General features: G+C 44.7%; 13 protein-coding genes and 1 pseudogene across 35 annotated transcripts in view; 5 read left to right on the forward strand and 9 right to left on the reverse strand.

Moving 5' to 3' along the window:
* Positions 1 to 14448, forward strand: part of LOC135555403 (caskin-2-like) — a 101378-nt gene extending 86930 nt beyond the window's left edge. Inside the window, exons 10-20 of one of the 8 annotated variants that reach the window (XM_064987793.1) lie at positions 211 to 305; positions 5322 to 5439; positions 7329 to 7505; positions 7749 to 7826; positions 8509 to 8645; positions 8844 to 8907; positions 9053 to 9159; positions 9428 to 9640; positions 9760 to 11692; positions 11781 to 12063; positions 12531 to 14448. In XM_064987793.1, the coding sequence (XP_064843865.1) occupies positions 211 to 305; positions 5322 to 5439; positions 7329 to 7505; positions 7749 to 7826; positions 8509 to 8645; positions 8844 to 8907; positions 9053 to 9159; positions 9428 to 9640; positions 9760 to 11692; positions 11781 to 12063; positions 12531 to 12627 (3302 nt within the window). In that variant the 3' untranslated portion in view covers positions 12628 to 14448. The remainder of the gene's footprint in view (positions 1 to 210; positions 306 to 5321; positions 5440 to 7328; positions 7506 to 7748; positions 7827 to 8508; positions 8646 to 8843; positions 8908 to 9052; positions 9160 to 9427; positions 9641 to 9759; positions 11693 to 11780; positions 12064 to 12530) is intronic. The other 7 variants (XM_064987794.1, XM_064987795.1, XM_064987796.1 and 4 more) reach the window with 7 other exon arrangements.
* A 157-nt stretch (positions 14449 to 14605) lies between these two features.
* On the reverse strand, positions 14606 to 48827 carry LOC135555408 (Na(+)/H(+) exchange regulatory cofactor NHE-RF1-like). Its single transcript, XM_064987807.1, has 6 exons — positions 47962 to 48827; positions 24783 to 24953; positions 21864 to 22017; positions 18792 to 18835; positions 16579 to 16692; positions 14606 to 15904 (listed from the first exon to the last, which is right to left on the reverse strand). The coding sequence occupies exons 1-6, from the start codon at positions 48466 to 48468 to the stop codon at positions 15758 to 15760; spliced, it is 1137 nt and encodes a 378-aa protein (XP_064843879.1). The 5' UTR covers positions 48469 to 48827; the 3' UTR covers positions 14606 to 15757.
* Positions 48828 to 59724: 10897 nt separating this feature from the next.
* Positions 59725 to 78002, reverse strand: LOC135555410 (ras-related protein Rab-37-like). Of its 4 annotated transcripts, none has more exons than XM_064987813.1 (9): positions 77710 to 78002; positions 72696 to 72806; positions 63471 to 63512; positions 62549 to 62615; positions 62402 to 62454; positions 61980 to 62045; positions 61406 to 61462; positions 61079 to 61155; positions 59725 to 60893 (listed from the first exon to the last, which is right to left on the reverse strand). In XM_064987813.1, exons 1-9 carry the CDS (start codon positions 77872 to 77874, stop codon positions 60785 to 60787), a joined length of 747 nt encoding a protein of 248 aa, XP_064843885.1. In that variant the 5' UTR covers positions 77875 to 78002; the 3' UTR covers positions 59725 to 60784. The 4 variants fall into 4 exon arrangements, with proteins under 4 accessions (XP_064843885.1, XP_064843882.1, XP_064843884.1 ...); XM_064987810.1 differs by lacking the exons at positions 72696 to 72806; positions 77710 to 78002 and adding exons at positions 67274 to 67384; positions 70847 to 71432; XM_064987812.1 differs by lacking the exons at positions 72696 to 72806; positions 77710 to 78002 and adding an exon at positions 70847 to 71433.
* A 566-nt stretch (positions 78003 to 78568) lies between these two features.
* LOC135555405 (xylosyltransferase 2-like) lies at positions 78569 to 92208 on the reverse strand. 2 transcript variants are annotated; one of them, XM_064987801.1, is made up of 11 exons: positions 92076 to 92208; positions 87161 to 87692; positions 86495 to 86670; positions 85018 to 85220; positions 84275 to 84355; positions 83315 to 83531; positions 82817 to 82993; positions 82423 to 82679; positions 82006 to 82201; positions 81400 to 81733; positions 78569 to 81148 (listed from the first exon to the last, which is right to left on the reverse strand). In XM_064987801.1, the coding sequence occupies exons 1-11, from the start codon at positions 92205 to 92207 to the stop codon at positions 80820 to 80822; spliced, it is 2634 nt and encodes an 877-aa protein (XP_064843873.1). In that variant the 5' UTR covers position 92208; the 3' UTR covers positions 78569 to 80819. The 2 variants fall into 2 exon arrangements, with proteins under 2 accessions (XP_064843873.1, XP_064843875.1); XM_064987803.1 differs by lacking the exon at positions 84275 to 84355.
* Positions 92209 to 95218: 3010 nt separating this feature from the next.
* Positions 95219 to 105642, forward strand: si:ch73-364h19.1 (uncharacterized). The gene is made up of 5 exons (XM_064987819.1): positions 95219 to 95582; positions 96485 to 96576; positions 99588 to 99674; positions 101065 to 101235; positions 102500 to 105642. Exons 1-5 carry the CDS (start codon positions 95510 to 95512, stop codon positions 102692 to 102694), a joined length of 618 nt encoding a protein of 205 aa, XP_064843891.1. The 5' UTR covers positions 95219 to 95509; the 3' UTR covers positions 102695 to 105642.
* A 1989-nt stretch (positions 105643 to 107631) lies between these two features.
* Positions 107632 to 111651, forward strand: LOC135555407 (butyrophilin subfamily 1 member A1-like). Of its 2 annotated transcripts, none has more exons than XM_064987805.1 (7): positions 107632 to 107766; positions 109234 to 109314; positions 109749 to 109847; positions 109968 to 110069; positions 110178 to 110453; positions 110572 to 110650; positions 110754 to 111651. In XM_064987805.1, the coding sequence occupies exons 2-7, from the start codon at positions 109255 to 109257 to the stop codon at positions 111338 to 111340; spliced, it is 1203 nt and encodes a 400-aa protein (XP_064843877.1). In that variant the 5' UTR covers positions 107632 to 107766; positions 109234 to 109254; the 3' UTR covers positions 111341 to 111651. The 2 variants fall into 2 exon arrangements, with proteins under 2 accessions (XP_064843877.1, XP_064843878.1); XM_064987806.1 differs by having other exon boundaries at positions 110181 to 110453.
* Positions 111652 to 111653: 2 nt separating this feature from the next.
* On the reverse strand, positions 111654 to 113489 carry LOC135555414 (nucleoplasmin-like). 4 transcript variants are annotated; one of them, XM_064987823.1, is made up of 6 exons: positions 112808 to 112886; positions 112584 to 112687; positions 112398 to 112480; positions 112053 to 112263; positions 111818 to 111893; positions 111654 to 111718 (listed from the first exon to the last, which is right to left on the reverse strand). In XM_064987823.1, coding segments are annotated over exons 2-6 (411 nt in total). In that variant the 5' UTR covers positions 112624 to 112687; positions 112808 to 112886; the 3' UTR covers positions 111654 to 111717. The 4 variants fall into 4 exon arrangements, with proteins under 4 accessions (XP_064843895.1, XP_064843893.1, XP_064843894.1 ...); XM_064987821.1 differs by lacking the exons at positions 111654 to 111718; positions 112808 to 112886 and adding an exon at positions 113319 to 113489 and having other exon boundaries at positions 111765 to 111893; XM_064987822.1 differs by lacking the exon at positions 111654 to 111718 and having other exon boundaries at positions 111765 to 111893; positions 112584 to 112684; positions 112808 to 112878.
* On the forward strand, positions 113145 to 128171 carry LOC135555415 (ATP-dependent DNA helicase Q5-like; annotated as a pseudogene).
* A 1121-nt stretch (positions 128172 to 129292) lies between these two features.
* LOC135555406 (cerebellar degeneration-related protein 2-like) lies at positions 129293 to 139303 on the forward strand. The gene is given in 6 exon segments (XM_064987804.1): positions 129293 to 129733; positions 135552 to 135664; positions 136716 to 136864; positions 137180 to 137344; positions 137519 to 138063; positions 138066 to 139303. Coding segments are annotated over 6 exon segments (1491 nt in total). The 5' UTR covers positions 129293 to 129654; the 3' UTR covers positions 138506 to 139303.
* A 2456-nt stretch (positions 139304 to 141759) lies between these two features.
* Positions 141760 to 155511, reverse strand: LOC135555412 (rho GDP-dissociation inhibitor 1-like). 4 transcript variants are annotated; one of them, XM_064987818.1, is made up of 6 exons: positions 155407 to 155511; positions 146069 to 146264; positions 145025 to 145108; positions 144239 to 144315; positions 143986 to 144049; positions 141760 to 143557 (listed from the first exon to the last, which is right to left on the reverse strand). In XM_064987818.1, the coding sequence occupies exons 2-6, from the start codon at positions 146256 to 146258 to the stop codon at positions 143358 to 143360; spliced, it is 615 nt and encodes a 204-aa protein (XP_064843890.1). In that variant the 5' UTR covers positions 146259 to 146264; positions 155407 to 155511; the 3' UTR covers positions 141760 to 143357. The 4 variants fall into 4 exon arrangements, with proteins under 4 accessions (XP_064843890.1, XP_064843886.1, XP_064843888.1 ...); XM_064987814.1 differs by having other exon boundaries at positions 145025 to 145111; XM_064987816.1 differs by having other exon boundaries at positions 145025 to 145111; positions 146069 to 146261; positions 155407 to 155510.
* A 1038-nt stretch (positions 155512 to 156549) lies between these two features.
* Positions 156550 to 159975, reverse strand: LOC135555409 (THO complex subunit 4-like). 2 transcript variants are annotated; one of them, XM_064987808.1, is made up of 6 exons: positions 159596 to 159975; positions 157996 to 158151; positions 157727 to 157874; positions 157258 to 157324; positions 156992 to 157166; positions 156550 to 156865 (listed from the first exon to the last, which is right to left on the reverse strand). In XM_064987808.1, the coding sequence occupies exons 1-6, from the start codon at positions 159836 to 159838 to the stop codon at positions 156851 to 156853; spliced, it is 804 nt and encodes a 267-aa protein (XP_064843880.1). In that variant the 5' UTR covers positions 159839 to 159975; the 3' UTR covers positions 156550 to 156850. The 2 variants fall into 2 exon arrangements, with proteins under 2 accessions (XP_064843880.1, XP_064843881.1); XM_064987809.1 differs by having other exon boundaries at positions 158570 to 159730.
* A 1638-nt stretch (positions 159976 to 161613) lies between these two features.
* On the reverse strand, positions 161614 to 164631 carry LOC135555417 (mapk-regulated corepressor-interacting protein 1-like). 2 transcript variants are annotated; one of them, XM_064987824.1, is made up of 6 exons: positions 164242 to 164631; positions 163912 to 164027; positions 163134 to 163167; positions 162824 to 162942; positions 162518 to 162622; positions 161614 to 162411 (listed from the first exon to the last, which is right to left on the reverse strand). In XM_064987824.1, exons 1-6 carry the CDS (start codon positions 164289 to 164291, stop codon positions 162347 to 162349), a joined length of 489 nt encoding a protein of 162 aa, XP_064843896.1. In that variant the 5' UTR covers positions 164292 to 164631; the 3' UTR covers positions 161614 to 162346. The 2 variants fall into 2 exon arrangements, with proteins under 2 accessions (XP_064843896.1, XP_064843897.1); XM_064987825.1 differs by having other exon boundaries at positions 163134 to 163237; positions 163912 to 164622.
* A 7033-nt stretch (positions 164632 to 171664) lies between these two features.
* On the reverse strand, positions 171665 to 174454 carry LOC135554955 (protein phosphatase 1 regulatory subunit 27-like). The gene is made up of 3 exons (XM_064987339.1): positions 173595 to 174454; positions 173036 to 173186; positions 171665 to 172745 (listed from the first exon to the last, which is right to left on the reverse strand). Exons 1-3 carry the CDS (start codon positions 174112 to 174114, stop codon positions 172625 to 172627), a joined length of 792 nt encoding a protein of 263 aa, XP_064843411.1. The 5' UTR covers positions 174115 to 174454; the 3' UTR covers positions 171665 to 172624.
* A 25607-nt stretch (positions 174455 to 200061) lies between these two features.
* On the reverse strand, positions 200062 to 209964 carry LOC135555418 (platelet endothelial cell adhesion molecule-like). Of its 3 annotated transcripts, XM_064987826.1 has the most exons (15): positions 209820 to 209964; positions 209662 to 209685; positions 207109 to 207402; positions 206525 to 206806; positions 206091 to 206351; positions 205680 to 205967; positions 204661 to 204960; positions 204168 to 204449; positions 203901 to 204033; positions 203658 to 203728; positions 203286 to 203339; positions 203098 to 203187; positions 202883 to 202939; positions 200575 to 200603; positions 200062 to 200366 (listed from the first exon to the last, which is right to left on the reverse strand). In XM_064987826.1, the coding sequence occupies exons 1-15, from the start codon at positions 209875 to 209877 to the stop codon at positions 200238 to 200240; spliced, it is 2352 nt and encodes a 783-aa protein (XP_064843898.1). In that variant the 5' UTR covers positions 209878 to 209964; the 3' UTR covers positions 200062 to 200237. The 3 variants fall into 3 exon arrangements, with proteins under 3 accessions (XP_064843898.1, XP_064843900.1, XP_064843901.1); XM_064987828.1 differs by lacking the exon at positions 200575 to 200603 and having other exon boundaries at positions 200258 to 200366; XM_064987829.1 differs by lacking the exons at positions 200062 to 200366; positions 200575 to 200603; positions 202883 to 202939; positions 203098 to 203187; positions 203286 to 203339 and adding an exon at positions 203353 to 203501.
* Between the last annotated feature and the right edge of the window lie 10001 nt (positions 209965 to 219965).

Below are 219965 nucleotides of genomic sequence, written 5' to 3' on the forward strand. Positions count from 1 at the left end.
CTTTCTCTCCTCTCTCTGTTCCCCTCTCTCTCCTTCTCTCCTCTCTCTGTCCCCCTCTTTCTCTCCTCTCTCTTTCCCCTCTCTCTTTCTCCCCTCTCTGCCCCCCCTCTCTCTCTCTCTCTCTCTCTACATATCTCTTTCTCCCCTCTCTGCCCCCCCCCTCTCTCTCTACATATCTCTTTCTCCCCTCTCTGTCTTTCTCACACACAGATGCTACAGGTGTCCTGCAGGTGAGAGCTCTGAAAGACTACTGGAACATCCACGACCCCACTGCTCTCAACATCCAGGCCGGGGATGTCATCATGGTAGGCAGCAGGAACACACACACACATAACCCTCTCTATTTGCTGTCTGTAACTCCTCAGATGTGCCTCAGCTGGCATTGCAGTGTTGTTCCCACACTCACTGTGCCCAACCGTGCCCCCATGTTGTCTGTTAGGACAGGTGTGTTTTCCCTGTGAACTGTCAGGCTCATCCTCTCTAACAGGTGTTTTGGTAGCAAGCAGGGAGACAGGCTGGCAGTGTTTATGTGCGGGTGGCTTCATAAGTATTCAGTAAACACAGTATGTAGATATGTGTGGTTTTCAGCTGTTCCATGTAGTTGAACTACTCCACCGCTAGCACACCTGATTCAACATGTCAACTAATCATCAAGCCCTTGAATAGGTGACTCTGGTAAACTAGTTCAGGGCTACAACTAAATTGTGAAAAGTCTGCTGGTCCCAGAGAATAGGTTTGAAAACCACTGGACTGTAGGACGGTTTGAAAACCACTGGACTGCAGGACGGTTTGGAAACCACTGGACTGTAGGTACGGTTTGGAAACCACTGGACTGTAGGTACGGTTTGGAAACCACTGGACTATAGGAAGGTTTGGAAACCACTGGACTGCAGGACGGTTTGGAAACCACTGGACTGTAGGTACGGTTTGGAAACCACTGGACTGTAGGTACGGTTTAGAAACCACTGGACTATAGGAAGGTTTGGAAACCACTGGACTGCAGGACGGTTTGGAAACCACTGGACTGTGGGTACGGTTTGGAAACCACTGGACTGTAGGTACGGTTTGGAAACCACTGGACTGTAGGTACGGTTTGGAAACCACTGGACTGTAGGTACGGTTTGGAAACCACTGGACTATAGGACGCGGTTTGGAAACCACTGGACTGTAGGTACGGTTTGGAAACCACTGGACTGTAGGTACGGTTTGGAAACCACTGGACTGTAGGTACGGTTTGGAAACCACTGGACTGTAGGACGGTTTGGAAACCACTGGACTGTAGGGTTTGGAAACCACTGGACTTTGGAAACCACTGGACTGTGGACTGGTTTGGAAACCACTGGACGGTTTGGAAACCACTGGACTGTAGGACTGTACGGTTTGGAAACCACTGGACTGTAGGTTTGGAAACGGTTTGGAAACCACTGGACTGTAGGTACGGTTTGGAAACCACTGGACTGTAGGTACGGTTTGGAAACCACTGGACTGTAGGTACGGTTTGGAAACCACTGGACTGCAGGACGGTTTGGAAACCACTGGACTGTAGGTACGGTTTGGAAACCACTGGACTGTAGGTACGGTTTGGAAACCACTGGACTGCAGGACGGTTTGGAAACCACTGGACTGTAGGTACGGTTTGGAAACCACTGGACTATAGGACGGTTTGGAAACCACTGGACTGTAGGTACGGTTTGGAAACCACTGGACTGTAGGACGGTTTGGAAACCACTGGACTGTAGGTACGGTTTGGAAACCACTGGACTGTAGGTACGGTTTGGAAACCACTGGACTGCAGGTACGGTTTGGAAACCACTGGACTGTAGGTACGGTTTGGAAACCACTGGACTATAGGAAGGTTTGGAAACCACTGGACTGCAGGACGGTTTGGAAACCACTGGACTGTAGGTACGGTTTGGAAACCACTGGACTGTAGGTACGGTTTGGAAACCACTGGACTATAGGAAGGTTTGGAAACCACTGGACTGCAGGACGGTTTGGAAACCACTGGACTGTGGGTACGGTTTGGAAACCACTGGACTGTAGGTACGGTTTGGAAACCACTGGACTGTAGGTACGGTTTGGAAACCACTGGACTGTAGGTACGGTTTGGAAACCACTGGACTGCAGGACGGTTTGGAAACCACTGGACTGTAGGTACGGTTTGGAAACCACTGGACTGTAGGACGGTTTGAAAACCACTGGACTGCAGGACGGTTTGGAAACCACTGGACTGTATGTACGGTTTGGAAACCACTGGACTGTAGGTACGGTTTGGAAACCACTGGACTATAGGAAGGTTTGGAAACCACTGGACTGCAGGACGGTTTGGAAACCACTGGACTGTGGGTACGGTTTGGAAACCACTGGACTGTAGGTACGGTTTGGAAACCACTGGACTATAGGAAGGTTTGGAAACCACTGGACTGCAGGACGGTAGGTACGGCTTGGAAACCACTGGACTGTAGGTACGGTTTGGAAACCACTGGACTTGGAAACCACTGGACTGTAGGTACGGTTTGGAAACCACTGGACTGTAGGTACGGTTTGGAAACCACTGGACTGCAGGACGGTTTGGAAACCACTGGACTGCAGGACGGTTTGGAAACCACTGGACTGTAGGACGGTTTGAAAACCACTGGACTGTAGGACGGTTTGGAAACCACTGGACTGTAGGACGGTTTGGAAACCACTGGACTGTAGGTACGGTTTGGAAACCACTGGACTATAGGAAGGTTTGGAAACCACTGGACTGTAGGACGGTTTGGAAACCACTGGACTGTAGGACGGTTTGAAAACCACTGGACTGTAGGACGGTTTGGAAACCACTGGACTGTAGGACGGTTTGGAAACCACTGGACTGTAGGTACGGTTTGGAAACCACTGGACTGTAGGTACGGTTTGGAAACCACTGGACTGTAGGTACGGTTTGGAAACCACTGGACTGTAGGTACGGTTTGGAAACCACTGGACTGCAGGACGGTTTGGAAACCACTGGACTGTAGGTACGGTTTGGAAACCACTGGACTGTAGGTACGGTTTGGAAACCACTGGACTGTAGGTATGGTTTGGAAACCACTGGACTGCAGGACGGTTTGGAAACCACTGGACTGTAGGTTTGGAAACGGTTTGGAAACCACTGGACTATTTGGAAACCACTGGACGGTTTGGAAACCACTGGACTGTAGGTTTGGACGGTTTGGAAACCACTGGACTGTAGGTACGGTTTGGAAACCACTGGACTGTAGGTTTGGAAACCACGGTTTGGAAACCACTGGACTGTTTGGGGACGGTTTGGAAACCACTGGACTGTAGGTACGGTTTGGAAACCACTGGACTGTAGGACTGTAGGACGGTTTGGAAACCACTGGACTGTAGGTACGGTTTGGAAACCACTGGACTGTAGGTACGGTTTGGAAACCACTGGACTGTAGGTACGGTTTGGAAACCACTGGACTGTAGGTACGGTTTGGAAACCACTGGACTGCAGGACGGTTTGGAAACCACTGGACTGTAGGTACGGTTTGGAAACCACTGGACTGTAGGTACGGTTTGGAAACCACTGGACTGCAGGACGGTTTGGAAACCACTGGACTGTAGGTACGGTTTGGAAACCACTGGACTATAGGACGGTTTGGAAACCACTGGACTGTAGGTACGGTTTGGAAACCACTGGACTGTAGGTACGGTTTGGAAACCACTGGACTGTAGGTACGGTTTGGAAACCACTGGACTGTAGGACAGTACGGTTTGGAAACCACTGGACTGTAGGTACGGTTTGGAAACCACTGGACTGCAGGTACGGTTTGGAAACCACTGGACATCTATCAGTTCACTGTACTGAACCTGATGTACATGTCATCTATCAGTTCACTGTACTGAACCTGATGTACATGTCATCTATCATTTCAAGGTCCAGTAGGTCCTTAGGGGTATAGTGCACAACAGGTGAACTTCACTATCCATATTCCTGAGGGGGGACTAGTTTCTAGGGAGAGAGTATATATGTGAAGGATGGCTCTCTTTGAGCCCAGAGAGACAGAGAGACGGGTAGGAACAGGCCCTGGTATTCATCCATCACTCCCACTCAGAAATGACTCCCCTACTACTACTACTGTCTCACACACACACACACACACACACACACATCGTCTCATGAACCCTGGCCTGTTTTTCTTCTTGGGAGTGTGTCAGCCTATTCTGCTGCTGTGGGGGGATGCTTCAATACCAGAGAGAAACAATTCATAAACCTTGCCCTCAGGCCATCCACCTCTCCCATCAACTAGCCTTTCCACACCTCACACACACATGTACATGTTAGATACTGGGCAAAATGTTAGCTGACTTAGTGGAGACTGGTGCCGAACTAAAGCGCAAAAAGTGGTGAGGCAGAGCAGGGCGGGTGAAGAGGATTGGACAGGCTGATAGCGATGTTGTGTTTCCTGGTCTAATTTAGCATGTAGGGTAAAGCCTCAGATCTTAGCTACATCTTCCATTTCAAATCAGCTCGGGAAAAAAGTGAATAATTACACAAAAATATTTCATTTTGTGTTACTACAGCGCCAGCGATAAAAAGCAAAAATAGAGATGTTCTAATTGAGCGAGGCATCGGAGCCTGCAGGGTTTTTATCATTGAAAACAATGCATTGTACTTGTGCCTTTAGCTAGTTCAGGCCTTTAGAAAAATATGTTTTGCCAACTTGGACGGGTCAATTCATTTCAATGTATTTTCCTTTAGCTGCCAACCTGCCCATTCAGTACATGCTATTTCCCCCTCTACCCACATCTTCTACCAGACACACAACCCCTCTTCTCCCCCATACCTTCAGCCCCCTAACCCTGTCCCTTGGCTTGTGTCCTCTGACCAAGGCTGCTAAATTAGGGAGCAGAGACAATGGCCTGGGTTTTAGCAGCTCACGTGGACAAATGGAACATGATCAGAAACACATGACTACTGTCATCATCTGTTTATGTGCTTGACCTTTTGGTTCTCTCTCTCAGTTTGTTATTGTACTACAGTTGATCTCAGGGCTGTGGCGCTGCTTTTGTACCACCCTCCAAACTTATGTAAAACATCTTTGACATTATGAAAACAAACCATACAGAGACATAGATACACAGATGAAGTTGTTAACACGTAGAATGTGTTTCAAGTTGGAACATGTACTTTCTGTCATTGTCCCAGAACTGCACACTTCAGGTCAGGTACACTCCTACACACACGTACATAAACAGTGGAAATAACACCACGTTGTTATAGAATCTCACAGATTCTGATTGGTTTAGACCTGTCTTAATGTTTGTTTTGATTGGCTGCCTGGCAGGTCCTAGAGCAGCACATGGACGGGCGCTGGAAGGGGCACATCCACGACAGCCAGAGGGGCACCGACCGGGTGGGCTACTTCCCCCCGAACATTGTGGAGGTCATCAGCAGACGCTCAGGTCAGTCACACACACACACACACACACACACACACACACACACACACACACACACACACACACACACACACACACACACACACACACACACACACACACACCCTGTAAGTTCAGTGCAATCATTAGCCATTCCCCACTCCCCTCTGAAAGCAATGGGCAAAGAGAGAGAGCCCTCTGACATTTTGCCTCTTTCATTGCGTAACCGTGGCACCCGCAGCAAACGGAGGATTCGTAGCTTGTTGAGTCAGCTGCCGGCATGTCGGAACATCAACACACAGACACTCACACACACACACTCTCACTCACACACTAACTCACTCATCTCCCAGACATGTCAGCACACTCACAATGCAGGATTAAGTCAGAAATGGAAAGGGAAATGGCTTGGAACTGCAGGAGTAATCTGCTATTGTACATTTTGTAAAAACTCCCACCCTTACCCACGCAGTCTACCTCTAATACCAGTTAGATTAACAGAAGGTGTCAGTTACCTACCTAACACCACAGAAGAAGATAATCCGCCCCACACCACCTCTTTGATGTGCACTAGAGGGAGAAATCCCTGAGTGAATAGGTTGGCTTGGTGACACTCACGGAGCAGCTTTGACAGAACAGGGAGCAGCTCAGCACTGCAGTCAGTGAAAAATGACAGGTTTCTGTCTTTTCTGCAAGTCTGTCACCACAACAAAAGATCAGGGGAACGGGAGACCCATCTTAAATTGTCCCTCTGCACCTACTGTACCTTCAGAAAGTACTCACACCCCGTTACTTTTTCTACATTTTGTTGTTACAGCCTGAATTTAAAAAATATTACATTGAAATGTTGTGTCACTGATCTACACACAATACCCCATAATGTCAAAGTGGAATTTTGTTTTTTAGAAGTCTTTACAAATGAATAGAAAATGAAAAGTTGAAATGTATTCAACCCCTTTTGTTATGGCAAGCCTAAATACGTACAGATGTAAACTATGCTTAACAAGTCAATAAGTTGCATGGACTCACTCTGTGTTGAATAATAGTGTTGACATGATTTTATTCACTGTAAGGTCCCTCAGTCAAGTAGTGAATATCAAGCACAGATCCAACCACAAAGACCAGGGAGGCTTTCCTGTGCCTCACAAAGAAGAGAACCTATTGGTAGTTGGGTGTTAACAATAAAAGCAGACATTGAGTGACCTAGTTACAGTTGTGACTTAAATTATCTTGACAATCTATGGCAAGGTATGACAATGGCTGTCTAGCAATGATCAACAACCAACTTGACAGAGCATGAAGAAGTTTATATTTATATTTCAAATATTGTACAATCCAGGTGTGCAAAGCTCTTAGAAACTTACCCAGAAAGACTCACAGCTGTTATCACTTGCAAAGACGTTTCTAACATGTATTGACTCAGGGGTGTGAATATTTATGTAAATGATATATTTCTGTATGTCGTTATGTGGTGTTGTATGTAGATGGGTGAGATAAAACATTTTAAAAATCTATTGAATCAATTTTGAATTTAGGCTGTGACGCAACAAAATGTATAATAGGTCAAGGGGTATGAATACTTCCTGAAGGAACTGTTTCTCCCTTGGCTCCCCACACACACACACACACAAACACACACACACTGATAGGTTGTATCGCTACACATCACTGCATTGGAAGAGCAGTGGTGGCCACTCTTCATGACAGGTTGGCCCCTCCAGAGAACACCCCATTTCCCAGACTGCCTTGGTTGGACTAATCCCTCATGCTTCCAATCCATCCCTTGCTTCTATTTTTCTCTCTTCCTCCTCTTCTCTCAGCATCTCTCCATCCATACCATGTCATTTCCACCTCTAACCATTAGCTTGCGTTAACCTCCTCTCTGTCTGTGTCCTACCTGTTTGACCCTGTAGGGGGCACCCTGTCCCGGCACGCCTCTCTGCCCACCCAGCGCCACCAACTCCTCTCCAGAGCCCCCCTCTCCTCCAGCCTGAGCTCAGCCCCCCAGACCGACGACTCCTACACACTGTACACCCCCAACAATCCCCACATGGCCCTCCCCCACGCCATCGGCCTCAGCGCCAACCCAGGTATATACACACACACCCTTATACATGCACTCAGAGGACAGACGCACATTGAAACCTGTATACGGTACTCAGTCCCCTAACCAGCCAGACAGCTCCCCCACCACTGTGAACCATGGTGAGGCCACAAGGACACCTATGTTCGCCCCCTCTAAACCCCTCTCATGCTCAGGCCCAGCCAATCCCCAGTGCTGCTCCGTGGACCATGGTACCCCCATGGCCCAACAGTGTTGTTATGTCTGATAGGTCGGCCTCCCAGCAGCCTCTCTCAGCCTGGTTGTCCCCTGGAGGACATCTGGGTGCTCAGGAACTCACACACCGCGGGTAAGAGTCCCTCCCCTGTCCCCCCCATGACAATAGCTGTCCCCATGCTCTGTCCCCATGCTCTACCTTTGTCATGTGCCAGCTTCAAACTGAGCTTCCCATAGCTCCTGCTGTTCTCCCTGCTGCCACAAGATGGGACCACCAGGAAACCTCTGTTCCAGTGACCAAAAAAAGTGACAATTTCAACAGTCTACAGGACACTGCAAGCTTAATGGGTGCCCTGTGTACTCCGCTGTAGGAATTTTCTATTGTGGATGACCTTTCATCTGTCCTACTGCAGGACTGTAGTTGTAGTTTACCCCTATAGATCTGTAGTTCTGTACCCTTGGCTGTTGTTGCTCTATGCCTGCAGCTCCGCTCCACCATGCAACCATCTCCCTTGGCTTCGTATGGCAGCAAATGACATCCTGTCCTGGCCTGTGCCACCCCCCCCTGATCTGTGATGACTTGGCTGGCTCAGTGACAGGGTCCACAGCCCCAACCTCTGCCATCCTCTGCCAGCTTCAGTTAGAATCATGTGGATGTGTGTGTGACTGTGTTGATGTGAGCTCTGGAAAGACACAGAGGGGAGGTACCTCATTTTGCTCTCTCTCTCGCTGTCCAGCCACCACGGTTGTCTTTAACATCCCTCACTTCTATCTCTCTCTTTCTCTCCATCCTCCTCTCCTGTGGTCCTATCTAGCAGGTGACAGGAACAGTGTAGGGAGTACGGGCAGTGTGGGCAGCACCCGTAGTGCTGGGAGTGGACAGAGCACAGAGAGTAACACTGCCCTCAACGGACAACACCACCAGACCACCGCACTCCCAGACACAGCCAAAGTACTGGACCAATTGTTATTTCAGCTTTATTTATCCTGGCTAGTCTTATTGAGATAGATAACAATGCTAAAATAATTGAAAACCTTACTCACAGCTATGTGATATTGTAATTTACTGTCTTTGTATGTAGTGCCAGGCAACAGATTGTTTATTCCTGTGCTCTCTGTAACTTGTCTTGTGCTCTGTTTTGATGTGCAGCCAGCGCCCTCTGCTGGTGACTCAGGGCAACCAGTCCCCAATAAACAGCCTGACCTGACTGCAGGTAGGAATACCAGCCATTTCTCTCATTACTGTTACGTACCACAACATTTCTCCTGACACTTCACCTTTCTAGTTAGATTTTTTGCTTATTGGTAGAAAACATCCTGAGCACCATTCATTTAACTCCAGTGTGTTTTCTCGTCTAGTGGTTCTGGGTGCTCCTCGGAGGCCGATGGTGAACATACAGAGACCAGGGGAACAGCAGTTTGTCTCCCCACAGTTTGTACGTCCTCAGCAGCTACTGGAGGGCAAGGTGAGACTCAGACAGGACAGGACAGACACAGGCCAGGCACAGGACAAGACAGACACAGGCCAGACACAGGACAGGCCAGACACAGGACAGTACAGTACAGGACAGGAAATATTGTCCATGTTTGCCACACATTACAACTCATGAATGTATTTTTCTGTGTACTCTGTATGCCACAGTGAAATACATGTATCTATTAAAAGACAGGCGGACAGTGAATAGGCCAGTAGTTGATGTTAATGTGAAACTCAACCCCTCCCCTCTGGTGTAGGATGCAGAGGCCATCTACCAGTGGCTGAGTGACTTCCAGTTGGAGCAGTACACTGGGAACTTCATCACGGCCGGCTACGACGTCCCCACAATCAGCAGGATGACCCCAGAGGACCTGACAGCCATCGGCGTCACCAAGCCAGGCCACCGCAAGAAGATCTCAATGGAGATAGGAAACCTCAGCATCCCCGAGTGGCTGCCTGAATACATCCCGGTAAGGTCTTACTGATGCCTCTGTCTGTCTGTCTGCTTTTGTGTGCAAGTCAGGTTTTACATTAGTTTCATAAAGGTTTCAACTATGTAGGTCTGACTGTGACTCTTCTCCTACTCCAGGCAGACCTGGGGGAGTGGCTGAGTACCATAGGCCTGCCTCAGTACCAAAGGAAGCTGTCAGAGAACGGCTATGACTCCATCAGCATCGTACGGGACCTGACCTGGGAGGACCTGCAGGAGATAGGCATCACCAAGCTGGGCCACCAGAAGAAGATGATGCTGGCCGTGAAGAAGCTGTGTGACATCCAGAGGGCCATCCTGGCTGCAGAATCTGGCCAGGGCACGTTGCGCCGCAAGCCCCCTGGAGCCCTCCACCTGGTCACCATTGAGCCCCCTGACAGTGCCTCCGACTGCCCCTCGCCCCACACCCCCAAGATGCTGACCTTCCAGGACAGCGAGCTGAGCGCTGAGCTGCAGACAGCCATGTCCAGCCACTACCAGGAGGGTCTGGCCATTAAGAGTGCTGTGGGAATGTCTCGGAGCCAAGAGAGCATCGACGCCCGGTCCAGGGGCTCAGGGCGCTCCCAGGACCCCCCCACGGCCTCCATCACTCCCCACAGCCGCTCACAGGAGAGCCTAGGCGGCAGCAGTACCGCCACCAGCCTCAGTGCTGACAGCAGCCCTGCCAAGGAGAGGAACATTCCAGAAGGCTGGGACCAGAAGTCCATACTACAGCAGCAGCTTCCCAAGCAGGTCCCCCTGGGGGCAGCCACCGTGTTCCAGTACCCAGCCATCCCAGCCAAGCCTAAAGGCCCTGGGTCTCACTCCCTAGGCTCCTCTCCCCAGGGCTCCCCGGCCCAGAGGGGCTTCAGCTACCTCCACTCCCACTGTGGCAGCACCGACGTGGGCCACGGCTCGCCCACCAAGCCCTTGGCACACACCTACCATGCCATGACCCTGGCCCCGCCTAAGAAGCGCAGCCAGAGCCTGACACGCTATGCCTTGTCAGACGGCGAACCAGACGAAGAGGATGACGACCTGGCTCCACCCTCTAGCACCCTAGAGTCCTACGCCACCCTGACCCGCCGGCCCGGACGCAGCCAGCTGGCAGGCATGCAGATCACACCCGTAAAGTACGGCACTGTGGGGCGAAGCCAGTCCTTTGCCGTGCGCGCTCGTAAAAAGGGTCCCCCTCCAGCCCCGCCCAAGAGACTGAGCTCGGTGAGCAGTAACCCCAGCGTTGGGTCCACTGAGAATATGGCGCCCTCTCCTGGGGGGGTGGAGACAGACAGCCCAGGGAGCGTGAGGAGCATCGCAGCCTGTCTGGAGGCCTCCACTGAGGGGAAGAGCCTGTCCAGGCCCAGGCTGGACCTCCTCCAACCAGAGCCTCCCCTCCCCAGCCTCAACCCCTCAGGACTGGAGCCCAGAGAGGCCTCTGCAGGGATGAGGAGGAGGGTGCAGAGTGAATGTGCTCCAGCCCAAACAGACATCCCAGACCATTACCCAGACCCAGAGCGAGGGGTGAAGTCAGACTCTGAGGAGGAGGAACCTAAGGCACCGGGTTTGGATGGCTCCTCATCCCCTCACAATAGCTCCAGCGAGTGTATCCCCTTCGCCGAGGAGGGCAACCTCACCATCAAGCAGAGGCCCAAGGTGGGAGGGCCGCCCAGGGCCGAGAGCACTGTGGAGATCCCGGCAGACAAGAACCGGCCCACCAAGACAGCCCTGGAGGTGCCTGAGTTTAACCTGAAGGAGTCCGACACTGTGAAGCGGAGATACAAGCCTAAAGACCATGCTGGCAGCTCTCCCACCAGTGACAGTGAGGGCCAGATAGGGTCAGACTCCAGTCCAGGCAGCAGGCCCCAGTCCCAGAGCTGTGAGGAGGTGAGTCTGGTCAGTCTGAGGATCAGTGAGGCCAGTCTGGAGGGGCTGGAGAACCTAGCAGTGACAGGCTCACCCCTCAAACCCCCCGTCTCCCCCAAGCCTCACAGCCCCCACGGACCCCCTGTCACAGCCCCAAAACCGTCCCGACACAGTCTGGCTGCTGCTACAGGTAACTTATTACACGTGGAAGCTCATTATTATGTCTTTCTGTTTTTATCATCAATTCTGAGTTTTTGCTTTTGCTTCCTGTCCAACAGCCATAGTGCCGCCCACTATGACTGTCAACGTGGTACAAAGTCTTGCCTTCTCAGCCCCACCATCACCCACACCCAGCCGGTGTCCCCCAGCCGCAGGGCTTCAGTGCCAGGCAGCCCAGACAGGCAAGCCCCAGGTCTGTGTGGTCGGCCCAGGCCCAGGGGTAGAGTCTGGCCCGGAGTTAGAGGTGGTGCAGCAGCAGAGGCTGGAGCAGACCAGCACCTCTCTGGAGGCAGCACTGCAGGCTGTGGAGAGAAAACTCACCCAAGAGGACAGCCCTGATGGGTAAGAGAACACGATCAACACCTCGCCATTTCCTGTATTTACAGGCCATATACACTCTACTGTTTATGTGAACTGAAGTAGCATTCGTGCAACATTGTATCTGTCCCATTATGGTGTCTGTGAGAGCATGGGTAGCGCCATTGAGGCCATCTCCATTTTGAACTAGTCAGTTTTCTTCTTCTACTACTTCAGAGTTGGTAAACGAACTGAAGGGGTGCATACTGCCACCTGGAGTGTGTTGTCTGAACAGGTATAAAGCCAAGGTTGGTGATCTACTGTCACTTCAGTTCTGGAATGTTTGCTCAGGTCCCACCTGATGACCTGGATGGAATTATGTGATCCTTCCTTAACTTCAAAATGGTGAAAGTCCTCAATGGCGCTGCCCTTGATAGAACAGGTTTTTGAGCACTAGAGTCCTCTATCTATCTCCATGACGAAACCCTGCTTCTTTTTCTACCTCCTGACAGTGGGAATAGCACAGTGAAGTCAGCGGGCAACATTCTGGATGACATTGGCAACATGTTTGATGACCTTGCTGACCAGCTAGATGCCATGCTGGACTAAGCCCTCTATCCACTCCACTGACCAGCCCACTGACCCATGACCCTTCACCTCAGGAAGTACTAATGACCATGAGAGGGAGAATGGAGCAGGTCACCCCACCTAAGTGGTATCTCCGACCCCGACGCCCTTCAAACTACAGACCAACCCCCACCACCAGACTAACAGAAAACATATGGGACTACATTGTAGGATGTGCCATGGAGTGGGATGGTTTTAATGAACAGTGTGGATCCAGCTCCCTCCTCCCAGCCTCCATGTTGCCACTTCCTCTCCTTTCAACACCAGCACTTAACTCTGCTCTAGAGTGCTTTGCCATCAGTCACAACAACCCTGTTGGTTTCTATCTGACTGTAGATACATGAGGGGTGGACAACATACTGTACCAGTACACTGTTGTATTGAGTTGTTTCATATAACACGAGTTAAACTGTGTTGTCCTTTTTATTCTACCCAACATCCTCCATTTCTTCATCGTGTTGGTGTGCCTTTCTTCCCCTCCTTTCTCACAGCCTCCATCTCTGTGTAAAGTCATTGTTTGGCCATAGAGGGAGAGAGAGAGACAATGGGGAGAAGCGTTTTTATCCTGGCCTATAGAGGAACCATTCCTAGACAGAATATTACCATACACTACCATTTGTATTTGACACTGTATCAGTCATTTGACCTTTGTGTTTCACCATGTCTGACCAATCAATTGGACCTTGTTGATATTTTCAATTCTCTTGTGTTTGATCCATTTTCTACCAAGTTGACCACAATGAAAGTGTTTGTCTTCCTCAAGGCAAGGTGCCAGTACGTTTGTGCTGTTAAAATCTTTAGTAATCATTCTTTAGTAATACAGAATGACTAGATGCTATATCATTTCTGTTTTTATGTAAAACATGTAAAAGTGCTGGATGATATTGTTTATACAAAAGGGAAGAAGACCTTTGATTTTCAAAGCATATTTAGCTATCGTCACTGTCCACACTGTCAGTATAAGGAGTTATACGTGATTTGTACAGCCGAGGGATGACATGCAAGATATTAATAATGTAGACTATTTTTTAAAGAAAAACAAACATTTTAATGTAGATTAGTCCAACTAGTATTTAAATTAGAGTATCTAAATATGTATATTATATACTTATAGGTATATCTGGGAGCAGAATCATATTCAACCAAAGTTCTTTGTACAGATTTTCCTTCAATATTTTCAATATTTCCATAAAATGCAGAACCATTGTTAAGGGGTTCTGGTCTTCCTTATCGTAACATGAATGAAATTAATTATCTACATGGTTATCAAAAATGGTCTGTTTTTTTCCCATCCACCCAGCATTATATGGCTATGTTCCATATTTGGGCATGCTACAGTACTTCTAGCAGGGGAATGAACTCTTCTATGATGCGTTTCTGTCTTCCTCATGAACTTTCAAATCATTAACCCTGACTTGTAAGATTGTGTAGTGTCCTCTGTACTGTCAATGTTTGTGTCGTTTCAGTGTGAATGTGATCCCTGGCTGTAACCTGGGTTTCATCTCTGTCCTTCTCAGGAATGTCCCACCTATTCAGTTCAAGCTGCTGTCACAATAAACACGCACACCTGGCTCTGTGTTATGGAAGGAGGAACAGTGGTTCTGATCAGGTGGGGTGAAGGAGAGCCTTGCGTGAATGTGAAACGGTCTGTGTCTCAGACAGAACTGAGACCTGCTAGAGGCACCTTATTTAAGATGGCTCTGTGGATATATATTATACTGTCTTGAGTTATCAACATCTGTCCTTTTTCATCCAGCTGGATCTTCATCTGGTTACAGTTAACCATTAAATATTCAAGTCTTATCCTGTTGACTTCTCTCGTTCATTTATGGATTTAAATATCCAGAAGCCTTTTAAGAGTGGGTGCATTTCATCTACACCTTCATAGCACAGACATAGATTCCTAACATTTATGTTACTGTAGTCGTAATTTAAATGGAGAGTCATGGGACAACAATGGTGAGATCTACAATTTAATAGAGTATAGAAATAACATGAACAGTTAAAGAGCATGATAACACCCCCATACAATTCAATAGTCAAAATAGTGAATCTCACTGTCATTCTCCATACTGAACATACACAAAATCTAGTGAAGCGCAGACATTTATATTCGTATTAAAGAAAGAAATTATGTTTAAGAACATCTGCGTAAACGTAAAAATCTCAAAGCATTTTGACAATGGCCATAAAGAAAAACTCTGAAATTAAAAGTATCGCAATATACAGTGGTAATGGCAATGCTATGGACGGAAGGTTTTCAGCCTTCACATTTAATGAAGTAAGACTGGTATGGATGGACACTGCATCAACATGTCGTTCCCCAATGACTGACTGACTGTCAGTGGTTGTCGTTCATCAGGTTTTCGGTCCCTAAAAGGTTTGCAGATAATAGAATCTACCACAAAAACTGGAGAAACATGACAAAGTCTCCACACACTTCCAGTCAGAAGCCAATTTATTCTGAAGCTCGACTGACCCAAAGCTCAGCTACATGAAAGACATTTGCATCTGACTGGAAGTGTGAAGAGGCTTGCTATTTGGTCCCTGAAAGGTGATAGACTGAATGGGTATGTAAGTGGCTGTTCCCATTCTCGTTTAAGGCGAGAAAAATATTGTTTGTGTTTCAATGACTGATTAACGTGTAGAGGAATGGCCATAAGAGAGACCTTCTCCACTATACTGACAGGCACCAGGCTATGACCAGCAGGGACTTCCAGGGTCTTCTGGGCATATACACCCAGGTACAAAACTCACACACACACACAACCACCTCGACACGTGAAATGGAATAATTAAAAATTATTTTCAAATCACAATACAAAGATTCTTATCTGATGTTGCTGTTTCCTTTCCAACATTGGCATATTCATCTAGATATTGTTAGCACATCATTTATAGCATCTGGAATATAATACAAATATGTGTGTATATATTTTACATACATATACCTGTATTCTCCCTCACCAATAGTTAAACTGCTGGTTTTAATGAGTCATAGAAAACATGGGGCTTAGAACAACCCCTCTCTCTCTCCGTCCCTCTCTCTCCTTCACTGACCTCTCTGTGAGTATCTACTGTATGTGGGTGTGTGCAGGGCGAGGTGCTCTTTCTACAGGTTGCTGAACAGTTCATTTTTCTTGCTCCAGTCCATGGGCGGGGCCCTCTTGTTGGAGCGTTTCTGGTGAGCACGCTCCTTGACCTGCTGCAGGGACAGGTTCAGACCCGGGATGGCGCCCATGATCACTGGCTCAGACAACTGACCAACCAGGGAGGAGAGAGAAGGGTTAAAAGAGAGTGTGAGAGAGGAGTAGAAGTAGAGAGAGAAAGCACAAGAGACACAAGCCTGGTTCTAAATATGAGTACTTTGTACTGATCTTGTCCACATTCTGATTTTGCCAGCATATTTAGACATGTGTAGATGACTAAAAGACACGTGATCTGATCTTGCATCACACACAGATTTGGATAGTGAAAACATTTAAATCATTATCCCGCCCTCTAAAATAATGATGCCATTGATTTATGGCTTCGATGTACCTTAAAATAAATACATATTATTTTGAAAGAATATCTGTCAAATCATTTCCATACAGTGAGGGACCAGGATATCTGGTCACAATGTGGACACAATAGACAGATAAGAGATGTAGATGCAACGGCTACAATGTGGGCCCAATAAGACTGTGGATAAGATTACAACAAAGGACACATGTTTGCACCAAGAATAAACGAGTCTAGAGAGAGAAGAAATTGATATTTTGATATTATAGTAAAGCCTATTTTACAGGACTGCTGAAATAATAGATGTTATACATTACTGTGTCATTATGGATACACATTCAGATCATGAGACTTCCGCTACCATTGCATCTACATCTCTTATCTGTCTATTGTGTGCTGCTTCACATGTGTTTTCAGGGCGGGACTTACCTCTGTGGGCGGGGTTGTGAGTGAGGCGTTGGAGGAGGTGTTGCTTGGAGACGGGCTGATTGACAGCTTAGAGTCCTGCTCCACCTCTTTTACCAGTTTTCCATTTCCATTCACCTGCAGTGGACACACAGACAGCAAGCAACAAATCAGATCAAATACAAGTAGCCAAAGTGGGGGTCAAGTTTGAGAGATCTCTCCCATGGAGAGTCTGGCTGCAATGTTATGTTTGCCCACAGGGAGGCAGACTTGCCTGTGCCCCATACACACACACACACTGTCTGACCATGCTGGTTGGGAAGTTGTATGATATGTCTCCCTAGGCCAGTAGAGGCAGCAGCAGCAGTTTACTAGAGCCTACTGGGGTCAGAGCATTAGAGAAGACCCAATCACCCTGTTCTGCAATGTCAGTGCCTACCTCACCCTAATCTAAAATAGCAGACGTAAAAAAAAACACGTTCCGTTTTGCAGGGGAAACAGAAGTTAGGTTGAAAATACTGAAAACCGGAAACATCCACTTTCTACTGACCCCATGGAGAGTGACCCCACCCTAACCTCTCTACAACCTCTCAACTAATCTCTCTGCCTTTCCCTCACCTCTACCCTGCCTCCGCTCTCACTTAATCCAATGTTTTGATTGTTAGATTTGGGGGTTAAAATGATGGTCAATGACTGAGGACTAGGGTCTCACTACTGATCTGCGTCTGTCTTCTTTACATATCAAATCAAATCAAGTCAGCCAGGATCCGCCAGTCAGCCAGGATCTGCCGGAACCGCCAGTCAGCCAGGATCTGCCAGAACCACCAGCCAGCCAGGATCTGCCAGAACCGCCAGCCAGCCAGGACCTGCCAGAACCGCCAGCCAGCCAGGATCTGCCAGAACCGCCAGCCAGCCAGGATCTGCCAGAACCGCCAGCCAGCCAGGATCTGCCAGAACCGCCAGCCAGCCAGGATCTGCCAGAACCGCCAGTCAGCCAGGATCTGCCAGAACCGCCAGTCAGCCAGGATCTGCCAGAACCGCCAGTCAGCCAGGATCTGCCAGAACCGCCAGTCAGCCAGGATCTGCCAGAACCACCAGTCAGCCAGGATCTGCCAGAGCCGCCAGCCAGCCAGGATCTGCCAGAACCGCCAGTCAGCCAGGATCTGCCAGAACCGCCAGCCAGCCAGGATCTGCCAGAACCGCCAGTCAGCCAGGATCTGCCAGAACCGCCAGTCAGCCAGGATCTGCCAGAACCGCCAGTCAGCCAGGATCTGCCAGAACCACCAGTCAGCCAGGATCTGCCAGAGCCTACTACCTGAAGTCTATTAGCATACTATTAATGTAGTGGAGTTAACCTAATGAAATCTTCTTCGGTTTGTGGCAGTGGCCAGTGGTCTAACTCTGGGTTTACCTGCCTGTTTGATAATATCACAACACACAATAGAGAATCCCCAGATAATACTATCTTCTATCATATGCCAGATCTCTCTCTCTGTTCCTGAGTCTACAGTACAGTAGGGGGTAGGTGTGGGCTGGTCTGTCCCCGTACTAAGGGATTATGTACAAATACCTCAGAAGGATTAACATGGTGCTGATGAACTCTCCATGCCTAAACAACAGTGTATTGCTTTCAGCTTCTTGTTATCCAGCATTACCATGTGAACCCTCTATACCCGTCTGCCAGGCTCTGAGCACACTATTGAGGGCTACACTAGTTCTGGTACTGTATATCTTACAGACACCTGAACCTGGTTCTGTTCTGTCAGGGTAGACTGCTCTCCTGGTATTCAGATTACACAGGATTTACATATAATATCAACACAGAGTAAGATACCCTCCCCTGCCTGGGCCAGCCTGCCTGCTGGAAACAGTCTGTTTTACTCATTAATGAGCGAGCTGGAGGGAGAGTGAGAACCAACCAACACAAAGTAAATTATATGAAGCAATACACACACTCTACAGTCCTATAAAATAATACTAGTCCACTCCCTATGAATGACCAGCTGATAGGGTGCCTGTCAGTGCCAAAGCAGAAGCAGTTAATCCACAGTGTTTTATTTCTAGGGGCTGACCTGTCAGTGACCGCCACAGTGCCAGGAAAAAAGACTAGTGTTTTGGGAAGTCCACTCTGTGGGAGCGCAACTCTTTCTCTCTCTCTGTCTGTCTCTTTCCCTCTCTCTCAAATGTTAGTTCTGTATGATATTAGGTCAATAAGGTATTTGGCATCCAAGTCTTACCGTCTTTTCCATGTCTCCGTTGACGACAGGCTCAGGCAAAGATCCTGAAAGCAGAAGAGATCACTGCTCAGTCATGGACTCCACACAAACTCACACTCCCTCCTCCATACCAGCTGTTCACAACCATTCAACAACATCTAATCATGGCAATTCTCCAATCTTATAGTCAGTCCTAAATATCCTGAAACTGTCCCACCTCCGTCAAACACCAGAACAGAATTCCAGAGTGACTCATATCCCTGCTCCAGAGAACGGCTCCTATCCAGTTCAGGTTTCATCCCAGCGACACCTACTCTGTTACATAGCGCAGGTATGTGTAGGTCATCCATTATTCAAACAGGGTTTATCTTCACAGAGATGTTCTCTGGCCCTGGTTACCTGCCACGCATCATCACGTCCAAACAAGCTGCTGCATATGAAACCCAGTACCCTAGTGGCCTACCTATATCAAATAGCCCTGGTAAGAAACTGTCCTCTAACCCTGTCACAAGGATATTAAGGAATGGTTTTTACTTGGCTAACTCTACCACAGAAAGACAATACACTATATCTAAACCTGTGTGTCTATCTAAAACAGATAGAGTTAACTGATGAACAACTGACCCCTGGTCGGAGCTGGTGGACTACTAAGACGGACCCTTACCTTCCATGCTTCAACTCCTCTCACACAGACAGACAGACAGACAGACAATCAGTGAGAACTAAGATTGTAACCTGTTATCATCTAAAGATAGCCTGACCCTGGTCTGCATCCCCCTGGGCTGTTCTGAAACCTGTTGAAGCTGCCTCTATGTACCTCTGTGCTCCTTGGGTCCCTCCTCACTGTTTGCACACGGACAAGAGGCTCTTCAGTCCCAATACAGCTAACACTACAGGCTGAGAGGCCACTTGGAGCCAGCGCCTTGGAAACCAAACACAAGTGCTGGCCAGAGGAGTGGCGAGAGGGGAGTGTGGAGTGTGTGTCCATTCGTGTGTGTGTGTGTGTGTGTGTGTGTGTACCAAAGTCACGGTGATCAGGAGCCCTCTGAGTGGGCAACACGAGAGAGCAGTTACCTGGGCAACGCCTCAATGGAATTTTGCTCCTGTTGGGCATTTTTCAGTCAGGTTTAGAAGCCGATAGCAGAAACCAAAGGAAGTTAGATAGGACTAAGACCTGACCATATATCCCCCTGGATAGAACAGGAGTTATATCTCCTTCTACTGCTTCACTCATTCAGAGGACACAGCATGTCAATCATCAGTCAACTTGGAGGTGTAACCGTGCCAATGGATAGCTGTCAAATCAAATCAAATGTTATTGGTCACATACACATCTTTAGCAGATGTTATTGCAGGTGAAATGCTTGTCTAAACAACCCGTGTGGACTCAGAACACAACCACATTCCTCCATGTAAAACAGAGGACATTCTTATCACAACAAAGCAGCTACTGTATTTTTGTTGGTGCACTAAAGAAGCATAAAACTCACAGTTACGGCAAATAGCATGAAAGACACTAACTGACAGGGGCGGCAGGTAGGCTCGTGTTTAGAGCATTGGGCCAATAACCAAAAGGTTGCTAGATCAAATCCCAGAGCTGACAAGGTAAAAAGCTGTCCTTCTGCCCCTGAACATGCAGTTAGCCCACTGTTCCTAGGCTGTCATGTAAATAAGAATTTGTTCTTAATTAACCGACTTACCTAGTTCAATGAAAAATAAATATTGTCTACTTCTACCCACCTTCTTATTAATACGGTTCACTCAGAGGCACAGACAACTAACCTTTTTAATAAACAGTATCTTTGGCCTGATCAGGCAGCAGCGCCTCACTGTTGTTTAGGGCAGAGCTTCAAGCAGAGGAAATATAAAGGCAGCCTGGTGCAGGGCGGTGTGTGTGGGAGGAGGACACACACTGACTAATATGCATGTCCCAGACACAGAGGGAACCAATTTCCTCCACGCCCATATGGTTGTCATACCGTCGGCTGGGCTGCCATCATCGTTCTATGAGGCCGTTGGTATCAGAATGGCACTCAGAGTAGCCAGCTAAGTGTTGTCATGGGCCACCGCCCTGTTTCAACAAGTGTTACTTGGGCACAGTTGGCCTCCCAAGCCAAATGCAGCTTGACGTTTATTGTCATGAATCTTGCCTTGGAGGCAGAACCAAGTGATTTCTGCTAGATGGGCTAGCTACAAAGTAATTAATGACTATATTGTTAAAATGTATGAAAGCAAAAATATGCTTTTTGGTCTTATTTTAAGGTCAGGGTTAGAAGTGTGGTTAAGGTTATGGTTAGGTGTAAAATCTGATTTTAAGACTTTGTGGCTGTGCCAGCTCATGACTACTCCACAGAGCTGCCTCCAGGGCAAAATTCATGACAATAAATGCCAACCTGCAGCCAGACTCTCCAGCACTGGAATCAATTTACAGGCTGAGGCTCCCTCTAGGGGCTTTCTGAGGTACAACAACCTTCTCTTTGTGAAGAGCTCAGTAGCTGTTGGGGGAAGCTGCCCCTAGACAGTTGGGGGAAGTTTGCATTTAGCCCCTAATAGTGGTTGACATTCAGGGAGGTTAAGCTGATTCTAGATCCGTACCTAAGAGTTTAGATTTTGTACCTCGAGCAAACAACGTGAGGGGACAGGAAATGAGATGAGCTCAGTATATGTGTGTCTCTGTGTCTGTGTTCCTTGGCAGAGAGAGAGGAGCAGAGGAGCCTGGCCAAGCAGTCAGATAGACCCTTAATCTGCTAGTGTTTACCAAGGACAGGGGGACAGAGGGGTAAGAGATCAGGCCTGAGAGAGAAACCTCTGGGGACTATAGACCTTGAATGAGGCTGTTAAAGGAGAAGTAGTGGTTTAATCATTATCTACCTAAAAAAAAATGTATGAGAGGCAAAACGCTCCCTACACTGTGAGGCTGTCGTGTGAGTGAGGGGCTTCAGAGGTTTGTTCTTCACACAGTGACGAACGTGCAAGCTGATAACGTCCATTGTGTGTGAATTCTTGGACATGTATGTCTACAGAAAGGATCAGTAATCCAGCCAAACTGCATCAACCAAGTTCTGGCCCTTTCTTGTAGATCTCTGGTCTCACCTGTGAGGTGTTCTGGGGTGGGAGCGACTTGGCACCTCCGGAAGAAGGCATCTGTGTCTGTGTCCACAACCAGTAGAGAGGTTTCCTCACCACCAGACTTGATGGCTGCCACCACCTCCGAGTGCTGCTTCCCCTCCACTGTCATACCATTCACCTGGAGAGAAAGAGGGAGAGACGAAGACAGAGAGAGGGGGAGAGAGACAGAACGGGGTGGGGGGGGGGGGGGGGAGATGGGGAGAGAGGGAGAGAGAGAGCCAGAGGGGAGAGAGGGAGAGAAACAGAGAGAGTGTAAGGAACGTCAAAACACACACAGACACAAGAGTCATGTCTGCACAAATCAGTGCATGAAGCATTAACTCCTTAGTTGTATAAGTAGTGTAACTATAGTTTACCAAGTCAAAAAGGTGAAGGCTAGTCCAACAGCCTAAAACTACAGGTTTCCCTTTCACATCAGCACCATAGTTTGTTCAAGTAACTAACTATTTATGGGAAACTATTTCTTGCATATTTCCATTGTTCTCACAACGAGGACGATAACCTGTTTATCAAAGCCAGGACTCAGTTTTCAATACTATCAGTCTGTTGTCCAGCAGGAAATCCTGTCTCTCCACACAAACACAGAATATGATGCTGCACACACACAGAGAGGAAGTAAAGCTCTCCCAGGGGCTTGAGAAATGAGTGTCAAACTCTTCACTGTTGCATAAGAATCCGTAGTACGCAGTCTGAATACAAATTAAACATTGCTGAAGAGAACAGTGTACAATTCAGAGAAAATATGCAAAAACATTCTACTTTCCTTTCTCTTCATACAGTAGGTTCTTGGATAGCAACAACTGCTAGAAGCCAGAGAGTGCTTAGCAACACCATCTCAGCCATCGGGCCATTGGCCCAGCATATGTCATAGTGTCATCTGTTCTCCAGACAGCTGAACATTCTGGAGAACCACTGCTGAGATAGCATGTGTGTACATTGTTTGTGTGGGTTCTGTGAGCTCTAAGTGTGTATTTTGTGCACGTGTGTGTGTGTGCATGCGTGCGTGAGTATCTTCGTGTGTGTGCATGTGTGTGTACGTGACTTGCCTAATTAAATAAAGGTTACATTTAAAAAAAAAGCCTAATTATTATGTGTCTGTGGGTGTGTACGTGTGTATGCACATGAGTTTAATGCGTGCATGTGTGTATCTGTGTCGGTCATAGGGTGGCCCTGCCTGTCTACCACAGTCCCAGGAAGGAGACCAAACAATACGTGCTTGGGCAGTAACAATAGCTGTCCATTTAACAGAAAGAATACAGTCCTCAGTGGGTGGTGGGAGAGTGGGGCCTGCTGGGGGATGGAACCCCCTCTCTGTCTCAAGCATTCAACTCTCCTCTCTTCCTTCTCTCCTTTTCTATGGCAGTCTCACATGGCTGCTGGGGAATAGCAGAAACTCATTTACAAACGTTTCTAGAGTAGAATGAGGGCAGCCAGGCAGCCATACACACCTCTGACAATACACACCCACCCACCCTGTTCTACAGTAGTGAGTAATGAGCAGGATAGACTGGGGTGGTGGAGTGCAGACAAGTCACCAGTGACAAAGCTGGATTATCCCAGTCTGAGCTAACTCCCAGTGACAGTGTCCACCTCTCCCCTCCTATGAGATTAGGACCCCACACAGAGACTGTTACTACCACTCACAGTCCTCCTCACTCCACACTTCAACTTCAACATGACTGAATTGTGCCAAGGCCATTAAAACCTCTTGAGACTAGGGGGCAGTATTTTGATGTTTGGATGAAAAAAGTACCCAAATGAAACTGCCTATTTCTCAGGCCCATAATCTAGAATATGCATATAATTAGGATAGAAAACTCTAAAGTTTCCAAAACTGTCAAAATATTATCTGTGAGTATAACAGAACTGATTTTGCAGGCGAAAACCTGAGGAAAATCCAACCCGGACGTGCTGCTTTCTCCATGGTGTGAACAGTCTTTAGACATAGTTTCAGGCTTTTATTTAGAAAAATAAGCAAGAAAGATCACATTGCATCATTGTATGGCTGGGTGCCAGCAGCGTTTTGCATGCGTAACAGCTTGGAGAAGACATTTTCTTTCGCTCTCCTATTGAAGAAGCTACAGTCCCGGTTGAAATATTATTGATTATATATTGTAAAAACAACCTGAGGATTGATTATAAAAAACATTTGACATGTTTCTACGAACTTTACGGATACTATTTGGAATTTTCATCTGTGATGTCGTGACCGCTTGAGCCTGTGGATTTCTGAACATAACGTGCCAACCAAATGGAGGTATTTTGGATATAAAAAAAATCATCTAAAAATCATCTTTATGGAACAAAAGGAACATTTATTGTGTAACTAGGAGTCTCGTGAGTGCAAACATCTGAAGATCATCAAAGGTAAGCGATTCATTTTATTGCTTTTCTGACTTTCGTGACCAATCTACTTGGCTGCTAGCTGTTTGTAATGTTTTGTCTACTGAGAGAGATGTCCTTCCATAAACGCTTGGTATGCTTTCGCCAAAAAGCTTTTTTGAAATCTGACACGCCAGGTGAATTAACAACAAGCTAAGCTGTGTTTTGCTATATTGCACTTGTGATTTCATGAAAATGAAATATTTTTAGTAATTTAATTTGAATTTGGCACTCTGCAATTCAGTGAATGTTGACGAAAATTATCCCGCTAACGGGATAGGTGCATCAAGAAGTTAAAGACAAGTCCCGTAATTTTAGAAAAGCTTGCATGACAAACAGAATTATTTTCATTAATACAATATTATTCAATTTACTACTATACAGTAATAATAGTACTGTGCATTGAATACTACTAACAATAGTAATGTACTATGACTATACATGGAATAATAATAATAATACAGTATGATGCCAGAGGTCAAAGGTGAGCTAGATAGTTACCTGTACTATCATGTCCTTGGCCAGCAGGCCTGACCTCTGTGCAGGTGAGTCCTCATCCACTGCTCTGATGTACTGGCCTGGTCTGGCCTTCTCACTGTGCAGGTTGAAGCCGTAGCCATGAGGCCCCTTCTTGATCACACACAGACGTGGCCTCAGCTCACTCTGCACGTCCTGATGAAGAGATGAAACACAGTTAGTTGAATTCTCCTGTTGGAGAATCTACTTTCTCCTTCCGCTCTCCTGGTTTCCTGTGCTAAGACAATGAATCACATTCACAGAACTTACATGAAATGATTCACAAAAATATGTTTTTCCTTTACCATTAATACCTAATACATCCCAATATCGAGCGGCAGGTAGCCTAGAGGTATTGGGCCAGTAACCGAAAGATCGCTGGTTTAAATCTCCAAGCCATTTATCAAGACAGTTAACCCCCAACTACGACTGCTCCCCGGGCGTCGATGATGTGGACGACATGGGTTGGGTTAAATGCGGAAGACACATTTCAGTTGAATGGATTCAGTTGTGCCAACTAACTAGATATCCCCTTCCCTTTCTTCCCCTTCCCATATGTCCAGTATGCTGATATGGTATGAAATGCAGTAATAGGCTACATTTAAGACCATGACTCTGTCATTGATGATCAAATCAGACTAAAATTACACCAGAGTAAGGAAAGTAGTCCGGTCAGAATAGGAGGGTGTACAGAGCATGTGACTGAATCTGTGTTGGTGTAGGGAGGACTGGGAGGGGCAGGGCAGGAGCCAGGAGGCATGGAGCCACTACCCCGGCCTGAGGAAGGGCCAGTTCCTGAGGGCCAGGCCCCTGTGTTGTGTGAGCCCAGCCAGCCCAGTGAGCCCAGGGCAGGACAATAGCAGGCTGGGAGGTGACCCCTGTCCTCATGCCTCTCTGAGATGACAGGAAGACATAGCACTGTATTGTCATCCAGGAAAAAACTCGACCAAGTCCAGCTACTCCCATCCGTCGGTAGGAGAACATAAGTAATGGGTTTTTTTAGTACGGGGACTGTTTACAGAGTTTTACAAAGCCTCAGGGAATGTTCAAATGTAGGTGCAGAGTTAAATACAGCACAGATATAGAACAGGAGCCAAACAAATGGCACAATCATAATCAATGTCTCTCTGACACAACAACCCCATACTCCCCCTATTGGCCAATATAATTATTGATGTAATCACTTTTGACGAGACTTTGATTGACACCGACAGTTGAAGTCGGAAGTTTACATATACCTCAGCCAAATACATTTAATCTCAGTTTTTCACATTTCCTGACATTTAATCCTAGTAAACATTCCCTGTCTTACGTCAGTTAGGATCAGCACTTTATTTTAAGAATGTGAAATGCAGAATAATAGTAGAGAGAATTATTTATTTCAGCTTTTATTTATTTCATCACATTCTGAGTGGGTCAGAAGTGTACATACACTCAATTAGTATTTGGTAGCATTGCCTTTAAATTGTTTCACTTTCTTCCCATAATAAATTGGGTGAATTTTGGCCCATTCCTCCTGACAGAGCTGGTGTAACTGAGTCAGGTTTGTAGGCCTTCTTGCTTGCACACGCTTTTTCAGTTCTGCCCACAAATGTTCTATAGGTGTGAGGTCAGGGCTTTGTGATGGCCACTCCAATACCTTGACTTTGTTGTCCTTAAGCCATTTTGCCACAACTTTGGAAGTATGGTTGGGGTCATTGTCCATTTGGAAGACCCATTTGCGACCAAGCTTTAACTTTAACTAACTGATGACTTGAGATGTTGCTTCAATATCCACATAATTTTACCTCCTCATGATCCCATCTATTTTGTGAAGTGCACTAGGCCCTCCTGCAGCAAAGTACCCCCACAACATGATGCTGCCACCCCCGTGCTTCACGGTTGGGATGGTGTTCTTTGGGTTGCAAGCATCCCCCTTTTAACCTCCAAACGTAACGATGGTCATTATGGCCAAACAGTACTATTTTTGTTTCATCAGACCAGAGGACATTTCTCCAAAAAGTATGATCTTTGTCCACATGTGTAGTTGCAAACTGTAATCTGGCTTTTTATGGCAGTTTGGAGCAGTGGCTTCTTCCTTGCTGAGCGGCCTTTCAGGTTATGTCAATATAGGACTCGTATTACTGTGGATATAGATACTTTTGTACCTGTTTCCTCCAGCATCTACACAAGGTCCTTTGCTGTTATTCTGGGATTGATTTGCACTTTTCACACCAAAGTACTTTCATCTCTAGGAGACAGAACGTGTCTCCTTCCTGAGCGGTATGATGGCTGCGTGGTCCCATGGTGTTTATACTTGCGTACTATTGTTTGTACAGATGAACATGGTACCTTCAGGCGTTTTGAAATTGCTCCCAAGGATGAACCAGACTTGTGGAGGTCTACAATTTTCTGAGGTCTTGGCAGATTTCTTTAGATTTTCCCATGATGTCAAGCAAAGAGGCACTGAGTTTGAAGGTAGGCTTTGAAATACATCTACAGGTACACCTCCAATTGACTCAAATTATGTCAATTAGCCTATCAGAAGCTTCTAAAGCGATGGCATCATTTTCAGTTATTTTCCAAGCTATTTAAAAGCACAGTCAACTTAGTGTATGTAAACTTCTGACCCACTGGAATTGTGATACAGTGAATTATAAGTGAAATAATCTGTCTGTAAACAATTGTTGGAAAAATGACTTGTCTCATGCACAAAGTAGATGTCCTAACCGACTTGCCAAAACTATAGTGTGTTAACCAGAAATTTGTGAAGTGTTTGAAAAACAAGTTTTAATGACCCCAACCTAAGTGTATGTAAACTTCCGACTTCAACTGTATAATAGAGATTCTAGAATCCATCAGCCAATCAGACACACACACACACACACACACACACACACACACACACACACACACACACACACACACACACACACACACACACACACACACACACACACACACTACATCAAAGTGGAGCAGTCATGAATGACCAATAGCCTTTGTCTTATGTAAGTTGATTGCAGTCTTAAGGAGGAGTAGAGTGCTGTATTAGCCAGTCCAATCAGTGAGTAAAAAAAGGGGGCAGGGACAGGCTGCTGGGTGGAGTGCTGTCGTCACTGAGACTCAGAACGGAAGAAGCCTTTTGTTTAAAGAATGGCACACAAAGCCTTCCCCCTTCCAACGAGCCGCAGCCTCTCCTTCTGTGGAGGAGAGGTCCAGGAAAAGACAGGCTTCCTGAAGACTCCACCTGCTTCCCGCTTTCAGGAATGGCCCAGGCAAAGCCCCTCCCCCACAACACATACGGTCCCTCAGCCACGTCAAGAGGCAACAGCTTGAGAGCTAACGGGTCTATCATGAAGAGACTGTTCAGTAGACCATTCTCGCTGTCAAAGACAAATACTGATCCTCTCTGAGACAACATCAATAACGCTGGGGCTGGCCAGAGCTTCAATGAGGCTCAACTGCCCCCTGAATTCATTACATGTCTCTGTAACAGGTTCTAGTCGGAGGAACAGAGTTGAACATGGCTGGGAGGATAGGGAGCAACAGGAGTGTGCCAAACACTGATCCTGCCAATCAGACTTAAGTTGAGTACCTGATGCATCTGATGAAACTGACAACCATCTTACATGTTAATCTGGTCTGATTCTCCTCCATGTTCTTCATTCCAGACCTCCATATAAAATATACATTCCAAACTGAGTAAATCAAAATCAACTGTCATAACATATTTATATAATAAATTAAGATAATAAATAATAAATACTTTAATAAGGATCAAACAAGCATATTTAGGAGGGAAAGTAGAGGAAATAATAGAAATTTGGAAAGTATGCAGGAAAAGCACATTAATTGGAACTTAATTCTCCCTGAGTAATTCTTGGTGTGGTCCCTCTATACCCGAAGGCCAAAGTCCTGGTTAAACTGAAACGCTGGTTACAGTGGTTTCTCTGCTTCCTGTTTTTGGTGTGTGAAATCTCTGTTTTGCTACATAATTAAACGCAAACTGCAAACTGTACGCCACAAAGGATTTTCCCTTCAAAATGAAGAGAGAATGAGGGTGCACCTGCATCCTACAAATTGAAGGCTAGAAACCCCTTGGTCATGGAAGTCATGGTAGATAAGAAAAATACAGCATGGCTTGAGGATGTCCTTCTGGTATGTAGATCCCATTGACTGTCCACTGCACAAGTCTTACCACACATTTTACAGGAGCACTAAGCCCAGTGTCTGACCAGGACAGATCTGTTTCAGTCCAATTGGAGTCCTATTCCTCTTAAGGTGGACTTTGCCGAAATTGCTCCGTCATTTCCTGGTTGCTAAAATTCAAATAGCTAGTCCTAATGTCAGTTAATATAACAAAACAAGCAAGTATCATGTAGAAAATCATTGTACCATCGAAACCGCTGTGAAATATATTTTCCATAACCAAAAATATAGTATTTTAACTATTTGAAGCTGGTGTACAAAACTGAAAGTAAAAGACCCAAAAATAAAATGTAAGAACAGGAAGCATAGAAATAGCGCACATAGAACAGAATCTACTGCTTCTTAGACTTGCTTTCAATGAGAATGACAGATCTATAACTATCATTTCTATGTGCAAAATTACATATTGCAGCTTTAATAACAGACATTCACAGCGGAACAAAGCCAGGAAGGATGAGGTCAGCTGGCCAACGTTGAGCGTCCCTGCCAACCAACAGAAAGGGACCATGGCAGGGTGGCTGAGATAACAGAAGACAGTTTGTGTCGGGAGCAGGGAAGAATCTCCGGGAGGGCATGGAATCTGTGGAATCTGCTGCACACACACAAACCAGGGCCTTCTCCTGGGGAGGAAACCGTGCTTCACTCCTACTGCATGTCCTGTGTGTGTGTGTGTGTGTGTGTGTGTGTGTGTGTGTGTGTGTGTGTGTGTGTGTGTGTGTGTGTGTGTGTGTGTGTGTGTGTGTGTGTTTTACAGTCAACATAATATTTGGAGAATGTGGGAGAGGAACGCTGGAAAGTAAGTCCAACTCGGGAAAGGCAGTTACTGGTTCCACATTCTAAAAGGGAAGGGTTTGGTCATGGTAACCACTCAGGTGGGGGAAGATTACAGGGACCTTCTATTACATAGTTAACATTCAATTCAATTCATTACATCATATTAAGCTTTATCTTGTTTTAGGAAATGAAAAATTCCTGTGGTAATTATATACCGTAAATAGGAACACTGTGCTACAACTCCTGAATAGTTGTTTCTAAGCCTAAACCTTAAACATCATGTTCCTTTAAAGCTCTCAGAGATCTCACATATGGGCACTTTGTGCTCCAATCACATTGAGTTGAATGACCTCTAAGGAATATCCACGCTCTCATCTCTATCCCCCACACCTACATCACCTTGTGTAGACTTCTATATGAGGAGGTTTCTAACAGTCATAATGTCTGGGGTCTGTGGTCCCACATATCTCCGGTCAACTGAGAAGCAACACCTCATGAATAACAGTTAATACAGGGAGAGAAACTGAGACAACAGTTACAACACAGTTAGTATTAACATTTATGTGAATAAATGACAAGGTTTTGCATATCCTGAATCATCAGAAATAACCATACTAGTAAGCATTTTCAAAGCAAGTCAAAGTATTGTTCTTTGTGGACTATTTTAAATGATTAGGCATAGATTTGACATGCAGTGAGATGAAGATGACAACCTTTTCCATCGTGAGGGGAAGTACGCCACACAGGAACTGCTACTTCATTCCTGAAGCATACTCTTCCCTCTGTAGTCAACTTCCTCACATGCAAGAGAAATAAATACACCATACACACCCCTACACCTGCAGTCCCACTGGTTACAGCACTCACATTTACCACACAGAAGACATTGAAAAAACAAACAGCCATTTTCCATCCTGCCCACCCCTTGACTGACAATAATGAGTTGGTTTGACTACGCTTCCAGTGTAAATTAGAGACGGTGTCTTATGGATATTTCTACATGCTGGTTACCGAAACCATCAAGCAAATGTGACCGCACTGTTTTACAGCTACGAGGATTTAGAGAGGCTCATCCCTTTCTAAAGCTGTGACTTACAGTAAGTCAGTGGTCATAGCTGTTCTGACAGGTCATTGGTTGTCACCAGAGAGAATGATAGAGGACTCTCGTGCCCGGAAAGCCCCTTTTCGCAAGGGCAGCTCCATTGAAGACTTTCACCATTTTGAAGTTAAGGAAGGATCACATAATTCCATCAAGGTCATCACCTGAGCAAACATTCCATAACTGCAGGTGACAGTAAATCACCAACCTTGACTTTATACCTGTTCAGACAACACACTCCAGGTGGCAGTATGCACCCTTTCAGTTTGTTTACCAACTCTGAAGTAGTAGAAGAAGAAAACTGACTACTTCAAAATGAAGATGGCGTCAATGGCACTGCCAGTGCGCTAACAGACGCCATAATAGGAAATATCCTCTGTCATTCTCATGGAGGGACTCACTAACACCCTCTATATGGAGGTGACAGGAGGGAGGAGAAGCAGTACCTTACCAAGAACCATCTCCATCTAATTTTTAGGGAAGAAAAAAATATTGTGATCTCCATCATCTGTGGCCGACGACTGTGGACACGTGGGCTCAACCAGAAGCCCTAGTTTCAAATGAACAAGTGGAACACTTTCAGTATGAACGAACACATTAACAAACATTGGGGTCTTACTTGAAACTGACTAAAAGCATTTGAGTCATAATTCAAAACCAGGCTTTGCCTGACTGCCAATTGTGCCAGATGTTTTACTATGGCCTGATGCAAAAATAGAACAGCCATCATGTCATCGTCATCCAGTCCAAGTCTAGGAAGGGGACCTGTGGAGCAGGTAGGTCATTGGAGAGAATGAGACTTAGAATCCTCTGGTTCAGCCCATTTCTTCCTTCCTGCTACGTACCGGGCTTTCAATTGCATCTAACCTCAAGCCGAGACAGACACACTTCTTCTCTCTGTTTGCCTACACTCAAAATAATGTGTATGCCTATTATATAAATGTTTTAACAATACGAAACATACACAAACATCAACGACATCACACCTACCCAGACCCACCTGCTCACACCCCCTTCTCCAGCATCTGCATCCCTCTCATGGCCTCCAACGGCACCATCTTGTTTCTCTTCGCCACCCACGCACCGTCAACATTTAGATAATAAAGCAATTGACCTTTCCATTGTTTTAACGATAGAGGATTGGTTGATTTCCAGTTTTTAAGTATATACGTTTTTTCAAGATGAGAATTGTCCAACCCATTGGATATCTCACATCACTCACATACGCCATGTCTTGAAATATGGAGACAGATGGATTAAAAGTAAATGTACATGGTAATACTTATGAAGGTCAACTTTCTAACTCCGCCCATAACTTCCAGATTTATAGCATTCCCAGAAGGCATGGATTATTGAGTCACTGTTAGATTTACAATTAAGACATGACTCTGCTGTTGTGCTGTAGAATGTGAATTTCATCTGCATACACTCTACGGAGGGCCAGAAAACCACTGTAGGCCTACTGCACACACTAACTAACCAGCCTGAACATGCTAACAAACCAACGCACACGCCAACAAGCAAACCTGTAAAAAGGTGCTATCTATAACCTAAAAGGGTTCTTCGGCTGTCCCCATTGGAGAACCATTATATAACTCTTTTTGGGACTAGGTAGACCCTTTTAGTTCCAGGTAGAACCCTTTCAGTTCCAGGTAGAACCCTTTCCACAGGGGGTTCTACATGGAACCCAAAAGGGTTCTACCTGGAACCAAAAAGGGTTATCCTATGGGGACAACTGAAGAACCATTTTTTCTAAGAGTACAGTTTATCTACATACAACTGTTAACCCGCATCATTAAGCCTGATATACTCAACTATCTGCAGCTGCTAGTGATGCTTCTTTCTTAATCTATCTCTTCTGAAAGTTACAGATTTGACAGCCCCCACCCAGAGCATGATATAACCCAGTTCACCATAACACACGACCCCCTCAGGAAGCAGTATATGCCAGATAAGGTACAGTATCACCACAGCTTCTGTTTAACTGGCACCACACAGCTGCAACACCTCAAACATACTCCTGACAAAGAACTGCCACTAAAACTGACTGACCTTGTTTATACCTGGGAGGCACAAACCAACCAAAATCACACCTGTCAAAACATAACACTTATTTCACTCTTTTGTAGCTGTTTTCAGTTCATACTTACCTGATATTAAGGCATCGTGTTTATACATACATATTTACTATTTACCTAAACCCCTGTCAAGAAAGCTTCACTGTCTCTTCAGCACCTGAGTCAATGATTGACAGCAGAGATGTCATCCCATAAAAACCTGATCTGATGTAGAGAGCTGTAAAACACCATGATGAGCTCTAGTAAAATATCTCAAAGGTTAATGATCTCAGGCAATTTGCATCGTCCATCCTCTCATTCTCTTCTCCTGACCATATTTAACACAGAGGGCCTTTCTAATGGAACACTAAAGCAGCTGTCAAAGTCACCACCTCACCAGCTTGAAAACAGCTTCATACACCATGCCAGCGGCTGCCACTCTGCCAGATGCCTGGTTCATATTTTCCCCATGTGAAGCCAGTGGAGGACTGAAGTGTAACTACTGTGTATTCACCAGGACATCATCATACTGGAGCCGGGTAACGTGTGGCATTATTACTACAGAATGCCAGGGTCTCTGAGTGACTCAACCACAGGGCAACATCCAGGAAAAAGACTCATGTTAAATCATGTTATTCTTAAGCAGTAAGGCCGAGAGGGTGTGGTATATGGCCAATATACCATGGCTAAAGGCTGTTCTTAAGCACGACGCAACGTGGAGTGCCTGGATACAGCCCTTAGTCGTGGCATATAGGCAATATATCAGAACAACCTGGAGGTGCCTTACTGCTATTATAAAACTGGTTACCAATGTAATTATTGCAATTTTTTGGTCATACCCTTGGTATACGGTCCGATGCATTCAGGGTTTGAACCACCCCTTGGTATACGGTCCGATGCATTCAGGGTTTGAACCACCCTTTGGTATACGGTCCGATGCATTCAGGGTTTGAACCACCCCTTGGTATACGGTCCGATGCATTCAGGGTTTGAACCACCCCTTGGTATACGGTCCGATGCATTCAGGGTTTGAACCACCCTTTGGTATACGGTCCGATGCATTCAGGGTTTGAACCACCCTTTGGTATACGGCATTCAGGGTTTGAACCACCCCTGCATATGGTCCCTTGGTATACGGTCCGATGCATTCAGGGTTTGATGCATTCAGGGTTTGAACCACCCCTTGGTATATTCAGGTCCACCCCTTGGTATGCATTCAGGGTTTGAACCACCCCTTGGTATACGGTCCATGCATTCAGGGTTTGAACCACCCCTTGGTATACGGTCCGATATTCAGGTCCAATGCATTCAGGGGGTTTGAACCACCCCTTGGTATACGGTCCGATGCATTCAGGGTTTGAACCACCCCTTGGTATACGGTCCGATGCATTCAGGGTTTGAACCACCCCTTGGTATACGGTCCGATGCATTCAGGGTTTGAACCACCCCTTGGTATACGGTCCGATGCATTCAGGGTTTGAACCACCCCTTGGTAGGGTTTGAACCACCCCTTGTCCCGATGCATTCAGGGTTTGAACCACCCCTTGGTATACGGTCCGATGCATTCAGGGTTTGAACCACCCCTTGGTATACGGTCCGATGCATTCAGGGTTTGAACCACCCCTTGGTATACGGTCCGATGCATTCAGGGTTTGAACCACCCCTTGGTATACGGTCGGATGCATTCAGGGTTTGAACCACCCCTTGGTATACGGTCCGATGCATTCAGGGTTTGAACATACGGTCCGGTGCATTCAGGGTTTGAACCACCCCTTGGTATACGGTCCGGTGCATTCAGGGTTTGAACCACCCCTTGGTATACGGTCCGATGCATTCAGGGTTTGAACCACCCCTTGGTATACGGTCCGATGCATTCAGGGTTTGAACCACCCCTTGGTATACGGTCCGATGCATTCAGGGTTTGAACCACCCCTTGGTATACGGTCCGATGCATTCAGGGTTTGAACCACCCCTTGGTATATGGTCCGATGCATTCAGGGTTTGAACCACCCACTTTATAATTCATGATAACGACATACAAGAGATATTCTACTGCAGCTGTAATGGACAGAGAATGTGTCTTGCTCTGCCTGAAAGGCAATGGCTCTCGCAGAGTTTTCCATGATGCACATGGCTGCATTTTGTGCCATCGATAATGTCCAAAGTCTAGGCACCCTCCTCTGCCACGCGCCCCGCAAATCATCAACCCAGGCATTCCGCACGCACTCAGCAGTCCTCTATATACAATAGATCTGTCATGCAGTCAGCCCACTGCTACCACAGAAACTTTTAAACAGGGCCTCTGGGCTTTTAATGAGTGGTAGAAAGTTGCGCAACACCCCTTGATCAGGTGAAAGAATAACCTCAGAGATGACAAAGTCAAAAGTGATGTGTAATTTTGACAAGAGCTTAGTTTAGTGACCCTTTCAAACCCCTATAGGGGAGAGCGTTAATAAGTTTCTGACTGACAAACTCACTTTTGTAAACCTGGTTTTTCAGTCAGTGTGACAGGGGTGAACAATGCACCCTAATATCCAGTATTGTAAAGTACTTTAGTAAAAATACTTTACAGTATTACTCTAGTATTTAACACTAATGGGTGGGTGTGCCCTGATTAGGTACTGAAGTGCTCAGCATCCCAGACATCCTTTTCAGTCAAATCTCTAGTTCTTCTGTCTCTTCTCAGGACACACATTTCCACAGCAGCTGTCCCTCCTCCATCCCTATGGCTCTCTATCAGTGTGTTAGTATCAGTGTGTTAGTCCTACCCTATCAGGTACCAGGCCTGAGGAGTCAACATGGTTTATCTGTGAGGCCATGCTTCCTGTCTCTGACCTCCACCCAACGAGTTGCAGGCACACAAAATGTCTCCCACATCCAACTGAGCCCAGCCCGAGAGAACCTGTCACTGCACAGATTGACAGAGACAATGATGAAGATTAGATCATACTGCTAGCTCAGAGGGGAGAGGAAAAGGGCTGGGAAAGGATGAGAGGGATGGATAAGTGAAAGAGAACGTTGTGACATCCTGTGTGGCGTCACTCAGGCTGTGGATGGTCAACATGTGACAAACATTTGCTTACACTTTGCTGTCAGACTGTAGTCAGCTTTGATAACATAACCAAGCTCACCAACACTGCAGAAACCAACATCATACACCCACGATGGTAGAATATATTATATCCCTGACCATAGAATCCCTTTCAGACAGAACACACACAGTATAAACACTATGCCTGTATGTATAAACACTATCCCTGTATGTATAAACACTATGCCTGTATGTATAAACACTATGCCTGTATGTATAAACGCTATGCCTGTATGTATAAACGCTATGCCTGTATGTATAAACTGTATGTATAAACGCTATGCCTGTATGTATAAACGCTATGCCTGTATGTATAAACACTATGCCTGTATGTATAAACACTATGCCTGTATGTATAAACGCTATGCCTGTATGTATAAACGCTATGCCTGTATGTATAAACGCTATGCCTGTATGTATAAACGCTATGCCTGTATGTATAAACGCTATGCCTGTATGTATAAACACTATGCCTGTATGTATAAACACTATGCCTGTATGTATAAACACTATGCCTGTATGTATAAACACTATGCCTGTATGTATAAACACTATGCCTGTATGTATAAACACTATGCCTGTATGTATAAACACTATGCCTGTATGTATAAACACTATGCCTGTATGTATAAACACTATGCCTGTATGTATAAACACTATGCCTGTATGTATAAACACTATGCCTGTATGTATAAACGCTATGCCTGTATGTATAAACACTATGCCCTGTATGTATAAACACTATGCCTGTATGCCTGCCTGTATGTATAAACGCTATGCCTGTATGTATAAACACTATGCCTGTATGTATAAACACTATGCCTGTATGTATAAACGCTATGCCTGCCTGTATGTATAAACACTATGCCTGTATGCCTGTATGTATAAACTATGCCTGTATGTATAAACACTATCCCTGCTAAACACTATGCCTGTATGTATAAACACTATGCCTGTATGTATAAACACTATGCCTGTATGTATAAACACTATGCCTGTATGTATAAACACTATGCCTGTATGTATAAACACTATGCCTGTATGTATAAACACTATGCCTGTATGTATAAACACTATGCCTGTATGTATAAACGCTATGCCTGTATGTATAAACACTATGCTATGCCTGTATGTATAAACGTATGTATAAACACTATGCCTGTATGTATAAACACTATGCTATGCCTGTATGTATAAAACACTATGCCTGTATGTATAAACACTATGTGTATGTATAAACACTATGCTATGCCTGTATGCCTGTATGTATAAACACTATGCCTGTATGTATAAACACTATGCCTGTATGTATAAACACTATGCCTGTATGTATAAACACTATGCCTGTATGTATAAACACTATCCCTGTATGTATAAACACTATGCCTGTATGTATAAACCTGTATGTATAAACCTGTATGTATAAACACTATGCCTGTATGTATAAACACTGCCTGTATGTATAAACACTATGCCTATGCCTGTATGTATAAACACTATGCCTGTATGTATAAACGCTATGCCTGTATGTATAAACACTATGCCTGTATGTATAAACACTATGCCTGTATGTATAAACACTATGCCTGTATGTATAAACACTATGCCTGTATGTATAAACACTATCCCTGTATGTGTTATAGTCTGTCCTGGTCCTACTCAGTGGTGTCATCGCTGGGCGCGGGTGACGGAGGGTGTGGCCATTACTCTCATTGTCAAGGAGGTTTTTATGAACCCTGAGGGGTATGGAATGAGAAATGGAATGTTGTAGCATTCTCCCCTCTTGCATCCCAGGGGGCCCCCACGTGAGGTCCACTTCCACCCCACCCTGACCTGGCCCTGTGTCGTGGCCCTAACTGTAGTAGAGACGGTGATGCTGCTGTTTTGGGCCAGAGTCACTCGTTCACTTCACTACAAACCCTCTACCATCCACTCTCTCATACACACACACACACACACACACACACACACACACACAAACAAACCGCTCCTCAGCCAAAGCCACTGGGTCTCAGGAAGAGGGCCGTGGTGGGTGTGAATGTATGGCCAGAGCTCCATCCTGGGCCCTAGACAAGACTGGAGACAGAACACACTGAGCAGAGCAGGAAGCCCAGTGACCTACAGTGAGGGACTTCCAATACACCTCTCTGTCCATGTGATGCCTACAATTAAAGGCTACTATTGTGTTCAGTAGATCTAAGGCCAAAATCATAGAGTCTGTATAATAGATCTAAACCCTTATTAGAGAAGCAGATGTACGGGACTGACCATAGAGCCTAGAGGGGGTGTGTAAGACAGACTTAGTTATATAATACACTCACAAGCTCCTGAACTCTTACCCTCTACAAACAAATACACACACATTTACACAAGTTGACACCACACACAAGTTGGCACAACCTACACACACACACACACACACACACACACACACACAAATAAATGGATCAGTCTATTGAAACACAATGAATCCTGTGACCCTGTGTTTAGACCTCCACCCTGTCTCTCTTGTCATGTTGACCGTTTCCTCTGGAACACACTGCTCAACAAAGAGGAGGGAAGGAAAGGGTGACTCCCAAACATTCTCACACACACACACACACACACACACGTGATTGAGCAAATACACATGAAGACAGACGCCCTACACACGACCACACATCAAAAACAATGGGGTAATCGGGCTATATAAGTGATATACTGTAGTCCTCCAGTACCCCCAACAGCACACATTTTTGTTGTAGCACCAGACAAACTCACCTGATTCAGCTCATTGAAGGCTTGATGATTAGTTGACAAGTTGAATCAGGTGTGCTTGTCTGGGCTACAATAAAAAAGTGTACTGTTAGAGATAATGGAGGCCTGGAGTTGGGAAACACTGCTCTGGTCTACCAGATTTGACCAAAGTTACAAGGAATGCCATCAACTACAGTAAGAGGTTTGACTTTGACTTAAACAGCCCACGTTAGTTAGCATGTTATCCACTAGCATGAACAACACTTTACTGTGTGTATACTGTAGACCAGGGGTACTCAACTCTTACCCTATGAGGTCCGGAACCTGCTGCTTTTCTGTTCTACCTGATCGTTATTTGCACACACCTGGTGTCCCAGGTCTCAATCAGTCCCTGATTAGAACTATTGAAAAAAAATCAGTGGAACTGGCTCGAGGTCCAAAGTTGAGTTTGAGGACTGTAGACTGTAGTAATTGTTGAGAAATTACAGTAATAAAGACTAGGAGTTTTCATTGTGACCAATAGAGGCAACTCATTGTGGAGAGAGCAGAAGAGGGGGATGAGAGGATGAGGATGAGAGTGGTGAGGGGGATGAGAGGGATGGGGGGGGGGATGAGAGGGATGGGGGTGAGAGGGATGAGGATGAGAATGGTGAGGGGATGAGGATGAGAGTGGTGAGGGGGATGAGAGGGATGGGGGGGGCGGGGTGAGAGGGATGAGGATGAGAGTGGTGAGGGGGGTGAGAGGGATGAGGGGGCGGGGTGAGAGGGATGAGGATGAGAGTGGTGAGGGGGATGAGAGGGATGGGGGGGGCGGGGTGAGAGGGATGAGGATGAGAGTGGTGAGGGGGGTGAGAGGGATGAGGGGAGGGGGTCTGCCTGACTCTCTCTACCTCCAACAACAACAGTGACAGGAAACCAGTCTAAGCTTTCTGGAGTCTATGTGCTGGCCAAGGCCCCAGGAAAAGATTCCCACAGAAGCAAGCTACGCTAATGAGATTGAAAGAGCGAGACACAAACTAAGGTGTGGCTGCCCGTTTCCTAAAATATGTATTTTTATTTTACCTAGGCAAGTCAGTTAAGAACAAATTCTTATTTTCAATGGCAGCCTAGGAACAGTGGGTTAACTGCCTTGTTCAGGGGCAGAACGATTTTGCAACCTTTTGGTTACTAGTCCAACGCTCTCACCACTAGGCTACAGTAGCCTAAGCAAATCAGTCAAGTCAGTTAAGAACAAATTCTTATTTTACACTGACGGCCTACCGTCATAAGAGAAGTTCATGAAGAGTTGACATATTTTCTTTAAATGGAATAGGACAATGTTATTGAACAGCCATTGTTGATTGTATGGCATCAGCGTCTGGTTGAATAGTTGGTAAAGCTAACATAAATAATGTCAGGCTTTGTGTCGTAACTTGAACATGGTGAGGTACACCCAGAGACTTGGTCTGGAATACATAACTATAACCCAGTAAATAAAATATTACCCACTATAGCTCAAACCCACTAAATAATCCACCAGCAATGCTTAAAGAAAAGCCCTGGTTTCAAATATCTTTTATGAGTTGCTCGCTCCTCTGTCACCAGATGAAACCATTTCATTAAAGCCATTGTCAACCCACGCACTCCATTCTGTGGGAGATAAAACAATATAGAGAGAGAATCCTCCTACGCAGTCACTAAAGTAGGATATTCCTATGCCTGAGGAACCGTGTTTTGCTATAACAAAAGCCTCTCCCCACTATGGCACACCACAAGGGCCAAAAAGCCTAGAGGCAGTGGGTGTGTCAGTGGTTGATCCATGATCCATCCTTTAATAAGCAGCTTTTATATGAATGAGTAGATTACAGGCTTAGTATCTGGTAGAAACCTGGTGGAAACAGACAGACAGACAACTGGCATATGCCTACAGGTGTAACGGTTGTCATAGGTGGAAGAAGGTGAAGAGGACCAAGGTGTAGCATGGTACGTGTTCATAGTAGATTTAATAAAGAAACAGAACACTAGAACAAAAAAATAACAACGTGGAACAAACTAAACAGTTCTGTCTGGTGCAGACATGCAAAGACAGAAAACAACTACCCACACCAATAGTGGGAAAACAGGCTGCCTAAGTATGGTTCTCAATCAGAGACAACGATTGCCAGCTGCCTCTGATTGGGAATCATACAAGGCCAAGCACATAAAAAATACAAAACCTAGACTACAAAACATAGGATGCCCACCCCAACTCCTGCCTTGACTAAACTAAAACAGAGACATAAAAAAGGAACTAAGGTCAGGACGTGACAACAGGCCTGTCTGCATGTTGCCGCTCTCCAGGCAAAGTCTCTGTGCTACTGTTCTCTACAGACTTCCTCCAAGACATGGAACACACACAACGGCCCCTCCCTGAACAGCACAACTCTCAGCCTACTAGTCACAGTTGATTTCATCTGACACAAGGAGGACTCTTTCTATCCTGTAATTTGCCTTTAAAAACAGGCTTATGTAACCAGGCAGTCATTCATGAGGAGTCCAGAAACACCAAGCTGACTGGCTGGCTGGCTGGCATCCTCCTCAGTCTCCCAGTGGAATCTCAATAGACCAAAGCCTCTCGGTTGATGTGGGCTTTCCTCAAAAGCAAATGGAGGGAATTAGGTGCCTCACGCACACAAAACAATAACACCACAACAGATAAGGTAGATACTGTGGATAGAAAATACACTTAGAGGCTCAACTCAAGGCATGCATCACACCCTTATTTTCATATTTTATCAGATGTTTAGAGTGGCTTTAATGACAGATGCCATAGGATCCAGCCAGTATGACAAGACGCACCTAAATCTATTAACAGTGTAATAAGGGCAGCCAAAATATAACCTGTTGTGACTTGTGTGCTGGTTTACTGCATCACTCCCCTCTCCACTGCATTTTACAATGGGGGTTACATTTTACTGCAGGGAAAACAGAGAAAGCCCTTTGAATCCAATGGCTTGTTGTGTGTGCAGTGGCCACGTAAATGGCTATCAGAGAAGGAATTGACAATCAAACTCAGGAGTGCTGGAAAAAGTATCTCTGTCCTTGGTTTCTAACAGAGAAGACTGCAATTCCTGATTGCATTCAAAATGTTCCATCTCTACTTTCCTCCTCTCCATTGCTTCACACCCGTTTCTCACTTTGCCTCTCACACACACAGACCGACACTCAACATGGATAGCACACACCACATTAGTGTAACCAAGGCAACTCCTCCTTGGTTTCCAGAGAGGGCGTTCCTCTTGGTCCCCTCTTTTGTTTTTCTTCAAAGACAGGGACATGCAGTTGCTAAAGACGTCAGTGAGACTGCTAAACCAACATGCTGTGTGTGTGTGTGTGTGTGTGTGTGTGTGTGTGTGTGTGTGTGTGTGTGTGTGTGTGTGTGTGTGTGTGTGTGTGTGTGTGTGTGTGTGTGTGTGTGTGTGTGTGTGTGTGTGTGTGTGTGTGTGTGTGTGTGTAACGTCACACTGACTGCATGGGCCAGGGTAGAGGAATGCCAGACAGGATGCAGGCAGAAAATTCCTGAAACATAGTAATATCGTCTAAGCCTGAGTTGTGTCACTGCCAGTGTTCAAATATATAGGCTTACCATTTATGATCTTCTCAACCTTCAAACATTAAAGTAGTATTTACAGTAATACATTTACATGTACATTAATACACAGTAAAAAAAAATCCATGAGCTTCAATTGCTCTAGTCTATAGAGTTAACTAATGTGATATTGTGGTCTGATGTACTGCAACATGTTCAGCTGTTGAGGGGATCTGATAGATTGTTCAACATTGCACAACAGTATTTCTGTGCCTTTATGTGGCACAAGTCCTCTACCTTCCACAGTCATGTCTGTCACCGGGCCCTTGACTGGGCCTCTGCCTTGTAGTGTTAACACACGCACTGATAAGAGATGAGGCTGACGCAGCATTTAACTGCCCTGCAGACTCACAGCCAGGACACAACAGGGCCTATAGGTGGGGTGGATTTGCTGTGTTTTCGGATATTGGGACGAAACATGGAAGTTAAGGGTGAGGGAAACAGGGTTCTCATAAGGTTTCTTAGATGACCCCCATTACCTTCCCTGCAAGTTCAGAGATTAAACCGTGTTAGAAATCCTGCTCTTAATATTGATTAATGCAATGAGAGCACAGTGGGTAACTGCTTTATTGGAAGTGGTGGAGGAGTTTAAGTCACAAACATGTCAACTATATCCAGTACACATAGTATACACAGGATATGCAGGATGTATAGGAGCCCCTTGGAGCAGAGCATAAGATGTGTCTGACTGGCTGCATCCTGTCCAACACATGAGTGGGCTGGTCATGACTGGGCACTGCAGGGTATGGTAGTGAGACTGTTGTTTAGACTGTTATGGTAGCAAATCACTCAGCAGTGAGATTCACTCGGAGCCACATTGGAACACAAAGACCCAAACAGACAGTTCAGTGTCAGTGAAGAAGTCTGTGTTATTACGTCACAGCAATAGGAACCAGAGTGGGGCTGGGAGAGCCCCAGGGGTAAACATCCGGGACACGGCGGGGGGCACAGATGTTCTGGAGTGCCCCTCTTTTCTTCAATGTTTGAATGAACCCACGTCATGTGCATGCTGTTAGCTAGAGGGTATTAAGAGGACGTGAAGACTAAATGTCGTCCCTTTAAATAATAAATAAAGTGAGAAACGACTACTGAACAATGTGAGGAGCATTTGAAGAGTTGATTTATCCACATTTGTTTTTTTTGGGGGGGGGGGTTCACTAGAAATGATTGCTTATTGGTACCTTCATGTATGTGTAAAATATTACTGTTCTCAGATTTTAAAATATATATATATATATATATATATATAATATTCAAATGTGTTATTTAGAAAACGCTATACAGTCATGGCCAAAAGTTTTGAGAATTACATAAATATTAATTTCCACATATCTTGCTGCTTTAGATATTTTTGTCAGATGTTACTATGGAATACTGTATAAGTATAATTACAAGCATTTCATAAGTGTCAAAGGCTTTTATTGACAATTACATGAAGTTGATGCAAAGAGTCAATATTTGCAGTGTTGACCCATCTTTTTCAAGACCTCTGCAATCCGCCCTGGCATGCTGTCAATTAACTTCTGGGCCACTGATGGCAGCCCATTCTTGCAAAATCAATGCTTGGAGTTTGGCAGAATTTGTGGGTTTTTGTTTGTCCACCCGCCTCTTGAGGATTGACCACAAGTTCTCAATGGGATTAAGGTCTGGGGAGTTTAGTGGCCATGGACCCAAAATATCGATGTTTTGTCCCCGAGCCACTTAGTTATCACTTTTGCCTTGGCAAGGTGCTCCATCATGCTGGAAAATGAATTGTTCGTCGCCAAACTGTTCCTGGATGGTTGGTAGAAGTTGCTCTCGGAGGATGTGTTGGTACCATTCTTTATTCATGGCTGTGTTCTTAGGCAAAATTGTGAGTGAGTCCACTTCCTTGGCTGAGAAGCAACCCCACACATGAATGGTCTCAGGATGCTTTACTGTTGGCATGACACAGGACTGATGGTAGCGCTCACCTTGTCTTCTCCGGACAAGCTTTTTTCACAATGCCCCAACCAATCGGAAAGGGGATTCATCAGAGAAAATGACCTTACCCCAGTCCTCAGCAGTCCAATCCCTGTACCTTTTGCAGAATATCAGTCTGTCCCTGATGTTTTTCCTGGAGAGAAGTGACTTCTTTGCTGCCCTTGTTGACACCAGGTCATCCTCCAAAAGTCTTCGCCTCACTGTGCGTGCAGATGCACTCACACCTGCCTGCTGCCATTCCTGAGCTAGCTCTGTACTGGTGGTGCCCCGATCCCACAGCTGAATCAACTTTAGGAGACGGTCCTGTCGCTTGCTGGACTTTCTTGGGCGCCGTGAAGCCTTCTTCACAACAATTGAACCGCTCTCCTTGAAGTTCTTGATGATCTGATAAATGGTTGATTTAGGTGCAATCTCACTGGCAGCAATATCCTTGCCCGTGAAGCCCTTTTTGTGCAAAGCAATGATGACGGCACGTGTTTCCTTGCAGGTAACCATGTTTGACAGAGGAAGAACAATGATTCCAAGCACCACCCACCTTTTGAAGCTTCCAGTCTGTTATTTGAACTCAATCAGCATGACAGAGCGATCTCCATTCTTGTCCTCGTCAACACTCACACCTGTGTTAACGAGAGAATCAGCTGGTCCTTTTGTGGCAGGGCTGAAATGCAGTGGAAATGTTTTTAGGGGATTCAGTTTATTTGCATGGCAATGAGGGACTTCGCAATTAATTGCAATTCATCTGTTCACTCTTCATAACATTCTGGAGTATATGCAAATTTCCATCATACAAACTGAGGCAGCAGACTTTGTGAAAATTAATATTTGTGTAATTCTCAAAACCTTTGGCCATGACTATATATCCATGGTTTAGTTGGAATGTTTGTAAACTGTGTATTTAACTGTGATATAGTGCCTTCTGAAAGAATTCACACCCCTTGACTTTTTCCACATTTTGTTGTGTTACAAAATGGTATTAAAATTGATTGAGTTGGTTTTTTTTGTGTCAATGATCTGCACAAAATACTCTAATGTCAAAGTGGAAGAAAAATCCTAACATTTGTACAAAGAAAATATGAAAAATAAAACAAGAATATATCTTCATCAGATAAGTATTCAAACCACTGAGTCAATACATTTTAGAATCACCTTTGGCAGCGATTACAGCTGTCAGTCTTTCTGGGTAATTCTCTAATAGCTTTCCACACCATGATTGTGCAACATTTGCCCATTAATTTCAAAATTCTTCAAGATCAATGATTGGTGATCATTGCTAAACAACCATTGTCAGGTCCTGCCATAGATTTTCAAGCAGATTTAAGTAACTCGGATTTTATGCCACTCAGGAATATTCACTGTCTTCTTGGTAAACAATTCCAGTGTCGATTTGACCTTGTGCTATAAGGTTATCGTCCTGCTGAAATGTGAATTAAACTCCCAGTGTCTGGTGGAAAGCAGACTGAACTACATTTCCTCCAGGATTTTGCCTGTGCTTATCTCCATTCCCTTTCTTTTTTTCCTGAAAAACTACCCAGTCCTTAACGATTACAAGCATACCCATAACATGATGCAGCCACAACTATGCTTGAAAATATGGAAAGTGGTACACAGTAATGTGTTGTATTGGATTTGCTCCAAACATAATAGTTTGTATTCAGGACAAAAAGTTGCTTTGTCACATTTTTTGCAGTATTACTTTAGTGCCTTGTTGCAAACCGGATGTATGTTTTGGAAAATTGTTATTCTATACAGGGTTTCTTCTTTTGACTCAGTTAGGTTAGTATTGTAGACTAACTACAATGTTTCTGATCCATCCACCGTTTTCTCCTATCACAGCCGTTCAACTCTGTTTTAAAGTTACCATTGCCCTCCTGGTGAAATCCCTGAGTGGTTTCCTTCCTCTCCGGCACCTGAGTTAGGAAGGACACCTGTATCGTTGTAGTGACTGGGTGTATTGATATACCATCCAACATGTAACTTCAACATTGTAACTTCACAATGTTCAAAGGGATATTCAATGTCTGCTTTTACATTTTTTACCAATAGGTGCCCTTCTTTGCGATGCATTGAAATACCTCCCTGGTCTTTGTGGTTGAATCTGTGTTTGAAATTCACTGCTCGACTGAGGAACCTTACAGTACTTGTATGTGTGGGGTTCAGAGATGAGGTAGTAATTCTAAAATAATGTTTAACACTATTATTGCACACAGAGTGAGTCCATGCAACTTATTATGTGACTTGTTAAGCAAATGTATACTGCTGAACTTATTTAGGCTAGCCATAACAAAGGTGTAGAATAATTACTGACTCAAGAAATGTCAGCTTTACATTTTTTATTAATTTGTAAAAAATGTCTAAAAACATAATTCCACTTTGACATTATGGGGTAAAGTGTATAGGCCAGTGACAACAAATCTAAACTAAATCCATTTTAAATTCAGGCTGTAAAACAACCAAATGTGGAATAAGTCAAGGGGTGTGAATCATTTCTGAAGGCGCTGTATGTGGCTGCACGAACTGTATGTTGCTCTGGACAAGATGAATACAATGTCAATTCTAAATGTTTTACATACAGATTTCATATAATAAAAATAACTCAATTAAATATTGATGTCACCAATGTATCATTTGTTCAGTTCTTTAATAAACAAAATGTTATTTGTTAAATGTGACTGTGTAAAACCTAGCAGTACTACTTATTTCTCTGAGAGTGACTGAAATGAAACCATTAAGTTATAGATTTCTTAAAAGTACATATCTGTCAATGAACAACCTCATGACATTATGAGATAGTGAAAAAACACACTAATCTCTTTCATAAGTTATTTAAACAATAAAAGCGACTTTACCAACATTTCTGAAAATGGATATATAGCATTTTGGAATGAAACTCTTCATTTGTTTTCATAGACAGTGGGAGGTCATAATCAAGGACTAAGAAGTGTATTTTGATTTGTTTATTGTGTTCCACTGTGGGTGCATTACATTGTGAGTCATGAAAACATAAAGACGCCAGAAATATGTTGGATATGGTGTGTTCAAAGATATCTGCTTCAGTAAACCTCAAATTCTTTCTCTTCAACCCCAATGTCAAGTGTCAGTTCTTTTTCAAACCTCAGAACAACAACACACAAAAATGTTGTTGCCCTTTCCCACAAATGTGTGTGGTGTGCAGCAGCTTCACTGTCAAATTAACTTGAACTCGAGGCTGAAACAGGCTGTTTGTCCTACCTCTCTTAAACCCCCCTCCCAATACCTCTCACCACCACCCACAACAAATGTGCAGCCAACTGACTCGCCTACAACCTGCTATCTCTGCCAAAACTGCTACAATGAAGAGAGTGGGAATATTGGGCTTTGCAGCTGACCATATCATGTATTATTCTCACAGTGCACTTATACAACAGGAGACTGAAAAGTTAAAATAATCTAATTACATTGCTGGTGAATAAATGGATGAATTACAAAAAAACATCTCATTCGTTTAATTGAAATCCCTAGGACAGTGTCAGTGGTACTATTACGCAAACTGTAACTGAATCTCGGGTCTATATTTGCAGAATGTAGCTTACTGTGACCACCAGGCTACATCAATGACCCAAAATAAGAATTCCATTGATTATTCAGGTTTTGCACTTTGGCACACTCACCTTCTCAGAGTTGATGCTCAGCTTTTTCTCAACATGGCTATGGAGCTCTACGTGGCCATGGAGCTCTCCGTTATTTTCCGGGATGGGTGTGGATTCTCTCGGTGTCCCGCATGGTGTCCCGTTCTCCTTAACGTCTTCGCTTTCTGACTCGTCGTCGCTGGGTAAAGGAATGCGCTCCGTGACATATTCTTTGAGACACTTCATCTTGTGTTTTTTCAACAGTTGCTCAGTGTCCTGGTCGACAACAATGAGCTCGAGCTGGCCCACGGTGGCTCTTATCCGGGACACAACCTGTTGATGGCTCTCACTCTCCACGTTCTCCCCGTTCACGAACACCAGTCGGTCCCCCGCGCGAATCCCAGAAGTTTCAGACGGACTGTCGGGCTCCACAAGCCGTATGAACTGCCCGGTCTTACCCTTCTCACCGTGGAGATGGAACCCGTAACCATTGTCCCCTTTCTCCAGCAGGCAGAGTCTTGGCCGATTATCTTCGCTTTTGCTGGGCATAGTTTTTGCTATTTATTTCACCAATTCAACCCGTTGTTTGTGAGAATGATCGTTCACTAGCTGGAATTTGCCAAGAAAACTCAGTTTGGGATGCTGAGCACGAGTGGTACCCGTCAACAGGAATATCTCTACCGTTCTCAAGGAAGAGCGTCTGGCATCCAACCGGTCTGTTTATAAGGCGCCGTCCGTGGTGACTGGATGTCACCCGCAGTCGCAATTCACTTTCAAAAGCAACTCCTAAACTTTGTGCATACAGGGGATGTATGCCAACCCGAGATGTGTCGCCCAAACCTGAAGTTCTACTAACTATATGTATGCGTTGACTTTTCTCCAAAACTCTATTCTCTAATCTGACACTGAATTAAACTCAGCAGACTACTTTATAAAGTCAGTGACGTGGGTGGAGAAGACAGATAGTAACACCAATCACTACTCAAATACTCCAGGAGGAGGGAGGCGCATAAATTAATGGTGCATGCATGCTATTGGCCCTAATGATCGACAAGTGCATGAGCAAAAACTATTGCTGCTGCTGCTGCTGTTGTGACAAATGCATGTGGTCCTTCTGCAAACATATGGTACTGTATCACAGGAGGTTGGTGGTACGGTATCAACAACATCAAACATATGGTACTGTATCACAGGAGGTTGGTGGTACGGTATCAACTACATCAAACATATGGTACTGTATCACAGGAGGTTGGTGGTAAGGTATCAACATCAAACATATACTGGTACTGTATCACAACATCAAACATATGGACTGTATCACAGGAGGTTGGTGGTAAGGTATCAACAACATCAAACATATGGTACTGTATCACAGGAGGTTGGTGGTATCAACAACATCAAACATATGGTATCAACAACATCAAACATATGGTACTGTATCACAGGAGGTTGGTGGAGGTTCAACAACATCAAACATATGGTACTGTATCACAGGAGGTTGGTGGTAAGGTATCAACAACATCAAACATATGGTACTGTATCACAGGAGGTTGGTACTGTATCACAGGAGGTTGGTGGTAAGGTATCAACAACATCAAACATATGGTACTGTATCACAGGAGGTTGGTGTGGTATCAACAACATCAAACATATGGTACTGTATCACAGGAGGTTGGTGGTAAGGTATCAACAACATCAAACATATGGTACTGTATCACAGGAGGTTGGTGGTAAGGTATCAACAACATCAAACATATGGTATCACAGGAGGTTGGTGGTACAACATCAAACATATGGTACTGTATCACAGGAGGTTGGTGGTACGGTATCAACAACATCAAACATATGGTACTGTATCACAGGAGGTTGGTGGTAAGGTATCAACAACATCAAACATATGGTACTGTATCACAGGAGGTTGGTGGTAAGGTATCAACAACATCAAACATATGGTACTGTATCACAGGAGGTTGGTGGTAAGGTATCAACAACATCAAACATATGGTACTGTATCACAGGAGGTTGGTGGTAAGGTATCAACAACATCAAACATATGGTACTGTATCACAGGAGGTTGGTGGTATATCAACAACATCAAACATATGGTACTGTATCACAGGAGGTTGGTGGTAAGGTATCAACAACATCAAACATATGGTACTGTATCACAGGAGGTTGGTGGTAAGGTATCAACAACATCAAACATATGGTACTGTATCACAGGAGGTTGGTGGTACGGTATCAACAACATCAAACATATGGTACTGTATCACAGGAGGTTGGTGGTAAGGTATCAACAACATCAAACATATGGTACTGTATCACAGGAGGTTGGTGGTAAGGTATCAACAACATCAAACATATGGTACTGTATCACAGGAGGTTGGTGGTACGGTATCAAGGAGGTTGGTGGTAAGGTATCAACATCAAACATATGGTACTGTATCACAGGAGGTTGGTGGTACGGTATCAACAACATCAAACATATGGTACTGTATCACAGGAGGTGTTTGATGCCATTCTATCAACAACATCAAACATATGGTACTGTATCAGTTCAACAGACATATGGTACTGTATCACAGGAGGTTGGTGGTACGGTATCAACAACATCAAACATATGGTTTCCAGGTGTTTGATGCCATTCTATTCGCTCAGTTCCAGACATTATTATGAGCCGCCCTCCCCTATTTATAGATTACAAATATTATGCTCAGGAGAAGACATCTGCATTTGCCACATGTGCTCCTTCCCTCTCCCTCCCCCTCTCTATGTCTGTCTGTCTCTGTGAGAACACACACTCACCGACAGACAGAACCTCTTCTGATTAGGCCTACCTCACCACCTTGCAATTCTGAAGAACTGCAAACCTTTATGTGGAAGGAAGGGACCTAGACCCTCCTTGAGAAATGCTCTATTAAACGACAATGACCTCACTGACCCAAAACCACAGCAGAGTTGTTACTTCTACTTACATTTACCAGGTACACTTATCAATGCATGGTAAGGTCCTTAATATAATATATTGATGACTCACTATAATTTATTGATGACTCACTCATAGACCTAATCATCTCAAACTATGTATACAGAAAGGCTGATGGTCAGGTGCTATGTGATGTTTCTGAGGAATTAATGATTCTTGTTTGGTTTGATTTAATCGTTGGTACAGCTGTACAACTGTGTGGAGGAGGACGAGTTCCATGGAGGTTTATGGTCTATGGGATTGATAGACTGGATGGGGAGGGAGAGCTAGATTCCAGGTACAATGAGTACTGGGTGTTCTGCCTGGCACCACCATCTCCACTACAGACTCCACCATCCAGGTTGATATAGCCCTGCAACTCAGCTCAAACTGAACCTCTTTCGTTCAGTACCAGTAAATAACCCTTTTCATATTACAAGGCTGTGAGGATTCCCATCATCTCACATTCATCTCTATATGTGGTGGTTTGAAATGAACATTTCCGTCTGTCTCAATAAGTGGATGTATTACTGGCTTATTTTATTTTTTACATTTATGATTCAGTAGGATGTATTTCACAACACAATCCATCCAGTCCCTTTGTGATTTTGTGTGTGTTTGGAGCTATTTATGTGAAACAAATAACGAGTGATGATATTAAGGAGCGACTGCCTTTAAAAATAAACGAATCCATTTGAAAACGACCGATATGGCATTGATATGAATCAGAAACAGTGTATCAAAATTGACAACAAAGTGTAAATAGGATTATTTTGGTCATAAAGTCAGTCTTGTCTAAAACTGAGTGTGGAACATCCGTGCGTCACAACTGGTAATGAAGGTTGGGTTTTGATTTGAAGAGTTTCATTTGCCTACCAACATGGGGTGAACAGCTGCAGTGATTGCACTCTATCCAATAGCAGAGACAGTGAGACAGACCTGCCCAGCAGCTCCGACTTTGTTTACATAAGACAACGTGTGTTGCATTTCTTCACTTGAGAAATATTGAACCACACACTTCAGTTAGATGTAAAATCACGCAACTAAAACATCCTAGGCAAAACGTCAAAATTAATTACAGATTTCTTGAGTAATATTAGATTCATTATGGGGATTTTGAGGAAGTGAAATCGGTTTCTGATGGCGGACAAACATCATTAACCAAACGCGGAATCGGTCAGGAAACACCCCAAGACTGAAATCTTGTTTTTCTACAGAAAAACACACCTGCCAATCAGCGTGTTCAGTGGCTCTTTAACAAGTAAAACTGAGCCAGCAGTGGTAAATAGCGTAACGCCCTATTATTATTTGAAAAGCAATGCTGTCACCTGGCGGGAGGCAACTTCAGTACATCACATCCCATCCACCTACAGCAGGGATCATCAACTAGATTCAGCCGCTGGCCGATTTCTTCTGGAGCGGTTGTTTGGGGGCTGGCACATGATTACAAATAATTTGTAGACTGCAAAAAGCCCAAACATACACAATGTTTGACTAAAACATAGTACTTTCAAACCTTACTTTCATTTGTATACGATCATGTGTCTCTATTATGCGTGGGAATACTTAATTACAGATTTCTTAAATTAAAAATCACTTGAAGCTGGTTTCCTGGTATTTTTAGTTTTTTATGTCCAACAATGAAAATTCTAACCCCCCCCCCCAAAATATATACAGTACCAGTTAAAAGTTTATGAAATGCTTACTTACATGCCCTTAACCAACAATGCAGTTTTAAGAAAAACAAGTGTTAAGTAAAAAATAGATGAGTAACAAATAAAAAATATATAAAAATATTAACGAGCAGCAGTAAAATAACAGTAGTGAGGCTATATACAGGGGGTACCGGTACAGATTCAATGTGCTGGGGCACTGGTTAGTCAAGGTAACGCGGTCGCATCTACACTTCGGTCCGCAGGTAGTATAACTTTTCATTACATTTCATTATAGTACAACGGTTTGATTTGTCTAATCTTAGCAATTTCTTCTTAGCTAGCTACATAGCCGTCTTTGTATCAAAGATAATTGCGTAATTATCGTATTTCGTCGTCCTAACGTAGTCTACACTGCTTTCTGCCCAGCAGCTAGCTAACGTCCACTAGCACAGCAGCTAGCTAACGTCCACTAGCACTGTAGAAACTATTACACTCAACGACTCGATTAGTGTAGTGTTAGCTAGCTACATAGTTGTCTTTGCTGTCTTCGTATCCAAGGTAATTGTGTAGTTTAGAGTGTGTAGACTTAGAGTGATTATCTTAATTTACCGAGGTTAGCTAGCCAGCTATTTGTCGTCCTTAACGTAGGAGTCACTGCTAACTAGCTAGCCAACAGCTAGCCAACGTCTTCCGAATTGAACTTCAACAACCCGGTCAACATTCCGCCTCGCTCCACAGGTAGTATCACATTTTCATTTCACTTCATTACAGTACAACGGTTTGATTTGTTTGATCGTAGCTAGCTAGCTACATAGCCGTCTTTGTATCTAAGACAATTGTGTAGTCTGGAGCGATTTTCTAGGTTAGCTAGCCAGCTATTGTCGTTCTTTTAACGTAACGTTACGTAATCAACACTGCTAGCTAGCCAGCTAGCCCCCGAATAGCAGCACTGTAGAAACTATTACACTCGACGGAACGACTTGATTAGTGTAGTGTCAACAACGTAGCCACTGCCAGCTAGCCTACTCCAGCAGTACTGTATCATTTCAATCATTTTAGTCAATAAGATTCTTGCTACGTAAGCTTAACGTTCTGAACATTCGATAAGTGTAGTCTACTTGTCATTCCAATCTCCTTTGCATTAGCGTAGCCTCTTCTGTAGCCTGTCAACTATGTGTCTATCTATCCCTGTTCTCTCCTCTCTGCACAGACCATACAAACGCTCCACACCGCGTGGCCGCGGCCACCCTAATCTGGTGGTCCCAGCGCGCACGACCCACGTGGAGTTCCAGGTCTCCGGTAGCCTCTGGAACTGCCGATCTGCGGCCAACAAGGCAGAGTTCATCTCAGCCTATGCCTTCCTCCAGTCCCTCGACTTCTTGGCACTGACGGAAACATGGATCACCACAGACAACACTGCTACTCCTACTGCTCTCTCTTCGTCCGCCCACGTGTTCTCGCACACCCCGAGAGCTTCTGGTCAGCGGGGTGGTGGCACCGGGATCCTCATCTCTCCCAAGTGGTCATTCTCTCTTTCTCCCCTTACCCATCTGTCTATCGCCTCCTTTGAATTCCATGCTGTCACAGTTACCAGCCCTTTCAAGCTTAACATCCTTATCATTTATCGCCCTCCAGGTTCCTCGGAGAGTTCATCAATGAGCTTGATGCCTTGATAAGCTCCTTTCCTGAGGACGGCTCACCTCTCACAGTCCTGGGCGACTTTAACCTCCCCACGTCTACCTTTGACTCATTCCTCTCTGCCTCCTTCTTTCCACTCCTCTCCTCTTTTGACCTCACCCTCTCACCTTCCCCCCTACTCACAAGGCAGGCAATACGCTCGACCTCATCTTTACTAGATGCTGTTCTTCCACTAACCTCATTGCAACTCCCCTCCAAGTCTCCGACCACTACCTTGTATCCTTTTCCCTCTCGCTCTCATCCAACACTTCCCACACTGCCCCTACTCGGATGGTATCGCGCCGTCCCAACCTTCGCTCTCTCTCCCCCGCTACTCTCTCCTCTTCCATCCTATCATCTCTTCCCTCTGCTCATACCTTCTCCAACCTATCTCCTGATTCTGCCTCCTCAACCCTCCTCTCTTCCCTTTCTGCATCCTTTTACTCTCTATGTCCCCTATCCTCCAGGCCGGCTCGGTCCTCCCCTCCCGCTCCGTGGCTCGACGACTCATTGCGAGCTCACAGAACAGTGCTCCGGGCAGCCGAGCGGAAATGGAGGAAAACTCGCCTCCCTGCGGACCTGGCATCCTTTCACTCCCTCCTCTCTACATTTTCCTCCTCTGTCTCTGCTGCTAAAGCCACTTTCTTCCACTCTAAATTCCAAGCATCTGCCTCTAACCCTAGGAAGCTCTTTGCCACCTTCTCCTCCCTCCTGAATCCTCCTCCCCCCCCCCTCCTCCCTCTCTGCAGATGACTTCGTCAACCATTTTGAAAAGAAGGTCGACGACATCCGATCCTCGTTTGCTAAGTCAAACGACACCGCTGGTTCTGCTCACACTGCCCTACCCTGTGCTCTGACCTCTTTCTCCCCTCTCTCTCCAGATGAAATCTCGCTTCTTGTGACGGCCGGCAGCCCAACAACCTGCCCGCTTGACCCTATCCCCTCCTCTCTTCTCCAGACCATTTCCGGAGACCTTCTCCCTTACCTCACCTCGCTCATCAACTCATCCCTGACCGCTGGCTACGTCCCTTCCGTCTTCAAGAGAGCGAGAGTTGCACCCCTTCTGAAAAAACCTACACTCGATCCCTCCGATGTCAACAACTACAGACCAGTATCCCTTCTTTCTTTTCTCTCCAAAACTCTTGAACGTGCCGTCCTTGGCCAGCTCTCCCGCTATCTCTCTCAGAATGACCTTCTTGATCCAAATCAGTCAGGTTTCAAGACTAGTCATTCAACTGAGACTGCTCTTCTCTGTATCACGGAGGCGCTCCGCACTGCTAAAGCTAACTCTCTCTCCTCTGCTCTCATCCTTCTAGACCTATCGGCTGCCTTCGACACTGTGAACCATCAGATCCTCCTCTCCACCCTCTCCGAGTTGGGCATCTCCGGTGCGGCCCACGCTTGGATTGCGTCCTACCTGACAGGTCGCTCCTACCAGGTGGCGTGGCGAGAATCTGTCTCCTCGCCACGCGCTCTCACCACTGGTGTCCCCCAGGGCTCTGTTCTAGGCCCTCTCCTATTCTCGCTATACACCAAGTCACTTGGCTCTGTCATAACCTCACATGGTCTCTCCTATCATTGCTATGCAGACGACACACAATTAATCTTCTCCTTTCCCCCTTCTGATGACCAGGTGGCGAATCGCATCTCTGCATGTCTGGCAGACATATCAGTGTGGATGACGGATCACCACCTCAAGCTGAACCTCGGCAAGACGGAGCTGCTCTTCCTCCCGGGGAAGGACTGCCCGTTCCATGATCTCGCCATCACGGTTGACAACTCCATTGTTTCCTCCTCCCAGAGCGCTAAGAACCTTGGCGTGATCCTGGACAACACCCTGTCGTTCTCAACCAACATCATGGCGGTGGCCCGTTCCTGTAGGTTCATGCTCTACAACATCCGCAGAGTACGACCCTGCCTCACACAGGAAGCGGCGCAGGTCCTAATCCAGGCACTTGTCATCTCCCGTCTGGATTACTGCAACTCGCTGTTGGCTGGGCTCCCTGCCTGTGCCATTAAACCCCTACAACTCATCCAGAACGCCGCAGCCCGTCTGGTGTTCAACCTTCCCAAGTTCTCTCACGTCACCCCGCTCCTCCGCTCTCTCCACTGGCTTCCAGTTGAAGCTCGCATCCGCTACAAGACCATAGTGCTTGCCTACGGAGCTGTGAGGGGAACGGCACCGCAGTACCTCCAGGCTCTGATCAGGCCCTACACCCAAACAAGGGCACTGCGTTCATCCACCTCTGGCCTGCTCGCCTCCCTACCACTGAGGAAGTACAGTTCCCGCTCAGCCCAGTCAAAACTGTTCGCTGCTCTGGCCCCCAATGGTGGAACAAACTCCCTCACGACGCCAGGACAGCGGAGTCAATCACCACCTTCCGGAGACACCTGAAACCCCACCTCTTCAAGGAATACCTAGGATAGGATAAGTAATCCTTCTCACCCCCCCTTAAATGATTTAGATGCACTATTGTAAAGTGGCTGTTCCACTGGATGTCAGAAGGTGAATTCACCAATTTGTAAGTCGCTCTGGATAAGAGCGTCTGCTAAATGACTTAAATGTAAATGTAATGTACATGTAGGAAAAGTTAAAGTGACTACGCATGAATCAGAAACAGAGAGTAGCAGCAGCGTAAAATACGGGGGGGGGGCACCAAGGAACTTGAAGCTCTCAACCTGCTCCACTACAGCCCCGTCGATGAGAATGGAGCATGCTTGGTCCTCCTTTTCCTTTAGTCCACAATCAGCTCCTTTGTCTTGATCACTTTGAGGGAGAGGTTGTTGTCCTGGCACCACACTGACAGGTCTCTGACCTCCTCCCTATAGGCTGTCTCATCATTGTCAATGATCAGGCCTACTACTGTTGTGTCGTCTACAAACTTAATGATGGTGTTGGAGTCGTGCCTGGCCATGCAGTCAAGGATGAACAGGGAGTACAGGAGGGGACTGAGCACGCACACCTGAGGGGTCCCCATGTTGAGGATCAGAGTATTGGATGTGTTGTTATCTACCCTTACCACCTGCGGGGCAGCCTGTCAGGAAGTCCAGGATCCAGTTGCAGAGGGAGGTGTTTAGTCCCAGTCTCCTTAGCTTAGTGATGAGCTTTGAGGGTACTATGGTGTTGAACACTGGGTTGTAGTCAATGAACAGCATTCTCATATAGGTGTTCATTTTGTCCAGGTGGGAAAGGGCAGTGTGGAGTGCAATAGAGATTGAATCATCTGTGGATCCTTTGGAGCGGTATACAAATTGGAGTGGATCTAGGGTTTCTGGGATAATGCTGTTGATGTAAGCCATAACCAGCCTTTCAAAGCACTTCATGGCTACAGATGTGAGTGCAACGGGTCGGTAGTCATTTAGGCAGGTTACCTTAGTGTTCTTGAGCACCTGCACTATGGTAGTCTGCTTCAAATATGTTGGTATTACTAATGCAGTCAGGGACAGGTTGAAAATGCCAGTGTAAACACTTGCCAGTTGGTCAGCAAATGCTCGGAGTACACGTTCTGGTAATCCGTCTGGCCCTGCGGCCTTGTGAATGTTGAACGGTCTTACTCACATTAGCTACGGAGAGCGTGATCACACAGTAGTCCGGAACAGCTGAAGCTCTCATGCATGCTTCAGTGTTGCTAGCCTCGAAGCGAGCATAGAAATAATTTAGCTCATCTGGTAGGCTTGTGTCACTGGGCAGCTCGCGGCTGTGCTTCCCTTTGTAGTCTGTAATAATTTGCAAGCTCTGCCACCTCCGACGAGCATCGGAGCCAGTGTCGTATGATTCAATCTTAGTCCTGTATTGACGCTTTGCCTGTTTGATGGTTCATTGGAGGGCATAACAGGGTTTCTTATACGCGTCTGGGTTATGATCACACTCCTTCAAAGTGGCAGCTCTACCCTTTAGTTCAGTGCGGATGTTGCCTGTAATCAATTACTTCTGGTTGGGGTATGTACATACGGTCACTGTGGGGACGACGTCACCGATGCACTTATTGATGAAGCCAGTGACTGATGTGGTGTACTCCTCAATGCCAATGGAAGAATCTTAACCACCTTCATGAGGTATCTCCTGGAATGCATTTCAATTAAAAGGTGTGCCTTATTAAAAGTTCATTTGTTGAATTTCTTTCCTTCTTAATGCATTTGAGCCAATCAGTTGCGTTGTGACAAGGTAGGAGTGGTATACAGAAGATATCCCTATTTGTTAAAAGGCCAAGGTTATATTATGGCAAGAACAGATAAAATAAGCATGGAGAAATGACAGTGTATCATTATTTAAAACATAAAGGTCAGTCAATGCAGAACATTTCAAGAACTTTGAAAGTTTCTTCAAGTGCAGTCGCTAAACCCATCAAGCGCTGTAAGGAAACTGGCTCTCATGAGGACCACCAAAGGAAAGGAAGACTCAGTTACCTCTGCTGCACAGTATAAGTTTGTTAGAGTTACCATCCTCAGAAATTGCAGCCCAAATAAATGCTTCATAGAGTTCATGTAACAGACACATCTCAACATAAACTGTTCAGAGGAGACTGCGTGAATCAGGCCTTCATGGTCGAATTGCTGCAAAGAAACCCCTACTAAAGGACACCAATAAGAAGAAGAGACTTGCTTGGGCCAAGAAACATGAGAAATGGACATTAGACCGGTGGAAATCTGTCCTTTGGTCTGATGAGTTCAAATTTGGATTTTTGTTTCCAACCACTGTATCTTTGTGAGACACATATTAGGTGAACAGATGATCTCCGCATGTATGGTTCCCACCATGAAGCATGGAGGAGGTGTGATGGTGTGGGGGTGCTTTGCTGGTGACACTGTCAGTCATTTACTTTGAATTCAAGGCACACTTAACCAACATGGCTACCACAGCATTCTGCAGCGATACGCCATCCCATCTGGTTTGCGCCGCTTAGCGGGACTATCATTGTTTTTTCAACAGGACAATGACCCAAAACACTTCCAGGCTGTGTAAGGGCTATTTGACCAGGAAGGAGAATGATGGAGTGCTGCATCAGATGACCTGGCCTCCACAATCTCCCAACCTCAACCCAATTGAGATGGTTTGGGGTGAGTTGGAATGCAGAGTGTAATAAAAGCAGCCAACAAGTGCTCAGCATACGTGGGAACTCCTTCTACACTTTTGGAAAAGCCTTCCAGGTGAAGCTGGTTGAGATAATGCCAAGAGTGTGCAAAGCTGTCAAGGCAAACAGTGGCTACTTTGAATAATCTAAAATATATTTAGATTTAAGAACATTTCGGTTTCTACATGATTCCATGTGTTATTTCATAGTTGTGATGTCTTCACTACTATTCTACAATGTAGAACATAGTAAAAATATAGACAAACCCTTGAGTAGTTGTGTCCAAACATTTGACTTGTACTGTATATATATATATTTTTGCTCAGAAAACTTGGGGGGGGTCAAATAAAACCACCAGTGGGGAAACCCTGACCCATTTCCCCAGAGACTCAAAGAACAGATATACAAACACACACTGCAATAAAACACCACCATCTTCACTACAAAAAATAGTTTTTATATACTGTACGATAACAAAGCACTTTTCCATGGCACTTTGTGATCAATGTGACACCTCCACAGAGAGTGACAATAATTGTGACATCAAGCAAATTCAATAAGCAAACATTCATAATGAACCAAATACAAAGGAACATTTTACACAATGCAACCCATGTACAGTAGAGACACAACAACAACGTCCATTAATGATGACTGATAGAGGCTCCACAACAACAGTGTCTGAGGGAGCTCTCTCATTGGTGGATGGCACGTTTAAAAGCAAATCAAAATTCATGCTGGAACTTCTGACCACCACCTCAATTAACATTTGACCACAACATTTCAGAAATTAATTTTAATTTGGAGTATAATTACAAAATGACTGTCATTAGACATATTTTAACCGGAAGAGGCCGCATCTGAGACACGCTGTGTATGACACCGCAGTAGTAGAGGGTACTCCTCGTACTACATGTATAATGGCATTTAATCCTGAATAGAATGTGGTGAAACATATGAAGCCGTGAGCCCCCCCAAAAAATCTTTATTTTATTCCAGCTAACATCTTAAAGTGATCAGATCATTTCTTCATAAATATGGCAATATTGGGGCAAGAAATTCCATTTGGATTTCCAATCCTTCCTTATGGCAATAATGAGTAAGGCTGACAGGCTGCAGCATGTGATACACATGAACTAAATTATCTCAGCATGTTTCAAATATAAATTCACATTTTAAATACACTGGTAAAGGATTTCTATCCAACTGAAAACACTGACATGGTTTTTCTCCTGATCGGGGTAGAATGAGGGTTGTCTAGTTGCTATAGGCTTTCCAAGTAGATGGTGAGCAGACCAGGTGCTCTCTTTTCATAATGTGGTTGCTCTGCTCTTTTTGACTACTTGCTATCGGATGATGCTATTTTAGGGGGACTGTCTCTCTACTGCTCTGTCTCTCTCTCTTTATTTCCCTCCCTCCCTCCCTAGATGTTTGTCTCTCTCTCGCTCCTCTCTCACTGTGGCCTGGTGTGGTGTAACAGTTGGTGAGAGGTTCAGCTACATGTAGCCACCACAGCAGCCAGACTTCTGCTTCTCAGACGCAATGTAGTCGTGGATCTGGAACTTGGGCTCGTTGGGCTGCTGGGCAGCTCTGTGCTTCAACTCCCTGGCAGAGAGAGCGCGCGCGAGAGAGAGAGAAGGAGAGTGTGTGGGATGGAGCAGTGCAGAGCAGAGAAATTGGAAACATAAGGGAAAGAGAAGGAGAGATGAGGAACATAATTGGGCAATATGTCTTTGCCCTTTCACATACAGTGCAACTTTCATTTAGAAATAACATGAGTCGTGACTTACTTTGCTACAGCCAGGAAGGCCAGCTCTACGTTGACTCCAGTCTTGGCACTGGTCTCCATGAAAGGGACTCCATATTCCTGAGAAGCATCCAGGGCTTTTAATGGCACTACTCAAGTACACCACATCGTATGAATGGACTCACTACCAGACACTCAGTGATACATCTCTCAATCACTTGAGGGAACATCAGTTCACAAGTACAGTATATAAATCAACATTTCAAGCCTATTTTCATTTCACAGTGCTGTACAGTTGCTTTTGAAGAGGCTAATTGGTGTGTTGTGGTAGGAGAGTGGAGCAAACCCTTAAGTGTGCCTTGTCTCTTACCTTGGCCAGCTTCTCTCCCTCCTCACGCTTGATGACCCTCTCTCCGGCCATGTCCGTCTGTTTGGACAGAGCAGAGGAGAGTCATGGACACACCTAGTCCATTAGATCCAGAGAGGCACCACTACATCAGCCCACACAAGCCACAGCAGTTCCCAGGGCATTCTCCAGGCTGCCTCTGAGTGTCTGACCACAGGACAAACATTGCTCAGAGAGAGAAATGTTCCCGGTCTTGTTGCTCTCCCCAGCTCTGGGGGAACGTGACAGCAATGACCCAGTGTCTCTGTAGTAGCACCACCAGAGGGAGGGGCACATGATCTATGGGTGCTGTTGAACTGGAGATGCCACCAGTTCTATTTGAAATCATCACAACACATGTATTCACTAGTAACGTTCTAATTCGGCTTCAATATAAACTCAGAGGCTGAGACACTGTGTGCGTGCATGTGTAATTAGGCTACAAAGTCAATAGCAGAGACAAATATGTTTCTGTGTGTGTTGTGTTCTTATTGTTACATTTGGTATGATGACTTCTCTTGGTATACTCTACAAAACCAAAAGGATATACAGCTCACACCTTGTTGCCGAGCAACATGATGACCACATCCTTCTGAGCATACTCATGAATTTCAGTCAGCCAGGCCTATATGGGAGGGGGGGGGAGATTTAAAAACGGAGATTAGTCAGTAGAAATGTCAGTGCTAAAGGAGACCCTCTCTACAAAAATGTAATACATGTCTCTGCTCCGCTGCTTTGGTAACAATTCTCCATTCTGAGCTGCACTTCCTCTTATCCCCTAACATTCGAAAACTTAAAAATGGCTTCTTGGAAATGTCATGAAATGTCATTGCGGAGTTCACTTCAGTAATGTAATGTGGAGGCCATATATTACTTGGCATGTCAAATTAATTATGGGTTCTTCCTCTAAAAAAGGGGGCTTATGAGAAGACATGAGGAGATAAGAAGGAAGAGTGAAGAGTGACATGATAGGTTTCTCACCCTGATGTTGTCAAAGGATGACTTGCTGGTGATGTCATAGAGCAGGAGGAGGGCTGAGGAGAGAAAGGCAGAGTCTCACACAGCCACGTGTTCTTAGCATTCTACAACACACACAACCAGGAAGTGTTTTAATAGAGCAGAGATTACCCTGTGCGTCTCTGTAGTAGGCGTGCGTGACACTGCGGAATCTCTCCTGTCCTGCAGTATCCCAGATCTGGGAGAAAGAGGTGAAACAAATGAATTATAACAATGTAATAAATCTGGAAAACGGGACAATATCTCAACCACAGGAAGCAATGAGCATGCAAGTCATAATGGGAAATACGTGAAATTAATTATCAATATATTTTTCAGTGTAATACATTAGAATAGTCAAGTGGCTTATTTATTTTACCAGGTAAGTTGATTGAGAACACATTCTCATTTACAGAAATTACCTGGGGAATAGTTACATGGAAGAGGAGGGGGATGAATGAGCCAATTGGAAGATGGGGATGATTAGGTAGCCATGATGGTATGACGACCAGATTGGGAATTTAGCCAGGACACTGAGGTTAATACCCCTAATCTTACGATAAGTGGCATGTGATCTTTAGTGACTATAGAGAGTCAAAAAACACCCGTTTAACATCCCATCCAAAAGACGGCACCCTACACAGGGCAATGTCCCCAATCACTACCCTGGAATCTTTTTGTTTTAGACCAGAGGAAAGAGTGCCTCCTACTGGCCCTCCAACACCACTTCCAGCAGCATCTGGTCTCCCATCCTGCTTAGATTCAGAGGCAAGCCAGCATTGGGATGCAGGGTGGTGTGCTGCTCAGACAAAACCTACCGAAGGCATTTAAATGTTTGGCACCTCTCAGCCAGCATTGTCAATAAAACAGGATATGATAACAACGTATTTGCAATAGATAAGCTACATAGGGACACTTGCGTGTTGACCACATACGCCACTGCCCACTGTATAATATTATGATAGTGACTGTGGTTGAATGAATTAGACTGGTAGGGATAGGATCACAGGAAGAGTGGCATCAATGTTGGGTGTAGAGGTCCCTGCTCTCTCACCTGGAGTTTGACCTTCGCGTTGTCCACCGTCACAACTTTATTCTGAGGAGAGGAAACAGTTAACCACAGGACTGTCTATGGGGGCCTTTTTGCATAATAGAGAGACTCAAACAAAACACATCACAGGTATTTAAATATTAAGAAGCTTCAGAAAGCAAGAATATTCTAAAGAACAAACAGACCGAAAATGGCACAGCATGCTGTATAGCAGTGGCGACCCGTCATTCAGTGCAGGTGGGCCTGTGAGCCCCACTTTTTTTGCAATAAATAAATATATATATTCTGTTTTTTGGGGGGGGCTTGCCTGTTTTGCATGTTATTTTGGCATTAATGTGTCACATAACAGTTTGCAAACAGTAAAAAAATAATAATAGTACATATCAATGAGTTAATAAAGCTGCATATAAACAGGCAGCTCTAAAATGCAGTTGTTTCAGCCTAGCTCAGTGCTTTATGTGGTGGTGGGGCAGGAAAGCAGAAAATAGGAGCATTGCACTGTGATTGGCTCAGTGTTCGGTCGGTCATAGGGACACACTGTCACCCACCTTTAGTAAGAACAGACATCAAGAATGCGAGCCCTTTGGGTTCTGCCATAGGCTTAGACTAGAAGTGCCCTTCCAAGAAGGCTCAAGGTCATTGGCCACAGATAAAATGACGTCAAATCATGTTATATCTACAGTAGCTTTGATCGGACTGATCATGTCAACATCTTACTTTCAAAGTCTTAGCTAGCAGTCATCATCAGTTGTCATCAAGTCAACAATCTACTGGCAAATATTTTTTAATCCTTGTCATATTAAGAGAAATAATGAAGACAAATTATAGATAAAACGTATCGGTGCTCATCGGCCATTGGACGTAAAGATTACACATAAATCCAGAAAATGACCAAGTTTGATGACAAAATTTGCGCCACCTTCACAAGGTGAGTCCAAAAATGTATTTTATGCTGCTGCATAAATTATGTAATATGCAAGGGAAACATGTATACTGTAGCTAAGAAAGTAATACTAAGTGTTTAATGTGTAGTAACCTGTTAGTAACCCATGTGCCTCACCGTAATAATTTGGTGTATTTTCACCAACGCGTTATTGTAAACACATCATTCGTGGCCCGGTGTGTGCTGGTTTGGCTACTGTTTTGTACAGCTTTCACCCAAACGGCTTTCAATGTGCCTCACCCTAATAATTTGGTCTACTTTCACTTCTTAATTTCGCCTACTGTTCTAACTTGGTGGTGCATATATAGCCTATAACCTGTTTTAGAGAACTGTAATCATTGAATGTTGTAAAAGCTTTCATTGTCTGTTTATATGTTTAAATCCTACGGTTCTGACTTGGTGTACAGGGAGAATACTGTAAGAATGGCCCATGTTCTGAATTCTGTTGCTGTACATTTCAAAAGAACTGAACAAATAATTATATTGACTATGTCATCGCTTGCTCATTAACATCTTAAATCGGAATTACGGATTGCCCCTTATACCATAGTTTGTACATCTCATTTGTCAGTAGAAACCACGTTTGTTTAAGCAAGTCAGCCATGTCTTTTTAAAAGGCAGTAAATGAGGCTGAATAAACTGTTTCCCTGCCAGACAAGGCTCCGCTGAAAGCCAGGTGTAGCAGTGGTAAGATGTCGGGACTCTGCTGTTGGGACAGCTTTATGTAGGCCCTAGCAGTTTGTGGGCACCGTTTGTCACCGTTATAGTGCAATTCATGTAGTGTTTAGTGTTATGGCTTTGATGGCATGCATCCCACTTTTTTTTGGGGGGGGGGGCACCAAGATTTCCATGCTAAAATCGCCACTGCTATATAGACTCATACAGACAACATGAAACTAAGAGGAGCTTCAGAGGCCGGCAAAGAAAGCCTATTGCTACACCCACACTACAAAGGTCCTGGAATTAGACTTAATTGTGCAATAGTGAGAATGAAGACTGGCAAAATAACAACCCACTCCCCCGCTAATTTCCTGTGGCTGTCAAGGACGCCATGTGATTTCCTGTATAGGCAAGATTCTAAAATAGTCATGAGTGAAAAAAAGAATATTAGCTACGGATATGGATTAGTGAAAAACATATCTTGTGAAAGGTGCTCTTCAAGACAATATAGAAGGAATATGGAAGATTGAGGAGGAATAAGATGCTTCCAAGTGAAAAACATATATTGTGAAAAATGCTCTTCGAGCGAGTATAGAAAGAATATGGAAGATTGAGAAGGAATAAGATGCCTAAGTAATGTGAAATGATGTGTCACTTCTAAACTAAGTCCCAAATACGTACATACACCCACCCACAAATACACTCACGAACATACCCAATGATACACATTCTAAAGGTCAACAAGTAACAGCTTGTTGTAAGGTCAGTCGGCTGTGTTGGTGTCATTATTATTCAGGTAACTGAACCAGTTAACCTCAACCTGGCCTTTTAAACTTCCTGTTTGTATTTCAGGGGAAAACAGGAGGAAAGTCACTAAGTGAAAACATGACACAAGCAACAATGTTGAAATGAAGGAAGTGAACGCGACAAATCACTTCCTCTAAGCTAACCTTATTACTCCACTATCAGTACCCGGGTACTGTCAAGCCCCTGCCTTTCCTGTGAGCACACTGTGACAGACACACACACTCTCTGAAGTGAGTCCAATCTTCTAAAATGGGCCCTCTCAATGGGAGTCACCACCCATTGAGACTTCCACCTTGGCCGAACGGACATGGTCCAACCCCTGCATTAGTTGCCATGGGTTTCCATTTTTCCCTCCAATTATTACGCAGATTGACAAGCCCACATGCTGAGTAACTGCTACAAGGAAGCAGGGCCAAAATAGCCCTGCCATGTTAGAGCTAGTCAGAGCAGTCTTCCCATCCACACAGGGTATTGACTGGTATAGCTGGAGGCTCAGCAAGGAACATATTGACTGACCATGTATCAGTCTCAAAATCATCTTGCTTTATAATCTTCTGTTCAATACAGATGCAATGCAAGTAGCCGTGGGTTGTCACTACACACAACTCATTGTTATAATGCACTTATTTATGAATCTCATGAATAGTTATTACCTGTTGCACAAGCATGGATACAATTATCTCCATTTGTGTACATAAACGCTCCACACATCCCTATCCATGTTGTACTCCCATCCCAGGCAGTCCTAATGTCTACACCATCAACACTGAGTGGTAATACAGTACTCTGCCTTAATGCAACATCATTTCCTCCAAAACCGCCTTTTTACCAGCCATTAGATAGTGTTTTCTTTGGAGGGGGAGCGGGACCAAATCCACTGGTGCAAGAGTCTTTCTTTCTGTCCATATTCTCTCTCTTTTTCCATCTCTAACTCATTTTCTCTATCTTTTTCTCTCTGTCTCTCCAGCAGCTGGTTGGTAGCTATGGAAATCTGTCCTCCACATGAGAGCTGCTTGTGACAGAGTATCGTTTGTGGGGGTAACATAAAGTACAGCTCCTCCAGGCTGAAAACAATGATTCTGGAGCCATATGTGGCACAGTAGCAGAAGTGCTCTATGGACTTGACTGATTTGTGAAAGGGTTTGTACATTTTGAGCCATCACTGCATGAACACACTTTAAAGTGGTTATTGGATTTACAGATTTAACTGAAATAGGATGGGAAAATATTTTATGTATGGATTCTTCAACATTCTAGCGTTTATCTTGTAAATAGACCATTTAGAAATAAGAAAGAACAGAAAAACAGCAGACAATGTATACATTATGAATGTATAGACACAAAGAACCTTCCAACCCCGAGTTGACCCCACTGAATCTACTGACATCTCTCTCACCCTAAAGTCTATTCCCACGGTGGCTATGAAGTTGCCTCCCAAAAAGGCCCCGTCTTTAAAGCGCACCAGCACACACGTCTTCCCCACCGCAGAGTCTCCCAGCAGCATCACCTAGAGAGGCGTCACAGCCAGAGGTCAGAGAGAGGGATTAGGGGTCATACCTGGGCCCAACACACTGACATCAACCCTCACATGACCAGAAGAATGGTAATAACTCCAAACAAGCTTTCACTGAACAATGTTTGGTGTTAAGAGATTAATCGTAGAGTTCAACTGGTTCATATGCAAATTACTTTCTGAAAGTCATCTGTTGATTATTTCATGATGCTGTGTATCCATGAGAAGTGAAAATTATAAAACTAGAATTTCACGACATCATGATGACTAGTGTTGTTAAGTGTCAAAGCACTGACTCATGATCCTACTGCAAAATGTTCTTGTTGTTTTAGCCTCATCTGAACTTCCTGGTTATTTATTGGGCGCCTGGTTTAGTTTGGATATTTTATCCATCCGTTGATTTCATCTTTATAAGGTTGTAGACTAAATGACGTGGTTGATGTGTGGGACTTACCCTTATTCATTGCAACATGAGTAGTGTTCTGCAGTAAAACAGCTGAGTGGATATGTATGAGAGATCATATTTGCACAAACCATCATGGGACTGATGTGAAACTACTTGACTATGTGAATGACCTGTTGTACTTCTGCTTGGCCTAGTCCATTAACCAACTCCTGATTCTGATCAATCCCCAAACGCTCATGATTCAAAGTACAATATGCACCTTTACTGGAATTACATTTTAAATACAATAACATGGACTTTTCCCCCTGAGATTTGCAGAGAAATGTACTATTACATGGTATGCAGTTAACCTGTATTACCAAGTGCTACATTCTTCCTGGAGCCAATATTTAGATATCACTAAGAATGGGAGGACTGAATAGAGTGATTCATATCAAATTAAACTGTGTCACATTGGATACAATATCCAGTTGTGTAAAGTAATACTTAAGTAGTTTTTGGGGTATCTGTACTTTATTATATTTCTGCCAATTTTTACTTCACTACATTTTCAGACACCCAAAAGTACTCCTTACATTTTGATAGATAAATGGTCCAATTCACACAATTATCAAGAGAACATCACTGGTCATCCAAACTGCCTCTGATCTGTAGGACTCACTAAACACAAATGCTTCATTTGTAAATTATATCCGAGTGTTGGAGTGCGCACCTGGCTATCCGTCAATACAAAATAAAAACATTTAAATTGTCTCCTCCCTCTGGTTTATACTTTTACTTTTGATACGTAAGAATCAAAAGTAAATGGAATTGCTCAAATGTACTTAAGTATATTTAAAACCAAATACTTTTAGACTTTTACTTCAGAAGTATTTTACTGAGTGACTTTCACTTGAGTCATTTTCTATTAAGGTATCTTTACTTTTACTCAAGTATGACTGTTGAGTACTTTTTCCACCACTGACATTATCCATAAGGGAGGGGTGAAATTGGTGTGCACTTGTGTGTGGCAAGGCACATAATTGATACTGGTGTGGTAATTAAGAGTAATGTAAACAGAATAGAAGCTTGCCACAATGATAACAGCTGTTCTTATTCCATAGTGGTATATTGTGCTACATTAAGGGGAAACTTCACAAAAGCAAGGGCTACCCTCTTTAAAAAAGGTGCTATCTAGAACCTAAAAGGGTTCTTTGGCTGTCCCGATTGGAGAATCCTATGAAGAAACCTTGTTGGTTCCAGGTAGACCCGTTTTGGGTTCCATGTAAACTCAGCAAAAATTGAAACGTTTCTTTTTCAGGACCATGTCTTTAAAAAAATAATTTGTAAAAATCCAAATAACTTCGCAGATCTTCATTGTAAAGGGTTTAAACACTGTTTCCCATGCTTGTTCAATTAACCATATACAATTAATGACCATGCACCTGTGGAACGGTCGTTAAGACACTAACAGCTTACAGACGGCGAGCAATTAAGGTCACAGTTATGAAAACTTAGGACACTAAAGAGGCCTTCCTACTGACTCTGAAAAACACCAAAAGAAAGATGCTCAGGGTCCCTGCTCATCTGTGTGAACATGCCTTAGGCATGCTGCAAGGAGGCATGAGGACTGCAGATGTGGCCAGGGCAATAAATTGCAATGTCCGTACTGTGAGACACCTAAGACAGCGCTACAGGGAGACAGGGTGGACAGCTCATTGTCCTCGCAATGGCAGACAACGTGTAACAACACCTGCACAGGATCGGTACATCTGAACATCACACCTGCGGGACAGGTAAAGGATGGCAACAACAACTGCCCAGGTTACACCAGGAACGCACAATCCCTCCATCAGTGCACAGACTGTCCCCAATAGGCTTAGAGAGGCTGGACTGAGGGCTTGTAGGCCTGTTGTAAGGCAGGTCCTCACCAGACATTACTGGAAACAAAGTCTCATTGGGCACAAACCCACCGTCGCTGGACCAGACATGACTGGCAAAAAGTGATCTTCACTGACGAGCGGTTTTGTCTCACCAGGGGTGATGGTCGGATTCACGTTTATCGTCGAAGGAATGAGCATTACACCGAGGCCTGTACTCTGGAGCGGGATCGATTTGGAGGTGGAGGGTCCGTCATGATCTGGGGTGGTGTGTCACAGCATCATCGGACTGAGCTTGTTGTCATTGCAGGCAATCTCAACGCTGTGCGTTACAGGGAAGACATCCTCCTCCCTCATGTGGTACCATTACTGCAGGCTCATCCTGACATAACCCTCCAGCATGACAATGCCACCAGCCATACTGCTTGTTCTGTGCGTAATTTCCTGCAAGATAGGAATGTCAGTGTTCTACTATGGCCAGCGGAGAGCCCGGATCTCAATCCCATTGAGCACGTCTGGAACCTGTTGGATCGGAGGGTGAGGGCTAGGGCCATTTCCCCCAGAAATGTCCGGGAACTTCGAGGTGCCTTGGTGGAAGAGTGGGGTAACATCAAGAACTGCCAAATCTGGTGCAGTCCATGAGGAGGAGATGCACTGCGGTACTTAATGCAGCTGGTGGCCACACCAGATACTGACTGTTACTTTTGATTTTGACCCCCACTTTGTTCAGGGACACAATTCCATTTCTGTTAGTCACAGGTCAGTGGAACTTGTTCAGTTTATGTCTCAGTTGTTGATTCTTATATTCAAACAAATATTTACACATGTTAAGTTTGCTGAAAATAAATGCAGTTGACAGTGAGAGGACGTTTATGTTTTTGCTGAGTTTAGAACCTTTTCCACAGAGGGTTCTACATGGAACAAAAAAGGGGTTCTTCTATGAGGACAGCCTTTTTTAAAAGAGTGTACTGGTGTGCAGAGTAGACAGGCTACTGTATTTTAATAGATTTTCCTTAATTTGTTTGAGAGATGGACACCTGTACCACCAGTGAAGCGTCTCAATTAGGCTACAGTCAATATTAATGCCAGCAGGCAGCGCCATAACATGATCATAAGCATAATACTGTTAAGCACATAATAAACATAGCCTAATAATATATATCCCAATAATAAGAATAGCCTAATACAGACCTTGAAGGCAATATCAAAATACTCGCAAACCGAGGCGCATCTCTCCAACACATATTTTGATGTTCCGTTTTTAGTCTCTTTATCCTTCAACGCTGCCTTCTTTGTGGACATCGCAATGACTATCACCGAGATCTGTCAGCGCGCGGCGCGATGTTCCTCCCGAGATGCCAGTTACTCAAAACCAGTTAACACGAGCAATGAGTCCATAGGCAGTCATTTAGCGTTGTCCAAAACCACCCAGCGCTTTTTAAGAACAATTTATTGACGCTGAATCAACTAATGCCAATCATAGAGTCGTGGTTAAAACTTAAAGAGGGATTCTCTTGAGGACGCGGCTACATTCGTGGAGAAAATATGATCGATATGCGGAAACATTTCTCATTTATGCAGAACGGATCCGCATCATTCTTTACGCGTTGGCAGATGAAACGACGATGCTATTGTCATTTGTCCAATGAAGATAATGTTATTTAGGCCTATGAAATGAGGCCGTTTTTTGTCATTTTCATAAATGAAAACAACTAGGTCTTCAAACGAGCCACGGACGCAACAAGCAGTGATGGCACGAGTATTAGTCACAGGTGGTACTGAACTCGTTGATCATGAAAGAGGAGGAGTTCAGCGAACGAAAAAAAAACGTTGTCAACATGTTGCTTCTGAAAAATACACTTTTCGGTTTCAATTCTAAATTAATGCTATTCCATTGATTTCAGAATTCTGAAAAATTCCTACAATTGAATCCACAACATGTCAGGTAGATGGGCTTTCTTCACCAATGTCTACTTTTCAAAGGATGTTTGTAGCCTTGACAAAATACACTATAAACAGACAATGTTCATATGAGAATTTCTTTCACTTAATTGACATGACATAATGTCAAAAATGTTCTCCTAATTGCCAAGCCATGTATGATCATGTGGATGGATACCAGCTGAATCTTTGACTAAGAGTTTGTCTCCCCCCAGTGTTCAAAAGAGAGAGACGAGAAAGATAGATGTTTGTGGGTGTATCTCTCTAGCTCCATCACTTCACATTACAGACAGTTGTGGGCTCAGACAGACAGACAAACAGGCAGACAGACAGACAAACAGGCAGACAGAAAGACTGTAGAACCTTGGTTAATGTTCTATCCACCTAGTACAATAAAGGTTTCTGCAAGTGCAACCAAACCTTTTTATACCCACTGCATTTTCGTCACAACCTCTGACTGTATGACAAAGCATTTTTAGTGTCTCCAAGGTAAGCAGCTTTGTGTGTCCGTTTTCTGCATTGCTTTTGTGTGGCTTATATGCCTTCAGACAAACAAAGCCTTCGTCATCACTGTCTGTCACATCACAAAACAGTCAGGTCTATTTCTGAAAATAGCATCACCCTGAGCTTTATATCTTTTAGTCTCCTTTCTTTCTTTCTTTCTTTCTTTCTTTCTTTCTTTCTTTCTTTCTTTCTTTCTTTCTTTCTTTCTTTCTTTAATTTTCTCTGTGAATGGAAGCCCACCATACATCACCACAGTGATAATGTAGACTGTATATGAAGACAATCAATCACTCCAGTTCACATTCACAACAGTGAGTGATACATCTGTGAAACACAGCTATCCATCAGGGAACAGACCAACTGGTGCAACATTAACTGTAATCATACACCCGCTTTCCAGCAACACCCAACTGTGTGCTAAAGATCATTATGATTGCAGAAAGAGGAAGATGATTGGCACCTCAGACAACAGCATTTAGGGACCCTGGAAGGGAAGACACTTGTTGTCCCATCAATCCCAGTAACAAATTGATCTGGTCCCTTCATGGTCACTTGTCCCCTATGGCTCATGGCAGACAATAACGCAGAGACTCACCGTGAAGCCGATGCCCACAGTGGCAGAGAAGGAGCCGGGTATGAACTTGCCTTGGTCATACTGGACCAGCAGAGAGGTCTTCCCCACGCCGCTGTCTCCCACCATGATGGTCTGTGGATAGCAGGAAGAACAGAGAGCAGGTTAGCCACATCACAGCACTACACAGAACAGCACTACACAGAACAGCATAGTGCACTCTTATAAAAAAGGGTTCTCAGGCTGCCCCCATAGCATAACCCTTTTTGGTTCCACGAAGAACCATTTTGGAACCATTTTTTGTAGAACCCTCCATAGAAAGGGTCCTACATGGAACCCAAAAGGGTTCTACCTGGAACCAAAAAGGGTTCTTCAAATGGTTCTCCTATGGGGACAGCCGAAAAACCATTTTACTTTCTAGATAGCAACCTTTTTTAGCACAGAACAGCACAGCACACTGCTCATCTATAGGCCTGTACAATGAGTGGGTGTAAGCGTACCCTACTGTATATGTGCATCTGTTGCTTACAGTGCAGAACATGCCCTTGCCTGATGCCATATAATGTGTGTAATATAATGTGATGCTATGAAGGTCAGTTGGGTAAATACCCGGCGGGAGGAGGGAAATGGCCGTGGATGAGTCTGAATGTACCAGGGATATAAGGCAGATGCAGTCTGAGCATCATGTCAGCCATGGCTACTTGGATTCAAGACGATGCTCTCTGTGCCCCAAAGGGAGCATTAAGAGATCTCTCCTTGCCCACTCAACTGAAAATAAATCTCTTGTACAATGACACACAGCACGGACAAACACGCATCAGCAGGCTACACACACACACACACACACACACACACACACACACACACACACACACACACACACACACACACACACACACACACACACACACACACACACACACACACACACAGTGGTGTAGTAGAGAGTATACGCAGGTATACAGTGTATACCCACTTATTTTTTAGTGGGCCTTGTGTACACTCCCTTCTTAATCCCCATGATGCATATCAAAGTAGTGTAGTGGAGGTATATGCTGTATCAATAAATAAGTCTGATGGAACAGATCTGAATGTTTTGCTTAAAATGTTGATAAACTATTATTTCTTTACATTTTAGGCGCAGCAATGTGCACACGGCGGTAGGCCTATATTTAGAAAGAGGGGAGATCTAAAGATGTAACAACTATCATGGGTTGCTAATATGACTAGGATAATACCCTTGGCTGCTAGACAATGAAAGAAAGCTTAAAGAAAACCAATAGAACAGGAGTACGCATAAGAGGACGTCTTTAGAAAAGAATTACCTCCAGGTTTCTATGGTGGGATTTTGGCTATATAGGCTACTTTGAAGCAAGGTAAGACGTGCCTCGTAATATAAAGTGATATCAGAATGATATCATGATTATTTACAGCAATTATTGCCATTTGTTTTGCGATCTCCATATTGTGCTATATGTGCTACAGAAACACCACTAACCAAACAACAGTGCTAGGTGCCTGCACACTTGAATTAAAGGGTATCTACACAAACAAATCTAAATGTCTTACTCGGTTGACATCCTCATTTATCTTTCAATAGTAGGCCTACTATTAGCCTACTTGCACAGTACAGATTGGGTACCTGACTGTGAAGGATCAATACGGGATTGATCATTTTATGTCAGTCAGAGTGTATGTCACTGTTTCTCATAGAATTTTTCACGCAGAATGCCTTTCCCTCGCCGGCCAGGCCGTTGGGGAAATGTTTGGCAAAATTAGAGTATACCCACTTCTCCAGGCACCTCTGCACACACACACATGGAGAGAGAGAGAGAGGGTCCTCTTATACGATAGGAATGATTTTCCATTGCTGTGGGTCATGCGTCATCCCAACGGGGATCTGCTGTTGATTTGAGAGGGGAGCGTTGCACGTGGGCATCAATAAGGCCCTGTTGCTATGGTTATCAGGTTGGTGGCTGGCGTTGTGTGGCCAGCCTGGGGCTCCGTGGCAGCAGTCAGCAGACGCTCTTTGCCTCTTTTGTTGACATTTATCACCTCCCAGCAGGCGGTCCCACTGCCTCTTATCTGCTGGCTCATAGAGCCTCACAGCCCACTCAGCTCCCCAACACTCTAATCACTCACAGCCCACTCAGCTCCCCAACACTCTAATCACTCACAGCCCACTCAGCTCCCCAACACTCTAATCACTCACAGCCCACTCAGCTCCCCAACACTCTAATCACTCACAGCCCACTCAGCTCCCCAACACTCTAATCACTCACAGCCCACTCAGCTCCCCAACACTCTAAGCACTCACAGCCCACTCAGCTCCCCAACACTCTAATCACTCACATCCCTTTCTCAACTTTCTCATTTTTTAGGCCTCAGAAAGAAAATGTTAATTTCTTCATTACTGTCTCACCAGATATGTTAGATTTAGCTAAAATACATTATTTCTAGTCTTCACCCAGATGAACTCTTTCTCTTCCTACAGAATACTGTCTGGAGACTGGACTAGATATAAGTGCTGACATTAGTGTTGACCTTTTCAAATCTGGGATTGAAAATATCAGATTGATTTAAAATCTCAAATCATCCAATAGACCTTTTGAAGCGACTTTAAAATTCACTTATAGAAAGCTTTGGAATAACGTGCCATAACATTTCCTTGTATTTTCAAGTTTTATTTATATTTTATTAACGGATAGTTGTGGGGTGGATGCTTAGGAAAGGATAGCATTCATGGATACACGGTCACAACACCAACAACAGTCTGACGCAGACTTGCGGCTTCGTCTGATGACGCATGAAGCACAAACACACACAGTGGGTGTACCCTGTGTGAAGGCCTGAGCAACCAGAAGCCACTGTCAACCTATAACTACATTACTATTTCTTGTCATCCTCATCCAACTTTAATGTCTGTATGTGGGGGGGGGCAACAGGGGGTGGGGAGAGTTTTGAAAATGTAGAGGAAGTGGGGGTGTAGCATACCACAGGGGGCAGGGGAGCAATGTTTTTACCATAGCAACACACAAGCTCTCGTAGTAAGAGAGTACCAACTCCCCCCTGAGTTGTTTTAGTTAATCAGGCATGACCCCCTAACCCGGGTACCTGTCCGTGTACTCCGTTTCTTCCAATAACCAATGAGCAACTCAGCCGTAATTCCAGCTGCATATTGAAGGTAGAGATTGGTGACAGGCCAGTCTCTGTGGCAAAACATGTCTTTTTATGTAACCTTTATTTAACTGACAGGAGTGGCAAGGAATGGAATGATATCTAAACAGACTGGTACCCAGACTAATAACCCCCCACAGATGTCTCACAATTAAATAAATCAAAAACAAACTATAAGGGTATGTGATTCTGTCAACCTAGAGGAAACACCCATCTCCCTGCACATCTCTCTCTTTCTAATATAGCAAAAGGTTGTTGTTTTCCTTCAGTTAAAGAGAATCTACCTCTGGGGATGTCCTCATACACCAACTGAGTCATTACGCTGCATTGTTTGTGAAAGTAACACAGAGGGTAAATGGAAACATTCAACATAAGCACTTTCTGTTCCTACACTGGAATATTCTCAGTCAGTTGGCGTGCGGGCTGGATATATCTAGCTGCTTTGGGGAATGGAGTTGTTATAGAATGATCAAATTATTAGCATAACACTTGATGCCTATGGATAAATAATATATACTTTCTATGAATTTAAATACTTGCCCTAAAAATAAAGTGATATGAAAAAGTACGAGGTTAATATTAGATGCTGCTTACTAAAGCAATTTACACCAACAATGTTGATGAGTATAAGTGGGTGTATTGTGAAAACGATGATGTGACATTAAAGTGAATTTGGTCTCCAACTGTAAAGGAATAACATGCCCCAAGTCTCATCTTTCTTTCATGACATTTCCGCCCATCTACTTCCACCACACACCCACATATTTCCTGAGGTAAAAAAAAGTCATTAAAGATGCAAATTTCTCTAGAATAACTTAACGTTGGCATCAGTGCTAATGTCCTAAAAAGCAGCCTTGGTCTTTAACAGGAAGATGTTCTATCAAGGCTATGAGATTACACATAGGAAGGAACAGAGAACGTACAGGAAGCATACATATCAGGGTTGGGGTCAATTTCATTTTTATTCCAGTCAATTCAGAAAGTAAACCAAATTCCAATTCTAATACCACATTTTTCTCATTGAAAAGCATTGAAGAGAATTGGAATTTGTATTTATGCGTACTTCCTGAATTGACTGGAATTTAAATGGAATTGACCCCAACCCTGATACATATCCCTTCAATTTCCAAGTGTCCTCACATGAAGTACAAATAAAAATGCAGTCAATAATGACAAAGTATACATCCTATAAGTAGGCACTTGCTGGTGTATGCGTGTTGCTGTGGCTCACAAAAACAAAGGGGGGGCAGTTCAACCATACATTCCACGTTAGAAAGTGATAGTCAGGTTACATTTTCATGATGCAACCTGGAGGACAAAGTTCTATCTTTTTTTTATCCCATTGCCATTGGACATGTCCAGCTGTCAGCCTGGCTGTCCAGGGCCCCTGAAACCTGGCAGGGGCTGATTCAGGTGAGAGAGATGAATGAAGTCATGGAAGCTGGCAAAGGGAATGGGTTCTCCACAAGCAGTCAACCCACACTGCGATGTCCCTGCAATGCGCAACCATTCCAAATTGCTTACCTACATAGTCCAACTTTGATATTATTACCTCTACATTACACATAAAACTGAAATATCCACTCAAGTAGAATGCTGACTGTTGTAGGACCTCACATGTCACATAATGAAGGCATTGTTCACGCAGACAGAAAAGTTGACTTGTATACTATTACAGAGACACACTTAAATATTAAAATATATATTTATAAAAGAGTACAATTTAAAAGGTAGATTCTGTATATAGATAGGCTTCCCCAGTAGAATTGGCAAATTTAGCATACCTTATGTGAGTTCAGCCTCTTTGGTGATTTTAAATTAGCCTAAGTTAAGTGAAGTTGTGAAAAAGTAGCCTAATCACCTTGTGCATTAGGTCCTCGTTATAGGGGAAAGTGATCTCGAGGGGAGTCAGGCAGTCCTCTGTATCCGTGTCCACCGCAGATGACCCATAGGCACTGTCCGAGTGAATCGCCTCGCCCTGGTCAACACATTCCATTTCAGGGGTATTCTCCATAATGATATACATCTTTTTTTGTTCCTATAGAATCCTTTTGTCAAGGCACGAGTTGAGAAGCTTTATTTTTTTAATAAGCAGAGCTTTTAGACACGTCGCTGCAATAACTTTATCTCCTTTCCCCGCTCTCTCTCGTTTGCTGTCGCTCTTCTCTACACTCACCGCCCCCTCCTTGTCTAAATCCCTTGCACTTGCAGGTTTGATACTGATGCTCCTGGCAAGAACTATAGCCACCTAGGGGGATCATTTCCGCAGAGTCGAATAAAAATTTAAAGCAAAGCGCTCCTACTGGAAGCGGACACGGAGGTGTACTATAGAATTTATGAAACTGTGTCAACTGTGTGCGTTGAAGTGGAGGACATGCAGTGTTCAGCACCATGGTGAGCGCCTTTCTTCAAACGCAAATCATCACGTGTCTTCTCTTTGGGATTACCGCGAATTAGGACTCAAGTATATAGCTATTTTAAAACTGCTTTTAAACTAGTAATTGTGGCCGAAATATTGTATATCAATAACTAATTTCACACGTGAACACACACGACCCCTTAATGATTATTGATACTATCCAGCCTCTCAGAGCAATGGGAACCTGTTAAAATAATCCCATAAAGCACTGATATTACTCACTAGCAGAATACATTTCATTCAGCTATTTGAATTCAATAAACTAGTCAAAAACGAAATACCCCAAAAAAGCAAGACTGGACAAGATCAGATATTTTTTTATTGTGCCACCAGTCAACCTGTTGCCATGTTTTACCAGAGGAGTTCTGTGATTGGCCAGCACTCCCCTCTCCAGTCCAGCACTGTCATGCCTCAGTGCCACTATGTCATCATCATCAGAGTGAGTCATGAGTGGGCTGTGGGGTGATACAGCGTGGACGGAAGTGACATTGAACAAAGTGTGATGTGTCCCAAAAAAATAATAAAACAAGTGGTTCTCAATAGTTTGACAGAGGAGTTGATATTGAATGGATGGACAAATATATATTTCTCAAAGACTAAAATATGAATAACCTATTCCCTTTACACTAAACGGTGCTCTGCTATTCTTTCTGTTAAATGGAAGCTTCACTGAAGCAAGTGTGCAAGGGAAACAAGGTCACTTGTAAACTCAGAAGAAACTGAAAAAAAACCCAATAAAAGTAGGAGTTTCAGCCAGTTTAGTTTTAAAACATTACAATTAAAAACAAAAGGTATAGGGTAGGGTTTCAGAATTGTCTAAAAGGGAAATAAGTGCACGTCTTGAAGCTATTCTCCCATTATAAACAGTTCATATTAACAAAGTAAAGGCAGCTTTGATTTCTTAACCAGACCATGAAATAGTCATGTGGAACCCTCTTGGACGGGAGTTTCATTGTTGTAGAAATGCTTATGGACAACCAGTAACATTAAAGTGGTAGGTAGATGACAGAAGACTCTTCACTTCGTTGGCATACAGAGCATGGACAGTACTGCACTGCATATTCACTGATACAGACGAGGCAGCTCACCCAGAGCCATGTACTTAGAGTTGGGCCAACGAGGTTTCTGCGTTATAATGTATTTGCATGACTGTCTAGAATTAGAACAATATTCAATATTCTAAAAGTTTGCCTAACTCTAAATATATGGCTCTAGCTAGGCCTATATAGCATAACTGTGACTAGACCCATTGAGAAGCGATGTAGTCCACTGTGAAAATGAGGATGCCACACTGAGAGCCAGGCCACTGTAGCCTAGAATATTACCCACATCAGTTAGGCACTTCCTCCGACACACAGAACCCTCGATGGCTTTGCTTTGCAGTGATCATGGACAACAAAGACATTTCACATCTCAATGTTCAAGAAACAAACAAACAAACATTTAAAACATGATAATGTCACAGTAAACAGAACTCATGAGAGAAGAGGACTCTCTCCCAACTTTAACTGGTCTCCCAGCTGGTAACTCAGAACATTATTATTCTTCCTCCTCCACATGAGCTAGCTGGGTCAGATATGTGATAGTGACGCCGCAAAGTTCTAGCAGCACTTTTATACAAAAGACATGTAAGTAAGTGAAGAGGATGCCACGTCACCATTGTGACGACCTCCACCTTGACCTTTTAAGCTCCTAATCCTCCTCGTTGTCATTCTCCAACTACTGATCGACCCTGTCCTGTGTAACCTTAGTCTTACAGTAAAGTGCACTTCCCCAATCTGCTGCTGCTGTTCTGATAATAATGCTTGAAAATAAGCATGAAGATACTAGTCCAGAGGACCCACTGCCCTCTGACAACAATACAACACAGCATTTAGCCACTGTCAAAATGTTGGCCACTGCTTTAAATTCCTTAAAGCAGAAGAAAACTGTGCATTGAACAGAGTTCAAACATATGCAGGTGGGGTTCTCCTCTTTCCAAAGTTCTACCCAGACAGATCCTGAATGAAGACATATGCAGACAGATAACATAACAGAAATTGTCCATGTAACAAGAAATGACGTTCAAACACAAAAAAACTTTGTCTTGCAGTCTTCATGTGCAAATTTCCAGCACACATCTCCTCTGAAAAGGACATATAGCCTCTAAACTGGGAGCATAGCCACTCCTCAGCTTATGTAGAGAGAAGCCGTGTCTATTTATGTGCCTTGAGTTAGCCTTAGAGACCAGAACCCTCTCCCCCCTCAGGGCTCACACATCCTCCCCTCTTTTCAGGGCTCACACATCCTCCCCTCTTCTCAGGGCTCACACATCCTCCCCTCTTCTCAGGGCTCACACATCCTCCCCTCTTCTCAGGGCTCACACATCCTCCCCTCTTCTCAGGGCTCACACATCCTCCCCTCTTCTCAGGGCTCACACATCCTCCCCTCTTCTCAGGGCTCACACATCCTCCCCTCTTCTCAGGGCTCACACATCCTTCTCTCTCTACTCAGGGCTCACATATAATCCCCTCTCCCTCTACTGAAGTCCAGCATGCCTCCTTTCCGGGGGGCTACCTGATCCGGCCATCACCTTTGACAGGGCCAAGTTCTGACTTAGGGTCTGGGGCGAGGGAGCTCCAGGTGGACTTGGTACAGGGGCCCAGGGAAGGGCAGGGGCCCGGGGAAGGCAGGGTGGAGCACAGGTCCCCGGTCACCCAGAAGGACCCCACGGTGCGGTCCACCCAGGCTTCCAGGGGTTTGCCCACCAGCTGGGCCCTCTGCTGGGCCTCCTGCAGGGCGGGCTCCTGTGGGGGCAGCTTCAGAACAGATCTCAGCTGCTGGAAGCCCTGTTCCAGGTACAGGTTGCCTGGTGGCCCCGCGTGCAGCCAGCTGTCCTCCTCTGGATCAGGTAGGGTGGCAGAGAGAGGAGGGAAGGGAAGGAGAGAGGACTGTTAGGGATCAGTTCGCAACATCCTCATCTGATACATACTGAGAGTCTTCCAGTGACTTGAATACAGAGGCTGAATGGCCACACTGAATCAAACAGAACACCAAAGGGGCAAACTGCCCTGAACTACACTCCCCTTGGAACCACTTCACTTTCTGGTAAAAAAGTAATGAACTACCAGACCCTCAAACCACCAGGCTCACCTTGGCGTAGTGGTTCTCGTCCTTTGAAGGCCAGAGGCATGACGAGGAAGCGAGCCTCGGCCACGCGCTCCCACAGCCTCAGCACCCTGACTGTCCAGGCCCCGGGGCGGAGCGGCCGCTGCAGTGGGGGCTTGTACTGCGTGTACTCTGCGTCCACATCCACACTGATGTCATAAGACGCCGCCACCGTCTGGGCGGGGTCGATCCACACAATGGTGGCAGTGAGGTTGGGCCCCCGAACCCACTTCTGTACCGCCACCGGCTCGTCCAGCGGCCCGATCACACCGCCGAAGTTCCGGAAGATTCTCTCCTTGGGGTCCCACTCTGTGCCCACCTGAGGGGGAAACATAAGCACAGACATTTCACATCAATGTGGTAGGGCAGTCTTGTATCCTTGTTGTCCTATTGGTATTCTAACCTGCTCCTTTGTATCCAACATCTAGTCTACAGTATGTACTGGTATTTCATCACCAAACTAGCTCCACAAACTTGTTCACCCGTAGTCTCAGCCCTTGTCATACACCACTATCTAAACTGCAACAGCCTTGACTGTACACAATACCCATAGAAATACAGATAGACATATGCATCTCAGGTCCCACCCACCTCCAGGTTCTTGAGCCTCTCAAACTCCCTGAGGTTGTTCTCCAGCTGCATGGTGGCCTGAGGCACGGCCCACACCTCCACCGTTTCCCTGACCCTTGACCCCACCTTCTGCACCTCCTGACGGACCAAGTAGCCCTGGAAACGCTCGTCGTAGAAATAGAGGTGCACCGACACCGGGTAGCCTATTGGCTCATACCTGCACAAAAGGAGAAAGACATATTTGAATAGACAATATGAGATGGTCAAATAAATTGAGATATCTTTTTAGTGTGTACATCAATAATTAAACCCAGACTTAAGTTGTCCTTCTTTTGAAGAAATTAATCTATTGAGTCTCAACTAGTCGAAGTAATAGTGAAATCTTCCACTCTGAATCTACCATTTGGAAGAATTGTTGTATTCAGGGCAGGGCCTCACCTGCAGGTCTCCAGGCTGGTCTGGCTGCTATCCAGGCTCTTGAGGCCCAGGCGGAAGAAGGAAGAGTAGGCCGTGAGGGCCACGTCACTGAGGGAGCCAACCCCGTCCGCCCACTCAAACAGGCTCTCCCAATAGGCCTTGATGGCCACTGTCCCTGGGGCGTAGTGTCCATACAGGTGGGTGTCCAGGATGTCTATGGCCTCTTGGTTCACCGTGGACTCAAACTTTCGGGCAAAGAACGTGGGCCGGGTCAGTTGCTGTTTGGGAATGAACACATGAGAATCAAGGTTAAATATTACACTTGTTGACTGAGGAGGAGTGCAGCAGTTAATTAAGGACACTCAATTTGAACTCTCATGATAGGTACAACAGTGCCCTCTGCTGGCTGGCTGACCTGTATCCTGACGAGGTCCTGTGGTTTGAAGTCGTTGGGAGAGCAGCCGCACCAGTCCACTATGTGTTTGTACTGGCACTTACAGCCCAGCTTCCTGTTCCAGTTGGTAACACGCAGGTTGTTGTCCACCAGAGAGTCACACATGTGACTGTTCCCCAGCACTGTGTGGAAGAAGGACTGGAACAAAGAGGGATTATATTCATATTTCAAACACCGGGATGTGACATTACTGGAAATAGAGTTGCAACATTTCATCATCTCCACAGGGATTCCTGAACAATGAAGACAATCCAGACATGTTTCAAAACATAAAATCAATACTTTTGACTCTAGTGTACAACATTCAATATTAAGATATGACCTCAACCAACCCACTTTAACTGGCAGCTAAACTCTCTGTGACCCCCTCTTCAGTCTCACACCTCTACTGCCCACAGAGGCTGTGACTTAAGCAGTCACATTGTCATCTTCACCATCGTCATTTTCCCTGTCCATTACCTCAGCGGGGAGCAGGGCGTAGGTGTAGAACTGTTTCAGGCCCACCACCAGCTCATCCTGGGAGTTGATGACATACTCTACGAAGCGCCTGGTGAGGGAGAACCAGTCAGAGCCCCCAGACACCTCCAGGCCCTCTGGGATGGTCCGCTCACCCAGCCGCCACATGTGGTTGTCACACTCATGGAACAGCCGGTCCAGACCCTGCTTCTTTATGAACCTGGAGGTCGTAGGCAGTGTTTGTTTCAACAACAACTATGACAGAAGATATTCATTAACAAACTATTTTTCCTTCTTATCTGTTTTGTCCAATCATAAATATGCATGCCTTTACATAATATACTGCAATCTTCTCATTGGTCTTTCAGTTGCGCATTCTGATTAAGCTGATCAGCCTGGCTCACCCACACACACAGCTACCAGGCGGCCACTTCAGTCTAGAGGTTTTAAACTGATAACTAAAATTAGGAAGGATGAAATTACTAAAATTGGTCATTTTAGTAATAGTTAAAGCTAATTTAGTCAAAAGACTAAATCTAAAATAGCTGCCAAAATTAACAGCACAGGGAAGGGCAGTGATTAAGAGTTATTAATTTATCTAACCACTATTTTACAAGGCAAGTTCATTGACAACCTGTTGCCTTGTTTCCTAACTTCCGCAATAATAACTGATCTTAAATAGTTTGTCAGAGAGCTGTCCTTGACTATATGGGAAGTAAACATCAAACAGAAGCTTTACAAAATAATCATTCCTTTCATTTTCCCTTCCAACATCTTAGTCCTGTCCTCCAATATGAAAGCTTAACCATTACATCATCCTGAGTGAAGCTAAGCTCAATGAGAAGAGCAGTGGAGGAAAATCTCATCCGATGTGAGCCGTGTCAGACACTAACAGTGAGAGCCAAGTGTGTCAGACTGACTCACAGCCTCGTCAGTCTGAGGTTTCCTAACTAAGCTCCCTACCTCGCGTTCTCCCGCCCATGTGACTTGAGGAAGTTCTGGTCTCTGTGCTGTGACAGAAAAGCCACCAGTTCATCGTTGGTCCTGCCGGAAGGCAATAGGCCGGGGAGAAGACAGAAAGGAGTGAAGGAAAGAAGAGAGGATTAGGTTGGGAATAAAACGCTGACTGGAGCGTGGCGCGAGGAGCAGAGAAGGGGGGCGATGACTTTCCATGGGTGGAATTAGCCACTGATGGCAGGATTTGGGAGGCAGCGGCGGCTCCTCTGTGTGCATTTATTCCCCCCTTTAAACCCTGGGATGGTTCAGGAGGATTGGTCACTGCTCTGGAAGCAGCTCAGAAGGGCCTCAGAAATCCACCCCAGAACTGATTGACAAGAAAGAGGTGATTTAGCAGTCTGTCTCTGTGCATCAGTGACCAAAACAGTCCATGACAGCATGGGCTTTCATCTAGAAGGAACCGTGGCTCTCCTTTATCTTGTAGCTATAGGAGTCAAAGTCACTGCAGGTCAACAGAATAATTTAATAATTTTTTTTTTTTTTTTTTTTTTAAATCGCAGAGTGACGTGAAACCAAAAAGCTCCAGCACAGACTAAAAACTACAAATCCAGAGCATGTTTCTTCTAAACAGACTGAGTTGTGTGGTAGGAGGAATACAGTTTTCATCACACATATGTCAATTAACCATCATAAACATTAAACAATAGTTTCAAAGCCCATCATATGACAGTGGTGTTGTGGTCACTGACCTGGTGGGGAAGTCAGTGGCACTGAGGTTGATGAAGAAGTCCCAATTCCAGTCCAGCATGGAGAGCAGGTCCTGCATGCTGCGCAGGTAGGCCTTCAGCAGGCTGGCACCGCCCCAGATGGTCACCATGCGCCAGGGCGTGGCACGCACATTGGGGTACTGCTGGGCGATCTGCTGCACCTCCCGATGCAGGTAGTTGGAACGCTGGGGGGGGGGGGGTTAGGAGACAGAATGTTTACACGCACAGTAATAATCTGATATTAAATTGATTATGGCAGTTGGCCGATTATGCATTAGTCACTTAAACACCTTACTTATTGGCATACGTTCAAAATCAAAGTAAGCATACATCGATTAGAACATCTGGTTTTCTGATCAATCTTTCAAATTATTAGGACAAGTAAACACCTTAAAGTAACAATCTGCCTACTGCCATAATCAGTTTCATATTGAAATTAGTGTGCATGTAAACATACTCATTAAATCAAAAACATGCATAGAAATCTCCTAGTATGAAATAGCTTTAGGTTCTTCTGGCATCAGGACATGAAGAAAGAATAAGAAGAACTAAGCTAATCACTCAGAGGGAATGATGGATTGGGGGGGGGGGGCTGCAGCAGGGTTGGTGACAAACAGGCCTGAGAGATCAGATTCTTGCATTGAGAAGAGGAGCAGGCAGAAAGTACTGTGACAGGGCCCAGCTCCAGGCTAATACAGGGAGAGAGTGGCCTGCTCTGCTGGTACAGAGACAGAGAGGCAGAGCGAGAGAGACAGAGAGCGAGAGGAGGGCTGCCTGGTGGAAGGACTCTAGAACAGCCTGACCTGCTTTCCATCCTGTCCCATCCCTCAAGGCGCCTGCCTACCCGTCCCAGTGAGAGGAGCGATAAGGTGGTGGGCCTTTAGCGTCTAGCGTAGTCTCGACAGTGGGAGCCCATTGACTCCTCATTTATCAGTGCTTTCCCTTCCCTACTGCAGTGTTAAACTGTTGCTCTATGGCTCTGCAGCTGTGTAGACAGCCACCTCTTAAAGCTCCCACAGTAACCAGGCAAACCCCTCTATCCTGTCTAATCCTCCAAACACACGAAAAACAGTGACCTTATCAAGCATGCACAAGTCAGCGACACCCTCCAGGTTAGAGCCCCTGCCAGCATATGAGAACCAGAGAAGCAATTCCACATATCATGGCGTCCTCATAAGCTAACAAGGAACGTGCGGAGTACGATAAAGCATAAGCTTAATCTTACCTCCTCTGTATCTCCTTTCTGTGAAAGTTGCTTGAATTCAACCCTCAACTGAGCCAGCCAAACCAGATCATCCCAATGACAAAATACCATTTCCAGCCATAAGAGACTTTATGGTGCATCTAGAGAAGTTCAAACTAAGTAATGCTTTTTTGTGAACGTTTTTTATTGGATGTTATTCAAGATGAAATCCTTCTTGAAGCCATCACAGTAGTGTGTACGTCTGCCAGTAGTTACCTTGTCCACGTGGATGTAGTAGAAGTGGTCTCGGTGGTATATGGCTTTGATGAGGCGTTTGAGCTGCCTGATGGCCCGGCCGTGGACCACCAGGACGAAGGCCACCCTGACCGGGTTCTCCACCTTGGACAGGTCATTGTCCAGCTCATCAGCTGTCTGGACCGGGCTGGAAAAACCTGGCAGGAGGACACCATTTTTTAAATGTAACCTTTATTTATTTAACTAGGTCAGTTAAGAACAAAGTCTTATTTACAATGACGGCCTCCCCCGGCCAAACCCGGACAACGCTGAGCCAATTGTGCGCCACCCTATGGGACACCCAATCATGGCCGGTTGTGATATAGCCTGGATACAACCACAACACAGGATGAGAGAGAGGATCATGGGAATGAGTCTCTGGATAAAGATTCTTTGGATGATAGACATGGGACTGATTAACTGTCCAATAATGGAAAATATATAGTCCTCAAACCCCTGCGTTATAGGTGGATGGATGGGGTGGGGTGGGAGGGGTCTTGTGAGGCACTTCAAGACACAAATAAAAAATGTACCAGGGAGAAAAAATATCCCATAGATCATTAAGAGTCTGCAGTGTGTGGTCTGTTTGGATGTGCTGTTAGTCTCTAATCTCTAGAGGAATGGTGGCTAGGTAGGGGTGTGTCTCACCGTGCAGTGGGCAGAACTGAGGCAGTGCCCTTGGCATGAGCTGCTCGGCCTGATGCTGGCACACAATGTTGGCGATCTCCTGCCGGCACTGCCGCGAGCCTGCGCGGTGCAGAGCCGACAGGGCGTCCTTGCCCATGATGTCACACTTGGGCACAAAGTCGCTGCTGGGGGCTTGGGGCGCCCCCTCCACGCTGCCCGGTTCCCCTGGTATGGCTGGAGGGGGTAGTCTGGCCGCCCCCTCCCCTCCTCCCCGGGTATCAGTGAAGTTACGGCTGCTGGAGGTGTCATGGGGGGGAACGCCATCAACTGCTGCACCCTGGCCCAGGGGCATCTTCACCCTGATGGTGTGCTTCCCCCGGCGCTTGGTGCCCCTCTGGAGGGCGCTGGCAGCAGTGGCCCCCGTCCTCTCCAGCCTGCTGTTCCATCGGGCTCCGCTCCTCCCAGACAAGGCGTTCTGTCTCTCCCAGGCCACTGCCTCCCTTTTGGGGTCCTGGCTGTTGTGGTCAGGTAGCTTGGACCGCCGCGTTTTCCTCTGGGGAGGGGGGGGGGGGAAAGAGAGTTATCACAGAGAAGATTCTCATTCTCCTTTCCTGTCGATATACTACACAACATACTGGGACCAATCAAATTATTAGGAATAGTGTTTGTGAAATGAGGAGATGATTCACCATCTAAGAACGAACAAAACAACAAGTCGACATCAGAGCAGGAGCACCAGAGGCGAGATGTGTTTAGAGTGCATGTTGTTTCTGCTCTGGGTTATTTTTAGCCTCTGCCTTTTGTTGAAGTAATCAGGGAAAGACAGTTCAGAAAAGGCACAACATACAGATGGGTAATGAAGGCAGAGATCTCAAAAAACACTCAGTCAGACCATGGGCACAGTACAGAGCACACAGCGCATGCATGGACTGTACACATTGTCACACCACATGAAATTGCACATATGCTCACATCTACAATGAGAGTCCTTATCAGACCACTACGGGGAGTGTGTGTGTGTCAGACAAAGAAGTTCTCTGATGTATAATTAGTGAGACTTGTAAACGGGCAACGACAGGCAGGCAGGCAGGGGAGCTGCCACGCTCTGAACTGCCCAATAAGATCACTGTCGGCCAGGGGCCAAGTGGCCTTATCAGCAGCCACCCCTGCAGCCCCAGGAGCGCTCAGCGTTGCCCATTTCGGCACCCAGCCCTGAGCCCCTGCCACTTCAACTGTACAGTGCACAGCAATGGCCCTCCACCATCACTAGGACCAGGGCTACCTGGGGAGGAGGGGATGTATGTGTGTGTTTTGGGGGGTGGGCAGGGACATTCATTCAGAGCAACTCTAGCAAATCACAACACAAAAAAACATCATGACTCTTCTTGCTTTAAGGGTGTTTCTGGTGGTTAGTAGAGATAAACAGGGGGGGGGGTACTGCTCACCAGACTCTTATTGGAATGCAAAAAAGTGGGGCCTCCACAAATGGATGTGTCGAAAGAATCAAGCCACCCAGCTATTTTCACTTCTGACAGGAAAAGATCACAGCTTATTGGAATTGTACAGAAAGTCCCCCAAAATATGCACCCGGAGAGGGGATAGAAAAACAGGGAGTGGGCCGTGCGTTTCCTGTCCCTGTCAGACGGCATGGCCCAGGGCCCTCGCCACACGCCACAGACACAGACCAGAGCAAACTGTGGGAACAGAGGCTATGGCCTGGGACAGACAGCACAGGGAGCTAGACCAGTGCCAGTCAGCAGCCAATCCAAACAACACAGCTACTGATCACTCAGTGGACCACAAATGGTGTTCCAGTTTTTTTTAAAGCATTTGTCAACAATGATATTACAGCCCAGATCCATTGAATGTGTTTTGCATCATGGAGTCTACTGAAAAGCATCACATTGGGCCAAAAAAAAGAGTTGAGTTTGGAGAGAAAAGTCCATATTTTAAAAGACTGTTACTCTACTGGTGATTCACTGGTTCAAAACTGCTACCAAATTGTAAGTGGACTTATCTGGGCAATGTTATGTTATCATATTGAAGAAAACCACAGCGATTTCAATTAAACTTTTCCCTATTTTTCATACTTTTTAATTAACGCCCTCACGTCAGAAATACTTTGCCCCAAGGTGGGTTCTCTTTTCTTTTTTTCGTTCTAATTAGTTGAAGCCATATCACTGCCATCACCATGTGAGGAGAGCGGACCAGCACGCCCCAGGAGCTTTTTATGAAGTCACTGACTGGGGACGACTGAACTGATTGTGTGGTTTTCTTCACTTCTTCTCAAGTCCTTTTCTGTAGGGGCTATAATAGGATGCATGTGGTTGTGTTCAAACATGCAGAGCAAACAGCCAGCTTCTGATTAGAGCAGATGTGAGTTACATCAAGGCCACTGAGCAGAGAGGGATTCAGTCCAATCATTGGCCCCAACTCTATACCCACTCAGTCAAAAAAGGGAGGGCCACTGCCATTGTGTTAAAAAAAAAATCCCATTTCAGTCATTTAGCAAACACTCTTATCCAGGGGGACTTACAGTAGTGGGTGCATACATTTTTCATACTGTTCCCCCACGTTTCAAGCGCCATGCTCTACCAACTGAGCCACATGGGAACTGTAAAAATGCCTCCTCCTGCCTCCCAATTACCTCATTTATCACATGATTTACCTAACAAAAAGTATGTCAGCAGTAGGTATAAGGTTCAAAATTATGTTAAACCATTGGGCAGTGGGGGCGTATACATGTGCCTTTGTTTAGGCTGGCTGACTCAGGACTGAAGTGATAGCAAGAGCTGGATGCATCCTTATGGAATGAACATGGAGAGTAACATGATTTAAAGCAATCTACTAGAGGTCACAATGGGAACATCCAGCTCTCAGAGGGATCTCATGTCATGTCACATTTCCTGTTTATACTGTGTCCGTCCAAAGGGAAATGCATTCATTGCGTCTTGATTCAGACAGATTATGTAATGTTTCTACTGGTCCAAGTACTACCATCTTCTTGATTTTGAAAAAGGACGAAACATAGAAACACAATAAGCAGAGAATGGCTAATAGGGGGGGGGGTTGCTCCATGAAATAACATAGATTTAAACCATCACCAGTGAAACAGAGTCCAGACACAGAGTCCAAAGAGTCCCAGAGCAAACCTACCCACCCTATGCAGAGTACCTCTTCTGGGGCCCTCCTTAGATGCTCCCTCTCCCTCCAGGTATACATAGCTCAGTGAAACAGCTCTATGTGACCACCCGAGCCACAGGCTGTTCACCACGCTACCATCCAGCAGAAGGTCAGAACAGGTGCATCAAAGCTGGGACCGAGAGATTGAAAAACAGCTTCTATCTCAAGGCCATCAGACTGTTAAATAGCAATCACTAGCCGGTTACCACCAGGTTATTGAACCCTGCACCTTAGAGGCTGCTGCCCTACATACATGCACATACATACACATGTACACTGGTCACTTTAATAATGGACCACTAGTCACTTTAATAAAGTTTACATACGGTTTTACTCATTTCATATGTATATATTGTATTCTACTGCATTTTAGTCAATGCCATTCCGACATTGCTCGTCCTAATATTTATATATTTCTTAATTCCATTCTTTTACTTTTAGATGTGTATATTGTTAGATACTACTGCACTGTTGGAGCTAGGTACACAAGCATTTCACTACACCCGCAATAACATCTGCTGAATATGTTTATGTGACCAATAACATTTGATTTGATCAGTCTGGAGGGTTATGCACACACGTAACACAAGTCACATCATGAAAGGCAGAGCAGGACATTTTTTATTTTTTATTTAGCTAGCACATTAAACTCTTTCAGTACATATTCCTGAAGCAGAATCTGTATCAATACCTTAAATGATAACTAAATGCAAGCCCCGGGGCTAAATCTGTTGACAGCTCACAATGACTTTATTTGAAGACGAAATGGGAGGTTCCAGGCCACTGCCTCTAGGGTAGTGTTCCAGGTGTGCATGTGAGATTGGAGAGCCAAGATTCCCATGCTTCAGGTCGGTTTGGATGCTCTACTTCAATGTGCTTTAGAAAATATAGACCAAATTGGCTAAATGTGTTGTTTACCTAAAAATAGTTCAGGTGTCGTTTTATACTTGGAAAAAGTCAATTACTATGCTTATATCAAGACTAATACATTGTGAATGTAACTATGAGAGTAAATGACTAAGATGACTATGGTATGCAAAGGACCCATGAGCCAACTCATAACTTGGTCCAAGGATGATAAGTAAAGATGAAGGGAAGCCTGACCGCACATTCCATACGCTCGCTCCAACTCCTTGCATGTCATAAATTTACATTATACTGGCTTGTCTTGACACCTACTTTTAATAATCACCGAATCTATTAACCCAGTTGGCAAGCCCGATAATCAACTTCGCCATGTATTTCCGTTCTCTTCATCACTACAAGACAGTCACACAATACTAATTGAAGTGACAGTCGCAGAACCAATCAACATTCATCCAAGGACATGACAAGTCACAACAGAATGAAATGAGAGCCTAAACAATGCGACCTGTTTTTAAATATTTGCTTGCTAGCTGGTTGGCAGATTACAGTTTACAACACAATGACCTCATACACAAGTTCTTATGAGTACACTCAGGAAACGTCTAACCTGAATTCTGGAGACCGGTTGGCCAAAGAAGTGGTTCACTAGTCTGGTGTGGTTTATCTAATTGGTTTAAATGTGCAATTCTAGCTATAATAAGCGGAATAAGCTTACTATGAACTAGCATTGGTTAACTATAGCATCTTTACTGTAGTACTAGAAAAAGCTAGCTAACGTTTACGTTAGCATAGTACTGTACGCTAGCTTGCTAACTACCGCTACCAGCTTTACAGAGACCAAACATTATTTTAACCAGCTAAACAAAGTCAAATTAAGCTTTCTTACCTCCGCCTCGCCCTCTTCGAGACTTCGCAGACTCCATACTACTAGCCCTTGAATCAGAAGAATCGTTAACGCAGCGGCAATCGCTAGTTTGTATCGTCGGAGGAGCTTCTGCACTCTGACGCTGGCCACCATTTTTCCAATTCTAGTTTACATGAGCGTTTGCTAGGGGAGGAGAGAAGCAAATCTGAGCAACGCGCACGTAACGCCATAGATTTGCATTTCCTCAGGTTAGAAGTTGTAGGCAGGCTACTGATTGCACAATTTTGGTTTAATTCTGAGTTTAAGTCTTATACAATACGTTTGATTATAGTTTAAAATCATTATTTGTTTCATTCATTTATTTCAAGAATGTTATAGGTTTACAGCTATATAGTTCTATAGAATATGTGTCATTTATATGATGAACATAATCGGAGACCCTGTGTGAAGAAGAACAAATACAATTAAAGCCTATCATCATTAGTAATAACATTGCATTGAATGTATTTAAATGTTAATACAAAATGCTATCTGTGTGTTCCTGGTCGGCAGGGATGTCTTTGTCCCATCGCGCTCTAGCGTGGAGGGCCGGGCGCATGCACGCTGACATGGTCACCAGGTGTACAGTGTTTCTTCCTACACATTGGTGTGGCTGGCTTCCGGGTTAAGTGGGCATTGTTTCAAGAAGCAGTGCGACTTGGTTGGGTCATGTTTCTCAACCTTTGCCTCTCCCAAGTCCATATGGAAGTTGCCCAACTACAGTGCCTTGCGAAAGTATTCGGCCCCCTTGAACTTTGCGACCTTTTGCCACATTTCAGGCTTCAAACATAAAGATATAAAACTGTATTTTTTTGTGAAGAATCAACAACAAGTGGGACACAATCATGAAGTGGAACGACATTTATTGGATATTTCAAACTTTTTGAACAAATTAAAAACTGAAAAATTGGGCGTGCAAAATTATTCAGCCCCTTTACTTTCAGTGCAGCAAACTCTCTCCAGAAGTTCAGTGAGGATCTCTGAATGATCCAATGTTGACCTAAATTACTAATGATGATAAATACAATCCACCTGTGTGTAATCAAGTCTCCGTATAAATGCACCTGCACTGTGATAGTCTCAGAGGTCCGTTAAAAGCGCAGAGAGCATCATGAAGAACAAGGAACACACCAGGCAGGTCCGAGATACTGTTGTGAAGAAGTTTAAAGCCGGATTTGGATACAAAAAGATTTCCCAAGCTTTAAACATCCCAAGGAGCACTGTGCAAGCGATAATATTGAAATGGAAGGAGTATCAGACCACTGCAAATCTACCAAGACCTGGCCGTCCCTCTAAACTTTCAGCTCATACAAGGAGAAGACTGATCAGAGATGCAGCCAAGAGGCCCATGATCACTCTGGATGAACTGCAGAGATCTACAGCTGAGGTGGGAGACTCTGTCCATAGGACAACAATTGGTCGTATAGTGCACAAATCTGGCCTTTATGGAAGAGTGGCAAGAAGAAAGCCATTTCTTAAAGATATCCATAAAAAGTGTTGTTTAAAGTTTGCCACAAGCCACCTGGGAGACACACCAAACGTGGAAGAAGGTGCTCTGGTCAGATGAAACCAAAATTGAACTTTTTGGCAACAATGCAAACCGTTATGTTTGGCGTAAAAGCAGCACAGCTCATCAACCTGAACATACCATCCCCACTGTCAAACATGGTGGTGGCAGCATCATGGTTTGGGCCTGCTTTTCTTCAGCAGGGACAGGTAAGATGGTTAAAATTGATGGGAAGATGGATAGAGCCAAATACAGGACCATTCTGGAAGAAAACCTGATGGAGTCTGCAAAAGACCTGAGACTGGGACGGAGATTTGTCTTCCAACAAGACAATGATCCAAAACATAAAGCAAAATCTACAATGGAATGGTTCAGAAATAAACATATCCAGGTGTTAGAATGGCCAAGTCAAAGTCCAGACCTGAATCCAATCGAGAATCTGTGGAAAGAACTGAAAACTGCTGTTCACAAATGCTCTCCATCCAACCTCACTGAGCTCGAGCTGTTTTGCAAGGAGGAATGGGAAAAAATGTCAGTCTCTCGATGTGCAAAACTTATAGAGACATACCCCAAGCGACTTACAGCTGTAATCTCAGCAAAAGGTGGCGCTACAAAGTATTAACTTAAGGGGGCTGAATAATTTTGCACGCCAATTTTTCAGTTTTTGATTTGTTAAAAAGGTTTGAAATATCCAATAAATGTCGTTCCACTTCATGATTGTGTCCCACTTGTTGTTGATTCTTCACAAAAAAATACAGTTTTATATATTTATGTTTGAAGCCTGAAATGTGGCAAAAGGTCGCAAAGTTCAAGGGGGCCGAATACTTTCGCAAGGCACTGTACCAATTGGATACCACGAAAAAGGGGTAAAACAAAATATTAAACAAAATGATAGGCAGCCAGAGAGGAGGAACGTGAATGTAATAGTTCGTATTTTTTTATAAATTAGCAAAAATGTCTAATAACCTGTTTTTGCTTTGTCATTTTGGGGTATTGTGTGTAGATTGATGAGGGGGGAAAAATATTGAATACATTTTAGAATAAGGCTGTAACGTAACAAAATGTGGAAAGTCAAAGGGGTCAATACTTTCCGAAGGAACTGTACATGTAGCAGAGATGCAGTTTTGGACTCCACCAACAGGCTGTTCCCTCTCATTGCACACTATCCCATCACAGGCATCTCCAAGGTAAACTGTGACTACAACGCTGGAATGTGATGTCCTCCTGGCTGATTCGGACCCTAATATTGGGATTCCCAACCAATATAACTATTTAGGCTTCTTACTTTGTACACTTTACGATATTATAAAGCGGGATGTTGTAAATGTAGTCAATAAGTTACATTTAATCAAATAATTAAACTATTTGCATTAGTGTGTTATATAGTTTGGTTGATGGTTAAGCCTATCTAGTCTATCATGAAGAATACAAACTAGTGTATTTCTGAATGATTGATCGAGTAAAGTTGGATTTAGCCTATGATCTGTCAAGAAAATGTAACAGAAAAACCTTTATTTCATTGTCTCAGCATTATGAAAAAAGGCTTCGGTGTGCTGCTATGAGTTCAGTGGCTACTTAATAACCAGTGTCAGCCAAGTTGCCTCCTTGGTGACTGCGCGCGCGTGTCTATCAACATCGTACAAGGAATGTTTGTTGTCCGGTGCCCCGCAACGTCACGGAATTTGGGAGCGCGACAGTGCGCCCTAGGACTCAAATACTGTGGCATGTTTACCGACGTGAGTTTTCCTGATCCGACTCTTGTTTGGAGCGTGTCTCTCTTGCATTGGAATAGTACAAGGGATAAGGAAAATAATCCGAATCTATGATCTCGGGCCCTTTGATGAAAACAGTCCCATTTTACCCTCTGACTTCATGATTCAATTGGGTGTAGATAGTCTATTCGCCAGAGATGTCCACCGCTGCAACTCCAACCACCCCCTCTCAGTTAACATCGGATCAACTCACGGTCATTGTGGCAGCATGTAAGTAAAATTTTAATCTCTCAAAATGTCAAATTTTCCATGAAACTGATGGTGGCATTTGAGCATAGATCAGAATCAGATATAATCATAGGCATGTTTTTGTAATTAACCCATCTGTTATGATAAACAGGGTATTGTCATGTCACTTTTGCCTGTTACATGAATAACAGTTGTAAGTGTTCATTCGTTTTCTTTGGACAAAACACAACTATTGTAAAGTTGTAGAAAACTGCAACAGTGTAGCCTATGTGGACCACTGACCTATGCTATAGATCTGGATGGGGAGTCTGTTGCCTCAGCAGGTTGTTCACACCAGTGATGGATCCTTTTACTTCATCAAATCACTGCTGTGGTGGTGTGATAAGGAATATGTTGAATACACTGTTCGCCAGTTGCCATCACTGTAGATAGCAGCCTATTTGCCTCCCACGTTAGATATGAAACTTTCTATTTCTAGAACCTATCTGTATTATCTTGAAGTACTAGTGTTCCTCTTGGACTTGTTTTGTAACCGAAGATGAATTACATGGTTGACTTCACATTTATATTTGATAGTAAATTAATTTTAAGTGTGGAAAATCGACTGTGACTAACATTATGATTGCCAATTATCCCTGTCCCACAGATTGAGAAACATATTGTGAACAGCGTTCCATTAAATAGTCTACACAGTATGTCCACACAGCGTTTCAACTTAATTACCTGTGACCTGAGCAGGAAAAGCTCTGTCCCCTAGCAACCGCATATTACAGTGTTCTGAACACTACAATAAACTATGACTTTACATTCATTAGACTGAGGCATTACATAATGCACCTTTTGTACAAGTGCATGTCCATTGTCATTTTGATGCATTGTTAACAGCGGGTGATGAGTTTTCTCTTCTCCTCTCCTTTTACTAGTTTCAGGTCTGGTGTTCTTTGTGGTGATCGTGGTGCTGCTGTCCATATACCGGAAAGAACCTCACTGCTGCAAGGACACCCATGGAGACATGGTAAGGACCTTGAGCTCACTCACTATATTTTATTGAAAGATACAATTAATGAGAAAGTGTCACTTGTAAGCAAACCATAAATTAAAGTTAGGCACAGATACAGATTCGATGTGACTGAGGCCAAATGTACCATGCAAAGTAAATGTAGCGCCATTAAGAGTTGGCACGTTTAATTTGCATGGCTATGGGAACAGGCCCAGAATAAACTTGAGATGATCACTGTAAAACCATGCATTTGCATTTCATGGAATTATTAACAGTGCTTTGGCTATGAGCTCCAGCTTCCATAACTATCCCTGAGTGCCAAAGCAATCATGGGCCATAGTGTGTGGTGAGGCAGCATTGACAAATGCTATTGATACCTGCGCCAATCTTGTGATGTGTCAACACCACTACAATGAGAATATTACAAACAGATTGTTTAGCTAAACATTTGACTCAAAACATGTTGTATGAAAACATATGAAAACATAGGAATGGCTAACACAGGGCGGAGGAAAATCTGATCTTGATTGCAGACAAGCATATCCTGCACAGCCTACTGGCAAATCTCACCCAGAAACCAGAAACTGGATACAGTATTCAGTGTTCCCCTGAGTGAGGAACACAAACACTGGCACAGAGGAGTCTTCAGTATCACTGTATCCTTTCCCCTCCCTCCCAGAGAATAGAACTGAGCAGACAGTATCCTATATGAATGGTACCGTGATGGATGCCCAAAGTATGGAGGTTCATACATATCAATACTATTTCACAACTTCAAACTATGACCAATATTCAAGTCCCTAACTTGGTACAGGAAATAGGGAACAGGAAGTATAAACTCTCCATGGAGGTCAGATTTTAGTTTCTGCCCATCCTCCATGTTTCCTCTTCCTGACCTGCTTCCCTGGGGTAGGGTTAGTATGTTATCTCTGGAGCACAGGGACACTACTCATACCTTCCAACTCGTTCCCTTTCTCAGAGAGACAGGAAACATCAACATCTCCTTTGTCTCTGCTATGTTTGGCTCTGGCCTGAACAGATTAGAGAAAAGTTTTGCTGTCTCTTGTCAGGAATAGACATGCTTGTCCTCTTGTACATGTCAGCCATTTTGACCTGCTGTCAGCTAGAATAACCCACACATGACACATCAGACAACATTGCTCGTCACTATTTCCATATTGTCAGTGTGGGGAGTGGAGTCTAGTCTATATAGTAAACAGTGGGTGACAGGGTGTAAATATGGAAAGATCTTGGTGGGTATGGAGATGACCTCTGGGATCTGTACTGGGTGAAAGAATACACAGCTAGCTGGCGGTGTGAGCAAAGTAAAAAAATCAAGTTTCCTGACGATTTAAGTTGTTTTTTATATAGAAACCGATTTGTTGAAATCAGTTTGTTGTTTTTGGTGTCCCTGTTATGTTGTTTACACATTCCCTGAAATCCTATCCAGTCACCCATATAGTCATAGTGACTGGTTAACTGAGGCATGTTGCAGAAGAGGGTGGTTTTGTTACAAGAACATTACAAGGACACCAATCTGAAGGCAAGCCAGATTGTGAGGGAGGCTCACATGGAAAAAATCCTCTATTGTTTTCTATGGAATGTTTACTTTCCTCTATATGTGTTGTTGCACATACCTTACCCTGCTTCAGTTTGAATAATAGCCAGACCCTCCTGTGGGTGTTGGGGACAATGGCTCTCCTTCAGGTCGTGGCACTGAAAAAGGCACACTGCAGATGGGGTCCTCCCCCCACTTCAGCTCTGATTTTACACGGTTGTGCTTTTTCACGCTGGGTGAATCAGAGGCAGTAAACAAAAGGACATTTCCCCTTTTTATCCTGAAGACTTTTTTCGCCCCTTGAAAGTGAAAACTAGTGAGGGAAGGTGACCTTTGACATCAATGTTTCTGTGGCGTCTCTCTGTCACATGCTGGAGGGGTGGTGACAAAGGTCAAACTGCATCACTGGGAACGTGAGTGATGTCCCTGTTCAGGCAGGCATCAAACTGGCCCTGATGTTTTGAAGGTGACCATTTTGTCAATATGAACAAGCCTACTTCCCTATGCGTGATTCGCAGTGGGGCAATTTTCCTATGTAAATTGCTACAACCGTTCTCCTACTCATCATGCATCTTCATTTTTATTTATTTTATTTGACCTTTATTTAACTAGGCAAGTCAGTGAAGAACAAATTATTATTTACAATGACGACCAAACCCTAACCCGGATGACGCTGGGCCAATTGGGACTCCCGAGCATGGCCGGTTGTAATTCTGGATTGAACTCTCTCAGGCAAAAAATACCTTTGTTGTAATGCTATGTAATGTCGTCCAAATTAACTATGGGGGCCATAATGTGTATTTGAGCATGCTTGTTAAGAGGAACCTGCTACAGTTACAAGGAAAGAGAGAGATGCTGAAAAGGTCACACTGTGTGGTTTCTTGCTAGGGACCCTGGTGACACAGTCGGGCACTGCATTGTCCCCAATACAAAGAGACTCATTTAGGCCCAGGGTAATCACCTAGTTTTCCGGCAGGGCTTTTGAAGAATTCTAGCACCTCATACAGTGTGAGCCTGCCTAATCTTGTTTGAAATGGGTGGGACTGGGAGGAGGCACAGAAACTGTAGGGTGGTCGTCTTATTGGCTAGATAATTTATTGTATTGCTAAAACAGTCAGGTCCAAAACGAATGAAACAAGGCATGACAATTGGTCAATGAGGCTGAAATTCGGGAATGTCTTCCTAATTGGGACGTTGGGCTAGCCTTGTAATTACCAGACTGATTACCACTGCGTTATCAAAACAGAATGTAACCTCGCAAGACTTTTGGGATGTTGTACAAGGTTAACGTTGGGCAGATCGTCGACATTCAATCTCTTTTTTAAAATTAGATTCTTGTTGAATCTCAAATTTAAATGTAGGCTTGTTAGAAGTTGTTCAGTCATCTCTGTAGTTAATGTGCTAATGGAGGGTTCATCATACTATAGTCTAACTCACATTAATCACTGTTCTCTCTGTCCTCCTGCAGGATGCCCCTCCTCAGTACTACAGCAGCAGACAGACACTGGTGGGAAACCCCTGTCTGGAACAGACTCACGACAATACACACTCACAGGTAAAAAGGCCCAGCACTGGATGGGTCAATACATTTTCAGTCAATACGTTGTCAGTCCCATTGATACCTGTGTGTCAGGCGGAGGGGGTATCATAAATGGGGGTATCAAAGTAGCTGGTATCATAAATGCATTCATATTTGAATGGTCGTCAATCATCATTAAGTAGTTTATACCTGCACCGGGATTATTAAGCGCACAGATTGATACAAGGCAATGTGCAACGAGCAGACAAGTCAGAACCATGGAGAAAGAATTAGGCCTAGGCTACACCTTGCTCTTTAGATAAGTCAGACAGTAAACTAAATAACATCAATCATGCAAGATCAGGTAGACCGCAGTCTACAACATAAGCAGCAAACACATCCACATCAATTTGATAGGCTATTGCTTTCTGTAGTCAAGCACAAGGAACTGAATCCCATGTGTCTACTACTGTGCTATAGTTCACCCTAATTATGTAATATAGAATAGACTACTTTTGCTTTCATATGCCATTTAAAAACAAGTTACAGGGAAGAACATTATAGTAAACCTACTCACCAAACAGATGTGTCGTGTGATGGGGTAAAAGATCATTCATGCATAATCATGCAATGTAAAATTGTAAATACATTTTGAAAAGCCCAAAGAACAGGCAGAACCTTATCCGAACTAACATCTATGTATATTGTAGAAAATAAGAAAAGATATGGTTTATATCCCTGAATAAATTCTCTTTCAACTTAAAATTGAGCTCATGAGACCCTGCTCAAATTGTCACTCTTTTTAAATAGTAACCATTCCAGTCATGAGATGTGCACCGCACTTGCAAATCTTTGCTTTTCAAAAATATAATTTTCTATTTATTTTGTTATATATTCCATAATATTCTACCTATAAAATAGGGATGACTTGACTGTAATAAGGACACAGGAATATAAAAGTGTATTTTCTACTAAATTAACAAACAAGGCTATTGCCAATGCAATTTCATATAGCCATAATCACCAGCAGCTAACCAGCAGCGCAGCGATAGCGACACACAGCTGTACATTGCTTTATAAAATAAGCAATACCAGCTCAGACCAATTCCAAGATTTAATCAAATCATATTATACAGTATATCATATTATATATACATTTGTCATGTTTTATAATGTTAAATAATATTTATTTTATTTGGTTTTTGGAACAATGTTTTTCTTGTAAAAAATGTCCAGGAACAGGAGGCCCCACTACTGCTGTGTGTGGATATGTTTATTACTCTGATGCGTATAGTCAGCAGTGATGCACTGACACGGATTCTCCATGACCAAACGGACACCAGCAGTATCTTCCATCAAAGTGTTTGTGACATCTCTCTAACTGTTCCATTGTGTTCCCCGGCTGTCTGCTTCTTCTCTCCATCAGTCAGGGCAGCTGTTCCTTATCGGCCTGCCCTCCAGCTACCGCCTGCCCTCCCTGGAGGCGCCCCTCCCCAGGCTGCCCTCCTACGAGAGTGTCAGGAAGAAGGACCGCCAGAGACAGATACACATGATGATCGCTGACCGTTTCGGCCTCAACGGCTCCATGCTGACTGAGGTAAGATTACCGGGGGGTGGACAGGTACCATTGAGATAAGTGGCATGTGTCCTCATAAGTATTGAACGCTGCCTGAAAGTGTAGGTTATTGAACGTTACCAAAGTCAATCTTTAGTCCATTATTAAAGAGCCTCACATATATAATCTGTTGTTTACTCCTAAGTGCAGTGACCTATAAAAGAGAATAAATGAGAGGTTTTGTTCGTTACGAATGTGCTGTCACAGGATAACTGGAGCTTGTTCTAAGATGAAACACTAGTCAGAACGCTGTATATAGGGAGCCCTATCATCTCATCTCCTGCTGTAGTGATGCACAGACTGCGCATTCCCAGGTTTTACTGTGTTGATCTTTCGCCAGGGCTTTGACTTGCGTAACGCTCGAGCAAACAAGGTAATGAGAAAAAGGCAAATCAAACATAATTAAAGCTTGCGTCCTCAGTGTAAACAGTGGCAGAGAATGCAGCTTTGTGCTTTTTTCCTCCTTTACTCGTCTTTTTTTGCTCCTCTTTTTCTTTAATAAACGTCCCAGTGAATAAGTGCCCTCCCACCAGTCCCCCATTCTGTCACCGTTAGCTCAAAGTGGCCCCTGTCAGACTTTAGAGGGGGTCTGATGTCCCATAATTGCCCTGTCTGTGCTGTGGCCGAAGGGGCTGGAGTGAAACTTTGTTGCGTTTTACGTGTGTGGTGTTTTTATAGGCGTGCAGGGCTGGCCTTGCCGCCCACGGGGGCCCCAAGCAATTAAAAGATAAGGGGTTAGTCAGGGAGTGAGGAGCTGGCTGATGACGGAGATAGGCTCTGTACTGGAGGAGTGATGCTAAAGGCAGCCCGGGTGCTGCCAACCTAATCTGTCATGTAAACGCTAACATGATGCCATTAGGTTTGATGTTAGAGATCATGTATCAGCCAATACACACTAGGAAACACCTACACCTGGGAAATGGAGTCTCTAATCTTAGATGGGATGTAATTTTAGAAGGTCATGGGTTATTTTGTTGTGTGTGTGGAATATATAGCGTTTAACATTTTCAGTATGTTTTATAGCCTCTCAATTATGAGTGTTAGCATTTATTTATTTATTTTTTATTTAACCTTTATTTTAGGAAGGTGACTCATTCTAAGTGGCTCACTTTGTCACAAAGTATAGCTTGATATGATGAGCCGCGACCCACTCAAATCAAGCCATCCACTCACCCATTTGACACGTACCCACCTACCTTAGGTTCTAAAGCAGTGTTAACCAAAGCTTACTCTTCCTCTCCCACAGCCCCCTCCAACGTATGAGGAGAGCATCCGCCACTCCATTGAAGTGCCCTTTGACATCCTGGGGTCTGTAATAGACGCCCCTCATCCCCAGAACATTTCCCCTCCGCATCCTGGCACAGACTTTACCACTCAGTCAGAGGTAACCACTCAGTGCCCATCCACTCAGGATGCCAACAGTGCCACCCTACCAGTCTGAATCCTCAGACTCGCTACTGACACATGATGAAAAGGACAACTGGAGTGCTGATGCTTTTTATCCATCTTGATGTGCCAAACTGGTCAGAGGATAACAGACAGGGGAAATGAACACATTCTCAATAGGTTGAATCAGACCCAGCAGCCAATGGGTTGACTGTACTGTAGGAACATCCTGCAGTGACAGTATGCTGGAAGATAGTGAAATTCTACATTGTGGGTTACTCCATACTGACAAACTTGAATGTCTAAACACCTCTTGTCAGTTGTGATTTTAAACTGGAGCCTAAATAAGATTGATGAACTGGGAAGACTTGGATTGCCATTCTTCAGTGACAAGGGAAACCGTCCTGTAGATGACCAATACCATGACTATATGTGTCTGAGGTGGCAGGTTCTCATGCCAAAGTTAACTGTAAGAGGAGACAGGCCAGGTAGAAAGACACTCCATGACAAATGTGCTGCTGAAAAACAAAGACCATTTTGCTGTGAACAGAAAAAGCACCAAAAAGGGAAGAACGATCTTTAGATTTAAAAAAAATGTTTCTCACATTTTCTACATTTGATCATTTTATGGATTAAAGTAATCTGGATTATTGTTTTTTGGGGAACTGTATTGAAGCAAGTCCTTTTCTGAGTAAAACCACTCTCCTCTTTTAGTGCAATGTCCGAGCCAAAAACGTATAAGCGTGAGTTGTAAAATGCTCCTATGTCCTACCCTGCTGAACTTGGGTTTTACAGCTGAGCCAGCTACAACTTGTGTGTTAGTCTTGGAACCTGTGAAGAGTGAGTCAACAACACCACACATGTGTTGGCTCTGGTAACGGGTCTTAAAAGCCCAATGCAGCTGTTTTTTTTATATCAAATAATTTATGGGTAACAATAATGTGCCTTACTGTAATGGTTTTCCATAAAAATTATAAAAATTGTTTTTTTGTTGCTTTTAAGCGTTAAACGTTTTAACAAGCAATAATTGTGGTCTGAGTGGGGAGGAGAAAAGGGAAAACTAGTCGTTATTGTTAGAGAGGTTTGGAACTCTTTATTATTAATATATTAACTAATTTACCACCTGGTGATGTCACCAGGCAAGACGAAACTCCACCCATGCAAAACCTGCTGTTTAGAAGGCCCTTTGTAGAATGTATTTTCAACCAGGAAATAATACTGATCAAATCTTGTTAGTTTCATCAGCTGTTGTACAATATGATGCAAAACACAAACTGAATTTTGACTGCACGGGGCCTTTAAGATACAATTCAGCATTGGGATTGTGGGAAGCGTTAAGGAGCTAGCTTTGTTTATTCAAGACCTCTGTGAACAGTGAATGAGAATAGTTGTGTAAAAAGCTTCTTTTTTGTTGTTGATTAACTGGGCTGCCTGTCTTAACAGTCCCTGCAAAGCTTGAGAAGAAACCAGTATGAACGACAAAGTATGTAATATTTTCCTCACATAATGTCTGAAACAAAAGTATGAGGTTTCAACAGCCGTGAGCAAGTTCTATTCAAAACACATATAAATTCCTGTCTGTCACGTAAACTAATTGAGATGGTGGTGGCTTCTAGATAAAGACATGTTTGACATAGCGCCTGTGTGCTGTCTCTGTCTGGCCTTAATGTCCACTAGTTTCCTTTTCACCTCATTTAACACATGATTTACTTAACAAAAGGCACATCTCAATAGGTGGTCCAGGTATGACATGAACAAGCAGGGGGAGAGGCAGGTGGTACGTTTCTCCATTGCTCCTCTATTGTTCCTCAAACAAGGAGGAGGCTGATGACATCACATCTGACCATCTCCTTTTATTTAATTTATTTAACCTTTATTTAACTAGGCAAGTCAGTTAAGAACAAATTCTTATTTACAATAACGGCCTAGGAACAGTGGGTTAACTGCCTTGTTCAGGGGCAGAACGACAGATTTTTACCTTGTCAGCTCGGGGATTCGATCTAGCAGCCTTTTGGTTACTGGCCCAACGCTCTAACCACTAGGCTACCTGCCGCCCCAAACCTGCCACTCCAAAATCCTTGAAGTTAACTTAAAGTTTGCGGTTGTTTCTAAAACACTATTTTGCTCAAAACATATATTTTTTTTAACCCTTTAGTGTATGAATTTATACTTGGGATATTTGAACAGGAAAACTAAAACAAAATCACTGGAGGACATCTAACTTTCACTTTCCGAACCCTCTAAAATGCACTTTACATTGGTGGGAGAAGTGTTTTTGTGCATTTTGAATGACCCTGGAACCTAACAATTATACAAGTGAATTAATGACCTGTAAGTTTACTTTGAGCCCACCACCAAGTTACATCTGACCTTTACACACACATTGAACATATGTATGTAAATAATAAACTGTTATTAAATCAAATTGCATTAGCCACATTCACCGAATACAACAGGTATACCTTACAGTGAAATGCTTACTTACGAGCCCCTCACCAACAATGCAGTTGGATATACGGATAAGATTACGGATAAGAATAAGAAATAAAAGTAACAAGTAATTCAAAAGCAACAGTAAAATGACAATAGCGAGACTATATACAAGGGGGTATTTTATATTTTCTTAATCATGTAAATTGTTACTTGCAATGGGTGAATTGTTTTTAAAAGTCATAATGACAGTTTAAGGAGGAAAATGGATGCATCTGTTTCTGTATTAATGAGCATATGTTACCTCTGTGCCTTGTCAAAGTCCTTCTCCATCCATTGTCACTCAAAAGCTTGACCTCTGACATCTGGTGGCCAGCTATAGAATTGCAGTCTTGAAGATTACACCATTTTAACTGAAAACTGAACCAACCCACCCCATACTTTTGAGACAATACTCTCACATACACATAATGATGTCACAGTCAGTAATATATTGAACTCATTAGATGAAGTGTCCACAAGGGTTCCATTGTCCTGCTGTTGGGTGTCTAATGAGAGAGAGAGAGAGAGAGAGAGAGAGAGAACAAAAAGAGGAACTCAGAGGTCATTAAGCTCCTCACAGTTGGGCAGCACAGCTGGAAACAGCCTAAGGGCAGAATGAGAAGACACGACAGGATGAATAACTTCCATCACCGTCTTCTGACTGACAGACACAAAGTGCAAATGTTTGGTAATCCCCTTGAGCTCTTGTCCTAAAAGATGAGCCCCATATAGTTAATTAGGTCTTATGGTCGTTTGATCCCTTAAAACACAGACCACAAAAGAGGTGACATGGGGTGCTCTGTTCATCATTGACATCTCAACAGCTAATTAAGCATACAGATTTGGCATTTAGGGGATTAGCACATGCTATATTGAAAGACAGGCTTTGTTAAATTTACAATTACTTTCTGATAACCCTTCAAATTTCAATGAAGGAAAGCAAATATCAGTGGATTTTTTCTTCAATAAATGTCCTAATCTTTGTAGCCCTTTACACTCGTACCTGTATATGGATTGAAAATGACAGATTTGGGCACTAATAAGTGGCTAAATTGGAATGCAGTTACTGTACAGTAACATGCTATACATGACATCAGAGCTCTGGCTCTGAACTTCACAGTGCCGTATGGGTTTTGACTGACAGTGCATGTATTCTGAAAGACGAGATGTTGAGGAATATAATAAATACAGCTTTGATGTCATACGAGCAACACAAACATCCATGAGACCAAATGTGAACTTCACATTTCCAAATCATAAAACTCATGTCATATACAGTGTCAGTGTTTATGATCACTTTGTTTGATGTACAGTTACCAGATGACATGGCATCATACCCTGTTTTTTTTAACAGAAAGAGACGATTTGTTTGTTGGGAAGAATATTTGCCGCAGTACACACACCTGAATGCACTAATTAATATTTTCTGTGCGCACCAAGATTACAATCCGTTTCTCTGAATTGTCTTGTGAAAGCCTAACACTGTAAGATGTTATCTTATAACTTAGCTAGTCATGTAGGCAATAGAACAAGCTTTCAAATCATGCCCACCTGACCCAGATTGCAATTTATAATGGACTGTTTTTGGATTGTGTAAACAACAACAGTAATTGTGTGATGGCAGGAATGCAGGGTTATGTTCCAAACTAAACAACTACAAGTGTGCTTGCTCTAGTTCCTCAACAGCACAGCTAGGAGAGCTAAACAAAATCCTTCTGGTTGAAGACTCTTCTTTGACTCATAAAAGTGCATTGAAAATGCTTAGGAACTGTGCACACTTTGGAGAGGTGTGTGGCCACTTAGTCCTCTCGAACCTACTCACTCAGACCCTTGTACTTTTTGGGGGGTCTTATGTTACACCTACCCCATATTCTCCAGGAATAGTCTTATCATGTTACAGAATGTATCCAGAGTAGTTTTAGATTTTGTTATTAAGATATGCGTCAAAAAGTACAGTAGATGTAAAATGCACAGAAAATAAACAGTGTACTGTTTGGATTCAGTCTTGTGTCAGGTGAACTGTTGCATCCTCACCTTTGATCTAATAATTTTCCCATCATCTCCAAGCTGTTCCCTTTCAAATGCAACCATGGTAATGGATATGCATTTCATATAATTTATATTGTACACACACACACACACACAAGTATTTGAACCCACGTTTACCATGTTTATTATATTAAAGACATATTCATTCTCATCTACTATATGAGTAGGACAGGGTGACATCCCACCAACTTTGAGAAAAAACACTTTATATCAGTTGTCTCGAGATGGCTATGCATATTCATGAAATTAGGCTAGTAGCATAGTATCTCTCTCCTTTGCATTCAGGCGTTAACAAATCTCATCGAATATTCAAAACGGGATTACAATAAAGCTATGTATCCACCAATCCAAAGAAAGGATAGGCGGGAGCTGGACAGCCCGCAGTTCCACTTTGTGGACAACTGATGTCCCACAACAATCATGGCGGCGCTGTTTGTCTGCCTTCGGTTTCAGAAAACGGAGAGAGCCGAACTATCTTCGTTCCTAGGAAAATCTTGTATGTAAACAAGGTCAGTCATACTGCAGCATACAGTCAACTTGTTCTCCAGTAGAATTACTCCTGTGTATAGAAGACACCAATCGGCTTACATTACAAGATTGTGACAGGTATGTCTAACAAGTTTGTACGACTCAACTGCATGATTGTGTCAAATTTGCCATAAAATATAATACATTAATTTCGATTGCATGAAAGTCCATAGACGTCACATAACAGCATGGCATTGTTTAGTGTCGCAAAAATAACTTAACTGTCATGCATAGTGCAAAATTCGACATGTTGCAATGTCAACCAAGGATATATAGGATCAAGCTCTCTGGCAGTGCCGCAAAGTCACACAACCCTGCTCATTACTTTGTGCGCAGGCTGCGTGTGTCTAGACTGGTCTGTAACTGGGTCACTGTCACTCAAACAAAAGATGCAATACACATAGGCCTACTCTGAATACCTGAACAATGTTTCCTGTTTTTGTTTTCATGATTTAATTTGCCTTATCACATTTTTGTTGCATTGTATTCCACTTCCATCCATTGTATTTATTTGTATTCTATTAAAGGTTGACATGAGTTTACCATGAATTTTATAACAAATGCCACCTGGTTTTGCGCTCCACAATGTGTGCTGATGAATATGCATTTCATTTATCAATATTATTATTTTGCGCCAGTTATTATTATTTGGTCTATATTGTGCTTGCCATCCTCTATCTGTTTGTGCTTGGCTGTATCAGGACCATAAACCCTGTTTGGAAGTCCTCCTAGGTAACCTGCTAAGGGCTTCAGTGGCACACTGACCTAACTCACGTGCCACATTTACCCTGCTGCTGACAGCGGACTTACTGGCTTAGCCCACAAGGTGTGTGTCTGTGTTATGGAAAAACAAAAGCCAAACACATTACTGCTGGCAGATGAGACAGCAGCAAAGAGCATGCAGGGCCAGTCACGTTACAGAGGGCCAAGTAACCTCTGCTCTGACTCATCACTGATCCTAACCAAGTTACTGATCAGTTGATGCCCCAGGCTCTAAAAGTGGGTAGGATCCCGTGCTTACCTCACAATGATAATATGACTTGAATAATATCCACACAATAACTAGGTCAGAGTATCATTAAAAGATACCAAAGGGGAGGTATTCTTCATGTTATGATGACCACAGAGGTGTTGCTGTTAGGATTTGGTCCAGTATGATTAGCCATGTGTTGCCTGTCCTCCGCACTATGATTAACGATTTAAAGCAATCTTCTTAACAGGGGAGCTGTGTTCCTCCTTTGGCCATGATGCCAATGTCTTTTAACTTGACTCGGGACAGAATATAGGGCAGTAGGGTGGAACAGCTGACACATTTCTAATGAAAGTAGGGCAGGGGTAGTTTTAGATTTCAAACCATTTGAGTCCCCTTAGAGAATTTAGGTGGTCCTACTACCACTGAATAAGATCAGTGGTGTGGTTTTAGTTCAGCAGTAGCACCTGTCAATTTGAAATCCTTACACGGGTAGTGTATATTCTGTCAAGTAGAGGTTCCCTGTCTGTCAAGGTACATTAATAATTCTATTTTATCTGTCTTTTTCTTTGTAGAGTCTCAGCACAGTTTCCAAGATGATGCAGTGTTTCCACTTTATAGTCGAGCCAGTCAAGAACATCACAGCCAAGCTTAAGGTACAGTAGGTCAAACTCCTGTCATGCATTACAAATCCTCCAAACAACAAAAACACCATTTTACATCATGTTTTTTTGTTAAAATCTTTTTTTGCTACGGTCAGAGATTTTATCATAAAGGAAAGTCACCATGAAACGGCTGTGGAGGGGTTGTCATGGTAGCGTCACCAGTCACATGCTTACTCAAGTAGATAGGTTTTAATTGTTCCTGTCGTTTGATTTAATTACCTATTGATTTATATTTAAAACAAATGAAATCAAAGCTGATGGGTCCTTTTCTGGGTTGACCTTATTACTTTTTAAACCACTAGTAAAACACTAATTTCTGTCCTAAATCTGTTTCCTTTCCTCTTTTCCTAATATTTATATTTCATTGCTACATTCTATGTGATCTATGGCTAACTCTTTTCACTCTTTTTTTTTTTGTCTGTCAGGAATCTCACAAGAGGGTGAAGAATGAGAAGCGAGAGCCACTGGAAGAGAATCAGCTGTTTATAGTGGAGCTGGCTAGAGATCTCAATCGAGTGTGCCAGGTACACTGAAATATATGCACACCTTTTGTAACATCCATTATGCAAGTATCCAGTGTCAGGTCTAGTTTGGAGGATAAACAAGTCTACTAAATCCCTCACTTGTCTATGTCCTCTCTGCAGAGGTCTGAGGTGCTGGGGAACATCTGGAAACTAGAGGACATCTGGCCCACTCCTCTTTGCAGGGCCTTCATCCTGGAGTGGGCATCTCTGCTGGAGAGCAAGGTATTGAGAGCAGGAGCTAATATACTGTAACAGCTATTAATATATACTGTATAGCTTGCAGGTGACTTTCTCCAAACACGTGTTGAATGAGTCTTCACCTGTTGTCAGCAGAAGAGGCCCATGCAGTCGGATGGCTGGCCAGAGGAGAGCGAGTGGAGGGAGCAGGACCTGTTCAGTGAGAATGAGATGGAGAACGCTAAGAGGACCATCAGCAACTGGACCAAGGACCTGAGAGCCCAACCTGAGCAAAGTGTGTGGCCTGGGGAGGCTGTGGCTCAAGTTCTGGAGGACCTCCAGGCTGCATGGAGGAGTCGCCACATGCCCAACCTCCTGACAGCCATGGAACTGCTCATGTGGGTCTTACTGACACAGGGCCTGGACAAGGTGGGGGCCTCCTTAAATATCAATTGTCTCCCTTTAAAATAAATTAATGTATATTCATGTTAACAGCTCTGATATTTACCAAATCCGCTTTTCTCCCTCTCCATCTTTGTGCTTGCAGGAAGCCATCCCTCAACAGTGGCTCATATGGAAGCAGAGGACTCAGAAGATAGGTGCTGCCCACTACATTCCTCACTCAGGTATGTGATGCCTTGGACAGGCATTGACAGAGCCAGGTGTGATGTTCACAGAACGTATTGTTAATTTTACAATTTTTTGTTACTAATCTTATGTATATTCCAGTATGGGAATGGATTTCTAATGCAGCAGTGGAGATTTCCCTTGACCTGGACACGGCCAACCCTGACCTGCTGATCTCCAACGACGAGAAGAAGATGCGCTGCGGCTTCGAGAGAAAGGATGTGCCAAACTACCACCAGCGATTCGATGGCTGGTGGTGCGCCACAGGGGTGGAGGGTTTCAACTCTGGCCGCCACTACTGGGAGGTGGAGGTGGGGGAGCGGGACTTTCGGCTGGGTGTGGCCAAGGAGTCAGCCCTGAGGAAGGGCTTCAAGTCCCTGAACACAGACACGGGCTACCTGACCCTGCGCCTGGAGAGGGGCACGGAGCTCAAGGCCCTGACTGTGCCCTTCACTTCCCTGCCGCCTGGTCTCATCCCCCGCAAGGTGGCCGTCTACCTGGACTATGACAAGGGCCAGCTGTCCTTCTATGACGTAGACAGCCGCTCCCACATCTACACCTACAATGAGAGCTTCAATGAGAAGCTGTTCCCTCTGTTCGGCACGACGGAGATCATTAAGGACCTGGTGATCAAGTCCCCTGGGAGCAAGGCCTATTGCCTCTGTCCCTCCCTGTGCCTGTGGGGCTGAACTGTCCCTCTTAACACAATCCCTCCACCCTATGATTACCCTCTCACCACTCCTGTAGAGTAATCAGAACCTTCGTTACTGTAAGGAACTAGACCATCATGATATTGGATAGCTATGTGACCACTGATGCTGCTGCTTCTATGTGATTCCTTCTGCCTCTTCCTTACTCCAGTTATGCTATGCACTCACATGCTCTGTATTTTCGTACATTTGAAAGAATACTGTAGTATTATTGTAATCTATTGTGAAATATTAATCCTGCAATAACAACGCACTTTCCGTGATGAATAAATATACGAAACTCAAAGGTTCTACTTTTAGTGCTGTGTTTTATTGAAGTCTTTCAAATTTGATCATGTTATTGAAGAACACTGTGATCTGAAAAAAAATAACACAATAACTATTTCATACTGAACTGTACAATGCCATAAGGTAATCCTGTTATGAAGCTTAGAAGTTCGAGATTTGTTTACTTACCAAGTGGGGGGTGTTGATGAGAAGACCTCGTCCTTCTCCTTCTCCTTCTCCTCCTCCTCCTCCTCATCATAGACCACTATGACAGCACAAAAATACCAGGTATCATTTGAATTGAACTTAAAGCCAAATAAAGAACAGAGTCCCAGAATTGACATACAAATAGTTTCTGATTAATATTTATTTGCTTGCCATTCTCTCGACAATAACATAATTTTCTCATATCTCAATTACTTACATGTCAAATGCTGTCCAGAAATGAAGAGGGGGCCCTGCCCAGAGCGAAGGTTGAAGATGACAGGTGGGATGAGCTCAAACCCACTGAAACTGACCATAGGCTGGCACATAGGGTGAAGTGTGGCAATGGGCACTGGCTTGCAGCATTCCCCAACTCTGTCCTGTACCTCCACCACATGCATCTCCTTACTGGCCTCTGCACTCAGACACATCTATACACAAGGGGAGCAGAAATTAGGGGTTGGGCTGTCATTGGACTATGTTAATTGTTGTGTCACGGACTAAGTCAAAGTGATCTCTGCTAATGGGGTGTGTGGAGATGGACTAAAGACTTGAACAGACTGACCGTTCGGATAAAGAACTGATGCTCCAACAAATCCTCCGCTATTTCAAACACTGCCTTTCTCTGGGTGTCATTCAGCTCACAGCCTAGTCAGAGGAGAGAGGAGACCCTGGGTTTACAATACATTGTTGTGCATCTAGGTCACCAATTTCAAACCATCTCAAAGTGGCATTAACCTCAGTTACATACCCCAGAGCACACAGACAGTGTCAGAAAGGGAGAGATCCATGGAGATGAAGTGGAGTGGAGTTATCCTCTTAATATTCTGCAATCCTATGCCTCTTCTCTCCCTGCTTTATTGATAAATAAATCAGGGTTTTTGATTGTGTCAGTGTTTCTGGTTTGGGTGTTGATAAAGTGGTCTATGGAGGTCACCAAATTCAATTAGAACTCAAACGTAAATTGTAACTCACCTCACTGAACAAGACAACAAAACAATTCTCGCATTAAAATCTGTCCTGGCCTGGGTCGTGCTAATCAGGTTTTAATCACAGCGCATTCGACTCTCATTGGCCAGGAAAACAAATGCGTGTACCCACGGATGGTGAATCAAACCAGAGTTGTGTGTGTTTAATGTTTTTTGCACAAAACATAAACAGATCTGTTTAGGGCATTTGACATTAAATAAAAATCCATATTTAAAAGAAAACCGTAGATAAAATATGTTTATACAGATTCACGGGTTAAAATATGGCTTCCTTTATTATGTGCCGACAGGCATTATGTCATCGATACGCGACGACGAGAGAATCAAGTTTGTTGTCAAGTTGGACGTTTTTCTGGATAAGAGATGACTTCCATTAAAAAGGCGTTAAAAACCAATTTTGGGTTCGATAAGTTCCGATCCCAGAAGCAGGAGGACGTTGTTGCAGCAGTTGTTAAAGGTGAGACCATAATAGACATGTTGAACTTACAATAACTTACCTATGAACGGCTCGTTGGCCGTTACCTACTACTAGCTAGCATGATCAGTTATTGTCATGAAACATATCTGAGTAATGCCATTGCCCAAATCGGATTGTCGATGGAATATTGTAAATTACTGCCCCTGTTGTGTGCAGGTGGCAGGGATTTTTTTGTTTGCATGCCCACCGAGGCAGGGAAGTCCCACTGCTACCAGCTTCCTGTAGTGTTGGCTAAGGGTATTACCTTGGTCATATCCCCTCTTATCGCTCTCATCCAGGTCAGTCTCTCTTCTTTAGTATTTTCTTCTGTTGTGTAATTTGTCCTGATTACATGATTGATTCTGATATAGACTGAGCTATCCTTAACTGCATAGCTAGCTGTAGGTTTCTTCAATGATGATCCCTTTCTCTGTATCCACCATAACAGGACCAAGTGGACCACCTAAGGGACCTGAACATTCCTGCATGCTCCATCAACTCCAAGCTCCCTGCAGGGGAGCGCCGTCTGATCCTGGCCGATCTGGAGAGTGAGAGCCCCAGGTTGAAGCTGCTTTACATCACCCCAGAGATGGTGGCCTCCTCTGCCTTCCAGCCCTGCCTTGCAGGCCTACTCTCCCGGAGCCTCCTCTCCTACCTGGCTGTGGACGAGGCTCACTGTGTCTCCCCTTGGGGGCATGACTTCAGACCAGACTACCTCAAACTGGGCAGTTTGCGTGCCCGTCTGCCCGGGGTACCCTGCGTGGCGCTGACAGCCACGGCACCCCAGAAGGTGCAGGAGGACATAGCAAAGTCCCTGAGGCTGCGATCACCGCTGTCCTTTGCCACACCTGTGTTTCGCAGTAACCTGCATTATGAGGTGGTGTACAGGGAGCTACTCGAGGACCCCTACAAGCACCTGTATGCCTTCATCAGGGATTCCCTGACCATGGGGGAATGCCCCAAAGGACAGGTTGGTGGACTAGATTCCCCTCTGACTCTCTCTTATATGCAGTATCTCTTCCTACTCTATCTAATGGATGGTGTAATCAATTAGGACTGGGCGATGTGGCCTAAAAATCATAAGTCTATTTTTTATTATGGGCGATTCACGATATATATCTAGATTTAAAGGTCAAATACACTGCATTTCAAACAGTCAGCAATAATGTAATGAATTCAGGGCTTGTGATATTATACCTAGGGTTAATATAAGCCTTCCACAACCATAAAACCCACTAATAATGTAATTATTTTATCAAAATAGTTTAACCTTCTATTTTGCAATATTCACTGATCTGGCTGAAAATGCCCGTTTTGTAACAAACTGAACATAAATGTACCAGAATCAGTGTTCATTGATTCTCTGGTTTTAGTAGTGTCTCCTCTGCATGCAATTTGAGGAGTTGAAAGGTTAACTTCTCCTCTATTACAGTAAAATCATGGATGGTGTAATCAGGGTAATGTATTTCGGTGTCCTTATGACCGATTCTGTTGGAACAAACCTTAATTGCAAATAGAGAGTTGAAACCACTTATCAGGGAGGAAGTGATCTGTCATCTGTCATCTGTGTGTGTGTGTGTGCGTGCATAGAAGGAGCAAAGGAGACAAGACCAAAAAGACATGAGAAAAAGCAGACGTAAACGGTCATAAAATACAAAAGGTGATTGTTGCGATACAGGCATTTGGAAAATTGCACTAAAACATAAATTCAAATGAATTCAATATGTCATCCAGCCTTATAATCAGTGCATGGTACTTAGTTTGGGATATTTATCTGTATGTCTTTCCTCAGGGTTGTGGACTTGTGTACTGTCGGACCAGAGATGGCTGTGAGACGGTGGCTTACCAACTGACTAAGCTGGGAGTCCTGGCCAAGCCTTACCATGCAGGTGAGACATTCCTCAAGGGCTTACAAACATTGTGGGGTAGAATAGTAAATGGTAAAGTTTAATAAAGACAAGAATCAAGCAGATTATTTTATTGATGGAGAGACGAGACATAACAAAGTGGGCGGCATGACACTTGACCTTTAACTCCTGCTTGTGTAGGGTTGAAGGCAGGAGATCGCACAGAGGCTTAGACTGATTGGATGCAGGGTAAGGTGCTTGTCATTGTGGCCACCATCAGCTTTGGCATGGGGGAACCTTGCCAAGTTACTACCAGGAATCTGGGCATGTGGGGCGAGACGGGCTGCCCTCTTCCTGCAGGACGTACTACTCCCCCCAGTTACTACCAGGAATCTGGGCGTGCGGGGTGAGACGGGCTGCCCACTTCCTGCAGGACATACTACTCCCCAAAGGACTGGGAGCAGTTGAACTTCCTCATCCGCAACGAGGTGGCCCGCAAACAGGTTACGTGTAGACTACACTGTCAACCTGCCTCACAGGCTTGTTATTAGTATAGAAATATGATGGTGCTGTAAATTCATGGGGATTGTAATAGGTGTGTACAGTGTTCAAATCTTTTTATGTTTGTTTATTTAACTTTGAGTGAATGATTGTGTGACTTCTCTGCAGGCAAAGCGTGGCTCCGAGAAAGATCAGGACAAGGCTTCCATCGCAGACTTCGAGACCATGGTGTCATTCTGAGAGCAAGAGGGGTGAGTGTTATATAACACAGGGGTTCCCAAACTTTTACACTCAAGCCCCCCCCTTCCAGCATTGGGGAACATCTCTCGCTCCCCCTGTACTCGCGCGCCACCTTTATTTCTGTGGGCACAAGCACTGTTCATGACACACCTCTCTTGTTGGAGGAGAGAAGATTTTACAATATTTCCTGCAAATTTACACATTTTTCATGGTGTGCAGAGAAACCTTTGCTTTAAAACAGCAAATTTTCTTGCAATTCTATATGTTTTGTCATGTGATATTTGAGTGACTCACATTACAAAACAATCAACAGGCTAGTTGATCTGGACATTTCTGACAAGTTATAAATGGCTCTCTAAGGTCTGCAATGATTGAGAAACTGATGATGCACTACATAATTATGAAATTGCAACTTGTGCATTCTATTATTTAAATGTTCAAGAGTGTGTGTGTGTGGGGGGCACAGCAGCAGCCCACAGTTTGGAAACCACTGATATAACTCACTACAATCATCTGCATTTTTGTTTTATTTCATTCATGCAAGAGATACAAAAGCGTATTGCACTATTTTAGGCAGTCTTAAGAAAATGCTTTTTCAGAAAGAAGAGATGCCATTTTGAACCTATGCAACAACTATACGGAAATGACAGCATTACTCTTTTTCTGTTATTGTGTATAACTGTGAAGCATATTACAAGGCTTCCTCACTGCCTCAGTTCCATGTTTGTACAGCAGGGGGCAGGCATGGTCCTCTGAATCGCCTGAGGAATGAGATAATGGCTTGTTTTTGCTGAACTAATGCTGTGTTCACGTGCTAGTCGGAACTAGGAAACAGACTTTTTCGACTTGCTAACTGGTTGTAGTTATCCACGTGCCGCGTTCAACCAGTTAGCAAGTCGGACATTTCTGAGTTTCCTAGTTTCACTTGAACAAGGCAATAAAGCAAAGGAAGTCTTTTACATAGAAGACATATGGCAACACTCTCACACAGTGTTTGGCAAGATGCCTCCATTTAAGTGAGTTGTTGAGTGGAACTACAGAGGGCTCTTTCTTAGAGTCTATGAGCCTGAGGCAGAGGTTGAGTTGACACCCATACATCCTAGAACTGACAGACATTCATCTCCCCAAGCAATCTCCTGTGCTTCTATTGGGATCTTTTAGCTACATGTCCAGTTGTTTGTATTACTTGATGCCTTTGTGTGTGTGTGTGTGTGATTCCATGCTCCTGTGTTCCTTGTGTCCTTGTGTTGTGTGGATCAGTTGAAGCCGTCCTAGAGGTCTAGTCTTGTCCATCTCTCACGTCAAAGACTGTTTTGTTAGCCAGCAGAGCCCAGAGATGCCCCATGGAATGTTGATACTCCTGAAAGCCTGGAAGCCGGTCCTGTTTTGCTGCTTCTCAGGGAGGCTCTGTGTGTGTTTTGTACGGAGGTGTGTTGTTCAAGGGCCGGGTTCCTTTATAGATGGGCTCCACACCCTCCCCATGGGTCCTACTCATTCCTCGGTGGTTAATAGGCCCATAGAGTGCTTCTCCAGAATGTCTCTCCTGGTGATATAGTGGTGACAGAGGGTTTTCAGTTCACACCTCTCTGCATGGGTCCTCATTCTTCTGCGGTTTAGAGGTCAGTAGAGTGCCTGTTTTTATAATGTCTCTCCTCATTATTGGGGGAAGTGGGGATTGTCTCAGGTTAGCTGACTATGTGGGCCCTTGGTTCTGGTTCTGTGACAGCAGCAGCACGTCAAACAGGTCATCAGCAGCATGAGCAGGAAGACCACTAGGAAAGAACACACGATTGACAACACCTTTTATAGTAGCTAGCCTACATATTTGAATTTTGTCCAGACAGGATGATTGATTTCACACTATCTAAAGTGTGAAATCAATGAAAGACCCAACGTGGCTGGGTCTTTCAGCATGACAATGATCCCAAACACACCGCCCGGGCAACGAAGGAGTAGCTTCGTAAGAAGCATTTCAAGGTCCTGGAGTGGCCTAGCCAGTCTCCGGATCTCAACCCCATAGAAAATCTTTGGAGTGAGTTGAAAGTCTGTGTTGCCCGGGCAACAGCCCCAAAACATCACTGCTCTAGAGGAGATCTGCATGGAGGAATGGGCCGAAATACCAGCAACAGTGTGTGAACCTTGTGAAGACTTACAGAAAACGTTTGACCTCTATCATTGCCAACAAAGGGTATATAACAAAGTATTGAAATAAACTTTTGTTAATGACCAAATACTTATTTTCCACCATAATTTGCAAATAAATTCGTTAAAAATCCTACAATGTGATTTTCTGGATTTTTTTCCTCATTTGTCTGTCACCTATGATGAAAATTACAGGCCTCTCTCATCTCTCATCTTTTTAAGTGGGAGAACTTGCACAATTGGTGGCTGACTAAATACTTTTTTGCCCCACTGTACGTACATACGTGTGTGTGTGTGTGTGTGTGTGTGAGTGTGAGAGGTGTAGCTTACCGATAAAGAGGACGAGGACAGCAAAGGCCCCCATCTCCAGAGGGCTGGCGGTGGGGAGACCCTGCAGTTTGGCCCAGAGCTTCTGTAGCAGGGTCAGCATTTCCTCCCTGGCATCCATCATGTCCCTCACACTGAGGGTGGGTGCAACTTTGTAGTATCTGGGTGCAGGTTGTGTGATGTGACCACTTTGCTGAAACCACAAATAAAAGGATAAGTGGATGAAAGATGGATTATTGATTATTAATAATGGATAATTATTACAATATATTGTTCGAATTATTAGAATCTTGGAATTTGTTTCATTCCTTATTCTTCACCCATAATGGACTGTGAGTCTAGAAGTCAGAGATGCTGTATGTTACTGTCTAACTCTGTAGATGACCTGACACCAATGGAATGTTGACAAACCATTGTGTTCATCCTTGAATATATAGGAGAGCTGCTAGTGCATGTGTTTCTGATGAGTAGGTAGGACAGAGTGAAATCAACTGATTCCAGCTCCTCCTATAAGAAAGAGGAGGATCTAGAAAGTGTGTTATAATCTGGTAATATGTTGGTGTGTGAAGGATTGAGTTTTTCTGGGCCAGTGGGATTGTGTCTGTTCCAGGCTTACTAGAGTAATTCTAGGGCTCTCCCAGCAGCATGGCTGTGGACTGACACACCACTGTTATCACAACTGTCATGAGACCGAGAGGAGGGTCCCACTGGCTGACTGTATAAAGGGAGGACTTTTATCTATGTTATTTCAAGGGCAGACACTGATATTTGCCTTGTTGTGTGTTAAAATATTTTTGAAGTTTCTGTCTATTCTTTATGCACATATGAGTAGGACATATGTTGCTGTTGCTATGGGAAAGTATGTTCCCTATAAACTGTGAATAGCAGCTGGGTGTGACAATTGATGTCAAGACAGGATCCTGTTCATATTAATTATCTCATGATCATCCCTTCACAGTTCTCCTCCTCATCACACTCTCTTTATCTTCTTCTCTCTAGTTATGCACCTACACCACAGTGTTACTTCTCCTCTCCCAACCCTGATCACACTTTAGGCTACTTGATTACATTACATGTCAGTTCTCTTCCTCACAACACTAGATTGACTTGGATTAGGATATAAATTAATGTATTGATTCTATTAAAGGGGAAGTCTTTAGAAAAATGGAATAGTGTTTCAATTAATTTGACAGTATTTTTTTAATTGACTATAGGTGTGGCATGTAAAACAGATACCAGACTGTTGGCTCAGTCTCTTTGTCCTGCTGTCTGTGTCCCTTTTAAAGAGTTTTTGTTCCTGTTGTTGCTGGACCAGACCGAGTCCATCGTGGTGGAATGTGTTCTGGCCAATGTATTTTGTATGAATTCCGCTGACAATAGTTTTTACTTTAGTGCTGTTTCCCACAGCTGCTCTGTCTCTCTCTCCCAGGTAGACTCCCACCAGCTGGTGTGGTGATAGATCCCAGTCAGACTGGGCTTTCACCAGTCTCCGGTTTCACGGCTAGGCCGGGGGGTATGGGAGCAAGTCTTCCCACAGTAGTAAAGTCTAGCTAAATATTCAGCTGTTAGAAATGTCATTATGATAATGACATACAGGAAGAGTGCTCTCCTTCTAGAGCTGTTCCAACTCTGGTCCACACTGTGTTCACATGTAAATAGCCTCCCTATTAATACACAGCTGGAATACACTGATGTCAGCTAAATTACACTCTTTACATTCTTTTGGTTAGGCTATAAAGTATGCTAACACTGTTATTCTGGCCTGTATTTGCATGTATATAGGCTACATGTACACACTCACAACCAGCATACACTCACCTGAACTGTATGGGTAGTTTGCAGATATGCAACAGAGTAAATAAAGGTGCTAAACTGTGCTTGTCTAACGAAGCGAATCAATTAGTGATGTAACACAAGCACCAACACCTACCTGAGTGAGTGTGGAGAGTGAGTTCCCTGTGTGTTGCTGGGTGAGTTGGAGCCAGCAGTGAGACAGAGGTGGTGACCTCGCCTCCTCGACCCAGCGGTCTTTTCAGGATTAGGGTTAGCAGAGATAAGTCCTCAAGTAGCGATTAGCATCGAAGCCAAGAGATGACCAAAACCCCATCCGCTGCACTGCTGTCCTCTGTACAGTCTGTTCTGGGTTTCAGAAAGGAAACAAATCGGGCTCGATTTGAGCTTTCTCCAGCTGTCAATGGTTTGCTTTCCACCGTCTCTCGCTCCACTCTTACTCTCTCCTTTTATTCTTGCTTCTCTCCCAGTTTGTAGTAGCTGTTGTCATCTCTTGGTGTTAGTGGAAAAGGCAGCGGTTGTGCAATATCAACACTGTTTATCTCCACTTACAAAGGACTCCTGCTGTGTTTTTGTGCTCTCTGCCTGTTGTGTTAATATAGGCTAGTTCATCATCTCCATCTGCTGTGGGTCGTTTTCTTCTTCCTTCACTCCTCCTTTGGAAAGACTCTGTTGCTTCATGAGCTCTGTCTCTCTCTCTCTGTCTCGCTCCCTGTCTCTCTCTCTCCCTGTCTCTCTCTCTCTCTAGCTCTCACTCTCTCTCTCTCTCTCTCTCTCCCCTCCTCTCTCTCTCTCTCTCTCTGTCTCGCTCCCTGTCTCTCTCTCTCTAGCGCTCTCTCTCTCTCTCTCACTCACTCTCTCCCCTCTCCTCCCTTGGTGAGACTGCCTCTTCCCCCCTTCTTTGAAAACTGTGGAGACTGGGTTTCCATCCGAGGTATTCTTATTTTGTGTGTTATGGAGGTGTCTTGACTAGTATTCCTCCGAGACACTAGCCTGTATGAATGTGTGTGTGTACATAATATTGTGTATTGAGTGAAAAAGCAAGCTGTTATACAAAGAAGCGGAACAGCCATACTCTAAAGAGTGAATAGACATTCAGATGTTGAAATCTATTTAAAAGTAATTTAGAACAGTAACATCCTCACCAACCACCACCCATGGCCAATCTCACTCACCTACAAGTCTCCTAAATGTTGGTTTGCTATTCAGACTAGACTCTAGGGAAGCAGTTATTTTATAGAACCTCGTCTCTGTTTCACATTATTCAAACGAATCATTCCACACCCACAACCCCTTTTTCTCCTCATCAATTGAGTTTGTCAGAATAGAAGGGAGTGGTGTGTCTGAGTGATCAGAAACTGCATCCAGTTCACAGACGTATCGATAAACGGGTGTTCTTTTACTGGAGAATACACTTCACACTCCTGCAGAGTCACTGCATTTGATTTCCATAACTGTTTGACCGCACCCATTTTGATTTGAATGAAACTTTCCATACATATTTGCCCATGGTAGAAGTGGTCAGAAAGTGTCTTTTTTGGGGGGGACCTGAATGCCAAAACTTTCTAGCTCAAAGTTACCCATTGCTCAAAGTGAGTCATCAATGTCTTCATTCCTGGAAAAGATAAATAGTTGAGTTTTAAATCATTTAAAAGCTTACAAAAAGGGTTGTCAATATATTTGATAATTTCTTCAGCCGAGACACAACATGCTCTTGAATACAGGGTGGGTGTCATTTCAATCATAGAAATATAATTCATAGAATGTGCCTATCCCTTCAGACCCCTGCAATTAAGCTGATACACCATTGACATTTTAAATGTAATTAAAATGTTTACTTCCAATTAATACCATAAAGATGGCTGCTGGTCCACCCACCATTGAATGTAAACTTAAATGGGAATGTCTATTCTATGCTCTATATTTCTTTGATTTCAATAGGTTTCCTATGGAAGGTTGACAGTGTTATTTAAACAAACTGATATTCCCATTCAAGTCTACATTCTCTGATGTGTGGACCTCCAACCATTTTAAAAGCTGATATTTTTATTTTAGTCACATTTTAGTAAATGTATCAGCCCAAACATGACAACCACCCTGTATTCAAGAATATGCTGTGTCTCAACCGATGGCAGGCACAACACACAAAAACCTCAGATGAGGAAAAATAGGGTCTACGTTACAACATACGGGAAAATTAGTTTTTGCTGTGGAGTTTACACGTTTTTAGATGATTGACATCAAAGGTAAGAAATGTTTTGGGAACAAATAATCAAATAGTTCGACAACCCTTTTTGTAAGCTTTTAAATGATTTAAAACTGAACTGTTTATCTTTTCCAGTGATTTTAAGACAGATTATTTCTCATGTTATGGTGGGGTATGCAAAATAAGTCAACTTGAGCACCTATATCGCCTAAATGTTTTGGCATTCAGGTTTCAAAAAGCAGTGGTCTAAAGTACTTAAGTAAAAATACCTTAAAGTACTACTTAAGTATTTTATTTTATTTTACTTCACTACATTCCTAAAGAAAATGATGTACTTTTTAATCTTTACATTTTCCATAACACCCAAAAGTACATTTTGACCGCTTAGCAGGAAAGGTCAGGAAAATTGTCCAATTCACGCACTAATCAAGAGACCATCCCTGGTCATCCCTACCGCCTCTTATCTTGTGGACTCACGAAACACAAATGCTTAGTTTGTAAATGATTTCTGAGTGTTGGAGCATGTCCCTGGCTATCCGTAAATGTAAAAAAAAAAAGATCATAATTGTGCCGTCTGGTTTGCTTAATATAAGGATTTTTGAAAATTATTTTTACTTTTGATACTTAAGTATATTTTAGCAATTGCATTTCCTTTTGATGCTTAGGTATATTTAAAACCAAATACTTTTACTCAAGTAGTATTTTACAGGGTGACTTTTACTTGAGTCATTTTCTATTAAGGTATCTTTATTTTTACTTAAGTATGACAATTGGGTACTTTTTCCACCACTGCCAAAAAGTAACTTTCTGACCACTTCTATCATGGGCAAATATGTATGGTAAGTTTTGTTCAAATCAAAAGGGGTGTGGTCAAACAGGCATTCAAATCAAATGGAACGCCCCCTCTCTGCTCAAGTGTGATTAACATCTAGTGATAGCGAGTAGTGTCAAAGCCTTATTTGGCCAGTTGAGTGTGACCTTGTTTGATCACACGTCATGCACACACACACACATCGATCATAGACCGTAATGGGGAATCTGTTACACAATGGTAGCTATTGATCAATGATGATCCTCTTGTGTCATTTCTCCATGACACAATCATTTTATAATTCCTCCTATCAGCAGCATTAGCTACTTTTCTGATGTCATGTACACTTTTCTGTATTGTGAGTCTTAATGAGGAAAGCACAATATCTTGGCTCTGAGCATTTTGAGACGCTGTGGGCTCTACTGAGCTACTCTGTAAATGCTAGGCCTCCTAGGGGTTTGATCTCTAGCAAGTCTGTGCAATATGTTTGTCTCTCTCACACCTGTATTTCTGGGCTCTCTCAGCTGCCGCCCTGCCACCATCTCCAAGTTCTTTGGGGACCAGAAGCCAGACTGTGCGGGGGCCTGTGACTACTGTCTTGACCCCAAGGCTGTGCGGGCCCAGCTGGAGAAGGGGGCTACTTTGTGCACCAAGACTGGAGCAGCTCGGAGCACAGAGCCCAGGGGCCCGTTTGGGTTTGACCGTGACCTCTACGCCAGGGGGAGGAAGGGCTACAGCTTTGGGAGGTCAGAAATGCAATGGTCTAGTAGCCTGGAGGCCAGTCTAACTCTGTTGGTTAAAGTAGAAACAGACTGGCATCCAGGCTAACATTTGTTGTAGTTTTTAGTTGCTAACAGGGCAAGAGCCTGTAAGTAAGCATTTCACTGTAAGAATACCTGTTGTATTCGGCGCACGTGACAAATAAACTTGGATTTGAGATGGGGGGGGTCTTTCCTTCTGACTTGCTATTCATGTTTTGGTGGCACTATTTGGTTGGGTTAGAATTATTTTCAAATGTATTGTTGACTTTAAAATGTGTTTTCTAGCTGTCACTCATAGACAGTACAGTAGGAATGCTGAGGTCTGTGGTGATGTCATTTCCTCAGGCATGATGAGGAGGGCTGGGAGAGTGGAGGTGATGATGATGATGATGATAGCTCCGAGCATCGGAGGAAAGAGTTTGGAGATCTCTTCAAGAAACAAATGAACCTGTGCAAGGTGAAACCTCGCATTCATGTACAGTGTACATGCTGTACATGGACAGCCCTGCTGTCATACTGTTATACGCAACATCTGACTCATAAGTGTTCCATTGCTTCAGTAAACAAACCTTCATACACTGTAGCAGCTTCCTCTCTCTCCACATCTGTGTTCCAGCTGTGGTCAGCCAGCCAGGCAAGGAGGCTATGGGGCTAGGGGCCCCTGTAAGGCACCATATGGTAAATCTCTCCCATATGTGGAGTCAAATCGGCACAACAGGGCTATTCAAATCCATACTATTAATCCTGGCAAACAAAAGACGTGTTGAGTTGAGCCATTACTTTGAGACTGTTGGTTTGAGATGCTGCCAGCAACAGCATGGGGCTTGGAACACTGAAGCACTAGAAACTAGGTGAGAGAGGCAGCGGTCTAGTGCTGGATTGAGGAATTTGAGGGGCCCTCTGTAGGTTCTCTGCTCTAACTGACAATAGAAGTGTGAGGGGGGTGTCTTATTTCCCTTTGTTTACCTCTCTCTCTTTCCTCTGTAGGTGTCTGAGGGACACAAAGATTCATTTATCCCCCCAGGTGGGTTCTCTACTGTTGTAATATCAGTGTAGGCAAGCAAAGTGACTGGCTAATAATACTGTTATGTGACTGAATGGGTTTGGATATTGTGTTCAACTGTGTCTGCAGATGATAACTGCCCACTCAGGGAGGCCAGCAGCCAGAAAATCCCCAGGCTCACTGTCAAGGTACAACTCTAGTATGGAAACGTCTCACACGCGCGCATGCTCACATGCATGCTCACCTACGTGCAAAGCAATATGCACATTCGCATGTTTTTGATGTTTAATGCACATGTCCTTGTGTATTCAGCGTCTCCACCATCATGAGCTTGTTAGAAACTATTTATTTATTCATCCATAATTAAATTCTGCTTTAAATCATTCACCCAACAAGATGCTGGCTTATCCCAGGTCCCACTCTCCATTTGTGATCAAATGCACAGAGCACTGAACATCTATGTTTGCAGATCGAGGGAACAGAAAGGGGATCGTACTACCACTGTGGTTTATACATGTATTACAGGAATAGACATTTTCAAGGGAAAACTTAGCCCCATTTGTATTTTTTTTAGCGGTGTCTGACTGATTGTATGTCATGATTTTAAAAAGTTTAAATAAATGTATGTATAGTGTTGATTTTATTCTGGAGCTGCTACTGACCAGTTCTCCTTTGTAAAGACATGCTTTAAATCTCAATGACATGTTCCTTTTAAATAGAGGATGAAATCAAATGAATACTTCTTCACTTGCCTTTAAAAAATAATAGTTTTGAGGAGATTGTGTGCCAAATGTGTGCATCAATTCTAGGCCCGGGAGCACTGTGTGGCCCTGTTACAGGAGGCTCTGAATAACCACCAGGTGGCAGCAGCGCACACACACAGGTACCAGTCACTACTAACCACATGCACCTAAAATGCCAAGTCACTGATGCCACTGGGACAGCTGAACTGACACTTGGATTTCTTTCTTTGCCTTTTCCCCCCCTGCCCCTCATCCAGCTCTGACACACTCTCCTTGGCAGGGGATATTGAACATGAGGTCTTCAAGATCACCAAGTCTTCCAACCTGTACAAAGCAGCTGTCCTGAAGAGAGTAAGTAGCTCCTGACTACTGTCTGGTTTATTGTACAACACTAAAGCCACTTTATGTATCGAGTCCTATGGAAGCTATTCTTTTTAAGTTATTCTTTCACTCATCTAACTTCTCTTGTTCCTAAAGGTATCAGAGATGAAGTTGGGAGGGGCAGCCTCTGCAGGAGGAGGAGGACAAGGAGAAGGGACCAGTGGCTCTGGGGAATCCACAGAGATAAAGACTGAATCCAAAGACGAAGCAGCCTCCTCCTCTTCCTCCTTGACTGAGGAGCAACAGGGCTTCACGCCTGCCTCACAGATCTATTCAGTAAGGCCCAACACCACAGCACACAGAGGACTCTGCTTTTACTTTGCCTTAGAAAATACTGTAGTGCTTCTTTATAAGCAGCAGTAATGACTAAATATGTATCTACTGGCTAATGCATTGAGACTGCCTCAGCCCATTTAGTAACAGGATGTGTCAGTGTTATTGTGAGTCAGCCTCATACTGGGTTCTATTAGTAACTAAGCATCCTTCCTTCTGTGTCTCCTTCTCTCCACCAGCTAAAGCGGAAGAGAATAGGAGCAGGTCTGAGGGGCTCCTCCAAACCCTTCCACCCTGCCAGTGAGCTGCTGAGGGCCTCTAACTGTGTGGGCTCCACTACAGGTCCAGGGGCAAACATGGGGGACAGGGAGCGGGGGCCCTGACTGCCTGGCTGGGTCCGGAGAGTCAGCCGGTGAGGAGGAGAGGGGGAAGAGGAAGGAGACAAAGACTGGAGATACAGCACCAACCATCAGCTCCTCCATCAGAGCTAAAGCCAGTGCAGTCTCTGCCTTCCTGAACAGTACCACCAAGACAGGAGGCAAGGCCCTGAGCAAGAAGCAGAAGCTTGCGGAGGCTGCTAAGAACTCCCGCAACATTACCCAGTACTTTGGGAAGAAACCGATTGAAAAGAGTCAAGAGGTGGGGATAAGAACCAATGATGTGTCATCTCAGGCCTTTTCAGTACCACCCCAGTCACTCCCCTGCTACTGTCTCCGGGATACCATCCCTAGGGACACTAGTCCAATGTAAATCATCCCCACGGAAACCATCCCCATTGAAACTATCCCTATGGACACCATCCCCACAGAAATCAACAACTTGCATAATGATGAGGAGGAGGTTAGAGGAAGCTAAACTGGCTCTATCACAGTGTAAGATGTCCCTCGGAAGTTGTAGATAGTCTTTGACTGGTTTATTCTGTATTGCGCCTCTCTCTCTCTAAACTCCTTTGTCTTATTCACAGGCAAAATGCACATGAAAACAAGGCTAAATCATTGCTAAAACAAAGGGTATGGAGATCAATATTATATTGCCACAACAGTCTTATTGTGTCGTCCATGTTTTTTAACAGTAATGTAATGATGACATCATTGTTAACATCTACTACCACATGTTCTCTGTGTGTATGTGTCAGCTATGTGAGGACAGTGAAGAGAGGGAGGCCCTCCCCCCAGCCAAATGTAGCTGCCCCCTACAGGACAGCAGGAAGAAGGTGAACTTTAACCCAAACATCCAGGAGACTGTACTGGAGCCAGGGAGCCCAAAACCCAAGCCTGTGTCTCTGAAGGAGGTGGCTGACATCGTGGTGCGCTGTCTAGACCCCTTCTATACGCAGGGCTAGTTTGCCACCAAGTTGAGGGAGAGAGGGAAGAGGCATAAGCTGTGATTAAGATATTTAGTTCTTCATTTGTCACTTTTTCAAATTGTAGTATTCCAAATGTAAAATCTTCCTTGTTGTAGGAGCTATTCAAGTAATTTGCCCGCTACTTGTCTCATCTACTAGCAGAGGGGAGGAGTAGGGGAAGAGGTCAAGGTGAGGAAGACAAACATTGTGTGTGCGCACTAGCGCAAGCCCACTTTTCTAATAATGAACTATATTTGTGTCCACAGTGAAAATGCAGGCCAGGAATCTGATATAGAAGTTCTGCAGCAGTGTGAAGCGCTGTGAGAGTGAAGCAGACTGGAAGCACCTGAAGGGACCACACAGCACTGAGACCTCAACACAGAGGGATGGGAGGAGGCGGGACTATGAACAGAAAGGTGGAGGAGGATAACAACCTGGGGGTCTGATCCCTTCATTCTCTCTCTCTCTCTCTCTCTCTCTCTCTCTCTCTCTCTCTCTCTCCAACTGATTCCCTCCCTCACATCTCTCTCTCTCTCTCTCTCCAACTGATTCCCTCCCTCACATCTCTCTCTGCCTCTCTGCCTCTCTCTCTCTCTCTCTCTCTCTCTCTCTCTCTCTCTCTCTTCTCTCTCTCTAACTGATTCTCTCTCTCTCTCTCTCTCTCTCTCTCTCTAACTGATTCTCTCTCTCACATCTCTCCCAGGCCAAGATACTGAGCCGTTACAGAGATGCTATGCTGTGTCAACTCCAGGCTCGTGCTGTCGTGGCTTGGAGAGCCGCGGTAATGGTGGCTATTAAACATGTACTGTATACAGCACGTCTGCTGGTGCTGCTATGGAACAAGTAGTCATCCCTGCTCAACGCCGAACAGAGGTGGCTCTTTGTTTGATGTTAGCACCATGTGACTAGGACATGGATGCTATGGCTATACCAGGCCAAACCCTGCTGCTACCTGGTCTGTCATTCTGCCTGACTAAAGACAGCCAGCTGGATGTGTAACAACCACACTCTATCCTTGATTGTTTTAGGAGCTGTAATTTCAAGTCTTTTTTGTTGTTAGTTTATTATTAGTTGTTTTCATGAGATTCTTAATGAGAACTTTTGTTTATCCTGAGGAATCCCCCAAAATATGAATTTGTTTTTTCTCTTGCCCATATGGTACAAAGTTATCTTGTCTAAAAGATCAGAGCTGGCACGTCTGCCTGTGCAGGTTGGTGACTGGGTGGGTGCCTTTTCAAACAGTCAGTCATTTCAAAAATGATGGAATCCAAAGAGCACTTGATGCACCAATGGGGAAAAACTCCCAGCCATCACAGAAATGTATCCAAAACTCCCAGCCTTCACACACTATTGCTCCATGTGAAACCTGTTTACGATAACATCTCTAACACTGAATGTCTAGTGGCAGGTACTAAATGGCTCATGGGCTGTATACAATTAGATTAAGTGGAAAGACTGTTTTATGGACCAGCATCTTCCCCTGTATGAGGGGGGTTGGGGATCGTTGCAGAATGGATCTGGGGAGATATTGGTGCAAAGCACGAGTGAGTGGGGGCTTGTAACAACAGCTGGAGGCCTACGTAAATCACAATGGGGGGGGGGGGGGGGGGGGGGATGATTGGCATTTGCTAGTGTCACACGTCTCAATATTGTACAATTATTTCCTACGTTATTCTCTATTTTTATTGTAGGCTGAACGTGATGTCGTTGCGTATAGGGACTTGGTTACAGTGTTCAGTTTGTGCGTGCATTTTGTCGGCCTTGAGATATTAATTTAGTGTCAGGTGCGGTAAATTGATGCATCTGTCACATTCGAATGGTTCATTGCAGAATGTTGGGGGCAGGTGCGCCCGCGGCTTTCCTAGTGAATGATCGCTGAATGGGTCACTGTTTGGGGGGCTGCGCTGTTCGAGATTTCTTGATCATACGAGGCATGCTTCCGGGCGAGCGGTCAGAGACGTTACAGAGCGCACGGTGAACAGCCACAACGATAGACCGAGCATCGATGCTTCGTGCAGTCAGGATGGAGGAGTTTGTTACGGAGGAAGATGAGCCATGGTACGACCAACGGGATTTGGAGCAGGGTGAGTTGACTGACACACCATTCTTGTTACTTTGTGGCGGTTGTGGTTATATTTGTTGCAGGTTTTGTTTAGCCTTGTATGCGAATAATTCCGATACAATAAAAACATTCCCAGCAAAAAGCAGCTGATGCTGGCTACCGACCTCATCACTGTAATTTAATGAAACAACCTGAAGATGTATCAAAGGATGCTAATTGACCCCTCAAGAAAAGAAGACAATATTATTGACATTGTTCATTTGAAGAATATATGACATGTTCTGCAATTTTAGCTAGATATACTGGAACGAACTACTGTCTTCATTGTCGATATTATCCTTGATATGATCAAACTGAAAATTTCTGATTGCGGTCATGCACTTTAAAGATGTACCCCACACCCCAAGTCCCATACATTTGAGAATGAGGCGTGGGATCCATCGAAATTACGCTGCAGGTTTCACCTGTCAGACCATGTTACACACACCAGAGAATAAGTGTGTGTGTGTGTGTTGCTCTCTGATACACACAGGCCATTCCATTTCTCTCATTTCCAACTCTGTGTATAGTCACTGCTCTAGTCTTCCCCTTTATCCATTATCGAGCTCTTTGCCAATTATTCTGATCTTGTCAGTGACCTGCAGTGTTCTCAGAATAACCCTGCTGTCTGTCTGACTCCACCCTCCATCTCTCACATCATATATGATGAATGGTCACGTGCCAACCCTCTGTCCTCAGTTATTTCCCTCAAGTCACCAAAATGCTGAGTTGTGGTTCTCTCTTGCATGGGGATGTGCTGGTGAGGTATTAGGTGATGGAGCCTGACATTAGGCTGACAGACTGAGAGATGATTTAAAACAAGTGGGATATTCAGGGAGACAACTGGTTGACATTCGCAGGATTCTGTGGAATTTTGAACAAAGATCCTATGCAGTTGCAATCTCTGAGTGAGGAAAATGTCAGTTCTGTTTTATTTTTTTAAATTTGTTATTACTGGCTAGACTGAAGACACAGGACATTTACTAACCTCATGTCTGTGCTCTGATAAATCATAGGGATCAACAATGGAGATGCTCCCAAAGAATCTGTTTGGAGATGCTTGTTGAAAAGGCACATAATACACAAACGTTTCCATTCACCCAGGGCTTAGTCTGATAATACATCCCTCCTATAGAGTGACACACCCCTTTGTATCTCTTCCTCAACTGTTTGATTTAGTTAACTCAATTGAACCCCAATCGTCTGTCTCTTCCTTCACTAATGGCTAGATAGACATAGATGAGGGCCTGTGTAGTCTCTGCTCTCACTCCCTGTGTATTGATCTGGCAGAGCAGTGTCTCCCACCTCTGGTCTTATCCCCATATTTCAAAACAGAACGGGAAAGAAGCTATTGTTTTAGCATTTTAAATGTCCCCACAAGTTATGATACAGGTCAAAGCCGTATTTACCTAGCAATCAGTCTTTGTAAAGGGTAAGGTTGGTATATTAGGATCGTAGGCGGTGTGAGTTCCAGATGGTAGGATGAGGTACAGTATTTGTCCTTCCCCAGCCCCCGTCCTCCTCCACCCCATTGACTGATGACCCATAGAATAAAAACAGCTTTGCGTCTCATCAGTGTTTCCCTGGTCAGGGTTTGGGAACCAGGTGGGTCCTACTGTTCAGCAGCAGGCTCGATCTCATCTCACAGCGTTTTCCAAAATGGAGAGTCGGAGCATTAAGCCCAGCTGGATGATCTGTTTAGGGAGCCCTCAGACATGGCCTCTCAGGCTGGGATCAGAGATTTCAGCCTGGGGGTTAGAGGGATTTGAGGCAACACGGCATGTAAAATTGTAATAGTATAGTTTTAGCATGCTGTTCCAACCTAGGGAACAACATGCTAAAACAGCCAGCAGTATACCACCCTGCATACCACTGCTGGCTTGCTTCTGAAGCTAAGCAGGGTTGGTCCTGGTCAGTTCCTGGATGGGAGACCAGATGCTGCTGGAAGTGGTGTTGGAGGGCCAGTAGGAGGCACTCTTTCCTCTGGTCTAAAAAAATATCCCAATTCCCCAGGGCAGTGATTGGGGACACTGCCCTGTGTAGGGTGCCTCTTTCGGAATGGATGTTAAACGGGTGTCCTGACTCTCTGAGGTCATTAAAGATCGTAAGAGTAGGGGTGTTAACCCCGGTGTCCAAGGTAAATTCCCAATCTGGCCCTCAAACCATCACGGTCACCTAATAATCCCCAGTTTAGATTGGCTCCTTCATCCCCCTCCTCTTCCCTGTAATTATTCACCAGGTTGTTGCTGCAAATAAGAATGTGTTCTCAGTCAACTTACCTGGTAAAATAACGGATAAATAAAAAATAAAATAGAAAGGGGTTGCTATGGTCTATTTCCACTCTCTTTCACAGAGTGAATATGTGATTATTATGGAAGTGATCTGTATTCAGGTCTGCTCACCTATTGCACTCAGTGGTCATAATCATCAGCTCAACATGTGTATCCTGTCTGTCCAGGTGGTAGGGTATGATGTCATAGTTGTAGCAGCTGGTGCAGTGTGGTTGTGATGTGCTTCCATGATGCTATATGAGTTATACACATCCGAGGGCATAAGGATGATGCATAGCCACACGTGCAGAAGGCTGCAGTGCACATGAGCTGTGTGTGTGCCAAGGTTGCCATGGGGAGATGTCAGTTTCAAAGTGTCATTGCTTTGTCCTGTTACAATTCTTATGTTATTCACTTGTTTTCAATGAAGTGGGTACATGATTTGTCCTATTTACCGGGATATCTCTTACCCTCTCAGCAAACTCTTATCCGTTTGCCAGCACAAACAACCGTAGTGCGGCAGCGTTTTGATAAAGGCACAACCATAAGATTACATAACTTTTAAGCTGAAGACAATGTGTACCAGGCACTTTTGTGTTGGTCACGTAGCGTCTGTTGTAGTGATTTATTTGGAATGCTCGCTCTATTGTCTCACACACAAGAGCTGGTACTGTTTATAATACAGACCCTTATCACTCTTCTCGTTCTCTCTAATGGTCTGTCCATTGTGTTAAAACAGGAAGATATGGTAGCCTACAGATGAGCTAATTACATTTTTAGCTACAGTACCAGTCAAAAGTTTGGAGACACCTACTCATTTTGGAGTTTTTTCTTTATTTTTTACTATTTTCTACATTATAGAATAATAGTGAAGACATCAAAACTATGAAATAACAAATATGGAATCACGTAGTGACCAAAAGTGTTAAACAAATCAAAATATATTTGAGATTCTTCAAAGTAGCCACCCTTTGCCTTGATAGCTTCGCACACATGGAATTCTCTCAACCAGCTTCACCTGGAATGCTTTTCCAACCGTCTTGAAGGAGTTCCCACATATGCTGAGCACTTGTTGGCTGCTTTTCCTTCACTCTGCGGTCCAACTCATCCCAAACCATCTCAATTGGATTGAGGTTGGGTAATTGTGGAGGCCAGGTCATATGATGCTGAACTCCATCACTCTCCTTCTTGGTCAAATAGCCCTTACACAGCCTGGAGGTGTGTTTTGGATCAAAACAAATGATAGTCTCACTAAGTGCAAACCAGATGGGATGGCGTATCGCTGTAGTCATGCTGGTTAAGTGTGCTTTGAATTCTAAATAAATCACTGACCGTGTCACCAGCAAAGCACCATTACCACTCCTCCATGCTTCATGGTGGGAACCACACCTGAGGAGATCATCCGTTCACCTACTCTGCATCACACACAGACATAGTGGTTGGAATCAAAAATCCAAATTTGAACTCATCAGACCAAATGGCAGATTTTCACCGGTCTACTGTCCATTTCTTTTGTTTCTTGGCCCAAGCAAGTCTCTTCTTCTTATTGGTGTCCTTTAGTAGTAGTTTCTTTGCAGCAATTTGACCATGAAGGCCTGGTTCTCGCAGTCTACTCTGAATAGTTGATGTCGAGATGTGTCTGTTACTTGAACTCTGAAGCATTTATTTGGGCTGTAATCTGGTGCGCAGGTAACTCTAATGAACTTATCCTTTGCAGCAGAGGTAACTCTGGGTCTTCCTTTCCTGTGGCGGTCCTCATGAGAGCTAGTTTTATCATATCGCTTGATGGTTTTTGTGACTGCACTTGAGAAAACTTTAAAACTTCTTAATTTTCCATATTTATTGACATTCATGTCTTAAATTAACGATGGACTATCACTTCTCTTTGCTTATTTGAGCTGTTCTTGCCATAATATGGACTTAGCCTTATTTGGTAAAAGACCATCTTCTGTATACCACCCTACCTTGTCACAACACAACTGATTGGCTCAAACACATTAAGAAGGAAAGAAATTCCACAAGTTAACTTTTAACAAGGGACACCTGTTAATTGAAATGTGTTCCAGGTGAGTACCTCATGAAGCTGGTTGAGGGAATGCCAAGAGTGCAAAGCTGGCATCAAAGGTGGTTACAATAAAGAATCTCAAATATAAAATATATTTTGATTTAACACTTTTTTTTTTGTTGGTTACTACATGATTCCAAATGTGTTATTTCATAGTTGTGATGTCTTCACTATTATTCTACAATGTAGAAAATAGTAAAAATAAAGAAAAACCCTTGAATAAGTAGGCGTCCAAACTTTTGACTGGTACTGTACGTGTTGAAGACGGGCCTCTTGTCCTCTGCCTCTGTCCCTTTTGAATGGTTAGCTCCTGTTGCCATTCATTGTATTATCTCTGATGCACACACACACAGCTACTGCTCCAGACAGCCATACTATAATTCAACTCATGTTCCTTAGATGTGTACTGTGCAGCAGCATGGTGTTCCCCACTGTTGTGTTCCTGTTCGTGCTGACACCATGCACTGTGCTGATTTAAAATGCTGCATTCATGTTCTGTAATGGAGGTCAATTGTTCTCAGTTTAACACCCCCTCTCCTCCCACTGTACTGTCATGGGCTCTGAGTAGTGGGGCAGGCATGTTGGAGCCAGGAGCCAGCACAGCTCCCCTTTCATCCTTACTCTCAGTCCAAGTAGGCCTCGTCACTGCAGCACCCGATGAATAATGGATCCATCAAGCTGCTGGTGGAAACCAAGTGACTCGCTGCCCTTATCCCTCCCAGGTCTAAAATGGGATCATGTTTGTATGTGTGTTTATTTGTGGAAATGTCTGTCAAAGCAGATTGAGAGCAAAGATGTGCTGGAGTTGATTGGTTTCTGGGGAAAATGTTAAACAATCTTGTTGTGACAATAAAGATGTATGTGTAGCAACCAGTGCAGCTAAAACCTTTACGCTTGTATGTACAGACTGTACAGCCGCTCTTCTTTTTGGAGTGGGGTAATACGAACTGAGAGGGATACCTCTGTCATTCTGACCAGGAGTAATGGTAAATGAGTTCTGAGATGACCTGTATTGGTGTTTTGCCCTGTGTAATCCAGACGGAACCTCGTTAGCACAGGCTTTCTCCCTTGTTCTCCTCCTCTCCCCTGCAGTCAGACTCCATTTTCTTGAGCTCATCTTGGCAGAGATCACAGAAGCTGGTCTTAATCAGAGAAGATGGAGGATTATTTATTTCTTTACTCCAGCAGGGGGAATTGAATGAGGGGATTTTCTCTATTGCTCGTTCTGATTTAATTTGAAATGAGGGGGCGAAGTCTTAAATTCATCACTTTAAGGAAAGCCAGAAAGCATTGCATTAATGGAGTTAAAACATTCCATAATGATCCAATGCAACACTTTAACTAAGTTGGGCTAATGCAGCAACTGCCAATATTACTGGTGGATGAAATGTTCATGAAAGAGATAAAAAATAGTTTTTCTGTATCCAGACCAGTACTCTCTCGACCTCCTCTCTGTCCCCTCACAGATCTGCACCTGGCAGCTGAGCTGGGGAAGACCCTTTTGGAGCGCAACAAGGAGCTGGAGGACTCCCTACAACAGATGTACATCAACAATGAGGAACAGGTGCAGGAGATCGAGGTATAGCATCATTACCACTTTCACTAACTATGTGTGAGTGTGTGTGTGTGTACATGTCATGATTGATGCTGATGTCCTGCAAAGTGCCCTGCCCTACCTCTTCAAACCGTATCTTAAATAATCCTCCTCATCAACTTGACCCCCCCCCCCCTCCCGCCCAAAAAACTGAACCAGCACTTGGCCCCTCCCCCCTTTCTAGCTCTGACTCTACTGATAGCTACTTTATTGAGGAAACATTTACTTTCTATGCCTTATTGTGGTTGTCCCACCTAGCTATCTGAAGATGAATGTACCAACTGTAAGTTGCTCTGGATAATAGCATCTGCTAAATGACTGAAATGTAAAAATACAATTAAATATTGAATTGCTGAGAGGCCATATTGTCAAGCATGGCACCGGACTGGTGTGTTAGCTGGAGTGTGTGGGTTTTAAACTACTGACAGTGCACTTCATGATCCTGCAAAGTGGCTCTTCTCTCTAGGCTAGCACAATTACATTCTCCTTGATGTGCCATCAAGCCAATTAAACCCTGCAGAGCTCTGATAGGAGTGGAGCAGAGTGCAGCTGCATGAGAGAGGGATAGCGAGCGAGTGTGTGTTTACTTAGTGTGCAGCTGTGTGGGAGAGGGGAACCCACTGACTCCTCTGACTCTGAGCTAGATCTGCCACCTCATTAGACAACAAAGACTGGCCTCCTTTATTAGGCAACAACAAAGCTGCCTGCTAATGGCCGACTCAACCAATCACACACTTTAATCTGCTAGAGAAGAAGAATAAAGTTGATCCACACTTGTTTGTGTAGACAGGAATTAGGAAACTGATGCTATTTTGCGTAACCATCATGGAATACTGTCATATCTATGTGACTGATTAAAAACATTTTTTACAGCAGTCTCTTGCATTGGGCGTGTCTCAGTAGTCTAACACAGCTTCCTCTCCATCTGCACTGATGTAACCTATAGATGTCCAGTTATTTTATATCCATTTTAGACTGTTTAGATTGTCTCCCTGTAAGGTCCATGTCTTCATTCACATGTCTATTCTCCCTGCAGTACCTGTCCAAGCAGCTGGAGATGCTGAGGGAGATGAACGAGCAGCATGCCAAGGTCTACGAGCAGCTAGATGTGACGGCCAGAGAGCTGGAGATCACCAATGAGAAACTGGTTATAGAGAGCAAGGCCTCGCAGCAGAAGATAGACAGGTGAGGGTTAATACTCTCCCGAGTTGTTCTCGCTGCTATGATCTACAATATGAGCATTCACTCTATGTAAGACTGTACCATGACCTCTTTCTTCATGGTGTTTATACCAAGGATTTGTAAGAAATATTTGGTTTAAGTGTTAACAAGCTTAGTTCTTGACTGGTTCCTACTGTTCATAGTAAATGAATGCGCCTCACCTTTGTTTTTGTAACACAGGCTCAGTATGTTCACGGTACAGTATTGTACATTATGTTGTGATGTAAATAAGATTTAGTCCACTTTCGTGTGTGTGTGTGTCTGTGCGTGCGCTTACAGGTTGACGGGTACCATGGAGACACTGCAGACTCAGGTGGATACCATGACAGCTCGTGTGGAGGAACTACGTACACTAGAGGAGCTGAGGAACCACAGAGAGGAGCGGGAGCGACGCAAGACTGTCCACTCCTTCCCCTGCCTTAAAGAACTCTGCACTGCACCAAAGTACAGTAAAGAGCAATTCTCTATGTAGTCTCTCTCAATTGTCCAAAGTACTGTATGTGAAAATATGCTGAGTACATTTGACAAATTACCTGAATGTATGGTGTTCAGATTGTACTCTTATGTAATCTCTCTGCTGTATCCTTGTGCTCCTCTGTGTGGTGTATCGCTCTCCAGGTATGAGGATGGCTTCCTGGTGTCCAACCCCGGCAGTGTGGACCTGGTGTCTGAGCGTGAGCGCCGGCCGCTGGCCGAGGAGAACGAGCGTCTAAAAGGTGTGGTCTCCTCCCTGAGGTCCGCCATGGTGGCAGAACGGGGCCGGAGGGAGGGGGCAGAGAGGGAGTACACAGCTGTGCTGCAGGAGTTTGAGCTTATGGAACAACGCCTCCTGGGTGCTGAGGGATGCCAGCTGCGAGTGCAGGAGCTGGAGGCGGAGCTACAGGAGATGCAGCAGCTGAGGAGGTCCCGGGTCTGTCTGTTGGATGAGGGTCTGGAGCAGACCCTGCTCCACAATGCCCCTGAGACCGACACACCCGAGGAGGGACCGGGGCAAAAGGAGGGAGGGGAGGGGACGGGGGAGTCCGGGGGGACAGGAGGAGGGGGACAGCAGGGAGGCCCCGTGAGGAAGAGCTGCAGCGACACGGCGCTCAACGCCATCTCGGCCTGCGACGCCTCTGGCAGGCGACAGGGCAGCTACGCAATCCACGCCAACGGCGTGCGCAAGCGGGCATGTCCATCCTGAGGGAAGTGGACGAGCAGTACCACGCCCTGCTGGAGAAATACGAGGAGCTGCTGGGGAAGTGCCGGCGCCACGAGGAGGGCATGTGCCACGCGGGGGTGCAGACGTCACGCCCTGTCTCCAGAGACCCCTCCATGAAGGACTACAGCATGGCCACCCCCGGCCCCTCAGCCATGGCTGCTGCACCCCCCACCCCGCCCCAGACCCCCTCCACCCCAGAGGCCCTGGAGGGCATCAGCCGGCAGGTAGACCAGGTGGACAAGAGGCTGGGCCAGAACACCCCAGAGTACAAGGCCCTGTTCAAAGAGATCTTCTCCCGCCTGCAGAAGACCAAGAGTGAAGTGAACTCCACCAAGGGAGTCCCCAAGGGTAGAAAGTCCCCACGGGTTGGAAGTCCTAAGGGAAGAAAGTCCAAAGACAAATGAGCTGCTTTCGTGATACTACTGAACATGACCTCTCCTGATACTACTGAACATGCACTGAAAACAATGGGTACAAAAGCCACAGATTTTCTTTCAGAATTAGTTTCTCTTTGTTTGACCGTGTTTGTTCAAAGTGGTCACTTGATGACAGGTTACCTGTACTTCTGCACTGGGGAAATGTTACAATCTACTGTGGATGATCCCTTCAGCTGTTTTATCCATCTCTCTGGATACTGCCACGTTTTATCCATCTCTGGATACTGCCACGTTTTATCCATCTCTCTGGATACAGCCACGTTCTATCCATCTCTCTGGATACTGCCACGTTTTATACATCTCTCTGGATACAGCCACGTTTTATCCATCTCTCTGGACACTGCCACATTTTATCCATCTCTCTGGACACTGCCACGTTTTATCCATCTCTCTGGATACAGCCACGTTTTATCCAGCTCTCTGGATACTGCCACGTTTTATCCAGCTCTCTTGATACAGCTATGTTCTATCCATCTCTCTGCATACTGCCACGTTTTATCCATCTCTGGATACTGCCATGTTTTATCCATCTCTCTGGATACTGCCACGTTTTATCCATCTCTCTGGATACTGCCATGTTTTATCCAGCTCTCTGGATACTGCCACGTTTTATCCAGCTCTCTGGACACTGCCACGTTTTATCCAGCTCTCTGGACACTGCCACGTTTTATCCAGCTCCCTGGACACTGCCACGTTTTATTCAGCTCCCTGGACACTGACACGTTTTATCCAGCTCCCTGGACACTGACATGTTTTATCCAGCTCCCTGGACACTGACACGTTTTATCCAGCTCCCTGGACACTGACACGTTTTATCCAGCTCCCTGGACACGTTTTATCCAGCTCTCTGGACACTGACACGTTTTATCCAGCTCTCTGGACACTGACACGTTTTATCCAGCTCCCTGGACACTGACACGTTTTATCCAGCTCCCTGGACACTGACACGTTTTATCCAGCTCCCTGGACACTGACACGTTTTATCCAGCTCCCTGGACACTGGCACGTTTTATCCAGCTTTCTGGACACTGGCACGTTTTATCCAGCTCCCTGGACACTGCCACGTTTTATCCAGCTCCCTGGACACTGCCACGTTTTATCCAGCTCCCTGGACACTGCCACGTTTTATCCAGCTCCCTGGACACTGGACACACGTTTATCCAGCTCCCTGGACACTGCCACGCTTTATCCAGCTCCCTGGACAGCTCCTGGACACGTTTTATCCAGCTCCCTGGACACTGACACGTTTTATCCAGCTCCCTGGACACTGACACGTTTTATCCAGCTCCCTGGACACTGACACGTTTATCCAGCTCCCTGGACACGTTTTATCCAGCTCCCTGGACACGTTTTATCCAGCTTCCTGGACACTGGCACGTTTATCCAGCTCCTGGACACTGACACGTTTATCCACTGACACGTTTTATCCAGCTCCCTGGACACTGACACGTTTTATCCAGCTCCCTGGACCTGACACGTTTTATCCAGCTCCCTGGACACGTTTTATCCAGCTCCCTGGACACTGCACGACATCCAGTTTTATCCAGCTCCCTGGACACTGACACGTTTTATCCAGCTCCCTGGACACTGACACGTTTATCCAGCTCCCTGGACACGTGATCCAGCTCCCTGGACACGTTTTATCCAGCTCCCTGGACACGTTTTATCCAGCTCCCTGGACACTGGCACATTTTATCCAGCTTTCTGGACACTGACACGTTTTATCCAGCTCTCTGGACACTGACACGTTTTATCCAGCTCTCTGGACACTGGCACGTTTTATCCAGCTTTCTGGACACTGACACGTTTTATCCAGCTCCCTGGACACGGACACGTTTTATCCAGCTCTCTGGACACGTTTTATCCAGCTCCCTGGACACTGACACGTTTTATCCAGCTCCCTGGACACTGACACGTTTTACATTTACATTTACATTTAAGTCATTTAGCAGACGCTCTTATCCAGAGCGACTTACAAATTGGTGAATTCACCTTCTGACATCCAGTTTTATCCAGCTCCCTGGACACTGACACGTTTTATCCAGCTCCCTGGACACTGACACGTTTTATCCAGCTCCCTGGACACGTTTTATCCAGCTCCCTGGACACTGACACGTTTTATCCAGCTCCCTGGACACTGACACGTTTTATCCAGCTCCCTGGACACTGGCACATTTTATCCAGCTTTCTGGACACTGACACGTTTTATCCAGCTCTCTGGACACTGACACGTTTTATCCAGCTCTCTGGACACTGGCACGTTTTATCCAGCTTTCTGGACACTGACACGTTTTATCCAGCTCCCTGGACACGGACACGTTTTATCCAGCTCTCTGGACACGTTTTATCCAGCTCTCTGGACACTGACACGTTTCACCCATCCCAATATGAATGAATTGTACAGCTGATGACATTCGTCTGTTTGCCCTGTCTTTGTTCAAGACAATCCGGTACAATGTTTAAATGACTGAGCGTGTATACTGAGACTGCACTAATTTTATTTAAAATGTATAAATAATTGCTATTTAATGTTTTTGATGACTGACAATGAATAATATGTGCAGAGCTATTCATAAAATGTTTTCAAAAACAATCTAGTTAAATATCCCTGATCTCAGTAACACTGTTGCCTTAACATCTTAGGCTTCACGTATGCATCTATCCAACATATACATTGGTTTTGAAATCAGGTGAAGCCAGTAGACTTCAATTGAGTGAGCCCAAGGTACTCAAGGTAGTAACTTGTTCTAAAAATAAATACTGTATGCAAACTGTGAATTTCCCTTTGTAAATTAGGTTGTCCAAGCTAGAGAACTGAGGACCTCCTGATGATGCACTGCATAGAAATGGAACTCTCAACCACACTTGACTAAGCTACTGTAACTGTGCTCTCTAAGCACCGACTCAGACCATGGGTACATCTCCATGACTCCTTGTTTTCTGGACTGCTTATTTCAAGTACACAAGGGGCTCTAGCTGCCCTCTTATCAGTACTTTGGCTTTTCACTTGAATATTTTCCTTGTTCTCTTCTGCTCTGCATTGTGTTCAAACATCATGTGAGATGGTCTTCTATGCATTTGTAGACGACCATCTAAATGTCTAACATGGTTCTGTTCAATGAGAACGGTTGCTGGTGTGTTAGATGGCGCATGCCTGATAGAAGGGTAAAGATGGTTTACAGAACGTTGTACTTTAGAGCTGGATCAATAACAGAACAGTGTAAAAAGTAACATGACTTTATTGATTAAAAAGACACCGGGACCTCCAGTCTGAAGACTTTCATGTGACAGGTGAACAGTGTTCTCCAGGTGGCACAGAGGAGTAGATACAAAGAATCAAAACCATACTGAAACAACGATCCATTGAAACCAAACAAAGCCCGAGCCCGACATCACAAGTTATGACGTTGAAAAATGGAGTGTAGAAAAATATAACACGGTTACGTAGTACTAAGAGGTCTTGGCTGTTCTCGTTCTGTGCACAAGTTAGACCTGACCTAAAACATCAGGTTCAAATAACTATTTGATGTTGAGCTCCCATTCTGAAAGTCAACAGACCTTAGCAGAGAGCAGCTGGTGGTTGTAAAGGCTAGAGGCACAGCCAGTTTTGGTAATCCTGGAGTTGATTCATACTCGAGGTGAGCAGATTAACAACCCTTGTGTGACATTCCTCTCTGCTCACAAGGGCCACCAGCAAGGCCCCATATGAGACGCTACTGTAATGGAGTTAGTGACTGGAAGAAGGCCTCAAGGTCTGCTTAGAGGGCATTTGACAAGGAGCTCATTTCCTAGTTAACAAAACCACATTCACGTCAGCAAACTGCACATCAGGTGGTCTGCACTGAGACCACATCAGGTGGTCTGCACGGAGACCACCTGATGCCGTGAGGAGGGAAGGGAGCAGAGATGGCTGCTGATCACTTTCATGGTCTACTTCTACTGGCTAATCTGGAAAGAAGGTACAAGAATCTCAATGGTCTGATCATCTGTTTGCACCTGCACTCAGCACTCAACTCTTTTACTCAAACCCTGTAGGAGGCTCTCGTAACAATCTGACAGTTCTGTTCTGAAGGCAAATGGCTCTTTGTGATCATTTCCTTCATTGTTAGTTCTACAGGAATCCTCTTTAAGGCCACATGGCTGCTGAATGAACTAGGTAGGGAGGTGAAAACCCTGACCAGGAAGAGGCACACTTGCACCTTCAGCAGGTGGTCACAGTGCCTCTGGTGGACTGCCGGTAAGTGCTGTTCAATGCCACCTCTTAACGGTTAGGAATTCACACTAGCTCCAGAATAAACTCATTGTGTGTACTCTGGTACATATAATCTGCTCAAAGGCTTTCAACTGACAGAGGGCAACGTCCCCAACAAAGAGTACAGAGTGTGGACCTACCACAGCCTTTAACACACAGCAACACCTTTACAAGGCAGATCATGGTTGTATAAAACAAACAGCAGGAAGGGGGATGAAGGGGAAAGGATGGAATTCACACAGTTGATTGACATCCATATCAAGAGCATTAACAAATCAATCTTTCATTAAAAAAAAAAGTTTATATACAAGCTAACCAAAACAAATTCATGATTGTGCACATGATTTGCTTTCTCCACATATTCAATACTCAGCATCACAAGGAGTGTGTGTGGTGGTGGTGGGGGTGGTGGGGGGTGAATGGCATGACAACGTGATTGGAATGAAACTACAGCAGGGATTGGGGTGGACGAGAGAGGAATTTGCCTTAATTACTTATCACATTATTATGAATTCAAAATAATGGAGGGGGAATAAGAAGAGGGGGAAGAATTAAGTTGACGGGGACTCAGTCTTTCCACTCTTTCTTGATGTTAAGGTTCCACTCCCAAGAGAGGTGGTCGTGCTTATCGTCATCAGTGAACTTGGACTTGATGTTGTAGGTGCCGCGGGCCAGCATGCCTTTAGGAGCCTCCTCCAGAGGGGTCAGGAACTCATACTCTGCCGGCCGCGGCCCGTAGCTCCCCACCATGTAGTCTGACTTGTCAACTACACAGAGAGAGAGGAAAGAGAGGGGCTTAGAAGTATTTTCCAAAGTTGCCTCTTGACAAAAACTTCCCTGTGTCATCAAATACAAATACTATGGCCACTCGAACTATTAACAAGTAATTTAATGACCGTCTAGGAATGGCAATGTAAATACCTCATCTACTAACTTGACCTATTTACTGTGCACAGGGGAATACAGTCACCCGAGTTGACCAAGCCACTCCCAACACCCAATCCCAGATACATCCCTAACCCCTGTCTCTGATGCACTTGTTGTGGACATCTGGGATAATTGGATAAGTATAAGCAATATGGTCATATCCACATGTTGTCCTCTAGATGGAAGGTACACTATATTGCTTAACCTTATCCGGCATTCTCAAATCCTCACAGTAGACAGAGCAAGAAAATGAAACAGCAGAACTTACCCTTGACTCCTTTCCTGTAGGTCTGCTGGGCATACTTCAGTCCCGACACAATCTCCTTGTTGACCTGCAGACAGAGACAATCAGTGATGAGGTCACATCCTCTTTCCACATCCACCCTTCGGATAAGAAAGCAGCCCTTTCATGATGGGACATGGTGTGTATTCAGCTTACAATTGAATTTCAATGTCCAAAATAGCTTGATAGTGGCCAAGCTGACACTGGTCATGTTAGAAAAAAGGCCAGACTCATTCACCTTGAAGCTGATCTTTATCTTGTACTCCACGCCTTCCTTCAGGACAAAGGACTGTTTCTTAAAGGACTCCAGGTCTCCTGAGGTTGAGCAGAGAGAAAGAGGTGGCCAGACCACAGAAAGAGAATGTCAGAGACCCTCAGGCAGAGTGAATGCAGGAGGAGTCTATCATTTTGTTCCAATATATGCAATGCACAAAGTTCTCCCCTGGAAGTAATTGTGTTAGACTGGATGGGTGAAATGCGTCAGATCAGTGATTCAGCATCTTTAAAAATGCGAGCACAAAGGCAGGATTTTCTAAGTGTTCCAACAGGGTTGTAGCCTGTTATTATAGTGTCCACTAGATGGCACTTCCCTGTATGTGAGTTCAGCTCTATGGCCCTGGTTTCTTCCCTGTAGGTAGCTCTACAGGCCATATGAGGGCAGAAGAGTCTCAAACCAGCAGAAGAAATGCCTCATTAACTCGAATAATAAAACCAATCCATTAGGAATGGCCCATGGAATATGCCTGATATGTCTACTGGAAAACGTTTGTTTGTAAACCATAGGTGGCCAGGTGTTGCGGCTACTATGAGGCAATGTCTTTTGTCCCCCCCAATGGTAAGCTTAAGTGCCACCCTCACACATTCATATGGAAAATATTACATGTGCTCACGACAAAGGCTTCTTTTCACACTAAAACACATGAGAAGTCTTTCAATATGGAGCCTTTTCTCAAAAAGTGCACCTCAGCGTATTCAGAAACACGCCCTCGAAATACCAGTACAACCACAGTGCTGCTCTACTCACCCTGTAGGTCAAGGGTCAGGGGCAGCGGCGCCGTCTCACACATCAGGGTCAAGCGTGTCACCTGGACATTGGGAGCGTTGGGGTCTACTGGGAGAAAGGGGAAAAAAAACAAAGCAAAGTACAAAAATGTAAAAATAGTTCATGGTAAACACAAAAAACATTGACTATTATAAGCTATTATACTATTATAATTCTTTAGAGACTAAGACATTGTGGGGTTAAGATGCTCATACTATGGATCATTTAACTATTTGATTTAGAATTTTAGGACACCTTTCGGTAATATTTTTTTTAAATAAAATTTTGATTTAGTACGACATCGGAGGATGTGGTGGATTGAGATGCATCCAAATGCAAAAAAAACCTCTCTGGCTTAAATTGAATGATTTTGATGGGGATTTTGTCATGCACCGGTGCGTCAATCAACTCAAGGGGGCTAAGTCAATAGGCTAAAGCAGAAAACTACAACAGTTCATGAAGAACAGTTCAACTGTGAATAATGACATTTGCAACAGATGGAAGTGAGTATCAGACATAAAACAACGTGAAAATATTTCTACCAGCGATCAGTGGTTCATCGCAGTCTTTTATACCACAGCTCCAACTAAAGCCCAGGCGGCTTGGCCTCCTTTCCAGTCAGCAGCCTGTATCTTGCCAGCCTGTATCTAGTTCACAGACTGTTGCAGGTGTCAGCTACTGACCTGTCTGTCTGGGGGGGGGTGTAACTCTGTCACTGCTGTACCCACTGAGCACCAAGACTGCCGGCCTGTTGCCCTCTCCCACCCTCTCTTATGGTATTTGCAAACTCATTCAATTAAATCCCTGGAAAGAAAGCCTGCTGAAGGACTTGAAAGTAGGAGGGAATTATAAAATAATAAACAAAGATGGTTGCACGAGATGTGCATTGTGGATGTGGGTTTGTTTGTTAATCAGTTTGAGAGGGAGAGAGAGAAACAGTCTGCAGGACTGGTGTTTCCAAATTGCATGAGTGTGTGTGTGTGTGTGTGTCTCTACAACGTGTGTAATTGGAGCAGCAGCACAAACCTGCAGCCGCGGCAGCGTTCCCCAGCAGGGCCTCCTTGTACTTGCGCAGGCTCTCGTCGTCCTTGTCAAGCTCCTGGATCTCCTGCAGACTCTTCTGAGCGGGGGGCTTGTAGTTGACCCCGCCCTCCGCTTCCTCGTTGGCCGCTGCGATGGCCGCCAGCTGCTCCGGGGTGGGATCCTGCTCTGCCATAGTCTACTGAGAGCGAGAGAGACACAGGTCAGGAGGTTTGGTCCAATACGTTGAAAATAGATCAACAAACTGCAAGGCAAAACACTGTAAAACACTGTTGTTGCGTAGTGAGCACAAAACACTTGAAAAACCCCCCAAGGCACTGTCTTACCGAAAAATGCAAAAGCCTTTATTAAGTTACACTGCAGGAGGACAAGATTAAAAACAGCACACCTGAGCGTACTCCCTGAATACTTTGTGAAGGTTGAAAAATTGGTCCTCCCTACAGTACCTCGTCTTCAGGTAAACCACTGGTCTGAAATGACTGCATTGGTAAAAGACGTGTAGTAGAGACCTCACATGCTACCAACTAATGAATCATGTGAGATTGGTTACTTTTACAAGGGAGGGAGGAGGTAAGGATGTATTTCCAAACTATTCAAGCAGGGCCAGAGTTTGAAAGATGGTAGCAGCAAAGATGGTTTAGTATGAACCAATAAAAATCCCAGATCACGCTTGTAGGCGATGTCATGGCGACATTGGCTAGCGAAGCTCATGCGCAGAAACACGTCATCAGGTCTAGCGGTCGTCTAGCGTGGATGTGCAGGCCATCAAATCAAAGTCACTCCTTCGATATAAAGTTGTTTTTGACAAAAATGAAAACGTGTCACTTTGTCGAGTAACAACTAAGGAATACTTTTGCACTTCTCAAACCCTGGTCTGGCCTCCAGTCTGCTTCGCATGGGTTCCCGGAAGTTGTGCGATATTGGGCCTCTGGGTTTAGAAACTCTGGTAGCAGTCAACACGCCACTTCCCAGATGCTCATTAGGATCCTTTAAATAAATCTAATTTGCATGCATTGTGGGGCAGGTACCAGGTTAATAGGGTGTCCTGGTAGATGATTATAGATTTACATCCTTCTCTCATTGCACTTTGACCTCAGCAGCCTCATTGCTGCTCTGAAACAATATCCAATCACTGTGACTGAGCCTAACCAGAGCCTTCTATTGCGATAAAGATCTCTGGGCCTGACTCACACGTCCTGGCTTGGACTTTATTGGACACAGTCCCAGCATGGAGGTCAGACCAGAGAGGGGCCAGCGCTGTACACGCGGGGGGGAACCACGGTGGGCTGGTTGGTCGAAAAGCAGAGCTTTATCTCAACTCAAACCCTCTCCCTCCCTCCCTCTACCATGCTGTAGTGAGCTACAGTCAAGCTTCTGTGGATCAAGCAGATAACATGCTAATGTGGGGAGCAGCACCCAGCTGCACTGCATTACCAGTCAACATCAATTAGGGTCTGGGGAGAGTGATGCTACGCAGGAATCAGGACAATGATATTAGAGGGAGGGTCCTCTTGCCAGAGGTGGGTGTCGTGAGGAGAGAGCAGTTGGTGTTGAAATCAACCTTTCCACACAGATGGGGAAGGGAAAGAGGATACCTAGTCACTTGCAAAACATAATGCATTCAACTGAAATGTGTCTTCCGCATTTAACCCAAACCCTCAGAATCAGAGAGGTGCGGGAGGGCTACCTTAATCAACATCCCTGTCATCGGCGTCCAGGAGCAGTTGTTGTTAAGGGGTTAACTGCCTTGCTCAAGGGCAGAACAGTAGATTTGTCCACCTTACCAGCGACCTTTCGGTTACTGGCCCAAAACTCAACCACTAGGCTAGGGGTTCACTTTTTACTCAGGCCCCGTTCCAACATTGGGGAACATCCCGCACCACCCCTATTTCTATGGGTACAAGCACTATTCATGACAAACTGTTCACACCCCTCTAGTTAGCGAAGATAACATTTTTGTTGGTTTAAAGCTAATTTCCTGCAATTGTTGCCGTTTTAAAGCTAATGTTCTTGCAATTCTATACATTTTGCCATGTCTAATATTTATTCATGTGTTATTTGAGTCACTCAGACATTACAACAAAATCAGTGCTAAAAAACCTAGCAAAAAAAATCTTTAGCCGACATGGCCCAGTTGATCTTTGGACATTTCTGACAAGTTATAAATATCTCTCCAAGGTATACAATGACTGAGGAAAACTGATGATACATTACTCAATTTCGAAACCGCACCTTGTGCATTCTACTATTACAGAGGACACCCCTTACCCCACAGTTCGGGAACCACTGCGCTAGGCTACCTGCCGGTTAAGTACTGTAGTAAGATAGGCCTACGTCTAGCTGGTGTAATACCTCTGCTACACCGAGGTGATTTAATAACACTGCTGCTCTGTACTTTCTGTCTCCCTTCATGAAGACTGGCCTCCTTGTTCTTCGTGGTATTGTGAGTGATTGGCACAGAGCGCCTCTCTGTATCCATGTACACACCACAGACAGTCAGCAGCGTAGTCTTCAGTGGTAGCAGTTCAGCGTGATGGCGCCAATGCCATGCTGCATTTTCTACTGATGCATTAGTGATTTACTGCAGTACTGCATCTAATACTTTAAAAGCTTCACTTTATCACAGACCAATAGTTTTTTCCCCACAGCAATAAATGACAGGCCTATTCCTTCACTGGGTAAAAATCTTAAACTCTGCACTGACAGGGCAGGTCAAGGCTACTTCTAGTGCTTGTATCAGCTTACTGTACTTTGTTAAGTGGAATTTCAACTGAGAGACTGTAAATCCATTGACTCAATGTGTTACTGGGGAACTGACACCAGCTGGCCCCAATTACATTGCAACAAAGCAAATCAACTTGGGAAAAAGCTAATCAACTTGGCCTGTGCTGTAGCACTGTGTAATTACACAGTAATACACAATTGTGTATTAGTGTAATACAATCAATTAACTGAGCAACATTGAGTATCTCTGACAAATTGTAAAACAGAAAATGGCAAGAGCAAGAATACTACTTTGACAAAGGGCCCTGGCAGACCTCCACAACACAGAACAATGCCAGTATGTTTGTGGATGTCAGTCAGTTCACAGGAAACCACCTAACCAAATACAAAACAGGAAGCCTAGGCTATGCTGTATATCACACACTGTCATGCTCATGCAGCAGTCGAGTTTGAAACACACTTGTTCAAGGACCGTAGTAGCTCACACATTCCAATATAACGAGAGAAAACTTAGCAATGGTAGAAAAACATAACAAAACAGGCTAAAAAGCCACGTAGAACGCCTTGGGGGATGTGTGAAAGATGTTATTATTGGGCTACACACAAACACGCAACTGCAAAGAGAAAAAAAACAAGTTCAACATTGATGTTGTGCCATGAGCAAGGCTCCAGATGTTGAACAGACGCCGGTATTACCTTGGTGACATAACACACCATAAAACCCCAGCTCAACACACAATCCCAGCAATAGTACATTAAAATCACACCACTGCAAACAAGGGCTCCTGTCTGGCTCTCAAACCTCTCACCACACTAACCAGTTCCACCCCCCTCCTCGCTCTGTAATCCTCTCCCTCCCTCTGCCCCTCTCTGTTTTGCATAGCGCCTGACAGATGGACCTGCGCCAAGCAGGAACAGGGAGCACGCTGCACCATTTTCCCGCAAACGGGGCCTCTCCACGTTCTCATTAAAGCAGAAATTCCTGTTCTGTTAGCAGTAGTGTGTTTTGGTAGCTCAGCTGTGCAAATGTGTGTGAAGTTGGAGAAATAGTGAGAAGGACTCGTTGTTAGGAGTGGGAGGACGGGACCAGATTCAGGGATACTGTGACATCTTTCTCACGTCATCTCTATTCATCTCTAGTCGCTCCTCCTCATGTGCTAGCCCAGATCCAGACCTGAGCCTTGGTGGACTGCCGCTACATACCGAGTTGTCCCCCAGGATTGGTGTGGTGATAAATGAGAGGGAGATACTTTAGGAGTGCTATATTTCTCTGCTGCTAACTCACACCACAACACAGCCTCTCATGACTGGCCTGCTGTTGGGTCAAGCAGCTTCAGCTGGAGGGGATGTGTCCTTCAGAATAAGTGGATAGATAAAAAGAGGGGGTGAGGTGGGGGACATCAGGAAATAGTGACAAACAAGAGGGTGAAAAACAGAAATCAGTACTAGGTTGTGAGTCAGGGTGGCTAGAGTTTTTTTTTTAAATAGTACAATGCAACAATTATTATGACAACCTTAAAGAAATACATATTTTAGTAGAAAGTTACAACGGATGTGAGGCACCATCCGAGCAGTGACCCACTTCAGTCTCACATGTTTATCAGTGTGGCCATTGCTTGGCATGACTGCCTAATGCCCATAGGCAAACAAGTAGACTATAAACACTTAAATAGTTGGCAGCCATCTCATTCTCAACACAGTTTGGCTTGCATAGAATAAGTTATTGGAGCACGATCAGTTTCTGGCTTGACCAACCACGTCAAGATAATGATTCATATGCGATCTTCACTAAGCACGAAATGGATGATTGGGTCAATTATAGGTCCACTGAGCTCAATGAAATAGATTAGGCCAAGTTTCAACAATAGCATAAGTCCCAATACACATTTATCCAGCAGCTGACATTACACATATACTGACTGACTACAGAAATAAATAGGCCTTGTTCACTCGTCACTGCTAAGTGACATGTTTTGGTGTAACTGAGGTATAAATACTGGTAGTGATCGGCTTATGTGTCAACATTGAACCCCTCACACTGGTTCTTACCACTGGCTGCTAAATAAATACCAATAGCTTTAATTGGAGGGTTATCCCCATTTGATCAGGTTCAGGAATAGTCATCCAAGCACTCTGGTTTCTAGAGTAGCTGACACCCAGATTAGGGCTGTTCCTTAGCAACAATTAGAGCAGTAAGATTATTGTGACAGAGATTACTGCTAATAAGGCATTGGGGAATAGCAAAGGGGAAGTGTTTGGGGGTGTAAGTGGTGACACATCAAGAGGATTCCACTGACAAACTTCTTTGGTGTCCTATAGAGATTCAAGGGCCTTCATTACCAAATTTAACAAGGGCGAGAAACGCCTCCTGAGTTGATGAAAATGGCTAAAGAAATTCAGCACAGGTCAGAGTTGGAGGCAAAAGTGGCAGGAACTCAAAGACAACGCCTTAAGTTCCTCTTTTCCTTCAAAGTTAGATCCATTTAATCTTAAAATCAGAAGATTTCTTGGTCAGAAACCAGCTCTTAATCCCCCAAAAAAGGCAAACAAGAAAGGTTTCCTCAAGAAATGTCCAGCTCATAAATCATTCTTCTGTAGTAAAGGTCTCATAGCGGTCTTTTCTTTTTTTGTCCAACTAACCCATTCACTGTGTACTCTCATAGGACTTCACCTTTGACATTTCACAGGGAAGAGTACAGGAAAAGGACAGCACAAGGCCGACAGCAATTTGAACAGAATTTTGATAGATGACAAGATACATTACAAATGCAAAAATATAAGCATTTACTGCAATCTAGTGTCTCAGCCATGTCCCTGTTCTAAGGCAGGGTAAAAAATAAAATAAAAAGTGATCACCCAAGTGTATTCTGCAATAGAGAACAGCTGGCATTGTCCAAACGCTACAATTAGCTTTTAACCACAGAGGGGGAGGAGAAATGGCAATCAGGAAATCAGGGATTACGTAATCATTCATTGGGCTAAACTCCAGCTCCTGGCAGGTCTCTGATAAACCTACCTAAATCACTGACACAACCGCCTCCAGGAACATTGTGCTGTACCAACCTTAGATTTGGCAAGCAGCCTGGATACTGTTTTTACTCCTAATATCACACACAAAACATCTATGGCTAGTTTGATCCTCTGTTCTGTCTCCCTCCCTCCCATAGACCTAGCTCTGAGAGTGAACTTCAGCATTTCTCCCCTTCCTCCCCACAGGACGCACCGTTTCATGTGTCCTTGTGATGTGGCTTTGTGACGCCCTTCTAGACTTATATGCCATTCACCAGAGTGCTTGACTTCCTTGTGCTCTGCAGCACTTTTGTCAACTGTGATTGTATGTTTCCTTCATGTTCTGCCAACAACATGACTCACATCTGCCAGTTAGAGAAGAGAACTGTGTTTAACCACATGTTGGACTGCACTTAAACACACATAGTAATGCAAAAGGCTTCTAAATGATCCCCTTGACTTCCCCTGTAAGCCTTTCTCCACCTGACGTGAACCCCATTGCAGTCTTGATTTGTTAGCAGGTATTCAGGTAAGCAACACTGGCTTGATGTAATGTCAGACACGCTGGGCTGCTGCACAAAGCAGAGGATGCAGCACTAAATGCAGAACAGTGCCTTCAGGAAGGATGATTGTGCCTGACAGAGCTGATGCAATGCAGGAGGCACTCATTTCCACAGAGTGAGACATGAATAAACAGCGCAGAGAGGAGTCAAAATTTGAGGAAGTATCAGACGAAAGAGAAAAATATATTCTACCTCAAGGGGGGAAAACTAGAACAAATACGGTCTGAGCATTAAAAATAACCGGTCTGAGAAATCACTCTGTATAGACACAGCAGGAAGCTGAGAGTGAACGGGAGTGCCAAGGTGTCAGATGAAAGGTCAGGGCTCTCTCCCTGCACGGTGGGGGGGCTTAGCGAGTAGCAACACATGCCCAGATTATGTCTGCCTCCCTTGGTAACAAAGCAACAGCATCCACTATGGACATTAATAAGCCTGCTGTTGTATGGTGGTTCCATTCAGTTGGGCTTTTTAATGTGGCGTCATTGACAGAGCAATGACCTGATGGTGGGTGGTACACTTGATGGCACTAGTCATGTGGTCTGAGGAACATCTCAACATCTGCAACAAGAAACTAAATAGTATGCAGTGTAACGTTTGCCCTCTGGTGGATGATAGCAATGACTAAATAAGGACATATCCAGCATGAAGGGAAGCCATTTCCTTTTGAATGAGGTGTAATGTGAAGGCTGATATCCCCTGGGGGACATTTGGGGGTTGTGTGGTCTGTTGTTCAGTCTAAGCCACAGTACAATGAGGAGGAACAGCAGAAGAGAAGAGCTAATCTTTAACATTGCTGTATGTGTGGAGATGCTGGCCAGTGTCCTCGTTTCTAGTCCCTTGCGAGTTACAGCAAAAACAGAAGAGACCGACGTGCCACTTAAAGGCAGTAAGAGGACAGATAGCCAAATGGCTCTGAGAGAAAAGGAGTCACCATCAGGCCTGGTTCTTGTCATGACAGGCTATAGGAGGGGGTGGAATGTGTGGGAGGCGTCATTAAATGCCTCCATACCTTCATTGTGGCGAGTTGTCTTTATGTAGACTGTGTGCTACGTAAAGTAGGCCATCAGATGGTGCTGTGCTCAGCTCTGAATTTAATCTCCTTTGGTTTGCTACAATTTCCCCAGCCAGATCCCCTGCCTTAATGCAGAGTGACAGGGAAGTAGAGACAAGGAGAGAAGCGTAGTGATTACCCACAGCCATGTAGCCTATCCTGTAATGGAGGTTAGAAATCAGCTAGGAGATAGATGGAAGCTTGCTCACTTTTAAGAAGAAAAATAGCTGTGCATCTTGATCAAAAATCAGGTTAAGATTGGTTCCTGGAATCATGTGGAGTAATGTCCAAGGCATGTGGTTGTCGAATGAGAAGTTAACTTGCATCAATCCAGAGGCTGGAAAATTCTCTAAAAAGTCCTATTAAATAATATAGCTTAGAAAACATGAAACCAATTATTGTTGAAAGGGGTGTACTGAAAAACACAGATTTCAAATCTCTAGTCCTACTCAAAACAAAAAAAGCCTGTAGAAAAACAGCATTTCGGATGAAAAAGCAATGGTAGTTGCAGTGGTGAGCTGCCATTGATTGGATAGTGGTAAAGGGGACAGATGTCCAAAGTATCTCTATGGATCAATACCCCCCTCTCTCTTTACATTGCCACAAACTGACAGGGAAATACAAGATGTCACATGAACTGAATAAGAGACTAGTGAAGCCCTAAGGCTGAAAATATGAGGACGCTATTTGGTCTGAAGTGTATATCAATTAAGTCAACATTGCATGTCCCTGGACCTCTGGAAAGATACATATTAATATGTAGAGGTAATGTTTTTATTCCTGTTGCATAGAACATTGTAAACTGGTTAGGTTAACAAAAACAAGTCTACGGGGACCTTTGAGCTGCTGAACATCCAGCAGATGCTTTAGTGTTCTTATGTAGATCGATAAGCGCAACAATTGGAGCAGCCAGGCTGTTGAAATGTTGGTATGTTTGGTTTATCTTACAGACACTATACATCGTTTTACTTACAGTGAGTGAACTACCTGTAAATGGATAATACTAGGAGGAACGGGTTAAGTTTGGTGAACACCTAAGACTCGCCCTGGCCTACTCTCCAACAGAAGGAACTAGAACTCTACCGCGCCATGCGTCAGAAACAGGAAGGAAAGGCTTCACGTTCGGAGAAAGCCAGCCCCCGTAGTTTTGCAAGCATGTCACTGCCAGTCTATCGGGTTACTGGGCCTAATGATTTTCAGAAAAGATGCACACGTTTGTATGCCATAAAAACACGTCCTAACAGATAGGCTGACTGGGTTTAAAAGTTGCATTATTTGAAGTGTGCCAGTCAGTTGGTGAGTCCTCCTGGATCAGTCAGTCAAATCCAAACTTCACTAGGCCTATTTTAAATACACATCTGTATCAAACTCACTTTGAGAGGGTATATACATATTTGTAGCAATTTACAGGATTCGCTCATTCCCTTCAATCAAGTTTAAGAAAAAAATGTTCAATGATGAATCACCGCGGAAAATGAACTTGCATTCCAGGAAGTGTCGTCTGCTGACAGAACGTGAGCAACTTTCATGCGATGAAAAGTTAGCCTATACATACCCATTCATTGGGTCTGATAAACAACTTTTTTCTCTTGAATAGTGCTGTTTTGAAATTCATTTGACTTGCTTAGTCAACAGGATCTAATCACAGATCAATTTAGTGGATATTCACAAGGATATCCTACCTCCATGGAAAGAGATGACTTATCACTGTATAATTAAACTGGTAGCAACCGCAGAGCAAACATCAGTGACATCAGTTTCTGGTCTGCGTCACAATTAAAATGAGTAATCTACACTAGTCGAATTAAACTACACATCATGAAGTTGTTAGTTAGCATGTAACAAGTTGCACTAGTAATCAGAACTCGCGACTTTGTACTACCAAAAAGTGACGTACAAATGAGCTATCAGCGTTTTAACTTAAATGTATAGACAAATGTTTGAAAAGTTGATTAAATATTTTTTTCGGACCTTACCGTTATGCTGCTGCTACACTGGAGTACGCGCCACTGAATGGCGAAGAGGGAGCAGCTCAAATCAAACGCACAGCACACTTCCGGGAATATTGACTCGCACTACGAAGGCTGTAGAACGTAGGCGGGCGCTCAGCAACAAGCCTGGTGTAAAGTGCACTAGTCAGGTAAATGCTCGTTACTAATAAACTCGCAAATGTATTTGTAGACTAGAATAAACGTATAGTAAATTAGCGCAATTATCTTAACAGTATGAAAATTAGCAGCCAATCACGTAATTTGAGAGCTCAGACGGGACATGAATAACCTTATCAAGTACACGGAGTAAGAACAGACCAACACGTTTTTAAACATCAGTAATGGACAGACTGCAAAATTGACAAAGTAGCCTTAACAAAGCAATGTTCACACTCAATGGACGATGCGGCCATCTAGTGGTTTAGCCTAGGTAATCCAGTCACGCATATATCATTTGGATCTGGGAGACATGCAACAGCTTGCTAATCAAATTGTTCGCAGTTGCGTCAATTGGCCGAATTCTAGTAAACCGACAGGATACTTTACGTCGCCAAATGACTAGTCTTTAGTTTCCCATGTCCTAGTGCACCGTTGGGTGCAATGCACTTCAGCTAAGATTTGCATGACAACCTCAGTACTTTGTGTCCGGCTGTTACACAATGTTTGGAACCAGGAAGACATTTGGCACTGCAAAACTATTTGGGGTAGAGCCCTCCAAGCCATAAGAAAGCAAAATAGTTATGACTACACTGACCATCTTCATTGCCCCTTATATTTTTAGCTCCATGCACACTACTTGCTCACACTGACCCAACACGGTCTTCTGCTTTTTATCATATACCCTGATGCCTAATCACCTTAACTCTACATATCTACCACTAAGATCCCATTCCCTGCACATTGTAAATATGGTATTGGCACTAACCCCGTAGAAAGCTTACCTTTGTTATGTGTTGTACCGATATTGATCACTGCATTGTTGGAATGAGCAATCAAATCACATCCTAATTGTCACATGCTTTGTAAACAGGTGTAGACTATGTGAAATCCTTACTAGCAGGCCCTCCCAACAATGCAAGGGATTTCACTGTACAGGTGCACTTGACAATAAAAACAAAGCCGTCAGAGTATGGTTAATATGTACTGCAGGGTTTATTACAATGATCTATGGGGAAAGGAATCAGATCAACAGGGAAAGCCCCACCCACCCCCTTAGACCTACAGTCAAAACCAATATTTTTTTCCAAAAAACAAAAATTGGTAAAAAACACATGGGAGCATTTAAAAGGATTGATACACAAATTTAAATCACATCAGAAGACATCCAAGTGTAAAATGTCCTGCATCTTCAACGCTGTAACAACTGCGACTGTCCTCATGTTCAGCCTGGAGTGTAATGCAGCCTGGAGGATTCACCTAGGCTTTGCTCTTAGCTTGTTTCCATCTGGGGTGGGTGGAGGAAACGCATCAGATAAGACGCATGCTACCATAGTAGGCCTGTCCCAGCATTAATTTCAAACACTATATACATGTAGGCAAACAAATGTTTGTTTTTCAAACCGAGACTCACCCTGGCATTGTAGGCATCGAGCTGGGCATCCAGCTCTTCAGCGGAAAGTGGCTTAGTGCTTCCCCCGCGGCCACCTCGGCCCCTGCCTCCTCCACGTCCTGCTCCACGTCCTCTCGGCATCCCTCTAAACCCACCACCACGACCCCTGTTCATGCCACCACCTCCTCGGTTCATACTGTAGAACATCTGAACATTAGCACCTTCCATTCATGACACTTATCATTGGCTCAGGTTGTTTTGGAAAACAGCTCAATCTTAACACTTACCCCTGCATGGGTGGTCGTCTTTGTGTGTCGATCTGTGATGTGACAAGTTGTATGTTCATGGGACGCCCTGCAAGAGAAAGTATTCAGGTTATCACCAGCAAGAGTAGTGTGCTGAAGAAAGATAAACATCCGTATGGCGCTGTAGTTCTTTGCATCAGCTTCGACTCCAGCGGTGTGGTTATTTGTTTAAATTGTTCTTTAAAAGCCATGAGCTGGCTTTTTTGAGTTAAACGTCCATTTTCTGAAAGAGAACTAGCAAAACAGGCCAACTACCTGGCCTGAACATGGATGGCAACCACCTGAGCACCCATTTTTGAAAGTTTTAACCTTCAGCATCTTGAAGGTTAGATGAATATACAGTGTGAGCATGGTGAAAGACACCTCAACAGCACAAAACAATTAAATGTTTCAGCAAGGTACAAATGACATAATATTTGTGGCAACTGTCAAAGCCACTTGAGAAACCTACCATCAAGTGGTACACCGTTGTACTGTTTCATAGCTTTTAGAGCATCTGCCTTCCTCTCAAAGTGGACATCTGCAGTGCCTAAGCTTCTGCCCGACCGGTCATAGTGAACAGCTGCCTTCTTTAGTGTACCAAACTCTGCAAAGAGCTCCTGTAGTGAGAGAAACCATGTAGTGATTGTAAGTGATTTCAAGTGCCATTTTGGAAATGCTAAGCCACGGTAAATACGCAATTTCTAAAGGGTCAACCAAGTCAAAGAAAATAAGCTGTACCTGAATATCTGCGTCTGAAACGCCAAAGTCGAGATTGGAGACAAGAAGCTTCCCTCCGGTTTCCACACCAGCGCCACCCCCGCCGCCCCCAACACTGGCATTGAAGCCATGATTGCCGTACATGTCGTGTTGCCATTTATCAGGAAGCTGCTTGGGCTGCAACAGATGAAAGAGAACGAACCTGCTGACTTCAGGCTCCCCTGTCTCTGCCAATCACAGAGTCCAGTCCACACAGCTGGGTAGGTGCTGGGGAGATCAGGGACTACACAGCAAACAGGGCCAGGTGGTTGGCACACTACTACCCCGTGGAGATTCCCAGCATTCCCCACGCCATTACTACAAGCAAGTAAACCAGTGCAAAAACAGGACACATGGCAACATATCAATTCTAGACACTAGTCCAAGCTAACAGGCCATAAAGCATTTAGCTAAAACTGATGGGCCCTAATTGTAAAAAATGAAACATTTCCCATACTAGAATGAAGAAATGTATGCATTGACATCTGTTGACGCTATTTTGAGCAACATTTAACAGTAAACAAGTCATTAATAACAGTACACATTTATTCGCTACCATCTGCACTCCGCTCCCACCCCCTTGTTGGCTAACTAGGCTAGCAATGTCGCCCACTGTTCTCTTGCCATCGGCTCCTCCACCAAAGGCTCTCCAGGCGGCCATCCCCCAGCGAGAGTAGTATGCTGAAGAAAGTCATCCATCCGTATGGCGCTGGAGTACTTTGCATCAGTGTCGACTCCAGCTGTGTGGTTATTTGCTTAAATTGTTCTTTAAAAGCCATGAGTTAGCTTTGATGAGTTACGTGTCCATTTTCTGAAAGAGACAACTAGAAAAATAAAGTAGACCAACTACCTGGCCTGAACATGGATGGCAACTATCTGAGCGTCCATTTTGAAACCACGCCATTTTGATTGAGTTGTGACGAGTAACAACTAGAAATGTAGAGATAAAAATATGTAATAATAAGAGGGGAAAAGTCCACTGCTCCATCCATAAAGGACACCATTCTGTGTTGATATGGTGCTGCTCAAAGGGGATTGTGTTAACCCGCCAGCCACTCCCAAACAAAAAGAAAGGAGTGTAGGATGAAACTCGCCAAAAGTTGCCTCTGCTACAAAAATCATCCAACTGCAACAATATTATTCGATGCAGTGCCATTCGGTGGTCCAACAAGTGACTTTCTGGGACGAAAGATACTGCGACAGACCATGAAATAAATATTTCATTGATTGAAGATGCTGAATTCAAAATGGCGCCGTCTGGGCCTTGTAGGTAAGCAGCTATTCCAGTGTTAGCAACTAGCTAACCTGCTCCAAAAGCTTATTCTCAAAAAGTGGTAACAGACATGGGTATGGGTGGACAGGGACACGTTATGTGCATTATATTTCCATATCAACCACAAATTAAAGGGTTTCCCTTCGTTAATTCGAGAGAAATTCGATTAGCTAGCTAAGTGCCTCTCGACTAGCAAGCTAGCCATTGGGAGCAGCTAGCAAGCCTGAAGATTAGAGGACGTCGAGCAGGCATTTTCAGGTTACGAGGCGGTTTCCTTTTTCTCAGCCCATTCCTCTAAATTTCTCATACCCTGCTGTATGGCGTAGGTCTTGCTCTGCCACGGCTCAGGTTCGGTCGGTTCCTCATGGGGCCGGATCCTCCACCTCGGCCCCCAAAGCCTCCACCAGCTGCTCCACGGCCAACACCACCTCGGCCCCCGCCAGAGCCTCCCCGGCCACGGCCTCTTCCACCACCACGGCCTCCTGCGCCCCCTCTCTGCTGCCTGTTCTGCTTGATGATGTCGTCTAGCGACATATCCATTTTATCGGACATTATGAAGTTTCAATTACGCTAAGAAGAACTGTTAGCGAACTAAAAAACTAGCCTGACCGAGCCCTGCCTTAAGTAAAAACCTTGGTAATAACCCTGCGGTACTACTCAGCTGCGTGAGAGAAAAAAAAACGATAAAATAGAGCGCAAGCTGTCTTTATAGCCACGTGCCCTCGTTACGTGAGAACGGATGACGCTGTCAGTGTCCGCTTGTTGTGCGCCGCCCCTTCCAGTTTACTCAGGTTATGCTGTCAAATCAAATTTTATTTGTCACATACACATGGTTAGCAAATGTTAATGCGAGTGTAGCGAAATGCTTGTGCTTCTCGTTCCGACAATGCAGTAATAACCAACAAGTAATCTAACTAACAATTCTAAAACTACTGTCTTATACACAAGTGTAAGGGGATAAAGAATATGTACATAAAGATATATGAATGAGTGATGGTACAGAGCAGCATAGGCAAGATACAGTAGATGGTATCGAGTACATATGAGATGAGTATGTAAACAAAGTGGCATAGTTAAAATTGATGCCTTGAGTCATATCACTACAAAGACCTGTGCTGCTATTATCAGTGCAGCAGCGCAATGGTCTTGAATTTACTGTAGTGCTGGTTATACAAAAATAGATCTGACATATTCCTTGATAGTTGGTGCAACTCGGCTTGGCCCCTCAGCCATCCGAGACACGGCCTGGTCACCCATCTAGAAGGCCGAGACAGTACAGGTGCATCAAAGCCGGGACCGAGAGACTTTAAAACAGCTTCTATCTCCAAGCCATCAGACTGTTAAATAGCACTCGCCAGTTTCCCCCAGTACACTGCCCTGAACTTAGGGCACTTTTACTAGCCAGCTACCTTAGAGACTGCTGCCATATGTAGATAGGTCATTGAACACTGGTCACTTTAATAACGTTTACCCACTTCATATGTATATACTGTATTCTAGTCCAGAATCATCCTATAACTACCGCTGTACACACTGTTCCTGTTCATACCGTAATACTAGCCATACTGTCTATATGTAACCGATGTGAAATGGCTAACTAGTTAGCGGTGGTGCACGCTAATAGCATATCAATCAGTGACATCACTCGCTTTGAGACCTTGAAGTAGTGGTTCTCCTTGCTCTGCAAGGGCCGCAGCTTTTGTGGAGCGATGGGTAACGATGCTTCGTGGGTGTCAGTTGTTGATGTGTGCAGAGGGTCCCTGGTTCGCAGCGAGGGGACGGCCTAAAGTTATACTGTTAAATTGATGCTGTAGAAGGTGCTTCGAACATTGTTTTAGAGAATGCAGCAGTACGTCCAACCAGCCTCACAACCGCAGACCACGTGTAACCACGCCAGCCCAGGACCTCAACATCCGGCTTCTTCACCTGCAGGATCGTATGAGGGGGGTGTAGAGGGGTTGCTGAGGAGTATTTATGTCTGTAATAATAGCCCTTCTGTGGGGAAAAACCCATGGTTGCATTCCTGCCCAGTCATGTGAAATCCATAGAATTTATTTATTTAAATTGACTGATTTCCTTATATGAACTGCATTCGGTAAAATCTTTGAAAATGTTGTATGTTGCAATTATATTTTTGTTCAGTAGCCTATTGCATTGTTTTCAGTAACAATGCACAACAAACAAAACAAAAAGCATGAGACAACAATTTACCATCCTACTGTAGGTTCTGTGATGTTTGTACATACATCATTGGGGAGTATACAGGTAACATATCCAAAAAGAGAATTTAGGTCAGAACATCTATGACCAATGATTTGAGAGTGAAATATTGTAAAAGTATTTTATTCAATATTTTTTTTCAAGGCTGAGAAGTCAATGTGGAGATGTCTAATTTAAGTCCATTTTAGGGGCATGAATGTATATGAAAAATGTTGGCATTTATCCTAAACAATTTTTGGTTTCCAAAACTCGCCCGTACAATCGGATTCCATTCCAATATATCTACAATTCAACTAACTTCCAAAAAAAAGAATGTCAGCCCTTCAGCATTATCCTTTGTAGATTGAAAAGAAAACAGTTTATATTTACGACCGCAGTCCTTTAAAGTGTCCCATGAAGAATTTGTACACAGTCTGTACTTCGGCATCAGGATGTCAGCATATTTCATTGAAACTCTGCATCAGTCCCATTCACATAAAAAAAAAGAAAGAGTGAAAAAGAAAAATTAATGGCGGTAAAACCAAGAACCGGAAGAGAGAATCCCTGGAAATCAAATGCCAGCTTTCCACGTCAACCAGATGAGAGGTAGGGTAAGAAAATATTGAGCCCGGACAGAGAAAGAGCGGGGGGGGGTGGATAAGGGACTCCAAAAATGTTTTGGTTGTTAGGACATCAGCCCACTGCTGTTGAATGGGCAGGCTGTTAGTCCAGGTGGGCAGAAAGAGGACTGGCATTCTGGGCAGGACTGGCCAAAAGGTTGACTTGCTGGCCGACAGAGGAGGAGAAGGTTCTCAAGGATAATTAGTGCAGAAAAAAAGCTGTTGACTATAAAGAGAAAGACTAGGACTTCTTGGAGTTCTGTGTGTTGCGTTTCTTGAGGTCACTCAGGTCAACTGGTGTGAAAGCTGCAAGAAAGGATCAAAAATAACATTACTACTCTTGTCTTTTTGACAAATCTAGTAAATAGCCTGTTTAAATGACAAACATACTCAGATCCATCAAGTCACTTACAATTTAAGTTGGGATTTGGGTTCTTTTCCACATACTCCTGTGGTCCACGGTCTTTGCGTTCGCTGCTCTGTGGTGACCGGATGTCTCTGAGCACACACTGCCAGGCTGTAAAGAAGCATACACATGCCAGCTTTCAACCATCTCCTTACATACCACATTCCATCCAAATGGCTCATCTGAGCTCAGTGGTACAGGGGCTCTGTAAGCAGCTTTGGATCATGTTGATGGCCAACATATAAGCCTACTCAGGTGAGAGACGTTAAGGGCTAGTCTTAGTAAGAGATCGGCCTTATGAGGCAGACTCACTGTCGTGGATGAAGCGCACATTCTCTTCATGCGCTGGAGTGAAAAGCTCCCCACTGTTCGTAGGAGACCGAGGGCTGGAAGTCCGCTTGTAGTTGTTCACCATCCTGGGAGCAGATGAGCTGTAAAGCAGCAAAGATACAAATAAAAAACAAACAGCAAGAAAGAATGAAAAAAAAACAGAACAGACAGGCTAGAAAATAGAACATACGCTTTTCTAGCATGCATGCAGTATACCTGATTCTACAAGATACAGCTTGATTTACAGTTAGCACACAACACAACCATAACAGGTAAACAACTCTCTTCCAACCTCATTCTGTGTGCAGTCTGTCTCTTGCTCCTTTCTAATGAATAGTTGGGGTGGGGGGGGGGGGTTTGAGAGAATATGAAACTTCTTTATCCTCTGTTGGATAGCTAGTGGTGGAAACAAGGCGTGACATGATTCATTCTAAATAAAGACACCAATCACAAACAATAGAGGAATGTTGACATTTGAAAGCTAGCTAGCTAAAACAGACTGCAAAATACAGTTACTTAACTATACAGCCAGAAAGCTACATTGGATGCAACACTATCGGCATTAGCTTGCTTATTGATGTTACTTATGCTTCAATGTTTACATGTTTCTATCTGACACTTCACGTTACACAAGCGAGCTAGCTAACGTTAGCTAAGACAGCTAACAATAAATTATACTAGGCAACCCATATTGACCAGTGACTCGTAAAATATAAAGCACCTACCTTGCTAACTAACGTTACCCAATATCATATATTTTAAATTTACATTTTTGTTGGTTAGAAATTAGCTTGCGATTAAAGTAGTGGGTGACAGATAAAAGATAACGTTAGCTAACTAGCAAGCTAACGTCAGCTTATTCGGTACCATAACGTTAGCTATCTAGCGAATGTTTGCTACACGTTAACATCTAATATTATTAGCTAAGCCATTTAACTTTATCAAGCTGAATATATCCAGACAATAGTACAAATTAAATGTTTCCAACAGCAGTGTCATATTAATTAATAACGCTATAGCCATCTTGAAATAATCCGAAAATTACCAAGATGTAAACTATGTTTACAAACCTGTCTTTAGATTCGGCTTCCTTTCCCTTTCTTTACTCAGCCAACAAGATGTAACTACCGTTCGCGAGCTCGGCCTCCCATCGGCTAAAACGGTTGCCAATGCCAACCAATCATTTCTGGGCAAGTAATTTAAAACGGAAGTCAACAAAATTAATAGGTTTGTTGGTTCAAAATAATGCTAAAATCCAAAGGAATGCTTCTATGAATGCATGCCTTCTCCCCAACATTTACCCTCTCTGCTCGGATCTTTTTAGTACTTGTTTAAATAAAACAGACCATGGACCAGCTTGCGAAGAAGTTAGAAAAAGCATTGGCTAAAAATACCCTTACCTGAGATTATAGACCCGAACAAAATGCACCCTAGCAATTAAAAACATCATACTGCCCCACAGTTATTACAAATATCACAAAGCCCTAGTCAGACCATTACTGTTCCAGCTGGCTTATAGGCGTCATTAGGTAGGTAATGTTAAGTGTAGCACAGATCATTTTCGGCCAACTTGACGATGCTTCCTCAGTTCCCGACTTGGAAGAACGCATTTCTTCTTAATGTCCATGTGTAGTTGCAGGGGGGTTCGTTTGAATTTAGAAATTGCTCCAATATTATGTTAAATACTTTTTTGGGGGCTCCATGAAGTAATCAAAAAAGTGTGTAAACCACCATCTTGTCTGTTTAAACTATATTCTCATTGATTGAGAAAAGTGTGTTGCTTTCTTCTTCTTCGTGTAGTTTTCCGGCAGACTAGAAGACACTTTGTTGGGTATTGCTGCCTTTCACAGTTTGGAAAGTGCATTGCACATTTGTTCACAATAAAAGGAAACTAAACCACCATGTAACCCTATATTATCCCTGTAGTGGCCTACTACTCAAATTACATTTTATTTGTCACATGCTTCGTAGACCAACAGTGAAATGCTTACTTATAGGTCATTTTCCAACAATGAAGAGTTAACGATAACAAGTTTAAAAAAATAGCATGGCTATATAGAGCCCCACACTATTTCCCTGTTTGACCGCTAGGTTTTATGGGTATTATGACACCTCCACTGTGGGGCTTCTAAACAGTGTTGCCAACTTCGCGACGTTGTCGCTATATGTAGCAAGTATTCAGACCCCTATAGCGACACATTTAAAAAAAAAAAAACGACTAGCGACAAATCTAGAGACTTGGCTTACATTCAGGGCGGGATGTAAATGTAAAAAAGTTTTTTTTAAATAAATAAATACAATTTAAACTAAGTAACTCCGTCAGAGTGTCTCTTGGTTCACTTTTGCCAGTCCCAAGCCCGAATAAAGAAGGAGGGTTGGAATTGTGACATTAAAAAAAACAAGAATCGACAGAAGAAAGTTCATTTGTAGTTCTAAACATATTTAGGGTGATTTTTACTCACCTTTTGTCTCTCCTACAGCATCCATCACAATTACATGCACATGGCCAATTATGCAAATTAGGCGATAACATCATTTAGCAACTTTTAGGACAGCCAATAGCTACTTTCCTTACTGAGGAGTTGGCAACACTGAAAGAGTGTACCAGTACCTAGTAGATGTGTAAGGGTATGAGGTAGCTACAGTTTAAGTCGGATGTTTACATACACCATGCATGCTGGCCAGACCATACGCATCGCGTGCACAAGCGTCGCAAAATACATTTAGAAATCCATGTTATTCAATTATTGCCCCCACACTGCTCAAGAGCGTTTGCATTGCCAAGGGCTAAAATAGAAGTCATTCCTATTTCTGATGCAGGTCACGCTGCAAGTCCTGCCTCTCCCATCTCCTCATTGGTTTATAGAAGCAGGTACCCACATGCCATCTCCTCATTGGTTATACCCACGTGGGTGATTGTAAGACTAAATATTTTGCAGGTTGTCGTGGTAATACTATGAAAGTTTAGAAGCCAATCACCATATAAGTTCAGAGATGAAAAAGCTTGGAAGGAGGAGAGATGACTAGAAACGATTCGGTTGTCTGTTTTATGTGTGGATTAATTGTCGGAGTAGAGGACCTTGTGCATTTCAGGCAAAATAACAACTCAATGTTTATATCCCAGGACAAATTAGCTAGCTACAGCAATCTAGCTAAATAGGGCAAATAAGCTAGCAAGTGCAAGCTAACTTGCTAAATTGCCATACATGTTTAATGCTTTTCGACCTGTCCCAAAATTAATGTCATTGGTTCAGAATTTGTTTTGATATTTTAACCTGCGTGTCGTGATCGCGTTTGGTGTAGGGGGACAAAATAAATGTATTTTCCGTGTTAGCCAAATACATTTAAACTCACCTTTTCACAATTCCTGACATTTAATCCTAGTAAAAATTCAGTGTCTTGGGCCAGTTAAGATCACCACTTTATTTTAAGAATGTGAAATGTCAGAATAATAGTAGAGATAAGGATTTATTTCAGCTTTTATTTCTTACATCACGTTCCCAGTGGGTCAGAAGATAGCATACATCAACTAGTATTTGGCTACCTGAAACATTTGTTTCAGGTAGCCTTCCAAAAGCTTTCCACAATAAGTTGGGCAAATTTTGGCTCATTCATCCTGACAGAGCTGGTGTAACTGAGTCAGGTTTTTAGGCCTCCTTGCTCACGCACGCTTTTTCAATTCTGCCCACAAATTTTCTATGGGATTGAGGTCAGGTCTTTGTGATGGCCACTCCAGTACCTTGACTTTGTTGTCCGTAAGCCATTTTGCCACAACTTTGGAAGTATGCTTGGGGTCAATGTCCATTTGGAAGCCCCATTTGTGACCACGCTTGAACTTCCTGACTAATGTCTTGAGATGTTGCTTCAATATATATCCACATCATTTCCCCCCCCCCTCATGATGCCATCTATTTTGTGAAGTGCAAAAGGCCCTCCTGCAGCAAAGCACCCCCACAACATGATGCTGCCACCCCCGTGCTTCACGGTTGGGATGCTGTTCTTCAGCTTGCAAGCCACCCCCATTTTCCTCCAAACATAACGATGGTCATTATGGCCAAACAGTTCTATTTTTGTTTCATCAGACCAGAGAACATTTCTCAAAAAGTAAGATCTTTGTCCCCATTTGCAGTTGCAAACCGTAGTCTGGCTTTTTTATAGCGGTTTTGGAGCAGTGGCTTCTTCCTTGCTGAGCAGCCTTTCAGGTTATATCGATATAGGACTCGTTTTACTGTGGATATAGATACTTTTGTACCTGTTTCCTCCAGCATCTTCACAGGGTCCTTTGCTGTTGTTCTGGGATTAATTTGCACTTTTCACACCAAAGTACATTCATCTCTAGGAGACAGAACACGTCTCCTTCCTGCATAGGAGGCTAGTTCATAATAATATCAGAAATTGAGAAAATGGAATGGCATCCAACATATGGAAACTATGTGTTTCATGTATTTCATACTATTCGTCTGATTCCGCTTCAACCATTACCACGAGACCGTCCTCCCCAATTGAGGTACGACCAAATTCTTGTGGTTAGTGGTAAGTGTGAAAGCGAGTGTATGGCGTCAGTATGCATGTGTGTGCATGTTGTGTGTGTGTGTGTGTGTATGTAGTGTCTGTGTGTTGGGGTGTCAGTGTGAGTGTGTGTGTAAAGTCTGTGCAAGAGAGTTAGTGTAAAAAAGGATCAACGCAGGTAGTCAATGTAATCGTTTGATTAGCTATTTAGCAGTCGTTTAGAAGTCTTATGGCTTGGGGGTAGAAACTGTTTATGGTCCTGTTGGTTCCAGACTTGGTGCATTGGTAGCGCTTGTCAGCTTAGGTGGCTGGAGAGTTTGAAAATGTTTGGTGCCTTCTTCTGACACCGCCTCATATGACAGGAAGCTCTCAGCCCCAGTGATGTACTGGGCTGTACTCACCACCCTCTGTCGGATGCCAAGCAGTTGTTATACCAGGCGTTGATGCAGTCAGTCAAGGTGATCTCAATGGTGCAGCTGTCAAACTTTTTAAAGATCTGAGGGCCCATGCCAAATATTTTCAGCCTCCTGAGAGGGAAGAGGCGTTGTCTTGCCCTCTTCACGACTGTGTTGGTGTATTTGGACCATGATAGATATTTAGTGTTGTGGACACCGAGGAACTTGAAGCTCTCAATCCGCTCCACTACAGCCCCATCGATGTGAATGGGGGCGTGCTCGGCTCGGCCCTCCGTTTCTTGTAGTCCACGATCAGCTCCTTTTTCTTACTGACGTTGAGGGAGAGGTTCTTGTCCTGCCAGGTCTCTGACCGCCTCCCTATATGCTTCCTATCATCATCGTCAGTGATCAGGCCTACCACTATCGTGTCATCTGCAGTCGTGGGTGAACAGGGAGTACAGGGACTAAGCACGCACCCCTGAGGGCCCCCCGTGTTGAGGGTCAGTGTGGCGGATGTGTTGTTGCCTACCCTCACCATCTGGGGACGGCCTGTCAGGAAGTCCAGGATTCAGTTGCAGAGGGAGGTGTTCAGTACCAGGGACATTAGCTTAGTGATGAGCTTCAAGGGCTTTATGGTGTTGAACGCTGAACAGCATTCTCACATTGGTGTTCCTTTTGTCCAAGTGGGAAAGGGCAGTGTGGAGTGCTATAGAATTGCATCATCTATGGATCTGTTGGGGCAGTATGCGAAATGCAGTGGGTCCACAGTTTCTGGGAGGATGGTGTTGATGTGAGCTGTGACCAGCCTTCCAAATCATTTCATGGCTACAGTTGTGAGTGCTATGGGGTGAGTCATTTAAACAGGTTATCTTGGCGTTCTTGGGCACAGGGACTATGGTGGTCTACTTGAAACATGTAGGTATTACAGACTGGGTTAGGGAGAGGTTGAAAATGTCAGTGAAGACACTTGTCACCTGGTCAGCGCATGCTCTGAGTACGCATCCTGGTAATCCGTCTGGCCCTGTGAATTTTACTCACATCAGCTATGGGGAGCGGGATCCCACAGTCATCCGGAACAACTGGTGGTCTCATGCATGTTTCAGTGTTGCTTGCCTCAAAGCGAGCATAGAATATATTTAGCTCGTCGGGTAGGCTCGTGTCAATGGACAGCTCGCAGCTGGGTTTCTCTTTTTAATCCGTGATAGTTTGCAAGCCCTGCCACATCTGCCAAGCATCAGAGCTGCTGTAGTAGGATTCGATCTTAGTCCTTTATTGACGCGTTGCCTGTTTGATGGTTTGTCGGAGAGCATACGGGTTAGTGCACCACTCCTTAAAAGCGCCAGGTCTGGAATTTAGCTCAGTGCGGATGTTGTCTGTAATCCATGGCTTCCAGTTGGGATATGTACGTACGCAAGCCCTGCCACATACGACTAGCGTCAGAGCCGGTGTAGTAGAATTCCATCTTAGTTTTTTATTGATGCTTTGTCTGTTTGATGGTTCGTCGGAGGGCATCCTGGTTATGGTCCCACTCCTTGAAAGTGTCAGCTCTAGCCTTTAGCTCAGTGCGTATGTTGCCTGTAATTCATGGCTTCTGGTTGGGATATGTACGTACGGTTACTGTGGGGACGACGTCGTCGATGCACTTATTAACCACTAGGCTAACCACTAGAGTAGCCTAGTGGTTAGAGCGTTGGACTAGTAACCGGAAGGTTGCAAGTTCAAACACCCGAGCTGACAAGGTACAAATCTGTCGTTCTGCCCCTGAACAGGCAGTTAACCCACTGTTCCTAGGCCGTCATTGAAAATAAAAATTTGTTCTTAACTGACTTGCCTAGTTAAATAAATAAAAAAATTAAGCTGTTTACTGATGTGGTAAAACACCACAATGCCATGAATCCAATAACATATTCCAGTCAGGTGATGTCAATTTGTTTGCCCTCTAGTTGCACAGGTGACATGCTGGTAGAAATTAAGTAAAACAGATTTCAGTTTTCCTGCATTAAAATCACAGCCAGTAGAAGCGCTGCCTCTGGATGAGCTATTTCTTGTTGGCTTATGGTCCTATATAGCTCGTTGAGTGTGTTCTTAGTGCCAGCATCGGTTTGTGGTAGTAAATAGAAATACTCACAGGGATCCTCTCATGCTCCCTCATACTTTGCCCATCAACCTCTACTTTCCTTACTGTCTCAGCATATGACACTTTCTGCACTGCTCTCACCCTGGAAACTTCAATCTGTCTCACTTGCACAGGACATTTCTGATCCCCAGCAACATGGCCACCCCCACAATTGAAATACTCCCCCAGCCCACTCCCATATGTACACTTCTCACATTTAGGAATCTCCCTCCTACATACTGCTGCAACATGACCATAAACCTGGCACCTGAAACACCATAGTGGGTTCGGAACAAAAGCTCTCACCCGGAAAATGTATATACCCTAGCATGACTTTATCCGGCAAACACTCTAGTCTGCGCCGCACTAAACAACATATCTCACAAACACCGGGGACCCCCAACTTCAGTTGATTCACTCAACCCCACCCCAGCTATCACTCCTGTCAGCGGCGGTCTGCTCCGGAGATCAGTCCCCAGACTAGAAATGCGCAACGACCTTTCCCTCTGAGCAGCAGACACTCCATCTCTGGATACTTTGACCGAATTGACAGAACCCCACTCCTTCACCCAGCCTGATACCACAAACGGATTGGCTAAAAGGCATGGATCTTCTTTCTCCATGAATTGTACTCCCACTGAGCCAGTCATCTCATGCATTTTCCAGATCATTGCGGTGAGGCTTGGAAGTCTTCACTTTACCTGACTACGCAGGTTCTTTCGCCTCACTTTTGTCAGGATCAATTTCAAGTTCATTATCCGTTGACTGCTCAGGATCTTCAGGTGCATAACATGCATTGTTCTCTTCTGTACTTGACCCAAAGGAGAAAGTACTCAGCTTGTATTTCACTGTCAGTTCAGGTTTGCACCTCGCACCCTTCTTTCTGCCTCGCTTCTTCTCGCCATCCAGCCTCTTGCTCGCCCAGTCCTCCGACAAAGGTGTGTTACCGTGTGGTTTCCAGCAGAGTAGACGCTGTGTTGTGTATTGCTGCCTTTCGCAGGTCGGAGTGCAGATTGCACATTTTGGTCACAAACAAAAAAGGGAAAAGGGAATGGGAAAATCTTAAATTGCACCACCATCTAAACCTGCACCTATACACTATCCCCCAAAACACACCACCCCATCTGACTACTTTGACCCGAAACGAAATAAAAAAATTCTCATTGGAAGAAACATGATGGAATTTTGTCATTAAAATTGTATGCTTGTATTATTATATACCTGTGTAATTGCATCATTCAAGTCATGAGTGTGTCCCGAAGTTGATGGGTTTATTTGGTCCCCTCGCCACTTTTGAAGTCACACTTGGAATTTTATCAGTAACACGTAACATGGAGGGCTCTACAAATGAGTTAGTTGGTAGGGGCGAGGGCCTGGTTTGGGATTCACCGTACGACTTACATTTACATTTACATTTAAGTCATTTAGCAGACGCTCTTATCCAGACTTGAGGGTCGTTCAAGTGAAACTTCCAAGTCAGAACTCCACATTTCAGAGATCTCTGACAGCATGTGAATGCCACAGTAAGTCTAAACATAAACCTCAGGTTGATATGGAATGACTGTTCAAAAAACGTAAAAACATTATTTTAATGAAATGATGTGAATTAGCAGCTCGTTACCCTTTTCCTCTAGGTGATCCTTATCATGACCTATAATAGGCTACGTAGATTTTTTCCATCAAGGGTCAATCAGTGAGATAGAAAAGAGTTGCATCCCCACCAATTAATTTCATCAATATTTATAAAAAGCACCTTTATTTACGAAAATATTTTGTAAAAAAATAAGACTTTCATTGGTGAAATTCATTAGATTAGTTGAAATGGGCAGAATACACTGTTAGCTATTTCAGAAAATAACAACTGCCAAGCATAATAGGAAAAATGCCAATACAGCAGCACCAGTGCATGTATGGCATAGTAGCTATTTTCCAATGATCTCTGGCCTACCAAATGAAATGTAATTTTTTATGTGAATTGCTATTGACGCCCTCTCTCTGCTCAGCAGAGATGATACACACAACTTTTCCCAAGCCATAAACACACAGGCTAAATGCAGAGAACAATGTCAAATACAGTCTTACTCTATCTGTTACTCTATCTGTATTTTGGAAGCAGTGAGTTGAAAATAGTCTCTGCCCATATGCAGGAACTATCCTTAATGCTGCGTAGTTTTGTGGAAAATTCAAGCAATGGACAGTCAGATTTTATAAGATTGATCACAGAATTGGGCTGGATGATCTCATTGGGTAATCAGAATGAAGACATACACCATTGATTCATTACACCGATTAAGTAACTGTTTACTGTGGTGTGTCACACTGTATTTTTTGGTATGTGGTGCTACATGATCTGGGAAACTGAAAGCTGCTGGTGCTATGAACAGCCTGAGATGCTGTTTGTGACAACTAAAGTGACAAGACTGGTTTGCATGTTTTTGTGGAAAAGCACCAAACAAAAAGTAGCCAACTTCTTTTAAGCAAAGAATGAAAAAGCTACAAAAAATGATAACCTTTACAAAGCATTGTCCAACTTGATATACAAACCCTCTCCAAAAAGCATTGTGAGTCACAATTATGCATTTAGCAAAGAATAGGCTACAAGTGCTCTGTAGCAGGAAAAGTGGGCTGGTCCCTTGTCCCAGTCTTTCTCCTTCTCTCTGGCTGGGCTTTTCCATTCCAAGAAGCTAGTCTCAGGACCAGGGTACACTATCCATCTGTCCACATCAAGCTCCTTCAGGTCCTGTTCTGTAGGTGGCCAGTGAGTTACACACAGCCTGCCTCAAATAGATTGACCAGCTCCTTACAGTCTGGGTCAATGAGGTCCACTGGCTTCTCCCCGTTCTCGTTCTCTGCAAATGCACTGGCACCAAGAGAGAGCAGGTAGCTAAGGAGGGACAAAATACAGTGTTGTTCAGCACAAGTCACATTCACACAAGGCATCTTCATTGTCTATATTCACACTGGCTATGAAATGCTGCATGTCTGGTTCAATCAGGTCACCGAGGTCAGTATGGTTAGCAAATCACTACATGCCTTTTGTCAGAAGAGTTATTTCTCAAAGAGTCAGCAATGTTGCATGATAGATAAATTGAATGTTGTGTTTTGTGGTCTCCGTACTGTAGGGAAATATTTCTGTGGACGTTTTATGAGTTTGTGTTTCATTTGTACACCAACCTGGCGATTTCGGGGAAGCCATCACTGCAGGCCATGTGCAGCGGCGTCCAGCCGTCCTCATCTCTCTGGTGGACATCAGCTCCATATCTCACCAGCAGCTTCACGCAATCCAGGTTCCCTGTGAGTACGGCCTCATGGAGTGCTGCCATACCTGTACACAGAGCACCATACATGGGCACAGTCAGAAGAGGGCTCAGCTGCACTGTACATACCCTTACACTGCTTTTCTGTCATTTCAACCCCTGCTTTTAACTTCAGAACTTTTCTGAACTTTCTCTATGCATTTGTCAAACAATTATTTCAAGCTTTTATTCTTTTACTGGTTTAGAATATAAATAAATATTTGAGACCCTTTAACTTCTCAGTAGTTTTATATTTGTCAACACAATATCACTCCGAAAAAGAAGCTGTTGTGACTATATTATTGACTATATTATAATGAAAATATAGTGACTATATTTTCATGCAGACAGTTGTAGGTGCCATTGCCTGCTGTGGTAACTCCTGTCAATCTCTCAACACTTTTCCTCTGTCTTTATGTATTTGTAAATTCACTCACCAGATGGGAAGAGGGTATGCAGACGTACTTTCTTCGCTCTCATAAAGCGTCCAATCTGCTCCATCTCACCATGTCGGACAAGGTCCTGGAAGATAATGTCATTGGAGAAGTGTACAGCCCGGACTGGCTTAAGTGGTAGAGGTGCAGGAGTCTGCTGTGCAGGTATGTGTGCTGTGTGACGTGCAGCAGCACTGTAGCGTGTTCCTTTGCTGTACAAAGGGGTGTAACTGGAACTGGTTTTGTGTGTAGGTGTGTAAAGTGATGGGGTGTAGCTTGTGGGGGTGTAGTGAGTTGAGCTGTACTTTGTTGGGGTATATGAAGTGGGTGTGTATTTGGTGGGGGTGTAGTGCGTAGGTGTGTAATTGGTGGGGGTGTAGTGCGTAGGTGTGTAATTGCTGGGGGTGTAGTGCGTAGGTGTGTAATTGCTGGGGGTGTAGTGTGTTGGTGTGTACGTCATTGGTGTGTACTGACTATATCGCGTGGTGTACGATGACACTGGTAGCTGGTAGCTATACTTCATCCCTGCGGTCAACACGGCTCTTCCTCCCCCTATGCGCTCAGCCCAGGAGGAGGGGTGGGAGAAATCCAAGAAAACTTTGCAATCCAGTCAGGGGAAACAATTTCCTTTGTCCTTTTCACGCTTATCGTCCTTGACTTCTTTCTGATCCTTGAGTTTCCAACCAGAGTAGCACGGCTACTCTCTCTGCAAAGTACCAAAACTTTCCCAAAGTTAATTCTCACTGGCCAAACTTCCTCTTTTTATTTATTTCTTTCCTTCTGGTTCTCTGGATTTCTCCCTCGTGCCTCCTGTCTTGTTTCTCCAGTCCTTTTGTATGTCACTACAGTTTCCTCTGGCTTTGTACAGGCTGGTGGTCTGATGGAGCAGGTGGGAGAGGGTCCCTATATACACTCTGGAGGGCTATTTTGGTGCCCGTCATCCCTCATATCGAGTGACTTTAGCTTGGAACGGAGTGGTCTCTGGCAGGCCAGGCTCCTCCCACTATGCGGTCACATGACCCCTGACACTGCCTCCACCCCAATCCCCATAGCACAAACACATTGGGGTCTTTATTGAGCTTGCCCAACATGTCTAATACCACATCACATCAAAATGTCCAAGATCAACATCAGCAGAGGAACAAACTGTCATTAACAGTTGAGGGAAATTAAATGTTTACAGTTCAGTGCAAATGTGTTTTATGGCCCCTGGGTTCAGGTCAGGCAGCCTTTTTTGGAATTTCACAAGGAACAGCACTGTCACATGGTCATGGTGGTCAACAGTGTGAGAGTCACATGTCGAGTCACATGGCTTATATATGATTTTCAGAATTAGTGACATTTTGTTTTTGTTACTTTGGAAAGGCTCAAGAACTCTCACCTCAAAACAACAAAAACCTGAATACTTGAACTATTTCAACAGAGGTAATGTACGAGAATTTAGGACACGTTATTTGACATTAAGAAAATAGCAGACAAACAAGGTCTTCAAAAGTTATTTTATTTGCAATGAAAGGATAACATAACATACTTTTTGGTTGCTTGAACAACTACTGTATCTTTTCTTATTGTGACAGGTCTTGAAACTTTGGAAGGATCAATATTTTGACCGTAGCATCTCTGCCATTAGAGCAAACAGTAACCCCATCACATGGTTGACATCTGATCTACACTCATTTGCCTGGACCCATTGGACCAATAGTAACTTGCCATACAGGACGTTCAGGAACCACTGGGCCAATAGTATCCAGCCATTCAGGGAGTTCAGTGCAGGAGCGCAGTCTTGGCCAACAGTTGTGTCATAGGAACATAAATCTATGCTGCGAAATGTAACCCATTTCTCGAGATGATGTTAAAAGATCAGATGGTTTTGGTGTAAAAAAGAAGGCCCTTTACAGTGCAGTGATCTTTCAATCTGTGTGACCTTCAATCATATTGGAAAGTCTGATTAGCTCAAATCCCAAATTAATGTTTTGAAATGTAGTAAAGTTGGTACTGTGGTTACTCCATTTTCATGATTTTGTGAGTTGGAAGTTGTGCATGCGAACCGTGACAGCCGGGACATTGTGCCAGTGCCAGCTGTTCTCATCAGACAGGCAGGAACTTCTAAGAGTAGCAGAGCTGGTTCAAGCTGGATTTCAAAGGCTTTGGACTTTTCACAGGAGCTGCTCCATGCTAGCCAACGAAAATAGCATGGCTACCATCCCACTGGTTTTCTCTTACCAAGGTCTCGCAGGGTAGACTTACTGTGCCCTAAGGGGCAACCTTTATGGTTGACTAGAATCCACAACATAGGCTTCATTTTACTATCAGGCCTGGCTTGAGAAGCAGTGCACTCTACTGTAATATACATCCTGTTATGTGTGTCCTGCATCTGTCATTAGGTACAATTCCACTATAAGGATCCACTGGCTCACTTACCATCAAGATGTCAAGGCTTATGTTATATCACATCATGGCAAATTGTATTACAAAGAGAGAGGAGATATAAGCTTGTTGCAAAACCATCCTTCTTCTAGAACTGTTGATTGTAATTAGGGGTATAATAGGCTTGTGTATTCAGTCACAAATAAATTAAGTTACATACACCCATTAACTCCATCAATTACCTAACTGGAGGGGCCCTTTAAACTCATTATGATTATCCACATTTGTCACGACCGTTGTCTTGAAAATGACCTGACCAAGGTGCAGTGTGTTGAGCGTACATTTGTCTTTATTATGAAATGTCGCCAACAAAACAAGAAACAAGAAACACAACGCTTACTAGGGATACACAGGCCACTAACAAAGACATCTACCCACAAAATACAAAAGGAAAAAAGGCTAAGTATGCTTCCCAATCAGAGACAACGATAGACAGCTGTCCCTGATTGAGAACCATACCCGGCCAAAACATAGAAACACAGAACATAGAGTTTCCCACCCGAGTCACACCCTGACCAACCAAACATAGAGAATAAAAAGATCTCTACGGTCAGGGCGTGACAACGTTGGGATTGGAACTGTATGGGTGACTTTACCTTCGGATTAGAACTGACCCCGGCCCTGAACATAAACCTTTTTTAGCCCTGCACTGTCTCCACCCAGCACAGCTGACCATTCTGCACCGAGGAGCTGGTGGAAAAGTCTTAGAGCTCATGTCTAGACAAATTTAGGTGAGAGTAATTTATAACCGCTTCGGGGAAGAGACTTTATGCACTGATTATCGAGTTCACCAGTCTCTCATAAAGACGTGTGGTGAGAGGGTGGTGGAGTTCCATGAACTATGGTGCTACTCCTTCCCAAAGCCCCTACCCACCCAAGACCGAGAAGGGCCTCATTTGGTGGGAGTTGTTTGTTTGTTGTCCTCTTGCATCACCCTTGGGTACATGCCAAAAGGATTGCTCACGTATCTGTAGGGGTTGAATCACCCTCCACTCAGTGTGCTATACATAGATACAGGCCCACCTCCCGCATGCCTTATAAGGCACATACAGTATTGCATACTGTCAATTACCACCAAGCAGTTCCATGTTAAAAGCTTCCTGGTGTGTGAATCGCTGTAGTGTTTCAAGTTAGTAATCACAATAATCACTATAGCAGTAGCGTATGTGGTGAGTGGGTCTGTGCATGGTGATGAGTGTAAGTGTGTGGTGTCATCTGTGAGTGTGGGTGCATGTGTGTGTGTATGCGTGTGTGAGAAGAGTGTCAGCGTGTGCCTTAGTGTATGCCTGTAGGCGTGTGTGCCTTAGTGGGTAGACACAAACATAGGCACACACACACACACACACACACACACACACACACACACACACACACACACACACACACACACACACACACACACACACACACACACACACACACACACACACACACACACACACACACACGATAACAGCAGCTAATGAGGATCCATAATAAATACCTGTGGATGAGCATAGAGTCCGTGCAGGTAGTACAGTGGTAGCTGTCTATTGAAAGGTCTTATGGCTTGGGGAAAGAACCTGTCTCTGAGCCTTTTGGTCCGAGACCCGATGCTTCGGTACCGCCTGCTGGACAGGAGCAGAGAGAACAGTCCATGAGAAAAGAGAGAACAGTCCATGTTTTCCAATTGCAGCTGTGTCATGACTTATGTATACAGTGCATTCGGAAAGTATTCAGACCCCTTGACTTGTTCCACATTTTGTTACGTTACTGCCTTATTCTATAATGGATCAACAAAATTCCTCATCAATCTACACACAATACCCCATAATGACAATTTATCTATTTTTGCCCAAAAAATGTATAATACAAATATTAAAAACGATATTTACATAAGTATTTAGACCCTTTACTCAGTACTTTGTTGAAGCACTTTTGGCAGCGATTACAGCCTCAGGTCTTCTTGGGTATGACGCTGCAGACTTCGAACACCAGTATTTGGGGAGTTTCTCTCATTCATCTCTGCTGATCCTCTCAAGCTCTGTCAGGTTTGATGGGGAGCGTCGCTGCACAACAATTTTTAGGCCTCTCCAGAGATGTTCAATTGGGTTCAATTCTGGGCTCTGGCTGGGCCACTCAAGGACATTCAGAGACTTGTCCCAAAGCCACTCCTGAGTTGTCTTGGCTGTGTGCTTAGGGTCGTTGTCCTATTGGAAGGTGAACCTTCACCCAAGTCTGAGGCCCTGAGTGCTCTGGAGCAGGTTATCATCAATGATCTCTCTGTACTTTGCTCCGTTTATCCCTCCAATGATCCTTACTAATCTCCCAGTCCCTGCTACTGAAAAACATCCCCACAGCATGCTTCACCGTAGGGATGGCGCCAGGTTTCCTCCAGAAGTGATGCTTGATATTTAGGCCAAAGAGTTCAACCTTGGTTTCATAAGACCAGAGAATCTTGTTTCTCATGGTCTGAGAGTCTTTAGGTGCCTTTTGGCAAACTCCAACCAGTCATGCAGCCTTATGTGCCTTTTACTGAGGAGTGGCTTCAGAGATGGTTGTACTTCTGGAAGGTGTTGGGGAATAATCAGAATTAGGTGGTAACATAGGTAAGATGTTTTATATTCATCATATGTTTGTAAGTTACTTCTCATCATAATGTTATTTTTGTATAATACTGTGGCGGGGTTGCAGTATCTGTTCTATGTCAAGACTAAGTTGTTTGGGCCGGAGAGAGGGGAGAGGTCAAGCGTGTATCTCTTGGCTCCACAATGTCTGTGTGCCAGTCAGTGTGTCTCTGTGATCTTGTCAAGATAGGATGGATTTGATATATGCCTGTTGATATGGAGGATTGGTTTATGGTTCTGAGTTTGAGAAAGGAGACAAAGCTGAACAATGAATTATGCCGATGCAGTCTTATCCTGTGTGTGTCTTTGCTATAAAGGATCTCAGTTGAAATGTGGAAGGGACTCTCAGAGAATTCATTGATAGACACTGAATTGATCTGAGAGTCACAGGGTTGTAATAGAGCTCATATAATTAAAGATGGACTTTGTGATAACTAACTCTGACTTGTGTGTGGTTTGCTCTCATGATTTGGTAAATAGAGGAAATTTCCACGACAAAGGTTCTCCCATCTCCACAGAGGAACTCTGGAGCTCTGTCAGAGTGACCATCGGGTTCTTGGTCACCTCCCTGATCAATGCCCTTCTCCCCATCTCTAGGAAGAGGCCGGCTCTAGGAAGACTCTTGGTAGTTCCATATCTCTGGTCGGTGGGAGAAAAAAAACAATTTAATCAATTTTAGAATAATGCTGTAACGTAATAAAATGTGGAAAAAGTCAAGCGTTCTGAATACTTTCCAAATGCACTGTATAGTTTAAGATCTATGTTATAAATTATCTGGCAAAGCACATTTTCCTTCTATAAATAAGTGGTTGAAACAGTCAGGTATCTGTACCCACCGCAAAGTATTAGGATCCTTATAACGACAGACCTTCAATAACAGACCAAAGGTTTAGGACACAGCCGAGGACAGACAGAGGCATCGTGATGTTAACAACCTGTCAAATAGGCTTATCATGTTGACCGGACAGCTATGGATTCCAAAACACTTTGATGTTGACTTTCATCAAGCTGGTGGCTGGACAGTTGGTGACTCACTCTCTAAATATGTTCAAGGTGAGATGAAACCATAGAAACAAGAAGTATTTTTCAACCTTGAGACATTGTGTATGTATGCCATTCAAATGGTGAATGGAAAAGTCAAAAGATTTAAGTGCCTTTGAATGGGTATGGCAGTAGGTGCCAAGCACACCAGTTTGAGTGTGTCAAGAACTTCAGCGCTGCTGGGTTTTTCACCCGCAACAGTTTCCTGTGTGTCAAGAATGGTCCACCACTCAAAGGACATCCAGCCAACTTGGGAAGCATTGGAGTTAACATGGGCCATCTTCCCTGTGGAACGCTTTCGACACCTTGTAGAGTCCATGCCCCAACAAATTGAGGCTGTTCTGAGGGAAAAAGGGTGTTCTAATGTTTTGTACACTCAGTGCATATTCTGAGCTTTGATTAATCTCCTAACATATTTTGAGCAGGACTAGGGCATGGGGCTGTCTGCAAAATGCATACCTATTGCCAAGTTGGCAGACAGCATTCTTGTACTGATGATGGGGTGCCAGGTACCGCATGCTTCCTGTGCATGGCGTGATGAGCCTCTTCTCAGAACAGCCTGGCCTGCCCCGGTCACAGTGAGCCCCATTGGTGGCAGCACTATGCTCTCATCAGGGGGGCAGAGACAGGGAGCAGACTGACACACCTGGATTACTGGACAGTGAACACTGTGGGACTGGATCTCAGTCTGGATCCTCCAGGCCCAGTGGGAGATACACGCTCGGGCCGGGTGGATCCAGTTACGTCACGTGTGGCTAGGCCAGAATAGGAAGCCTACATCTAAATCAGGAGCCAGTAATCCTCAGTCCTTGCACAGGGAGCCTCCACCATGCCAGCTGCAGTCACCAGTAACAGTGTCAGAAGGGTGAGACTGAATCGACAGCAGACATGAGGTCATTTATAGTAGGGAAGTTTGCATGTTAGAAAAAGTGATGAGAAAGCATGTCCATGACTTCTCGATTTTCCCCCAACAACTGGTTGAGCCACACATTTAGGGCCCTGAATATATCCCCCTAGAGTCGGTTGACGCATCGGTGCATCAATCTAAGTGACATTTAAACAAAATCCCCATAAAAATCAGCCAGTTTCAGCTAGAGATATCAGTTTTCCATTGGATACGTCTCAATCTACCGCATCTGCCGATGTGGCACTTCCCCATCTGAGGTGAAAGGTGGCAGAGCTAGATTGGTCTTCTCACGAAAACGTCTGTAGCATCCCAACTGATACTACAAACTAGTATGACCACTCTATGGAAATGTCTCACGAGCATCTCACGAACACTATGGGGTTCTCCGTTTTGTTCTACGACACCCACAAGTGTCAGGGGACTCGTCTCAAGTCAGTACCGTCGATGTGTCAACTTCAGTTTTTAGCGTCTGATCCGTTTTGGCTACAAAGTGTCACAGGACTCGTCTGAAGGTAACCGGTACCAGTTGTAAACATTAATGGAAGTATGGAGGTGGTTTTGTGCCTACTCAAAAAATGGGGTTAAATATGTGTAAAAAATATATACAGTACCAGTCAAAAGTTTGGACACACCTACTCATTCAAGGGTTTTTCTTATTTAAAAAAAATAGTTTCTACATTGTAGAACAATAGTGAAGACATCAAATCTATGAAATAACAGATATGGCATCGTGTATTAAGCAAAAAAGTGTGAAACAAATCAAAATATATTTTAGATTTTAGAATCTTCAAAGTAGCCACCCTTTGCCTTGATGACAGCTTTGCACACTCTTGGCATTCTCTCAACCAGCTTCACCTGGAATGCTTTTCCAACCGTCTTGAAGGAGTTCCCACATATGCTGAGCACTTGTTGGCTGCTTTTCCTTCATTCTGTGGTCCAGCTCATCCCAAACCATCTCAATTGGGTAAAGGTTGGATGATTGGGGAGGCCAGGTCATCTGATGCAGCACTCCATTACTGGCCTTCTTGGTCAAATAGCTCTTACACAGCCTGGAGGCGTGTTCAGTCATTGTTCTGTTGAAAGTAAATGTCCCACTAAGTGCAAACCAGATGGGATGGCGTATCACTGCAGAATGCTGTTGTAGCCATGATGGTTAACTCTGCCTCACAGACAGTGTTACCAGCAAAGCACACCCACACCATCACACCTCCTCATCCGTGCTTCACGGTGGGAACTACACATGCAGAGATCATCCGTTAACTGACTCTGCGTCTCACAAATACAAGGTGATTGTAACCAAAAATCTCACATTTGGACTCATCAGACCAAAGGACAGATGTCCACAAGTCTAATGTCTATTGGCGTGTTTCTTGGCCCAAGCAAGTCTCTTCTTATTATTGGTGTCCTTTAATAGTGGTTTCTGTGGAGCAATTCGACCATTAAGGCCGGATTCACGCAGTCTGCTCTGAATAGTTGATGTTGAGATGTGTCTGTTACTTGAACTCTGTGAAGCATTTATTTGGCCTGCAATCGGAGGTGCAGTTAACTCTAACGAACTTATCCTCTGCAGCAGAGGTAACTCTGGGTCTTCCTTTCCTGTAGCAGTCCTCATGAGAGCCAGTTTCATCATAGCTCCTAATTTGTTTTGCTACTGAACTTGAAGAAACTTTCAACGTTTTTGACATTTTCCGCATTGACTGACCTTCATGTCTTAAAGTAATGATGGACTGTTGTTTCTCTTTGCTTATTTGAGCTGTTCTTGCCATAATATGGACTTGGTCTTTTCCCAAATAAGGCTATCTTATGTATACCACACATACCTTGTCACAACACAACTGATTGACTCAAATGCATTAAGAAGGAAAGAAATTCCACAAATGAACTTTTAACAAGGCACACCTGTTAATTGAAATGCATTCCAAATGACTACCTCATGAAGCTGGTTGAGACAATGTCAATAGTGTGTAAAGCTGTCATCAAGACAAAGGGTATTTAAATACAAATATATTTTGATTTGTTAAAAAAATGGTTACTACATGATTCTAAATGTGTTATTTCATAGTTGTGATGTCTTCACTATTATTCTACAATGTAGAAAATATAACAAATAAAGAAAAACCCTTCAATGAGTAGGTGTGTCCAAACTTTTGACTGGTACTGTATATACATATTTCCTTTCTTATATCTCCTAGATATAGGACAGACACTTCAAAACCTTATTCCTTATGATTTATTTTTGATTGTCTTTTTTGCCATTTATGAATGTGTTACTCAATGTGTTTCTGTGGGTGGTAGTAAAGGCCAAATCCTTTGTTTATATTTCTTTTTCATACCTAAAGGGGTCCTAAAACTCAAAATCAACTACCTAAATGATCCATGGTATGACCATCTTAAAACTATTCCATATGTCATCTTAAATTAAACAGCATGATCATTACACAGGTGCACCTTGTGTTGTGGACTATAAAAGGCCACTCTAAAACGTGCAGTTTTGTCCCATAACACAATGCCACAGATGTCTCAAGTTTTGAGGGAGCGTGCAAATTGCATGCTGACTTCAGGAATGTCCACCAGAGCTGTTGCCAGAGAATTGAATGTTAATTTCTCTACTATAAACTGCCTCCACCCACAGAACACGTGGAACCACGCCAGCCCACCTGAGACCAGCCACCCAACTGCCATTCATGCCATTCAGTCGTGCCATTCATCCGCCGCCATCACCTCAAGGTTTCACGGCCCTATGTCGCAAAGATCTGCACACAATTACTGGAAGCTGAAAATGTCCCAGTTCTTCCATGGCCTGCATACTCACCAGATATGTCACCAATTGAGCATATTTGGGATGCTCTGGATTGACCTATTCAATCAGCTTATTATTTGGAATGCAAGTACACATATTCAGACACGGCCATCCTCTTTTCTGGTTTGATGAGTTTACAGGATTGTAATAATCAAGGCCAAAGGTGCTCTGGATATGTGACAGCACATGGAAGTGGTGACCGACAGTTACACCTACATTTCTGTGCCTTCATTGTGGGCATCAACTATTGCAAAACATGGAGGCTACAAAGTTTGCTGTGCATCACATCATGTGGCAAATTTCCATTGACTGCTTATCAGCACTGCCCTCTATGCGTGTCTTTGAACATGCTGTGGCAGGCATCCACAAACGGATGATCTGACAGCTTTCAGAGCCTCTAATCTGAGCCTTGCTCCTAGCACGGACGGCAGACCACCCCAAACTAAATCGGGCTATTTGCTCTGCAAATGGGAGCGTCTGGCGTCCACCACCTGGCCCGAGATGTATGGCATGGCCATCATGGTTCCCATGCCTCTGGACTCTAGAGTTGCTGAGCCCTCAAGGCACAAGGGCATAGTTTCCATGGGAATTGGTCAATATTTTCTTACAGAGAGAAGACCAAAATAGTGTTGCGCGGAAAAATCTCAATGATAAATTAATTTGTTTGACTTTCAGTGTTGCCTTTGCTTATTTTAAGTTGACATAAACAGGAAAGACAGGAAAGTTACGGAATATTTAACACCACATTGTGTACTTTGGCTTGGAGGCACTTCGATTGTGGACATTTTGCCTGAAAACTGTTATAGGTAAGCTTATCATATGATGTGCTCAGACCCAGAGAAACTAAGACACACGTCTTCAAGAACACAAACAGTAGGCCTGCTGCTGCACCCATCACACAAGGAGGGCACCATGGGAATTTCAAGGCTATATTTAGTTGGGGCTCAGTTTTAAATAACACCCTTTCTGTGTAAACGCACCAATCAATTTAAAAGTCAAGGCTCCAAAGATTGTTGGAGAGTATTCCTTGAGGTAATTTAAGCTGAAAGAAAGAGAGTTAGAATGGTGACTATTTGTGGTCACACTTCATGGCTGAAATATATCACCTTGACTTTCAAGGAGGTTCACTGGTACTCTGAAGTGTATGCCTATACCATGGTCTGAACAATGGTTTAGAGCAGGCTATTAGACATGAGCATATGCTTAATATAGGGATACAGGGATATATAGTTCATGCTAATTATGATCACATAGATTAATGCAGATGTTTCTGACCGCGACTCCATTTTGTTGCTCCCAGCCTATAGACAGAAAATAAAACAGGAAAGGCTCATAATCAGATCTGTTCAACGCTGGTCCGACCAATCTGACTTCACGCTTCAAAATTGCTTCAATCACGTGGAGTCGGTGAGCGAGTTCATTAGCAAGTGCATCGGTGATGTTGTACCCACAGCAACTATTAAAACCTTCCCCAACCAGAAACAGTGGATTGATGGCAGCATTCGTGCAAAACTGAAAGCGAGAACCACTGCTTTTAATCAGGGCAAGGCGACCGGTAACATGACCGAATACAAACAGTGTAGCTGTTCCCTCTGCAAGGCAATCAAACAAGCTAAGCATCAGTATAGAGACAAAGTAGAGTCACAGTTCAACGGCTCAGACACGAGAGGTATGTGGCAGGGTCTACAGTCAATCATGGGGCGGCAGAGTAGCCTAGTGGTTAGAGCATTGGACTAGTAACCGAAAGGTTGCAAGTTCAAATCCCCGAGCTGACAAGGTACAAAATCTGTCGTTCTGCCCCTGAACAGGCAGTTAACCCACTGTTCCTAGGCCGTCATTGAAAATAAGAATTTGTTCTTAACTGACTTGCCTAGTAAAATAAAGGTAAAATTAAAAAAAACGGACTAAAAAGAAAACCAGCCCTGTCGCGGAACACAATGTCCTGCTCCCAGACAACCTAAACAACTTCTTTGCTCGCTTTGAGGTCAATACAGTGCCAACTAAAACATTTAAACGTGTTAACCCTTGCAAGGCTGCCGGCCCAGACGGCATCCCTAGCCGCGTCCTCAGAGTATGCGCAGACCAATTGGCTGGTGTGTTTACGGACATATTCAATCAATCCTTATCCCAGTCTGCTGTTCCCACATGCTTCAGGAGGGCCACAATTGTTCTTGTTCCCAAGAAAGCTAAGGTAACTGAGCTAAATGACTATCGCCCTGTAGCACTCACCTCCGTTATCATGAAGTTCTTTGAGAGACTAGTCAAGGACCATATCACCTCTACCCTAGACCCACTCCAATTTGCTTACCGCCCCAATATGTCCACAGACGACGCAATCGCAATCACACTGCACACTGCCCTAACCCACCTGGACAAGAGGAATAGCTATGTAAGAATGCTGTTCATCGACTCCAGCTCAGCATTTAACACCGTTGTACCCTCCAAACTGGTCATTAAGCTTGAGACCCTGGGTCTCGACCCCGCCCTGTGCAACTGGGTCCTGGACTTCCTGACGGGTTGCCCCCAGGTGGTGAGGGTAGGAAACAACATCTCCATCCTGCTGATCCTCAACAATGGGGCCCCACAAGGGTCCGTTCTCAGCCCTCTCCTGTACTCCCTGTTCACCCATGACTGCGTGGCCATGTACGCCTCCAACTCAATCATCAAGTTTGTAGACAACACTACAGTGGTAGGCTTGATTACCAACAACAACGAGACAGCCTACAGGGAGGAGGTGAGGGCCCTCGGAGTGTGGTGTCAGGAAAATAACCTCACACTAAATGTCAACAAAACAAAGAAGATGATCGTGGACTTCAGGAAACAGCAGAGGGTGCACCCCCCTATCCACATCGACGGGACAGCAGTGGAGAAGGTGGAAAGTTTTAAGTTCCTTGGCGTACACATCACGGACAAACTGAAACGATCCACACACACAGACAGTGTGGTGAAGAAGTTGCAGCAGCGCCTCAGGAGTCCGAAGAAATTCAGCTTGTCACCAAAAACACTCACAAACTTTTACAAATGCACAATCGAGAGCATCCTGTCGGGATGTACCATCGCCTGGTATGGCAACTGCTCCGCCCACAACTGTAAGGCTCTCCAGAGGGTAGTGAGGTCTGCATCACCGGGGGCAAACTACCTGCTGTCCAGGACACCTACACCACCCGATGTCACAGGAAGGCCAAAAAGATCAACAAGGACAACAACCACTCGAGCCACTACCTGTTCACCCCGCTATCATCCAGAAGGCGAGGTCAGTACAGGTGCATCAAAGCTGGGACCGAGAGACTGAAAAACAGCTTTTATCTCAAGGCCATCAGACTGTTAAAACTTCTGATGTCTGGGGGGCAGTATTTAGTAGCTTGGATGAATAAGGTGCCCAGAGTAAACTACCTGCTACTCAGGCCCAGAAGCTAAGATATGCATATTATTAGTGTATTTGGACAGTAAACACTCTGAAGTTTCTAAAACTGTTTGAACGATGTCTGTGAGTATAACAGAACTCATATGGCAGGCAAAAACCTGAGACAAAATCCAACCAGGAAGTGGGAAATCTGAGGGTTGTAGTTTTTCAACTCATTGCCTATCGAATATACAGTGTCTATGGGGTCATATTGCACTTCCTAAGGCTTCCACTAGATGTCAACAGTCTTTAGAACCTTGTTTCAGGCTTCTACTGTGAAGGAGGGGGGAATGAGTCAGTCAGGTGTCTGCCATGAGCTGATCACACGCGCTCCTGTGAGAGGTAGCTGCATTCTGTTTCTAAAGACAAAGGAATTCTCCGGTTGAAACATGTGAAAAACATCCTAAAGATTGATTCTATACATCGTTTGACATGTTTCTATGAACTGTAATGGAATTTTTTGACTTTTCGTCTGACCTGCACGTCGTGAATTTGGATTTGTGAACTCAAGGCGTGAACAAAAGGAGGTATTTGGACATAAATTATGGACTTTATCAAACAAAACAAACATTTATTGTCGAACTGGGATTTTCGTTGAAGTGCATTCTGATGAAGGTCATCAAAGGTAAGTGAATATTTATAATGCTATTTCTGACTTTTACTGACTCCACAACATGGCGGATATCTGTATGGCTTGGTTTTGTGTCTGAGCGCCATACTCAGATTATTGCATGGTGTACTTTTTGGTAAAGCTTTTTTGAAATCTGACACAGCGGTTGCATTAAGGAGAAGTATATCTAAAGTTCCATGCATAACACTTATATTTTCATCAACATATATGATGAGTATTTCTGTAAATTTATGTGGCTCTCTGCAAAATCACTGGTTGTTTTGGAAGCAAAACATTACTGAGCGTAACACGCCAATGTAAACTAAGATTTTTGGATATAAATATGAACTTTATTGAACAAAACATACATGTATTGTGTAACATGAAGTCATCTGATGAAGATCCTCAAAGGTTAGTGATTAATTTTCTCTATTTCTGCTTTTTGTGAGTCCTCTCTTTGGCTGGAAAAATGGCTGTGTTTTTTTGACTAGGTACTGCCCTAACATAATCGTTTGGTGTGCTTTCGTCTAAAGCCTTTTTGAAATCGGACACTGTAGTGGGACTAACAACAAGTTTATTTTTAAAATGGTGTAAAATACTTGTATGTTTGAGGAATTTAAATTACGAGATTTCTGTTGTTTGAATTTGGCGCCCTGCACTTTCACTGGCTGTTGTCATATCGATCCCCGTAGTGAGATCTAAGCCATTGTCACGCCCTGGTCTTAGTATTTTGTGTTTTCTTTATTATTTTGGTCAGGCCAGGGTGTGACATGGGTTTATTATGTGGTATGTTTTGTCTTGTTTTTGTTTCTAGTTATTGGGATTGTGATATAGTAGGGTTATTTAGAAAAGTCTATGGCTGTCTGGAGTGGTTCTCAATCAGAGGCAGGTGTTTATCGTTGTCGCTGATTGGGAACCATATTTAGGCAGCCATATTCTTTGAGTGTTTCGTGGGTGATTGTTCCTGTCTCTGTGTTACTGTGTTAGTTTGCACCAGTATAGGCTGTTTCGGTTTTCGTGTTACGTTTCTTGTTTTTGTATTGATCGTGTTTATTCGTTATTAAACATGTATGAAAATTACCACGCTGCATTTTGGTCCGATCCTTGCTACACGTCTTCGTCAGAGGAGGAGATAGAAGAAAACCGTAACAGCCATAAGAAGTTTAAACAGCCATCACTAACATTGAGTGGGTGCTGCCAACATACTGACTCAATCTCTAGCCACTTTAATAATTACAAATTGGATGTAATAAATGTATCACTAGTCACTTTAAACTATGCCACTTTATATAATGTTTACATACCCTACACTACTCATCTCAAATGTATATACTCTACTCTAAACCATCTACTGCATCTTGCCTTTGCCGTTCGGCCATCGCTCATCCATATATATTTGTATGTACATATTCTTTTCATTCCTTTACACTTGTGTGTATAAGGTAGTTGCTGTGAAATTGTTAGATTACTTGTTAGATATTACTGCATGGTCGGAACTAGAAGCACAAGCATTTCGCTACACTCACATTAACATCTGCTAACCATGTGTATGTGACAAAATAAAATTTGATTTGATTTGATGTGTAAATCCACTAGAAGGTGGAAATGAGATTACATTCCTTAATAATATAATGGTTATATGTAGGTAATAAACGTTTAGAAAGACCAATGTTTGTTAGTGTAACGGCTTTCTTCCTGGGAAGGAGAGGCGGACCAAAACGCAGCGTGGTTAGAGTTCATGTTAATTTAATAAGGTAACTCAAACATGAACAGGATACAAAACAATAAACGTGAAAACCGAAACAGTCCTAACTGGTACATAAAACACAAAGACAGGAAACAACCACCCACAAATCCCAACACAAAACAGGCTACCTAAATATGCCTCTGATTGAGAACCATGTCAGGCCAAACATAGAAATAGACAAACCAGACACACAACATAGAATGCCCACCCAGCTCACATCCTGACCAACACTAAAACAAGGAAAACACCCAAGAACTATGGTCAGAACGTGACAGGTAGTGAACACTTTCACTGAGGCTCATTATTTTGAGTGTGTAAAGTGTGAAGTTGGCCAAACACTTGACTAGCCATACCTTTCCTTTATTCCCATATAGCAGATATTAGAGAGTGAGAGTATGTTACTTGTTCTGAGGTAAAGGTATTGAGGCCCTTTCCAAGCTAAGGGATACAGTGGCTTGCAAAAGTATTCACCCCCTTTGGCATTTTTCTTATTTTGTTGCCTTACAACCTGAAATTAAAATAGATTTTTTTGGGGGGGTTGTATCATTTTATTTACACAACAAGCCTCCACTTGTGTACATCAATCTTTAAGTCATACCACAGATTCTCAATTGGATTGAGGTCTGGGCTTTGACTAGGCCATTCCAAGACATTTAAGTGTTTCCCCTTAAACCACTCGAGTGTTGCTTTAGCACTATGCTTAGGGTCATTGTCCTGCTGGAAGGTGAACCTCCATCCCAGTCTCAAATCTCTGGAAGACAAACAGGTTTCCTTCAAGAATTTCCCTGTATTTAGCGCCATCCACCATACCTTAAAATCTGACTTGTTTCCCAGTCCCTGCCGATGAAATACATCCCCACAGCATTTTTATTTTTTATTTTATTTATTTAACCTTTAACTAGGCAAGTCAGTTAAGAACAAATTCTTATTTTCAATGACGGCCACCACCATGCTTCACTGTGGGGATGGTGTTCTCTGGGTGATGAGAGTTGTTGGGTTTGCGCAAGACAGGGCATTTTCCTTGATGGAGTCTCCCACATGCCTTTTGGCGAACACCAAATGTGTTTGCTTATTTTTTTCTTTAAGCAATGGCTTTTTTCTGGCCACTCTTCCATAAAGCCCAGCTCTGTGGAGTGTACGGCTTAAAGTGGTCCTATGGACAGATACTCCAATCTCTGCTGTGTGTCACGGTCGTCCTCATCTGAAGAGGAGAGGCGAGAAGGATCGGAAGACCAATATGTGGCGTGATATGGGTTCATGTTGAATGTTTTAATTAAAGAACTGAACACCGAAACACTATACAAAAAAACAGTAAACAAAATAACAACCGTGAAGCTAATGCGAGCTGCGCTGAAACAAAGCCATCAACATAGACAATCACCCACAAACAAACAGTGCAACCCAGGCTACCTAAGTATGATTCTCAGAGACAACTAATGACACCTGCCTCTGATTGAGAACCATACTAGGCCGAAACATAGAAATCCCAAATCATAGAAAATTAAACATAGACTGCCCACCCAACTCACGCCCCACCCATACTAAATAAATACAAAACAAAGGAAATAAAGGTCAGAACGTGACAGTACCCCCCCCCAAAGGTGCGGACTCCGGCCGCAAAACCTTAACCTATTAGGGAGGGTCTGGGTGGGCCTCTGTCCGCGGTGGCGGCTGTGGCGCGGGACGCGGACCCCACTTCACCATTGTCTTAGTCCGCCTCCGTGGCTTCCTAACCATGGCAACTCTTCTCAATGGACAGAGGGGCAGAAGCTCGGGACAGAGGGGCGGAAGCTCGGGACAGAGGGGCAGGGGCTCTGGCGCCTCTAGGCTGAGGGGCTCTGGCGCCTCTGGGCTGAGGGGCTCTGGCGCCTCTGGGCTGAGGGGCTCTGGCGTCTCTGGGCTGAGGGGCTCCGGCAGCAGTGCCGGACATGCGGGAGACTCCGGCAGTAGCGCCGGACAGGCGGGAGACTCCGGCAGCAGCGCCGGACAGGCGGGAGACTCCGGCAGCAGTGCCAGACAAGAGGGAGACTCCGACAGCAGCGCCGGACAGGCGGGAGACTCCGACAGCAGCGCCGGACAGGCGGGAGACTCCGACAGCAGCGCCGGACAGGAGGGAGACTGCGACAGCAGCGCCGGACAGACAGGACCACCTGTAGGGAGGAGACAGAGAGACAGCCTGGTGCGTGGGGCTGCCACCGGAACCACCAGGCTGGGGAGACCCTCAGGAGGCTTGGTGTTAGGAGGAGGCACCTGAAGGTCCGGGCTGTGGGGGAGCACTGGAGCTCTGGTGCACAGCCTTGGCACCACTTTCCCAGGCTGGACAACCACTCTAGCCCGGACCCTCCAGAGTGCAGGCACAGGTTGAACCGGGCTGTGGGTAAGCACGGGAGATCTAGTGCTTACTACACGCACCTCTCCCTTAGGCTCCACTCCCACATTTGCCCGACTCGAGCGGAGCGCAGGCAGAGGACGCACTGCACCCTCCCAGCGCCCCGGAGACACAGCACGCAGAGCCGGCGCAGGATACCCTGGACCAAAACTGCGCACCGGCGACCAGACACGCTGAGCAGGCACCATACGCCCTGGCTCGAAGCCCACACTCGCATGGCACTTTCGGGGGGCTGCCCTATAGCGCACCGGGCTATGGGCACGTACTGGCGGCACCGTGCGCTTAACCGCATAACACGGTGCCTGACCAGTAATGCGCTGCTTATAATAAGCACGAGGAGTGAGCTCAGGTCTGCTACCTGGCTTAGTACCACACCTCGTCTCGTACCTGTCGCACTGCGGTGCTGCCTCCTCATATCGCCGCCGCTCAGCTTTCGCTGCCTCCAGCTCTGCTTTGGGGCGGCGATATTCCCCAGCCTGTGCCCAGGGTCCCTCTCCGTTCAGTATCTCCTTCCATGTCCAGGAGTCCTGTGATGCTGGCCGCTGTTGTTGCTGCTGCTGCTGCTGTTGTCGCTGTCCTTCACCACGCCGCTTGGCCCTTGGTTGGTGGGTGATTCTGTCACGGTCGTCCTCCTCTTCTTCTGAAGAGGAGAGGCGAGAAGGATCGGAAGACCAATATGCGGCGGAGCTTTGCAGCTCTTTCAGGATTATTTTAGGTCTCTTTGTTGCCTCTCTGATTAATGCCCTCCTTGCCTGGTCCGTGAGTTTTGGTGGACGGCCCTCTCTTGGCAGGTTTGTTGTGGTGCCATATTCTTTCCATTTTTTAATAATGGATTTAACGGTGCTCCGTGTGATGTTCAAAGTTTTTGATATTTTTTTATAACCCAACCCTGATCTGTACTTCTCCACAACTTTGTCCCTGACCTGCTTGGAGAGCTCCTTGGTCTTCATGGTGCCACTTGCTTGGTGGTTCCCCTTGCTTTGTGGTGTTGCAGACGCTGGGGCTTTTCAGAACAGGTGTATATATACTCATGTGACACATAGATTTCACACAGGTGGTTTCATAGCAAAGGGGGTGAATACATATACACGCACCACTTTTCAGTTGTTGTTTTTTTGAGAAATTTTTTAAACAAGTAATTTTTTTCATTTCACTTCACCAATTTGGTCTATTTTGTGTATATCTATTACATGAAACCCAAATAAAAATCAATTTAAATTGCAGGTTGTAATGCAACAAAATAGGAAAAACATCAAGGGGGATGAATCCTTTTGCAAGGCACTGTATAATGAAGCAGAACATTTGACCCTGGGAACATACTGACCGTACATATCACCCCATTAACACCGCTCCCCTAATAGTTTCCTATGACCGAAAGCAAACCAATGTTAAAAGGCTTCCCGCTTCACAAAGCCAAATATGTTCCAAAGGGGGATCAATAGTTTTATGTGTTTAGTATGTTTAGAATAGTGCTTTGTGTGCTCCCTTTGGAGACACGGGCCACAGTGAGGGGCTGTAGCTGCTGACAGTGATCAGGTATGAAGAATGCTAACCCGTGAAGGGCCACAGCAGTAAACAGGGCCAGCAGCTGTCCAGTCCACAGCCAGAGCAGGAGTGTCCGGACTTCACATGGAGGGAAGAGAGCCAGGGTGCAGGCCTGCTTGTCTGGGGATAGGGTTACCCGAGCTGGGCCTCCATGGAAAATGAGGGTGGGGTGAAAGGCCAGCCGTGTGGGCATTTCAAATGGTAGATGTTTGATTACACAATGGGGGCATGTGACTGAGTTTTGCCCTGGGAATGGTTGGCATTCAGCAACCAATGGATAGGAGGACAGATCATGATTAAAACAAGTAACATGCAGTAACTAACCTTTACAAACTTGTACCCTCCACATCAAAGAACAACGGCATTCTGGACAATCTTCAGATGGCATCCTCTATAACAAAGTGCAGACAAGACCATTTACCAGTCATCATTCCTACCTAGGAGAGGACACTGACATAAGTGCAAAATATAAGATCCCGTGTCATGGTGGACACACAGGTCCATAATAACCGTGACAACTAATGGACTTATTGAAACTTACCTCAAAACTAATCCCTCCTTAATCTCTGACACAATATCTATGTAGTGTGTGCCCTTATCAACACTGCTCCCACCATGGAAGATCAGCCTGCAGGGGCTCTCGCCCTGTGACCTCCTCTTATTGTCACACCATTGGGGCATATCTCTGGCATACCGTTCCTCGTTAGTAGCTGTGGAGGTTTCATGACAGGAATGAATTAAACTGAGTAGCCAGCGGGCAAAAGATTGGATGGTAAAAAAAAGGGGGAAGCAAGCTGCATGACCTAATTACGTAACACAAATAGAATTTCCAGCTGGAGTTTGACCTATTGCAGGACAGCAGGTTGGGACTGTGTTGTCTTCAGTCATGCACCTGCCAAGAGAGCTTTTCAAGGAAACACAGAGGTTATGCAAAATATACACACCTATCTATTGCCAAGCTGACAGGACTTATTAGTCATATTAAAGATGACAACCACACACAGTCAATGTCTGCCCTGCAGCCATCCATGCTTATCAAACCTCAGCTCTGCTCTTCAATCATCATGTCTACCGTTTACCAGTGGACAGAGAGACCAACCTATGAAAGGTCATATGAAGAGTTGATTTGAGAACTTAAAGTTCCTACCAACCGGTTTAGAATTAGTTGCCATTAGGGATGAAATAATGCATGATATTATGAAGAGACAGATATTATTAGGCCAAATAGTTAGTTATTCAATTAGTTATATTCATTATTATAAATACAATTTCATAGTATTGACTACTTTAGATACAAATCATATAAGAATTGATCATTGATTGGTTATGATTGTTTATACAATGGGTGGTTTGGAATTCCCATTGTTAGAGTCTATCCTGCCCATGATATACTAGACAACATACACATGGTCACTAGAGTCTGGACTAGACAGACAGGCAGAGATCCCTTATAAAAGTCAGGGTAGGAGTCGAGAAACCCGCCTAAAGCTATACGATATTACAGAGAACAAGTTAATTATCTTAAATCCTGGAAAAGATTTGTAATGCTGAGCTTGTTGTTCATGTAATTCTTGCTCGTGTTGGGTTTTTGTGCTAGCGCCCAATTGACACCTTGAAGGAGAGTTCTCCTTGTCGGACTTTACCCAGAATGCACCGCACGGCCCATTGTCAACGTACGGGCAACGTACACAGTGGGTATTAATAGGATTCCAATGACATGTTATATCGGTGGTTGTCTACCCCACAGGACTCCCGAGTGGTGCAGTGTTCTAGGGCACTGCATCTCAGCACAAGTGGCGGCACTGTAGTCCCTGGATCAAATCCAGGATGCAACACATCTGGCCGTGATTGGAAGTCCCATAGGGCGGTGCATAATTGGCCCAGCGTCGTCCAGGTTTGGCCAGGGTAAGCCGTCATTGTAGTAAGAATTTTTTCTTAAATGACTTGCCTAGTTAAATAAAGGTTACAAAAAGATTCCTTAAGTAATTACCATTTTACTATGTAAATAACTGTGCTGCAAAAAAAGTACTACACAAGTATGATATATTCAATATCTGAACATGCGAATGATCTAAATCAAAGCTTTACCCTCTGTAGTTATACTAAACAAAAATATAAACACAACATGTAAAGTGTTGGTCCCATGTTTCATGATATGAAATAAAATATCTCAGAAATGTTCCATACTCACAAAAAGCTTATTTCTCTCAAATTCTGTGAACAAATTTGTTTACATCCTTGTTAGTGAGCATTTCTCCTTTGTCAAGATAATCCATCCACATGACAGGTGTGGCATATCAAGGAGCGGATTTTTAAAAAAGCAGAATTTAAAATGAAATACCTAAATAATCCATGGTATTACCATCTTAAAACAATTCCATATGTCATCTTAAATTAAACAGCATGATCATTAAACAGGTGCACCTTGTGCTGGGGACAATAAAAGGCAACTCTAAAATGTGTAGTTTTGTCACATAACACAATGCCACAGATGTCTCAAGTTTAGAGGGAGCGTGCAATTGGCGTGTTGACTTCAGGAATGTCCACCAGAGCTGTTGCCAGAGAATTGAATGTTCATTTCATTACAATAAGCCACCTCCAAAGTCATTTTAGAGAATTTGCAGTATGTCCAACCGGCCTCACCATGTGTAACCACCCCAGCACAGGACCTCCACATCCATCGAATTTATGCACGAAGCTCTATCAAGCACATTACTCGTCGTCCTCACCAAGGTCTTGATCTGACTGTAGTTTGGCGTCGTAACCGACTTCAGTGGGAAAATGCTCACCTTCGATGGCCACTTGCACACTGGAGAAGGTTGCTCTTCACGGATAAATTCCGGTTTCAACTGTCCGGACAGATGGCTGATGGTGTCGTGTGGGCGAGCGGTTTGCTGATGTCAATGTTGTGAACAGAGTACCCCATGTTGGCGCTGGGGTTATGGTATGGACATGCATAAGCTACGAACAATGAACACAATTGCATTTTAACAATGACAATTTGAATGCACAGAGAGACCGTGAAGAGATTCTGAGGCCCATTGTCGTGCCATTCATCCGCTGCCATCACCTCATTTTTCAGCATGATAATGCACGGCCCCATGTCGCAAAGATTTGCACACAATTCCTGGAAGCTGAAAATGTCCCACTTCTTCCATGGCCTGCATACTCACCAGACATGTCACCCATTGAGTATGTTTGGGATGCACTGGATTGACGTGTATGACAGCGTGTTCCAGTTCCCGCCAATATCCAGCAACTTCACAAAGCCATTGAAAAGGAGTGGACAACATTCCACAGGTCACAATCACCAGCCTGATCAACTCTATGTGAAGGAGATGTCGCACTACACAAGTGGTGGTCACACCAGATACTGACTGGTTTTCGATCCACACCCCTACCTTTTTTGTTAAGGAATCTATGGCCAATAGATGCATATCTGTATTCCCAGTTATGTGAAATCCATAGATTAGGGCCTAATTCATTTATTTAAATTGACTGATTTCCTTATATGAACTGTACCTAAGAAAAATCTTTGAAATTGTTGCATGTTGCATTTTATATTTTTGTTCAGTGAAGATGGGGGAATAGATAGTAGCCACCTGTTTAACATTGCAGGAATTATATTATCACTGTTCTGGTATGAGACAAGAGGTCAATGTTAGGATAAAGATGTGTAAATTACAAATGTAGGACTATGGGAGCTGGGCTTGTTTGTGTAAACCTGCTCTATTTTCCGTATGTAGAGTTATACAGTATGACATACCTTGTTGCTTGTTTACAAGATTTTAAATTACTGTCTGAGATTTGAATCAGATGAGCTGATCCATTACTCATGAAAGGGGGAAAATGAACATAAAGTTTACATCCAAAATGTATGCATGGAAACACGAATACCAGGGAATATTGAGAACAGGGTAGAAATTGAAGGAGCAGTTGTAAGAGTTAGAGAAGAGATGATTGAATCTCCGCGTTTCCTGGTGACTTGTGTCTAATGATAGGCAAGTCAGGTAACTCGCCACACCATGAGGGGGAAGCAAAAAAGGTGTAAGTGTAAGTTTGCTTCACCTGATCGAGTCTGACCACAAGTCAGAGACCACTATGATGACACAACACATGTGTTTGATGGATCCTTTCTATATCCTTCTCTAGTCTACAGACTGTGTCAGTGTATCATGTTGACAATCTGCCCTCAGGTCTTTGATTATAATCATTATTTAAAAAAACTGAAAACATGTATTGCAGAGGCAGTGCTTAGTGTGCTTCTGTGGGCAGCTATCTATCAAGTACATTACTAATAGGGGCTTTAGCTGTAACTGTGGTGTCTGCTAATAGCAGTATTTTGCGACATCTGTAAAACACAGTAAACTTGAACACTGTATACAACTGGAAAGCACAAACTCATAAGTACCTGGAAACGTCTACATTTGTGATAGTAGCAAATCTAAAAACAATGAACCTGCTGCCGCACTGACCTCACCACTGAGTCTCAGCAGTGCACAACACTGGCCCCATAAGGCCAAGTGAAAAAACATAATATTCATAGGGGTCATCGTGCCAATTTTAGCAGCGTAGCCAATGGTGTAGATGGAATCCTGCTTCAGATACAGGAGGGGCCAGATCAGGTTTCCTTGCTGAGACACGAACACACAGGCAGTAAAAATAAAGGGACACAGCGTCCCACACTTCTAAATGTGACAAGTCCCAAAGACACATTTATCACTCTCTCCTACTGTATCAACATTATAAAGACATTAAGAAAGCCTGTCCTATCTAGTTACCACACCAGTGGTCTTGTGACTATGGAGGACATACCGTCTGGTGTTCTCCTGTGCAGATGGGCTGATGACATGTAACAGGAACCCACAGTGTCTATGACCGCACATGACCTCACATGATGGATGCATGAACATGGTAAATGCAGCAGCGTGTATTTGACAGGGTAGACAGGCTCTTCAAACATCAGACCAGGCCCTCTGAAGAGGACAGCACCATCCATGGCCAGGAGATGTCAGGGTTTGGAGAGGAGGGTGGCAAGGTAGTATGCAGGAGATTCACCAAAATTGGGGTTATTTCTGTATGTTCTGTCCTTGCAGAGGAAAAGAGTATAGGACACAGGGTGTAAACATATAGCATTTTGGCTTTATTATTGTGCAGTTGAAAATTAAAAAGCCAATCTGAGTCATAATAAATGTTGTCGAAAAATTACTTGTACAGGATAAAACCGGCTCATTAATACCCAGCCACCATATTCTTATTTATTCTACTTCTGCTACAGTCATTTTAATTCCATAGCGGCACATGACCTCCCGCTGCCAGTTCTCAAAATATGCTGCGAACCGCTGTCAGGGCAGACCTGTTAAGTAATATGATTCATTCACCCACACTCTAAAAGCTGAAACTGCAGCGTGTGATGTAACGATACAGTAATAATAACCTGCAGAGATCCAGACTGCTGAAACATGGAGATGGATTCGGTTTTCATTTTGGAACGCATTTTGGAAAACTATCCATTCATAGATGACTCTTTGGACCCACGGCCTCCTCTTAAAGGGGCCGTCTTTATCGATAGTTTTGTCTTCCCCTTGGGGGATTACCTAAAATAGCAGGACTTATTTTCTTTCTTACCGTATCATATTACAAAATAGATTTGCATGGACATGAAATATTATAGTGTTTTGTTACATTTTGAACTTCCCAGTACGAGAACCAATAGTGAATAGTTTGACTACACGGTGGCTGGACTTGTCAATCTGAACTTTTCCTTACATTTATGCTCGCGAGGATGGCGATTCAAACTCAACATGACCTGAGGCGGGGAATGAGGAGTCCTAGCTTACTCACACTGTCACTAGAGCTCTCTTTTTCTCTCTCTCTTGGGTTCACCCTTACTTCCCCCTCTGTACTGCTCCCTCTCTGTCACACACAGGTGCGCACACAAACATACACACAGCTGAAACATGCACACACAAATAACTGAAACATAATCCAAACAAAGGACTGGGCTATCTCTAATGAAGATAAATGCTTCATCCTAAGGGCTGTGGTATACAGTATACATTAGACTGAACTGGGAATGTAGTTGAGAACATTTAAGTGGGTGGCAGGCTGAGGGTGTTGAGCTGTGTTGTCGGGATTGTATGGCTTTTCACACAGGGTTGGTCAGTCTTTGAACTTCCCTAAGAGCTTCCTGTCAAAAGACAAATCCACATGAGCTGGACTGTCAACAACATGTGCCATGACATTAATGAACGAATCAATCTCTTGTGGGCTATAGGCCTTTGTTGTTCAGATCACCTTGGTGATGTCTCATTCAGCTTTTTGAATAAACAAATACAATATAGCTAATATAGATGTTTAGATTTTGTGATCAAGGATATGTGATGGCACAGACCTTACTAATGTAATGTTGTTGTGTTCCCTTGGGCATGATGACTCCACTAGCCTTCCGGACTGAAGAGAGGTCCTGGAAGTACTGCAGTTCGGTGTACACCTTTGTACAAAGACAATATAGCCTACACTTTAAAGTTTGTTTGTCTGTTTTTAATCTCCTCTGGTAACCAACTACTGAGAAAAGGAATGAAAGGATGGAAACTGAAATTGATATGCATTGATGCTAAAACACAGTGGAAGCCTCTCACATGAGTTCAGCAGTGTGGCACCAAGTTTCCCTACTGAATCGTAAGCAAGGTGCTGCCCTCCTCTGGTCAGGAGAGGGAGAGTGGTTTGCCTGGTCACCCACCAGGGGGTATAGGCTTTCTTTTCTCATATTGTCACACTTCTCTACGGGGGTGTCACAGCGCATGACTGTCACTACATCCTGCAGGCTTCAAAGGTTTCCTTCCTGTCCATGGAGCTCAGCTCACAATGGAGGAAAATGTATTTGTGTGTATTTTCCTCTGGGTAACAACACACATCCTATGTGCACGTTCTCAGGAGAGGTGACGGAAACCGTCAATAACATTGTTTTTCTCATTGAGACACAGGACAAGGTCTCCCATTCTGCTGCATTGTTTTATTCTCAATTCACAAAGGCATAATTACAGGCATTTAAAGACTGTACAAAAGGTTAAGAAGAAGAGGTGTAAAAAATATAGAAAATATACAAATGCATTCAAATCAATAACAGCTCAATGGGCTGAATAAATCAGAGAATAAATATTGATGGTGGTCATTCAAGTTGTCCGTCTTGTTCTGACCCTTGTTCTGGTTCTGGCTCTGGTTCAGGCCGGGGTTCGTCCTCTGGTTCCTCTGACTCATGGTCATTGTGGTTTAACTGGGCATACTCAACTGAGCCTTGCTGAAATAGACAAAATAAAATTAAAATTACAAGAAGAAGCCAGTGTCTGTTTCTGTGTATTCCAGCAGTTTCCTCCTCCTGTGTTTAATCTGATTTTCTCCATAAGGGGTCCCTCTAAGACAAAACAAAGTCATAAAGTCTATGTACTGTATGTAAAACAGTACTGTTACGTACATGAGTGTATTTGTTAGTACATTGCTCTACTTACGCCATCAGCTTGTTCGGACGCTGACTCACCTGCAAAAACAAGAGTAGGAGACAAGCTCAGGAAAATAACACCCTCCACCCAGAGCCTCCCCCTTCCCCAAAACAACACCCTCCACCCAGAGCCTCCCCCTTCCCCAAAACAACACCCTCCACCCAGAGCCTCCCCCTTCCCCAAAACAACACCCTCCACCCAGAGCCTCCCCCTTCCCCAAAACAACACCCTCCACCCAGAGCCTCCCCCAGAGCCTCCCCCCAAAACAACACCCTCCACCCAGAGCCTCCCCCTTCCCCAAAACAACACCCTCCACCCAGAGCCTCCCCCTTCCCCAAAACAAAACACACCCTCCACCCAAAGCCTCCCCCTCCCCCTCCCCAAAACAACACCCTCCACCCAGAGCCTCCCCTTCCCCAAAACAACACCCTCCACCCAGAGCCTCCCCCTTCCCCAAAACAACACCCTCCACCCAGAGCCTCCCCCTTTGCCAAAACAACACCCTCCACCCAGAGCCTCCCCTTCCCCAAAACAACACCCTCCACCCAGAGCCTCCTCCTTCCCCAAAACAACACCCTCCACCCAGAGCCTCCCCTTCCCCAAAACAACACCCTCCACCCAGAGCCTCCCCTTCCCCAAAACAACACCCTCCACCCAGAGCCTCCCCTTCCCCAAAACAACACCCTCCACCCAGAGCCTCCCCCAGAGCCTCCCCTTCCCCAAAACAACACCCTCCACCCAGAGCCTCCCCTTCCCCAAAACAACACCCTCCACCCAGAGCCTGCCCCTTTGCCAAAACAACACCCTCCACCCGGAGCCTCCCCCTTCGCCAAAACAACACCCTCCACCCAGAGCCTCCAACCTTCCCCAAAACAACACCCTCCACCCAGAGCCTCCACTTTCCCCAAAACAACACCCTCCACCCAGAGCATCCCCCTTCCCCAAAACAACACCCTCCACCCAAAGCCTCCCCTTCCCCAAAACAACACCCTCCACCCAGAGCCTCCCCCTTCCCCAAAACAACACCCTCCACCCAGAGCCTCCCCCTTCCCCAAAACACCACCCACCACCCAGAGCCTCCCCCTTCCCCAAAAAAACACCCTCCACCCAGAGCCTCCCCTTTGCCAAAACAACACCCTCCACCCAGAGCCTCCCCATTCCCCAAAACAACACCCTCCACCCAGAGCCTCCTCCTTCCCCAAAACAACACCCTCCACCCAGAGCATCCCCCTTCCCCAAAACAACACCCTCCACCCAGAGCCTCCCCTTCCCCAAAACAACACCCTCCACCCAGAGCCTCCCCCTTCCCCAAAACAGCACCCTCCACCCAGAGCCTCCCCCTTCCCCAAAACAACACCCTCCACCCAGAGCCTCCCCTTCCCCAAAACAACACCCTCCACCCAGAGCCTGCCCCTTTGCCAAAACAACACCCTCCACCCGGAGCCTCCCCCTTCGCCAAAACAACACCCTCCACCCAGAGCCTCCAACCTTCCCCAAAACAACACCCTCCACCCAGAGCCTCCTCTTTCCCCAAAACAACACCCTCCACCCAGAGCATCCCCCTTCCCCAAAACAACACCCTCCACCCAAAGCCTCCCCTTCCCCAAAACAACACCCTCCACCCAGAGCCTCCTCCTTCCCCAAAACAACACCCTCCACCTAGAGCCTCCCCCTTTCCCAAAACAACACCCTCCACCCAGAGCCTCCCCCTTTCCCAAAACAACACCCTCCACCCAGAGCCTCCCCCTTCCCCAAAACAACACCCTCCACCCAGAACCTCCACCTCTCCTCAAGACTGACACCTTGGGCTTATCGCATTACAACCACTAATGTGTGTGTTACTAGTCAGTTTCCCTGCCGACAAGACCATTGTTAGACAATATAGAGGCAGGCCAAAGCCCATGATTGTTTTCTCTTCCCCTGCGCTGCAACATTGTTTGATACAAATACCATTGACATTTGCAAGGCGTAGGTCAATTACTCAACAATGGGCAATATGGTTGGCCTGTGGGTTCTTATTTCAGGGGTAAACAAGGGAGCAGTCTGTCCTCTGACTCCGCTTGACAGATGCACCCTGTGTTTGGGTTGGATTGTAATAACAGGAAGTTCCCTTTGACGAGAGCAGGAAGTGGACAGCTGGCTAAGCGGCCGGCTTAACGGCACCCTCTCTCACTGACAATGCAGATGTTTAGAGTGAGGCTTGGCCTGCTTTCCTGCATGGCACATTTCTCAAACCCCAGAGAAGAAGCCCATCTACTTTGCTGTTTCTCAGTGTATATCGGGCTTCAGTGAACATTGAACAGGATGTCAGTCTTACCTTGATTCGAATTCCGCACTTCGCTGTACACAGTGTCTGTGCCTTTCTTCACGGGGGCTAGAAATGCAAAAACAAAAGCTTCATAGGGACATAATCAAAAAATGCAAGTGGACAGCTCATGATTATTTGACATTAAGCAATAGATCAATAATAATGTTGCCATGCGTATTTGAAGCCTAGCACCTCCCAGCGAAGAGGATGGGTCAGTCTCTTACCTCTGGTGGGGTCTACCTCCTGGGGATGGACCTCAGTGTATTGTGGCTCAGGTACATCAGTAGTTTCCTCGCTGGTCTGGTCGTCAGACTCTACAAGTCACACTTAATGTTAGACATGAATAGTCACGTAGTTAATGCTCCTACTGTTGAAATGAAGGAGTTGACCTCATGAACTCTGGTACACTCACCTGAGCCTGAGACGTGATCACTCCAGACGCTCCTTCCCATGACCCCAGGAGTGACTGCAAAACACAGAGCCCAGGGGTCAGTCATACAGGACACCGGTCACATCCAATTGGATGAAACATTCATTGCTTTGCCATATTAGGTATGCATCCCCTCACCTGCTCTTTACCCATAGCCAAGCTAGGAGGAAGGAACACACAGAATGGAAAGATGACATCCTGAGAGGATGAAGGGTTGGAGCATGGTTAGGGCTGAGATGCTAGGGGTCTGCAAGACTCGATCAACTTTCTATCATGGGCCAATGGTTTAGTAGTGTGAAGTCCTGACAGCAGATATAGGTTCTACTGTACAGTAAATCAGTAGACAGATCTTACCATTGGCAGCCTCATTGACTTCTCCATGGGTCAGACTCAGAGTCTCGTCTGTTTTAGTGCTTGCTGGCTTCCTGAGAGGGGGAACAAGAAAACACAATGAACAATGAAACAGGAAACTCCTATATGGCCTTTATCGCTTTAATATTCACATCTTCCCAAACAAAGAATTGAGCATCACTGTACATTCAATGGTTTGTGAATAGACTATGGTAGTATGATGAAGTCAAAGCCAGGCCTACTCACACTGACAGTTCCACTGTTCTCTCTCTTCTGAATGGAAGAAGGCATTTCTTAACGAGGATGATGATGATGAGAGACACTGTGAGCAGGATGCAGAAGGCTGCGATCAGCCCCTTCTTCCAGCCAGCCAACTTCACTGCAGACAGCAAGGTTACAGAGGTTACCTCAGGGCAAGTTCAACCACAGTGGATTTAGCTAAATGACTTCTAGTCACACACCAGTGTGTTTGTGTGATAATACTTTCATCTGCAAGATCCCTTCCCCTCTCACCTCCAACAGTGACCATAGCACTCCTCTGGCTGTCATTGGATGGGTTGTTAGTGACGCAGTAGTATCCACCTCCATGCTCTCTACTGACACCTTGAAACGAGTGGGATAATCGCATGTCATTGGTGGTCTTGGACAGCAGGGGCAGGGCACTCTTTGTGTGATACCATGTGTAGGTGATGGGGGGCGTGCCCCGCTGGACAGTGCAGGTTAGGGTCAGGTCCTCCCCCTCAGCCACGTCCCCCATTTTGGGTGTCAAGGTCAGTACTGGCCTGGACACTGGCTCTGTGGGGAATTAATGTTGTTGAGTCATTACAGTAAATCTACTATGTCATCAGTTAGACTGACTGTACCAGCATCTCCCTTTTATAAACCAGAGCCATATGTAAGTGTGTGTATGTATGTATGTATGTATGTATGTATGTATGTATGTATGTATGTATGTATGTATGTATACATTTGGTTCTGTTATAAACAGGTGGTGTGCCCAACTCACCTATGATGGTGGCAGTGCGTCGGAGGTGATCTCCTGAGCTCTCCATGTAGGGCTGACTGGGGTTGTTCTCGGCTTTGCAGGAGAAGCTGTGGATGTCAGAGCTCCTGTGGATGGAGGTGATGTTGAAGAGTGCCAGATCCCAGGGTCTGCGGACCACCCTGAACTCAGCTTGTCTGTGGGGGCTCAGCAGGGTGTAGGTGATGGGCAGACTACCATTGTCACTCTGACACTGGAGCTGGAAGGGTTTGCCCAGGATCAACCTGCCCCCTACCACGCTCAGAAGAGGGACTGACACAGGCACTGACAGAGGGAAAGGGGGAACAAAAAAAGAGAATGAATAAGACAGAAAGCAACCAGAGAAGAGAAATACGGTTAGAAAATCAAGCACATGCAATGTTTGAGAATGTTGAATGAGAGCGTTTTTAAGAGTGTTTTGACCCCATCCACTGTCACAACAGAAATTACACAATTGTTATAAGGCTGTTATTGCATCAAATGGTTGTTTTATCCAACATAATAAGGGGTTGTTAGAACACTCATCTATCTATGTGTGTTAAACCTAACAAGGTCACATTCCATAGCATGATTAGTGTCTGTGTGCCTGACTGGAAGCTACCAGGAAAAGATGGCTCGGGGCCAGACCCTGGTTTCTACACAATGATAAGTTTTTACAGCAGATACTTATAATTCACAGCAGACAGTATCTTTCAAACAAATCTTAAACTTGTAACCCATTCCATACATCTGTTGTTTGTCATGTAGACTGAAGGGGGTGTATCTCGGCTATAAAAGACCTTTGTACCTTTGTCTCGAGGCTCTCAACAAATCATCTGAGGGTGATTCGTCAACCAGCCATCATTATCTTAGGGCACTCAATCGATGTGTGTGTTGTATTGACCTGCTCCCTTATTAATAAGTGAATAAAGATTCAGTTTAAGCATATCTCTGACTTGTGTGATAAGTTTGTCTCTCATTTGAAAGTAAAGAAATTAACCACCACACCACACAACGAGACTCACCTTTTGCCTTGAGGACAATCTGTGTGCTGTTTTTGAAGATCTTTTTGGTTTGGCCTCTTCCTTGGGCTTGGGCCTGGCAGGAGTAATTTCCATTAAGAGAGGGGTGTGCTGTGGCACTGTAGTTCCCTCCTGATGTCAGTAGGACCTGGTTCCTGTACAGGGAGTACTTCACGTCCCCAATGTTGATTCTCTCATGGGAATAGCGGTCAGTATCACAGTTCAGTGTGAAGAGCTCTGTCTCAAACACCTCTCTGGGCTTCATCACCAGGACTGGCTTGGAAAACAACTCTGTGGGAATCAGACAGAAAAAGCAGAGTGTCAAACATTAAATTCAAAGACACTTTGGCACGGCGAAACGCACACACGCTATGGCCCAACCTTTTACAACACAGTCAGACATCCAATACTTGCCTTTGACTTTGATGCTCTCATAGGCTTCTTTCTGCACATTGCCTCTTTCCACCTTGCACACATACTCCCCAGAGTCCTCTGCCAGAACTCTGAGCGAATGACTGAGACTAATGGAGGCTGTCTTAAGCACCCTCTTGTCCTTGTTCAGGAAGACCGTCACATTGGATGGGGGGTTCACGACTCGACAGACAAACTCGACAATGTCACCCTCAATCACGTCTTTACCAGGAAGAATGTTCATGACAGGTGTGATGAACAGTTCTAATGATACAACAGAAGAACAGGGAAACTCTTTAACCCAACATTTATTTTCTTACAGGTGATCAAATATTGAAGCACACAGAAGCATAATGCCCATAGCTACTGTAAATCTGAACCGGTACCTTCCAATAAAAAGTGCAACAGTTATAGTCAGCATTCAACCCCACACTTACCTTTGACCAAGACCTTGACAGTGTTACTGTTGTTGGACCTCCCAGCGTCAGGCAGCATGGTGATTTCAAAGTAACAGCGCAGGTGTTTGTCCCCAGCATGCTTCAGCTCCAGCCTGGTCCCCACTGAGTTCCCAATGGCCCTCACCTGCTTGATCTTCTCCTGGTCCTGGTAGAAGTGGAAGAGCAGGGAGCCAGACTCATCTGGGGCGCTGCAGGTAGCTGCCACCTCATCCCCCTCAAACAGGATCTGGGAGGTCACCTGCAGCACAGGCGTCTGCAAGCCTGTGGTCGAACAATCAATGTCAGTCACTAGGATGTTACATACCATGCATCAGCAGGAGGAAAATACTTGATACTGTATGTACCTACATATAATGGATTACGAATGAAATATTTTTTATTTTATTTTATTTAACCTTTATTTAAAAAGACAAGTCAATTAAGAACAAATTCTTATTTACAATTGCGGCCTACCTCGTCCAAACCCTAACCCGGACGATGCTGGGCCAATTGTGCACCGCCCTACGGGATCTAGAGAGTTTTACCAGAAAGTCAATATAGTCATGGATCCATTTCAGCAGTACCTGTGACTGTGAGTCTGTGGGTTCTGCTGCCTTTGCTCTTGTCTTGAACTATGACCTGGCACTTGTAAGTGCCAGAGTTGGCAGCCCTGGCCGGGTTGAGCTGGTGAAGGGCCGCAGATTCGGTGGTGTTTTTGGAGTAGACCAGGACATCGTCTCGCAGGAAGTTGAAGCTGTGTGTCATGGGGTGGGACTGGTCATGGCTGACGCTGACCTCACAGTTCAGGTTCATCAAGGTCCCACTGGTTACCTCACCACTTGGGTCCAGTTTGAGTGTCACACTATCTATGGTGAATACTGGACAAACACACACAGACACACAAAGACACAATGACATCCAAGGCTAATGAAATCTACTATTTGGGGTGCAAAATAACCAAGGCTAAATGGACTATTCTTCAAGACTAGCCAGGGAGTTCCCTCTGTGCTTTACTCCAGTCCTCCAGACAAAGGAAGGCCCTTCCCTGGTGCCTGGCGGCCCTCCACAGTAAGCAGGAGGTGTGCCTGGCGGCCCTCCACAGTAAGCAGGAGGTGTGCCTGGTGGCCCTCCACAGTAAGCAGGAGGTGTGCCTGGTGGCCCTCCACAGTAAGCAGGAGGTGTGCCTGGTGGCCCTCCGCAGTAAGCTGGAGGTGTGCCTGGTGGCCCTCCGCAGTAAGCCTGGTGGCCCTCCGCAGGCAGGAGGTGTGCCTGGTGGCCCTCCACAGTAAGCAGGAGGTGTGCCTGGTGGCCCTCCACAGTAAGCAGGAGGTGTGCCTGGTGGCCCTCCGCAGTAAGCAGGAGGTGTGCCTGGTGGCCCTCCGCAGTAAGCAGGAGGTGTGCCTGGTGGCCCTCCACAGTAAGCAGGAGGTGTGCCTGGCGGCCCTCCACAGTAAGCAGGAGGTGTGCCTGGCGGCCCTCCACAGTAAGCAGGAGGTGTGCCTGGTGGCCCTCCAGGTGTGCCTGGTGGCCCTCCACAGTAAGCAGGAGGTGTGCCTGGTGGCCCTCCACAGTAAGCAGGAGGTGTGGCCCTCCACAGGTGGAGGTGTGCCTGGTGGCCCTCCACAGTAAGCAGGAGGTGTGCCTGGTGGCCCTCCACAGTAAGCAGGAGGTGTGCCTGGTGGCCCTCCACAGTAAGCAGGAGGTGTGCCTGGTGGCCCTCCACAGTAAGCAGGAGGTGTGCCTGGTGGCCCTCCACAGTAAGCAGGAGGAGGTGTGCCTGGTGGCCCTCCACAGTAAGCAGGAGGTGTGCCTGGTGGCCCTCCACAGTAAGCAGGAGGTGTGCCTGGTGGCCCTCCACAGTAAGCAGGAGGTGTGCCTGGTGGCCCTCCACAGTAAGCAGGAGGTGTGCCTGATGGCCCTCCACAGTAAGCAGGAGGTGTGCCTGGTGGCCCTCCACAGTAAGCAGGAGAGTGTGTGCCCTGGTGGCCCTCCACAGTAAGCAGGAGGTGTGCCTGATGGCCCTCCACAGTAAGCAGGAGGTGTGCCTGGTGGCCCTCCACAGTAAGCAGGAGGTGTGGCGGCAATGCCCCTCCACAGTAAGCAGGAGGTGTGCCTGGTGGCCCTGTGCCTGGTGGCCCTCCACAGTAAGCAGGAGGTGTGCCTCCACAGGTGGCCCTCCACAGTAAGCAGGAGGTGTGCCTGGCGGCCCTCCACAGTAAGCAGGAGGTGTGCCTGGTGGCCCTCCACAGTAAGCAGGAGGTGTGCCTGGTGGCCCTCCACAGTAAGCAGGAGGTGTGCCTGGTGGCCCTCCACAGTAAGCAGGAGGTGTGCCTGGTGGCCCTCCACAGTAAGCAGGAGGTGTGCCTGGTGGCCCTCCACAGTAAGCAGGAGGTGTGCCTGGCGGCAATCCACTCCACTGCACAGTAAGCAGGAATTGGAGGAGGAAGGAAAGGAGGAAAACACTTTAACAAACACAGACCAACTGTCCCCTCCCCTGGGAGGTCTGAGCCTTACCTTGGCTCCTGTTCGCACTCAATACCAACAACATTATTGGGCCTGAGCTGACACAACAAAGTGTTCCACATCCTCCCTGGTAATGCTTTTAGAATAGGTAACACATACAGCTCAGCCATGCAGGAGAAAAGGCTGAGACCTGAGCCAAAAGTACTTTGGAGCCAAATTTGTGACTCAGCCTTCCGGGAATAGATACGGTCTGTTATTACAGTTATATGCCACCAGCTCCCTCTCAATACCCCACCAAGAGCTCAGAATGAACTAAGTTGCTGAGAAAAATAAAACTATTACAGTATCTGAGAATGTAGGTGGATCAAAGAGGTTCAACATCTCAGAAGCTCGTTCACATGCTGACACAAAACAATGAAACCAGCTGCGTATTCCGCTTAAAATACCTTCAATAAATCGAATGAAAAATATGAAAATGTCAAGCAAGCCAGACTCTCGCAATACCCATTTCCTACAAAAATAACTATTTTGTGTGAGGCATAAAAATAGCCGCTTATCAACCGTAGAGAGGACCAACTGCCCTCAAACTGTCTCTATGCTGGGACTCTTCCAGCTCTATGGTGCATTTATTAAAGTGGCATCAAACACAGAAAGTAATTGTATCTCATACTTACATGACTGAGCTCCTGCCCCTTGCCCTGTGAGTGGAGATAAGTGGAGGGAGACAGAGGAGGAGGAATAAGAATAGAAAGCAAGTGATGTGAGAGACAGACACACATATGAACTAAAGGTAACCTATCTGAGCTCAGAAAGTAGAGTGCTGGGTCCTTACAGAGGGTGAGCAGACAGGTCAGCCGCAGCAGAGGCAGGTAGAGTGGTGGGGAGTCCATCCTGAGTGATGACACTGATACAGCACCACAGCCAGGAGCCAGAGTGGCAGGCGCTCACATAGGGACAGGGGAAGAAGGGAAAGACGGGCCGGGCCACAAGGAATGAGAGGTGGAGCACGCAAGGAGCAGGAAGGCGGGGAGGGCGGGGCATAATTGTCTATGTGTGTGTGTTACGCCTTCGTCTTATCATTGGCCTTCTTTTTGTTTCATTGACCAGGAAATGACCGCTGCTTCCTCAGGATATGCAAGTTCCTAAATGTAAAGTGCCTTGACTTACCCAACATTTTTGTTGTGTTACAGCTTGAATTCAAAGTTAATTAAATTGTTTTTCCCCCCTCACCCATCTACACACAATACCCTATAATGGCAAAGTGACATTTTTGCAAATTGATTGAAAATTAAGTACAGAAATATTTAATTTACGTAAGTATTCACACCACTGAGTCAATACATGTTTGAATCACCTTTGGCAGTGATTACAGCTGTGAGTCTTTCTGGGTAAATCTCTAAGAGCTTTGCACACCTGGATTGTACAATATCTGCCCATTATTAATTTCAAAATTCTTCAAGATCTGTCAACTTATTTGTGGATCATTGCTGGACAACCATTTCAGGTCTTGCCATAGTTTTTACTTAAATCTGCTTGAAAATCTATCTTGGCCACTCAGGAACATTCACTGTCTTCTTGGTAAGCAACTACAATGTAGATTTGGCCTTGTGTTTTAGGTTATTGTCCTACAGAAATGTGAATTCATTTCCTCGTATCTGGTGGAAGCAGACTGAACCAGGTTTTCGTCTAGCATTTTTTCTGTGCTTCATTCAGTTTATTTTTTTATCCTGAAAACTCTCCAGTCTTAACGATTACAAGCATACACATTACATGATCAGCCACCACTATGCTTCAAAATATGGAGAGTGGTACTCAGTAACGTGCTGTATTAGGTTTGCCCTAAACAAAAAGTGAATTGCTTTGCCACATTTTCTGCAGTATTACTTTAGTGGGGTTGTTGCAAACAGGATGAATGTTTTGGAATATATTTATTCTGTACAGGCTTCCTTCTTTACACTCTGTCCATTAGGTTAGTATTGTGGAGTAACTACACTGTTGTTGCTCCATCCTCAGTTTTCTTCTATCACAGCCATTAAACTCTGTAACTATTTTAAAGTCACCTTCATCCTCATGGTAAAATCCTCTCTGGCAACTGAGTTAGGAAGGCCGCCTGTATCTTTGTAGTGACTGGGTGTATTGATACACCATCCAAAGTGTAATTAATACCTTCACCAGGCTCAAAGGGAATTCAATGTCTGCTTTATTCATATTTTTACCGATCCACCAATAGGTGCCCTTCTTTGCAAGGCTTTTGAAAACCTCCCTGGTCTTTGTGGTTGAATCTGTGTTTGATATTCACTGCTCGACTGAGGGATCTTACAAATAGTTGTATGTGTGGGGTACAGAGGTAAGGTAGTCAGCCAAAAATCATGTTAAACACTATTATTGCACAGAGTGAGTCCATGCAATTTATTATGTGATTGGTTTAGCAAATCTGGACTCCTGCGCGTTTTTAAGCTTGCCACAATAGAGGGGTTGAATACTTATTGACTCAAACATTTCAGCTTTTCATTTATTTATTATTATTTGTATATATATATATATTCAAATCATAATTCCACTTTGACATTATGGGGTATTGTGTGTAGGCCAGTGACCAAAAACATCTACATTTGATCCATTTTAAATTCAGGCTGTAACACAACAAAATGTGGAAAAAGTCAAGGGGCATGAATACTCTCTGAAGGAACTGTATTTGTTATTGTCAGTCGTTGAGTATTAATTAAGCCTTGCCTGGCTTTGTTAGTGTACATAGAGGGACAAAGTCATGACTTCAACAAGTGTGGATTTTAGCCAGTAGATAGGACCCTGGTTGATTGGCAGACATGATATGATGCTACGATACGATGAGTCTGAGTGTTGACATTGAAGCCAAACCCATGCAGGAGTGTGATGAGTGACTAATCAATGTAGTCTTTGATACCACCTGCTGTTAATCTTCCAGCAACACAGCAGGGGTTCATCCAGTACGATCTGAATCTTATTCTAACCTCTCATTACAATGTTGTTCAAAATAATGAAAGATGACAAGAATCCTTAGATTAACTCCTTCAAGATATTCTTTGCAATATCATCTTCGTCATTTAACGTCAACTCTCCATCACTCATGTCTGCTAATGGAAATTGAGTTTTGAATTAGATATCCCCAAATACAGACCAAAATGCACTTTGCCCATGTGCTTATTGTTTCTGAATGATTGGCAACCCCAACAAAACCCTCGCTAGGTTTTAAGGCAGTATGAGCATACAACACATAAAGGGTTAACCTAAAAGGTTATGTCTGTAGCCAGGAAATTCAATTTTACAGTCAGTGGGAGAAAGTCAAACCGAAAGACTGTGCTTCATTACTGCTTACCTTGTTAGGACAACTTATTTGCTCCCCCTCAGACAAAAGCCTTGGGCTAGTGTGGTTCTGATGAGATCTACATAGTACACTAATAGGGACTTGACAAACAGAGAATGTCTGAAATAACCACTCTGTCCAAAGAGCATATGGAGGCATTTTACACAAACTGTCTGTCTGTCCACATTGTAGTGTGAATTCCTGCTCAGTCCTGATTGCAATTCTCATATCCCACCACTAAGAGGTGCTAAAGGCTCACAGGGAAAGGGCTACAGCAGCAACATCACCTACTCTACGTTCTTATCACCGCATCCACATCTGCATATGCCCGTAGCCTGTAATGTTTATGTAGCATTGAAATATTAAGTGAAATTGGGGGGAGCTGGAATGAGCCTGCCAACATTCTGGAATTGTACCTTTGCTGTTGGTATTACTACAGGAGTCATGTAATGAAACCCAAAGCCAGTACAGAGCCTGAGGTGTTGCCCTAATTGCTGCTGTCCTTGTGCTGTGTTGTGTTCTGCTGTGCTGTGGGGTGTTGTGTTGTGTTCTGTTTTGCTGTGCTGTGTTGTGTTGTGGTGTGTTGTGTTCTGTTCTGTTCTGTTTTGCTGTGTTGTTTTCTGTTATGTTTTACTCTGCTGTGTTGTGGTGTGTTGTGATGTGTTGTGTTCTGGTGCGGTGTGGTGTGTGTCTTTGCGTCTCCATATGACCCAGGACCTGAGTGATGACCTGTATTCGTTAAACATTCATGGGACAGGTCAGTGTTTAATTGACCCGCTGGCTCATGGGTTAGTGTCAAAAAGCTTTGTTTTCTCACAAAGTCACTGAGGGGTCCAGCACCCACCCACATAGTGTACCCTAAGTCCTTCAGACTCAATGTTGCAATATAGCTGGAAGCTAGCATGCATATATAGATGTAACATCCCCTGTGCAGTCATTTGCTTACATTGCTTACATAAAATGCCTTATTTCATGTTTTGCACTCATGCTTTTAAGTTTTCACACATTGGACAAACTGACTTTTCAAAGTCACCTGCCTTACACATACTGTATATTAACACAGACTCTTTGTGCACCTAATTTAAACTAAAACCTACTGTTTAGCTGCTCTAGGTTGTCATTAACAGCGTAGTTGTCAAACATTCTTCTACCCAGGATGCTGCTGTGTGTAATTGGCGCCCATGGCCAGTCTGTCTGTCTGTCCACACGAAGGTGCACAGCTGACTGTGGCTGATGTACAGTAGAGATGGAGCTGACTGTCTGAATGGATCTGGCTGAGCTCTTCGTCATGATGCTCAGTCACTTGGAAATCATCCTACAGGTCCCACAGGGAGGGGAAGAGTCACCCGCCTGCTGCGGCAGAGGCAGGGCTGAGTGCAGCAGGGTGGTGGTGGTGGTGGTGGTGGGGGGGGTGTTATTTGAGCAGAATGTCTGTCTACTTGACATTTTCTCATGGTTTCTCTTATCAGGCATACATTACATTCAGTGAATGACCTCTAAAACTGACGATAGTGTTGTTGAGAGAATAGAGTGGAAGGCTGCATGTGGTTGTATTCGCCATTAAAGAGCATTCACATATGAGAGTGATTGATGGTGCCCTGTAGCACTGCTGTTGAGGCGGTCAGTTCTGTGGGTCGTGGGTACAGAGGTCTGATTGATGTCATAGCTCCGGGCGGCATTGCCCCTCCTCTCTTCTGACTGGCTCATGCTCTGCACACCGCACTGCTATACTTCTGCCTATAAGACCTCTCACCATGCCAGTAATGCATGTCATCAATTCCAGAGAGGGAGGCAGGGAGGGAGCGAGCGAGCGAGCGAGAGTGGTAAAGGGCTAGAGAGAGAGAGGCATGGAGGGAGAGAGAGAGAGAGAAAGAGAGAGTGGTAAAGGGCTAGAGAGAGAGGCACGGAGGGAGAGAGAGAGAGAGGTAAAGGGCTAGAGAGAGAGGCATGGAGAGAGAGAGAGAGGTAAAGGGCTAGAGAGAGAGGCATGGAGGGAGAGAGAGAGTGGTAAAGGGCTAGAGAGAGAGGCATGGAGGGAGAGAGAGAGAGGTAAAGGGCTAGAGAGAGAGGCAGTGGTAAAGGGCTAGAGAGAGGCATGGAGGGAGAGAGAGAGAGTGGTAAAGGGCTAGAGAGAGAGGCATGGAGGGAGTGTCAGGACCCGGTTACGAACCCGGGTCTCCGGAGTGAGAAACAGTCACTTAACCAACTGAGCCACGAATAGTCAGCAGAACCCAGAAGATGAGGCAGACACAGCAGTACTTGAGACGGTGTATTTAATAAAGTAAAAAGTGAAGTCCTTCAGGAAAACATGTAACTCCACAACCTCAAAAGGAATTCCACAAGAACAAGGTAATCCACAAGGTAATCCTCCAAGACAAAAAGGTAAATCCACAAGGTGGTAGGTAAAGCATAAAAAGCCTCAAAAGATACTCAAAAATAAATAAACAAGAACAAAAAACAGAATTCCACAAGAGCGTCCACCGGGATCAACAAGAGTACACAGAATACTAGGGCTGGGTGCTAACATACAAACACAGAGCAAAGAACTGAGGGAAACTAAGGGTTTAAATACAATCAGGGGAAACGAGGCACAGGTGCAAATAATAATGGGGATCAAGGGAAAGCAAAAGGTCAAAAAGCACAATGGGGGCACCCCCCCCCAGGAACGGCTCCTGACGTTCCTACCAGCTCTCTCGGGGTGGAGGGCCCTGAACTGACGAATGAGGTCAGGGTCCAGTATGTCTTTGGCAGGAACCCAGGAGCGCTCCTCGGGACCGTAGCCTTCCCAGTCCACCAGATACTGCCAGGACCGCTGCACCCGGCGGGAATCCAGTATCCGATGGACGGTATAAGCCGGCTGGCCTCCAATGACACGAGGCGGAGGGGGAGGTCTGTCTGCCGGGACAAGGGGAGAAAAAACAACAGGTTTTAATAAGGAAATGTGAAACGTGGGATTAATCTTAAGGGATCTGGGTAAGTGTAGGCGATAAGAAACTGGGTTAACTCTCCTGGCAACCTTAAAGGGACCGATGTATCTTTGGGACAGCTTGCGAGACTCCACCCGTAGTGGTAAGTCTCTTGTGGAGAGCCAGACTCTCTGGCCGGGGCGCAGGGTAGGCCCGGGACGGCGACGTCTGTTGGCTTGTTGTTGGTACCTCTGTGAGGAACGCATAAGATTAAGACGGGTCTTCCTCCACATAAGCCGACAGCGTCTGACGAACTTCAAGGCTGAAGGCACTCTGACTTCTGCCTCCTGGTCCGGGAACAATGGAGGGGCATAGCCAAACTGACACTCGTGCGGGGACATACCAGTGGAGGAGGAGCGCAAGGTGTTGTGCGCGTATTCGGCCCAAACAATAAAGGACGACCATGTGGACGGGTTGTTACGAGTCATACATCGGAGGGTGGTTTCCAGCTCTTGATTCATCCTCTGTTTGGCCGTTGGACTCCGGATGGTACCCTGAAGATAGACTGGCAGAAGCTCCCATGAGTTGGCAGAAGGCCTTCCAAAACCTTGAGGCGAACTGGGGACCTCTGTCAGAAACCATATCTTGAGGAATGCCGAAGACTCGAAACACAAGATTAATTACCAACTCAGCCGTTTCCTTGGCAGAAGGTAACTTAGTCAGAGGGACGAACCTGGCCGCCTTTGAAAACCTGTCGATTATGACTAGGATAGTAGTATTGCCATGGGATGGAGGAAGGCCAGTAATAAAGTCCAATGAGATATGGGACCAGGGTCTGTGGGGAACAGGTAAAGGGTGAAGGAGTCATTGAGGGCGGAGGTGAGAAGATTTGCCCTGGCAGCACACGGGGCAGGCATTGACGAAAGTGGCAACGTCTTCTCTTATGGTAGGCCACCAGAACTTACGCTGGATGAACTCCAAAGTGCGACCTACGCCCGGGTTACAGGTGAGGCGAGAGGAGTGCCCCCACAGAAGGACCTGAGTCCTCACTGCCTTGGGGACAAACAACCGATTGGCAGGACCTCCTTTCAGGTCCGGTTCGATAGCTTGAGCTCGTCTCACGGTATCCTCAACTTGCCACGAGATCGGAGCCACGATCTTAGCAGCAGGAAGGACAGACATGTCCGTGTCATCTCGAATGGCAGGAGCGTAGACTCGGGACAGGGCATCCGGTTTGAGATTCTTCGACCCGGGCCGATAGGTGAGGATAAACTGGAATCGATTGAAGAAAAGAGACCATCTAGCTTGTCTAGAGTTCAACCGCTTCGCCTGCTGGATATACTCCAGATTTTTGTGGTCCGTAAGCACTTGAAACGGGTGAGAAGCCCCCTCGAGCCAGTGTCTCCATTCCTTCAATGCCATCTTAACCGCTAGGAGTTCACGATCCCCCACATCGTAGTTCCTCTCAGCCGGGGTAAGCCGGTGTGAGAAGAAAGCGCACGGATGAAGCTTCTTGTCTTCACCCCTCTGAGACAGGACAGCTCCAACACCAACCTCTGATGCGTCTACCTCCACCACAAACGGTTCATCCGTAGTCGGTAGTATCAGGATGGGAGCAGAGAGGACGCGCTGCTTGAGTCCTTGGAAGGCCGTCTCAGCTTCTCTTCCCCACAAAAACCTTGCATTGCCACCCTTGGTTAAAGCTGAGAGAGGGCTGCCACCAAGCTGAAGTTCTTGATGAACTTGCGGTAAAAGTTTGTGAAGCCCAGGAAACGCTGAACTTCCTTAACGGATTTGGGAGTGGGCCAATCCGCTACCGCCCCTACCTTCCTGGGGTCCATTTGGACTCGACCGGGTTCCACTACAAATCCCAGGAATTGTACTCGGGATGAATGGAATTCACATTTTTCCGGCTTAACGTACAGATGGCTGTCTAGGAGGCGTTTGAGTACTTGTCTGACATGCTTTGTGTGTTCTTGAAGGGAGCTCGAAAAGATGAGGATGTCATCCAAGTAAACGAAAACAAATATGTTAAGCATATCCCTAAGCACATCGTTTATGAGCGCTTGGAACACCACTGGGGCGTTGGTCAGGCCGAAGGGCATCACCAAGTATTCATAGTGACCAGTAGGCGTGTTGAAAGCGGTCTTCCACTCGTCACCAGGTCTGATCCGCACAAGATGGTATGCGTTCCGCAGGTCAAGCTTAGTGAAAACAACTGCTTCCTGGAGCAGCTCGAAGGCTGTGGCCATAAGGGGTAGCGGGTAACGGTTACGGACGGTTATGGCATTGAGTCCCCGGTAGTCGATGCAAGGACGTAATCCACCGTCTTTCTTGGCCACAAAGAAAAACCCTGCTCCCGCCGGGGAGGTGGATGGACGCATGAGGCCTGCTTCCAGAGCGTCCTTGATGTAGGTATCCATAGCAGCTCGTTCGGGTGGAGATAGGGAAAAGATTCGACCCCTGGGGGGGCAAGTGCCCGGAAACAGGTCGATGGGGCAATCATAAGGTCTATGGGGTGGTAGCATGGTGGCCCTCTGTTTGCTAAACACCAGTTTGAGGTCATGGTAACACTCGGGAACTCGGGTCAGGTCGATGGATTCTAAAGACTCGGGAGTAGAACTCGGGAATTCGGGAAAATACAAGTAGCTTGGCACGTAGGACCCCACTGCTTGATAGTGCCCACAGACCAGTCGATGTGAGGGTTATGGCTGTGAAGCCAGGGGTATCCAAGGACGAGAGGGAACTCGGAACAGGAGATCAAATGAAAGTTCATCAATTCCTGGTGTTGTGAAACTGAAAGTCGCAAGGAGGTAGTGACATGAGTGACAAGTCCAGATCCCAAAGGGCTTCCATCCAATGTAGTAACCCTCATGGGGTCACTTAGAGGTTCAGAGGGAACTCCATTCTCCTTCGCCCAGACACCATCCATGAAGTTACCTGCGGCTCCAGAGTCTACCAAGGCTTGAAGGTGAAGCTTGTGGTTGTCCCAGCAAAGGGTGACTGGAATGAGCAGACGGGAGTTGGACGGATGGGAGGAGGTTATGTTTCCCGTTACAGTTCCCCCCGGTCTGTACGGGACAGAGCGTTTCCCTGGAGCCCGGGACACGTGGAACGGAAATGGCCCGGTTTGCCGCAATATAGACAGCGTCGCTCCCTCATCCGACGGACTCTCTCAGCCTGGGAGATGCGTCCAATCTACATGGGTTCCGGTGGAGCCAGCGAGGATAAAGGTGGGAACTCGGAGCTGGGACTGATAGGGGCTAGAGGTCTACGGTTGAATTCTCTCTCTCTCAGACGCTGGTCAATGCGTGAGGCCAACTTGATCAGGGACTCAAGATTGTCCGGTGGTTCCCGAGTGGCCAGTTCATCTTGGATAGTGTCGGAAAGGCCTTTCAGAAAGCACACCGTGAGCGCCTCGTTGTTCCAGCCACTCGCTGCTGCCACCGTGCGGAACTGGATGGCATAGTCCGTCACGCTGCGCCGACCTTGGTGGAGAGTCAGGAGCTGTTTGGCTGAGTCAGAACCACTGCTTGGGCCTTGAAACACTCGTTTGAATTCCTCAGCAAAGGCAGAGTAGCTGGCACAGCAGGAACTATGGGCATCCCACACAGCAGTAGCCCAGGCCAGGGCTTTTTCCGACAGCAGGGTGATGATATATGCGATCTTAGACCGGTCGGTGGGAAACGACGAGGGTTGCAGCTCAAAGGAGAGAGAACATTGGGTGAGAAACCCTTTACAAGCACTTGGATCACCTGAGAACCATTGGGGAGGTGGAAGACGAGGTTCAGCCAGGGGGTTAACTGCCATGGGTACGTGAATCTGAGGTACTGGGACGGGAACTGTTGCCGGGGTAAGTCGATCAGATATCTGCTTTATGGAAGTCAGCATCTCCGACAGAAGATGAGAATGTCTAGCCATTAAGGCCTCTTGCTGAACCAGGGCGGCTTCGTGGCGTCGGACAGTCTCCTGGTGGTGGGACAGCATGGCAACAAGTTCCTGGGAACTAGTTGCCTCTGGGTTCATTTTTGGCTCTGTGTTTCTGTCAGGACCCGGTTATGAACCCGGGTCTCCGGAGTGAGAAACAGTCACTTAACCAACTGAGCCACGAATAGTCAGCAGAACCCAGAAGATGAGGCAGACACAGCAGTACTTGAGACGGTGTATTTAATAAAGTAAAAAGTGAAGTCCTTCAGGAAAACATGTAACTCCACAACCTCAAAAGGAATTCCACAAGAACAAGGTAATCCACAAGGTAATCCTCCAAGACAAAAGGTAAATCCACAAGGTGGTAGGTAAAGCATAAAAAGCCTCAAAAGATACTCAAAAATAAATAAACAAGAACAAAAAACAGAATTCCACAAGAGCGTCCACCGGGATCAACAAGAGTACACAGAATACTAGGGCTGGGTGCTAACATACAAACACAGAGCAAAGAACTGAGGGAAACTAAGGGTTTAAATACAATCAGGGGAAACGAGGCACAGGTGCAAATAATAATGGGGATCAAGGGAAAGCAAAAGGTCAAAAAGCACAATGGGGGCATCTAGTGACCAAAAACCGGAACAACCCTGGCCAAATCCTGACAGGGAGAGAGAGAGAGAGAGTGGTAAAGGGCTAGAGAGAGAGGAGAGTGGTAAAGGGCATGGAGGAGGGAGAGAGAGAGAAAGAGAGAGTGGCAAGTGAGTGGAGGGAAGGGCTAGAGAGAGATAGGCATGGAGGGAGAGAG

Source organism: Oncorhynchus masou, chromosome 15 (assembly GCF_036934945.1).
Source record: "Oncorhynchus masou masou isolate Uvic2021 chromosome 15, UVic_Omas_1.1, whole genome shotgun sequence".
Classification (NCBI taxonomy): domain Eukaryota; kingdom Metazoa; phylum Chordata; class Actinopteri; order Salmoniformes; family Salmonidae; genus Oncorhynchus; species Oncorhynchus masou.

Bases quoted from the DNA above. Each gene is read 5' to 3' on its own strand.
- LOC135555405 (XM_064987801.1), bottom strand. From the start codon at position 92,207: ATGGTGGCCAGCGTCAGAGTGCAGAAGCTCCTCCGACGATACAAACTA. The intron at 84,356-85,017 runs GTCAGTGACCAC...GCCTTCCGGCAG, and splicing joins GCCACTGACTTCCCCACCAG to GACCAACGATGAACTGGTGG. The intron at 83,532-84,274 runs GTAGGGAGCTTA...TACGACCTCCAG, and splicing joins CATGGGCGGGAGAACGCGAG to GTTCATAAAGAAGCAGGGTC.
- LOC135555417 (XM_064987824.1), bottom strand. From the start codon at position 164,291: ATGATGTTTTTAATTGCTAGGGTGCATTTTGTTCGGGTCTATAATCTC. The intron at 162,623-162,823 runs GTGAGTCTGCCT...GCTTCTTTACAG, and splicing joins TGTGCGCTTCATCCACGACA to CCTGGCAGTGTGTGCTCAGA. The intron at 162,412-162,517 runs GTAAGTGACTTG...CCTTTCTTGCAG, and splicing joins CCCAAATCCCAACTTAAATT to CTTTCACACCAGTTGACCTG.
- LOC135555412 (XM_064987814.1), bottom strand. From the start codon at position 146,258: ATGGCAGAGCAGGATCCCACCCCGGAGCAGCTGGCGGCCATCGCAGCG. The intron at 144,050-144,238 runs GTGAATGAGTCT...CTCTGTCTGCAG, and splicing joins AGATAAAGATCAGCTTCAAG to GTCAACAAGGAGATTGTGTC. The intron at 143,558-143,985 runs GTAAGTTCTGCT...CTCTCTGTGTAG, and splicing joins CTACAGGAAAGGAGTCAAGG to TTGACAAGTCAGACTACATG.
- LOC135555409 (XM_064987808.1), bottom strand. From the start codon at position 159,838: ATGTCCGATAAAATGGATATGTCGCTAGACGACATCATCAAGCAGAAC. The intron at 158,152-159,595 runs GTATGAGAAATT...CATCTGTTGCAG, and splicing joins GACCTACGCCATACAGCAGG to CCCAAGCAGCTTCCTGATAA. The intron at 157,167-157,257 runs GTAAGTGTTAAG...GATGTTCTACAG, and splicing joins AGACGACCACCCATGCAGGG to TATGAACCGAGGAGGTGGTG.
- LOC135554955 (XM_064987339.1), bottom strand. From the start codon at position 174,114: ATGAAGTATAGCTACCAGCTACCAGTGTCATCGTACACCACGCGATAT. The intron at 173,187-173,594 runs GTGAGTGAATTT...CTCTGTGTACAG, and splicing joins GCATACCCTCTTCCCATCTG to GTATGGCAGCACTCCATGAG. The intron at 172,746-173,035 runs GTTGGTGTACAA...GTCCCTCCTTAG, and splicing joins GGCTTCCCCGAAATCGCCAG to CTACCTGCTCTCTCTTGGTG.
- LOC135555418 (XM_064987826.1), bottom strand. From the start codon at position 209,877: ATGGACTCCCCACCACTCTACCTGCCTCTGCTGCGGCTGACCTGTCTG. The intron at 204,450-204,660 runs GTGAGTTGGGCA...AATTCCCCACAG, and splicing joins ACGCACTGCCACCATCATAG to AGCCAGTGTCCAGGCCAGTA. The intron at 203,729-203,900 runs GTGAGTAGGCCT...TCCCCCTCTCAG, and splicing joins AGAACAGTGGAACTGTCAGT to GAAGCCAGCAAGCACTAAAA.
- LOC135555407 (XM_064987805.1), top strand. From the start codon at position 109,255: ATGATGCAGTGTTTCCACTTTATAGTCGAGCCAGTCAAGAACATCACA. The intron at 110,070-110,177 runs GTATTGAGAGCA...ACCTGTTGTCAG, and splicing joins CATCTCTGCTGGAGAGCAAG to CAGAAGAGGCCCATGCAGTC. The intron at 110,651-110,753 runs GTATGTGATGCC...TGTATATTCCAG, and splicing joins CCACTACATTCCTCACTCAG to TATGGGAATGGATTTCTAAT.
- LOC135555408 (XM_064987807.1), bottom strand. From the start codon at position 48,468: ATGCCCAGCAAAAGCGAAGATAATCGGCCAAGACTCTGCCTGCTGGAG. The intron at 18,836-21,863 runs GTGAGACCAGAG...TTCTGCTTTCAG, and splicing joins CACCCCAGAACACCTCACAG to GATCTTTGCCTGAGCCTGTC. The intron at 15,905-16,578 runs GTAAGTCCCGCC...CTGGTTGGTCAG, and splicing joins TCACAACCCCGCCCACAGAG to TTGTCTGAGCCAGTGATCAT.
- LOC135555410 (XM_064987813.1), bottom strand. From the start codon at position 77,874: ATGTATATCATTATGGAGAATACCCCTGAAATGGAATGTGTTGACCAG. The intron at 63,513-72,695 runs GTGAGTCTCTGC...TCCTCTCCTCAG, and splicing joins CTGTGGGCATCGGCTTCACG to AATAAAGTTGTGACGGTGGA. The intron at 61,463-61,979 runs GTGTGAGCTGTA...CTGTCCAAACAG, and splicing joins TCATGTTGCTCGGCAACAAG to ACGGACATGGCCGGAGAGAG.
- LOC135555414 (XM_064987821.1), bottom strand. From the start codon at position 112,623: ATGGATCTCTCCCTTTCTGACACTGTCTGTGTGCTCTGGG. The intron at 112,481-112,583 runs GTATGTAACTGA...TCCTCTGACTAG, and splicing joins CACTGTCTGTGTGCTCTGGG to GCTGTGAGCTGAATGACACC. The intron at 112,264-112,397 runs GTCAGTCTGTTC...CCTTGTGTATAG, and splicing joins ATCAGTTCTTTATCCGAACG to ATGTGTCTGAGTGCAGAGGC.
- si:ch73-364h19.1 (XM_064987819.1), top strand. From the start codon at position 95,510: ATGTCCACCGCTGCAACTCCAACCACCCCCTCTCAGTTAACATCGGAT. The intron at 96,577-99,587 runs GTAAGGACCTTG...GTCCTCCTGCAG, and splicing joins AGGACACCCATGGAGACATG to GATGCCCCTCCTCAGTACTA. The intron at 101,236-102,499 runs GTAAGATTACCG...CCTCTCCCACAG, and splicing joins ACGGCTCCATGCTGACTGAG to CCCCCTCCAACGTATGAGGA.